General features: G+C 38.3%; 1 protein-coding gene and 1 pseudogene across 2 annotated transcripts; both read right to left on the reverse strand.

Annotated features, from left to right (window-relative positions):
• On the reverse strand, positions 447-159,027 carry COL8A1 (collagen type VIII alpha 1 chain). 2 transcript variants are annotated; one of them, XM_001926443.6, is made up of 4 exons: positions 158,743-159,027; positions 62,302-62,418; positions 8,108-8,438; positions 447-5,118 (listed from the first exon to the last, which is right to left on the reverse strand). In XM_001926443.6, exons 3-4 carry the CDS (start codon positions 8,433-8,435, stop codon positions 3,212-3,214), a joined length of 2,235 nt encoding a protein of 744 aa, XP_001926478.1. In that variant the 5' UTR covers positions 8,436-8,438; positions 62,302-62,418; positions 158,743-159,027; the 3' UTR covers positions 447-3,211. The 2 variants fall into 2 exon arrangements, with proteins under 2 accessions (XP_001926478.1, XP_005670312.1); XM_005670255.3 differs by having other exon boundaries at positions 447-5,121; positions 158,743-158,937.
• LOC110256440 lies at positions 65,346-68,969 on the reverse strand (annotated as a pseudogene).

Raw genomic sequence — 288,358 nt, forward strand, 5'->3', positions numbered from 1 at the left:
AGATTATCCTGAATAAATATTCCATTTTCTACACTCCTTTGCAGTTGGTTGTGGTAATGTGACTAAATTCAGAGCATGGGATATAAGAGGGTGATTGAAGCAACTGCAAGGTTGACTTCTGTAGAAGAAAGCATGTTCTTTCCTTTCTGATTTTCCCTCCTTCCCCCGGCTAGAATGTGGCTGTGGTGGTTAGCCATCCTGGACCTTGGAGATGAGGGCCACACCTCAGGGTGGAAGAGCAGCAAGATAGAAGGAAACTGGGCTGTGACTGGGGCCACCACACTAGCCCTAGTCTGCTTATGCTTGGAGCTGTTATGTCAAAGAGAAAGAACTGTTCCAGTTAAGCTATGATTATGTTAGGTCTCTGTTTCAGCAGCATGTTGGGGGATAAAAAGTTATGAAGTTTAAACAGTGTCAGCTGAGTGATATGAACAAGATGAGAACCGTACTTTTAAAGGTATTTAATAAGACGTTTTTTTTCAAATCAGTACAAAAATTTAAATACAAAAATGATTTGCTATTGACAAGTCTCAAATCTATCATGGAAACTCAAAAAAAGTTACCAGTCTGTTCACCATTCATGGTATCCTGTAAAATACTTGAGAACAGTCACCCACTATAGACATTCTTTTCCCCTGTGGGATGTCATACTGCATTAAAACTCTGTATTTAAATAACAATATTATCAATTTGGTTCATTTCACATGGAAAAGTTCTAGTTAATTTTGAATTAAATAGGGATTGTAACACTATCCCTAGACTTTAGAACATGTGGTTGTTTCATATGCTTTTATACTAAATGTGTCAACATGATGTGCAGCACTCAAAAGGGAAACATAGATACATAGACAATTATTTAAAACTCTTTTTTTAAATTAAATGGAGTAATTCATTTAGCTCTGAGATTAGCACCATTGTAGAATACACAGTATCTGGCATAGATTTTGCTCCTTTCCTATCTAAAAGTTAGAAGCATATGCCTGATAATACACACATGCACAAATGTGCACTTGGACTTACACACACACACACACATGCATACACACACACAGGAAATTGAGTAGCAACCAATAAATAAGTTGGAAGGTATTTGAAAAGTGAAATTTGGTTTTCACTAAAGAGATACTTTCTCTCTTGGTGGAAATTAAAAGCCCATACATGTACAGATAAATACAGTTTTATAAATCAGCTGATCTGATTTGCTTCCAAGGTATTTGAATGCAGCTATTCAGCAGACAGAGCCCAGTGGATCCATGTGGCCATCCTAGTCATCAGCCCAAAACCAGCATCTTCAAAACCAACCCAAAGGATATTTGGCCACATAAATGCTCTCTGCTTTGAAAATGAAGGCTGGGTGGGATGTCTTTTTGATGGGAAAAATTTGTCATGTAATTAGTTATAAATAAGAAACCATGTAGTAATGAACTCATTTCTCTTTTTAAGAAATTGAGAAGAAATGGTGCTTGTATACCTTATAGGGAAAAAACCGATATTAGGCTGAGGAGAATTTTCATGATAGTTAAAATGATTCATATTTGACATAGACACAATTCCATGTGTGTTTATACCGTATTTATTTGTGTATTTCCCCATCTGTACCTGTCTCCTCATTTCCTCAATCTTAATTTTGAGGAAGAGATACAAGATTCCATCACCATAGCCCCACATTGATTCCCCCCAGTGGCTTATAATGTTGCAGCAGACTCATAGCCAACTTGAGATGCTTTGTCTGTGTTTTGAAACCAGATTTGAATGTGTGAAGCAATTAGTATGTAACTGAGAGAAAACCTGGAAAAATATTTATTTTTCTCTTTAAAGTTGTATTGATTCTTGTACTTATGGAGTGACATAAAAAGCATGCCCTTTGACATTCCAGATTGCTCTTCCACAGATTGCTTCTAAAGAAATAGTTCTTTTCCTGCATTTTTAGTACCTACAGCAGGAAGTAGTACATTTACTTTTTAGATGTAAACCTTCAGAGATTATTTTTTTTTAAAAAAATTATTTTCCTGTGTAATTCTGGCACTCTGCCCTTCTTCCCAAATAAAGGATGGCTTGGACTTAGGAAATTCACTTTCAAATCTTAGGTGACATACTAATTAGCATATATACTACCCAGGGAAATTTCTTCCAAATGTAATAGCTACTGAAAAGTGCTGATATCCCCTTCATGAATGAAGCCTCATTGTAGTCATTTGAGTGTAGGCAAAGGAGGGGGATTATTATATGCATGTATACACAACTAAGTACTGCTATTGACAATTAACATTCCACAAAACTGGAAAGTTATTGTGGGAGAAGGTTATTTTTTTCTTATAACTTCCAGGTGTTTGTATTAGTTGGGTCATAGTGGAAATTACATGGTGAAAAGAAGAAAGAAAAACAGTCACAAGGAAAAAAAAAAAAAAAAAAAAAAAAAACAAACGAAAAACAGGCAAAAAGGACCCTTGGGGAATAAATGAGTTGATTCCTGCTCACGTCTCCCAGTTGGTTTGTTAGGTCCCTGTGGGCACTGTCTTAAGCCCACAAAAGTGTCTCATCCAGTGCTAGGCACAGAGAAGGCACGAGTAAATATACTACAGTTGATCAATTCATTTGCTGTTCTAGGGACACTAGACACATAGTTCTGAGTAGGACTCTTGTTGTAAAAGACACAGCCTCCAACAGGGGAGCAATATCCCTTGGACCAAAGCCCTACCCTGGTTCCTGTCCCCCCTCACTGGAGAGGAGCACTGCAGAACTCCCCATCATCCCATGGCAAAATATCCGCACAAATACAGAGGAAATTATGCAAGTAAATACGGTATGTAATTGTTATCATTGACATTTCTTTAAGCCATATTTATAAATATTTCAAAGTAAACAATATGAGTGAGTGACTTTGATTAGCTATGATCTTTCATACTGAAATACTTTGATCTGAATAAGCAGGTTATCATGGAAGCACATAACATACAACAGCTAATATGATTCCAGTGGGTACAACACAAGTGTCAGTACTTGATACATAAATCTATCCCATCATTTTCAATTACAAGCTGCTGCACGGAGCACTAAACATGCATCTTAGTTTTTATTTGTACATGATGGTTCAAATTTTCACTTAAATACAACTTTCCAACTATGTAAATATCTTGAAGCAATTGTGTTTCTCATTTGGATTTTTTGGTGCATCATTTTCTTCTATTAAATCTCTCTCTTGTTTTCTTTTTTACATGGGATACAATAAATATCCTGAAAAAGAGGAATGGACGTACTGCCCAGCATACAGTCCTGCAGCCTGTTCAGAGGGCATCTGGAGGAACACCCGGTCTCCAGGCCGGAGCAGCAGCACTGCACTCCCGGACGCCTGGTCCAGGAAGCCCTTTTTGTACTCGTCATACGTGTACATCACAGGTTCGTTGTTCTTGAACAAAGCAACCCACACGTTGCCCCCCTTGCAATGAACGTGGTATGCAAAGTAGTAGACCCCAGGGACCTCACAGGTAAAGATGCCAGTCTGCGGGTTGTAGTTTTGTCTGCCGTTATAGAGCAGTTTGTCAAACTTCACCGGGGCCCCCACCGGTGGGAAAGGTGCAGTCAGCTCAGCAGTAAAGGCAGGCATCTCATAGGCTGGCCCTCCATTCTTGCCTTTCTTAGCACCATAGGCGTGAGGGGGTTTCGCCCCATCAATCCCCAACCCCATATCTGGCAGATACTCTCCATGTGGGGGTGGTGTTGGGGGCATCACAGCTGGGGGGCCTGGGGGCCCTGGAGGGCCTGGGGGCCCTGGAAGGCCTGGCTGGCCTTGGGGACCAAGGGCACCAGGCTTCCCTGGGGGGCCATGAAGTCCTGCTACTCCGGGCTTCCCTACTCCAGGGAACCCAGGGGGTCCTGGGAGACCTGGTTCCCCTTTGGGGCCTGGAATTCCAGGTGGTCCAATGGGGCCACTAGGACCTGCAATCCCTGGGATGCCCGGGGGGCCCTGTAAACCCTGATCCCCTGGGATTCCTGGTTCTCCCTTTGGTCCAAGCAGCCCTGGGGCACCAGGAAGCCCCGGCAAACCTTTGTGCCCAGCTTCTCCCTTGGGCCCTATGGGACCTGGCAAACCCCTCATGCCAGGAGGCCCTACTTCACCAAGGAAACCTGGCTTTCCTGGGAATCCCTGAAGCCCTGGTTCACCCTTGGGACCTGGTGGTCCCTGTGGTCCCACAACCCCACCTTCTCCTTTGGGTCCAGGAAAACCAATAGCACCTGGAGGGCCCATGGGACCTGGGATTCCAGGCAGGCCTGGCTCTCCTGGGGGACCCCCCAATCCAGGGGCACCTACCGGTCCTTTCTCCCCTCTTGGTCCCAGAGCCCCAGGAAGACCCCCTACACCCCTGTCGCCTTTGGGTCCTGGGAAGCCTGGTTTCCCAATTCCTGGAAGGCCTGGAGGTCCTGGCAGCCCTGGCAGTCCTTGCTCCCCTTTGCCACCTGGGAATCCTGGCTGCCCAGGGATCCCATCCTGACCTGGTTTTCCAATTCCAGGAATCCCAGGAGGTCCTTGAACCCCTGGGACCCCAATGGGGCCTTGTGGCCCAGGTTCACCTGGAGGGCCTGGCTTGCCCAGGGGGCCCTGGGGCCCAGGGAAGCCTGTCACTCCTGGTTTGCCCACTCCTGGAAGTCCAACAGGGCCAGGCGGGCCATGCATTCCTGGAGGACCCTTTAGGCCTGGCAGACCTGGCATCCCAAAGCCCTTCTCTCCTTTAGGACCCTGAAGGCCTGGAGGTCCTGGTGGTCCTTTGGGTCCTCGCTCACCTTTGGCACCTGGTTGCCCTGGTAACCCTGGCCCACCTGGCTTCCCAATGCCGGGAAGTCCATGAGGCCCTGGAGGTCCTTGTGGTCCTGGGATCCCCATAGGCCCGATCTCCCCTTTGGGTCCAATTTCACCTTTTGCCCCAGGCATTCCCATGGCTCCCGGCTTTCCTGGCATTCCAGGCATTCCTGGCTTTCCAATTCCTGGATATCCCTGTGGCCCTGGTTTTCCTTTGATTCCAGGTATCCCCTGACCTGGTAAACCAGGGGGCCCAGGTGGTCCTCTTGGGCCAGGCTCTCCACGGGGACCTTGCTCCCCTCGTAAACTAGCTAGTGGTATTTCTACTGGGAAAGAGCATAGAGAGAAAAAGGGAAGAAAGGAAAAGAGGCGGGGGGGGGGAGAGAGAGAGAGAGAGATTGGTTAATATTGATTATCCTTCACTTCACTCATTACTTAGTTCTGACACATTTGCCTATTACTTATTAAAAGGAAAGACTAGGAATAATGTGTTCATTTCCAGGACCATATGTTATCAGTACTCAATGGACAGTCAAGCTGATAACTTCTTTGTCGAATTTGAAATATTGTCTGGAGAACTGATATCTGCAGCTGCTTTTATCAATTGTTAGTTAAGTAAAAAAGCTAAAAAGTAATGAGGAAACATTTTTCCCAGTACAAAACTTAGCGATATTATGGTGTGTTCACTATAAAGAGTTCAAAGAAGGATAAAGAAAAGTCAAAGTTGTCATATTTGCCTATAAGCCCACTACTCAGAGATAATCACTTGACATTTATATGTAATGCCATCTCATGTGTTCTAAGTATATTTTTATGTGTATTTTAACCAATTTTTAGTCATTTTTCATTTTTTTTCTATTTTTCTCTACTTAATGTTATACTTTATTTTTCCATGTCCTTGAATTTTAAATAATATATGGCAAAGTAGTGTTTCCTCTTGTGCTGAAAAATAGTATGATATAGGGGATGAAGGTCATTATCATGTGGACTCAGAGAAGAATAGAAGAATTTTATTTTGTATGTGGTTTAATAACATCTGAAACATCTGTCCTCTTAGAGTCAAATTGGTTTGCTTAATTTCTTTAATATGCTGTAGGATTTCCTGAGCCTCAATATTAATTCTTTAATAAGGTATTCATCACTTGCAAATTTGGTTTTTAAATGGGTTAAGGATCTGGCGTTGCCAAGAGCTGTGGTATATGTCACAGATACAGCTCGTATCTAGCATTGCTGTGCTATGGTATAGGCCAGTAGCTGTAGCTCCAATTTGACCCCTAGCCTGGGAACTTCCATATGCTGCATGTGTGGCCTTAAAATTTTTTTTTGGTTTTTAAACAGAAGTGAATAAGGTATTTTAGAATGATGAGCAATGTGGATAAGGAATTAAGGTGGGATTAGAGCAGAAAGCTCAGCTTCTCTTTCTGGCCTTGAAATGAGATCTTGATGGGCTTGCTTTAGCCATCAGCATCTCTGCTTGTCTATCTGTACAGCAAGAACAGTACACACACACTAAAAGATTAAATAATAGATGTGAAAGCATTATGCTTTCTCGAATTGTTATCATATACAAAGCACATGTTATTAAATTGATTATATTCTACTTTGTAGAGAAACATACTCTAGATCCCCCATGGTACTGGGAGTAATGAATAATATAAAGAAATGACATTTATGGTCCCTAAGTCTTATTTTAACCTGACCATTGTATTTTCCACTGAGCAACTGTCAGGGAACAAGATAGAACCATAGAACTCATATTTTTTTTTTACAAATTCCTCAGTTGCAATCTGGTACCCATTTGAATAAGTATAGGAAGTGCCAAATCCAGGCAAGCAATTCAAGAAAGGAAGGAAAAGAAATGGCTGAGACAATCCCCTATAAAGTACCTATAGTACTAGTAAGGTGTGCTATTTTTTTTTTTTTCCTTTCCTTTTTAAGGCTGCATCTGTAGCATATGGAAGTTCCCAGGCTAGGGGTTGAATCACAGCTGCAGCTGCCAGCCTGTGCCACAGCCACAACAATGCAGAAGCTGCCGCGTCTGTCTGCGACCTATACCACAGCTCATGCGTGGCAACATTGGATCCTTAATCCTCTGAGCAAGGTCAGGGGTTGAACTGGCATGGATACTAATCAGGTTCATAACCTGCTGAGCCGCAACGGGAACTCCAAGGTGTGCTATTTCTAAGCAGGAACTCCAAGGTGTGCTATTTTTAAGTAGCTCCTATGTCAAGGGCATGGCTGGGGCAAGGTCACCTCTTATTCATCAGGAATCCCTAATGTCTAGCATGTGCCTGGAGAATACTCTGTTCTTACTTAGGTTTTGCTGAATGACTAACTGTAGCAACTTTTTTTAACTGTTTGTTTTGTACTTTTACTTACCTTATATCATTGACTTTAAATAACCTTACTTTACAAATGAAACAAGTAGTTTCAGAGATGTTAAACGACTAGATTTCTTTCACTTCAGGTCTCTAGGCATCTAGGCCTATTAGTGCAAAACCTAGCAATTTCCCAGAAGTAGTGCCTCCTGCTTTTCAGGGACCCTTGAGAATGGCCTCCGCTTCCTCAAAGGGAATTGCTACTCTGACTGCAATTCCTTTCCTGCAAGTGCTAAATTTCCTAGAACTCCAGATGAACCAGCTAAGATTATAAGAAAGTATCTCTTGCAGTGATTGGCATCTTGCAGGTATTGAATAACTAATGACTATGCCTGGAAAGTAATGGAGAGATTTTCAGGTATCATCTCTCACTGCAGTCTGTTCTCTTTAGGTTCCTTCTGTTGAGTTATAGACTGGCATGTGTAGTAGCTTAACTAGAACAGTCTTTAAAACCACTTATATTTATCTGACAGCTAGTTTACAAAGTGCTTTCTCGTGATTTTTTTCTTTAACAGAGCAGTTTCTTATAACATTGTTCAAGTTCTGAAGACTGACATCACATTTCTTTTTTTTTTTAATCACCACTTTATCTGCTAGCATCTGGCCCAGAGCTTGACACAAAAATAGATGTTCATTAGTTGCTGAATGTTTGAATAAAGAAATCATGAATAAAGCAATAAACTATTAAATATGTTTTGTCTCAGTTGATGCTGTTGAAATAATAAAGCATAACAAAATCATAATTTTGCCTGTCTTCCTTTAGGAATGGAACTTTTCAAGGATAGAATTTAGAATCCAGTAGGTATTTAATGACTTAAGTTATGCATGCTAAAATTAAAATATCTAAAATTTAGCTTCCTGCTCCCCACACCATCTCACACTTTAGGACTTTGGAAAGCTGCTGTCTTATAACAGCACCAGAATGTGATGTTACCTTTGCCTTTCTTGGGTGCCGCTTCCTTGCCCATTCTTGGCGCCGGCTGAATTTCCTTCATATACTGGGGTAGGTGTGGATACTCTTTGCCATACTGCATGTGTGGCAGTTCCTTGCCCACATTAAGGCCATCTTTTCCCAAAGGAATGTGAGGTACTTGCTGGCCCAGGGGCTGGTATTGCGGAATTTGTGGTGGGATCTGAGGAGGAATTTGAGGTGGCAGTGGCTTGATTCCATAGTAGGCACCAGCTTGGATGAGCTGGATGGAGCCCAGGGAAATGGTAAGCAGCACTCCCAGCAGCTGCAGAGGGGCAGGTGGCCCAGCCATCACCTGTGGAGGAAGGTGTACACGGACATGGTGAAGACCAGCAGGGCAAGTGATTGGAGTTTGTTTGGAGAAAAAAAGGAGAAAAAAGAAAAGGGAACATAGTCTTTATCAGCTGAACTTCATGAGTAGGAGACAAATGGGAAGGGAGATGTTACTTTTCATTAGAAAACAAACAGACAAAACCCAGGAAACAGTAGGATCTGTCAAATGAAGGCAGTTGGTGGAATTGCAGGCTATGGGAGAGACTGCTAGTTTCCCCTGACCATGAATTCTACCCTCTTCCATAGTATCAGAACCCCTGACTTTTAGCTGAAACAGAGCAAGCCTAGAATGAGGACAGTTTAGCTAGATGTGGCCCTGTGACAAAGTTCCTGCCGATTGGGTGTGATCACGGGTGCAACTTCCAAGAAGGATCCTAAAGGGCAGTGGCCATGCTCTCTTGCTCCTTCCTCCTGGCTGGAATATGGCTATACTGCCTGGAAATGGACCAGACACCTTGGACCATGAAGTGAAAGCTGGGAACTGAGGGTGCTAGAGCAATAAGCTGGTAGAAACCTCAGGCTTGGTTGAACTTGGAGGTTCCATACATTAATCCTTAAGTCTGGGATTTGTTTATGCAAGGGAGAAATAAAGATTTAATACCTTTTTTTCTTTTTTGTCTTTTTAGGGCTGCATCCATGGCACATGGAGGTTCCCAAGCTAGGGGTCAAATTGGAGCTGCAGTTGCTGGCCTATACATGCCACAGCAACGTGGGATCTGAATCAAGTCTGCGACCTACACCACAGCTCATGGCAACACCAGATCCTCAACCCACTGAGCAAGGCCAGGGATCATGCCTGCGTCCTCATGGATGCTAGTCAGATTTGTTTCCACCGAGCCACGACAGGAACTCAGATTTAATTTCTTTTAAAGCCACTGTTTTTTTGGGTGGCACACATTTGCACCGAACTTAATCCTAACAAATAGAATAGGTTCTCCAAAAGGAAGCAGACTTGGTGGCAAGTCAGGATTTACTAGTAAGTGCCAAAATTCTATTCTAAACGGAAACGGTTAATACTTTAGAGGCTTTATGCCAGGGGCATAAATTTTTCATATGTCATTTGCCCTTTGGCTGCCTTGGTGTGGTCATAAATAAATGTAAAGGTAAAAGAGCAAACAATAACATCAATAAAAACCAGAGAACTGAATGAGAAAGAAGGTACTTCATGTGACAGTCCCATTGTTATTAAAAAGGAGCATGATAATGTGAGAAAAAAGAATGTATGCATGCATGTGTAACTGGGTCACCTTGCTGTAATGGTAGAAATTTGACAGAACAATGTAAACCAGCTATAATGGAAAAAATAAAAATCATTGTAATTATGCAAAAATAGTCACCATCATAATTAAGCACATACTGGGATACCGTTTATTTTTTCTAATAACATACTGTGAAGTAATTTGTTTAGAATTTGGCTAATTGGAATGGGAGTTCGCTAAGTTTACCTTTGTACTATTATGAAAGAAAGGAGTTTACAAAGCAAATTTGTTGTATAAATTAGAGATGTTTAACTACTCACAAGAATAAACTTTTTAAGCCTTTTAATAGTACCCTTTGCAAGTTAGTAATTAATAGAGTAAATATAGATGGGGCTTATCTGTTTATTAAAAAGAAAAAAAAAAAAAGACCAAAAAAAAAAGCTTGAAAAGATACCTGGAAACCTGGAAACACCCAGGACTAAAGACTGAACAGTCTAGGAAACAGCAGGTTTCACAAATTCCCACTAGAGGGCAAGTGTGATACACATGGAAATCGGCTCAGTTACTTTTAGGACTACCACCACACATACAGCTTTGCTCTCACATCTTATTAAGGCACTTGACGAAAATCTGAATCCCAAGAGGAGTGTCATCATAATGCTGCAGAGACAGAGGTGGGTGAGGAAGAAAGAAGTGGCAATTTTCTTACAATTTTAAGTGTAAATGTCTTCTGGAAAACTTTGAGTAAACTTTTGTCAAAGTCTTTTTTTGTTTGTTTGTTTGTTTGTTTTTTAAGGGCTGTACCTGCAGTATATGGAAGTTCCCAGGCTAGGCGTCCAGTCGGAGCTACAGCCACTGGCCTATACCACAGCCACAGCAACACAGATCTGAGCTGCATCTGTGACCTACACCACAGCTCACAGCAATGCCAGCGGCCAGGGACCGAACCTGCCACCTCATGGTTCCTAGTTGGATTTGTTTCCACTGTGCCATAACAGGAATTCTGGATACTAATTCATAACCCGCTGAGCCACAGTGGGAACTCCGTGTCTACAAATAATTTAATTTTCATTCTCCTGAGCATTTGTTTTCTTTGCTTCTGTGTTACTTCATTCTGGATCATAGTTTTCCTCTTCTTAGAAAATGTGCATCGACCTTTGCAACCCTGTACTCAAGACTAATGCCAGGAGTGTGAACAGGCTACAGAAGAACTGGTTAATAAAAAGCACCTAAGAAAATATTGTAAAAGAATCTCTACCATGAAATTCACTGCATCATAATTTTTCTAAATACACTAACTAATCACTTTTCCTTCTCCAAGGGGAAATTAAGAAACATCTGTTAGCAAAATGATTTATAAAACTTTCCCCATTTCACAAATCAGAATAGTCTTCAAGAACTGTGTGTTTCAAGAGTACTCAAAATGGGAGAAGATAGAAAACTGTTATTTTATGTTCTTAAAAGAATGATTAATTGTTAGAAACCATTTGGAAAGAACCAACAAAATTAATGTTGATTTATACTCAATAACAGTTAAATTTATTTTACATGGAAAAAGAGCATGTATTGAAAGTACTTACCAAATGCAATGATAGACCTGCCCAGAGATTACAAAGATGAACATGATGTGTTCAATGGGCCCTGCCCTCAAGGACCTATGTCTTAGTAGGAGTCATAGGGGTGTAAACTATTAATGACTAGCAGAAGATACTGGGAAAAAGTAAATTTCCTTCCCGCTTCTGTTCTTTACTATCTAAAATCCCTTCCCTTTGAGGCAACAGCATTGCCCATTTTTCTATATACTATGACTATGCGTATAAAATACACACCCATTTAAGACAAATTACAGCATATCCTACACACTGTTTCTTACTTTTTCACTCAGAAGATTAGAACTACAGACCTTATTTCTTACCTTACTTTTGTGTATCTGAACAGATCCCTTCAGCTTCTTCATTTGTTAAAAAGAAGACTTGATTATTTATTTTCTGGCTCTTGATTATTTTCTTGATCTTCTCCCGCTCTCATATTCAATGTCTAAGGCATTCACCACAGAGCTGAGAGTGGTAATCCATACTAGAAATAACATGATCATGTCCAACGGGGACTTAATTCTACCTTTGAGGATTAATGAGTTTAATTATTAAACCCTAAACTTGGAGTGATGTCTTTTATAATAAGCTAGCATGCTTGGTCCTTTACCCTTCCTTCAACTCAGGATGTGTTGGATTGATTTAATAAACTTCAAATCAGGACAATCTAGTGGAACACTGGAAAAATGAAAGGGGGAGAAATGCCTGGAAGAAGACTAGTTGAACATCAAAGACCCACTGGGATTCTGCTCTACTATAACTGTTTCCTCCATAGGCCTGGCCTTTCCCTCCTGAAACCCACCTCTTTTGATCTGCCATTTCTCTGGCTCTCTCTTTCAAAAATCTTCATTTGGTTTTAGCTTGAATATTTATGTAGGGGCCCTGCTTAGAATTTACCATGTGACTTATCCTTACTCATTTCCCTCTTGTCCCCGAGGATGTTTTTGGTGGACAAGGTGGTGTGGTGGTTCTGCCCAAATCACTCAGAAAAACATCAGATTCGTGTAGCCCTATATAGACACCTGGTGGGAAGATGGAGTCTCAGAATTCCTGCTGGGGAGAAATGGTGGTAGTGGGTTTTCTTGCCTTTTCTCTTTTTATGAGGATGCAAAACACAATTATGTTGTGATTTCTTATTTGATGTTTTCTTGGATTTTTATTTGATAACTGGTGTGTGATGGTGTGTGCTTGAGTGCATCTGGACGTAAACATACATACTGTGTGTGGACCCTGGATCTTTGCCAGCCAGGCTGGCTTAGTGATGGGTGTCATGTCATGGGAAATGCATTGTAGAAGAAGCCAAAAGACTAGGGATTGAGTTGTAGCTCTGCCATTCTCTATGTTTATGACTTTAGGCAAGTCCTTATCAGCACTGAGCCTCAGTTTCCTTGCTTATAAAACAGAAATTACAATCGCTGCCTTTCCCTCAGCACTGTTCAGGGGCACAAGATATAATATGAATTCTTTGTAAGACAAAAAGCACTGTTCAGATTTAAGTTATTATTAATGGAGTGTGACCGAAAAGATAAAAGCAACTGAAATGTCGAAGACTTTCGAAGAAGGATACTAGCCAAAGTAAATGTGAGGTTAGCTGCAATAATGATAAACCTAACATGCATAAAACAATCATGGCCATTAAAATGTACTTGTTAAAAATGGCAAAAGAGAACAGCTAAACCGAGGCAGTTACTCATTCTGGTGTCAGAGTCAATAGCCCTAATCATTCTGATCAGCCCTAAATGGTTCCCTATATTTGGGCAGGGTTGCAGAGGTTTTCACTTCCCTCATATGATCTGTAATGTATATAATAGGATAATGTGATATATATTATTTTAGATGCGCCTCAGCATTTTATTTGTATGTTGGTCCTCATGAGATTTTGGCTTGTTGTCCAAATGAATGTTTATGTATTCAAACCTGTAATCCTTGCCTTAAATTCAACTCTCCTTTTCCCTTTCCCAGCATGTCTGTGCATGTGCATGAGTGTGTGTGTTTGTTGTGTATGTGTCTGCCCATGCGAGCCCACACTGTGTGTGGTGTGGACAAACCTCTCTCATCTGCTCCTGGGCAGCCCTCCTCTGTGCCCCCTGCTTGCCCCCTTGCACAAGGTTTGTAGTTTCTCAAGGCTTCCGATTCACACCTAAAACAAGGGAAAGTCAGGCAGCATCCTGTTCCTCCCATATTTACCAGAATTGTTTTCTTGGCTTTTCTATGCCTCTCAAAGAAAATTCTCTCCTAATTGATCGCATTTCTCTGGGAAACTCTTTCACTAAATACGGATATTTATGACATGCCTACTGTTACAGACTGTTCTGGGAATGGGAGAAAGAGTGGCGAATTAGAGAGGTAAGTCCCTGATCTCATTGAGCTCACATTCTAGTGTGGGGAGATATGCAATTAACAAGTTAAAAATAACTTTCCTTTCTAATATGAGGCACAAATGAACCTTTCCACAGAAAAGAAAATCATGGACTTGGAGAATAGACTTGTGGTTGCCAAGGGGCGGGAGTGGGGTGGTTGGGGAGATTGGGGTTAATAGATACAAACTATTGCCTTTGGAATGGATTAGCAATGAGATCCTGCTGTGTAGCACTTGGAACTGTTTGGTCACTTATGATGGAGCATGATAATGTGAGAAAATAGAATGTGTACATGTATGTGTAATTGGGTCACCATGCTGTACAGTAGAAAAAAAATGGTATTTGGAAAATAACTACTAAAAAATAATAATAATAAAATAAATTTCCTAATTTTAGCTTTAAGTACTCTGAAGAAAACAAAGCAGGGGAAAGGCTTGGGGTGGTAGATACTCTTTTGGAAGGTTGGTGGGGGAGACATCTCTGAGGAAGTAAATTTTGGATAGAGATGTGAGGTTGAAATGTTTCTCTCTCTTAAGACACAATCCTGAAAAAAGGAGTCCTATTAATTACAATGGTAGCTATATGTACCATTTACTAATGTAAACCCCTGTTTAAAAACTCTATTCCTCATCTGTATCAGTCCTCATTTTGACCTCTTTATTTATAGTATTCTTTTTTTCTGGAGAATTCTTCTTTTTAAATCCCTCTCCAGATTTCAACCATACTGTATTGGTTTGCTAGGGCTGCAATAACAAAGTACTCCAGACCGAGTAGCTCAAACAACAGATATTTATTTCCTCACAGTTTTGGAGGCTAGAGTCTAAGATCAAGGGGTTGGCAGAGTGAGTTTCTTCCGAGGCCTCTCTCCTTGGCTTGTAAATGGCTCTCTGTTCCCTGTATCTTCATGAGGTCTTTCCTCTGTGTGTCTGTGTCCTAATCTACTCTTCTTATAAGGACACCGGTCATACTAGATCAGGACCCACCCTGGTGACCTCATTTTAACTTAATTTCCTCTTTAGAGACCCTATTTCCTAATGCAGTTACATTCTGAAGTACTGGGAATTAGGTCTTCAACATACGTTTTTGGGAGGACCCAACTCGGCCCGTAAGACCTATCATTCCTCTAAATCAACTCCATTTCTGCTTCTTCTATAAAGTCTTCCCTACCTCCTCAACCATCATTATTCTGCTAGTACTACTCAAAGTTTAACACAAGGTTAAATGCAATTCTAATCAACCATATTTTTTTTTGTGCTTTAGACCTCAACATGATTGTAAGATTCCTGAGAACAACAACAACAAAAAAATGTGTAATATTCTTTTGACATCCTCATTTTTTATTGATGAATCCTTATAATCAAAATGTTAAGTGTTTATAGGGGCTTTGGAAGATATTGCATTCAGCCTTATTGCCCATTTGGAATCCTTCCTACAACAGTTGTTGACAGAAAGCTTTCATATGTATTTCTTGAATATTAATAATGGAAACATTCATAAGGCAACTGTTTACCTTCTGTGTAAATTTTGTTGCCATTTCTGTTATCTGAGCAGTTTGTAGGGGAGACCCACCTTTTTGACTCATAAATGGCAGTGCACACGTGGCTTACTTCTGGTGGGGGATGGGGAATAGGGCATTAGGAAATATAGCCTCTTGCACAGCTAAGGAAACAATAAAAAAACTGAAAAGGCAACCTATGGAATGGGAGAAAATAGTTGCAAATGATGCAACCAACAAGGGCTTAATCTCTAAAATATACAAACAACTCATACAACTCAACAACAAAAAACAAACAACCCAATTGAAAAATGGGCAGAAGATTTAACTAGATATTTCTCCAAAGAAGACACATGGATGGCCAGCAGGTACATGAAAAAATACTCAACATCACTAAATATTAGAGAAGTGCAAATCAAAACTAGAATGAGATACCACTTCACCCAGGTCAGAAAGGTCATTAATAAGTCTACAAATAACAAGTGCTGGAGAGGGTGTAGAGAAAAGGGAACACCTCTTCACTGTTGGTGGGAATATAAATTGGTACAATCGGTATGGAAAACAGTATGGAAGTTCCTGAGAAAACTAAATACAGAAATACCATATGATCCAACAATCCCGTTCCTGGGCATATAACCAGACAAAACTTTCATTCAAAAAGATACATCCACCTGAATGTTCATTGCAGCACTATTAACAATAGCCAAGACATAGAAACAACCTAAATGTCAATCAACTGATGAATGGATTAAGATGTAGTACATATACACAATGGAATACTACTCAGCCATGAAAAAGAAGGAAATCATGCTATTTGCAGCAACGTGGATGTAACTAGAGACTCTCATACTAAGTAAAGTAAGTCAGAAAGAGAAAGATAAATACCATATAATATCACTTACAGTTGTGGAATCTAATATATGGCATGAATGAACCTATCTACAGAACAGAAACAGACTCAGATGTAGAGGACAGACTTGGTTATCAAAGGGGAGGGGGAGGAAGTAAGATGGACTGAGAGTTTGGGGTTAGTAGATGCAAACTATTACATTTAGAATGGATAAGCAATAAGGTCCTACTGCATAGCACAGGGAACTGTATCCAGTCTCTGGTGACAGAACATGATGGAAGATAATATGAGAAAAAGAATGTATGTGTATATATATATATATATATATATATATATATATATATATATATGAATGGGTCATTATGCTGTACAGCAGAAATTGACACAACATTGTAAATCAACTATAATAAAAAAATCTTAAAAAAGAAATATATTCTCAAATTGGCTAAGGCAAAAAGATAAATGGTCTTGTGATTTTTTATTGCCATGCAAATAAGCCCTCCTTAGGGTCAGCAAACTAGGAATATGTAACTTCATTTCATAATTTATTAGTATTACAGGACATTTACAGCTCTATAAACTGTATTGATTAACCCCACTCAGGTTATTGTTTTATTGCCCTTTAGAATATTAACCAGTTTTGTATCAAACTTAGCATTACTTCAGCATACTTTTTAATCCACTCATTATAATGAAAAACCCAGCTTTCTACTATTTTATTTCAAATTGACTTTTTCAGCATGTTAAATAAAACTTCGACGTGTTCACTTATAAATGAATTGTGTTTTTAACATTTTGAGGATTATGCTTTGATGGGGACACAAGTTATACAAAAACATACATGTATGATGTATTGGATGATATGGAGAAAAACAAAGCAGGAGAGGTTAGGGTGTGTAAGGATATTGAGGTGATGTTCTTTAAAACCCACTTTACTGTAGAAAGTGAGCATTCCGTGCTTGGATGAGCTGGCACCTGGGTTTTAAAGGAAGATAGAAACAACTCTAAATAAGAGGATATAGAGATTTGGTCTTCTGGGGATTCTGAAGGAGAATAAGTGTGACTGCTGCATGGCAAAGATTCAGAGAAAATGAGATCACCATTGGAGGGAGAGTCAAGAAAGGAAAAAGTCATTTCAGATGGACTCCTTGTGTTTCTAATAGGATACATACTGTAAATTTCCTTCTTCATCTCCTCAGAGATGAAGAAACTCTCATTCTTCTGAAGATACCTTCAGAAAATCTAATTCTTTGTGGGGGATGGATTTTTGGGGGTAGGTAGAAGAATGGTTCAATGCTCTTCCAGATTGGCGTTGGGCAAAATCAGTAACTATATTTGACAGAACTAGAACCAGGGGATGGATGGGAGAGGAAGGACAATAAACAGTAAAGTTATAATAATATTAGCTACATTTTTTAGCACTTATTTTTGCCAGCACCATGAACATACTTCAAATACATATCATTAATCCTTTGTCCACTTACTAGATCTTTTTTTTCTAAACCCTAAACTCTCTCAAATGATAACTCCCCATCCTGTATTTATTTGATTATTTTACTAATATCTCCCCATCCTGTATTTATAATTTGATTATTTCACTGAAATTCAACACTGTTATACTCCAAGTTAGAAAGTTTGAAGTCTTCTTTGTTTACTGTTAGGAGACGTCATCAGTACATTAGGTGAGAAAGTACAGATCTAACTATATTGCCACTTTTCTCCATCTTGTCCTCGAAATTTTAAGGATACCTTTTTAATTGAAATAAAGAATTGCCCTATTACATATTGGACTGGATCCCTTACATTTTGCTTTTTGAACCAGGGACACAAGCTTGGGAGGTGTTAATTAAGTCAAGGTGAATATGCTGAGATGGAGCACAAAGAAATTAAACTATCAGATATTAGTCAATTCAATCCATCATCCAGTAAACATTCATTAGTTTTAGTCAATCTGTCCATTATGTCCATTAGGACTGATATATATATATATGAAACAGGGCTTAAATATATGCTTCACTGATGAATCCTGAAGTCTGTTATACTTAAGAGGAGCCACCAACCTCACTTACTAGTCAAAGGCACTGCATGACCTAATGGAACCTACAGAAATTGAGATGTCAATTAGGTTGTGGCCCCCAGCTCTAGAAATGGGCCACCCACATAACCCCTCTGAAACGGATGGCCAGCCACCACATTCCAAAAGTTCTCCAGGAGAGGAGATTTCACAACATTCCCTGGTAACTAACTGCACGATTTCACAGACTTACATTTCCTAATATCTAATCTGAATCTTTCTTGCTGAACTTTAAGCTCACTTCCTCTTTTCTATTCTCAAAGGAGTTGGGAAACATCTGGAGAGTATTTTTCTTAAAATAGTTCACATACTTGAAGTCTGCAATTAGCTCCTTTTGTTTCTCCAACTGGAATCATGTCAGCTGCCAATGAGTTTATAAAACACTTGAGAGAACCCCTAAAAGAGAAAGTTCTACAGTGGAATCATTTTTTGTTGTTGTTGTTTAGCTTAACTTTTTATCCCGTAATATGAGTACATCATTGTTTGCAGAGCACCAAACACCTGCCTTCTGGTTCTGACATAAGCCAGTCGCTTACCCCGAGTGGGCATTAGTTTTCCTCATCTGTAGAGTGGGGACATTGGCTAAATGATTTCAAGGTCCCCATTACTTCTAAAACACTATAGTGGCTATGAAACATGAATAACAAATCCACACTTTATAGACAAATAATTTCATGAATGTGCATGCTTAAGCCTTTTGGATGTCGCCTCATACTTCCAGTTACTTTTAAGTATTTCATTCTCCCTTTTTACAGGTGGAGATGGAACAAGAAGGTTTTGAACATCACCCCCTGCAAGCATTCATCTGATGAAATCAGCAGTACCTGACCAAAGAAAGAACTAAAATAAGAAATAATGTTCAGGAGTTCCCATTGTGGCACAGCAGTAATGAACCCAACTAGTATCCATGAGGATGCAGGTTTGATCCCTGGCCTCGCTCAGTGGGTTAAGGATCTGGCAATGCTGTGAGCTGTGGTATAGGTAGGAGACACAGCTTGGATCCCACATTGCTGTGGCTGTGGTGGGTGTAGGCCAGCAGCTACAGCTCCAATTTGACCCCTAGCCTGGAAACTTCCATATGTCATAGGTGTGGCCCTAAAAAGCAAAAAAAAAAAAAAAGAAGAAAGAAAGAAAAAGAAAAGAAAGGAAGGGAGGAAGGAAGGAAGGAAAGAGAAAGAAAGAAAGAAAGAAAGAAAGAAAGAAAGAAAGGAAAGAAAGAGAAGGAAAGAAAGAAGAAAAAGAAAGAAAGAAAGAAAGAAAGGAAGGAAAGAAAGAAAGCAAGAAAAAGAAAGAAAGAAAAAGAAAAAGAAGGAAAGAATGTTCAGGGACAAAAAAGTGATTTATAACTTTTCTTTAATTCTATAATTCAAAGTTGACTAAAAATTGAAGCTTGCTGAGAAATCTTTAAAAGTGGCTACAGGAGTTCCCGTCATGGCTGAGTGGTTAACAAATCTGACTAGCATCCATGAGGAGGAAGGTTCAATGTCTGGCCTTGCTCAGTGTGTTAAGGATCGGGCATTGCCATGAGCTATGGTGTAGGTTGCAGACATGGCTTGGATCCTGCATTGCTGTGGCTGTGGCTTAGTCTGGCAGCTATAGGTCCGATTTGAACCTAGCCTAGGAACCTCTATATGCTGCGAGTGCAGCCCTAAAAAAAAAAAAAAAAAAAAAAGTGGCTACAAATGATAAAAACTTCCTATCAGGTATAGGCTCAAAATTTCCCAGTCATTCAACAGATATCGATGTTATGCCTCCTGTTGTAGGAAAGACAAATGCAACTTGGGAAGGAGAAGTAGGTAGTGAATAGGTATGATATAGTCATGTTTTTAGGTTTGTGTTTTTACATGTTCCTTTTGTAAGAAAAATGGAAGATCCAAAAACTTAGAGACAGTTCTAAAGTAGAGTAGGCAAAGATGAGAGCTTCCCAAGATTAAGGCCCTCCCTATTCCATGCATCATCATGCACCATGATGTGCAGCAAGGTGAAGTCCTTCCTAGGGGACCAGAGAAGGGCTGGAGAGAACTTATTTTCCCATGAGCATCTTTCTGCCTTCTCTGCACTATTACAGCTTGTGTAAATGACACAAGGTAAAATAAGGGTGTTTTCAGGCTTTTATAAGGGAGAGGCATATATGGGGAACTCTCATCTAATGTAATCCATTGACCTGGACTTTGTAAAAATATTTATTTAGAGCAAATAACTATAATGTATTTTGTAAAATATAAATATCATGCACATGGAAGCATAAACTTCTAGTTAAAAAATAAACAAGTACAAGGCATATAATGTACAAAATGATAAATGCAATTAATACTGCTGAATGTTATATATGAAAGAAAGTAAATCCTAAGAATTCTGATCACATCGAAAAAAAGTTTTTCTTTTATTTTTTTATCTGTATGAGATAATGAATATTCACTAAGCTTATTGTGGTAATCATTTCATGATGTATGTAAGGCAAATCATTATACTGTACACCTTAAACTTATACACTGCTATTTATCAACTGCAACTTAATAATACTGGAAGAAAAAATAAAATCTAAATGTCATGGGAGTTTCCATTGTGGCTCAGCAGTAATGAACTCCACTAGGATCCATGAGGATGAGGGTTCAATCCCTGGCCTTGCTCAGCGGGTTAAGGATCCAGCATTGCCATGAGCTGTGGTGTAGGTCACAGACACGGTTTGGATCTGGTGTTCCCTTAGCCTGGGAACTTCCATATGCTGAGGGTGTGGCCCTAAAAGAGACAAAAACAATTTTTTTAATAAAAAATAAAACAAATTTCATGGAACGTTTTTTCGCAGCAAACAATTTTATTTCATCCTGAACTCCTGTGCAGACTAATGGGATTTCAAGTGAATTTCAACCAAACAAAACTCAGCAATGTCCTTGTCATATGCATAGTTGAAATTTGGTAGTTGTGATGGAGGTTGTCCTTTGTAAATAATGTGAATGAATTGAATAAAGTAAAATGATAAAATTATTCTCGTTCCCAAAATATCTAAGGTCTCAAGACTAGAAAGTTTAAACCAAGTTAGCAAAAAGACAAAAGCACATAACTTGTTTCCCAAATGACCTTTATCCAGGTCCTGAACTTGAGGAACCTGGGGTCCTAGGGTAGCCTCTAGATGTGGGACAGAGGGGTAGGGAGGAGGAGATGGCTTGCATTTAGGCTCCAACTTTTCCTGAGGAAGCCTATCATATTAGAAGCTCTTGCCTTTTCTACTTTCTGTATTCTGTGTGCATTCTAGATGCCTCACAATTGTGCAGCATCTTGCCCAAGAAAGGTTGAGAGATTAGGTGAAACTTAAAATGAGTTAGTGGTGATCCTTACCATTAGAAGCTTTGGTGAAAATTTTGAAAACTGAGAAAGTTGAAGTACAAAGTACAGCCGGCTCTGTCCCCTGCCAGCATGGGTACCACCTGGAAGTGGGAAGGAGAGCCCTTTGCCACCATGGATGTTTCGCCCAATACTGACCTAGGATTGTGGCAAGGAAGGACTGAAAAGCACAGGAAGCTCTCTTTTCTCTGCCCTATTCTGATTGGCGGATTACTCTATCTGCACATCCAGAAGATTAAGCAAGCAAGCCAGCTTCCTGTGCTAGCATTTTCTTTTATTAGCAGGCTGTTATGGCAGTAGACTATCCATTTTGGTATTTTTATAGGAAACTGTGAAACAAAAATTCCCTGAACCAAGAAACACCCCGGCCTTTTCTATCTTCTATAATGCTAAAATATTTATTAAGTCACTGTCTGGTGCATATGTATCTCTGTATGTTGAAAGATGAGAGGCAGAGGGTATGAGGCAGCCAATTAACTTTTTTTTTTTTTCACTTTTGAGCTGGTGATTTGAGGGATTCAATAGCTGAAGTTTTATTTAGTTAAGATTACTTCGAGCCACATAGTCTTGAATGACTTAATATTAAAAGTCAAGCTCTAAAGTTTCTGTCATACTTGGGCAAAACATTAAATCAAATCAACAAGACTTGGAAATAAAAATAATTAATAAATATCTTCCAGAATTGCCCCCCACCCACACATACTCATATGGCTCATCTCCAGTCAGAAAAGCAATCCTACTAAAGTTGTAATATGGACCCCTGAAAATTTCTGAATTACAAAGGAACTAAAAAAACCCTGACAATTTCTTGGTCACTAAAAATGTGAATTTGTTCTTTCTCCGATGCACAGTTTAAGAGTAGCAGAGATCATTCCACAGGACTGTTCCCCAGAATGAATTTAAATACAAAAAAAATACAAAAAAAAATTTAACTTTCAAGCTAAGCCTAAAACGCCAAGTTGTGATAAATTGTCAGCCACAGAGAAGGCGGTCTCTAAAATCCCCCACTTTTCAACCACTGCTCCATTTAGATAATTAGCCGGCATGGTAACATCCTGCCCTTTGAACACAGGGAAAGCACTGAAAGCAACCAAACCACAGCTATCTTGGTATTGGAAGTTCTAGTTCTTTCAGGAGTGGAATTTATTTTGAGGGAGAAAGAGATGGATATGCTGTCTGGGAGGAAAATCATAAGGTTTTCACAGTTAATCCACTGAACATTTTTCAGAGAAAATGGAAGTGGGGAAAGGAAAAGACAAAGAATTATATAATAAATGCCAGTTCTTAGATATACAGAAGTTAAAAAGGCTGGGAATGTGTAAGAGACATTTATTTTTATGAGCCAGCCTTGCTTCAGGGCACAAATAATTCACAAAACAAGGATCTGCACTGATAACTATGTCTCACAAAGGTTATTTCTTAGGACTGAGCGTGAACAGGAAACTGAACTGGAATGAGAGACTTGGGGTGAAGGCACTGCTCTGTCATGATACTTATGTTCTTTTCAGGGCCTTCTCTTCCTAAGCTATAAAATGAGGGGAATGAATTGGAGGAGGAGGGACCCCCAAATACCTGGAGAAAGCAGAAGACTGGGGGGTGAGTGAAGTTGGCTGGCCAGAGTTTGCAGTGAACCAGGGAGCACTGCCCCATCCAACAGGGCGGTTGTTGGAACTACTTGTGCGCCTGGTTTGGGCAGGTTTTCCAGTTTTTCAAGAGAAGCCATAAATTGGGACATTTTGTGAAACCTCTTCATCCTGAAATTTCAAGTCGATTTTTCTTTTTCTTTCTTTCTTTTTTTTTTTTTTTTTTTTTTCCGCTTTTTAGGGCCACACCAGTGGCATATGGAGGTTCCCAGGCTAGGGGTCAAATTGGAGCTACAGCTGCTGGCCTGTGCCACAGCCACAGCAACGCCAGATCTGAGCCATTTCTGCAACCTACACCACACCTCACAGCAATGCCAGATCCTTAACCCACTGAGTGAGGCCAGGGATCCAACTGGCATCCTTATGGTTCTAGTTGGATTCATTTCTGCTGTGCCACGACGGGAACTCCCAATTTTTTTTTTTTTTTTAACGATGTTTGGTAGGGAAAAAAAATGCCTCTCTGCAGGCAGAATCCAATATTTAGGATGCTATGTACCTTAGTACCAGATGGATTCTAATATCTCTTGTTCTAAAACACTGTATGGGGGTTCCCATGCCTTTATTTGCTTGAATTTCTAACTCCTGGCATTGTTTCTCTTCACCGTGTCTGTTAATTTGTTTCATTATTACATTCAGCAATCTTAAATTGAATTTCAGGCACCACTATTGTAGTGGCTGGTGATGTATAAAAATAAGTGAAAAACAAAGACCTACTCTCAAGAAATTTCCAGTCAATTATTGTAAGTTAGATCTTGCCTGGCATAAGGTCTTCAATAAAGACAAAAAAGACCTTAGCCTGAATGGGGTGCTTGGGTGGCAGGATTGGTCAGACACAAGGTCCTTGAGGGACAGTGTTAGAACTAAGGTTTGAAGTATAAATGGGAATTGTTTAGCAGAATAAGGAGGAAGTGGAGGGTATTACCTAGAAGAAGACACTGGCAGCTACAACAAAGAGCAGCCATAGGGGATAGTAGTTAAGAGCAGCATCTCTGAGCTAACCAGCCTGATTTAAATTTTGATTCCGTCACTTGACGAGTTCTGTGAGCTTAGGCCAGTTTCTTAACCTCTCTGTGCTTCCATTTCCTCATGAAAGCACCGTCTATCTCATGAGGTTATTGAGGATGTGAAGGGAATTAATACAAATAGAGTGCTTAGTTCAGTGCTTAGATACAGTAAGCACAGCATAGGTAGGTGTTACCTATTATTTAAAGAAGGAGGAGGAAAAGAAGAGGGGGAAGGGCAGAAGGTGGAGGAGAAGCAGTAGCAGTAGAGGAGATTATAAGCACACATCCCACCACACTTCACTGAAGTCCTGCTTTTGAAGAATTTGAAAGATAATGATTTTTGTCTTTACTTGGCTCCAGGCCTAGTATTGCAAACTAGGCTGCCAATTACCCCCTTGCCTGAGACACCAAAGACAGGTAAGGTAAAGATAGTTTCTCATAGGTGGATGACAAGCACATCGTCTGTGTTCCCAGACAGCCTGAGCCCCACCTGTTTGTCACCTTGGAGCACTAGTTCAAACACTGGGTCTCTTCCTGTTCCCCTTCCCCCAGCGAACTGGACTCTCTGTAGCATGTTTTTGTATTGACTGCAAAGGGCTTTGGCTTTGAAACTCAGAGAACCAAAGATATTTTTAGGCATTTATAGCAGGAGGTTGACTTTGTGGGACCGGCTGCAGGACTTAGGATATATTTTACTGTTAAAGGAAGTAAAATTCATGAGTAAGAATACCTATACTTTTAAGTCAGAAAAATAATCAGCTTATATTCACTTTTATTTTTCATCTTTTTAGGGCCATACCTGTGGCATGTGGAAGTTCCCAGGCTCTAATCGGACCTGCAGCTGCCAGCCTACACCACAGCCACAGCAATATGGAATCTGAGCAGCATCTGTGACCTACACCACAGCTCATGACAAGGCCAGATCCTTAACCCAGTGAGAGAAGCCAGGGATCAAACCGATATCCTCATGGATACTGGTCGGGTTCTTAACTTGCTGAGCCACAAGGGGAACTCCAAACAAATTACTTTTTTTTAGAAGCTAGATATTTTCAGTGATTTGAGCAATAATAATAATTATTGGATAGTTAACATTGATTTGATGCGTATCACATTCTAAGATTTGTGTCTGAAAGATTCATGCCCCCCTTTTCCCCACCATAGACCCCTGCTTAATTCAAGATTATGTTGAGTTTTGTATGTGAAAAGACATAGACTCAATTCAATATATGCTTTGTTTATAGTTAGTGCAAAGTAATAACCTCAAATCTAAAATACTAAATAAATCCCAAACTTTTTTTAGTCATAAGCATTTATTTAAATCAAAAATATAGATTTTCCCAAAATGAATAAATGTGTAGTGTATTTTATTTTGAAAATCATAAATTATAGGAGCCGGGTATGGGCAGGTGGGAAGCTCCACACAAGAGCACTCTCAAGAATCTGGAGCCCTGGGATCAGACCTTTATCTTTGGGAATTTTCTGTGCCTAGTTCCTACCTGTGTACAAAGTAGGCTTTGTAAATACTTGATTGAACAAATATAGGGATGGCACCATATTTTCATCCTGTCCCCACCTGCCTTTTCTTTTCTTTTCTTTTTTTTAGGGCCACACACGCAGTGTGTGGAAGTTCCCAGTCTAGGGGTCCAATTGGAGTTACAGCTGCTGGCCTACACCACAGCCACAGCAACACGGGATCTGAGCCGCATCTGCGACCTATACCACACGTCACAACAACATTGGATCCTTAACCCACTGAGTGAGACCAGGGATTGAACCCATGTCCGCTGGATACTAGTCAGATTCTTTTCCACTGTGCCACAAGGGGCCTTTTCTAAATGTTAAAATAAGACATTGGGTGGTGGGAAGGCTGATGATGCATTATGGTTTCTGAAGTCTGAATTAATGTGACTCTTTTCTCCGCCTACTGTTTTCACTCTCACTCCTGATTTTGTGTTCTGTTAGTTGCCACCTCACAAAAATGAAAATTCCTACCTAATAGCCTTTCTTCCTTAGAAATTAATAAAGAGTATTCTTTTTTGATGAAAAAAAATAACAAACTTTGTACAGACAGGGAAGGGTTGGTTGAAGGTAAAGTAATCTGGAGATGGGTGATAATTGCCATTCATTGCAGGATGCTTATAAGAGCCTCTGTGGCTGCTGTAAAGGTCTTACACTTGACTTGAGCTGAATGACAGGATCACAGAGGCATTTTTCTAAATCCCCAGTCTTAATATTCAATTTAGGACTCCAGACCTCAAGTGAAAAATCTCTGAATTCTCACCCTCTATAAAAGTAAACTCTGAGACTCCATTTCCTAGTTTGTAAAACTGAGAGTGTTGGGGGAAATGACTTTTTTCCCACTTTATTTAATTTATTTTTTATTTTTTGTCTTTTTGTCACCCATGGCATATGGAGGTTCCCAGGCTAGGGGTCCAATCGGAGCTGTAGCTGCTGGCCTACACCACAGCCACAGCAATGCAGCATCCGAGCTACGTCTGTGACCTACACCACAGCTCACGGCAACACCAGATCCTTAACCCACTGAGCAAGGCCAGGGATCGAACCCACATCCTCATGGATGCTAGTTGGATTCTTTAACTGCTGAGCCACAATGGGAACTCCTGAAAGGATTCTTAATGTTCCTAAAAACTCACTGTCCTTGGCTCTGTCTAGTCTAGTCCTTTTTTTTTTTCTGTATTAATTATGCCAAATGCTGGAAAGAGTCAGGTTCTAGCTGTGGAGTTGAGTATTAACATGTAATTGGAAGGAGGGTGAGAAGGAGGAGGAGATATGAACACCTCATGATTTCATATTCATGTGAGCTCTTCAACAACACTTTTTAAAGGTCCCAGGATTCTTTCCCCTGTGCTTGCCTGTTTTGTGGGTCACATCCTTGCCACAAATTTCTGTCTCCTCGCTGTGGAAACTAGCCAAGGACACACTATTGACCACCTGCTCACTTTCTTACACAAGACGACTTCCCAGACTTATTTTCTTTGCTTTCCCCTTCTGGTGGTTTAAGGCTTTCCCTCATGTAGCAATAAAACCCTTGGAGAGTCCTCTTAGAGATGAATTAATGCCACTTTAGTATATTTCCATTAGCTGCCCTTTGATGGTTCTGCCTAAAAATAAAGGGGGAGCTGGGGCAGCTTGGTTCTTATTGAAATTTTCCTTCCCTTTGCTTTAACATTACCACTCCTCTGAAACTCTTAGTTACACTCCAAGGGAGCTTTGCTAACAATAAAAAAATGTCTGGGAAATACTGTCCGAAGACAAACTCACCATCTTTCAGTAATGTTTTTTCCTCATTGGAAAAGGTATTTACATTATAAAGAGGCCCAGCCCAGCCTGTGTGAGCTTTCCTTGTATTCCTTTAAATATTCCCGTTTATAAATAATAAATAGAAAGTGGGTCTGAATTCCAGAAAGTAGAATGCTATCTTGTTCTCCACCCTAAGAGCAAACAGAATTAAGTCTCAGGTGTCATGATCCCATTTCAGCTTTTTGTAGTCTGCAATTTATTTTTACTTTCCCCATGTTTTGTTTTATATTTTATTAATTCATCTGAATCTTATACTTAATCTGTGTCTGCTCTGGGACAGAACATCCTATGGGGTTCAGTTTTCTCTTCTCACAATCCTAGCCCTGATTGTGGGAACATCACTCAGGAGTGTCTGTCCTGAGCTCAGCACTTGCCTCTGTGTGGCCTTGGCTAAGACATTCAGCTTTTCTAGGCCTCTGGCTTCTTTGCTGTAAGAGTAATAGCATCTGGATATTGGGGGTAGGGAGGAATCTCCAAAGAGAGGGGGTTTCAGCTATTGCCATGGAAATTACCACTAAAACAAACTATTTTTATTTATTCTTTCTTTTGTTTGCTTCAAAAGTGAGGCTGACGGATGACATGCACTGAAGTTGAGGGTAGTGTCACCGTGACCCATGACCCATTTCACTGAGCTGATTACCACCTACCACTTTAATTTTCTGATTTACTCCATTCAACAAAGATTTTTTGAACCACCATGCTAGGAACTATAAAGGATTCCAGCAAAACTAACATGTCACTTCCACCTTAATGGCAGCCCGAGGCAAAGATAAAGTCTGAAAAAAATACAAAGAAACCTGTCTTGCTTTCTGTCTTGATCCCACTTCTCATTTACCCCTTTTTCTCCTGTACTTGCTTCTTCCCTTTCTCTTGTCCTTTCCCAACTCTATCCCTAACTCCTTTGCTCTTCTCCAAGTTTCTGATCCCACTTGGTATTTACAACCTCATCAGCCTATTTCCAACCTGAGTCCAAATAAAAGCTAATGTCTTCAAAGGGCAGAGTGGGGCACATGAAGCAAGGAAGAAATGCCAATGTGGGGTGCCTAGGGTGGGGTTAAAAAGCACCCATCCCTACCCAAAACCAAAATACCTCCTCCATAGGTCTGCTAAGTGCCTGAAGTTTCTGTTAAAGTGCCAAAACCGGGGAAAGCTAATACATTCCAGAGATTTTTATGATAAATGATTTATCTATAATATAGAATGGGGACCCAAGGCACTGGGACTCAGGCAATTTAGAAGGATGGGGCCTGGGGCAGTTTAGGAGTTCTGGGTGAGTTTCCCTGGCTGGGAATGGATAGAGAGATGGAGGTACAAGGTAACAGGTATCTTAGGGAAGTCAGAGGCATGAGATAGAGGCAAGAAGCTTAGCCTTGCGGCAAAGAATCTCTAGTGGCTGCTGGGAGTCATGAGAACATGATTAATCTGTGTACCACAGCACCACTGAGAGGTGAGATCATGTACTCAAGAAGGATCTGCTGCAGGTTGGACACGTAGGAAAGGAGCTGACTTCCAGCAAAGCTCCATGTAAGCTGACTATAGCTCAGCCCTAATGTGCTTGAGATGAACAATCTTTGTCATTTGTACAACACAGACCTCAGCTCTCCCTGCCCCATCATGCCAGGTGAGGGATAGATGCTTCTCAAACATGCACACAGATGGGGCAAATCCTTCCACCTGCCCACTGCATTAGGTGGAGGTGCAAGGCTAGGACCCCATCTCCCAGATAAAGAGAGGTGCTAATATCCAAGAGAGGGCTAGAGTCAAAGTTCTGCCACATCATTGTGCCATTTGATCTTAGCTTCTGTACACTCCAAGAGAAAGGTTGGCTCTTCCAAGTCACACAGTTTAAATGCCTCACAGGCCAAGGGGCAGCATCTCCTGGAGTCTGACTCCCAGGCCTGCTGGATCTTTGTGCATGACCTTAGCCTGGAATGCGCAGAGGACAAGGGGCGACCCTCACACCTGCCACTGCTCCTCTCTCTGTCGATTTTCCCTCACAAACACTGCCTGGTCACTTGCTTTTGTTTGCACAACAACCTCCAGATCCTACCCTAGTATTCCATTGGGGATTGGAATTCTAGGATATAAAGAATGCAGAGCAATGCTTTCACCCATTTATTACTTAATTCATTGACCCATCCGTTCAACTTTGTTCAGTACTTAGCAACTGCCAGGTGCTGTAGACACAACAATGAGTGGGGAATGAGGTCCCTGTCCTGGAATGACTCACAGTCTAGAAGGGTTGGCTGGCTGAAGAGTTGACTGCTCAGACCTCTTCTCTGGGTCATTTTCCATCTCTGTGAAGTTAGTCACAGGGAAAGATTCAACTCCTGTTCATGTGTGTTGGGCTGACCAACTCATTTGGAGGATAACTGCCAGCTTTTTTACAATCTCATGCTGGCTTCCCTCCCTCTTTCGGTGTGTGATTGGGCTTCTTCTGCACTCTAGTCCTTGATGTGTATCCACAAAAAACAAACTTATTTTAATATCAGTCTCAATAAGACTTTGCAAAGAATGCAAATGGAAGACATTGCATAGCGAACATAATTTTTGAATTATCTCTATGAGCATCTGGCCTTATACAGAGCATATTAAAAAAATAATGAGTTATCCATGAGAAGTTTGAGGCAGGCAAAGAATTCCTAAACCTACATGTTATTTTGCAGATAATAGTCTGAACTCTTTTGGAGGAATCATACTAGAGTCTCACTGCTGAACTCTCTTTGTTCTAGCTGCTAACAAGTCAAATGATAAAACATTTTCACAAACGTGAAAAAATTCTTCTTTATATAGGTCTATCATCCCCCTACCTACCTATTCATGTTCTGATCTATCATTTCTCTCCCCATCTACCTATAGTTATGAATGTGAACATGGTGGTACAGAGTCACAAAGATTGGCTGTTGCTTGGTTCTTAGTTCTGACTGGATAGAGAAATGGGTATTTCCAGCACTCATTAAAGGATCCTCTGCATTGAACACAGAACATGTAAATAAATATTATAATTTACGGGAGACTTTTCCTTCAAAGAGCTCAAGTCTCTATAAAGTTACCTTTAAAATAGAGATTTCAAAATAAAGAGCTTCTAAATAAACGTATTTTGTGACTAGAGATTATAATAGCTTGAATTCTAATTTATTTTGTGTCCTATCAGATTTGTAAAACATACAGGTGTAGACAACAATCAGAGCAGAAAAATAATATATGAAAGTGCAGAAGAATCCTGTTAGAGGAGGGTTTGAGTCACTTCTGGCTACATTGACCTTAACATCTGGAATAGTCTGCTCACTGGGATATGGAAACCAGACATTATCCTTTGCCCTGACACTGGCATTACTGGGGGCTAATTGAAGTCCTGTTATTAATTCATTGAACACATATTTTGTGAGGGCTGAGAATGTTTTAGTCACTGCTAGGTTTGTTAAGAGTAACAAACCTTGAATAAATGTTTACCAAGTGCCAGACACTGAGTTACATGCTTTACATGAATTATCTCATTTAACATAATCCTGATAACTCTGGGAGCCAGATGCAATTATATTCATTTTCAAGACATGAAAATGAATGCCCAAAGAGTTTATATAACTTGCTCAACATCTGGCAGTTAGTGGGGAGCATACAAGGAATTGAATCTGATGGTTTATCTCACTCTTCAGGACTATTCTGGATTAAAGCCATGCCATCAATGTCTCAGGAAGGCAATTCAACTAAATTAAGTGCCCCAAAGATCATTGTTATTTGTTTCCACCAGTACAAATATTGCCAGGAAGGCTGACAATACTGCTCTTTAGATTTCCAATCCCTTCTACCCACAGAGCAAATGCCCAGGAGGAACCATGGGGAGTGTGTTCAGTGGTCCTCTCTCCCCTCCAGCAATCCCTGGATTCTCTTGGCATCCCATACTCCTGTCTAGGATTGTTAACTGGTTCACTAAGACCCACCACATAAGCCTTCCTTGCTAACACACACACACACACACACACACACACATTCTAATTCCATTTTATTCTGATTGTATTCTTATTTCTTTAATTTTTAATTTTTAGATCAGTTTTAGTTTTATAACAAAAGTGAGGAAAAAGTAGGAAGTTTCTGTACACCCCTTTCCTCCTACACATACGCAACCTCTCCTACTGTTAACATCCCACACCAGAGTGATATGTGTTATAATTATTGAACATAGCTGACACATCATAATCACCCAAGGTTCATAGTCCCTAGTTTACATCACAGCTTACTTTTGGTGGTATACATTCAATGGGTTTTGGCAAATGTATAATGACATGTGTCTACCATTATAGTAGCATATGGGATATTTATACTGTTTTAAAAATTATTTATTAAAAATCTTTTGTGCTCCTTAACCCCTGACAACCACTGATCTTTTTACTGTCTCCATAGTTTTGTCTTTTCCAGAATGGCATATAGATGGAATCATACAGTATGTGGCTTTTTCAGATTGCCTTCTTACACTTAGTAATACACACTTGAGGTCTCTTCATGTTTGTTCATTGCTTGATAGCACATTTCTTTTTTTTTTTAAATTGAAGTACAGTTGATTTACAATATCATATTAATTTTATGTGTATACTCTAGTGATTCAATATTTTTATAGGTTATACTCCATTTAAAGGTATAAATTATTAGCTATATTACCTGTGCTGTAGAATATATCCTTGTATCTTATTTATTATACATAGTAGTTTGTACCTCCTAATACCTTACTCCTATCTTGCACTCTCCCCCATTCCTTTCCCACTGGTAACCACTAGTTTCTTCTCTAATTCTAGGAGTCTGTTTTGTTATATTTATTCATTTGTTTCATTTTAAGGTTTGACATATCAGTGATAGCCTAAGGTAGTTGTCTTTCTTTGTCTGACTTATTTCATTAAGCATAATACCCTCCAGGTCCACCCATGTTCGTGAAAACAGCAAATTTTCATTCTTTTTTTATGGCTGAGTAATATTCCACTGTCTATACATATATATATGTGTATATATATGTGTGTATATATTCACAAGTTCATATACCTCATCTTTATACATTCATATGTTGATGGGCATTTAGGTTGCTATATCTTGGCTTTTTTAAATAAGACTGACTGCACATTTCTTCTTACTGTTGAATAATATCCCATTGTCTGTGTTTATGACCATTTATTTATCAATGTGCTACTTTTAAAGCTGCATTTTAGGCTTCCCCAAATTCTCCCTGACTTAAAAAAATCCATATGGATTCTGCTAGGTAACAACCAGGTAATTTAAGAAACCAGTATTGGAGGGTATTCATGACTGACATCATTAGGTTACTCTTCTAGGATAAGACATTTGTCTTTTAATAGAGTTCTCATCACCTCAAGGAGGAATTTGTGATGAGGAAGTCCAGGAATATGAGGACCACTAGGAGAATCTCTGGGGGAAGGAGGCCTCTCAATGCCTCTTGGATCACACCAGATGGGCATCTCATCCCTGGAGAGGGGGCAACCTAAGCCTCTTTGAGCACCTGCCTGATGCCACATTTGAGTCCATTAGCACCTTCACAGTTAGCATGCTGGGATTCATGAATGGAAACCACGGAAGAGGCCCTGGCTTACTCTCAGCTGTGCAGGATTAACATAAATCACAAACTCAGCTTGATGAGCTGGAAAGGTTACAGCTCAAACATGCTTGTTTTGTAGAATGCATACTACACCTGAGAAGTATTAATTTCAAAATACAGTTTACTTTCTGGTATCTATTTGTTCAGAATTTATTAAAGGATACCTTTTTTGCATGTGTGTCACCAGGGTAATAATGGTCAGAATGGACCCCTGAGCTACTGAATGTTCCCAAATGACTTTTGAATCATTAGATTTAGCCTAGTGATGCTGAAATCATACTTCCACTTAGAATTAGTGTATTATGTTATAATTGATCATTGTACAACTATAAATGTAATAAATTCATTGAGTAATGAAAACAAAAATAAATAAAATAAAATTGATGATCATTGTATGTCTAATATGATAAATGAATTGTTATTTTTAATCCATTTCACCTCATCAGAGTGTGATTATATAAATATTATTATTGAAAAGGTGTAAATCAGAGCATAGCCCTCTTCCGCTGAAATCTTCCAATGTCTTCTTTGCATTAAATCCAATCTCCTATCACTGCTTTCAGATTTTGATCTCATCTGGTCCTTGCCTGTCCCTCATTCCAGCTCTACCCGTTGATTATGGGCCTTGATTCACCAATTTGCTCCTGCCAGGGCCTTTACACAAGCTATTCTTTCTGCCTGAAAGACTTGTGTCATGCAAGTCTTGGCTAAAGGCCATCCCCTCAGGAGAGTTTTCACTGACTACTCTGGCTGAGGCAATATTCAACTAGTCACTATCACATTGCCTCATTCATAACATTTCCCAATAGCTGAAATTATCTTGCTTATTTATTTTATTCATTGTGTATCTCTCCTGCTAGGTCTGTAAACTATGTGAGAGAAGGAACCTGGCCTGTCTCATTCAATATGCTGTTTCTCCAGGGGCTGGCATGTAGTTTGTGCTCAATAAAAGCTTAGAGAATGACTATGGTTACTAAAGGAGAAACCACAGGAGGGAGGGATAAATTAGGAGTTTGGGATTAACATGCACGCACTACTATATATAAAATAGATAATCAACAAAGACCTACTGTATAGCACATGGAACTATTCTCAATATTCTATAATAACAGCACTTTGCTGTTCTCTATTTTTTTGTTTTAAATCTTTTTAGGGCTGCACCTGTGGCATATGGAAGTTCCCAGAGTAGGGATCGAACTGGAGCTTCAGCTGCCAGCCTACTCCGCAGCTGCAGCAACAATGCCGGATCCTTAACCCACTGAGTGAGGAGGGCAGGGATCAAACCCGCATCCTCATGGATATTAGTCAGCTTCTTAACCTGCTGAGCCAAAACAGGAACTCCGTTGGTGTCTCTTTTGTTGTCATCTCTATCAGGTACACTGGCTACTTTAATTTCTGCATTCCCTAGGGCTTAGCACAACATTTGGCACATAGCAGTCTGTGAATTCATGTTGTTGAGTGAATGGATAAGTTTGTAGGCAATGTTCATGAATTGCTTTAAAAAACAGGCTCTTCCATGTTGGCATATAATCCAACGTCATGAACACTGGTGTCTAGCGAAGTTGCAGTCTCACCAGTCTTTCAAAGTCCCTGCTGACTCATTCTCCTTTTCCAGTGAGCATATGAATGGAGGGCAGGCTGCCAAGGAGGCAGATGGCAGGATGTCTGCCCTTACTGAGAAGACTTATCAAGCCAGCTTCTCTGGCAAAATGAGGCAGCCTATGCCAGGCGTTAGCCCTGTGGTTCTATGCTCTGGGATGTGCTGGGAGAATAGGATAAGGACTGATAATTATTGAATGATCACCATGAGCTAAGCAGTATGTTAGGTGCTAGACATACATCATCCTACTTGTGACAGCACTATCGTGAAGAGTTATTGCTTTTATTTTTTTTAAATAGGTAAGGAACCAGAGATTCAGAATTCAGTTGCTTGCCCAACTTTATATAGGTGATATTGGCTGAACTAGGATTGCCACTTCTTTTTGAGACCAAATACTGTGCTCTTTGTATCACAGGCACCACAAAAACAATCCAATAGCAACAAAGTCCCTTCCTGTATGATTCATTTGGTTTAATGAAGCCCACTTCTGAAACGCAAACACCCTCCATGTTATCCTATTAAGTCATTCATATAATTGTGTTAATAATTTTGAGAAGATGAACTTTCACCTATTCTCCAATAGAAGTCATTATCCCATGAGGAAGTATGGGTTGGAATAAATGGAGGGCTGGGCAGACAATTTCTGAGGGTGTGACCCCTCAGGGAGGAGACCTGGGTTGGGTGAGAGGCTTAGGGTGATAAGGGCAAGGGCAGAGGTCTGAGGACTGGGCTAAGCTGGGTCTACCTGACGTTCTGTATCAAGGATTCTGAAGGCAGTATACTGGGAAATGTGACTGGTAGGCTGACTGGAGGATGGGACCAGTGAGATACAGCACCACAGGACGTTTATATGTATGGGACCTAAACCAGACGCTTAGGGCTAAATACTGCCTCTTCCACACTCATGAAGTGGGTGACCTTGGGGCTAGTTATTCACCTCTCTGTACCTCACACTCTTTACCTATAAAAAACGGTGATAAATAGTATTACCTATTACTCTTGGGTGTTGTAAGAGTAAATGAAGTTTTGCCATATACAGTGCTCTGAACAGTGCCTGGAGTTAGTGATTCATAAATGTCAGCCCTTCATGTACAGCTACCATACCAGTCTACTCTGCCATCAGCTGATTGTAAGCTATGACTCTCATGTGCTTGTTTTAGTACGTGTAGAATCAGACTTATGGTTTGGTGCTTGACAGTAGGGACAACTAGGGAAAAGAGAGCTGCTTAGCTCTCTAGAGTCTGGGTTTGTGAGATTTGTCATATCCAGGAACATAGTAGTTTTTGGCTAAAATGAACTATTTTGCTCTTGCAACACTGCTTTTAATTGACCAATTACTTTTTCAGCTTGAGAAAAGAAAACTTTGGAGTTCCCACTGTGATACAATGGGATGGGTGGTTTCTCTGCATCTCCAGGACATGGGTTCGATTCTTGGCCTGGCACAGTGGGTTAAAGGATCTGCAGTGCTGCAGCTGTAGCATAGGTTTCAAATGTGGCTCGGCCCCGACCCCTGGCCCAGGAACTCCATATGCTGCAGGGTGGCCAAAAACCAAACAAACAAACAAACAAAAAATTTCAAATATTTGAAATACTTAATAATGGTTAATCTCATTTGAGATGAGATTAGTGATACTGTTTCAATCAAATTTTAGTTACTGCAGACATGTATCTGCTTTTTTTTTTTTTAAATTATGACATCTCCTTATATCACAATCAAAAGGAGAGTGAGGCAACATTCCTTTCACAGATCCTGGAATTTGAAATTATTCTTCTAGTGTTGGTTTCTCACACTAACTGATTCTGAGATCTATGTCTTATTATCATCATTAATATTATCTTACTTCTAGATCTTTTGTTTTGGAACATATGCTTTGTCTTTTGTAATAACTTGCACTTCCCTATACTTTGCACCTTTTGATTCAGCGACCCAGTGGCAGGATGCATTATATGTTGATTTGCTTTTTGATAATCAACTTAAACAGTGATGATGGGCTGCAATATATTTGGGTTGGAACAGAACATTCATCCTAATGAAATGTGGCTTTATGAAAGAAACACTCCTAATCCTCTCAAGTACTAAGCCAGGTCATCACACATAATTGGGAGGTATTTGAGGTTTCTTTTCTTCTTTCTTTTTTTCTTTTTTCAAAAAAAAAAAAAAACAACCACATTGGGTCCACTGGCTGTTACCAAGAGCATTATTAAGAATCATGTCAGCTCAGAGTTATTGCTGTTTCTGAAGAAAAGATAAATGTATTTATTTTTAAATCTGGACATATGAAGGTTTAAAAAATATTGTTGTAGAGCTCTCCTGGCTACTTTTCCTTAGCTCTTTTCCAAGTTTGGGGCTGGAGAAACTTAAAAATGTATCCTTGCCAAAGTTAAATATTAAATGAAAACCTTGTGTCTGAGGAGCTCCAGGATTAATAAACTGTGGTGAAATAGGTAAGATCTCAAATCACCAGAGAAAGAAATTTCTAAGCAGAATGGGGTGGCACTATAAATGGTGTCAGTTCTGAGCTGTAAGATAAAAGCCACAGGGAAAAGATGGATCCTGGCTTATTTTAGGTTTGGAAGTGGCACCATCTCTTCAAAGTTATCAAAGTACCACATTTGTTATTGAGCTAGTACACAAAACATATCTGAAGGAGTTAAAGATGTTAATGCTTTACAGAATTGTGCAAAGCGATAGCATGAGTGTCCCTCTGCAAGAGGACATCATTTTTAATTATCAGAAGCACTGGCTTCTGAAAGTCAAATCTAATTATTATGGTGAATGTTAATTTAGCACCATATTTTTCCCCAGGGTTTATTATCTTCTCTCTTGAGGAAAATATTAGGGGAAAATGAACTATTGTTGAAAGATTATACAACAAACCAAGAATATAAAGTTTAGTCTTCATTTCCTAGTTAATTCTAATGATAATTTGCTTCCTAGTGCTGAATGCATCGATTGATTGGGCTGTTTGAATTTCAGTTCTTCCTTCCCTAATCACTGTGCTGCAGTGATTAGGGGTCATGTACTGAGAGGGGCCTTCAAGGTGGGGAGAGGAGCCTGTGGAATGGGGAGTCTGAAAGACCCCCACTGGGATTTAGATCCTGGCTCTGCCACTTATCAGCCTTGTAATTTAAGGAACCTCTTCCAGGGAGTTCCTTCGTGGTGCAGTGGGTTAAGAACCCAGCATTGTCACTGCTGCGACTTCAGTTTCTGCTATACTGTGGGTTCAATCCCTGGCCCAGGAACTTCTGTGTGCTGTTGGAATGGCCAAGAAAAAAAAGAAAAGAAAAGAAAAAAAAAAGGAACTTCTTCCATTTCTTAGCCTAGAAAATGGGAATAATAATTCTTATTGGGATCATATTTGATAAAAAATGCCTGATAGTGACCTGCAAAGTAGCAGGAACTCAAGAAAAGATAGCTATAAAGATAAGTATTTATATGGCTTTGCATTCTTGTTATTACCATAGTTCTAGTAGGAATATATATCCAATAGGAATAATATCCAATAGGATATTAGTATGTTTTACCAACCAGTTCTGGTATGTTAGGCATATCTATAAGCAAAACCGTCCTTGAGAGAAATAATCTGTCCTGGGTTTGTTGAGGTGGCACCTGATATTTATATATTCTTGTATTGAATGATGTTTGAAACATTTTCCTGAAATAAAAATATAATGTTGATGCTTTAGCGCAGCCGTCAGAAGAGAAATCAGTTGCGTTGGACTGAGGATATTAAGGTACTAAAGATATCTAGAAGAAATAAAATAAGATGTTAATAAATTAAGGAAAAGCTGTTACAGGCCGATGAGATCATATGGAAAAATATACAAAAGAAATAGCAGGAAACTATGAAACATTAATGTTCCTTGACTGGAAGCCAACAACATGGATATGACCAAAAGGAGTTAAAACATCAACTGAACATTACTCTGGTTACTTTGCCAGCAGGAACCCCTGCTGTATGCTAATGATATAATGAGAAAGCCACATGCCATTGACGTAAATAGTAAGTAGAAGTAGTAGCATGAGTGTTCCAAGCTGCACTGTAAAGAATGGCCTGGGGAGGAGTCTGGGAAAGTTTCGTACAGCAAAGGTTAAGATCATGAAGGAAGGAATTTGGGCTCCACAAAGGATTTAAACTGGTGTGTATGCTTTGGGGTATCTTGGATATTGTAGTCCTGATGTAATTTCCTCTGGCTTCAATGTGTACAAAATGTCTACAGTGTTTACAAAAAAACACATGCTTGTGGATTCCCATTGTACCACCTGTCCCACTAAACACCCTTGACTGAATGGTTGCTACACTGGCCTGGGAACTGTATAGTTTATTCCCTCACTGTTTGTTGGTGTGACTTTGAGCAATTGTAGCAGACTGCAGCTAAGACTGATGTTCCTGCTTCTTAAATTCTTAGAAGGGTTACGCCTTCTGAGAGGAAAGAGGAGAACCGTGAGTCAGTGGATTCTGTGATAGCCAAGACCATGTCTCTCTGAACACTGTTTTCCACATAACTTATTATGTTGCCTGTGCTTGGTGGCTAATGCAATAGCTATTATGTTCTATTATTCCTGCTTTTATTTGTTAATTATTATCAATAATTTATTATCAATAGTTAACAAAATATCAATTGTTCTCTTAACCATAAAGACAAAATATATTAACTACTTTATCAATTGCTAAAAATACAACAATTTTATGTGCTGAAAGAAATTGTATTTGTTCTTAAATTATGAGATGATAGGCCTAGGCAGCTAACATTCATGGAGAATTTACTATTTGCCAGGCAGTACTGAAAATATTTTATATTAATTAATTAATTTAATCACCTTGCGTTGATTAGCTTTATTTAATACTCAGAAAACTCCCTGAGATGGACGCTATTACCATAATCATTCCTATTTATCTGTGAGGAAATTGGGGCATAGAGTGTTCAAATAACATGTAAAAAGTCCCACAGCCAGTAAGTAGCTGGATTGGGATTTGAACTCAGGGAAGCTGCCTCCAGGGTCTGAGCACTTAACTACCATTTCATATCAATAGGAATTTTGAATACAGAACAGTCTCTGGAAGATACATAAATTTTTCGTAATAATGCCTGCCCACAATGGTTGAATTTGAAATTTGCATGCAAATGTTATTCTGCTCTTTATATTCATTGAGCTCCCAGATTAAAATTTGGGGTTATTGAAGGATATACTGAAACTTTATTTATTTAAAAACCTCTGAACACCTCTTGTACGTAAGGTACCCTAATAAGAACTGAAAATAAAGAAAAATAAGGCACAATCCCTAATCTTTTAGGAACTTTAAAAACAAGAGAATAAGTAAAATTTCAACACACAAAGTTCCTCTTAAAAAAGTCCCATTAGCTGTTGAGAGAATTGGGGGCTGTTAAGGTTTCCTTGGCCTCTGGTGGGTGACAGTCATGGGAGGCTGTTCTCCTTCCACAGGAAAAGGAAAGTCCCAGGTCAGCCAGAAAAACAACACACTTCTGGGTCAAACTTCCAGCCATCAGGGGCAAATGCATGGTTACTTGGTGAAGGAGGGCAGAGTGGAGGGTGAGCAATGGCCGAGCTGGCCAGTCTCAGGTGGTAGACCATCCCAAGAAGCAGAGAATGTGTTGGTAGTGCACAGACTCTAGTGCCACCCTGACTGTGCAAATCCCAGGTTTGAATCTTATTACCTACAAGACCTTGGGCAGGGCTTATTGTTTTTTCCAAAATATTTTAATGCCTGATTTTCCTTCTTTATAAAAGGAGGATAATATTATCAGCTACCTCATAGGGCTTTTGTGCAAATTCATTATGTAAATATAGGTAAAGTGCTTAGAGCAGCATCTAGCATGGAGTAAGTGCAATGGAAGTATTAACTCTTTTATCATTTTCATTCCTGACAGAGGTAGGAGGGGATCCGGGGCACTAGACAGGTGGGAGAAGCATAGTCTACCTCACTTGAAACAAATGTAAACCCAAGGGACCCACCCTCTCCTCCCTCCCATCTCCCAGAGTACATTTCTCTGGCTCTTGCTTGTTTCATCTTCTAAGTAAATTTAGGACAATGAAATATGTACTCTACTCCTTCCTCTTAATTAAAGTTATTTCCATGTTAGATAATAATCCATTGTTAATGATGTCTTCTTTCGTGTATTTAGCAGATTTTGTTTCTTCATTGGCTTTGGACCATGGAAACAGGAGAGGGAAATTAGATGACTGCACTTGCAATTCAAGGAGCAAATTGCATAATCCTCAGTGATACTGAGGTGCAGATGCCTTGCCTTATGAGAAACTATGGGTCTTCATCCTCTAGTTCTACATATTTTCCCAAGATGCCTTTCACTGTTGCTTGGAAGCTATGGATGAAAAGGGTCCGGTATAATTCTCACTTAGCCATTACAACAAAGTGGACATTAAGCCCAGGTACTACTTAGATCAGGTCAAGAGAGGCCTTTGTGCTGATCTTCCTGAAGCTGCCTCCTTCAATTGCCATGGTGTGAAGAGCCTAGGGATTGTGCTCTCCACATCACACTCTTCTAGACCATGCTCTGGGTACATGCAACCCTAGAATTCTCTACCCAGATGATCTGGAACTCTTTCTATTGACTTCACAGGTCACTAGGTTCTGACACAGACTGTCCCCCCGAGGTGTGCACCTCTGGGTCCAATGAGGGGCCAGGGAGCAGCTGAGTGTTAGGGGCTCTGGATGGAGTTGGCTGTATAGATGGAGTATTTACATGCATGGCTGTGAAACCTCATGTGGTCCACAGCTGAGCTGGGTGGGAACAGATGGACCAGGGGTGGGCTGACTCCCCATGCCTCTGTGTCTTAGTGCAGCACTTCAAAGTGTCTGAAAATTCCCAATCTGAATGTGACCTTTCAGGTTGTTAAGAATGAATATTTGCCAAGGCAGAGGATAGAACATAAATTATTTAACAGTTTGTGAGCTTGATCCATAACTTTTAAATACTGAAATGTGTGGTGTGAGGGCCTCCATTCGTATTTTTGCCCAAAGCATTACAAATGTTAGAGGTGGGCTGGATTAACATGGATACACATAAAAAGTTCCATGCTAAAATATCCATGATTTTCTTTGCTGACATGGAAGCGCTCAAGAAATAGAGCAGATAGTTCAAAAGCAAAAGCCAAGGAGAACTAATAAAATACCAAAGATGGCTATCCATTACCATTTTTTTTTCTTTTTTTTATCTTGCAAATGAGATTTCTAGAAAGGGAAATATGATCATAATTAATAAATCAAAACCAATAATGGGATAGTTTCATTGGAAGAAAATGCAGAAGAAAGCAGAAGGAAAATCCCCAGACATCACTTGTATCAAACATGGTGTGTATCTGCTCTCTGTCAGCCAGAGCTTGGTGTCTGAAAATTATTGCTAAAGTATCTGGAATTCTTAATAAAAATTCCAGGAAACCTGGGGGCTTCTGGTCAGCATATGTGAAGTTAAGAGGCAAGAAACAGTTCATCTTCTGTGAAAGTCACAAGTGCAAAGAATAAGGTGTTAGCAAGCTAGTGGCTAGGCATAGCAGGATAAGTCTATTTTCTTCCAGTCATGTTTCCTATGTTTTCTCTAAATGCCTGAAGCAAAGTTTATTTGAGAAGGGAGCGTCCCTGTTCCTTCTTCCCTCTGAGGTCCTGGGGGAAATTTGCCATGCTTGCTTGGTGTGGTGGTGTTTCTGGTGTGCACACAACTGCCAGCCACTCCTGACCTATCATCAGCACAAGCTGCCAATTTATTCCTGTGTCATGTGTGAGGAGGAGGTGAGGATGAGCACAAGCTAGTTCAGAGGAAACTCAGTCTTAGAAATCTTTCCATTTGGATTTCAATCCAGAGGATCACCAGGGGGCTCCACTGATAAGTCAGTCTCAGCCTCTTCATTTACTATCACTGTGACTGCTGGCAAGTCACTGGATTTCACTGAGCCTCAGTTTCTTAGGTGTATCATGAGAATAAAGACAACCTACATCAGAGGATCTTTGTGAAAATTGCCAGCACAATGTCTAGCTGACAATAGATGCTTCTTCTTTTCGTTCTACTACTTCTTCTTGTCTCTTTTTAGGACCGCACCTGCAGCATATGGAAGATCCCAGGCTAGGGGTTGAATCTGAGCTGGAGCTGTTAGCCTATGCCACAGCCACAACAATGCAAGAGCTGCTGCATCTGCGACCTACACCACAGCTCATGGCAACGCCAGATCCTTAACTCACTGAGCAAGGCCAGGGATCAAACTCACATCCTTACAGACACTATGTCTGATCTTAACCCGCTGAGCCACAATGGAAACTCCGAGATGCTTCTTAGCCTCTTCCAAATATTGTATTTTAAAATTGGTCTACATTTATAGCAGATGCATACTGTTTCTTTTTGTATTTAAATACTAGTGTGCAAATACATTTAAAATTGTCATTTAAATAAATTTTGACCTCTACCCCTCCTTGAGTTTATTCACTCACTGTGTCTGCGTACATGTCGGAGGTATAGTTCTGGAGAGTAGGTCTAGGAGGAGGGCCAAAGTGAAACTAGAGGATTCCGTTTGATTATTTTCTGCCTGTCTTCCAAGGAACTCCCGAGTTAAAAATGCATCTGGCTCCCATTTCCCGCAGAATTTTGCTTATTTGAAATGTTCAAGAAATCAATTGATCCAACTTCAAACAGACTAGGTTTTGCTGGCTGTGTAGAAGTCCAGACCCCTGTTTGTGTCACTCCCAAGTCTGGACTTCACAAGCAGCCGGTTCCTTTCATACCTTAGTAAAGGACTTCTTTTTGGCTGCGTCCTCTCTGTGCTGAGCCAAGTGTCAGGCTGGGAATTGAGGCAATAAATCTCTGTGATTCTTCATATTTGGAATTTCTCCTGTTGCTTCTGATAAGGAAATGACAGAGTCTCTCAGCTCTATGCATGAACCTCAGAGAAATTTGTCATCCAAATCATGTTTTGCTCACAAAATAGAAACAAAACGTGCTAAACCTGGCTTTGAGTTAACCCAGATGGTTTTGAAGGCCTGGGTAGTGAACATAGAAATTATTTTTGTTCTTGACTGATTGCACTTGAAAAATTCAAAAATAAAAACAATTTCTTCTGTATCTTTTAAAAAATTCTGATTAAATCTTTCTCAATGGCGAGGGTTTGGGGGAGATGGGAATGTGGGTGGCAGTAAAATTCTTCCTAGGTGAAGGTCTTTGCAAAGGATCTTTGCCTTCCTGTGGTAAGAGCAGACCTCACTATTGGTTGCATGCCCTCCTCTGTCCCTTCTGACATCTATGCTGGTACTTCCAAGTTTTGTACTAAGCCTCAACAACTGACTGAAGTGAATGTGATTGGAGATCAGCGATTTCTCAAAAAATGTAAAGATTTTCCTGTGTTCTATCCACATTCTTTGAGATGACTAACCAAGCCAGCTCAGGTCTGGCTAACTCCCTGCACGATCATAGTGAAAAGATATCCTCAAAATAAAACAAGGAAAACATTTTTTAAAATGTTCATGGTTGATTTTGAATGTGTTCTATCCAACAACATTACTGACAACATTCAATGTCCGGCATTTTAGTGGAAGCGGTAAAAAATACTTGGAACAAAAAAGCTCCAATCAATAGCAGCCCCTCGGCCCTATTCTTGTTTGCTGAGACCCATAACCATAAATGAAGAGGAGGAGGCTAATTTGATCATCCATGGTCAAATCCTGCTGGGGTCTGGTTAGCACTGATACGACATCAACTAGGAAGTGGCCTTATTTCAAAGGACCTGTGGTTTTGAGCCTCCCATGTGAGAAACCCATTTAAAATGAGTTTCTTTCTTCTCCTGGGTCTACAGTCAGTTCCTGATTTTGATTTTGTTGGCACAGGGTAAAACAGTCAGTGATTCTGACATATTTGCCATTTGGAGTGAACTGGTCTCCCATTTTTTTTTTTTTAACTATTGAGGCAATTGGCTTGAGGTTCATTGATTTAATTAGTTCTTTTGGTGTCATGCAGATACATTTTTTTTTTTCTAAAACTAGTAAAGCAGAATAGTTGTGTGACTAATAAAAACATTGGTTAATCTAAAAATCATGTACGTTTAATCTTGGAATGTGTTTTTTACTTATGTTTGCACATGGGTGTGTCTGATTCCTAAGAATTCATTTCAAACAACATATTGATGCCATAGAGTGAAAAATCTCTCAGACTTTCCATTTTTTTTAATTAAAAAAATTTATTTTTATTTTTTTTAATATATATTTTTAAATTTTCCCACTGTACAGCAAGGGGGTCAGGTTATCCTTACATGTATACATTACAATTGCATTTTTTCCCCCACCCTTTGGCTTGGAGAAGAGACTTGTGCTGCCTGATGGGAGGGGGAGGGGGAGGGAGTGGGAGGGATCGGGAGCTTGGGCTTATCAGACACAATTTAGAATAGATTTACAAGGAGATCCTGCTGAATAGCATTGAGAACTATGTCTAGATACTCATGTTGCAACAGACTTTCCATTTTAACCCTTCCTAGTTCTCCTTTTTTCTCGTGTCCAGTCTATGACTTGGGACGGGGAAGATCAGGAAATCATTTTCAGGACATTTTGGAGTTAGACATCTTTTGCTTTTTACATGTATCATAACAAATTCTGGAAGCTCTGCGAGAACTAGGAAATTATATAGCAAACACAGTTTCTTTACTTTGCATTTACTGTGCATTCTCAACATGCTGCATTTAATAAATATTTCCTTGGTGTGTATTGTAAATCAGGCATCAGAGATAGAGTGACAAATAAGACCTGTAAGATTTCTGTTTTCACGGAGCTTATACTTTAGTGAAGGGAGTCAGAAAAAAACCCCAAACCAGATAACTTTAGATAGAGGCAAATGCTGTAAAGAAAAAGAACAGGATCTTGGGATGGGATGGGTGTAAGACTGATGCCACTTTCAATAGGCTTTTGGTGGGGGGAGTCTTCCTGAGGAGGTGGCAGTTGAATATAACAAAGGGACCAGCCATGTGACACTTTGGACAGCGTGTGAGCAGAGCAACCAGCAATAGTCCTTGACTGTGAGGATTAAATGAGTTAATATGTGCAGAGTGATTAGAACAATGCCTGGCATCCATACATGCTAACTGCTTTTCATTTACTAAATATTCGTTGAGAACCTCCCAGGTTCCAGTCTCAGTGCCAGGTGCAGGAAATTTAAGTTGGGGAGAGTCCTGACTTCAGGGAACTCACTCTAGGCTCCAGTGTGGTGATTCTCAATGTGTGGCAGGCAAGCCACCTGAGTCTTACTCATTAGCTTTCCTCGTTCCCAATCTCTATTCCCATGGAGTCTGACTAGTTATGCTTGCTCTGTGTTTTTCACAAGCTTGCTGCAGTTGATGGTTAGGCCCACTAAAATTTGAGAACCATGATCCTACTGGATAGGTTGTAACGAAACTTTGATACTTAAATGCATGTTATAACATCAAATATAAGCAACTGCCCAGTCTAAGGAGTATTTCAGAGCTCAAGAATAGCTCTGTCCAGTTTATAGAGCCACAAATATCATGGAATTATGTTTCACAATTAACATCCTGTAATCCCTAGGCCTAATTTTTTCTTGGTTGATCTTGAGCTGGCTGGGGATATTGTGTGTTTTGGATTAACTTGCTTTTGGCTATGGTTTGGAAGGTTTGCCTAACACTCTTAAGTGTCATTTAAAACCTGCCAAGGAGGGGGGAAAGGCTTGTACCTTTTAGGAAGAATGTGCCAACCAGTGTTTGCCAAAGGTTCTTGTATCCTGGAAGAAATTCTACTTGTAAGTAGATTAGCCTAACTGAAATTCCTCCCTTGCGCTCCTCCCCATACCTATTTTTAAAGTGTAATGTCACCAAAAAGCGAGATGCGAAAGATATATTTTCCCTCTCCTTGGCTTCATACTAGAATGTATCCTATTCATTTTCTCACTTTAGAATGACTTACACACATTTCTAAAAGGTCTTAGAGTAAAGGATCTCAGAGAACACTGGATATAAGAACAGATTCATGATGATCCACTTGAGACTGAGTGATAACAGCCTCTAAAATCCAGACTAGATTCCAGGCAAGCCTGTGCCTTAGATCTGTGCCTTCTGTTTTCTCATCAAATACTTTCCTAAAAGGGTGTTTCCCTTTCTGTTTCTTATTATTCTCTACTAGTTTCAATCCATAGCTACTCAAGAGCTGTGGCCAGAGTGATGGCAATGGAAAAAACCTGCCCTTGAGCATGAAGTCAGAACTGGTAAGGGTGAACAAACTGATGTAAATTTAAGGCAAATTGGAATCTTAGGCATGGACCATGGAATCTTAGGCATGGACCTTGGAATCTTAAGAATTGAGCAGGTTGTCAAAAGAAATCAACTTTTGTGGTTGCCAGTCTGTCTGTTCAATTTTTGGTTTAACTCTTCAGACTGGTGATATTTCCTCAACAAAAACTATGAAGATTGGGTGAAATATGTAGACTACGTAAAAACTGACATAACTCAAGATAAAGATTGTTAATGCTTAGTTAGCATCAATGAATGTTATAAATATGTGGGGCAATGAAAACCCAAGGGTTACCCAGAGAAAAAGAGTGTATTAGGCAGGAGCTGCTCCCCCAGAAGGAAAAATTTCTCTTATAATTTTCATTCGATGTCACTAACAAGATGGCTTTTTTACATGAAAACAATTAGAACATTTCTTTCTACTTTCTATTTTTCTCCTTCGACTTAGCAATTATTCCACCTTTTCTTTATTCATTCATTCAAAAAAGATTTGCTGAGTGCCAGCTGTGTGCCAGGTACAGTTCTAATTGCCAGGGGCAGAGCAATAAAGAAGACAGAAATGTCCCTGTCTTTATCAGGTTTACATGCCATTAGAATTTCATGTCTTCATCTAAAAAAAAATCATAGCTAATTAGCATCCATCAGGCAAGCTAAAGTGTTGAAAAGGAGTCATTCTCTGTAAAAGTAGAGAACCGACAAAGGAACCACATTTTCTCGGAATTTGATGTCCTTTCAGTTTTTCTCCTTATGATCAAATAATTCCTGTGTCCATTTAAAAATTCCTGTTTACGTAGTTTGATTTATGGTGATTTTGGCAAAGTACTCGCACCCCCAAAATGTCTTCTTGCTCCTTGAAGTCATATGTGGTGATGTGATGTCGCTGTCCCCAGATCTTTGAGGCTAAACTTATTACAACACAGCTGCCTGGAAGTTCAAAACTCTGGTTCCCAGAAAAGAGCCACTGGCTCACAAACCAAACACATTTCTTCCCTGTTTCCACTGTAACAGTTCTTTCCCAAGAGTATAAATCTCAGACTGATATTTAACATTCCTTTGAACTGAACCATGGATTTTTACCTTGTACTTCTTGAAAGAGTTTGGAGCTAGGCTTTCATTATGCATATTTATAAACATGTCCTAAACAGAAGGCATGATTTTATAATTCTCTAGTCATGGGTCTTTGAAAGTATTTTCCAAAAATCACTTAGAAACATCACACCAGATCAGGCTGATTGTCTGGTTCAGGATTTTCTCTCAGAGCAGGAGTCCATGTCGTGGCAGAATATCCTATTGCTAAACACGGCTCAACCTTAAAAAGGTGGTGACACATCCTAAGACCTCTTGAATTAAACATTCTTTTCACTTAAACTTATGAAATCAAATTAATGAAATCAATTAGGGGATAATAAGTTTTGGAAAACTAATGCTAACCCACGCTTCCTGATTTTGGAAAATGATATTTCTACTTATCTTGTTGCTTAGGCTCAAAGTTTAGAAGACATTCCTTTTCTTTTGCATCAAAAATTCTGAAAGCTTACATAGTTCTTTTAAAATTTAATATTTATTTTGATAAATACATAATATTTTAAATTTAAGTTTTGAGGAAAGTTTATGGTTATATAATATTGCATGGGTTGCAAAGAATAGTGTTGAAATCTAACCTTATTTCGCCCCAATACAGTTTCTCAAAGTTATTGCATTTTTAAGAGTCTCCTCAGCAATCCTACTCCTTTGTGTATATCCAGACAAAACTTTCATTCAAAAAGATACATGCACCCCGATGTTCACTGCAGCACTATTCACAACAGCCAAGACATGGAAACAACCTTAATGTCCATCTACAGATGAATGGATTAAGAAGACATGGTACATATACACAATGGAATACTACTCAGTCATAAAAAGGAACAAAATAATGTCATTTGCAGCAATATGGATGCAACTAGAGATTCTCATACTAAGTGAAGTAAGTCAGAGAAAGACAAATACCATATGATATCACTTATATCTGGAATCTAATATATGGTTCTTTTCTATCTATAGAACAGAAATAGACACCAGACATGGACAGCAGACTTGTGGTTGCCCAGAGGATGGGAGAAGGCATGGGATGCCCTGGGAGTTTGGGGTTATAGATGCAAACTGTTATATTTAGGATGGATAGACAATGAGGTCCTGCTGTATAGCACAGAGAACTATGTCCAATCACTTATAATAGAACATGATGAAAGACAATATGAGAAAGAGAGTGTATATAGATGTATGACTGGATCACTTTGCTGTTCAGCAGAAATTAACAAAACTATGTAAATTAACTATAATAAAAATTAAGAAAATAAATAAGATGCTCCTCACAAGAACAAAACGATAAAATAAAATAAAAGTCTGACCTTACTTGGACAGCAAACATCTTTTTTTCTTTCTTTCTTCCCTCCTCCCTCCCTCTCTACTTCCGTCCTTCCTTCCTACCTTTCTTGGTAACAACAGATAAGATCTATTCTTTTAAATTTTTAAAGGTATAGTATAGTATTGCCAACCATTGACAACATATGCTTATTCATCTTGCATAAGTAACACTTTATACCCATTGAACTCCCCCTAACTCCCCATTTTCCCTTCCCCCAACCTCTGGTAACTATCATTCTATTTCTGTTTCTATGAGTTTGACTGTTATAGATACCAAGGAAAATTTTTTTTTTTTTGTCTTTTTGTCTTTTGTTGTTGTTGTTGCTATTTCTTGGGCCGCTCCCGCGGCATATGGAGGTTCCCAGGCTAGGGGTTGAATCGGAGCTGTAGCCACTGGCCTACGCCAGAACCACAGCAACGCAGGATCCGAGCCGCGTGTGCAACCTACACCACAGCTCACGGCAACGCCGGATTGTTAACCCACTGAGCAAGGGCAGGGACCGAACCCACAACCTCATGGTCCCTAGTCGGATTCGTTAACCACTGCGCCACGACGGGAACTCCCGGAAACATTTTTGATATTCCTTTTCCTCACACATCTAACACATCAGCAACTTTTAGGATCTTTCCATAAAAGCTTACCCTGCGTCACTATTACTTAGGCACCATCATGTGTTCCCTGGCTCACTCCATAGCCCCTTAACACGAGTCCCTGCCTCCACTCTTAGACTAGTCTAATTTTTCGAGAGAAACCAGAGTGATGACTTAAAGATCATGGCCCTGTTATTTTCCTGTTCAAAACTCTCCAGTGCATGCCTACCCCCAATCATGTGAACTCTGAGTTTTTGCTGCAGCCTGCAAGGCTTTCAAGATCTGGCCCTGGTCTTTTCCTGGACACCATCTTCTTAGCCTTGTTGTCCAGACAGCGGTCTCCTTGCTACCCTGGAACAAGCCCATTTGGCTTCCAACCCTGGGACTTTCCACCTGTTACTCCCTCTGCCTGAACCGCCATCCAGATCTTTGTATGACCTGGCCTCTTTAGACCCCGGTCGAAGCCTCTCCTCCTCAGAGAGGCTTGCCCTGATCATCTATTTTAAAGCAATGCCTTCAACCCCCTATCATTCTCTGTCTCTCTCTCTTTTTTTGTCTTTTTGCCATTTTTTGGGCCGCTCCTGCGGCATATGGAGGTTCCCAGGCTAGGGGTCTAATTGGAGCTGGAGCTGCTGGCCTACGCCACAGCCACAGCAACGCGGGATCCGAGCCGAGTCTGTGACCTACACCACAGCTCATGGCAATGCCAGATCGTTAACCCACTGAGCAAGGGCAGGGATCGAACCCTCAACCTCATGGTTCCTAGTCGGATTCGTTAACCACTGCGCCACAACGGGAACTCCCATTCTCTGTCTCTTTACCTTACTTGGATCTTCTTCATTACCAGACACTGTATTACATATTTATTTGTCTTGTTTATCTTTCCTTCAACTAGGTAGAATGTAAGTTCTGAATGTGGAATGCCATTTTTGGTTTCGTTCTTTGCTAAATCCTCCAAAACCCAAACAGTGCTAGTTACATAATAGATTCTCAACACATGCTTGTTGAGTGAATTGAAAAAGAGTTTTCATGATCCTCGAAGTTGAATTACTCTTTTACTTCTACTTATATATACAAAGGACTTATTTATAACTCAAGTATCAGAAAGCAGCCATCTTATGTCAGGATTTTATTATTAAAATAAACTGTAATAATTGTGGAGCAAGCATAGATCTAATAATTAGGATATGTGGATTCTCAACCATCCCCTAATTTTTTTTCAAGCTGTTTAAAATGTCTGTGCTTCAATTTCCTTCATTTTTGAAATGAGGTTGATAATAAAACTCATCTAGACTAATTCTGGGTTTGATGTGATGATTAAATAAATCTATACAAATACTTGGAATGACATGAAGACATCTGTTCAAGTGAGATACTCATGTTTTACTCTAACATATTTTAGTTATAACCCTTTATTCCTCTAGCTCTGTCTACATGTTTATTTTCCTTCATCATCATGAATCTTTATAGTAGCAGATTTTATCATGTTATATATATATCATGTTATATATATATATATATATATATGTACAAAGAAACCACTAGTATTTGGGTTTAATGACCATCTTGTAGTGTTTGGTTTTTTGAGGCTACAAATGGTTTGGCAACTGAGAAGCCTTAGACAGGAGTTAAAAGGATTAGCAGAAACCAGGTTTTTAAATGGAAGGAAATGTCTGATAAAAGAAGTCTGGAGTAAGGGAGGTGGGTAGGACCTCAATCCATCAGCAAAGATCTGACTTTTCTGCAGAGGTCCTTTGGTGAGGACTCTTGGAAGGAAGGAACATGCAAAGGAGCAGAGGTCTGGGCACAGTTCAAGTGCAGAATCCAGGAAGAGAAGTGAAACATAGATCTCCCTGGTTGGGCTCTTTATGGAAGAGCTCATATGCCGTGAGTGTTGTTACTGTCACGAACACTTCTGCATAATAGACCAGGAGGTCAAATCTGTTGTTCTGTCTCCTTTTCCATGTGCAGGACAATTTGAGAAAAACCAATATGCTTATTGCCCATTATCTCCCTACTTGCTCCTGTGACCACATTCACTAGATAATTTGAGCAGTTATTCAAAAATTTAATCTGGCTTTAAAGAACTTCATGCCATGTAAACTACATTTTAATTTTTTTGACTTGAGGGATGAAAAAAGGCAGGTCCAGAGAGGATAAGCAACCTGCCCAAAGTTGCACAGTAAGTTGTAAGTTTACTCCAAGATGGTGCTCTTTCCATTGATGATGTCTTTGAAGGTAGAAACATTTCTTTAGTTATTACCATGAGCTGATATCATTTGAAAAAAATCATAGAAAAATTCATTGCCTCCGTACATATTTTATAAAAATCTCCAGACTCATATCTGATAACTATTGATAGTAGTTCTTCTTTACCTGGGGGGGATACTTTCCAAGACCTCAGTGAATGTACCAAACCCTACATACACTATATTTTTTCCTATACTTACATACTTTTGATAAGGTTTAATTAATAAATTATCACAGGTAAAAGATTAACATCAACGACAATAAAAGAGAACAATTATAACAATATACTGTAATGGAAGTTATGTGAATGTGGTCTCTCAAAATATCTTTTTTTTTTTTTTTTGTCTTTTTTAGGGCCACACCCACAGCATATGGAGGTTCCCAGGCTAGGGGTCTAATTGGAGCTGAATCAATGCAGGATCCAAGCCACATCTACGACCTACACCACAGCTCACAGCAACGTCAGATTCCACTGAGCGAGCCAGGGTTCAAACCTGCAATCTCTTGGTTCCTAGTCAGATTCATTAACCACTGAGCCACAATAGGAACTCCTCCCAAAATATCTTTTTGTACAAAGTGAATGCCTTTTCCATCTTCATTAAGTACTTATCACATATTGCAGCCATAATTTTTGTTGTTTGAGGTATGCCAGCCAAACTAACATGGGTTTCTTTTTCTTTCACAATTTCATTTATAGAAGATTTGCTGTAAAAACACAGATCTCAGCAACCTCAGCACATGATATTTTTCTTTCCTGATTAACTCAAGAGCTTTCACTTTTTCACTTAAAAGAAGCACTTTATGGTTTCCATTTGAAATATTGGAATGGCTAGCATCACTACTCTGTGGTTTTGAGGTCACTATTTGGTAAAGTGAGCGTTACTTGGACACAGCACGGAGATAGTGCCACAGTCCATCTAATAATCTAGATGGCTCCTAAGTGACTAGCAGATGGGACAAAGGGATGATTAATGTCCTGAGCAGGTTGGAGTGAGAGGGCAAGAGACTTTATCATGCTACTTGGAACAGCACACAATTTAAAACTTATGAATTGTTTATTTCTGGAATTTTCCTTTTAATGTTTTCAGATAGTGGTTAAATCTGAGTAACTAAAACTGTTGAAAAGAAAAACATGGTAAAGCTGGGACTACTGCGTGTGTACCAATTATTAGATTGCTTACATGAGAGAAGCTGGCTAGAGTAATATCTCCAGAAGCTGTTTAGGCTCAATGACAGCTCTACCACGCTCCTGGATGGGCAACCTCAGGCAAGTTTCACTGTACATCTGTAGTTACATTTCCTGTCTAGAAAGTGGGCATAATAATATATCTCATCGGGTTGCTGTGAATACCTGAATATAAATTAAGTATTAGAACAGTGCCTAGCACGTGATACATGCCTGTTTATTTCCATAGAACCTAAGTACACACATATATAAGCCCAGAGTACATGAAAACTTGTTCTTAGAAGTTCTCATCTTGAACAGTTTTGTAAAAAAAAAAGTAGTTTCCAAATGAAAGCATCATTTCTTTTTGTAGACTCTAGAGGCAGTAACTCCAAGTGGTCACTAGATGGCAATTGTGATCCACTGTGACTTCAGAAGCAGAAGGCTTTAACAGAAGGCCCGACCCTTAAATTTTTCAGGGCTCTGCAGCACTGTAACTCAGGCAGTCCATTTCCCACAAGGTGGGCCTTTAAAAGAACTATTTTGGGTCAGCACAGTCTGCCTTCTGTGGCCACTCTTGGGACTCACCCCTAGACACCCAATCTTCCTGATGGAAGTGAGAAATAAAAAATTGCCTGCCCTGTCAGTAAACAATGAATGTCACAGTCATGAGTGATTGTAGCCATCTCTAGCCTGTGATTCCTGAGGGAACTTAGGAAGGAAACAAAGAATACTGGCCCTCTAGCAGCCATCAGACTTGCCGCTACTCTTTAAGGTGCACCCTGAGGAAACTAAGGATGTGAAAACACAGGATATTGGCCCAGAGAGTTGAGGTACATAGCAAAGGAATGATTTCAGTGAGCCCAGACCTTTGCATCTTCTCATAGAAAAGTGCTAAATTCCTTAACTTGAGATATCTGGTTTTCTGTTATTAACAGTAATCTTTTGTTCCTACTGCCTGCTCTTTGTTACAAGACCCCTATATATCCAGGCCCCCCTTCGTCTCCTCCGAGCAGTTTTCTCAGGGTTACTTGAGATGCTGCCTACCTGGCTAAGTCCTCAGTTTAATTCACTGAATAAAACATAACCCTCAACTTTTAGGTTGTGCATATTTTTTTTAGTGGACAGTAGCTTCACTGAGGCCTGGGTTTCCCTGCCTCCATCCTACTGTGAATTTGCTCTCTGCCAGATGGCAACAAGACAGTGGCAGGATATCATCTGTTAAGAAGATTAATCAGTGATTCTCAAAGTTTGGTAACTCCCCCACCCCCTTCCCAGTAGCCTCATATCAACCAGGAACTTGTTAAAAAAGCAAATTCTTGGGCCCATCTCAGACCTGACCTGCTGACTGGGAACTGGTGTTTTCACAAGCCCACCTGATGATCCTGACCCCTGCTAAAGTTTGAGAACCACTGAGATGGACCAATGTTTAGCATCATATAAATGCTGGCATTGGGTGGGTGTTCAGAGAATATTTTGCCTAATTCACTCATTTTGCTAAGAAGGCGAGTGAGTCCAGAGAATTGAATGACTCACTGAAGACCACAGGGTGAGTCTTGTGGTAGAACCCAGGTTCCAAGGCTGCCAAGTTGTATCCCCCAGCTTTTCCCACTACACTGTTCACCCTCTTCCTCTTTAAAACTGAGGCCACTAGATAACATTCTAACCTCATAACTACTTACAAAGAAGAAAAAAATCACTTATTTATACAGGTGTTGGCTCATTTATTTCAATAGACATTTCTATAGGGATACAAAAATGTGTGTGTGATGCATAGAGTGTGATGCATTTTTATGTTCAGTGTGTATGTGTGTGTGTGTGTTTGTGTGTGTGTGTGTGTGTGTGTTGGAAGTGAGGGAAGAATCAAGTGGAAAACTCATGTCTCATTTGCTAGAAGAGGCATGTTAACCTGGGAAATGGGTGAGTGCAAGTAAGTCAGGCACAGGGCTGAGGTGGCTGATGGATATGAGTTCACCAGGAGAAGTAGGGAAAGAACATTTGGAAAGAGGGATCAGCATGTACAAGGGTGGGGGCCCATGAAACAGTGAGGGGAATCTTAAGCCTTCGATTTGATTGAGGAGAAGGGAGAGTGTGGAGGTGTTATCATATTTTAGATAATAATATTACCTCTACAAGAATTATCTGACACTTATTGAATGTTAACTATGTACCAGGAACTATACTAAGCATTTTACACCTATTATTAGTTGATTTAAATCTTAAACAGTTTCGTGAGCGACTACTCTCATTCCTATTTTATAGATGACAAGAGAAATGCATGCACTGTTCTATTTTCCTTAAAATCAAATGTTACTGTGTTAATTTCTTAGACAGGCCTTAAGCTTAGAAAAAGAAACTTAATATTTACTCCAGACGATCTCTGTGATGTGTAGTATGTATTTTGGGGGGATGAGGAATATGTTTTTTAATACATATAATTTTATCATAAGCATTTTTTCAGAAAAGCATAAAATCAAGAAGATTTTGATATCCTTTCTTTTTTAACTCTAGGAATGAATGTCCCATTATTCTTTGATGTATCAGCAACTGTGGAACCAGTTTCTCATAATAACAGGCGATTTGTGTCTGAAAAATGGCAAAGAAAGTTCCTTTCAATTATTTGACTCACTGAAGAAAGGAAGCTGAGTGATGAGTGAGTGATCTGGTCTGAAACCATTGGCCTTACTGTGCCTTTGGCTTTCACTTTATAAGAATTCACTCACTGTGAATGTGTTTTTCTTATACGAATATTAGTCGATATTAGTATATGTTTTTCCTTGCAAAGGGGTGCCCACAACCAAACTATAAAGTTCTGATAGGATTTCAAATACCTAGCCCTTCATGGGTAAGCTTCCAGAAATTTCTAGTTTCTTTGGTCTATTTTTCAGTGATTTCACTTTTTTCTGAGAAAAAAATTTTCTGTTTCTTAGTTTTCTCATGTACAAAATATTGGTACTGGATGAGATGATCTAGAAGGCCCCTTTTAGCTCTCCTGGTCTGTGGATCTATGATTTAATGATTAAATGGCACTCATTTCAGAGTTTCCTTTGGAGTAAAATTTTAGTGTTGTTATAAAAGAAGTTAGCAGACCAAATATTTCTCCATGCATACTTAAAAAGAATGCCTAAAACAGCTCTATATTTCACTTTTTAGGATTACTAAGATTTTATCCTGCTCAAAGATATGATTATATATTATATTTTCACAGGGCATTTTATACATCTCAAGGTCTAAGCCTAAGGCCTGTTTTAAGTAAACATCATGAGAAAGAACTGATGGCCAGTTTGTTTTATGGGGCACTTTACGTGATGCTCTGCTTTTTTGATGCTACAATAACAAATGTGTGCTATAAGAGCTTATGTTACAATCTTGATCTTAACACTCATGTTAACAGCTGAGGGTAAACTGCTTTCTCAAGAAAATCTAGAAAACCCAATCTAGCATTGCCCTTCATTGTCTAGAGAAATTGAATAGCCCACAGGGTACTTTATCCTGAATCAAAGGAGGGGCAATAATGCCTGGAAAGAAGAACCTATAAAATATATTATTATTTTAAAATTTTGTAATTAAGAACATTTTATTCCTCCCCAGATAATTCTTGCCTTTATCGTTTGCAATTGATTTTGGAATTGATTACAAAACTTTTCTATTTACTTATTATAAAAGCAATATACATTTATTCTGGCATTATTACAAAAAAGTATAAATAAGGGCAGAAATATCTAAAATTCTGCCACCAGAGTTGCCTATTGTTTATATTTTTATTTTCATTTCCTTCCAGGTAAGCACAAACATTAAGATATGGCAACAAGTTTTATATTACATTTTGAAATCTTAAAAGAAATTAGCTTACATATGCAATTTTCAATGTCAACCTTTAAAGGTAACATTATTATAACTGTATAAAAAGTTATAAAACTCTTTAGTTTTCACTGCTTTTAACACCAATTTGACTTAGACCCCCTTATTTACCTGTTTTCATCACTTGTTTTTCCAGAAAATATTTAAGGTAATTTCAGCTTACTTTCCTCCATGTGGATATAATGTATGGAGGAAAACAAATCTCTGAAACTCATGTTACATACTATTTTTTTGGTTTGTTTGTTTTGTTTTGCGTGAGAAGTTTGCTTTATAAACAATTGGTAAGTTTTAACATATTGGGGAACACTGCTGTAAAGATTTCTATTGTAGCATAAAGAAGGCTTTAGAAAGTGAAGAATAACTCCTCCTTGATACAATCTTGTTTATAAGTATGTATTTTTCAAAAACAAGTTCACAAGTCTACCAGCTTCTGTATTTAGAAGGCAGACCTTTGACCTTATTGCTCAATATTCCCTATATTCCAATACTATCTGGATAGCTTGCATTGTGACTTCAAATCAGAACTTTTTGGTTCTGCTCTCTGTTGCTCATGTTCAAATTCCTAACTGAGATCATCTTGATCTAACTTAGTTTAGTGTTTGAGACCACATAATAAATACCAAATAAATGTTAGTTTTCAGGAATTTGGGCTGTCTTTTATTTTTAACCACATATATTTTTCTCCTAAATAATAACCCATTTTTCCTGAGGACTTATATTTCAATTTTTCAAAACAGAAATAAGATGGAGTTCCTGTGGTGGCGCAGTGGTTAACGAATCCGACTAGGAACCATGAGGTTGTGGGTTCGATCCCTGGCCTTGGTCAGTGGGTTAAAGATCCGATTTTGCCATGAGCTGTGGTGTAGGTTGCTGACGTGGCTGGGATCCTGCGTTGCTGTGGCTCTGGCGTAGGCAGGTGGCTCCAGCTCCAATTAAACTCCTAGCCTGGGAACCTCCATATGCCACAGGAGTCGCCCTAGAAAAGGCAAAAAGACAAAACAAACAAACAAACAAACAAAAAACCAGAAATAAGATACCCCTATAGGGATTATACATACAATATCTTAAAGAGTTGTTAGAGGGAATAAAATATATTTCATGATAAACTTATATATGTTATTTTACATTGCCCATATCACCTAATAGTCCAGTGTCTCATTCATTCATTATGTTTAATGGGAACATATTTAAAATAAGGTGTGCTATAGAATCATAAATATAATTTATAGTTCTTTCCATGGCACTTTCACTCTAAGCTTTTCAAGCATCCAGCAAATATAAAATGAGCCCTTTTAATGAATGAGCAGTTTGGATTTTGTTTTTTGGCTGCCCTGTGGCATATGGAAGTTCCCAGGCAAGGGATCAAATCCAAGCCGCAGGCACGGCCGGTGCCACTCCTATGGCAATGCCAGACTGCGCTGGGTCTGGGATTGAACCTGCACCTACAGGCTGCTGTAGTTGGTTCCCACTGTGCCACAGTGGGAAATTAAATGAGCAATCTGAGGCATCAACTAACAAAGTCAGAGCTTTCCTCTGCGTGTGGAAGCTGGGTGAGAATGACTGAATTATTGTGGCTGATCTACATTAAAAGCCTTTGGAAATTGGTATCAGCCACATCAGGACAGGTGTATGAAGACGTCCAGTGCTGTGAAATCTGTACTGTGGGCTCTAAACACTGGAATCCTCTAGTTCAGCTCTGTCCGATAGAAACAATGAGAGCCATGTATATGACTTCACATTTTCTAGTAGCCACATTAAAAAAGGTAAAGAAACAGGTGAGATTAATTTTATTTAACTCAAGATATCTAAAGTATTATCATTTTGATGTGGAATCAATATAAAAAGTATTAATGAGATAGTTTATATTTTTTTCTTCTTCAAGGTCTTAGAAATCCTAAGTTTTATACTCAAGTACATCTCAATTGGGGCTAGCCACATTTCAAGGGCTGTATCACCCCCCCCCCCACACACACACGCACACGGACAGCCAGCTTTGGCAGCATGGTATAGAGGAAAGAAGACAAAGCCACAGCATGACAGTATGGTATAGAGGAAAGAAGACAAAGGCCAACTTGGAATCATCATATATGTCTGTTCCCGGCTCTGACATTTGATATTACATGACTGCGAATAAGTAAAATTTAGTGTCTCTGGGTCTTAAAATTCCTACTCTCTCTAACGGGGGTTGTTAATAACTGCCATGCTCCTCTGAGGAGGCAGTTAGGGAGCTTAAATAATATATTGTATGTGAAAGTACTGTGTTAGATCATAACACACCATACATATGTAAGGCATTATAACTCTTTTTAGTGTAGCTTTACTCTCATGACTTGCCCAAGGCCACATTCCCTGTTGGTAGGAGAATCAAGGATAGAATCAGAATCTGGAACTTCTGATTTCCAGCCATCTGCTTCAACTAAAAGCTGTTCATACCATGCTAACTTAAAAAAAAAAAAGTTTTTATTTTCAAAAGATGAGGAAGGAAGAGAGTGGCAGTAAGAAGTAAATTCCATATTAAATAATTAGGGTCTTCTTGGCCCCTGTTGTAATGTTCTACAGTAAAATTACACATACAGGATATTTATATACTTACATATCACCATTACAGACATCAAGGATTGGACTTTATTGCTGTCATATAATACAAAACCCCACGTTCTTCAATGTTTCAAAAAAACTTCTAAATTGAACTGTGGTTTCCCTATTCTATTTATCTCCAAAATATAGTACAACCACAAGAAAGTCCTCTGTACTGGGCTTGATTAATAAAACAGATATGAATCAATTTAGCAGGTTTTCCATGGATACTTTTGGTTACAGATGTAGCTCATTAATCCCCATGTGTGAGACACCACCTCTCCAGTGTGAATCCAAGAGACACATTAATCTATGAAAAGAGAGGGGAAATAATTCAGTTCAATTCACTGAATTATTTAGACTTTACTGTGTATAAGACATATCAGGTATTTTAAGGAGAAAAGTGGAGTTGCTTTCTATGGAAATTGTCATTTAGAAATATGTTATCCAACTTGAAAAAAATATGAAATCTACCAAACTGTGTATGATATATGATTCAGAGATATATATTTTCAGAAGGTATAAAGATGACCAGAAAGGAAATTCTGATAATTTGAAAATAATTTAAAAAGTTACATTCTTTACTTTTAGAGGGCACACAGAAGATTAGTTATTGTGATATATTTCCTTAATTTTAAGTCTATCATAGTTTTCATATTTAAGTTTTTGGGGCAATTTTCTACATTTGTTTCAAATAAATTTCTTCCTAGAATTTAAAAACCACATAAAATATTTAGAGTTTTATACCTAGTGAAATTAAGCATAAGCCAAGTTCATTTTCACTGAGAAGACATGCATTCAAGAAGTTCTTTATTCCCTTCTCAGTCAAAATTCCCTCTTAAAAATGGCTTTCAGCTGGTTATTTTTATTAGCAAATGATCATAATATAGGCTTCAGTTCTGCCTGAATTGATGACCATGTTGAATAAACGTAACTTTAATTTTCACTTACTGAATCACTGCTGTTGACCATTGAATGAAATTGTTTATTGAATAACCTTTACATTTTCATGCTTTTGCACCCTAATTTAAAAACAAAGCTTAATTTTTAAAAGTTCAGTAAAATGTATTTTTGTTATTTCCACCATAACTTTATAAGCAATTTCTTTCCTCTGCCCTATAATAACCCCTTTCTTCATTTTTATGGTTTAGTTTAACATTATTACTGTACTTTTTTACTGGGTGAGCCCATCAATGCCCTTGGCAGCAAGATTTTGTTACAAGAAATCCAGAAGCAGCTGAGCTTTAGTTGGTTGCAACAATTAAAATGTTTCTTTGGCTTGAGTTCAGAACCTTACCCTGACATTATGAATGTAACCCACGTCATGCCTCCTTCTTCAGCTTCTCCAAAATATGTGATTGGCTTGAGTTCTATAACCTGTTGCTTAAATGAGCACATATTTTTTATTCAATGGTTTTACATTATATGTATTTCATTTGATTAACATCTGGCCTTGATGGAATACAGCCAAAATAATTAGTGGAACCCGTGGTAAAAATGTGATACCTTGGGAAAATGAATAACGTATTTGCATTTCTCCAGGAACTCTGGATTTTTTCTAGACAGGATGTGGTCATGTGGCATTAACTAGCGGGCTACATGCTGTTTTTCTTTTTGTTCAAATGCGCCTCCAGTGAGAACACAAAAATCCAAGGAATCCTAACCATTCATTTTTTAAATTACTAAATAAAATTAAACAGACTATAGAAAGCCATTGTACTATTAAATAATAGGAAATATTGAGTCGTGTGTCCAAAAGTCACACTTAAAACCAGGCAATGGTAGTAGGCATAAGATGGCTGTGGATACTATGAGATAATGTCTACTCGTCAGATGGTATTTTTTTTTTTTTCCTGTCAAAGTTCCGAAGTTAATGATATATTTTACATTTTAATTGCTTCTACTGAGAGATCTATTGAGGGATAAGAGTCTGGCATGCTGCTGTTATTTTTCACTGTTGATAGATTGAATACTGTGTATGAATAAAACCATATATTTGGTATATCATGCTGTTTCATACATCCTAAATTGACTTTAGGAAAATTTAGTACATGTCACTTTGGTCATCTGAAAGGAATCATTTCTTCATTATAACTCATAACTTAAAACTATAAAGTATCAGCCAGAAAAGAATTGGCCCAATTAAGAGAAATTTGATAATGGTAGAAAAGCACATATAGACATGACTGGGAGATGATAAGATTATTTTAATTTTCCCATTTGTGCTGGAATTATTTATTTTTCAAATCTCCAGATCTTTCATTACTTAAAACCCTCTACTGAATCATGAAAAGAAGCTTAAGTTAGCAATTTTCCTCCACAAAATCTAGCTTCTAGCATCTGGTGAACACTTGGATACCTAGTCAGGTCCTATGGAAATGATTATTTTAAGACCCTATTCAACATGCCTGGGCTTAAAAATCATCTCAAATCACACTCTGCACATGTATTTTACTCTCGGGGATTTTAAAACCTGGCACTAGTAACAATGGTCTCAAGGCTTTTACAGTGGTAGAGACGAGGATGGGAGATAGGACCTGTAGGCAGGCCAGATACCCCAGTGTCTGATGACTGCCCATGTGCTCCCGGCACAGCTGCTACCGCCACGCCCTCCATCTGCCATCCTCTATGGCTTCTCACACTTACATTTAGGCTTGGCCCGTCTGCAGAATTGAGGACTACTGTCCTTGCTCGTGCCTTCCTGTGGCACGCCTGGGGCTGGTTTCTGTCTGTTCAGATGCTGCTCCACGTCCAGAACAGCTTCTGAGGTAGAAAAAAGAGGATACTTTTACTCAATTGGAAAGACAACAATAAGCTGAATTATTATCAAAGTGTATTGTTTTGGGATCATAGGATAAATTACATAATATCAATATATAAATGCATACTTCAGTAAAAAATGCCACTATATTCCAAAATGTAAGTGCACATGCAATTGATGTTAGAGCTCTGAGTGTGCTGATGAGAATAATTTTTTTTTTGTGTTATATATGTCATTGTGCACTTATATACATATACTGTATATAGCTTTTGTTCAAACATTTTATTGGGCATATTTGTTGCTTTTCATGGTAATATTTATTGTGTGCTAGGTTCCCATTAATTTAATTTCCTTTAATACAGATTTCAGATAATTTAGAAAGGGTTTGGGTAATTGCTGAAGAGGGAGCAAATTTATAAAGAAATACCTCAGGGAGAAAAGTTAGGTTTATTTAAGAAAAGCGAACTCTGCCATTCAATTTGCATATAACAGTATTTGAATTAGAAATTATTCTCTGGTAATTATCAAGTCAGGCAGAGATTTAATTTGGCAATAGTTTTAGGTTTTCATTTGAGCTTTTGATGCAGTTTAATTAGTTGAATATAATTATAAATCATCTGTTAACATAGACTTTTTACAAATCATATAGGACTTTTCTTCATTTAAACTGAATTTCAGAAATTTTTGTGTTTCACATAGTGGATACTCTATTTTGTTTTAGCATATTTTGCAGAGACTTGTTTAGGAAATATTTTTATTTGTTCAAAAAAGATTTAAACAAGGAGAGTTTAGACACTTAAGATGAAAAAGATTGGAAAGCCAGGATTGGTTGATTAGGAAATAAATGCAGAATTGAATATCCAATTTAGAATTTCCGTAATGTATTATAAGTGATATATTCTAGAGTAGTGCTATTCAGTAAAAGTTTCTGTGATAAAGAAAATGTTCTCTTTTTGCACTGTTCAATATGGTAGCTACTAGCCATATATGGCTATTGAGCACTTGAAATGTGGCTAGTACAACTGAGAAAATGAATTTTCAGTTTAATTTAATTTAACTTTAAAAAATTTTATGGCTACACCCTTGGCATATGGAAATTCCTGGGCCAGGGACTGAATTTGAGCCACAACTGCAGCAGTACCAGATACTTTAACCCACTGTGCCAGGCCAGGGATAGAACCTACACCTCCCCAGTGACCCAAGCCACCAGAGTTGGATTCTTAGCCCGGTGTGCCATGGTGGGAACTCCCAGTTTTATTTAATTTTAATTAAATTGGATTTAAATATACACTGTGGGAAATGGTTACTGTACTGGAGAGTGTTGTTCTATAGTTTACCTGTATCCTGTGTTCAACAAGAAAGGGAGAAGTACTTGAATGGTTCTAGCTGCTGAATGTCTATAGTCCCTAAAACACAAGGCCTAGACTGTGACCCTTGTTCTAGGGCCTGAAGGGTGGAGACAGCAGCATTCTGAACTTTGGCTCAACTTGTGGATATTTAGACATAAATAAAGTTTGGGTTAACCATGGGTGATTTGAGAATGTTTTGTCTCTGGAAAGCTGTGGGATATCAAGCTCTCTCTCATAATAAAGTTCAGTGATGGTAAATGGACTTGGGGACTTGACTTTTCCAGTCCATTGCTTGTGTGGTATGATTAGCAGGTAGTGGAGACAAACATGGAAGAGAGAGTCCACAACCATAACTGCCTCTGTGAAAAAGAAACTTTCCAGATTCAGACAAGATCACAGGAACAGATTGTGAAATACTTTTTTGCCTCTCCCTAAATCACTCTTCGGTAAACATCCATCAAGCACCACCATGTGCAAGGCACAATGCTTCGTGCTGGAGATAAAATACTGGGGGGAAAAAAAAAGATATGGCCCTGCCCTCATGGTGATTAAATGCATTAGACAATAAGCTTTTCCCCAATGTTTTCTTCTTCCAAAATTCTTTTTTCTCCCCTGGATATGGTAAAAATAAACCATATCAAGAGAAAGATACACAGGATAAATAGAAACACTGAAGATCACTATTACATGTGTGTCACAATCTTATTCAATTTACCTATTTCTGCACAGCTTTCACAGTTCCATACTTAGCTAGATGACAAAACCAGTTTTAGAAATGCACTACTGGAAGCAGAGAAAATAATTGAAAAGATCTCAATTAAAATTTTTAGAACATGAGATGACCATCATCACTTAGCATTTATTGAGTTTTTATAGTATATGTTTACAAGGAGTTCTTTCCTGTCTCTTAGCCAGAAAACTATCCTTTAAAATAATTACTAATTAAATGCTGCTCTGGGAATATATATATGTGTGTATATATATATATGTATATATATATGTGTATATATATATATATGTATATATATGTGTATATATATATATTTTGCTTTGCTGCTCAGAACACTATAAGAAAGACTGCTACAATCACATTTATGAAATGAATCAAATTATTCAATATTTGAGCACCATTGCAACACTTGGTGGGAACTGCTAGCTACACAGACCAAATGTAATTCATTGCATTTCAGTTGATTTTGGAAGAATGAACTAGAAATGTGGCAAAGTAAATAAATAAGAACGATTTAGTCACACTTCTTTTTCCCCCTCTTCATACAGCAACTGCATAACTGAATGTATGCTTAACCTGTATTTTTAGATGAATTTTCCAATGTATCACTGATGGAAATATAAGGATGAAAATGATTAAGAATTATATTAAATGAATGCAGCCACAATATATAGTACTTAAATTATCTAAAAACCATAAAGTCATTTCTCCAATATAGTTACTGACAATATCCTTGATTTTATAGACTGCATTTTGAAAATAATTTTAAAAAATGAATTACAGAACAATAGAAGAAATCACAAAGAAGAGAGATAAATGAATATAAATACTTAAAAATGCAGTTGCTTATTAAAAACATTTTAAACAAATTAAAAGATGAAGTAAAATTTGCTTTATTCTTTAAAATGGTTATATCCTGTGGAAATTTGAAAACTCAGCCACAATTCTTCGGTGGTCTTCTGTGTTCCTTCCCAGTGAATCTGGAAGGGCTTGTGATTGCTTTGAACAGCAGAGCACAGTGGAGGTGACACTATGTATCTTCTGAAGCTGGGTCATTAAAGGCCATGAACCTGCTGCCTTGTTTTTGAAACATTGTCTTTTGGAATCCTGATCCTCCAGTTAAGAAGTCTGACTACCCTGAAGCCATCATTTATGAGTAGCAATGTTTACATTCTCCGTTGGCCACCAGCAGAGCTCAGCCTTCCTTCTACCCCTGCCAGGGCACTAAACATGTGAGTCCCTTTAGTTCAGTCAATCTACTAGGTGAATAAGCCATAAGAGAAAAAGATCCTAGCCAAGACCCATAGAATTGTGAGATGAAATAAAATGTGGGTTGTTTTAAGCCACTACATTTTGATGTAGCTTGTTAAGCAGCAATAGTTAACTGGAGCATAGCCTCTTATATGTGTGATATTTTTGCAATAAAAATTTAAAAATTGAATGTAAAAGATACTCTGGGAAAAATTGTCAAAGACAGTCAATATCCTTTCTATATAAAGAGTGCTTACAAATCACCGAGAGAAAAATCACTAACATTGTATTAAAAAAATAAACAATTCAATGAACATAAAATTCTCAAAAGAAAAATAAAATGGCTAGTGTAATAAATGAGTAAATTTTTCTTTTCCTTAAGAAACAAATCTCTCTAAATCCTTTCTTTAATGTCAGGTAGTAATTCAACCTCATTTTAGGAAAAGGAAATGTGAATTAAACAATGGAATTAAAATTTGTGTTATCAAATTGGCAAAGATAAAAAAATAATATTAAATGTTGTTTTGGGTAAAGTGGGAGTATACATTGTACAAACTTTCTGGAAAATAAGTTCATATTACATATCCAGAGTTAAAAAAAACCCTATTTCTTTGACACTGCTAGGAATCTAGGCATTTAGTTAAGGAAGTAATCAGAAAGGAAGTAAAATAATATACAACATATTTATCACAGTTCTATTTATAGAAGCAAAAATACAGAAGTGAGCTAAACGTCAATACAGTTAAATTTATATTACAGAATATTTGTTCATTATTCAGAATGAATATTTAAGGATATTTTATTTGTTAGTTCTGACCTGGGGACACCATAGTAGAGTAGAAAAAACTGATCCCAGACACCAGGCTTTGAATCTTGGATTTGCCATTTACTTTTGCTGGATACTTGGAAATTTTGATTTATCTCTCTGAGTTTCAGTTTTCATATAAAGAAAATGGGCTAAGTGCCTATTCCCTTGGACTTGGTGATCACTAAACGAAATTAGGCATGTAAAAATAAGCATAAGAGTTCCTCAATAAGCACTGTCTCTTACAATCCAAGGACACTATTTAAGTTCCACATCAAATTCAAATTACTATTCAAATTCACTAAAAGTTCTTTCACTCTGGCTCCCTCTATTTATATCTTTCTGCCATAGTCCATAGAGGGGTCTTAAAAACAAAAATAAATGAGTAAAATTTTCTTTTCCTTAAGAAACAAATCTCTCTAAATCCTTTCTTTAATGTCAGGTAGTACTTCAACCCAAACACACATGATATGCACTGTAGAGAAAGGAACCTGAGGGCATTTGAGTCATGCCTGCTGTGGTAGGGACAAAATCTGGCCCAAAGGCAAAGGAGCAGTCAAGGGGCTGGAAGGAGGGTGGTACTTTTTTGCCTCCCCATTTCTCTTTCCTACTGGGCTTAAAGTCTGGGGAAGAGGAAGAGTTTTCAATCAGTGGAATCAATGAGGCCCCAGGGTCTTGGATGGTAGATTTGGTTGTACAGTATTATAAAATATGTTTAGGAAAAAAACGTCCCAGGCCTGCCAGTGGCAGCCTAAGTGTCAGCCGGTCCAGTTGCCCAACCTCTCCATGTAGGTGTTGGACAGGGAAGAGGGGGAGGATGATTGCTGGACATGGGTGTCAGCCCATGATGGAACATCATAAGATTTTCCTTGCTCTGTGAACTTGCACATAAACTCTTATAGGCCTCTCCCCTCAGCCCTACAAGGAAGCAACTGAGAATGCACTCACTCACAGCTGGGCACAAAGTGTCCCGTGAGACCAGTTATGGGTCTAATGAAGTGAAGTTGCTCATTTATTTAGGACCTGTTTTCACCCAGACGACGAAAAACTAGAAACTTCTACCTCGCCTTTAAACCGGCACATTCCAACCTACACAATTACCTGTAATGTGTCTCAGCTCAAAACAGGCCTTAGCTTCTGCCAAGTTTGAAGTATGGAAAACGTATAATGCAGCTCTCCTTTTTTGGGCTAAGCTCTAGCTTCCGGCAAGACTGTTGCAGATTGCTAATTGAGAGGCAGAAACACCTGTGGTAAGGAAGGAATTTAGGCGCATGAATGAGAAGGCGTTTGCAGAGCTGAGGGCTATCAGTTTCCTTTTCTCCTGATACCTTCTTCCTTCAGAGCAAACTTCCTCCTCAGGACCTCAGAGATGAGTATGGCAGGATTTTCCTGCTTCAGTCAACTGGGCTTCTGATCTTGGCTCTGCTTCTTCAGGATCTCTATCATGTCTGCGAGCTGCTGGCCTGGGATGGAGATGCAACAGCACTGTATTCTGGTCTGCAACAAAAGGGCTGGCAGAACAAAGACTGATGCAAGCTCAGGGACCTCTAATCAGTTTCCTCGGTGATGTCTTTAAACAAAGGAAGTTGTCCAGTGGAATGAGGATCCCAAACAAGGTAAGGGGAAACAGACCTTTGAACTTTCTGGAAACAAGAGATCTGTTGTTAATGAAGCTGAGCCTCCGTCAGCTGCCACTATTTTAGCAATCTGCCTGCGCAGGTGGCTCAGCTCATCCTGCAGCTCTTTGGCATGGCCTGGGGTGGGCTTCTGCAAGGCCACGAGCCTCTCCTCAGACCCACGCAGGTTGGGCACCAGGCATGGAGCTGCACGACAATCAGGGGGCTGGGCTTCCGCTGGCCTTCTCTCAGGGATCCCCTCCTGACCCAGGCAGAAGACTCCTCTTCATCTAAGCATCCAAGCGATGCCAACCAGGTATGGACTGTGGGTGCACAGGTCAAAGGTGCTAGGTGTTCAGGGTCTCCAAGGATGCCCCACAGGGACATGGCTTCAGTCACAGGCTGGTACTGATTCTTCTCCTACCTTTAAAGCAGCTCCCCCCCATGCGGCCTATTTTGCCAGATTGGGGTGGTCACATTGGCATCCATTCCTGACATTTCAACTGGCTCTTGCACTTGAAGGGTAAGGCAGCCGCAGGGCAGCTCTGGGGGTTAAGGCAGCGGGAGGCTTGACTCCTTCATACCAGGCCATCTTAAGGAACACCAGACTTCTCCTCTCTGACTCCAGCTCCGGCCTTACTCACTCACGACCTCTCCTACCAGAGAGGGGGCCCATCCTCAACCACCCTCACTTCCGCTCTAAATTTCCTTATTTACAATTCTTCCATGGTTCCAATTTCATTTAAAATGTGTCTACTCTTGGGAATTCCTGTCGTGACACAACGGAAATGAATCCGATTAGGAACCATGAGGTTGTGGGTTCCATCCTTGGCCTCGCTCAGTGGGTTAAGGATCTGGCATTGCTGTGAGCTGTGATGTAGGTTGCAGACGCAGCTTGGATCTGGGGTGGCTGTGGCTGTGGCGTAGGCTGGTGGCAACAGATCCAATTAGACCCCTAGCCTGGAAACTTCCATATGCTGCCAGTGCAGCCCTCAAAAAAAGAGAACAACAGCAACAACAAAAATGTATCTACTCTTACTCTGCTTGCCACAAAGATGGGGTGAACTTTGAAATCAGATCATGCCATTTACCCAATAAATACCCCAACTCTTGCACCCAGTAGTTCCTCATAGCACTTAGATTAGACCTAAACTTCTTTTCTGGCTTCCACGGTCTCTGTGTTTTTTACTTTGCCAATTTCCTCCCCCCGCCCCCCAATTTGCTCCCTGTCCCCCTTTGCCCTTTATTCTCCAGCTACACAGGCCTTTTCTTTATGGAAAACATGCTGGTCCCCACTTTCAGGCCTTTGCTGTTTTTGTACCTGGAACACTCTTCTTCCAGAACCCTGCTACGCTGGGTCCTTCACTATTTAAATCTCAGTTTACAGGTCACTTCCTCAGAGTGATTTTTCTTGACTATCTAAAGTCAGCCACTCATTTTCACACATCTCTATAATCTAAATCTCTTTCACTAAATAGTAGCTCTCATATGTTCCCTAACAATTTTTTTTGGCTTTTTTGGGCCACAGGTGCAGCATATGGAGGTTCCCAGGCTAGGGGTCTAATTGGAGCTACAGCTGCTGGCCTATGCCACAGCCACAGCAATGCTAGATCTGAGCTGCGTCTGTGACCTATCCAGTAATGTTGGATCCTTAACCCACTGAGTGAGTCTAGGGATTAGACCTGCATCCTCATGGATCCTTGTCAGGTTCTTTACCACTGAGCCATGACAGGAACTCCACATTCCCTACTTAATTATGATTTTATTTATTCATAGTCTGCTATAACACCAACAACTCCTTTCTCCCCACTCCTCCTTGACAGCAGGGAACTTGTTCGTTTTGTTCACTGTAACATCCCTTGCAAACAAAGCTAGGATGGGCACATGGTAGGTGATCCATAAATATTTGCTGGATGCCTTGTAAATATGCTTTGCACTTCAAAAGTACAAAGCTTAGCAGCACAAAAGAAACACCATATGACACCATTAAAAAAACCCAGATATTGCAAATGGTATGGACATTTAAAAATCTTCGATGGTTCTGATTAAAGTACATTACTTCAGTTTTGAAAAGAGAAAAAACACACACACACACAATCACAATGTAAAATTATTTCAGGAGTGTGATGAGAGGGCCCCTGTCAAATCACATACTATTAAAACTATACCACTGCTCAACAGGATCCTTGCTTTGAACTGAAAAATGTGTTCCTCCCACCAATATTTTTATTGCTGCTGAACGTACGATTTATTTACCAGATAAGGAACAAATCTTAATGAAAGATTCTCCTTTCAGCATTGCAAGTGTTGAAAACAGGGTTTCATTGTTGAGGGTAGTTTAATACAAATCTCTGGAATGAGGAGATGTCTTAATTGCCCCACTGAGTGGATGGAATTAAAGCTGTTCCTTTTGCTGTCATTCTCTCTGGAACTGCAGTAACCTTGTGGTTGGGTCTCAGTGGCTAGCTAGGATCACAAGATTCTACAGTAATGAGATCTGTTTCTATAAAATTCATGAGAAAAATCTGAACTGCTATTTATAGATATGCCACACTATTTCAGAAATGATATAACATTCAACACTCAGGCACAAGTTTTGATATGTGCGTCAGCGTAGCCTATCCCTACCAGTTTTGAATTTCTTCCACAAAGGAACAGGCCACATTTTTATGATTTTTTTTTTGTATGTACTGACATGGAAAAAGTTCCATGATAACAGGTGTGTGTTTGTATATACACACACATATGTATAAAAGTTTTATTGAAGTATATTTGATTTACAACATTGTAATACTTTCTGCTATACAACAAGGTGATTCAGTTATACACACATCCATTCTTTTTCAGTTTTTTTCCCATATAGATTATTACCAAATATTGGGTGAAGTTCCCTGTGCTATAGAGCAGGTCATTCTGTATACCATAGTGTCCATATGCCAGTCCCTTGAGGGAAAAGGAAATACACTCTATTAAACATGTCCATTGGTCCAGTCTCCTTGTTAATTGTGTTGTCTGTACAGCCTCATTTAAACCTTAACAACTGTGCAACACAGGGGTAAAGGCCATGAGAAGACAGATCTATTTGCTCACACAATATTGGAAAAGATTGGTGGATCAGAAAGAGCAAAACCAGAGTTTCCATTGTGGCACAGTGGAAACAAATCCAACTAGGAACCATGAGGATGCGTGTTCGATTCCTGGCCTCGCTTAGTAGGTTAAGGATCCGGCATTGCCGTGATCTGTGGTGTAGGTTGAAGATGCAGCTCAGATCCTGCATTGCTGTGGCTGTGGTGTAAGAAGGCAGCTATAGCTTTGATTCAACCCCTAGCTGGGGAACCTCCATATGTTGCGAGTGAGGCCTTAAAAAGCAAAAAAAAAAAAAAAAAAAAAAAAAGAGCAAAACAAACTTCTTATCTCACTGAAATTATCCCAGAGTTGAGTTTTAATTTTTTCAAGGGACACTGTATTTCACTTTACGGATTCATGGCAGTTGTCTGGAATAGGGAAAATGTTCATTGATTTAATAATGTTATTAAACTGGGAATAAGATTTCCATAGGAACTGTGCATTTGAGTGGTTTAGAAATGCCAGGACTTTCTAAAGACAATTGGGTGAAGTAACTTGAGGTTCCGAGAAGGTATTGTTATAGTCCCATGGAGCAGCACAACTAGTTTGCTTTCATTATAATGTTTGGAGAGCTAGAGGACGGGGCAGGTGGGCCATTTCCCTTTCCCCACCCATCCGAAGGAAACCTTCATACTTCAACTGATTTTTACAAAAATTTCAGGTTGTTCCACCTCAGATAAAACTTGGAGTGTGAAATTCCGTATCTACTAAAACAGGATCAATTCTGAATTAATGACTAAATCCATAAATTAGGAGAGAGGGAAAAAAATCTCTGAAGTTCTACTAAGCCACCATTGATGGTCAGGACTGTGGATTACTGGCTTTCTTTTAAATATATTATAGTTAGAGAGACACTCTAAAAATCCTCATTATGGTCACACAGTTCAAAGAAGCCAAATATAAGTGATCTGGCAGAAGAAAGGATTGAAAACATCTAAAGATATTGAAGTATATCAGAAATTCCTACTAGTTTGGAAGAGGAAGGATCAAGTGAAAAATCAATGAATGCTTCAATATGTGAATAAATTTGAGAAACAGTGACTTCAGAAAACTGGAGAGCAGAAGCTTCACTAGTAGGAATCTAAAATTAGGTTCTAATACAACGTAAGAAGAAATCATTGACAGGGAGTAGTCAATGAGATTTTCCTTCTAGGGGCATCCTCCTGGCACTTTTGCAATTGATAGAAATATATCAAATATTTCCCAGAAGTTCCTCATCTTTGCTGATAAATTATAGCCCTTTTCAAATAAAACTATTAGATAAAATTTCAGATAGGATAAAATATTAAGAATATAATGGTCACTCAAGGTATGATTAGAGGTCTTCTAAATAACAAGTTTCAGGAAAAAGATGAAGGTTATGTCTTTGTAAGGCAAATATTCAAGGAGAATCTAGTATGATTTCTTCTTTCAGTTTTCCAGATATTTTGTAATGCTTAAATTGAACCAACAAGTGCAAAGTGAATTCTTTTGTTTGGGATAATTATAATTTAACATCCTTGCATTCAATCATCTTGTCATTTCCATTATTATATTCATCCATAAAATTAAATAATAAGTAATTGATTAATTAAACATTATACCTCATCCAAGATAACCTGTGAAGCAATTTTTTCAGGCAAGTTTAAAAAAATGCATTGGGTGAGTAAATTTTGATCTCGTTTCGCCCCCTTAAAAGTTGATTCATTCTCATTTAAGACTAATTGATGATACTGATTCAGTAATAGCTAATTAAAATGATGCCCCCAAATAATCATGTACTGTTTCCCCTTACCCTCATAACCATCAAACATATTTCCCAAAGTCCAAGGTCAAGTTGGATTTCTAGAAAGAATCTTTTCAAAGAAATTGTTCTAAATTAAGCCATACCTCTGTAGCAATAGTGACAGTTATGACTTATTGAGGGTGTCTCACATGACGGGCTCTGTGCTAAGCATATTTTACATACATATTATATTATTTAATCCTTACCATGATTCTATGGTATGGTAACTATATATTTGCTATCACTTAATAAAGTTTTAAATTAACTTCTTACACACACACACACACTTTGGAGATAGAGTTTATGTTTTGCTACCCTCTCTCTCCCCAGCACACAATGAATGGCTCATAATTGGTACCTAGAAAATGTTCACTGAAGTAAATGAAATGTCACTTCCTGTGCTTTTCCTGAAGGAAGGGTTTTTATCAATGATTTTGTCCTTTGATGTTAACTTTGAAGACATTTATGGATGAACAGACATTGGAAATTTTTAACCCAACTAAGAAACATGGATAGACTTGTTTCTCTCCTCTTGGGTCAATGAGGAAGGCTGGCATAAAGTAAGGTTGGAGCAAGTGTGTGTGGGGATTGGTAGGAAGGGAAAAATATTAATTTTGGTGAAAATGACTTTTATTTCTTTTGGGTTGTAAACATAAGCTAAGAGAGTGTGAACTTAATAGTCTTCTGTGGAGTATCTGAAATTTCACAGATGATGCTCTGAACTGAGCTCTAGTAAGACTGGGCTTATATAGAAGAGAAAGGAGGAGCATGGTGGTGAGCAAGCTCCCTCAAAAAATACTGTGTATTATTTTCTGAGTACATTTCAGGCCCTGTTTATTAGATTTTCCAGTTGCTGATTGGACCCTTGCCCTTATTATTCTGTTCATGATGGTCCCCGACAGTGTGCTTTGGTGTGCTGCATACAGGAAGACCATGGGATGACATAGAGTTTAAGAACTGAGTCGTCTCCCTCCAGTTTGATTAATCCATGGAGTTTACTGATAGATTGAACACACAGTATTGTAGAAAGCAAATTAAAAAGACTCTATGCCTTGCCTCCAGGAGCTCACAATAAAAACCAGACAATAGTTGTGGTGAATACAATGGGGCAAACAGATGCACAGCTGTATAAACAGAGAAGTACAACAAATTAGAGAATGTTGGTATGAACTGGGGGTGCGACCGCTGTTTGTGTGCTGCAAATGGGGGAAGTTCTGCAAGTTGCAGAGAACTCGCTGGAGTCTGTGTGAGGGCCAGGAGGGAGAGTGCAATGGCAGTGGTGGAATCATCCTAATTCTTTCAATTTGGATTGGGAAGATGGGGGAAGAGGCTTTTTTCCTTTACTGGTATTTACTCCAAAGGCACATGTATCGCTACTTAGGTCTAGGTTCTTTTGAGAGATTTGGTTGTAACCAGCCTAGGAAAGAAAATAAAAAGTATTAAGCAGGGCATAGCCTGCCAGAGAGATTTCATAAGCCTTCTTTCCACTGGAAAGCAGGCTAAAAAGAAAATAAAAACCAGAGTTATTATAATTGTACATTCCACGTATAAGCAACCAGCATATGCCAATTGATTTTCCAAGGAAATGATTACTTTGGGTGAGTTTATTTATTTTATTTTATTTTTTTATTAAGGGCAGTACTTTTCACCATCGTCTAGAATTTGCTCTCTTTGACATCATGAATATTGTCAGGGATTAATCTGGACTTCCAGAATTCAGCTAAAAGCGAATTCCAGGCAGGTCTCTACCTCAACCACCCAGGGCTGATAGATATCTCTCCTCCCTTAAATATATCCAGATAGGGAATTTAAAAACCTCCCCAGGAAACTTTTCCAGGGTTTATAAAACCTTCACTGCCAATGAGATCTTTCCATCTAACTTAAATTCTTTTGCTGTAATTCAAATTCATTTCCTCTTTGTTCCTCATTAGAGAGGGGGTACTGCCCCCAATAGCCATTCTTCTGAATACAGCTGTTAAGTACATACTTCAGGCTTCTTTCCTGGACACAAAGGACTTCTGTTTCAGATGTCATCTATTTATACTTTTTTTTTTTTTTTTAAACTTTGATTTCTGGCTTTTTCTCAAATTCTCAAGTAATCTGTTAAGATCTCTTAAAATTATGAATTCCATAACTGATTTCATGAGGTTCATTCTACAAATGTCGACATATCAAGATGCCCCATTTCCCTAGTTCCATTCTTTTTGTCTTTTTGCCATTTCTTGGGCCGTTCCCACGGCACGTGGAGGTTCCCAGGCTAGGGGTCCAATTGGAGCTGCAGCCGCTGGACTATGCCAGAGCCACAGCAACGCGGGATCCAAGCCGCGTCTGCGACCTACACCACAGCTCAGGGCAACGCCAGATCCTTAACCCACTGAGCAAGGCCGGGGATTGAACCCGAAACCTCGTGGTTCCTGGTCAGATTCATTAACCACTGAGCCACAATGGGAACTCCAGATTTTTTTTTTTTTTTTTTTGTCCCTAGTTCCATTCTGATCTTATTGATTAGGTCATTAAAATATAAAAATATAAAAGAACATTGGAATTTGTATTTTATGCTTTCTTGGGATGGGTGAGATGACAGTCTTTATCCATTAATGGCCACTTCCTAGTTCTTAATGCCTTGGGCAAGAATTTACCTCTAGACATCACAATGATGTGGGGAGGGGGGGAAAATGTCTTGATTTTTCACAACTAGAAAGTGAGAAGATGGACAAAATAGTTTTAAGGTTTTATGTACCTTTAATATTCAATGATTTTAAGACTAAGTTCTAAGTAGTAATTTGGCCAAAAAGATCAGCTATTTTTCCTTAACTGTTGCTTTTCTTCTGCACATTGGTTAATGTGTGTCATCCTATCACTGATTTCTAAAGCAAGAAACTCTAAACTCTATGTAAATTTTTTATTGAGGTATAACTTGCATATTTTAATATAAGTCCTCTTGGGTACCTATTTCTACTCATGTGGTATGTTAATGTTAAAGGGTATGAGCTTTTGCATATGCTAAGTCATTTTTCAGTTTATTTTTGCCTGAACGTTTTTGCAAGGCCACTGACATCATCTATGACTGTTTCATTAAATAGCTTTTAATCCATGGGGAAAGTCTGTAATTCCGCATCTTCTCTATTCACATAGATAAGCTTCCCATCTCTCATGCTCCAGGGTCTTTTAAAGCACATCCTAAAACAAGCATATTAAGAAGATAGTGACACAGAGGGTTCTCTTTAAAAGGCAATTCCTTTATTTCAAACACTTAAGTAGCATTTTTTAAAAAATTTACATTATTGAAAGAATTTTCAAAAGTAGGGCACTGAAAAAAGGCCACAGTAGAAATATTTTTGGGGTGGATCTCTTTTGCCAAGTGATTATATATTGAGTGATCAATTTTCACTTCATTTCCTTTTAAACTTCTGCTGAACTTTGAATTAAGCATCAAAGGGCACATCAGAGTTAGTCACAGCACCTCCCTCATTTAAGAAACCAAGTATCTGCTGAAATATTCTCAAGGGTTTTATAAGAAAGATGGATATTTTCTTCCGCTCTTTTGCATTTTTATGCATTAGCCTGTTTTTCCATTGCTTGACTTGAAAAATGTTCTTCATCAAACCTCCTGACTAATTAAACAAGGGAAGTCTGAATTTACTCACACTCCAGATAACAAAAATGGGATGAGTAATTGTATAAACTTGAGCCACTCTTCTATTACCAGGTTGCCAGCAATTTATTTTCTGCTTCTAACAGCAGATCTACCTGGATTTTAAGCATTTCATTGGCGCCTTCTGTGGGCATCACCAGGACCCTCTCTTCTCTCTCTCAGCCCTCTCCACCTAGGCTGTGACAACAGCTTTCCTACCAACAGAGCACAAAGCAAGGGCTCTGAGCTCACTGGCTGGCTTAGCAGTCAGCTGACATTTTTAAGTTCTTCTGATGTTTTTGTTCTGTCTTGCACCACATAACTCACATTACATGTCCCTGAGTAACATTCGCACTTTTCACCCAGTAGGCATGCCTCTGGCTTGGTACTGGAGCTGACCGTGTGCGTGGGGTGTGGCATGCCTGCGCTCCCCTATCTTTAGTGCTACTCCCAAATTCTGAATGGCTCTGACGGTGCTCTTCCCCAGGCCTTGCCTTTCATCTTTTCATCTCTTTCTTTTCATTCCTCCTCTCCCGCTTCTTGTTTGCCTGTCTTCCCCTTCTCTCATTCTTCTCACTATACTGAAATCACAAGCAAAGATGTGTGGGAAAAAAAGGGCAAAGAGACTCTTGATGGGGTCTTTCCCCCGCAGTCCTTTTAGTTCTCTGAAATTCCTCATCATCCTTCTAAGGTCTTGACTTAAAAATTCTGCCTTCATCCTCGGTTTTAATTGCAAAAACAAAGATTGTCTTCTCTTAGCTCATAGTCCAGCACTGGGTTCCAGTTTTTGGACACACAGCCTGTTTTTTAACTTTTCTAATACATTAGAATTACTAAAGAGTTCATTCAGCAATGATAAACCAATTCACACATGGCTCAGAGTGATGGAAAGGATTGTGAATTCAGGTTTTTTCAGGTAATTATGCCAACTTACATGACACATTTATGCAAAAAGCTGCTTTTTGGTGACTATAAAATTCTCTTGAAATCTCCTGCTGAAAATTTATATGCCATTATTATCCTTATGCAACGTTATCACCATGTATTCTAGAAAGAAAAATTCAGGTAAGCTGGGGGCCTGTCTAGGAAGTCCAGAGTAATATAATATATATGCACAGTAAAAACTGGCCTTAAGAACATGTTAAATGGAAGGTCAGTAGGATTCTGAAACTTTTTTGTTTCACATCTTGCCACTTATATACTTTTCTGAAAACTCTTCACCTGGCATTTAATATTAGAAAATAACATAAGATATACACAGAGGCTGGGTCAGCCATGTACAAAAAATTAGCTTCCCTCTTTTGCTATAACCTTAGCAGAGAGAGATTGACAGATTGAATCATAATATAATATTGGGGAGGAAGCCAAGTGAGAAGTTCCATGGCAAAAGCAACAAATTGCATTGGATCTATTCTCAATAAGAATTGTCTACCCACAGGCTTTGGGTTCAGGAGCTTCAAGGTAGCTTTGGTCTCAGAGACAATGGCCACAAAGGTGATCAAAAACAGGCCTGAATCTGAAAACCATAAGTGATTATAATTCTAGCAATGTAGACTCATAAATGTACAAATAGGCAGATGGATACAAAAGCAGATGTTGCTTAAAGCAAATAGTAGAACTCTGAGCACCCAGAGAGATGGAGAAAGTCACCAGCCATCACTTTAAAGCTATTTAAATAGCCCCATTGCCATTGGGATCAGGTCCACATCCCTGGTACTGCACTCAGAGCCCCATTGACTCTGTGATTTCCCCTTCTTCCTCACTCACTTCATCTTTGCTGAACTACATACAATAAAAGGAAGTGACCACACCCTCTTACCTGCTGGATTTGCCATATGATACGACTTCTAATTTGTGGTTAACAGATTATTGGAGATTATTGACGTCTCAGTCTGAAAGTCCTTTTTTTCCAGAAAGCCTTGCTATCTCCTTGAGTCTGGATTAGGTGTTACTCATACCTTCCCCAAATGCCCTGTCTGCCTTCCTTGCATGGCCCCCCTTTCTTTGCACCAGACCTGAAGGTTAGGACATTGTCTTGCTTGCTGTCATATTCTGGGCTGCCACATTGTAGGGCTATGATAAGGAGTAAATGAAACCAGACATTCATTCAGCAGTTATTTATTCAGTGCCTTCATGGGCTAGGAACTCCTTCTGGTGTTTGAAATGTATCAGTGAACACACTCACATATTTTTACAAAATGTATATCTGCTAAACTATATATAAACTGCCCAGCACAGTGCCTGACATAAGTATCTAATAAATAATAATAGTAATGATAAATAGCTAAGCTAATATTTAGTAAGTGCTTAGTAGGAGCTACACATGTTCATGCATTATCTCATTTTAATCCTTACAACAAATATTCAAATTAGCACTATTATTTCTCCTATTTAATACATGAGGAAAGTGAGGCACAGAAATGTTAAGTAACTTGCCCACATAGTTAACAAGTTACGAACCAAGAATTCAAACCCAGACTGTTTAAATCTTGAATCTAGGCTCTTAACTTTCAAATTATGTTTATTTAATATTTAATACTATTTTCACTATTGTCATTATTGTTATTCTTATGATTCATTCAACAATATATGCTAAAGAGAGTAAGCGAGGATAAGAAATCTTTGCCTAAGATGTGCCAATGTCATTTCATGCTTATATAATGAAGCTGTGGCATCCTGGTACAAGTAAGTATGCAATTGATTTTTTTTTCCCTAGTTTTGGCTCTTTGAGTTTCATATTATTCATCTTTCATCACATGGATTCAATAAATCATTTCTTATCCCAGGAAAAAAGATCTACTCCTAGGGAACAGATTTATTGCCAGAAAGTGATGCTGTAGAAGTGGAAGCCTCACTGAAAAACAGCTATCAGTCACCTGGGAAATCTGAAGTGGATTTTCTCCATATTTTCAAGAGGGTTGTAGGTTGGGGTTATAAAGAGCCTATCTGCTGTCCTTTCCTGCCCCCCCCCCCATTAGTTCTAATTAGTTCAAAACCTCAATCAAAGTTGCCAGTTTTAAGGTTTTGTATTAGCTTTTGTGGATTCTCAGAAGTTAATCAAGAATGGGTAAAGAAACAAGGAATTATTTGGTCTCCTCTCCACCCCTGAGTGTTAATCGAATATCAACTATGAGCTCATCCATCACAGTGCTCTGCTCTATGGTAATTAGATAGGCCTAAGTCATGGCGCTTGTCTTCAAGGGGCCAAAAGCCTAATTGGGAAGATAGGATGTACACAAGAAACAATAGGAAGAACATCATACCAGTGATAATTGTGTTCTCTGTAGTGGACTAGCCTTGGGGACTGCAGTTCAGAAGAAAGGGAGATTCATGAGGCCAGATGGGTAAGAGATGACATCGTGGAAGAGATGGAAAATTAGGTCTGGCAGAGTGAACAGGAGTTGGATAAGTTGAGAGGAGAGGAGAGGGGAGATTATTTGGGGGAAAGATTTGGCAACAGAATAAATGTTTGTGAGGCTGTAAAGAGGCCGGTCTGGCTAGAAGAGAAAAAACATTTTGGAGATTGATGAACAATATGTGTCTTTGTAGTAAAGGTTATCCTTGAACAATACACAGAGCAATAACAAAATATTTAGAGCTAGATAAGCTTTTAGAGAATATTTGAATTGGATGATTCTGTCCACAAAATTAACTATCCCCAAATCATCACTGATTTGTAATACTGGGCAAGTCAAGCTCTCTGAAAACGACTGCTGGTTAAAAAGCATCAGAACCATTAATGGATTAGGAGAGATTTTACATTTTAAACCTAATTGGGAATTGGTCCTCTTCTGATATTTGCTTGTCACTAAGTTGACTGACCTTGTAAATGCCACTTGTCTTAGTTGATCATTGGTTTTCATATCTGTAAATAATGAGTTAAACCACTTGATTTCTAATGGCATTTTGAGTTCTAAGACTTGTGCCTTTATGATTCTTTTTGCATTTTGCACCCATATAATCTTTTGCAGTGGATAAGCTAGGATGGATTTTTTTAGACTAAACTCAACTCACAGCCTGAATTTCTCCTAAATGGATTGTTTTAAGAGGTATGTTGGATGTGTCAGGACTTTGTATGGCCATGAACAGTCCAAGCATAAGGTCAAAGATTTTAAGGTTAAAGAAAGCCTTGCCAGACATAGGCTGAAATGGAAAAGAATATTCAGACAGTTCCTAACTTTATATAAATAGAGTGATGTTGTGGATGATAATGGATAGTATGTGCTATTTACTGAATGCTTATTTTATGCCGGGAATTTTGTATGACATATGTACCATCTATGTAATAGCCCTTCATCTAAACATTATCTTCCATTTATTGTGTGAAACAGAGAGGTTCAATGACTTTCCCAAAGTCACCTAACTCAACAATGGCAATGCTGAGATTCAGTCCCAGGGCTGTCCATAAACAAATCTAGATGTTTTTTAAACTAGGAATGTCCCCATGCTCCATGAAGGATTCAGGGGCATACACTGCTAAAATTTAACATAGGTCCTGGTTCCACATACAGCTGGGAAAATTTGGAATGCATAGAAAAGATGAAAGAATTAGGCTCCTTAGAAATAATTAGGATTGTGAATTCCCTATTATGTTTAGGCCAAAGAGTCAAATACCATGGCTGGAATTTGAAAGGGACTGAACAATCTTATGACTAATAATAGCATTTGTAGTCATGAGGATTGAAACAAAAAAGGAGCAAACAGTAAGCTGTAAGGTCAAACATTCAGCACCATGGGGTTAGCAAAATAATTTTTTTCTTAAGTTCAAATGTCATGCAAAGAAACACTAAGGGTTGACTGCAACTGTAGCTTGTGCCATTGAGAGGGCTTTGGAGGGGAGGGGGGATGAGTCATCTGGCATGACAGGAAGATACTGTCTACATTTTCTGTCTGGGTTTCTACTTTTTTCCAGCATTGTTGACAAGGTGTGCTGACTGAAATTCTTATTATTTAATAAGCTTTCTTCCTGTGGCACATTTTAGAGCATGCACATAAACTCCACTGTCATTATTATGAAAAGAATCTGTGTATTCTTTTCATGGAGTTAACGAATTTGCATTTTGGTTCTAATCATTGTGATGGAATGTTTGTTTTAGATGCAATTTTTCTCCAGTACAACTCCCTGGGTGCTTATTCAAGACGCTGGTCTGATAGATAAACTTTCACAGGCTGAAGGAATTCAGATAAACAGGGTGCTTCCCAACCCCCATTAGAGTTAGAATGCTCAGGAAAGTCTTTTGCATATGTTCATGTAATCAGTTGTAATTAATAAGTCTACTAAGAGAATTATTACCCTGCTCTATACCAGGCTACTTTTGGCCCTAGAATTATCAACCTGTGTATGCCACAGTACAGTAAACAGAAATGTGGCACACTAGGACACTAGGTTTAATTTAGATTCCACAGGGTATCACCTAGTAAGTAAGCAGTTTGCTGATTGCAAATTCTTCCACCTTTAGATGAAAGGGGTTACGCTAGTGTGAAGTATTCTTATTTTAATAAAGGCAGTCTGAGAAGTGCCCCAGAGTGAATGCTTAGACCTTTTAATTCTCTCTCATAGACTCCATGAAATGTGGAAATATGATAGACTGTTCAGAGAAGCCATCTGCAGGAGTCCACTGATCTTTGTAGATTATTCTAGAGAGTAAACATATTAGGTCCCCACCCTAACAATGCTTTTAGCATTCCCATTTACTAATGACTTCATTTAGCTGTTGGTTTCAAGGAGCAAAGGAAGACTGCAAATTCAGAATGCAGGCCTTTGTTTATTCCTCCATTTTCTCAGATCCTGAAGAGAGTTATTTTCTCTTTGCTGACAGTTTACCTCTCTCTGTCTCTAACAAATTTTTGCTTATTTTGAGATACATACAGAAAAGTGTTGCATTGGAAAACTGTCATTATAGATCATAAGCGCTAAGAGCATGAATACCTTTTGCATCTCAAGAAAGCAAAGAATAAAATGAAGAACAGTTAGCAAGGCTCATTCTACCCACCTGGATTAGGATTGTTCATAAGGAGCCAGTGTAAGAAATGCCACTACCACCTCCCCAATGGTTTAAGCCCAGTACTTCAGCGTTATTCTTGGTTCTCCCTTTTCCCTTATCCCCCATATCTAAACGTCATAAGATGTGTCAGCTCTATCTTTAAAACATATCACTGATACATTTGCCTCTCAGTGTCTCCACTACTAGTCCAAGCCCTCATTTCTTATATATTTTTTTTAACTGCAATAATGCCTTAAATGTTCTCCTTGTGGCCACTGTTTGAACTTGGTCTGTTGTGTTCTTCGCTGTATTCCTAAAGCCTAAAATCATGCTTAGTTACTTGTTAAATGAATGAATGGATGGATGGAGAAATGAATGATGGACAGATGGATGGAAACAGATCCCTGGGAGTACAGCCAACAAACATAAAGGGAGCTGCTTACAGGTGGCCACTGGATGGGGAAGTGTATTTAAATTGCTGTAATCCCTGAACAAAGGTCAGTTCCTCAGATAGATTCCATTTCATCATTATGTCTGTTGAAATCTGGGGAAGCACTAGATACCTACATCAAGAGTTCCATGAGTCATTTGTTTCCTTGAGAATCTGGAAAGTTTATGGGACTGACTTTAGAAACGGCTTCCTTCTGACCAGCTGGTCCTAATGCTTAAGCTTTACTTTCATGGTGGAGTGTGCCCTTGGGGGAAAAAAGAATGTCATTTTACTTTGAGGTGGGTTAAATTTTAGGAAGTCTAGTAGAGCACTCAGTCGAAAACAGATGGTCTGGATCCAAAAAAAAGAGGACAAAGCTATTTGCATTATAGCCACAGTTGTGTGGTGGTGGTCTCTGGCCCACTAGTGGTTAAATACATGTGTTTTCAGATGTGTCCAGTGTGACGTCAGGGGCTCTCAGTTAAAATATGAAAGTCTGAATTTGTCATCCAAATCAGTGGTTAGACTCCCAGTTGGATGTGTTTTCCATTTGCCTGATTTTAAACCTTAACTAGAGATACATCCAGATTGCCGTTTCCCCCTCCCCTCTCATCAGAGTCACAAGCTGCTGGCATTCTGTTTTTATACAGGAAATCAGATTAAGTCAAACAGCTTCTCTCCATAAGATCAATCCTCTAGTGGCCAGTCTGGGGCGAGCTGTCTCCTCCTGTGCAACTATACACTCTGTCTTTCAACAGGACGCTGTTAACATTTCTTTTCATTGTATTTTCCTTACAAATCCACTCACAGAGCCTTTAATACTCTTAAGTGATAAGCCAAGCAATTACGGTGGCAACTTTATTCAAACAACACCATTGCTCTTTGAGAGAGGGATTAAACAAGTCTCCTGGGCAGCTGTCTGGCAAGGTGCTTAGCTCACATGAAGTTGCCCAGTGCTGAGGATCAACAACTGAAAGAATGCCGTAGAGAGATGGCACTGAAACGTCTTAACTCATGCAGGATGCAAATAACTTTGCTCTAAGATTTTATATCTTTATTCCATAGAAGCTTGTGGATTCTGTTTTAGTAGGTGCTAAACCAATTGCCATTTAACAAGCGTTAGCTTTACTGGTTTCTCTCTTCCTTTGTCTGTTTCTTGGGGGAGCATCTGGCATCTAGAAATTTCCTGGGATAGCAAACAAAGATGACATATATCCTGTCCTAATTGCATCTTAAAGCCTAAAGAAGCTGAACATGGGGCATGAGATGACTTTGAAGGGTGGAAGGTGACGGGATCAATCTTGGTTCAATGTACTTTGTGATACTGTTTCTGGTCCTATCCTTACTATTTGTGTGAACTTGGGCAAGTTACCTGAAGTCCTCTATTCCTCAGTTGCCTTATCTGTAAAATGGGGACTATGATAAAAAGTAACTTTCAAGGCTGTAATTAGTATAAACTGAAATCATCTTTGCAAAGCACATAGCAGAGACCTGGCACCAAACAAGGGCTCTGTGAATGTTAAGTATTATTATCAGAGTTTTTATTTCTACTTTCTGCCTTGCTCAAATTGGACAAGTTGTTCTCAGTATTGCTAGGATTCTTCTTTCTCAACGTTTGAGCCACACAGGCATCTGAAGTCTCCTACTGGGGTGACCAACTATCCCAGTTTGCATGGAAGAAAGGGTTTCCAGAGATCCTGGACCTTCAGGACCAAACCAGGAGAGACTTGGGCAAACTGGGCTGGGGAGTCATTCTTCCTTTGGAACGATCCTATGACCGATTCCTAGTTTTGCAAAGTCTTCCTTAGGCTAAGCAGTTCTTCAAAAAACAGTCCCTTTTGATGCTCTTTGAATTTACCCTGTTTCTGGAAAATCTTTAGCTCTTTTCCCTTAGGTCATCTCCACAGACATGGGACAAAAGGCAATGCTGTGTTTCACAAACCAAGGAGAGCAGGGTTCGCTAGGCATCTTCAGCTGCTCGGCTTTCAATTCAAGGCTTAGAAATTATGGGCCCGGATGTCCGGCAGGCTGGGAGGTGGACCATGGAAAGAAATCGGGATAAACCGAAATGACTTTTGCCATTGGCTTGGCCAGTACACCTTGCCAAGCAGTTTTCCCCTCAATTTTAAACAGATCAGTGCTTTAAGGGGAAATGTACTCCATATGTTGCTTATGCCTTTACCCTCAATTCACAAAAATGCCATCTTCTCAGAGAGGTCGAATTTCCAGGAATTGTTTGAGAACTTTTTCCTCCAAGAAAGTACTGCTTGAATAGTCACAAATAACTGAGTTTTTCTTCATGGTTTGTGGTGGGGATAATAAGATCTGATTTTAGTTTCAGCCCCAAAGTGTCCTAAGAGCATTCTCCCTTTCCAAAGAACATACATTTCCTGGTTCCAAAGAATATAGGTTCTTTGTCCCTTTCCAGAGAATAGAGATTTTTCCAAAGAATATAGATTTTCTGTTTTGTTCATTTCCAAGTTTACCTGAATTTAATAGAGGTTGACAAAACCTGACAGGCTCAAGTATTTTTATTGGTGGAAAGAAAAGTCACAAACTGAGAGCACTACTTCTATTTATTGATAGCATTAAAAAATTCTTTTTACACCAGCCTCTGTTTGGAGACATAAATCATCATTAGGGAGATAGATGAATAGAAAATACTATCTTTGCTGATTTTTTTTTCCTAAAAAATTTTTCGTTAAAAAAGGACCGTACTATTTAGCTTATTCCTATAATTCTCACTATCCCATATTCCCTCCCTCTACTTGAAAGTAAAATTCACCTGTTTTTCCATGACCCCATCAACTGCCTCTAAGCTCTGACGTGGTCCAGTTTGTCAGTGGTCTAGAACCAGATGGGCTTGAAGTTCTTTGCCATTTATCACTCGGGGGTGCTACCCCCACCTCCCCCAGGTATTAGGTTACCTCATTTGTTTGTCTGGTGAGAACTGGCTTCCTTTTCTTAGTCTGGGAGCCAGATTGGTTCAACACCAGAATAGGAACCTGGAACTGATATTGGTTTTGCAGATGTGCAAAAAAAAAAAAAAAATCCCAGGAGTTTTGAAAAAAAGAAGGGGCGGGGGGAAGGGTTTCGAGAAGAGAAGAGAGAGAATTTTTAGAGGGCTGAAAACAAAACAATTAATCATATGGTGACTATTACATTTGTTTCTATTAAAGTGACTCACTTTCCCTACATTTTCAGACCATAATTCAATTCCATTTTTATGTAACTACTGAATAACTGTCACAATTTTTTCATTGCTTTCTCTTTTTTGTTGTTATTATTTCTCAGAATCAGAAAGCTTTCACATTGCCTCCTTGCTCCTAAACCAGAAAAGGAAGTGATCTCAAAGTGAGATAATGAAGTAAAAAAGCAATGCCAGATCACTGTAAAGATCTGCAATTGGAAAAAAATAAGTACAGAAAAGAGTCTTATAATTTTCCTAATAAATTTCTCAAGGTGGCCAAACTTTCTTGGATCCCTCCGCTTCATCATTTCTGGTTTGAAGACAGATTTGCCTTTTGGTACCCAGGAAGAATTCCAAAACAGTAAATTTCATCTCCTATCGGTAAGGCCCTGGAATAGGGCCAGAAATTATGTAAGAAAATATAGTATTTTTTTTTCTACTTCACATTCACCCAGTTCATTAAGAAATTTATGATTTAATAGCAGAAGTTTCCAGATTTTTGACAGCCAGACAGCATGGACCCTGGATACATACAGACTGGGTATTAATTTTACCACTTGCTATTTGTGTGACTGTGAGCAAGTTACTAAGTTAAGTCTCTCTTATCACTGCTCTTATAAAATAGGAATAATAATAATAGAATTTTTTTTTTTTTTTTTTAGGATCGCACTTGCGGCATATGGAAATTCCCAGGCTAGGGGTCCAGTCAGAGCTACAGCCACCAGCCTACACCATGGCCACAGCGACTCGGGATTCCAGCTGTGTCTGCGACCTACACCACAGCTCATGGCAAAGTCAGATCCTTACCCACTGAGTGAGGCCAGGGATTGAACCCATATCTTAATGGGTCCTAGTCAGGTTCATTAACCACTGAGCCACAAAGGGAACTCCAGTAGTAATAACAATAATGCCTGTGCCTCATCCAAACATTATTATTGAAAGTCAACAGACTGACCATTCCTCCTGATAGTAGCCCACCAAGTAGATTAAACTCTTGGAAGGTCAATGAAAGCCTCTTCCTTGATGCTGGCATTTCCTCAGCTTCAGTTCATTCAGTGCTTTTTGGCATTTCGTTTATGGGGCACTGAAAACTTAGCTTAGTTTAACAGTGTTCCTTTTCTTTGGACATAACTGAATTTCTTAAAAGAGTTGTAATTTTATTATTTTTCTGTATTCTCCTATTGGTGCTTGGAGAATACATGGCGGTAACAGAGCTGTTTTATTTTCTAGTATGTGGCTTTCGCTCCATCACAACCTGTTCCTCTCCTATGGATACCCTGTTCTTTGGGCGGGGTAAGGAGAGAATATTTGGAGTGTAGCCCAGTTGAAGTTTGGGAAATATCCCAGTTTCATAGATAATAGTGCTTTGCTCTGGGATTTCTAAGTCTTTTTTTTTTTTTTTTTTTTTTTTTTTCCCAGCTTAACATATAACCCAGAGTCTTCTTTTTGGCTATGACTTTTTTAGTGAGTTAAATAGCCAGGCTCTCCTCAGGCATGAGAAAGGAGTTGGGCAATTAAAAGGGATTACCTTATGTATCATTGTCTCTCAACTGAATTTTGATATAAGAATTCTTTTCCTTTTAAGCTTTGTTCTTGAAATTATCTCAAAAGGCATTACAACAAAAGACTCATCTTCTGGGCAATAATTAATTATTAATCACCAACAATGCCTCTGTTTTGATTCCTTATATTCACGGAAATCATACAGGTCAAACACATGGATGTGAGGTTGGATTCAATATGGAAAACACATGAGCATTCTGTGGGTTCTGTTTTTTGATTAAATTCTTTATATAAACTTGTTTTAATTGTTTAATAACTTTCTGTTAAAAATGGAAATAGGGAGTTCCTGTCGTGGCTTAGTGGTTAACGAATCCGACTAGGAACCATGAGGTTGCAGGTTCGATCCCTGGCCTTGCTCGGTGGGTTAAGGATCCGGCGTTGCCATGAGCTGTGGTGTAGGTCACAGATGTGACTTGGATCCTGCGTTGCTGTGGCTCTGGTGTAGCCTGGCAGCTGCAGCTCCAATTTGACCCCTAGCCTAGGAACCTCCATATGTCATGGGTGCGGCCCTAGAAAAGACAAAAAGACAAAAAAAAAAAAAAAAAAAAAGAAATAGATTAATTTTTGAAGTTGAGGATTCCTTAAAAATTATGAAAAATTGATTTGCTTCAGTTCTGGTCAATAAGTATTTAATGAGAGCCTACTGTAAAGCTAGAAAGTGCCAAGGTGTTAAAACTCAGCTATGTCTCTGACCTGATGGAGTTCATGATCTGATGTAGAGGACAGATATTAAACAAGTCAACTACCATTAGAATGAGGTGTGGACAGGGGCTATGGGAGGATAGAGCATGGAATTAACTCAGACTAAAGCGGAGATTCTCAAACTTTCACTTGCATATGAATCTTTTAGGACTTCCTTACAAACAGTTTTCTGGGCTCTGGTCATTCTGATGCAAGTGGCCACATGTCACACTTCAAAAAGATTTTCATAGTGGGTCTGGAAAGGATGCCTTGAGAAGTAAAGCTCAAACAAGGTCTACAGAATGAAAGCCTTTCTAGCTGGTGGTTAGAAGAAAAGCTGTCCAGGCAGACAGGAATGTATTAGAGATGAAGCAAAAAGGATATAGAATGGCAGGCCATGTTTTTTCTGGGGGCCCTAAACCCAGGGAAAGAGTCCCAGTTCCATCATTCCCAGGTGTTGATTGGAGGAAGGTAACATTTCTTTAGGATTGCATTCTCAGGTGAGCATGTAGAAAGCAAGGCCCAGTTTTCTAGGCAATGTTTCGTAATACCAAAAAAAAAAAAAAAAAAAAAGGGAGAAAGAAAAGGAAACTATGCACCCCAGGTCTAATTTCATTCTCAGACTATTCTCACCATCAAAAACAGAGTGGTTGGAAAATGCTTTCCTAAGCAGAATTTGGTGGTATAATTAGAAAATTATCTCTTCCTAGAACATTTTGTGAAATTCTGCCGTGAGGTGTCAACAGGTCTTTGTGGCACTCTCTCCAGCAGAGATCGACTAACATGTAAAATACAGTGGAGGTCCAAAAAAGCCACTGTAAAATCTCAAGTATGTGGAAGGAGTTTGGTGTGCTTGCCAGTATGGTTTTTCCAAAAAAGAAAAATTCTGCAGAGATCAAAGCTGGGTGGAGGAAGTAGACTCTGGCTTTGGGTGGAAGGTTTTATCATCAGAATAATTCAAGCTGGTGAATTTTGGCAAGGTGAGTCAGTGGGCCAAGTGAAAGGAGTGAACCTCTGAGCTTTGAATGTGAGGCGGAGGAATGGAGATGCAGTGATGAGGCAGAAATGAGGAATAAGCAACAGCCACTCCTCCTGAGTTAGGTCCCCAGCCACAGACTGTCTTGAGGCCTCTGACATCTGTTTTATTAGTTTCCAGTTCTAGAATGGAACTTCCTCAGCTGCCTGCTCCCCACACATCGCCAGCAGCCATGTCTTTGAGAAGGAACTTGGGCATGATGTTTGGGCAGCATAAGTAACACCCAGAGGTTTTGCCTTGACTTTTTTTTTTTTTTTTTTTTTTTTTTTTTAAATGGAAAGAAAGTCAGGATAACCCAAGGAGAAAAGAGGTTAGAAATAGTGAAGGATGTGGTGAGGTGGATATTGGGATTTGTAGATGTGAGAGCTGCTCTGGAGAGAGACCCTCAGGCTTCGAATCCGGAGGGGACCACTTACTGGCTATGTGGTTTGCAGAAATCATCTAACATTTCTATACCTCATTTTTCTATATCTGTGAAACATGCAACAGTATCTACTCATGGGATTGTTGGGAGGATTAAATGCATGAAATGTAAAGCTCTTGGAGTAGTATCTGCACATAGGAAGTACTTAATAAGTGTTAACTATCATTTTGTTATATATGCATTAATGTAGACCATCAGGCTTTTAATTATTTGTGTATTTTTACATATTTCATATTTTTCTTACTTGATGGCATTTTCTCCAATTTTCTGTCTGGGAATAATGCCCTGGGTTAGGCAGAGCCTGGACCCAGTCATGTCGATCCTCTGACTTTTCTACACCCCTACCTAATGCATCAGGACCAAACTAAAATGGAAGCAAGAGACAGCCTAGGGACCTCTTCCTGAACACACTTGCCAGGCTCTTCAGGGAGGTAGTTAAATGCACTGTCCTTCCTGAAGAATGATGGGTTATTATAGGCTGAAGTAAGGAGGGTCATGTTCAGCTTGCTGAAGTTTTGAAGCTCTTTGGTTCTATCACTAAAGTGAAAAGTGCTGTCCAGTTGGATGTGAAATTGAGCTAATGCCTGGTGCCATCTTGGACCTTGAGGATGTGGTTATTCTGCCTAGACTGCTGTGTTGTAACCCTTCTTCTCAGGCCTGCACAGTGTCAGAAATGATGTAAACAGTAGGTTCACTGTGTGTGTGTGTGAGTTTTTTTTTTTTTTTTTTTGTCCTTTTAGGGCTGCACCCATGGCATATGGAGGTTCCTAGGCTAGGGGTCTAATCGGAGCTGTAGCTGCTGGCCTATGCCAGAGCCACAGCAATGCCGGATCTGAGCCACGTCTGTGACCTACACCACAGCTCATGGCAACGCTGGATCTTTAACCTACTCAGTGAGGCCAGGGATGGGATTCGTTTCCACTGTGCCATGACGGGAACTCCATGCGTGAGTTTTTGTGTCTCCCTTTTCATGTGGCCTAATGGAGAGATCTAGGCCTTATCTATGGCCTGCCTCTAGCAACTAGACAGCATGTCATGAAGCACGTCTGATGTACACCCTTTCTCCATACTCCGTTTCACATTTTTATTCTTAGTTCCTCTTTGATTCATCTTTTTCACTTACTTTTCATCTTTTTTTGTTTTACTGTGTTATCTGCATCATTATAAGCTGACCTAAATCCTTTTACAAAAAGGAAAGCTAAACATTTAAAAACATGTATTGTATAAATCGATCCAAGACGTTGATTTAACAAGATTGGTGCAGATCCTGGCAGCTCTCTTACTTAAATTTAGCTCCCTTCCTTGATACTTTATATGAGAATATCCTTTTTGCAGTGATCCCAAGAAAACTTGATATTACTCATGCACAGCAAAGTTTACATACCTTTCTTGAGTAGTTACTAAATCTACCATTGCGGAGGTATAAAGCTTGGGTCTGAATTAATTATAAAGAAATGGCATGAAAATATGCATATTAAAGTGAATGAATTGAGATAACTTGTGTTTTACAGAAAAGACAGCTGACAAACTGTCAGTCCCAACCAGTCAAGGGGTCAGAACTATTTATCAGAGGCAAATGTAAAGGAAATTTGATAAAAACACAAGGCCATCAGTCTGAAAATGTCTTTAGAGTTTTGGAGTTCTAACCCTGGAATTCTAACATGGAATTCTATTTGGAGTTCAACAATTTTTCTCCATTTTTCCCTGGGAAAATGACCATGTGGGGTAGAGTTGAGCACCTTGTGTTGTAGAAAATGATTCTTAACTTCCAGCTTTCCTTAGCTGGGTTCTAGGTAAGGAAAAAACAAAACAAACAAACCAAAAAACAAACAAAAAAACCAAACAATACTATGGAAATGAACATGGTTTTCATTGTGAAAATTTCCTCTGCTCTTTCAAATAAGATCATGTTAGGAAAATGGAAAATCTGAACCGGAGATGAGCATCCTTTCTGACTGTCAAGAGTTCACATTGTCACTATTTTCCCAGTACTAAAGAGAACAAGTGCAAGCACAACCTGTGCGATTTTTTTTTGGTAGCCGGGAGGTGATTGGGGTTGTGGGGAGGACAAGACTACATTGCCCTTTGCTTTTCTGATGTGTGTACATGTTTTTCCTGACTTAGTAATTTATTTACCTGTCACTCAGTTCACTGTAGTTGTGATTAAGGAACATACAATTTGGACTTTTTCCTAAACTGCCAAAGACACTTATGAAAACACAGAACAGAAAGAGATAAAAGATATAATGTATGCTGATAAAAATATATTGACATTTTAAAACATGTATTAAGGTTTTATATCATTTAAACCATGGTATTATCCATTACATGTGACATTATCTGTTCTACGCTGGAAAGATGTTAAAATTGGGTGAATTGAATAAATAAATATTCATCTTTTACTTTGTTTATTATGCCCCCCAAAGGGTCATACCTGGGGGCAGCAGTTTATCCATCCCTCAAATCAAAACAAAGTTTCCCTGCTTCTTAAAAAAAAGTGAACTTTTTCCTTCTTCCAATTTTTGAAACATAAACCATGTTCTTTATTTGCAGACTGTTATGTAAATCAAGTGATCTGCCTTGTATTACAGTTTTCTCAACCACTACTGTGATAGATATCTCTCTTGGGATCTTTATAAAAATGCCGTCGCATGAGATTTTCCCAGCATGCAAATAATTCAAGTGCAAAGAAAAAGAGAGAGATAAATAAAGTCAAGTGGTATGCAGCCCTTTCTTCTGAACTTTCGTACTGTCCTTAAATTAAAGAGAAGGCAGCATGCAAATTGGAATAGAGAAAGGATACCAAAAAACCCTCTATTTACTACTGGGAAGAGTTCCCAGTGGCGTAAATCAGTAGTCAGGAACTCAGATCACAGATTGCCTATAGAAACGATGGAAGTTGGGCTCCAGACTGGTCCTCAGAGGCCCACTTAATTCATAGCAGAGCCTCCATAAATTTGTTAAATGAATAAATAAGCTCTTACAATGAGTCAGTACATCAGAACTACCTTGGAATTCTAGTGGGAAACCAGGTTATGGAATCAGATAACTCTACCATTAGCTTGTCTTATGGGGGTCATAAGTAGAATAACATGTAGATAAAGTTGTCATCTGTGGAGCCCTGCCTGTCAAATGGGAAAGAGAGCACCCCTCCTATATGGCCTGCAACTTCTCTACCTTTTAATTGCTTCTTTCCCAAACATCTAGTACTTTGTTGCTGTCCTAAGCTGCTTCTTGGGTACCTTGCCTTGGACTGTCACCCTATTAATGGGATCCAGGTTCAGAATTGCCTGGCTCAGATTTTCTTCTCTCAAATCAACCAAAACTCCTGTTGCATGGGTATAAGGACCCTTCCCCTGGCTGAGAGGAGGAAAACCGCCTTCACACTCTTAAAAGTATATAAGTGTGCACTTTACAAGATTCAAACAGGGAGTGCAGCAGTGTAAAAAATATGAGGTAAAATGACCCAGGTTGTTCACAGTCTGGAGGGCTCAGAACAATAATTGAAATCTGACTGGCAGGACGGAATGAGTGCTGAGGCAGGCCAGAGCTACCAGGAGCAGAGCCCAGGACTGCTGTCAGCTGTCCTGTGTATTCAGCACTGTTATTAACTACTATCTGACTTTTCTCCTCCTTTTTGATACAAGATATATAAACCTTGTTCTTCTGACAAGGTTGCAAATTTTTTGAGTGTAGGAACACCCTGCATCTAGTTACTTCTTTAATCTTTCTCTTTAAAGTGGTCAAGGCACGGAGTTCCCGTTGTGGTGCAGTGGTTAATGAATCCGACTAGGAACCATGAGGTTGCGGGTTCGATCCCTGCCCTTGCTCAGTGGGTTAACGATCCGGCATTGCTGTAAGCTGTGGTGTAGGTCACAGATGCGGCTCGGATCCCATGTTGCTCTGGCTCTGGCGTAGGCTGGCAGCTACAGCTCCGATTGGACCCCTAGCCTGGGAACCTCCATATGCCGCGGGAGCGGCCCAAGAAATGGCAAAAAGACAAAAAAAAAAAAGTGGTCAAGGCACTCAACAGAATCTCTTTGAGCTATATTGGGTTTTGGTTATTTGGTGGAATTCATTGAATTGGCTTGACAATCTCTAACACAATGAATGAGGAAATGTATCAGGCTTGAAGTATACTTTTTATTACATGATTACTTATATATATGCCACTATATTTCTACACAATTATTTATGTAAATGTTTTACTAATTATGTAAAAAAGACAGCTTTTTATTAATATTACAAATTCCTATGGTGGCACATCACAGGAGAAGCTAATTTAGTTATGTTTCTTTATGTTCAGAGTTGATGTTGAAAAGATTTTGTGGTGATACCTTCCTCTTTGAAGATTTGGCAACCAGACATTTAATTTTTAAAATAATTGTAGAAGAAAACTGACCTGATTGTAATAAAAATCTTGTGGAGCTTTTCTTTACAAGTTTTAAATAAAAGGAGAAACTGGAGTGAAGTTTAGGAGTTTCTGGTAAGTAATATTAACAGAGCAGTCACAAAAGGCAATCTCAGTCCTTTCCATGTTCCCTTTGATTTTGTACCATGTAGGCTAGGAAATGTGCAAGGCCAGCTTCCAGTATTGCAGTTGACAGTTAAGGCACCTGCTAAAAAGTTACTTTTCTGTTCTGCTAGAAACTCCTACATTTCTTACTTGTAATATACTTTTTTTAAACAATTGACATGGCCAGGTATTTCTGACTCATTGTCTACGACGTGCAATACAGCCCATGAAATAATGGAAATGGAACGAAGCAAAATGATGCTTTTCCCAATTAGGACAACTCTAGTGGTCTCCGGCCAAAGATATTTGTATAAATTTTTCTTGTCTCAGCCTTTGACATCTTTCTTGAGAAGTGAGAGTGTAGAGGTTAAAAGCATGACCTTTGTAGCCAGCTTGCTTGGGCTGTTATCCTGGTTCTGTGATTTACCATCTGTGTGACTTTTCTGTCTCAATTTTGTCATGTGCAAAATGGAACATTGTACAAATCTCATAATTCATGACACATAAGTGAATTAATACAAGCATCTGTTTTTGACTCTTTAAAGTGTAATCTAAACAGAGCAGCCAGAATGATTCTTTCAAAATATGAGTCAGCCTATCACTCTTCTATTCAACACTCCATAGAATCCCCATCTCCATCAGTGTGAAAGCCAAGGTCTTGATGATGGTTTCTAAGGATCTGCAAGGAGCTCTCAGCTTCTACCATTCTTCCTCTTGCTTACTGAACTCTAGTCCCACTGGCTTTCTTGCTGTTCTTCAAACATACCAAGTATATTCCCTGTTTAAGACATTTGTACCTACTGTTCCCTCCACTTGAAACACTATTCCCTAGAAATCTTTATAGTTCACTCCCTTGTTTCCTTTAGGTCTTTCCTTGAATGTGACTTTTACATTGGACCTTCCTTGATCATGTCTCTAAAAAAACAACTCCACATTATGGTTCAAGATAGTGATATAGGAAGGTCCTGAACTTACCTCTTCCTGCAGACCCCACTGAGTCTACAGCTAGAAGTGGAACAATTTCCTCTTAAAAAAATTTAAAGACGGGCTGAATGACAACTATGCGTTGGGCAAATATAAAGAAAAACACATCAAAGTAGGTAGGAGAGGTTGGGGCATATGTTGTCATAAACCCTACCCCTGGCACAGTGACCCACAATTGGAAGGAAACACAAAAACTTGAGCTTCTACCTGAGGAGTAAAGGGTTCAGAACCCACACCAGGCACCTCAACTTTTAAGACATGCACTTGAAAGATGATACCCCAAAACATCTAATTTTAAAAACCGTCAGGGCTTGCATCCAAAGACCTGCAAGATGGTAGCACTCTGAAAGACAACTCTTAAAGGGCAAGTGCACTTGGAGTCACCTGCACCAGAGCCCAACTCAGAACTAGCTGATCAGGCCCAACTTAAAGTGAAGGACACTTAGGTACCATGTTAAAACATCACATTTTTACAAGCCTGCTAGAACATTCTCTGTGGACAGTCTGGCAGATGCACCCTTTGCTATATTCCAGAGCACCAGTATCTCCCAGAAGGGAGCCTTTACATAAGTCTGGTGCCCCAATTTTTGTGTCTGCTTCCCAGGGGATGTCTCTTTATCATTTGGCTTTGGAGGCCAGGGGAGCTTATGTTCCTGGTCACAGGGGATTATAATAATATGTCACGCAGAAAGGAACTAATATTCCTGTCTGACACCCTGAGTTTTGTGATGGCTACCAGGGGACACGTTTACATCACCTGGATCTGGTGGCCACTGGGTCCCACTGGATTGTAACTAATGGAGAAAGAATTCTTAAATAGCTACCACCCCCAGGGCACAGCAAGAGGTAGCAGACCCAGGAGCTTGGTCTTTCTGTGCAGGAGGTCTATGGCTAATCTTCATGACTGTCCAGAGGGGCAGGCTTCTAACTGAACATGCATCTAGGGGCTGATTATAGTCCTTTCCAGAGATCTTGGAGAGTTCCTGCTATCTTCACTCTCACCTTCTGCCATGCTCCAGAGTGTCAGTGTCTCCTAGAGGGGATATTTATACATGTCTGTTACTTGGTTTTTGGAGCTGACACCCAGGGGACATCCCTTGGTCACCTGGCGCTGATGACTAGGGGAGCTTGCACTCTGGGGGCTCATGGGACTGTGGAAATCAGAGAGATGGTTCTTGGCAGGCTGTGACACCCAGGGCACAGCTCAGACAGCATACTGAGGCCTACTTTCAGTCTTTCTGTGAAGAAAACCTCTTTTATTGTCCTGGAGTGTGATTTTTGTGGTTATTGCCCATGAGACACCTCCAGATCACCTGACTTTAGTGACCAGCATGGCTTATGCTTGTAGTCCCTCAGAACTGTATATATTTGCATGTTTTAAAAAGCAGCTGCTTAAGAATCTGACTTCCTGTCAGCCTGAATCTGTTGAGATCTTCCCCTTTGGAACACCAAAAGATCTTGGCATATCTTCAACTACTGGAAGCTATTAAAAATATATTAGGCTGCTTGACAAGCACAGATGTTTGAGAGATGACCAGGAGCAGGGGCAGAGCTGGACAAAAAACCCCCTCATCTTCTACATGAGGCTACTCTTTCAAGACTGGAAAAGGTGGTTGTTTCATCTACTGTATAGAAACCAACACAAAAGGTCAAACAGAAGAATATGTTTCAGATGAAAGTATAAGATAAAACTCAATGAAATGGAGATAAATAATTTGCCAGATAAAGAGTTAAAAGTAATGATCATAAAGATTCTCAAAAAAAGGGGAAAATAATAGATGAACACAGCAAGAATATCAACAAACAGGTGGAGAACATAAGAAAGTACCAAAAGTCACAGAGCTAAAGAATACAATAACCAAACTGAAAAAAAAAAAACACTAGAGGGGTTCAACAACACACTGGATAAAGTAGAAGAAATAATCAATTCAAACATAAGGTAGTGGACTTACCCAATCCGAGCAGCAAAAAGAAAAAAGAATGAAAAAGGCAAGGATATCTTAAGGACTTGTGGGATAACATCAAACAGACTAACATTTGTATTATAGGGTAACTAGAAAGAGAAGAGAGAGATGGGCAGAAATCTCATTTGAAAAAAATAACAGCTGAAATTTTTCCTTTCCTGAATACTTTTCTTTCCTAACCTGGGGAAGGGAACAGACATCCAGATCCAGGAAACCAGGAAGTTCCAAATACAGTGAACTCAAAGAGACCCACACCAAGACAAATTATAATTAAAATGTCAAAACCTACAAGGAAAGAATGTTAAAAACAGCAAGATAAAAGCACAATTTTATGTAAAAGGGAACTCCCATAAGATTATTAACAGATTTTTCAGTACTAATTTTGCAGGCCAGAAGGTAATGGCATGATATATTCAAAGTGCTTAAAAAAAAAAAAACAAAAACCTTAAAATCAAGACTACTCTACTTGGAAAAGTTATCCTTCATGATTGAAGGAGAGATAAAGAGTTTTCTAGATAAGCAAAAACTAAAGGAATTCATCACCCCTAAATTGGCCTTACAAAACTCTTAAAGGGACTGCTTCAAGCTGAAAAAAAAGAGCACTAATTAGTAATAGGAAAACATATGAAAGAATAAATCTCACTTCAAAAGTAAATATATAGTAAAGGCACTGGATTAGTTATTTATAAAAATGAGTATAATAGTAAAGATGACTCGCCTGTAATTCAAACATACCTCATTTTATTGTGCTTCATTTTTTTTTTTGGTGCTTTGCAGATGCTGCACTTTTTACAAATTGAAGTTTTGTGGTAATCCTGCATTGAGCAAATCTATTGGCACCATTTTGCTGCAGCATTTGCTTACTTCATGTCTCTGTGTTACATTTTGTTGATTCTCACAATATTTCAAACTTTTTCATTTTTATATTATTGGTTATAATGACCTTTGATCAGTGATAATTGATGTTACTATTGCAAAAGATATTACAACTTGCTGATGTCTTAGATGATGGTTGGAATTTATTTTTTATTTTTTATTTTTCAGGGCCGCACCCCTGGCATATGGAGGTTCCCAGGCTAGTGGTCCAGTTGGAGCTGTTGCTCCTGGCCTACACCACCGCCACAGCAATGCCAGATCTGAGCCATGTCTGTGACCTACACCACAGCTCATGGCAACACCATTTTCTTAACCCACTGAGTGAGGCCAGGGATCGAAGCTGCAACCTCATGCTTCCCAGTCAGATTCGTTAACCACTAAGCCACAACAGGAACTCCGGAATTTTTTTTTTTAAGCAATAGGTATTTTTCTTTTTCTTTTTGTCTTTTTTTAGGGCCACACCCATAGCATATGGAAGTTACCAAGGTAGTGGTTGAATTGGAGGTATAGCTTCTGGCCTAAACCACAGCCACAGCGATGCAGAATCTGAGCTGGGTCTGTGACCTACACCACAGCTCTTAGCAACACCAGATCCTTAACTCACTGAGCAAAGCCAGGGATTGAACCCATGACCTTATGGATACTAGTTGGGCTCATTACCACTGAGCCACAGTGGGAACTGCAACAATAGGTATTTTTAAAGTAAGGTATGTACATTGTTATGTTTAATACATAATGCCATTGCACACTTTATAGCCTACAGTATAGTGTAAACATAATTTTATATGCACTGGGAAACCAAAAAACTCATATGTCTCACTTTATTGCAAATACTTTTTCTCTTTTTTTTTGTCTTTTTGTCTTTTTTAGGGCCACACCCACAGCATATGGAGTTCCCAGGCTAGGGTTCTAATCAGAGCTACTGGGTGGGTGAGAGTAAAAATGTTGAGCTTTAGAATGGGATCAAACTTAAGTTTTTATAGCAAGTCACAATAGACTGCTATAGACTGTTGTTATATGTAAGCTTCATAGTCCACAAAGCAAAAACCTCTAGTAAATACACAAAAGATAAAAAAGAGGAATATAAGTATACCACTAAAGAAAGTCATCAAACCACAAAGAAAAAGAGCAAGAGAAGAAGAAAGAAACAGAGAAGAACTGCAAAAACAGCCAGAAACCAACAAAATAGCATAAGTGCATACCTATCAGTAATTAGAAAAGACATAAAGTGTCTGAATGAATTAAAAAAAAAAACCACTCATTTATATGCTCCTACAAGAGACTCAGTTTAGATGTAAGGACATACACAGACTGAAAGGGAAGAGATGGAAAAAGCTATTTTATGTGAATGGAAACCAAAAGAAAGCTGGAACAGCAATACTTATATAAGACAAAAAACCCTTTAAAACAAAAATACTAATAAGAGACAAAGAAGAATGTTACATGAAGGTAAAGGGGTAAATCCAACTAGAGGATACAACATTTGTAAAAATTTACACACTCAAGATAGGGGCACCTAATATAAATCAAATATTAACAAATTTAAGCATAGGAATAGGTACCAATACAATAGTAGTAGGAAAATTTAATATTCCACTTACATTAATGGATAGATCACACAGATAGAAAACCAATGAAAATTTTGACCTTAAGTAACACATGTTAGACCAGTTGGACTTAACAGATATTTATAGACCATCTCATCCAAAAGCAACAGAAAACACATACTTAAGGGCACATGGAACATTTTCCAAGATAGATCATATAATAGGCCACAAAACAAGTCTTAACTTTAAGAGGATTGAAATCATATCAAACATCTTTTCAAATAAAAATGGTATGAAACTAGAAATTTTTAAAAAATTGTTTATAAAATTTGATTATCCTTTAATTCATATTTTCATACAATTTTAAAGGCTATATTTTCAGTTACAAAATATTGGCTATATTGAAACTAGAAATTAATTACATAAAGATAACTGGAAAATTGATAAATATGTGGAGATTAACCAACATGTTACTGAACAACTAATGGGTCAAAGAAGAATTCAAATGATAAAAAAAAAAAAACCTTGAGACAAATAAAAATGGAAATGTAAGATACAAAAAGTTATAGGATGCAGAAAAGTCTTGAGGAAAGTTCATGGCAATAAATGCCTATTTTAAGAAACAAAGATAGCCTCAGAGATGAATTAACTTTATGCTAGGAGGAACTAGAAAAAGAAAAACAAATGAAGCTCAAAGTTGGTAGGAAGAAGGAAATAATAAAGCAGAAATAAATAAAATAGAGACTAAAAACAGAAGAAAAGATCAATGAAACTAAGAGCTGGTTCTTTGAAAAGATAAACAAGATTGACAAAACTCTGGGCAGACACACCAAGGAAAAAAGTATCATCTCTCTCAAAATGTTTGAATTTTAAGCTAGGACACCGAAGGTAGAGTGTGCTTCCCCTGAAGCTCAGAATCCCTAATGGCAGGAGCTGTTGCTCTGTGGTAGGGCTGGGGAGGCAGACAGAGAAGAAGGTCTTTCCGTTACACTTGAAATGACATTGTAGCAGAGACTTCTTTGGCCCATTCATGGTTGCAGTGGCTTAGATCACTTCATCCTTCACTTACAGGCTCATTCCTTCTGAGTAACAAAAGTATGAGAGGGTAGAGGACACTTTGGACCCCAATAACACCAAAGTGTTTTCCAATGAATACTTTAACTCTTTCATGTAAAACTAGTGCAGGGAAAAGGCCATGGGATTGAGAGTTAGAAGTCCTGGCCCTGCCTCTAATTAAGAAACATTAACATTTCACTGCAAAGGGCCTTAGTCACACATGCATGGGATATGATTGCTTACAATCTTTCAGATCTGAAATTAATGATTTCTAGAGTTCCATAATTAAGTGGAAATTGATAGCTGAGTTTTTTTTAAGAGAGGGAGAGTAGGGTGGCCATAAATTTTTGTAGGTGTTATTGGTTACAGTGCTATGGGATTCAGAAGTGGACTGAGAAAGGCTATGACAATTCAAGAATAATTATTAAACTTTTACTTAAAAAGGACAAAATTGAGAAGATAATGTGTATCATTTTTTCTTCCTCAAGATTTCCAATTTTCTTCTCTCTCCTAGAGCAGGAGGGAGTTCCCAAAAGTTAAGGAGAATGAAGACCCTCTGGGGTATGTGCTGTATCCTTCTGACAGTGAAATATTCTACTGCCAAAGGGTATGCTTCCCTTTTTTCTGTTAAGTAAAAATCTCACCCATGAAGTCTAGAAGTAAATCTTTCTAAGGGAAAGTTTGTACTGTGTCCACCCATATTATGCTTGGCTCTGGCCAGCACCATTATTTTTCTCCCTTTTATGTTTTAAATGGGGTGAAATTTGCAAGCAGCAAGGAAAACACAAGCACAAGATCTTTCACTATATATGCTTTTTTTTTGTGAAAGGTAAATTGAAACCAAATGAACTCAAGGCTGATATTTTGCTTAATAGACTAAATTAAAAATGAGTGCTTTTTCCCAGTTCCCTCAGCCGGGGCCTGGCTCTGGTTATAGATACTCTCCAGTGAGCTTGTCCATTTGTTCTTACAGAGGAAAAGAGACTTATACTATTATATGAATATACCTCTTGTTTTGCCTTTATTCTTATAAATGAGTTCCTTTGGAACTTAGGAACCAGATGCAAAATCATGAAGCTATGGCGAAAAGAGTGAGGAAGCCTATACAAGGGAAGCTACTAGAAATTTCTAAGTGCAAGACAACCCCCATGTCTGTAAACATGGAACATCCACCAAAATGTGATCCAGATGCCCAGTCTGTTGAACGCTTACTCTAGATGCTTCTCAGTCATCAATTCTGGTATTTCCTTTAAATTACTATTTGTGTTCTGAGCTTGCTAGATAGCAGCAATGCTATCAATATGGGGATAATACAGGTGGATCTAAAGAGGGTTGTATGTTAAGAAGTAAAGATGATATTGCATAGACATGTATCCACAAATTCTCCCAAAGAAATTGGCCTCCTAGATGGAAGCAGCTGCACTGACTCTTGAGCATCTCTTGACTCTTGACTACCTGTTGTCAGTGAGAGTTTATAACCCTCATTGTTAGGATTGTGTATTTTTCAAGCTAGAGTCACTCCTAGGTGCTGAAAGATTCTCAAATCACCTCTCTTGTGCCAAAGCCTTTTCAGCTCACTCCCTAAACATGCTTTTATCTCAGCTTCCCCAATCTCTTTAGGTAATGCCAGCATTTAAAACAATTTGCTGGTTCTCCTTTTAACTTTCTAATCAGACTACTTCAATTCTGAGTCATAAACCTATAAAGTTTATTAGCAGATCTAATCATCCCAAAACTTTCTTCATAGCAGCTACTCCTTTAATGTCTCCTGTAGTTAACAAGAAGCATTTCACACTTCAAACAGGCACTCAGGTTTTTGTGTGTGGGTTTACATTTTTGTATATGTCAGGCAGAGATTAGAGCAAACTGACCAAATTACTACAGAGTAAAGTTTTTATTTTCTTTTTCTTTTTTTTTCTTCTTTTTTTGTCTTTTTAGGGCCACACCCATGGCATATGGAGGTTCCCAGGCTAGGGGTTCAATTGGAGCTGTATCTGCTGGCCTATGCCAGAGGCACAGCAGTGCTGGATCCAAGCCGTGCCTGTGACCTACACCACCGCTTATGGCAATACCAGATCCTTAACCCACTGAGAGAGGCCAGGGATTGAACCCGAAACCTCATGGTTCCTAGTTGGATTCGTTTCCTCTGAACCATGACAGGAACTCCTAAATTTCTTCTTTTAATGGCCACACCTGAGGCAGATAGACATTCCTGGGCCAGGGATTGAATCTGAACTTTGACTGCAACCTATCCTACAGCTATGACCACACTGGATCCTTTATAACCCGCTGTGCTGGGCTGCATATTAAACCTGTGCTTCCACAGTGACCAGACCCACTGCAATCAGATTCTTCCCATTTTTTTTTTTTTTTTTTTTTTTTTTTTTTTGCTTTTTAGGGCCGCACCTGCAGCATATGAAGGTTCCCAGGCTAAGGGTCAAATCAGAGCTACAGCTGCTGGCCACAGCAATGCCAGATCCAAGCTGTGTCTGTACCTACACCACAGCTCATGGCAAGCAGATCCTTAACCTATTGAGCGAGGCCAGGGATTGAATCTGCAACCTCATGGTTCCTAGTCAGATTTGTTTCTGCTGTGCCAAGATGAGAACTCCTGCTGTCAGATTCTTAACCCACTGTGCCACAGCAGAAATAACCAGAATAAAAATTTTTAAATGAAAAAACCAAGGAAAAAAGTGGGATTGAGAAAAGGATGGTGAAAGTATGATAAATACACTTGAGGAGTTATGCCCAAATCTGTCACATGAATACCAAAATAAACACCCCTGTTTCTACCTTGGTTACCACATTAAGGTCTAGCAGTAATAATCTGCCATGAGCATGGCTGGTTTTAATTTCTGTTATGATGAAGCAGTAACCATCTGACCTTGAGCCTGATGACAGTCTGCTCGGGGTCTCTGCACAGTGCCCCTCAAGTCTAGTCTGTAAGCCACTGGCCACATGCAACCAGGCCTCCAGCCCCTTAGGGTACTGGGCCCTCTGTCCCTGCAACATTTTTGGATATTCACTCAGCTCTCTTCGTTTCCCTCTCTGAGCATGTTTCAAGTTCCCTCCCTCACTGAGCTGCTGTTGACTGCACTGAGTGAAAATACCCCAACCCTCAGAAGCTTTCTCCTCAGACCAGATTTCTTGTGGTGGGTACCCCTACCTAGCAAAGATCCCTCCTATCCCTAAGGGTGGGGCTCAAGCAAGCTTTAAATCTTGTTAATCTTGACATGTGGAGGAAGAAGTTATTCTTAACATCCAGGAATGTGCTATAGAAGTTAAAACTTTTGATATGTTTACTCTCTCTGCTTTGTTCAATTCGGATGTTAGGGTAAACAATATTTAGAACTCTAGTGTGTGTTATTTGAGAAAAAAGACCTTTATCTTTATACTGACCTAAGTAATACTCCTTAATTTGTTTCATAAGCCTTTTAACAAATATCAAACAATTCTCATGTGTCAGTCAGGAGGGCAAGTGCCTGGAAATAACAGTGAACACAACCTATGGTTTCCGCTCTAAGTTTACATTCTGTGGGAAATGACTGAAAAGAAAGGAAACCAACAAATAAATGAAATGATTACAAATTGTGGTAGTGCTTTGATGAAGGAAATACAAGTATGGGGGGAGGGAGAGGGAAGAGCCAGCTGGTCCTATGATTTTAAGTTATTTTTATTTTTTAATAAAAAAATAACTGCAAATCTCACTTATAAAATAGTGATGAGAAAAACCTTCAGTTTTTCTTTTGAGATTTGTTGATATAAAACTACAAGAGGCTATTCCACTGCAATTATCTTAGGGCTTATACTAGTTTGTTATTGAGAATGGATTTTTCGACTGCTTATAAACTGTTCTAATCATTTTCTTCTCTCAGTGTTTTGAGAGGAACATGCTGTGTGACTACTACAATTTATGTAAAATATCTCTTTAGTAATTTTTTATTTTGGTTATATGTTGAAATGATAATATTTTAGACACATTGGGTTCAATAAAATATAAAACTAAAATTAATTTTACCTGTTTACTTTTTAAATGTGGCTGCCAGAAAATTTATGATTACATCTGTGGCTCTCATATTTCTAATGAAAAGACTGCTATAGAATCTTGGTTTGAAATTTATTTATTATTTGGATAGATGATGGCTTATGAAATACACCCTTAACAATTACTACTAAAAAAGATAGAATTGGGTTAGAGAGGATGTTAATTTTATCTTCTAACATCTGTCTTTTATAAGGATCCATGGCTGTCAACAGTCTAAAATTTCTTGAGAAGAGGGAGTATGCATTTTAATTTACTCTTTGATTCCCATCTACAAGCTAGATATTTGTATTATTTGGCTAAAACTTGTAAATCACTTAATTTTGTCACATGGAATGTTGCTAGTCTATCAAAAAACCCCTTATAATTTTGTATAAGCAAAAGAGGTTAAGAACAGGAATCCCCCCAATTTACAAAGATTTACAGATAGCAAAGAACTGAAGGCTGAGAAATATACTTGAGGATTATCAAACATAAAGGAAATGCAGAAATTAACTTTTAGTTTAACACATTGAGTTTGACAATTCTTAGATGATAATGCTATGAGGAAGAAAACAAAGAAAAGGTCATTTGCAAATAGTAAACGCAGCACCATGAAATTATACATTCCCTTTCAATATCATATCTGGGACTTTTATTCCAGGCAAAACCCAAAGTAATCTGGAGGCAAACCGAAGAAAGCATTTAACAGTATTACTAAGGCCAAATACAGTAGGCTTGATTGTTCATTCAAATGGTTTTGTCACTCTCCCTGACTTTGGAATACTAATCTACCTTGTTTCTAGGTCACCATTCAATAGGAATAGTGAAAAAGAGGAGTGGGAACAAAATGGAAAAGAAAAGATTGCCCCAAGGTGAAGAGAACTGGTCACTGGGACATACAAATGCCCATCACACTCAATATTGAATTAGCAAAATTTATAAAAATGTGACTGTATATTATTCTTTCTACCTATATATCCATCCATTTCTTTGTGTTTATTCAAGATACACTTGGTTTTCAAGCTGCAGAAGGTTTCAGTTGTTTTTGAGAAGGCAAAATGCTCATTGCTAAAGGGGTTATTACTTAAAACTGAACTTGTGAGCATCCTGGATTCATGTGGTTTATGCAGTTATTCAGATAAATTATGTGTCAGCAGCATGGGGTGTGTGTGGAGGCGGGTGGAGGTAGCTGGGGAGGGGTTGGTGGTGAGAAAGGGGAGAGTAAGCCTCAGGCCTGAGTCTAGAGGCTTTACTACCACCTGGAAGAGGAATGAGACACCTTGTAACATGGTTCCTCTGTAAGTACCTTCAGAAATAACATAATTTCATTAAAAAGAAGTCCTTTTTAAACTAAAACAAAAAAGTATTTTCTAAGAGGAGAAAAACCTTGCTATTCATTTGTTATAACCTTAACACTTGGCAATTTAATCACACCATCTTGATAACATTCTCATGAAACGGTACAATCAACTGTACTGGAAAAACTAATAACAGAATCTAAGTGCTGCTATTCATCACCTGTGTGGCTTCAGGAAAACTCTCTGGGCCTCAGTTTCCTTATCTGTTGAAAGAGAGGGCTTGGAACATCAGAACTTTAAAAAAGTTAATCCTATTGCTCTCCTATCCATGAGGATGGTTGGGTGATGGTGAGGATAGGTAGGGATGTGGTCTGGGATACTGGGAACAGAGCTAGAAAACCAGTGTGTTAGCTCATCTGGGATCTTGTTGAAATGCAGATTCTGACTCAGTAGGTTGGGAGTGAGGCCTGATTCTCCACATTTCTAACAAGGTCCCAGGTGATGTTGATGTTACTGGTCCATACAAGATGCTAGATAATTATTTTTCCCAATCTTCTCATTCTATAGATGAAAGTGGGTCATAAAACAGGACCAGTGATTTGCCCAAGCTCATCCCACAACCAAGTAGTACACCCCATAGGAGAATTCCTGGTATCATGATTATTAGTTTGATGACAATGTCATTTTCTATCTGTTCTTTCATTTTCTCCCTTCCCTTCCAAAGTTAAAACACTGTTTGATAATATTTGGGGACTTTACATTTCTTAAGAGACACTCTGAGTTCAATCTTTTTGGTCATGCTATCTCATTACTTTCACAATTTCATGTCAAACCATGTGCAGTGTTTGCTAGAAAAATCAAATTTGACAAATTAACTAATTTTCAATTCATGGCCTCAGTCTCAATTTAGAATGACTCCGGCATGTTTATGTACTGCGCCTGGAGAGGAAGTGAGTCCACTCAGGAAAATATCCTATTTGCCGATCCCATGAATTGCAACAGCTGTCCATCTCTTCAGGTGATATCAGCTTCAGCAAAGATTGTTTTTAGATTATCAGGGCCCACATTCTGTGGAGCTTTGTGAGTTAAGATAAAAAGAACTTAATCACTATCAAAGCAAAGAAGTAGCCAGGATAAACCATGCTATAGCCAGTAAAAAATGTCCATGCCATCTTTTATCTTCATTTGTCATTCACATCCAATAATTTTTTTGAGTGTCTGGGGGTGCAAAGCAGTGATTAACAAAATTAATTCGGAAAAGACAGTCTATACGTCTAGATAGTTTTAAAAAATAAGCTAGAATGCATTTAAAACTATTTATTATCCTAGAGTTTGTTCTTAGTGTCAGGAAAGTACAATTTTTCTAATCCATATTAATCAGCATTTCCCAAAATATGTTCCTTAGAACATTAGTCCATGAAATGCTCTAAGGAAAAAAGAGGATTTTTGTCACTAAATAAATTTAGGGCTGCGTGCTTAAATGTATTTCCCTTAAGTTTCACAAAGCACGGTAGAATACAAAAATCTCTGAGAAGTGTTACAGTAAAAAATTTAATTTTGTTTAATAGCATTTCCTCAAATTATTTGACTATAGATCTCTGCCAGCCTCACCTCTACTTTTATCCTCCCTCTGTAATGTCTACTAAGAGCCTATAGAATTAATGTTCTGTGAAATACACCTTGGGAAATCCATATCTGGATTATTTCCTCCAGTTTTTGAGTTTGATTTTTCTCTGATTATCTGGCTAGTGTTTTGTGTTAAACTAATCAGTACAAACTACCTGGTAATGCTGTTTTTAAGGGCATATATCTTAGTACATATTTTAAAGGAAAATGAAAAGGAAGATGTTTAGGAAAGACTGTGTAAGCTGTAGCCTGCAGGTTTCCTCTTGGGTTGTGAGAGCTTTTAGCATGCCTGTGAGGAGCTGGTTTGCTGTACCATCACAGATGAATGATGGTCCTTCATCTATGAGGAACTTGAATAGATGGGAAAAAAATATTTAAATTTGGAAATAAATGTCAGTCTTTTGCTGATGTTAGCCACCTCCAGGACAATGTTTCTTAAAGTATTGTGTATGGATCTAATGGTGAGATACTTTAAAATCACATATGGACAAACATGCAACTCTTCATACTTATGTATTTGAGTGCATTTCGAAAAATTATAAAGCACTCTAAAACATAGGATTGCATATATATTATTGCTAAAGTTGTATTTATGTTTGAAAAACATAAATTGATTTAAAGAAAAATACTAAGTAATTAACGGTAAAAAGATATTGTGAAAGAGGTATACAAATGATTCAAGCTTGGGAACCAGTGCTGGGGTATTAGCCATGGAGTGAGTTCTGGGGCCTGGCCTGCATCCCGTCAGAAACACCATTGCCCCTGTGTACAATGGAAAGGTTTTGGGATGTAGATTGAGGAGATTATGATCTGTGGTCCTGCTGCTGAAGAGTTCACAGCTTTTATAAAACATTATATACTCAGGTACCACTCTCAGTATGATGTCCAAAGAATTGAAAGCCTCATAACCCACACTGGACATGGGTCACTGACAACAAGTTACTGCCAATGAATAAGACAACTTTGAGTTTTGTGCCTTTTGGACAAGTACATTGAGCAGTAAATTTAGCCTACATTGCTGAGATACATGACTCACATTTGCCCCTTAAGATTAACCATCAGTCTATACCTCCAAATCTTTTGCCTTCTATGAGTTATTGCCTTTAAAGAGGCCATTACAATAATTTGGCTGCTTTCAGTTAGATGAGTGGTTTTCCACTGAGGGTAATTTTCCCCCCCGGGGGCATTTGGCTACATATGAACACATTTTTTGTCGGCAAAACTGTGGGGGCATTGCTACTGGCATCTAATGGGTAGAGCCATGAATGTTTCTAAAAGTCCCACAATACACAGGATAGCTCCCCACAACAAAGAAATATCTGGCCCCACATATTAATAGGGCTGAGGGTGAGAAACCTTGTGTTAGAATGACTTAGACAAGAAGAATTGGGTATAACAAATGCAGAGCTCAATCACACAGATTCACTGGGCATATTTGAATACTTTTTAAAATGTTCCTGATGCATTTTTTTTTCAGAGAAGAAGTAATGATAACAGCAAACTATCTGTGACATGCTCAATACTAGACCTCCCAAAATAGCCAAGTATTAATTCCTGAAACCTGTGAATATATTATTTCACATAACTGAGGATCTTGAGATAAGATTATCTTGAGTGTACCTAAACTAATCGGAAGGGATCTTATAGAAGGCAGGCAGGAGGGTCAGGGTAAGGAGAGAAGATGTAATGATGAAAGTGGAGGTTGGGGTGACATGATTGTAGCTAGAGGAAGGGCCATGAGCAAGGAATGCTAGCAGCCTCTGGAAGGTAAAGAAGGCAAGGAAATAGATTTCCCCCTCCTGCATCCAGAAGAAATGTAATCCTTTGACATTGTGATTTTAGCCCTATAAGACTTTGGACTTCTGACTGCTAGAACTATAAGATACTAAATATGTGTTAAAACTATGCCACTAAGTTTGTAGTGATTTGTTATAGAAGCGATAAGAAATTAATACACTATCATATGGCATGGTTTGAGAATGGACATGTATTCCACATACAGCATAAATAAATCTCAGATTTTTACTGTATTAGAACACAAAACATAGTTAAACCTATAGCTCTTTGAAACATTTTTTTTCCCTCTAAGAGTGTGGGAGACTCTTTGGGGTTTTGCTTGAGGACTAATGAAAAAAGCATTGGTGGTGTAATGGCTCTTTGACAGATTTTTTTTTTTTCTTTTTAGGACCACACCCACAGCACATAAAAGTTCCCAGGCTAGGGGTTGAATTAGAGCTACAGCTGCTGGCCTACACCAGAGCCACAGCAACACAGGATTTGAGCCATGTCTGTGACCTACACCAGAGCTCACGGCAACGCTGGATCCTTAACCCATTGAGCAAGGCCAGGGATTGAATCCGTATCCTCATGGATACTACTTGGGTTTGTTATTGCTGAGCCACAGCAGGAACTCCTGGTTGATAGAATCTTAAATAAGCCAACTTTCTCTGTGCTGCCTTCTTTTGCAGGAAATTTATGGGTAAAATAATTCATGAAGTGGTTTGAAAGATAGTGCATGAAGAACTATTGTGATCATGGCCATACAATTATCCACGAACTCTCCAAAATTACAAACATTTGTTATGCTGTCACTCGAATGCTTTTATTAATTTTTACAACCATTAATCTTTGTCATAGGATTATTATAAGTTTTTCACAGAAGCCTCCCTGAAATATTGCTTTTCAGTTTGAATCCTAGATAAGAATGGTATCAATGTGTTTGTAAGCAATCAGGTGGCATCTAGAGTATAGCACGGAGTCTTGTAACTGTCAACACCTAAGAATGTATCTGTTGGCATGCCTGTGTCCATAGCTGCAGCTTCCTGCTCTTGCATAGCCCCCCACACCAACCCTATCCCTTTGAGTTCATGTCCCTCATCTACCCTCTCCATCTGCAAAATGTGAAAAATTTAGAATTATTTGTTACACAATAATAGTACACATACACACAGAGACACATGAACGGGTAATTCATATTTGCATAGCACCTAGCAGCACACGCAGTGCTTTTTACCTTCATTGTCTTATAATCCTTCAGACAGTCTTTGCTATTATCAAAATTTTACAGATCAGGAAATGGGAACAAAAAGAATTTCAGTGATTGGTCTAATGTCAAAAGGGCACAGAGGCGAGTAGGACCCAAATTACCTTTCTCTGACTTGGAAACCACTGGCCTTGCTTCTAGGTGGCTCCATGGCACCTGCCCTTTCAGAGATGGGCAGTTAGAGAGCTCAGCCAGGTCACTGTGGTGATCACTTTGATCACTTACATGGCAAGAGTGTCCTGTGTGTGCTCCAGTCAACTGGACCCCAATGTTCTCCTGCTCTAAGACTTTATTTCTCTTTCTCTGGGCCTTGGGAGACCTCCTCTTGAACCTTCACTGTTTCATTAGTCTGGGGGAAGAAGGTATTTCTCTGGCTCCTGGATTCTCCCCAAGGTCCTTTGGTTCTTTCTTTGTGGACCCTTTTATGGATACATGCTTTCTGAAATCTATTGACTAAATTCACATGAAGTGAAATGAATAATTAGCTACTTCATTATTCCCTTTCCTTAATTTTCATATATTATGAAAAGGTTAGTACTAAATGGAATAAGGTAGATCACTCATTATAGGATATTGTGGTAAATTCTATTCAAAGTTGAGTGCAGGTCTTTGGTCAAAAATGTAACCCTTGGTTCTACTATTTGTTTTGAGGATGCAACCTATTGTTTAAATTTATTTTGCCTTGTCTGAGAAATTTTAGGCTCCATTTAAGGCTACACGGTTATTTCTAATGAAGACAGGTTGTGAAGTTTTCAAAATTTACTACATTTGGGAGATTTCTGTTCCAGCATTTGATAAAGAATATGGATGATATTAAAATATTAAAGGCAAAAATTATTTTATGTAATATCAAAAACAAAAAAAGACAAAAATGAAAACCCTTATATGGTTTAAAAATTTGCCAAGTCCCCAGCTAAGTACCTTAAATAGGTAAGGTAGCCTGACTATTATGTCCATATTTTTTAAATCATAAAAAGTTGTCATGTCAGATGAATTAGCACTCTTATTAAGAATTTATTCTATTGATTACCATATTACAGACTTAAATAAGCAAAATCAACATTACTTGGCTGTAAGCTTTTAGTATCAAGAGGTATTTTATACATGTTTGGATTGAAAACAAGATCTTTTACTACTCTTCTACTCAGAAGAATTATAAATGGAAAACCAAAATGGGAGAATTTTTTAAAGGACTTGAAAATTCTACAACATAGAGAAAAAGAGAGAAAAATGTACAGTGACATAAAGTATGGTATAGACTTTAGGAAAGGGTTAGTCTTATTTCTTTCTTTTCTTACCTTTTTTTTTTTTTTTTTTTTTTGCTTTTAGGGCCGCACCTATGACATATGGAAATTTCCAGGGTAGGCGTTGAATTGGAGCTGCAGCTGCTGACCTGTGCCACAGCCACAGCAATGTGGGATCTGAGCTGCCTCTGTGAACTCCACCACAGCTCACAGCAATGCTGAATCCTTAACCCACTGAGAGAGGCCAGGGATCAAACCTGCATCCTCATGGATACTGGTTGGGTTTGTTACCACTGAGCCACAATAGGAACTCCCTAGTCTTTTTTTTTTTTTTTTTTGTCTTTTTGCTATTTCTTGGGCCGCTCCGCGGCATATGGGGGTTCCCAGGCTAGGGGTCGAATCGGAGCTGTAGCTGCCAGCCTACGCCAGAGCCACAGCAATGTGGGATCCAGGCCGCGTCTGCAACCTACACCACAGCTCACAGCAACGCCGGATCCCTAACCCACTGAGCAAGGCCAGGGACTGAACCGGCAACCTCATGGTTCCTAGTCAGATTCGTTAACCACTGCGCCACGATGGGAACTCCGGAACTCCCTAGTCTTATTTCTTTTCTTCATGCTGACACATTTTCATTTGGAATATTTTTAAGTGTATGAGGAAAATGAGAAAGAAAGATCAGGAAGTAATATACTAATTTTCTTATCCAGTAGAATATGACTAAATTAATATTATTTCATGGTTAGGCATATAAAATACAATTCAAAATAAAAGACTGAAATGTGTAGCATTAGAAAGATATTCATATTTTGGGCATACCATGGGTATAAAAAATTCTTATTCCTTCTTCTCACTACTTTTGATGATAATAAGGCAGTGTTAATTAAGGAACATCCCTTCCCATCAGCTTTTACTGCCATATTTTGTATTATTTGCATTTGTCTTCTTACTGCTTGAGCTTTCAGTGTAGTTGATTGACATCATTTTTTTTTAGCATTTTTTATTAAGATAAATTTATTCCTTAGAGTGAGGCATTAAAGTAGTATATTAACGTTTTCTCAAAGATGGTAAAATTTGCAAAATACTCAGAAATATTTTCTTTATGAATGGCATAATTCAGCTGTAGGTATTACTGGAAAAACTGGGGAGAAAAGTATTGCCTTTTATACTGCCTGTCCTATCGTGGTTACACCAACAAATAGGATGACAATCCAGTTCAAGAATATTTCCTTTTCTTTTAAAAGTGAGACCTTGAGGTCCACTTGAATTCTTGTACTACCTCCCCTTCCCAGAGCCTTTTTAAATTTTGGAAACTTTTTGCAATTAGGTAATGGAAGCACAATTCCCTTTCAGAAAATTATTCTACAAGGTGCCAAATTCAGACATTATAAAGAAAATACACTACTCTACCTTAAGACATGATTCTATCATCAAAATAATCCTGACAATTCTCAGAGAGCAGTGGGAAATGGGCTGTTGGGATCTGACAACTCGCCATTTCAGTAGGAAAAAGATGTACAACTGGTTTAAACCAAATGACAAATTCTCATTCAAAAAAATAACTACTCATTCAATAATGCTTTGTGTCTATGGATCTGTCTTTTCACAGCTTTCAGGCTCAGGTGCTCGTAAATGATCAACAGTGTACCAACCTACTACTTTAGGAAGGTAAGCAGAGAGATACATTTGAATCTGAGTGAATAGAATTGAGCAGTTTGTACAATCTCTGTGAAGCCCCATTCCTACAGATATAAAATGTGAGTAATGATCTCTGCCTTTCCGGATTGTTTTTAGGACTATAGAGCATGTGTATAAAATGTGTAGTGCAGTTGTATTCACCCAAGAGGTGCTCAATACACAGTGATTAAACTTGAGAAGACAGCACTTCTTATAAACTCATTCTCTAAGTGTGGTCTCCATGGCATGTTTGGCTTCAATCACCTGATACTGAAAGCCTGGGTGAATGCAGGATACTCTAAATTTCGGACTGATGACAACACATTAGGAACCTCAGGATCTGTTTGACTGTTCTAAACAATTTACTTAGTCAATTTGCTTAAAAAAATTAGGTCACTTCAGATCCTGGCCCCCAAACCTGGTTTCATGAAATGTTTGATTTTTCAGTCTATTGTTCTGATCATAGAGAGGCAAAGTCACAGATTATCCTAGTCAACATTCACAGCACTTCTGCTTGACTGAAAGGACCCACTGATATAAAAACAGAATGTTTGCAACATAACAATATTGGGTTAAATTTTGCATTCTTGTTTTCATGTGAGCTTGTTTGAAGCACAGTCAGGGTAACTGGGAAGAAGCATTTGATTGAAGGATTCCCAAGGGTTTGTTTGGAATCACTGAGTCACTAAAGCTCAGGCTGGAAGAAATCACATGGACCAGCCACCTGCTTCCCAGCAGGAACACTCACCCCCTTTCACAAACCAGAGTTTATCCTGTTCCTTAAGAGCTGCTGAGAAGGGAGTTCTGGAGGTTTTAAACAATCATGAAAGACACTTATGCATTGTGCCTAGTTATAGCTCTTCCCACTTCTAAATAAAATGAAAAAAAATCCTTTTTCAATAAATGGTCTATTAATCTTAGTAGGTGAAATACAGTTCAATTTGTATTTTCTCTCCTATGATTTTATTCTCCTTTTTCTAACCAGGAACCTTTATTCGTCTATTCATTCACTCATTCATCATTCAGTATTTTATGAGTGCCTACAATCTGCTAGGCTCAGGGCTTGGTATGATTTTGATAGAGAGAAAGAAGAGCAAAGGTAGACCTTGGCTTCTAGAATCCAGAGTCTCACTGAGGAGAAAGACATGTGAAAGAATAATTAAAATAAGATAAGCACCATGACTGAGTTATGAGAGATTCTGTGAAAGTACAAAGGAGAAAGCAAATAACGAAAAAACCTGAAGTTTTTCCTCTGGACTTTTCCTGGAAAATCATCTTTCATTCAGAAGATAACAATTCTCTAGTCTTCCTTTCTGCACTTAGAAGCATATTTCACAAAGCTTAATATCAGAAAGTTCTTCCTTCTGTAACCTGAGTCCCTGTGCAGAACAGAGAGTGGGAAGGGAATGGGTGCTGAGTGGTAACCACCTCAATGTGGGAGGTAGCTATTATTTTTCTCATTTTTCAGATTTTATTCACCATTGAATTCCTGATATAAGTAGGTGCTCAGGCAGTAGTAAAAGAGAAAACAGCATGAGAAGGGTTAAGTGACATCTCTGAAGTCACGAAGCTGGTAAATTCTTATATGTTCTCTGGTCTTTACACAACTCTAAGCCACTGAAGCCTTTTCCAATGATTACAGAGTTGGTGGAAATGGAGAATGTCAGATGGCATTCTCTGTATAAAGGATCTTCCTACTCTTGAAGGTCAAATGCAATACCTTCCCTTTCTTATTGCATGGCCATCGTATCTTAATGGTGAAGAGAGCTGGCTCTGGAGTCTCTCTTTGGGTTCTAATCTCAGCTTCTCTGCTTGCTAGCTACTTAATAGAGTCTTCTCATTGATAAAATGAGAACAATAATAACATCTGTCTCATAAGCTGTTGTACTGATGAAAGGAGATAACGAATGTAAAGTGCTTAGTGCAGAGCCTGAATATAGAAGCCCTTAATACACATGAGCTAATATCTGTTCCAGGTGTCAAGAGCAGTGGTCACAATCTCCCTAGTGACTTATTTCAGAGACCCAACTGGGAATTTTTTTCTTAGGTTCTAGTCTCTGAGAAAATATAGAGCAGCTGGTCTTTCATATTCTTGATGACTTTTATTAAGCCAGCTACACTTCAGAATGTTTGTTTCTATAGTAAATATACTCCCAGTCAGAAACTCTTTCTGCATAAAACTTTTTTCTTTCTCCCTCTAGTCTTTCAGTCTCCTTTGGGCTGCTAAGGAACAAGACCACTGGTAAAAAAATTTTTGCAGATGGAAAATGTAAGAAATTTTTTTTAGAAAAGAGAGTCAGCAATTGCTGACAGTTACTGGAAAATCTCAGGCAGGGATAGGTGATTAAACAGTTGCTAATTAAATAACACTGGGGTGAAAATTTCTCTGGATATTAAAAATACACCCCAATCCATGTATGTCTCTTTTATCCATAGTAATTCATCTTGTAAATGTATTGGTCTATTTTTTCTACCTCAAATAGAGATTCTGACTTGGCCATTGCCATGCCAGAAACAGATTGAACTTTTCTATGAATATTAACCTATTTGCAAAAAGAATAATTCTATTCTGGAAAGACCTGTGGACATAATTTATCTTATGTTTCATGATCACACATAAAGTTAGTGGGAGTGAAGTATTCTGACTTCCATTTCAAGGCTCTTTATTTGATATCAAGAACTACCTTTTAGATGTAAACTATTACATTTAGAATGGATAAACAATGAGGTTCTACTGTACAGCACAAGGAACTATATCCAGTCTCTTGGGATAGACCATGATGAGAGATAATATAGGAAAAGGAATGTATATATATGTGTGTGGCTGGATCACTTTGCTGTATAGCAGAAATTGGCACAACATTATAAATCCACTATCCTTTAACAAAAGAAAATTCAGAAAAAAAGAACTGTCTTTTATGTTGTTGATTTCACTAAACTAATAGGCTACTATTGATATATGTTATGAAGTTGCCTAATAATGACCTGAAACTATGTCATAGAAGGACAGAGGAAGACTTTCCATAATGTATTGAACAATATAATTTTCCCATTTTCTGGGGGTTATAGAGAGCAGATAGCAATAAAATCCTACAAAGAGAACAAAAGTGAAAAGTTTGCTCTCTCATTGTCCTTTTCTTTGTTCTATACAAATGTCACATACCATGTACCCAGCTTCTGTCTGGATTGAACACAGAAAAGGGCAGTGATATTATTATTTCATATTCTTAAACTGATCTCCCTTGGCTTTTACAATTACCTAATGACTGTTTTCAAGCACGGCTTGGACTTAGAAGATTGCAACCTTGGCTCAGAAAGGAGCAGTCTTATTCCTCAGGCTATTTTCTTAAGCTCTGAAAGCTTTAGTGAAATAATGCATTATTATGTCACATATGGTGCTCATCTCAGATGAATGCTAGAAGCTGCTGAGTTCTATATCCGTAAGAGATATCCATATGTGGGCAGAGTGAGTTTGTGTGTCAACAGTTATAGGGAGAACAGTCTCCTGTGCTTTTCACCCCTTGGTATTTGGAACTTTTTTTTTGTAGTGGGAGAAAGAAAAATCTAAACATATTTTTAAGTATAGGACACTCAAATATGAATCCTAAGAACTTGGTTTTGAACAAATTATCCTGTATTTCCTAGTGTGAAAAATACTATCTAATGGATTTTTATCCTTAATATATTCTCTTCCCCAATGAGCGCTCCTCAAAACTATAATTACTAGTAACTGTTTTGATGGAGGACTTAAATAATTCTGCCACATACTAGTTTTAATCACACATAAGAGAGGCATGAAACAAATCTTGAAAGGCAATCTAGTTGCAGCAAAAACAAACAAAACCCAAAACAAACAAACAAAACCAAAACTCAGAAAAATGAATATCTAGATCACTATCTAAGAGGACTCCTTGATACTCAACGTGCTGACTTTACCTAGTCTCAAATCTTATCTTCTAGATGAGTGTAGTCCTGGCAACATATCTTTCTTGTGCAAAAGCATGAGGTGATTCCTCTTCCATATTCACCATTATCTTCCCTTTCTTAAAAGTCTACTCTAGGCCAATGAGGAACATTTCATCCCAGGCACTTACGTTACATGGTGTATTGAATCCAAGTCAGAAGGGCCAAACAGTGGTTGAGAAACAAACCAGCAGTTGTTTGAGAATATCACTGACCAGTGACTCAGACCCAACATTTCAGACAAGTTGTTTTGGGAATTGTATGGTCTCAAGCGGGGAAAGGCAAACTTGTTCACCCACATGTTGAGGGGAAACAAAGAAGACCGTAATTTGTTCCCCTGTATAAATGTGTTCCACCCACTCCTAGCCACAAGTAGGAGTAAAGGATGGGGCTTTTGGCCTGAAGGGTAGAGTCACAGTCGTCCCCCTCATTTCCTTGTAAGGATGTTGGGGAGACCAATGAGATCATGTCTGTGAAGCGGATTGAGTGGAATGTGCTCATGTCCTCCAATGTAAATTATGCCAATAAGAATTTTTTTTTAATTTCCCTTTTCTTTTCTCAAAACTCTCACAAGCCATTGGCAACCTGTACAGATTGTCCCATGTCCTTAAGTTCAAGTCTCTCTGGCAGCACACCCTGGGTGATTCATTTGTGGTCTCTGTAAATGGCCATATCTTAGCTCTTTGTCTTATAGAACCTTGCCATACAGAGCTGGAGCTGTTCTGAGTGAGGAACTGTATAGAAAGATACAAAGGAAGACTTGTTGGCCCTGCTGTCTAGCAAATTTGTCATAAAGTCATATAATATTGAGTTCTCTAGATCTTGCCTGTGGTGATATTCAGAAATTAATTGTTCAAAATTGCTTCTCTGGACACCTTGTATATTTTCATGTGATAGTCTATGATATATTCTGCATGAAAAATTTATCTGATTACATGCTTTTAGGAAAGCCAGAAAGACCTTTGACCATGATGTATTTGACCATTAATTTATTTCCTTCTAGTACTGTCCCTCTAAGACATAAAACCAATTTAAAACCAGTGGTGTTAATGAAAACTTTCCTAAGGTCCATTTCTATTTTCTGATATTATCTGCCTTTAAGAAATATAGCAACTAATAAAAGAGGAAGAAAGATTTGGAGAATGATTTTAGAAAATTACTATCAAAATTTAGTTATATTTACATGGGTTCTGGATCTTTTTTTAAGCACTTGTCCCATCACATTATTACTCTTAAAACAGTAATTTCTTGATGTTTGTTCTCTAAATTCCTTTGCTCATATCTGCTAAACTAATGTTTTAAATGCTCTTGTAAATGACATCTTTTTAAAAGTTTTATTTTCTATTTGTTTAATGTTTGTATGTAGAAGTTAACCACTTTTTGCATATTGGACCTTGTATCCAGTGGCCTTGAGATATATGCATTTATTAATTCTGATAATGAATAATGAAAGTTATATTTTCCTTTTTTCTATTCTTAAGCTTTTTTATTTCTGTTTCTTGTCTTATTGCACTAATTAGGACCTCCAGTATAATTTGAACAAAAATGGTGATAGTGGGTATCTTTGTCTTATTCTAAAAGTCACAAGTTAGGATAATGTTTGCTATAGAACTTTTGTGAGTACACTCTCAGATTAAGAAAGATCCCTTGGTTTACTTGGCACTTTTAATCATTAATGGGTATTGAATTGTAACAAAAGCTTTTTCTGAAACTAATGAATTTATTATGTGATTTTCTCTTTTTTTCTGTAAATGTGGTGAATTACATTGATTTTTAATCATAAACTATCCTTGCATTGCAGAAAAAACCATTTTGTCATGGTTAAGTTGTTTATGATTTTTGCCTCTATGTGTCTGCTATTTTCTTTCTTATAATGTCCTGGTAAATTCTGCTGGGCTGACAAATAATAGGAAACTGTCTCTTCACCATTTTTTTATTCTCTGCAAATATTTGTGTTAGATTGGTGTTATTTATTCTTTAAATTCTGAAATAATTCACTGGTGAAAGAAATTATCTGGAAAGTAGAGTTTTCTTTTTGAGAAGGTTTATAAAAATATGTTTCTTTCATATACCAGACAATTCAGGTTTTTTATTTTTTCTGTTGGTTTGATAATATTTTCATATGAATAGTCATATTTACTGGCATAAAGTGTTTCATAATATTTTCTAGTAATCATTTAAATGTCAGTTGATAGCTTACAGTGCTATTTCTACAACCAATAATAATGCCAAATATAATGATCAGTTCTTGAGTTTGCCAAGCCATTTCCTATTGATTATTTGTGCAGTTAAATGAGATAAAACAGTACTGACATGAATCACACATTCTTTTTTTATCTCTGTGACGTCAATGTTTACCTTAATATGAAAGAACTTCTTCAGCCACAGGGGGAATCAAAATACTAGTAATATTTGTGATTGGAGGCTTGTGGTTTGGATGAACTGAGGCATACCACCAATAGCTCATAAATATCATCTTTCAGTTGCCCTTTGTTCTTGAGATTATTCCAAGGATGTGTTGGTGAATGTATGGATTTCCTGGATGAAGAGTGCGAAGTGCAGTGGGGATGATAAGGAATATTTTTAACTAAAATACTTCTGGTGTCAGGCATTTCAACTTCAAGCAGTACAGCCTAATAATTCTGTCATAAAATTAAGCACCTTTAGCTTCATTAGTTCCTGACAGGGTGAATTGGGTGTGTACATAATCGTGTGTAGTACTTTCTTTCAAGGTATAAAGTGGAGTTAACATGATTTCCCCTTTGTGCATTATTAGTGCTCATAGCAAATAATGAAATATTGTATGTGGTGCCTTACCCTCCAGGGAACATCAGAAAGAAGGTCTTAACCTATGAGGTTGATAGAAGCAGTTCTGACCTTTGATAATAATGATTTTCCTCTGGGTCAAAAATAAAGCAGGAAAGGTTGCAATAGAAAGAGATCTTGGGATTTCTCTGGTGGCACAGTGGGTTAAGGATCTGGCATGGTTACTGCTGTGGCTTAGGTCGCTGCTGTGTCATGGGTTTGATCCCTGGCCTGGGAACTTCTGCATGTCATGGGCGCCTCCAACTCCCCCCAAAGCAAGACCTCTGAGGAGCTTCAAGAAGCTTCAGCTTACTATGGCTGTAACTCTCTGCTATTGTGAAGCCTCAAATAGAACTGTTAGTGGAAGCACACTCTTCCTCAGACTATGAATGGAATGATAAAATCAGAAAGAATAACCAAACAAAAAGACTTTCTCTATTCCTAAATAAATTATTAAAAAATAAAAAAGAAAGAAGAAAGTGAATTTCAACTTGGGAGGGACTGCAGAGGTCACTAAGTCTGGTGCCCTAATAGTCCCCTGAAGAAAACTGGACTCTCAAAGATTAAGCGACAACTATGATAGAGAAACTAATGTTACAGGTGTGTCTTGCTTTAAGGAAAACCAGATTCCAAAACTCTAACATCTAAACAGCTGAACTAGAAGAGTCATTATTACTTTACAAAGGAATTTATTATTTAGTAAATAACCCTCTGCAGCATTCATTAAGCAGCAACTTCCCAGTGCCTTCGAGAAGTGATTTGACTCACAAACCTTTGACTTTCATGCAGAGCTCCAGCACTTGTTTAAGGAAGCAAAGTGCACCAATATTTTTTCTATGACTGGTCAGTGTAAACTCCGTCACATACCTGGATGTTTGCCAGGGCACACACGACTAGGGACAATTTATGGCATTTTCCCAGGCGGTGAGGTATGTGGATGTTGTTGCTTTTACTGAACAAAATGTTGAACCTGAGCAGTACAAGTCAGGATAGAGAGGGTGGGCCATGAGCTAGGGCTGGAAGACCTTTCAAGTCTGAGGGTATGGCAGGATATTGCTTTCCTTCTTGTCAGCCACACCTTCAAGACTTTTTTTTAATGGATACAATATATTTTATCACAAAGGTATATTAAAAATGGAGCAGAAGTTGGGTGGAGTAGCGGTACCACAGTTGAAAACCTTTACCTCCTAGTTGACTGGGTGGAGTGAGCAAGGGCAAGGCATTCCTTGCCAGGCTTGTTTATCTTGGCTCACAGGACCAGCAGGGGAGCAAGAGGGCTCCCTCTGGCCATTATACTGAAGTGTTCTTTTGTCTCAACTCCCTGCATTCCCAAGGGATTTCCTGTAAACCGTTTCTACCAAGGGTTTTAATTGAGAAAAGGGAGGGTTATTTGGGTTCATTACCTTTAAGGCATTCATTCATGAAAAAAAAAGCAAGAGATCATGAAAGAAGTTAGCATAGGATAGATTTTTTTCCCTATACACCTCAAAATATTGTGCCTTGAGACTTCCATAAAACTATGAACTCATCAGGCTAGGTTATGGTTAGAAAAACTCATTTAGAGATGTCTGTGTAAAAAGCCTCATGGAAATTGGAAATGTAATAATAACTAACATATACTGACGGCTGTTCTAAATGCTGTCTCTATATTAATTCATTTAGTTTTTATAACACCCTATGTTATAAGCATCATCATCATTATCACTACCACCCCAACTGTCCAGATGTGGGAGATGAAAATACAGAGGTTAAAAAGTTTGCCCACAGTTACTTAAACTTAGTAGTAAGTGGTGGAGGCTGCATTCAAACTGGATTCAAAGTCAGGCAATCTGACTCTAGAACTGGTAATCTCAACACCTATGTTCTGCTACTTCTTTAAAAATGGAACATAAAATAGATTTTAAAAGAAACACCCCCTCAAACCAACAACTGTCTCAGAATCAGAGTGAAACACAGGCAGGAAAATAAAATATATAAGCAAAAAAATTATTTTCTCCTCAAATACTGTTGTTTAAAATTTACTTTCATATAAATGTTAAGGACTAATCATAGGGAAACTCTTTAATGCAATGGATAATAAACAAGTTATTTACACCAGAGGCAAATTTTTTCTAAAACTGTTATAAAGAAATATATAATGATTTAGACAAATTTGTGGGTCGTGTAGTCTTACAATGGATTTTAGAGGGAAAGAGGGTGTCTCTAATATCTTAATCTGAAAATTCACTCAGCCTTTTATTCATTAGGAGATTCAAGGATTTTTACTCTTAATCAAGGAGGGCAACCAAATGCTTCTCTCTCATTTTTTTGGTGCCAAAGTAAGTGATACTAAACTATGTGTTGCCCATTCATTAACTGCATATCGCAGTTTTTACAGACTTATTACCTGGTATCATTTTTTTTTACCACAAAATGTTTCTTAAATGCTGGAAAAAAGTTCACCAAAAACAGAAGAGTCAAACAGAAGTGAAAGTTTAAAAATTCAAAAAAGTGAATCTGTTTCTTACTTGTGAAACATTATTTAATAATGTATCTAGGTATAAAACCCCCACATTTATTTTTTCCAGCTACAAATTTGATTTCTGGGAAGGCTGGTTGACTAAGCAGATGTAAGAAGCATATCTTCTAACTTGAAATATGTAGTAATGCCAGCTATAATATAAATTTTAAAATATTAGCTACAAAGCTGTGTTCAAAAGCCAGAAAGGGAAATCTCTTAAGTAGCAGGAAGAAGAGGGAACTTGTTATTATAATGAGTGCTAGTTGATGCCACACAGGTCAAGGATATTAGCATGGATGTATGCTTTAAAAGCTAATGTCTAAAGCACTTTGTACAATGGGGAAATGCCTGTGCAATTCATAAAGGGGGGTAGAATACTCTGGTCCAGGGATAGGCTTGGAATTCAACATGGACATGTGGCTTGGGCACAGATCATCTGCCCTGGCCATGGTGGAAGACTTGTGGAAATTTTAAGTCCAAATCTAGGCTTCTGGTGGGACTCGAGTTTGAATAATCCAGGTAGTTCAGAACTACAACCTCAGAGTCTAAGGTAAAGATGGTCTAGAAACTTGTAGAGCTCCAGCAGAGGAAAATACAAAACTACTCCAAAAGGAATCTTCAAACCTCAGGGTATAATCATTATAGAGGTGGGAGGCATTTCTCTCTGAAGATGAGGTTATAGCCCAAAATGACAAAGTGCAAGCAAAAACTCATTGCTTAAGAGAGACTTAACTGATGGGATGAATGGAAGAATTCTATTAGATAAATTAACTAGTGATGTAGTTATCTAAAAGACATAAAAATAAGTGTATTAAGAAAGGATAATGAGAAAAAAGAATGTATATGGATGTATGGCTGGGTCACTTTGCTGTGCTGCAGAAATTGACAGAACATTGTAAATTAACTATAATAAAAATGTTAAAAGTCCATCTGAGAGGTGAAAATAAAATAAAATGACAAACTCCTGAGGAAAAATAAATTCTTTTTATCTTTCTTTGGGGGGAAAAGATAGTCAGTGAAAACAGAATGAATGAATTCATAAGAAAAAAGAGAGCATGTTGACAAAGAGGGAGATTTAAAAAAGAACCAGGCATAAATTACAGAAGTGAAATATGTCATTAAAAATGAAAATATGTTGCTAAAATAAAAAACTCAATAGATGGGTTAAACAAAACCTAGATGAACTGAAGGCCTAAGAAAAGCACTCAGAATGTAGGCCAAAGAGAAAAAGAGATGTAAAATATAAGAGAAGTTAAGAAAACGTGGAAGATGGGAAAGATTACAATATACACTATTGGAAGCACAAAAATCTTCCTATAAATCAAAGTAATAGTTACTTTTTATATAAAAGAAGCAGCAATTTCATGTACATATAAGGTATTTAGTATTGATGCTCATTATTAAAGAAATACAAATCAAAACTATAATGCCATACCACCTCACACAGGTCAGAATGGTCACCGTTAAAAAGTCTAGATGGAGTTCCCATTGTAGCCCAGTGGTAATGAACCTGACTAGCATCCATGAAGACACTGGTTCAACCCCTGGGCTCTCTCAGTGCTGTTTCTGTGGTATAGGCTGGCAGCCACAGCTCTGATTCAACCTCTAGCCTGGTAACTTCATATGCCACAGGTGCAACCCTAAAAATGAAAATAAGTAAAATAAAAATTAAAAGTCTAGAAATAACAAATGTTAGTGAGGGCGTAGAGAAAAGGGAACCTTCTACACTGTTGGTTTGAATATAAATTGTTGCAGCCACCATAGAAAACAGTGTGAGGTTTCTTTTAAAAACTAAAAATAGAGCTACCGTAGGATCCTACAATCCCACTCCTGGGATATATGCAGGGAAAACTCTAATTCAAAAAGATACATGCACCTAAGTATTCAGAGCAGTACTATATATACAGTGCCAAGACTCAGAAGCAACCTAAATGTCCATCGACAAATGAATGGGTAAAGATGTAGCATTTATGCATAGTGGAATATAACTCAACCACAAAAAAGAATGAAATAATGCCATTTGCAGCAACATGAATGGACCTAGAGATTATCAGACTAAGTGAAGTAAGTCAGAAAGAGAAAGACAAATATCATACGATATCACATATGTGGAAGCTTGAATATGACACAAATGAATTTATTTATGAAACTGAAACGGACTTGTTGACATAGAGAACAAATTTGTGGTTACCAAAAGGGAAAGGGGGTGAGGAAGGGATAAATTAGGAGTTTGGGATTAACAGATAAAAACCACTATACATAAAATAGATAAACAACAAGGTCCTACTGTGTAGCACAAAGAACTATATTCAATTTCTAGTAATAAACCATAATGAAAAATAATATGAAAAAATATGTATAAATATGTGTATATATATATGCATAACTGAATCATTTTTCTGTATATCAGAAACTAAGACAATATTGTAAATCAACTATACTTCAATAAAAAATATTAGAAAAGAGAATAGGTTTGCTGCCTCTCTTTTCAATAGCTTTTCTGGAAATGTGGAAGTTTAATGAATTTTTCCTGCTCTGAGCTGCAGAAACTTCTTATGGATTAGTTACTAGTTATTAGCTATTGCCTCTGTGACCCCTTAAGTTTTCAAAGGTTCCAGATTACTTGTGTCTTTTCTCTTTAAAAGCTCAGAGGCTCTAAAGTGGATAACTATATAATTCAATTAGCATGTTCTATAGAAGATAATCAATTAAGTAACCAAAGTTCTCAAAGTCCTGCTTTTTTCTTTTGTAGCAGATTTGAGAATGATGGTCTAGAGGCTCAATTCTTACTCCTCTCAAAACTTGGCGCATATCATCAAGAGCTTTAAATTTTCTACTTTAGAAAAACCTTTCATCAAAGAAATTTTTAAATGTTTCTGAACTGTAAAGTATCCTAGTATTTTCTACAATACTCTCAAAGAAGGTTTTGATATCATATACATCTTGCTTATTACCTTTGCTTTTTCATATTAAAAAAAAAACACTGCTCCCATTCCTTTGACATCATCTTCCTTCTCCTGGTTCGTGCTCCATATTCTTTAAATTTTTTTTCTTCATGGATTTTGATTGCAGATTTGTAAAGCATTGGTAGAAACAAATTACATGCTTTAAACATCCCCCCTCCCCTACTTACATAGACTCAGACACAAGGAACACACTCACACAGATACAGATCCTGGGAGAGACTAGGTGTGCCACAGTAAGAAGGAAAGAAGGCAAACAGTGCATTATCCCATAAGGGGGCAGAAAGTGTCTTCACTGACAGACTTCACAGTCCCCTGATTTCTCTCCAAAAGTTGGTTCCAAGTGGGCTCACCCCTTAGCATGGGATAACAGGATGACTAAATTTGACTAATTTTAATCTGACTTTATATGAATGAAAGAATTATCAATAATCCCATTCAATGCATTTCAGGCAAATCATATGCGACATGCACAAGAGATAGGACCATTATTACTCAAATTCCTCTTTGGTTCAAAAACTTCCTGTAATGGTTATGACTTTAAAATATTTGATTTTTAGGTAATTACTGCTAACATCAGAGTGATAGTAACTTGGATTGTTTTGTTTTTTAACCTCATTTGAAAAATAAGCTCTTCAACTGAAATATAAAACACATGCATATTTCAGACCAAGGCAAAAATGCTAAGCTTGATATAAACATATGAAACATAAGCCTTCTCTCTTTTAGATCCTAAAGGTGATGTATTGTTTTTTCAATTGTACAGGAATTAGGTAAGTTCGAGAAAAAGGCTCTGAAAAACTTTTTTCCCTCTGGAATGAAGTGAAAGAATTAAAATTTTTCAAGATAAAAATTTCATTATTACCTTATGTATCTGTAAAGCTTTTTTCTTTCTTCTTTCCTTCCTCTGATATATAAAAAGTAGTTATAGCAAGAATAGTGTATCTTTGACTTTTAGAAATAATGACTCAACTTAAAAAAAATCCTAAAGTATTAAACAGTGAGAACACAAAAGCTGGAATGAACTCATGAAAAATTGAAATCAGTTTTAAAAAGTACATTTGATGACATGTAGCATGACATTTAGCAGCTTTCTTAATTAAGTGGACTAAAAACCAGATAACACAATTTTAAAAGGAATTTCTTTTTCCATGCTGACAGGAAACATTTGTTTTGTTTTAGCTAGACGGTCTAAAAAATGCTATTTATAATAGCTTTGCCAAAGTGAAAAAGAAAAAAAAAAAGAGGTCTACAAATTCTCATTCATTTCTACTTTTTAAAAATTTGCTGTATTCTCAAATGTTTCTTTCACTGAGTGTTCAGCTGATAGGAAAAAATATGATTCAATTCTCCAAAGACTAATGGACATTTTTCATTTCCTGGGCCAGCACATATGGAGAAGATAATTCTTATGAAGCATATAAGATAATTCTTGATGAAATAAGTTAACTTTCAGTTGGAGCTACCTTTCCTTCCTCTCCGCCCTCTTCATTAAGTGTTATTTCTCCCAGTCCAGAAAGCCTAGGCACAGATGATACTGAAATTTTGTTATTTAAAGGAAGAATAAATGATGAACATTTTTCTTCTGCGTAAGACTTGGGCTCTTCATTTATCCATCTACAAACACTTCATTCCTTCTGTTTTTATTTTTAACAGGCACCCCCAAAACATGGATTGTAAGAGGGATTAACATTCCTTGTGGTGTCTCAATGCAATATTTCTGTATCTCCCCTTAAGCGCATCCTGTCCTGTTTTTTCCCACCATAAGAAAGGGATAAGGAACAATGATCAAATTCACTCTGAAGTACTGACAATAAATAGAACTGAAAGGAGCCATATCAGACAGAAAAACTCTTACTCCCAATAACAAGCAATAGATGGTCTTCTGGGAGTTCCCAATGTGGCTCAGTGGTAAGGAGCCTGACTAGAATCCATGAGGACGCAGGTTTGATCCCTGGCCTCACTTAGTGGGTAAAGGTCTGGCATTGCTGTGAGTCATGGTGTAGGTCACAGATGAGGCTCAAAACTGGCATTGCTGTGGCTGTTGCGTAGGCTGGCAGCTGCAACTCCGATTCGACCCCTAGACTGGAAACTTCCATATGCTTCAGGTGTGGCCCTAAAAAGACAAAAAAAAAAAAAAAAAAGAAAAAAAAAAGAAAAAAAGATGGTCTTCTGATGGAGGCTGTATTTGAAGAAATATTTAAAATAAGAAAAAAAAAAAACACTCAAAAATATTTTAGGTAGACAATTTTGGAAGAAAAAGTCAAAGAAGAAAAAGCTTCCTGATATTTGCTTTTTTCTCCACCATTCGCACAAGTAGTTACAAAATATTAAAGTATACTGTTTTTTGTTACATAAAAACTAGCAATAATAATTTACCAACAATGCCTCTTGCCATGAAATGAAATAGTTCCATGGCTCAGAATGTAGAAGTTAAAAGAATAGTTTATGGAGTTTAGGGCTCATTTAAGGTGATAGCATATTGCAACAATTAGAACTGGGGCTTTGGAACTAAAACAGTGAGGGTTTGGATTCAGGTTCTATCTTTGACTGAGCAGGCCACATGCTGTGCAAGTCAACCTTCTGAATCTGATTCTTTATCAACAAAAGGCAGATATGATTCCGTTTGTATAAAGTTATTGTGAATACAAAATAGTAACATGTGTATGCTCTCTCTAGTACCTGGTTCAGAATAGACAATAAATGGATCATACATTAGCCTGTCCTTAAACTGGCAGATGAGGAGAATGAAGACAAAAGGTTAGGACTTGCCAAGGGACATGAGGTTAATTATAGAACTTTTGCTAGAAGAAAAGGGATTTCTTCTATAAACTCAAGGTTTTGTTTTAAATCTGCTCTTCAATAAAATTGCCATAGCATTTGTTTAAGAAAAGTAGATGTCCCTTATTACTGCATGAGCAAGGGAAGTGCAGAGAGGGAAATTGGTTTATATAAGGATGTGAAACAAATTTCAATAGAAACTTGAAACCAACAAAATTAGATTAATCCACTCTTCCCAATAATCTTCCACACTCATCTGAATTTTTGTTTCCTAAATGTATATACTACAGAGGGATACATCTAATGTGTTCATTGAGGATCTGGTAAAACAGTGAATATTAAAGTAAAACCACATGGACCACCCCACTCTATCTGAGTTGTGGCAGAAAGAAAACTCAGGTGATAAGGCCCACTATGTAAACTGAATCTCAAGGAAGAGTATTCATAAGCATCTGTGATTTGTGGCGAAATGTTTTGGTTTGGGGGCTCTGGTGACAATTTCATGAGCCAATGAGATTTCATGAGCCATTGAGACATTTTGAAGCCCAAGATGACTGCAGCAAACAGAGCTAAAAGACTGTCTCTTTATCAAGTGTTTCTGTTTTTAATTTCCCCCTAAGCATGCATTTAATTAAAAAAATATTGTCTCTGGGAGACATACGGGAGATATTTCTGATGACTGGAGCATATGGAGGACTCCAGCCCTGACCCCTGTAAAGTTTCAGAATAGGGTTTAGAAATTCCTGCCTGGGTCTGAAGTCTCCATGATTTCATCAGGATTCATAATGTGTTACCCACAAGCTTCTTTCAGCGGCTTTCAGGTTGAAGACTAGAATTTCTGGTCAACATCTTAAGAGGCTAATACTATATCAAGGATTTAACAAGTAAATATTGAATATGTTCATAACTGCCTACAGAAGAAGGCATACACCAGGCCCACAGAGAGATGTAAATGTAGAAGACAATATTTTTGTGGTGTAAATAACAGGATGTTGATAGGAGTTGTTGCACTGAACTCGATGTGCAGGGTCCCAGTTGAACACGGAAAGATGGTAAATCTAAAAAGATTCACCAATTTCTCCTCACACCTCAATGTGGCTGTATGAAGAGACCCCAGAAGTACCAACCCTGTGGCAACCATACTTAACATTTCTTCTTCCCTGCACTCCAATCCTACTCTATCTGAGAAATGATAAGAAGATGAGAACAGCAGCCTGTCGGGGAGTGCGTGTTCATGGTGAGAAGCTTCTCCTGTGAGAGGGAGTGAGATGGTGGGTGCTTTCCACTCCTCAGAGCTGGGTCAGAGGCTGGGGCCAGAAAACTGGGGGGAGGCTTCAAGTACCTCTCTTAGGAATGTTGAGAATTCCTACTGGATGGGAAGTCTGGCACCCTGGATTTCCAATCTGAGAAATGGGAATACTGAGGAGGACAAGGGGATGTGGAACTGCTCCCATTTCCACTTTTGGACGTAGTGAGGAGATGTTGCTTTCTTGGGAGTCAGGTGGACTTCACAGAAGGTAGCTGTTACTCAGCAATCATGTTTTAATCAATAGAAAAAGCACTTCAACTACAGCAGTTTAAGTTAAAAAAAAAGTCTATTTCTTCTCCCTCCTGCCACCCAAAATATTTGAGATCCTAGGCTTCCATAAAGGGGAGTGAGAAAAGTGTGCTAAAAGCAGAGTTGGGGCACAGCAGGTGCTGAGCTGGGAGGAGCAGTGGAAAAGCAGAGGGAGAGGGGAAAGATTTAACTTGGATTTGAGGTTGAAGTTTTAAACTGAATGGAGCCTTTAATTGCTGAAAGTGACCATGAAGTTACAGAATCTAGCCAAGATGTCATTAAAGGGCAAAGATGATTCAGAAGAGCCAATCTGGGAGCTGCCATTGAAGAAAAATAACTTGTTCCAATCATTCATTCAATAATAGTAGTTAAGGGCCTAAGTTGTGCCTGGCACTGCTCCAGGCCTCTGGGAGAGACCACGTAGAAAACAAAATAAAGAGCTCACTCTTTAGAGCTTACATTCAAGTAGGGTAAGACAAATAATAACAGACAACAGTATAGTTATATATTGGATTCTACATAACCCTGTCCTTTCAGTGGTGGGAGAATGTATTGTGACATTCATCCAATGTAATAAAAGTCTTTGAGATCCCATAGATAGACTCAGCTCTGAGGTTGCTGCTCAATGCAGGGAGTATTTGGTAATTAGAGGTAGACCTTTTTATTTTGGTACCTGTAGATCAATGAATTGTGATGAAATGTCCATTGTATACAGAAAATTGTGGTAGAGGAATTTATAGAATTGAGGCAGGATTATAAAAAAACATAAAATGTTTTTTCTTAGATGTACAAGAAAATTTAAAAAAAATCTTATATTTTTAAAAATTCTAGAGAAACTTGGTTTCAATAGGCATAAAGGTATATCTTTTTTTTCTATTGGAAAAAAATCTTACCACCTCTATCCCTTTCTTACCAAGCTTGTTTCCCCTAGCACAGATTTTTCATGATTTCAGAAGTAAGTTATAGGAAAAAAATAACAATGGGAATTGCTGGAAAATAAGATGGCAAAAAATCAGACATCAGCTTACTTTTGGATTTGGAAAATTTATAAAGCTTATTGCAGTGAAAAGACAAAACAAAATACCACCATTACTACTTTGATCAGAATAACTCTTAAAAAGTTAAAAAAAAACCAACTGTGTATTTGCTAAAGTTCTGCAGGTCAACAGGAGACACATTATGGAGATAGGAAACAGGAATTCTGAAGGGACTTAAAGAAACCAGAGCCCTACCACCTTGGCTGTGCCTGAAGAAACTAACAAACACATATTCCAAAGACTTTCAAAGGGACACTTTGTGTTTGATGTACTGGTTGGGAACAGTGAGGCTGGGTATAGTGTATGTTGACTCTAATAATGAAGCAATAGGTACTCCATTCTCGGGGCTTGTGATCAAATATCTGACCCTTTTTATACCTGGACTTGGCAGAGTGGTTTTTTCTACCTTGACTGAAACCATGGCACCATCCAGGAGGCTGGAAGAATGCTTCCCAGTCAGAGATGCCATTGTTTCTCTTAGACCAGCTGAACCACAGGGCCTTGGTTACTCCTTGCCTGAGCCTTGGCACTCCCCAAAAGCCACAGGCACAACTGAAAGAATACTGGAAGAGCAGTGGGTAGTGGGCAAAGTTATATAACTCATGATTTCAAAGCTTAGTTGATAAAATTCTAGGAAAAGAAGTCTTTGGAAAGCCTCTAAGTCTGAGTTAGTATCCCCTAACTCAGAGAACTGGGCTCCCCTGAGCACGCTGCACTTCCTTTACCAAAATACATTCCACATTGTCTCATTTTCTTGACCTCGTTCAACTGAATAGGGGCTTTGTTTATTCTGCTGATCAATGAGTCCCCAGGCCCTGGTGCAGTCCTGACTCATAGTGGGTACTTAATAATTCTTTCCTGATTGAATAAGGAATAAAGGAAAGCTCTGGATGACACAGGTTTGCAGTGTTCAGCTCTGTTATGTGGGTCTGTAGTGGAAGCTGTCCTTCCCATAGCAGTAGCAAAGGGTGGCATGGACATTTTGCAGAGGCAGAGTGGAAGAATCGGCTGCCTGACTAGATAACAGATTATCTGTAGCTATTCTTCATGCACACAGCTCAATTCAATGCCCTCTGTGTTTAGCTCTTTGTCTAGAAGTGATGATTGGCTATTTTTAGGCTCAGTCCAATTTTGTTGTGACGTACAATGTGCATATATGAGCCAGATATGAATAAACATAGACCAAGGGACTGCATATCTGGAATTTACAGAAATATTTAAAAATGCAAATGCAAATGCCAGTGTGGTTAAGAACCTAAGGTCACATGGCCAGCTAGTGCCAGAAACGGAGCGCCTTCTGGCTCTCTGGACTTCCAAGTGCAGTGCTATTTCCACTCTGCCGCAGACTCAGAAGCCCTTTTTTTTTGTGGGGAGAACATATAAAATATTACTATTTTGCCCTTTGATAGCTGAAAAGTATGCCAACAATTTTGGATCACTTAATTGTTGTAGTTCCCACTTCTCTCCAAGGCAGCCTAATATCTACCGTGATGAACATCTATAAGGTGCCTTAAAATTTCAAAGTTGCTTGCTTAAATTCGCAATAGTTAGACATGCTTGTTGAATGTTTCAATCAATTAAAAAATGTGGAGATAAAAAGGGTAAGTGCTATTCACCCACCCTCCTTACTGACTACCATTTCCCAGAACCCCAGTTAGCAGTTTGATATGTACCATTCAATCCTTTATATATTCATATATGCATATATGCACTTATATATACATAAGCATATGTACAAATGTCTAGTTTCTCTAGTAACAAAAATATGAGATTATTGTTATGGGTTGAATTTTATCCCCCCCAAAAATTTATATATTGAACTCCTAACCCCCAATACCTTAGAATGTGACCTTATTTAGAAATAAGTTTGCTATAGATGTATTAGTTACAATAAGATCATATGGGAGTAGAGTGGGCCCCTAATCCAGTATGACTAGTATCCTTATAAGGATACTTTTATAAGGGGGAAATAGGGACACAGACATAAACATGAACATTGGGAGAGACTATGTCAGGATGAAGGGAGAGATTAGGGTAATGCATCATTTAAAAGTGAAGGAATGCCAGGAGTTCCCTTATAGCACAGCAGGTTAAGGATCTGGCCCAGGTCACTGCTGTGGCATGGGTTTGATCCCTGGCCTGGAAACTTATACATGCCACAGGCTCAGCCAAAAAAAAAAAAAAAAAAAAAGTGAAGGAATGCTAAAAATTGCCAGTAAGTCATCAGAAACTAATAGAGAGGCATGAAACATACTCTTCCTCATAGCCCTCTGAAGGAACTAACTTTTCTGATATCTTGGTCTTATTCTTCTGGCTTCAGAACTGTAAGACAATAGATTTCTATTGTTCCAAGTCATCTAGTTTATGGTACTTTGTTATGGCAGCTCTAGCAAACTAATCCAGCCATTAAGCACATTGTTTTGAAAATTGCTTTTTTGAAGTTCCTCTGGTGGCACAGCAGTAATGAACTCAACTAGTATCCAGGAGGATTCAGGTTCAATCCCTGGCCTCACTCAGTGGGTTAAGGATCTGGCGTTGTCATGCATTGTGGTGTAGGTCACAGGCAAGGCTTGGATCTTGTGTTGCTGTGGCTGTGGCTGTGGCCAGCAGTTGCAGCTCCGATTTGACCCCCACCCTAGGAACTTCCATATGCCACAGGTGTGGCTCTAAAAAAAAAAAAAAAAAAAAGACAAAAAAAAAAAAAAAAAAAAAAAATTGCTTTTTTTTTTTTTTTTTTTTTCTATTTAGGGCTGTAGGTGCAGCATATGGAAGTTCAGAGCTACAGCTGCTGGCATATGCCACAGCCACAGCAAAGTGGGATCTGAGCCGTGTGTTCTACTTACACCACAGCTCATCCTTGACCCACTGAGTGAGGCCAGGGATCAAACCTGCACCCTCATGGATACTAGTGAGATGCATTTCCACTGCACCACCAGGAACTCCCCAAAATTGCTTTTTTGATTCAAAACATAGCTCCTCTATATCCTTCTAAATTTATATATTAATAGTAATGTATAATATAAATAATAATAATGTATACATATAATATTTTTTTCAACGATTGTGTAGGATTCTATACAATGGCTGTTTCCCATTTGAAGGACTTTATGTTTTCTCTTTTTCACTATTACTGTAATTAACACAATTATTATTATTTTTAATTGTGGGAAAAATACCCATAACCTAAAATTTACCATCTTAGCCATTTTTAAGTGTACAGGTCAATAGTGCTAAGTACATTCATACTGTTGTACCATCAATCCCCAGAACTCTTTTCATTTCGCAAAGCTGTCATTTTATACCTGTGAAATAATGACTCTCCATTCCCTCCTCTTCTCAGACCCTGGTGACCACCGTTCAATTTTCTGCCTTTATGAATTTGGCTACTCTAGGTAGCTCATATAAATGGAACCATACAATACATGTCTTTTTGTGACTGGCTTGTTTCACTTAGCATAATATTCTCAAGTTTCATCCATGTTGTAGTATGTGTCAGAATATCCTTTGTTTTTTAAGGTTAAAAAATATTCCATTATATGGGTATACCACATTTGTCATAAAACTTGGGTTGTTTTCACATTTTGGCTATAGTGATTAGTGCTGCTATGTGGCAAACACGGATGTGAAAATATATATGTGAGACCACTCTTTCAATTATTATGGGTATATACTCATAGGTTGAATTTCTGGGTCATATGCTAATTCTATTTTTAATTTTTTGAGGAACCACCATACTGTTTTCCATAGTAGCTACACAGTTTTACACAGTTTTATCCCACCAACAGTCCACAGGGTTCCATTTTCTCCACCTCCTCACCAATATTTGTCATTTTCTGTTTCTTTTTCTTGTCTTTTTTTGTCTTTTTAGGGCTGCACCCACGGCATATGGAGGTTCCCAGGCTAGGGGTCTAATCGGAACTGTAGCCACCGGCCTACACCACAGCCACAGCAACGCCAGACCCAAGCTGCGTCTGTGACTTACACCACAGCTCACGGCAACACCAGATCCTCAACCCGCTGAGCGAGGCCAGGGATGGAACCTGCAACCTCATGGTTCCTAGTTGGATTCGTTTCTGCTGCGCCATGACGGGAACTCCTCTTTTTCTTTTTTAATAGTAGCCATGCTAATGACTATGAAGTGGTATCTCTTTGTAGTTTTTATTTGCATTTCCTTAGTGATTTGTGATGTTGAGTATCTTTTTAATGTACTAGTTGGGCATTTGTGTATCTCCTTTGGAGAAATGTCTATTCAGTCATTTGCCCATTTTAAAATTGGGTTGTTTACTTTTTGTTGTTGATTTCTAGGAGCTCTCTGGGTATTAACCCCTTACCAGAGGGGGTTACTTTTCCCATTCCATAGGTTGCCTTTTCACTCTGTGGACTGCATCCTTTGATGAGCATCATTGTTCTTATATCCCAAGACAAACATGTGAATATATCTGTAAGATAGATCCTTGGGGTGGGATTATTAGTTTAGCTTCCAAAAGTTGTACCAATTTAGACTTTTACCAGCAATGTATGACATTCCCCACTCTCCATTCCCTTGTCAGCACTGAGTAAGAGATCCATTTTAAGAACTGATATAGACATAGACATTGAAAAGGATATTTTTATACATAGCTATTATGTTCTTCAAACAGCAAAAGCCTGTTACATCTTGGTTAGCTATTAAACAAATTTGGGTCAAATCATGTCCCCTGGAACTTTAACACATATATACAGTAAAAACCTATAATTCAGAAATTAGTTCTGCCCTTAGCCCTAGGGCAAAAAGCTTTTACTCATTTTCACTAAAAGCTCTATAATTAGTTCATTTACATCAAGTGATTTACTTTAATGAATGGTGCCATTTTATAAATTGAGTAAATAAACCTGTTCCAATTCATAGCTAGAGAAATTACAGGAGACGCCAGAGTGCCAGAATGACTCAGTGTATGCCAACGATTCAATCTCCTGGCCCAGAATCCTTGTCATTGCCAGCCCCTCTGCAGCACCATAGAATTCCAGTTTCAGAGGCTCCTGGAAGGGCCAAGCAGAATGTTTGACATTTGGAAGAAGGACGACAATATCCCACAGATTTAGTGGGTGCTGTCTCACTGCATCTAAGAAAGGGACCTGGCCCAAAGGAAGACATTTCTTTTGTCATTATATTTTTAAAAATAAAAATTACTGGAAGATAATCACGGTTTTAGATCTTGAGTTCAGAGGCAATGAGGTCTGTCCCTTAAATCACACCACCTGTATAAAGACCCACGAGGTCCCTACACTGACATTAGGGAGGTTATACAAAGCCATGGTGCCCTGACACAGTTCCTCTTCTTTCCCTGCTAGAACTTTGTACACAGAGCACTTATGACAGATGAGCCATGCTGGTGGATGAACACTTGTCCTCCTGTGTGACTATATGTCAGGCACATAAGTGTTTCAGTTTCTGGGTCCTCTACTGCAGCTTATTAAAAACCAGAGAAATGGAGTCTGGTGTTTCCATATGGCTTTTCTAGTTTACTGGCTCTATTTGCTTGTAAAAATATGTTTTCAATTACACTTAAAACATTTGATTCAAAGGACTTTGGGAAAATCAAGATGTATTGTTTTCCCTGCTCACATCACATACATTCTGGTTTATGGGGGACTTAAGGTGCTGTGTACTGACGTCAAGTGGCCGTGATAGAATAGAGTCTTGGGAGAAAGGTGAAGAGTAGGCTTAAGCTATAAATAATAGAATAGTAACAAAAATCAATGTTTATTCTGGACTCCTTGTGATATGACAGATTGCAGGCATGACCATAAATGACAAAACTATATGTAAAACCCAAAGGAAAAAGTGAGACTGCTTGGAACGTAAGATCAAAACAGGAAATATTGGTTTGAGGTGAACCTCTTTTCCTCAGATAGAACTTTCTAGACGTTTTTTTCAGTCATCCATATCTAATTATTTTTCTTTGACAATAATACAAAATTGGAAAGAGTTTTAAAACCACAGGCTTAGTGGGGCTAAAGGGGAGATTTTTGTTTTCCTCAGAGGAGTAAGAGCTTACCATGAATGCTTCATAGTTAATATCATTATTAGCCCTTTGTCCTGGTCATGGACAAGGCAATATTGCTTTACTGACTGTTAAATATTCATCTGTCCAGACAGAGTGCACAGATGGATTATACTGGGCCATTTCCCAAATAGGAGAAGGGAGGCCACAGTGAGAAGTTAAGTGGGAGTTAGGACTAAAGTGCTATGAAAGCACCCCCCCCATTCCAATACACGTGACCCTTGTTGGAACTTCTAAGGGCCAACCATGAATGAACCAGGGCAATGGTATCCTTGTCCACAAGCCATATACTACATGGAAAGCAACTGGGGGCTCACAATACTGAGCTAGATACCACCAGGAAAGGGTATTTGCCCCCCCTTTCTTTTTTTTTTTTCTTAATGCGTTTTATTACATTTATAGGCATACAACAATCACCATCCTCCCCCCACCCCCTTGTTCTCCCTACTCAGCCAGCTATTGTATTGTCCTCACTTCTAGCCTAGGACCTTAAGTAGCATACATATACTTTGGCATGCTGGTTTAAAATGAGGATTTAGGACCCAATTCATAAGATTCTGAGCTAGTAGGGATATGTGGGGCTGTGGACTCATGATGCAGGTAGTGCTTGGACCACACTATAATACTCTGGGAAACTGCCCAGGATGAGCATGAGAGGGACCGGTTGGGGTTTGTGACAATCAGATTTTGCTTGCTATTATTGGTAAGGGCCTGTTTTAGACCTTCTCTTCCCCTCCTTGAACTACTGGTGGTTAAAAGACCTCTTGGTTCTTGACTTCTTTGACCAGACTTTTGACCCCTCACTTTGTCCAGAACTGTAGTTGATCCTTGAATCTGCTGCTTTGTCTCTGATATCTGTGCTTCTCTCATGATCACTTATGTATCCTTCACTCTTTCCCTGATTTGATAAGTATTGAATATATATGCACTTGGTTCAGGCTCAGTGCTAGGAACACACTGCTTAGTTAAACAGACTCAATTAGGACCATACTAGGGTCTCTGGATCAGCAGGAGAGATAGTTAACTAGACAGTACAGTGAAAGCATCAAATGCTACAGGAGGGCCAACCAATCCAGTTCTGGGCTCAAGGGAGGCTTCTGGGATGGCTTAAGGAGTTAGGAGGTGATGAGAAGGCAGAGTGTTCTAGGCAAAAAGACAGGACAGGGCATATGAAAGGCCTGAAAGATAAGAAATATGTTACTCTCTCAGAGAAAACTGTGACTATGTGTACAGTAGGGTTGGTGAGAGCAGGCAGTGTGGAAAGGAATGGAACTGGAAAGATGGGAGGCCCAGACCACTAAAAACCTTATAAACCCTGTGATGGTGTTTGGACTCTAACTTGAGGGCCATAAAATATCATGGAAAGGTTTTAAGCAGGGGTGAGTCACAATCTGATCTGTGCTGAGAAAGAACACTACAGCTGCAATGGGCCAATGGTGCAACAGGTTCAGAGTGAAGGCCCCAGCCGGCAGGAGGGGTGGGATGAGGAGCACTAGAGAATATGTCAGAGGAGAGACTTGGGGAGAGAAATTCTGCAACCGTAGGAAAGGTGTAAAGGACAGAGTGGCCTGCATGTCAAACATGTGTTAGGTAATGGTGAGCTGAGGGTATTACCATAGAAACTTCTTCCCAGAGAGAAAAGAGTGAAGACATTTTTGAGATGTCCTTAGAGCACTTAAGGTAATGAGATTTTAGTCCTAAGATAAACTCTTCAATTGGGTGATATGTATGAACAGCCAACCACTCAATCTTATCAGGCAAAGAATGACACTAGCCATTTAAAAATGTACCAAAATGAATATGTATCTTTTCCAGATTGTGTCATTAAGAATTAAAACAAGCAATAAAACTCAGCTATAAAATACTGAGAAGTCAGATGGCATACCAAGACTCATTAATCAATTAATATACATGAAAGCCCTTCATATACTATGGAGTTATAGGAAATTTATTACAGTGTGACAGATGTCAAGAAAGAAGCATCCAATGGAGTTCCCGTCATGGCTCAGTGGTTAACGAATCTGACTAGGAACCATGAAGTTGCGGGTTCAATCCCTGGCCTTGCTCAGTGGGTTAAGGATCCGGTGTTGCCATGAGCTGTGGTGCAGGTCGCAGACGTAGCTGGGATCCTGCGTTGCTGTGGCTCTGGCATAGGCTGGCAGCTACAGCTTCGATTCGACCCCTAGCCTGGGAACCTCCATATGCCTCAGGAGCGGTCCTAGAAAAGGCAAAAAGACAAAAAAAAAAAAAAAAAAAAAAAAAAAAGCATCTGAAACAACTAAAAGCATGACATACGATCAACCTTGGAATGTAATAACCAATTTCAATATCTGAAATCTCTTAGTGAAGACCTCAGTGCATCTTCAGCTTCCGGAACCATGAGGAACTTTTTTTTTTCTCTTAAAGAAGGATGGAGCCAGATTTTCTAGACACAAAGCTATACTATTTTTTCATTTGTCCTAAAAGTAAGTTCAAACTGAGAAGCCATCTTAAGGCTTGAATGAGTAAGATCAGAAAAAGAAACTCATGATTTCAATGAAAAGCCAAGTTCGGCCCCCTCTTTTGTCAGAAAGGTCTGACAACAGAAAAGGGCTCCACTGGTAGCTATATGCCCAAGTGAACTTTTCTCACCAATGCATAGCACTGGACAGATTTGGATGGATTTGGAATGTGCCCTTCTCTCTGCTAAATATCTTTTTCCAATCTTGTCCTTCTAAAACCCAGAGTTCAAAGCTTCATGACTACTTTTTTTTATGCGGGAGCAAATTGACCACAGCACTATTAGAAAAAGACATGAGTCAGAGTGTTTGGCTCTTTGTTTCTTTGCTGCATTCTTTGGAAAGGAAAGATTGGAAGGAAAAACATTAGAGAAAGAAAGACTGACTTCCTTTGCATCTTTTCCTTGAAGGGTGTTTGCTTAAAAAATAATAACTACAGACCAGGCTATTATTGGGATTTACATTAAGTATTTCCAAGTTTTGAAACAGGAACAAAGTCTACCAGACCCCTGTTAGCTAAGCTTTTGTTTTTCTCATTATACAAATAGATAAATTGAGTCACGGAGCAGTGAGGTAATTTCCCTGATCTCAGTTGTATTAGATGAAAAGAAAGCATGAACTCAAAGTTTTGGATTCCAGGTAACCACTTTGATCATGTTTTTACTGGAAGGTGGCAACCTAAAAGTTAATAATCCGTTATACTTCATGTTAGGGAGATGAGGTTTTCTAGCTTAAAAGGAATTCTACTTCATATAATTTATTATATACGTGTGTGTATATATACATATGTACATGTGCATGCATACACACATATATATTTGAATAACCTCAACATTCATGAATCTTTAGGGAATGAGACATTTGGGGTAATTAAAATTTCCTTAATAGTCTATTTTACACCAATCAGGACTAAAGTATGCTTGTTTTGATACATTTGAAATATAGAATTTCCTTAATTCTTTTTTTTTTTTTGTCTTTTCTACGGTCACATCAGTGGCATATGGAGGTTCCCAGGCTAGGAGTCTAATTGGAGCTGTAGTCGCTGGCCTAGGCCACAGCCACAGCAACTCAGGACCGAGCCGTGTCTGTGACCTACACCACAACTCATGGCAATGCCGGATCTTTAACGCACTGAGCGAGGCAAGGGATTGAACCTGCAACCTCATGGTTCTAAGTTGTATTCGTTAACCACTGAGCCACAACAGGAACTCCGCATTTCCTTAATCCTTAAAATACACTACTAAATATGCCAATATATATATTCAGCTGTAAGTCAGTGATTTCCCCCAGGAACTTCCTAAGGCCATGCAATGATTCGTCTCCTCAAACTTTTATCATTTCAGGTCTTTTCCTCCTCTTTTATTGCTTGGCTTCCATGATTCTACTTCTTCCTACTGTCAGTGCATTTACTTGTTACCACCCCTTCTCCTTTTGAAATAGGTACTTCAGGTTTATTATCTTCATAAGACTCAGAGAACCAAGTTTTATTAGAATTATTTGCAAAGTAGAAGTAAATAGGCTTGAAGTGAGGACTTCTTGCAATTGCATATGACTACGAATTTTAGTGACCACCGTCTTTTATTAATCTCTGGGCACTTTTGACTCACTTTTTGTCCTCAGCTGTATTCTATAGGGTTGAAACTTTCAGAAGTTAGAATGCTAGATAAATGAAAAGCTACCTTAAATATACTTAAATTCTAAAACTCAGCCTGGAATAATTTATTTTTTCCCCCAGTGATTCAGACACTATTCATCCAATGGCATTTATTGGAAAGCAAAATACTTCACTCTGTTCCAGGGTCTTAGGAGTTCTCAGTGTCTCAGGGTCATCTCTAGGACGCTCACTATTCATTTATCTTGTTGGCAACAAAATGAAGACGATTTCATAACAGCTTTAGTTGAAAGAATATCAGATAAAAGATAGTTTATTGTTTTGTACATTCTTATATATGTGTGTTGAATGTCTGAACTTTGTCTATTAATGTGCTGACCTGTTACTTTTTGGCTTGGATCCTTGACGGTTGTTGAGTGAGAGTAACGATGGGCAAGTTATGAGAGGATCCTGGTCCCAGTGAAGGCTTAGAACACCTTGAGCTGCTTGAAAAATGCACAGATTTGGCCTCCCTTTTGAAGAACAAGAAGAAAAGGAGTCCTCACATTCCCTCTGCATTTATGCTCCAAGTAGCTTTTTATTGGTTTCTATGCCTTTCAGCTATTAATCATTAAGTACAGGTGAAACAGTTCTTGGTGATGTCTAGCATAGGGCTTGGCGCAAACTAGGTGCCCAAAAGCTATATACAGAATAAATAAGGGAGGTCGAGATTAAAGCCCTAAACAAACAAAGCTAAGTAACTGAACTTGAGTGATGAAGTCTTTTAAAACTTGTTTGTCTCCTTTTCCTTTGTCTTTACAAACTAAAGTGCCTTTTACTGTAGCTTTTAATTTTCCTTATTCTAACATTGGGCTCCTTAGAGACATTTTTTTTTTTTTTTTAAGACCCGCACCTGTAGCACATGGAAGTTCCCAGGCTGGCTAGGGAGTGAATCAGAGCTGCAATTGCCGGCTTATGCCACAACCATAGCAACGCGGGATCTGAGCCACATCTGTGACCTGCACCGCAGCTCACAGCAACACCAGATCCTTAACCCACTGAACAAGGCCAGGGATCAAACCCACATCCTCATGGATACTAGTTGGGTTAGTTACTGCTGAGCCACAACGGGAACTCCTTAGAGCCATTTTTGAGACAGTGTGGATTGGAAGTTTTCTTGACAATTAAGGCATAGAGATAAAAAGGCTAGGGCTTTTTTTTTTTTTTTTTCTTTGTCTTTTTGCCATTTTCTTGGGCTGCTCCCGCAGCATTTGGAGGTTCCCAGGCTAGGGGTGGAATCGGAGCTGTAGCTGCCGGCCTACACCAGAGCCACAGCAATGCGGGATCTGAGCTGCGTCTGCGACCTACACCACAGCTTACAGCAACGCCGGATCCTTAACCCACTGAGCAAGGCCAGGGATTGAACCCGCAACCTCATGGTTCTTAGTCGGATTTGTTAGCCACTGAGCCACGACAGGAACTCCAAGACCAGGGCTTTTTTAAATAAGAAAATGAAATTCATGTAAGATAGGATTCTGATGAGCTGACACTGATTGTTGTAGGGAGAATGCATGGCTTGAAGGAAGTACATTACTTCTGAAAAGGAATATATATATTGTATATCTATACAAATTGCTTTGCTGTACACCACAAACTAACACAACATTATAAATAAACTATACTTCAATAAAAAGAAGGTATATTACTGCATCAAAATGCAGGGGTCAAATGTATCTGAGATGCCAGCAGTCTCAATGGGAGTGTGCAGGGCATAGCAGCATAAAGCTCCAGAAGCCCATGAGATGAGCTAAGACCTTAGGTGAGATGATTATTTATTTTCTGATGAAACCACAGCTGCCTATACAAGATGTACATTTGCCATAGTGAAGGTGGCTTAGACTGTGAAGGGATTATATAATGACAAAAATCTCCTTTGGGGAACTAGTGGGGATATTGACATAGTGCCATTTAGTGCAAGCAAGCAAATAGCAATAGCAAAACCAAAACAACCCTCTTACCTTCCAAAACCAAAAAACCTCAAAAGATCAGAAATATAAATAAACCTATAAACAGTCCACACTGCCACCCTGACAAGCTCATAGAAGCACCCTAGAGGAGGATGAGTCCAGAGTTCATCAAATGAACTACAAGGCAGAGAGATCCTTGGTACCTTACCTATATCATGTAAAAAGCAGTATTTAAGTAAGCATTCAATAACTGGTAGTCATTATTATCAAATAACTTTTACTGGGTACCTTCTGAATGCCAGACACTTTCTCACATGCTATCTTATTGAACATCATAACAATCCTGAGAGTAGACATTTTAGAGCAGAGAAAATGAACACTGGGTGAGATTCCCTGTCTGGCCCAGAGTGGCTGTGTTGCAGGTGTCAGAAGCAGTACATGATCCCAAGACTTCTTATGCTAAATCCAGTGCTTCGATTTATGCCTGGCTTCACATCAATGATTTAAGATTTCCCCCCCCATAAATGACATGTACTTTGATATTAATTAAAAGGAGAATTTTAAAACACCCTTTAAAAATTATAGGCAGGTTTAAAGTGAATTGTGTGTTCTTTAAAATCATAAACTGTACAGAAAACAACCTACAAAACCATTCCTGCTGATTATTAATGACATTTCTTATAACTGGTCCTTCTCCCACACTGCAAATCTGATTGTCCTCAGATTATTAATAGGGTGTTGTAAATAATACTTTGGGGTAAAATGTCAATGATATAGCAGTTAAAGAGGAGAGCTCAGGAATCAGAAATTCTGGTTTCATATTCTGGTTATTTTATTTCTAGCAATGTGATTTTGAGGAAGTTACTTAACCTCTCATATAGTTTCCTGTCTCAGAGGAAAGTGATTAGGATGAAATGCAATAATAGATAAGAAAAAAAGCTTTCAGCATTCTGCTTGGCAAAGAGTAAACCTTTAATACACATTAACTGCTATCATTGTTGGGAGTTAGGGGTCTACATTCTTGAAATGCTATTCTCAATCACTGAATCTGCATTAATAAATAACCACTGTAGATTATTCTGCTTTCCTTTGCTGCAGTTTCTCAGTTATGATGTCAGGACCACTCCTAGATATGATATCTTTATTTTTATTTATTTATTTATTTTTGTCTTTTTTTTTTTTTGCCTTTTCTAAGGCCGCTCCCTCGGCATATGGAGGTTCCCAGGCCAGGGGTCTAATCGGAGCTGTAGCCACCGGCCTATGTCAGAGCCACAGCCACGCGGGATCCAAGCTATGTCTGCGACCTACACCATAGCTCACGGCAACGCTGGATCCTTAACACACTGAGCAAGGCCAGGGATCAAACCTGCAACCTTATGGCTCCTAGTCAGATTCGTTAACCACTGAGCCACTATGGGAACTCCTAGATATGATATCTTTAAATCTCAGTCTGGATTAGTAAAAAGAAGACTTCAGGAATGGAATGATCTAGGTTCATATTCCAGCTTCAATACTCACTATCTATATGATGTTGTAAATTAAGTCCCCATAGCCTCATGTGTAAAATTCAGATAAAAATCTCTAACTCAAATAAAGGAATACGTATAGAGTACATGTCATAAACTGTACATTTCTCTACAAAGGCTAATTATTATTATGATCATCCTTGCTATCTTCATTTTTAAAAGCCCCAATTTAAGATGTTAGCACTCTGTTGCTGATGTGGTAAAAATGAACTCTGTTTTGTAAAAACAAGGTACCAAATTTCTCTAGTGTTTTTGCTCTGTTGCAAAGGAGTCATGGATTCTTTCTTTAGCCACTGGCTCATGTCTGCAGATGAGAATTTTATTTGTATGTATTTAAATGTGATTTAAAACATGGTTATTCTTTTATGGCTAAATGTAAAAAAAAAATTACAGGTTAAATGTTATTGCTATCTTTACCATACTCTAGAGCTTGCTTATCCTGTAATTTGTCAATATTTTACAAGGTAGAGGAAAATACACACCCATAATTATTTCTTGATGCTGTCTGACTGATGATAGCAGGGTAAATTCTTCATTTATTATTTGTTTTTAAAAGTTTTCATTGAAGGTTTTTCCAGTCACTCCAAATAAACTTAGCTGTGAATGGAAAAGATACAGCTGATTGCCCTGGCTTCATAAGTGTCTCTTCTGCCCTTGTCCCTGCTCTTCACTGAGTCAGAAGGAAGGCATGCAGTGTGGCCGACCTCCGAAATCATTAAACATCTCTTGTAAACTGTTGCTGTTAAAGACTCACTCTGGTTTATTTTCTGAAGGCTTATTAATAAGTCAGAATCTACTCTGCAGCCAGGCTGTTTGATCACTCTGCTCCTGGCTTTGCCGGGCACAGGATTTTATTGCGTGGTTGGCTTGCTGGCACAATGGTTCCTGAAGGGCCGTCAGTAAGCCAGCAAGCGCCAGGGGCACATCACTGTCAAATTCCAAAGACCTACGGCCTCCCCTGACCTGCTGCAAGAGCTTTAGCCTTCTTCAAAGAACCTCAGGTTGTTCACTGGAAATAGAGACAAAAACGCTCTGGGAAAAATCTATGATTGAGAACTACTTTCCCTCAGAAATCGATGGGGCTTCATGAGGAGAGAAAAGCAAAACTCTGGTGGCTGAACTCCTTTCAGATCCTGGGGGATGGTTTTTCTCTGTAGAAAAGGTCATAATGAAAACTGAAGCAATTCTGTCTCAGCAGGCTGGAAACATGTTTAAAAAACATTTAAAACATGTTTTTCTCCCCAAAGGGAAAAGAGATGACATAGTAGAGAATAATGGAACTTTCTCTTTCAAAGGCTCAGTTCAAATCATCCTTTATCTCATTTTGTTTGCATAGTAATAAAGGGCCCAGGTAGTGATAGAGGGCTATTCTGCGTGAGTTTAAGCCATTTTTTTAAAAAGCAAATATCATCTAATTTTATTTTATTAAAATTACCTATGTAGGGGAGAGGATTCTTTAAGATAATATAGCTATTAGAGGCAGACCAATGCATTGAACAATTTAATGAATATTACTGTGGTCATGGTATTTGCTGGGGATACTAAACAGCATCTTATTCAGTTTTTTTTCAGTATTTTATATGCTTATCAAGGATAAAAGACATAGCTCATGAAAATTAAATATTCTCTGTGGTCCAATGCAGTAGTCACTAGCCACATGTGGCTATTTAATTTTAAATTTAAAGAGATTACTATGACATAAAATAAAAAAGTCAGTACCTTATTTGCCCTAGTCACATGTCAAGTACTCAGGTGCCATATATGTCTGGTGTTACCATATTGGGCAGTTAAGATATAACACATTTCCATTATTGCAGAAAGTTCTAGAAGACTGCCTGGATCTCTTCAATACAGGGTATAGGCAACACCTAAGTGACATTTATAACTGCTTATTAGTTGAGAATAGAGAAGGATCGATGCAGGCTGCAATGTTTTGGAAGGCCTTAATTTATGGTTATTTTGACAAGTGTAAAGGACAGTGGAGGATATTCAGTAGAGAAAAGGAAAAAAAAAATGTTTTGGGGGCAGATTAGCCTGTCTGGTTTAGGTCAAATTCTTAGTACAGACTGGACAGAGACGGATATGGAAAGATGGATTAGGGTGAGAGAGATGGAAGGACTGATTGGCAAGCTAAGGTGTTTGTTCCATGTTTCCTAATGCCACTGAAAGTTTTGAGCAGGGTACTGACAGTTGTGGGACAGTGGCAACATCCAGCAAATAAATTTTCCTTTGTAATTTGGTAGGCCCACAGTAGGTCCACATTTAATATTAGACTACTAATGGGAGTTCATTCTATGCATTTTGTTCATTCTCTGCACTCTTTTGTTAGCTCCATGGTTGAGCCTAGGACACTGTACATGTGTGTGCATGTGTGAATGTGTCTTCTTGGAACACCCTGTGGAGATAGCAAAAAGCATATTTAGAGCCTTCTCATTCACTGTCACTGCATTTTGTTTCCCTATTCTTCCTGCAAGGAACTCACTGTATTTTTTTTTTTTTTTTTGTCTTTTTAGTGCCACACCCACAGCACAGGGAAGTTCCCAGGGTAGAGGTTGAATCGGAGCTGCAGCTACTGGCCTAAGCCACAGCCACAGAAATGTGGGATTGGAGCCGCATCTGTCACCTACACCACAGCTCACAGCAGTGCTGTTGAGTGAGGCCAGGGATCAAACCCACGTCCTCATGGATACTAGTCCGGTTTGTTAACCACTGAGCTATGACAGGAACTCCCTAAACTCACTGTCTTAAACAAAAAATTAGCCCTTGCCTTTACAGAGTGAACATGACCATGACAGGGATGGGCACAGAGTGCTAGGAAGCCTGGGGAGGTGCACACACAGCCCAAGGCATCCTGGGAATAGGCAGGTCTTTTCAGAAGGGAAGGTACCTGATCTGAATCTTGGAGGGAGTACAGATTAATTCAGTAGATCAGATGAGGAATGCTCCATGCAGAGAGGGAAGATGAAGTATAAAAGCACAGCAGGATGTGACCATGTGGAAAGAACTGGACCTTATTTCCTCTTTTGTCTTTGGCAGAGCACAAAGGAAGGGTTCAGAGTATACTTATTTCTATATATAAGCTTCCCCTGCTCTCTGGAAGTAGATCATTCCTCTGAAGACTTCATTGGGCAAAATGGTAGAAAGTGGACAAAGCAAGTATCTTAGGACACGTCTTGTTAATGGAGTCAAAAAACAAATCCAGATAAAGCACAGATGCTCACAGATACAGTTCAAAGCCAAGGTGGCTGGATGCTGAGTGTAGTTCCTGGGCAGGGAGCTTGGAGGTGCTGCAAAAGGAATGCTGAATGCTATTTTAGCTTTTTGCTCCCCCTTGCCCATAAAAGTGAAAAAACTCTTTGGATTTATTTTGTGAAAACAGGTAGGTGTTTTGTAAAAGTGAAGTGGCATAAAGTGAAATTTCAGAAAATGGGGAATGTCTGTATACCCTCATGCTGATTAAGCAGTAGGTGTAGACAACACAGAATTTTGTCTAGGTGACTCTCATGGCCAGCTAAGTTTTCACTCTCATCTCCTGGGTATAGAATATAGTAAGAAGAACACTAAAGAGAATGATCTAGGGAGCCAGATTCAGGTTTGTTTAACATGCCACAGTGCCTTTGTTCTAGTATGCTTCTCATATAATCATGGGAATTTCTATTGCCTTAAGAATGACAAGCTAGCTTGTCACTCTTTTTCCCAGATTCATGCCGAGCAACTTGGGATCACTTGGGGAGAATTTATGGAGAAACCTTAGCCCTTATAAATTACCCCAGGGAGAAATGATAGCTTTTTTTTTTGTTTATTTTTCTAGTTACACAGCCCTTACTTTTTTGGCTCTGAAGTGGCAGACTGTTTTTAGGAAAAAATACAAAAAAAGAAAAAGAAGTTAAAATCACAGTATTAAACAAAAAACAGAGCCAGTCAGCAGTGTCTAGGAACAGAGCCACTGGAATTCTCTCACTTTATGAGTCAGAGGCAGTGACATAGGGAATCTATATTTTCTCTCCCTTTTATGCTATGACAAGACCTCATGAGAGGCAGCACGGAGGAGTAGGAAGACTCTGGGCTTTGGTGTGTGATCTGGATGGGAATACCAGCTCTGCCACTTCCTAGCTGTGTGACCCTGGGCAAGTTGCTTGACCAAAGAGAGGCTCTGTTTTCCTCATCTTTAAATTGGAAATGATAGTACCACACTTGTAGGGTTTATGTTAGGAATAGAGATAATGAAAGCAGTAGTGTTTGGTCCTATTAGACACTTAATAGATATTATCTATTATTATAACTAGATATTATCTATTATTATAACTAGTAATGATGATTTTGATCTTCTCCCTTAGAGGACTGTGAGCTACCTATTTTCTTAAAGGCGAGGGTGTGACACCACATGGCTTTGGGGATACCTTTGTAAAGGTGATTATCTTTGTAAAGGGGAAAGAAAAGTCCCAGAGTAGGGCCCTAAGAGAAGTAGTAAATCTGATGGGGGCAGGAGGTATGAATGTCATAGGAAAGCCAATAATCTTTAATGTAACAAGATATACTAGAACACCTGTGTGTTCCTATTTTAGGAATCAGCTCCCTATTGACTACTGATGGTAAACAAGTAGATACTCAAGGAAGCTGTTTGATTAATGATCTTGGTTAATTAGTGGAGGTTATGGTGAAATAGAATTATCAGCTCAGATTGTTGAGCTAATTCACAAAGTTTCCTAGGCTCCTTGTTTACTGAACTTAAGCTCATTGCTGGCCATTTCTCTATTTGTAACACAATATCCAGACACTGGGAAAGAAGAGGAAAGGAAGAGATGATTTTAGTCTGTCCAATATTCATTCTTCCTCCCTTCTTTCTCTCTTTCATTCTCCTTTTCTCCCTTTCCTTTCTTCCTTCCACCCATCACTTTCCCCTCTCCTCCCTCTCTCTTTCTCACCTAATTAATGTTTGTTAAAAACTTAAATTATTCTGACATTTCTGCTGTTATTATAAAGAACTGAACAATGGGACCAAAACATGTTCATCTGCTTCTTCTATTCCCTTTTCAATTGGGTGTTGTAACCACACTGGGATTGTTTCTTATTTTACGGTTTGACATAGTGAGTAATCTATACTGAGACTCCATGTGTATTACATATTAACTAGCAACACTGAAAATACCATGTTCTAATAGATCTTGAAATAATGAAGTAGGGCAGTGAGTCTAAACTGTTCCCAAGCTGTTCCATAGAATACCAGCCCCCAGAGAAACTCTTAGGTTGGGAAGATTTGTCATCACATAGGTTGAGGGTACACTATTTACTGTAACTTTTTTGAAGAATGCAAATATACATAGCATATTAAGGTCTTTGTGAAATCTTGAAGAGAGTAAAATTGATTATTTCACTGAGTATTTCTGAAATTTTTTTGACCACAGAATTTTTTTCTGCATAAACACATATTAATACCCTAAGTATTACTGTTTTTGAAACATACTTTGGAAAATGCTGAAGAAGTGGCATTCAAAGATTTTATACAGTCTAAAAGTCATTATTAAATATATTATCTTTCTCCAGTTAAAATAGAATTTTTAAATCACAAAATATTTTTTTCTGGAATGAAGAATTTTGACTGGTATCAAAAGATGGATGGGTGAACACATAGGCCTTTTGAAACTCTTTAAGTCATAATTTAATAATTGTTTATTTTCTTTTTTCTGCTTACCCTTGAGTTTGGCCCCTTAAGACGTAGAATTGTCCTCTGTATGCCAAGAAACAAAAATGCTCTTGGTATACCTTGGAAAGTTGTATGTTTATTTGGAATTGTATTCCAGTTGGACTTGGTTCTGCATAATTCAGTGAGCCATCTCCAGGTGTTGTGAGTACAGTCCATTTACTATGTGTGCTTAAGTAGCACCGTTCTGTAAAATAACTAGCAAGACCTCAAGCGTCTCCAAATGGTAAAGAGAGTGGTATTTGAGAATTGTTCTTCTATTTAAGATAAATAAATAAAGGCAGACAGATGATCAGTGACTTACTCTAGGCCCCAGAAAGAGTCAAGGTGTTCTGGGGATTAAAATACTGAAAATTTTCTAGAACAAGGGGTTTTCAGGTCACATGCATACCAACTTCACAGCTTCATCTGTACTGAGATCAGTAATAGTCTTAGAGGATTGCTCTGTTTTCCTATGACTATCACATTTTTTTCAAAGCAAGCAGCCCTTTCCTGGTGTGCCAGGAATATTTATTTATTTATTTATTTATGGTCCTAATTGAGCTCTATCCCCCAGAAGTTTCTGAATTAGGCAAGTCTCAAGTCTTAACAAGCCATCCCCACAAGGCTGCACAATGGAAATGTTCAATGGAAAGGTATTCACTTAAGTCTAGGCAAGGCTCTGTCTGCTCCCTGGAGAGACCAGGATCCAGGAGTGCAGGTTCTGGGCCATCTCAGTTGGAGAAGCCTCTTTGGCGTGTTTCTGCCTCCTTCTTTCTTGCAGCTCTCTCCCCGCCTCTTGATGATGAGGTTCTGGTCCTGGCAGGACACAGAGACTTCCCTTTGGAATCCATGAGATCTTCTGACCTCTGCTCCCTCTGCTCTTGTCTCATGCTGACCCCCAGCTGCCGTGATTTACTTATTAATGAATTGAGCATTTAGTCTTGAGCATTTAGTCTTGGCTGGTGGTGGCCTTGGAAAGAACATTTTCTAAGATTGCCTTAGTTTTCTTTCAAATAAACTTCTACAAGCCTGTACATTTCTGGCATTGCTGAAATGCAGGTGATTTATTTAGAGGGGCTTAAATTGGGATTTTTTTTTTTTTAAGAAGAAAACCAATAAGGTGATACACTCCCAGTGTACATTTTAGCCACTGGTTGGAAAGGACACCTTGTTCTGTCTTTTATCAGAAACATGCGAATCTAAAGGCTCCCTCTTGGAATAAGTCGGTTTTTTTCTGTTCTGAGACACTCAACCCCCTGGCTCCCTCTACTGGTCAGTAACCTCCCTCCCCACGCATTTGAACAGCAAGGGACTGGGATAAGCTGGGAGCTAGAAAGGGGAACTAGACATGACATTAGGATTGTGGATCCAACAGTCTATTTTTGCTGCAGATCCCTTTTCTTTCCTCATTCTTCTTACCTCAATAATCTTGCCCACCTAAGCCACAAATTCTTAGCTCCACCTAGTGTCTCCTGTATGTACTCCTTGGCCTTATCTTGTGTCTGTCCTTTAACAAGAGGCCACTTTTTGGCTTTATAGCACTGATGAACACCATGACCCAAGACCTCTGGACTTTAAGATGGAAAATTGTTAAGTACAGATCTTTAAGGAAATATAATAATGTGCAGTCATCACTTTGAATTCATAAGTCAAGTTTAGACTCTTCTTTAGCATGAGCATGGCATGGTAGAGGAAGATACTAAATGGGATGAAAGCTGACAGAACATCTCCCAGCTGCCCCAGGACAATGCTCTTCAACCAGCTCTGAGGATTTGCTGTCCTCCTGCTGAGCTGAGGGCAGCTGTGCTGGGTAGTGAAATATCTGCAAAAAGCAGCCGTAGTTGCCCTAATACATGAAGCCTTAATTATGGCCCAGGACTTCAGCAAAACAGCTGTTTTATCTAGCTCACAGAGAGGACTGGAGAAGCTCCCCAAAAGGCTGATACATTTTATTTCCTGGAGAAGCCAAGAGCTGACACCCCACCCAGGCCTATTCCATTAGAGCTGGAAAAGTAGTACATGAAGTGACTAATTGCCTTTAATCTCGGCACATCAAATGATGCCAATGCCTAAATATTCTGAGATGTAAACACATCAAGAAGGCTTAAGAAAGACAGTCTTCAAGAAAGACTTACTTAAAAAGTGTGTTTTCACAATGATGCTTAGTCATTGACTATGTAAATTTTAACATACAATAAATCAATTTCAGGAACACAATGACTGTTTTAAAGATATGCAAACAATTGTCAGGCATGCTTTAGAGGAAAGTGAAGAAGCATCTGGGGTAACATCTGTCCACTTCTCAGGGTAAATTCTTTCCAGAAAAGATACAAGAATATTCTTTTCTACCTTTGTCATTTTCCACACTGGGGTAACTTTATGGATTACTAAAAATCACATTGTTATCTTAGGAGAGAACATTTTGATGACCTGACATCCATGGACTTAGTACTCTGGGTCAGAGTCAAGTCTAAAATGAGGTCAAATGAGGCTCTTTTCTGAGTGGAAGTACAGCTAAGGTTTAAGAAATGTTTTAATAGAGTAATGCATATAAACCATATGAGCCAGTGCCAGTATCCAAATGGTGTTAAACTGAAAGAAGACTGACCCAAGTAGGATATGACCTCCCAATCATGTGAGTGGGTCTTAGCTCAGACAATCATATTAAAAATCTCTTCTCCAGCACTTCCAAATTCTCCAGAGTTCCTCCCCTTTCTGTTTCAGAAGGATGGACCCTCTAAGTCACACTACCTCTCTCTATACTTTTGGCCCCTGGATAACCCCTCCCCTGTTTCCTCTGATGGCCCATTATGCATATTTTGCCCTTTCTCTCATTAGCAACCTGGGGGGATGCTGGGTGATTATACTGGCAACATCTTGTCAAGATGGTGGGTGAAGAAGAAGGTTACTTTGTAGATCATTACACCCAAACAATAATTTGTTCTTTCATATGAAAAGTGAACTAAATCTTAGCCTGCTACAAAAAAAAAAAATAGTACAATTTCTAGAACTCAGGTGAATGTAAGAAGGACCAGTGAAAGTACTGTAGTCGGGGGAATGGCTTAGCCACTGATCAGGCTGAATGAACTCTCTTACATTTCCTAAATCATAGGGGAATCATAAATTTGATAGACTTGAAATCTGAGTCTCTGTAATTCCTTATAGACGTCTAAGGATTTTTATAGAAGGAGTTAAGAAATATGGATATTTTATACTTAGCCTTTTTTTTAAAAAAAAAAATCACTTAGGCACTCAACACATTTACCAAGCAGCTATTATGTATCAGGTCCTCCAATGAAGAAAAACACACAAGGTCCCTGTGATGGTGACAATCAGTTATTTCACTCTTTATAAGGGGTTGTATCAATGTTTCCAAGCATTCTGTACTAATGCAACTGCAGCCCTAAACCTCTACCAGCTTATGGTTTCTGAGAACCCTCTATATTATGTTCCAACAGAATTCTCTATAGAGTCAGAGATATATTAGCTATACACTATGTAGGGAAGACCCATTAGAGTTATTCAGGATAGAGATCTGGTCAGAAAGCTTGGCTATACGAACTCCAGCTGTGGTTCTCCTGCACACGTCTGGGTGACCTGAGGCAAGACATCAACCTCTCTGACTTTTCACTTTAGTTAAAATTACCTCCAAGGATCCTTCTGGCATTTATAGGGTATGATTCTCTAAATATGTTTTTAAACCCCAAGAAGTTCTAATAGGGCCTAGATAAAAAGTGCTTAGAAACGTCATTTCAAATTGGAGGCATGTAGCAGGTTTAAATTACTTCTCTTCTAGGTACATGAATTAAGGTTTTGAAAAATGTAAAGACTTTTTATTTGTTGGAGTGACAATTTATATCCTTTTTAAGAGAAGTATGAGACTTTTGATAATGAGAAATGCCACAAATATGAGTGGTACTCCAGAAACTTGATCTATAAGAACTAAAGAGATTTCTTCCATTGGAAGAAAAAAAAGAGGGTAGCACAGAGGGTCATGACTGTATCTGCAAATCCTGTGCTGAAGGAGAGAAGGGCAGCTTTTGTTTTCCAGGAAGGACAATGGAAGTGAGCCCAAAATGAATAGAGCGGGTGTTTTAATATTTTATATTTTTATTTTAGTCTGAGGTGCTTTTGCTGTAATGTTTCATTGAGAAGTGAGAATTCATTATTATTTTAGCTGATCACTCTATGATCAGTTCTTGGGAACATTTTTGTTTCAGTCACTTTGGTTTGATTCCATGCAATTTCAACGGCTTTGTGGATTTGCGTACACAGGGCCCCCAGATTACAGACATTCCGACCTTGTGTGACTCCTTTAACCCCCTTCCTGCAAATCTATTTGCTGGAGGATAGACTATAAAGAACCTCCTGCCTCAAATAGCAAAAGCAGTTCCCAAAGCCATAGTGGAATGTCTGATTAGTGGCTACTCTGCTGGTGCTGAAATGTGGTTAGTATTCTTTCCCCTCTTCACTCCTTGTGTCTCTGCAGAGGGAAAGTTTAGTAGAGCTCTAATTTAGTACTGTGGGGTATAAACTGATGTTAATGACTGCCAGGCATTGGAAGATCTTTCTCATTATATCCTTAGCATTTCATAACAACCTGTGAGCTAGGCTAATTTTTTTAAAAATTTAAATTTCTAGATGCTTTGAGTAGTAAAAAAGCCCTGATTACCCAATGCTAAAGTCAAAGATTCTCTGTATTCTAAAGGGCATTCATTTTTCTTAACCTCCTCTTTTTTTTTTTTTTTTTTTCCTCTCTCTCTTTTCACTCAATAGCTAGAACAATGAAACTCTCAGAAGAATGTACTCTGGTCTGAAGAGCTATACTTTTTTTGAATTATGCATATGCATGATTATGGGGACCTGGTGAAAGAGAAGGAAGCCAGAGCTTGAAGAAAGACCTTCAGAGGGTTACTTAGAGGACCAGAGGTTGGGAAATATGGCTGCATCTCAATCATGCTGCAGGTTGCCTTATCAAAAAGGATGGCCATGGATAAAGAGGATTAAACAGCTGCCTCTAAATTCTAACTAGCAAATAGTTACCAAACACTGGGTCCTTTGGGAGAGTCAGGGTGGATTTGTTGGTGTGAACCACCCAATAGTTAAAAATATTTTCTGAGGGTTTTTATATTCATAACATAGCTTTCACTATTATAACTGGCAAAATCCTATGAGTTTTAATGTGGGGCTGACCTGAAATCATTTTGGTCTTTAGAACTGAGATGTTCTCTTCTGTTAGAGAAGGACATAGCAGGGATGGATCTTAACTTAATAGTGGAAATACTCTTACTAATTTAAGAAAAAAAAACTAAGAGCAGATATGGATTTTTGCCTTTAGTGTCTTTCATAGTCCCCATAAATAAGAGCAAAAAGAAGCTGGATTTTTAACAGAGGTTCTGAACTTTCTCCTCTCTGGGGCATTTCCTAGGAGCAATTCTGTCTAGCTTCCCTCTCAATTCTCTGCTCAGTCCCATCCTTCTCTCCATGCTTTTTATTTTACGAATGGAAATAAGGTGGGATATATTTCTGATTACAGAAAGAATATTGTATTATCATTTGGGGAATAGCAGAAAATGGAAAATGTGTGCTTCCCTAGGTACAATAAGCCCCCACAATCTTCACTAGAGTACCTTCCCTGTGTCTCTGGTAAAATAGGGGGCTACCCATCTTTTCTTTTATGAGAAACATTCATGAAATCATTCAAAGCCTGCTGTAATGGTGTCGCATAGGCTTGGCCATGCACCCAATCCAGGGGTAGCTCTAGAGAGGGCATAGGGAAGATTCATGTCTCCACAGCTTGTATAAAGAGGAAGACTTTGGGGGAAGTTCATGAAAGCCCACTGCTGGTTTTCCTGTAAACTTAAGGAGGGAAGTGTGGAGAAAGCATCACTTTGAGTGTCTGGTAAAGACCCCTGGGAAAGTGAGATCATGAGCAGCCTAGGATGATCTCACCCAGCTATTCAGGGTATTGAACGTGATGGCACATGGGGAAGGCAGCTAAATGGCTCATAGCTGGTAGAGTGGATTAACTGCCAGGAAAAGCAGAAGCAAACCCTGGGAGAACAATTTTCATCCCCAAATTTAGGAATAACAGGGAGCTCTTTTACACCGGCAGCACATTTTTTTTTTCTCCTAGAAAAGATAACTTTCCTCAAGGGGATCTGGTGAATGAAGCAGTGTATTTCACCCTTGTGATGATGGGCATGAGTCCGGCAGTAACATAAAAGAGGAATTAGCTTGAACATACCACACACTTGGTTTGGCCTGCTCCCATACCTGTGCTCTTGTCATGGTTGATTACCCACTTACAGTGAATATGAAGCAAGCAATCTGCACTGTGGCTTGAGATAAAAGGTATTTTAATATGCTCAGGTCACATACTATCATAGCCAAATAGTAATTTTATATCATTTTCTTAAAGGAAACCACACTTCTTGCAATAATTTTTCCAATGAAGCAAAATTTCACATGACAGAAAGTTTTAGAATATAACTCTTTCATTTGAATATAGCATGAAAGTGTATCCATTTGGGGTGTTTCATCCATGCCAAATAGAATTTTAAAATATCTTTATGATCCTTTTTTGATATACAAACAATAAGGAAGAAAGAATTGGAAGACAATCAATTAAACTTCTAATGATACTACTTTCTTTAATAGTGAAGACTTTTTTACAGCTTTGGAGAGTTTTCCCTTTCAAGTGAAACAATATAAACAAACCAAAAACAAAACAAAACAAAAAAAACTTTTCCTCTTACTTTAAGAACCTTGAGGGCTGAAAAAGTGGTTTGGTTTCCTGACTGCCAGGTTTGGTTTGCCGTCTCTAAGCGGTCTTATGCAATTCCCTAGAGGAAATATTTGAAGAGGGTTTTTCTCCCACATGAGAGAGTTTCATCCCACACAGGCCGCAGATCCTGATGGCAAACTTTGTGGACCAAGTGTCTGGCTTTCTAGAAGTAACTGAAGAGTACGTTTTTCCTCTCGCAGGTGCATAACACTCATTCTCAGATCTCAGAAATAAGAAGGTAAAGACTGAAGTCTTTAAAAATAGCTTAAAGAGGGTAGCTTAAAGACTGTGAGAATCGAGTGCCAATCAAGTCACTTTTGAGGAGATGAGGGCAAAGAAGGTGACAGGCAGGGATCAAACTTCTAAAGCCTTCTAACTGATCTTTCTTTACAACCCTCCAGTGTAAACAGAGGTATTGGATAATCTGGCCTGTAGTTTTCTCTGACTGTGAAACATATTGAAACGCTTTATGTTTAGATGTGTATATAGAAATTCATGAAGTTCTTTTGTATACTTTCTCATTCCAATGCAATTCTCATTTTAGGACGTCTTGAAAAGATAGCTAGCTTTGTGAGAGCACATTGTGCCCCAGCTTGTAAATTTGGATTTATTCTTTCCTATCTACCAGCCACCTGATTATGGTCTCTGTGCAAAGGGCACCCGTTCACATCATTTTTTCCAAGCACTTAAACCTGGAAAGATATTTTTTAGAGGACTCACAGAAGCTGTCTTGGGGGTTTGGAAAACATGGCAAAATTGTTAGCAGACCTTTGGCTGTGCTATTTTTAGGAAGCTAATTGTGTTCTTTTAAAATACATTTTCAACAATGGGACAGAGTTTTCCTTGCCCCCACTGATATGTGAAATATTTACAGTGAAAAAAATGTCACTAAAACACCCCAAATGGATACACTTTAACCTCGGCAACAGCCAGCAACAGGGAAAAGTGATTTAAAAGGAGAAAAGGTTTTTGCAGTATTTGTGCTGCTGTTTCTGTCCAAAATGAACTTTTTATTTTACCGTTCAAACAGAAGTTTGTTTTCAAACCAGTTGCTGGTTAAAGGAGCAGCTGATTTGGCATCCATAAGAATCAGCTCTAACCAAACAATAAGCCTGCCAACCAGAGGAAACTTATTCCCCAGGAAACAACACCTAGGAGGTCAGATACCTGTAGAAGTATTATCTTACCTTGAGCACGTAAGATCCAGGAGAGAGGCTCAGGGCTCCCACAGGAGAGGACCGGGAAAGTGCTCTGATCCGCTGCTGGTAACATGCACTTGGCTTTTATGGGCAGGTGGGTGGAGCTGCCCCTCATAGTAGGTGGGCAGAGAAGGAGCGGCTGCGGGCGGGCAGCCCCGGGAGGAGCTGGACACTCTTCTTTGGGGAGGGGCTGGGAGGGCAGTGCCGAGAGCCCAAAAGAGGGAGGAGAGGCGGGGAGGGAGGGGGTAAAGGAGAGGAGGACGGAGTGGAAACGGGAGAGGGAGGGAGGGTGGGAGAGAGAGGGAGAGAAAGAGAGACAAGAGAAGAGAAATAAAGATAGAAAGGGATGTAGCTCAGAAACAGGAGAAAGTAGTAGTTTGGGGAGAAAATGAATGAGACAGAGACACTGAAACAAACAAGATATAGAAGGAAAGGGGAATTGGATACGTTTCCCGTTTTGCATGACATTTTTGATGGGGGGAGGGAATTGAAGGTGACCTTGATAACAAAAGGTGTTTTCTGTGAATATAAAAAGCTAAATAACGGCTCAGGAACCTTGAAGGGCAGAAGAGGCAAAGGCGGCGAAGCTGGCGGTCCAAGTGAGTAGCATATCCCAAGCACAGCGTGGACATGGAGCAGGCAGGGCGGAGTGGACCCCAGGACTGCTACTGCAATCCCAGCAGCCCCCCTGCGTCCCCTGCGCCCCTGTCTCCAGCTACCCACTGGTAAAGCCCAGCCCCTTCACTCAGCACTCCGGCTGTGCTTTTTGAGAGCAAGGTCTCTCTGTGCTGCTGGTAGTGAGCAGCATCCAGAGGCCCCTCTTGAGACTTCTGCAGCATTAAGGTAAATCCAGCAAAGGTTGGAGAGGATCAGTGGAGATTGGCTTATGGAGACAGGAACCTCAAAACCAGCCTCGGTCAGGTCCTCCAGCATCTGCTTATGTAACAGGATTTCAGGGCTCTCTGCCCTCTGGTTATTTTCGGTATTTTAAAAACTCTTATTCCTAGCAATTGGTGATTGTCTTGGTACCATAGCTTTCTCTGTGTGTCTTAAACAGTAAGAGAGGATTCAACCAACAAGAGGCTGAAGGATCAGGCTGAAATTCTTAAGAAATACATTCAGAGAAAGAAAAACAAACTCCTTTAGCTGCTGAGTGGTGACTCACTTCCTAGCTCAAGCTTGATTTTTGCCACCAAAGGCATTAAAGCATTTTAAAACGGAGAACCTGAGCCTTGGGGATGAGGGGTACTGATAGGGGGACGGGAGGGCAGGGGAGATGGATGGGTGGGCCTAAACAGGATAAGGGAGATAACTTATATTGAAAGTATTGATATATAACTATATATAGCTATATATAGGTGTACATATAATGACATATATATACACACACACATATAAAACTTGATTCAGTATTCACCATAACCTTAGAATGTTAAGTATGATTCACATTGTGCAGATATATTTTTCTTTTAAGAAAGGAATTTCAAAGGGGTTAAGCAACCAGCTCAAGCTAACAAGAGGGGGAGCCACAGCTGGTGGGCTTACAAATTGAGTACACTCTGTGCATCAGGCCGCCATAGAGAACTCTTAGCCTGGTCTAACGTTAGATTGATGTCTTTGGATGGAGGATTACCAGACTTCAAGAGAAGGAAAAAGGATGGCCAAGAGCAGGATTTGTTGAACTGGGTACTATTGACATCTTGGGTCAGATAATTCTTCCCGTGGGAACATTTCCTGTGTGTTGTAGGATGGTAAACAGCATCTCTGGCCAGTAAAATCCTCCTCCCCAAGTTGTAAAAGCTGAAACTGTCTCTCCACTTAGCCAAATGTGTATGTAGGGAGGAGGGGGCAAAAATCCCTTCTTCCCTTTAGGAACCATCAGCTTAAAAGGTCTGTTAAGAAAATACCCAATAACGGCATTTGAGTAATAGTTATACTAGCTGACATATGTGTTAAGGTTATACTAGCCATAGTTTTTACATACTCAGATTCCACCAGTCTGCCTCTAGATTTCAAAGTTTTAATTGCTTCCTTTGTAACTGAGCTTATTCTCAAATGGATACACCTGGGAGTCAACAAAATAGAACCCTGTGTGCCTGGTGTATGAAGAAAGATTAATGATATATGAGATGAAAAATGTAAGCTCTTTGTCATAAACACAGATTTGACATTAGAAGAATTACCCAAATATTACTTGTGATGTTTCATGACATTGATTTTTTTGTCCTGAGATTTATAATTTTTCATCTCTAGGCTCCCATTTCAAATTCTATTTAGTAATGTTTTGGTTGTGAAGAAGTTATATCTAGTGGTTAACTAGCAAGCAGAAAATAAATGCTCAATAGATATGTATCTAATTGAATAAATGACATTGTTGAGCACTGACACACACAGAATGGCCAGTATTTATTGGTTTATTGACTTAATGAAAGAATTAAGGGACATTTAGAAACTCAGAACTTTAACTTTCCTGCTTATTTACATTTTGCTTTTACTGTCTTTTCCCCCACATAACTCAGTTTTTCTTTTTGCAAATAGTATGTTTTTGTTTTGAGGATGTGGCTAAATTCATTAAATGAAATCTATGAAGTGAATAACTCTAGTTACTGGACCTAGAAATAAGACTACGTGACTATTCTGGGGCTGACCCCTGAAAACAAATGTGATTTTACAAGCAAGGTATCACTTCTGACACTTTTAAATTTAGCCAAGAAATGTTTTCTGGGTAAATAGGGCCCAGTTGGAAGAGTGTCTGTGTGATAAACATATTGGTAGATATCCTCATCAGATTAAAGCAAATCATCTTTTCAATCCTGATTTAATGCCTCCAAACATGCCAGTTCTATCACATAGCTATGAAAAATAGAAACCAAAAAGGCAAGAAAAGCACATTCAGAGGGAAGGCAATTGACAGCTGTATTTTCTTTTCCTTTTTCCTCCATCACTCCCTCCTTTCAAACCTGAATATACAGCCACTGCAACAAAAGAGCTCCTTTCATTTTGTTTGGATGGTGCTAATGATTAGTTCATTTCTCCAGTTCACACTTGCCTGAATCTGATTCAGTAGCAGATCTGGACAACAAGTCAGGAATCCAGGAATGTGATCTCTTTGCTGACTCTTAGAGTGCCTTTCTAGAATCTCTTGAAGGTGACTGAGGTTTGAAATGACCTAGTTTGGTCCTCTGTGGAAAGAAAGGAATCCAATGACAACATACTAGATGCTCTGAAGTTTCCATTGTGTGAATATAATAACAGCTACAGATGATTACCTTATATTAAAGAGCTTTGAAAATGGAAACTTTTTTTTCTTATTTAGAATTAATCGGTTAAGTATTTTGAAAGAATGGATACAGACAGCATGGGGTATTCAAAGCAGGGGAAAACAAGAATTTAGATCTGTTCTCATGGTGGAAAAAAATCCTCACAAAATCCTGTTTGTTGGGTAGAAAAGAGGCATCAGGGAGGAGGTGGCATTTGAGCTGAACTGTGGAAAGTAGCATTTGGATAAATGACTGATGAATATTAGAACAATGGAGGAAATGTATGCAACTGGGGAAGGCACAGGGATATTTGGAGAGTGGTGAATTGGCCAGCATGACTGAAGTGAAGGGTCTGTATATCAGAAGAGTGAGGCTAAGGAGCAGAAAAGGAGGGATGGGGTCAGCCTGTAGAAGGCTTTAAATGTCACCGGACTAGTCTGAACTGTGTACTGGAGGCAATGAGAAGTCCTTAAAGACCTTTGAGAAATAGAATGGCCTAATGGAAATGTAATATTATTAAGAATTCACTTTTCTTTGAATAGGGTCTTTATGGTAGCTTTGCCTATAAATGCTTGCCAGTATGTCCAGGGCCATTAGCATATTTAGAGAAAACTGAGTGTCTGTCTCCTGCAGACTTGGAGGTCTGTGTGAGGCAGGAGAAACAATGGTGGTCTAGCCCAGAGTGCCCCCGAAATGTCCTGGATGATTGTAAGGAGATAGGAAGGCCGATTCTCCCAGCGTGTGGCCAGGATGATAGATGGGATTACTGTGAAGGGTGTTGTTTGCTCTGTGGGTCAAAGGAGTTAGTGTTTTCTTCACCTGTGGTAGCTTTAAACTTGTCAAAAAGTATCTATCCTGAGATAATAGATTTAATATACAAGATCCTTGAGTTTTTAAGGATTCCTGGGTTAGCAGTGGAACCTGGCATTAAAAACTATACCTTCACATTTATGTTTTCAAACAGCTAACTTTGAATTATTTTCTATGTGTTACCCTTGGCAAATTTCAACCTCCATTTTTTCCTGCCACTCTGAAGTGCTTCAAAATGCAAATGAACATGGCTTTGGGTCTAAGCAAAAATCACTGACGATTTAAAGATCGATGTACAGAAATTTGCTCTTCATCTATTAAATGACCCATCAGTCAGTCAGCCTAAGCTTCTGTTAAGTATCACCAAATAAGATCTTGGACTGCAAGGCACTTACAATTGCCAGCTCTCCTAGGACATTTAAAGTAGGGCTTTATTTACAAAAACTGAAAAGACTTACTGCGCAGAAGAAAGGCACACCTCTCCTGCATTCCAAAGGAACATTGGATTCTGTGAGTCACTGTTTTCCTGTTGGCCCAGATGGTAGAGAGCTGACTGACTCGGGTGATCCCACAGATGAATGCCTCACAGCTCCCTCTGGCTTTCTAAAGAGCACTGGATGGGGAGTCAGGAAATATGGGGTTTAGTCCCAGCTGGGCCATTAACTACCCATGAAAATTGGGGCAGATGTTTTATCCTTTTTGGATTCCGTGTCTGTATGTAAAATAAGGAGGCTTAACCAGACATTCTCTAAAGTTCTTTCCACTTTTCAGATGCTTGCTCTGTGCTAGTCTGTAGATGCTCTTAACACCCCCATGAAGTCAACCTCACATGCAACAACACACATGCTCAATTTTAGGCATAGGAGTAAGAGCTTGTAATGCATCAGTCCCATTTTCTACAAGGGGGTCACACCCCAACATTAAACCTTGTCTGTGTGCTAGATATAGACTCCCCAAAGGGAGGTATGCCATTATCACTTAACTAGCTTTTAACTAACTGTTTTCTCTCTGAGTCTCAGGATGTGGCAGAAGTCTCCCACATTTAGTCATCAGCCTCTAAAATTTGAGGTTTTTTAACTCTCCTCCTCTGAATCAAGTAATGATTCTCTTTTTGGTTGATAGAAATGTAGCCACACCACACAGAGCCCCAGTTTCTGAAAATTTGACTCATTATGCCAGATTTGCTTGATGTCCAAATAAGTTGATTTGATTTTCTAAGAAGCTGTCTATTCTTCTTCCACCCTGAATCCCTCCTTCTTTCCAGTGCCTCACTTCTTTATTTCTTTAATTAGGAAGAATGTGGTTTTCCTTGTCAATATAGACTAAATTATTGTAGTTCTTTTCAGTTTCCCAAACTCTTAGACTTTTACTAGGGCCTATGAGCCTTTTTCCAGCTCTTACTCTCTCCTTAAACAATGGCACCTAAGGTCATTCCATTCTTTTTCTATTTCTTAAAAAATTTCATTGTGGGAATTCTTTCATGGGGGCAATACAATGGAGAGTGAGAAATATAACCCAGGAATTTCTTTTTCTTACTCCAGAGTGGAAAAGTAAAAACTTTTCAGTGTACCAAAGAAATATTGTTTACCCTTACCATGTGCCATCTAAGATCCAATCTAAAATATGGGAATATCTTGATCCTAGACTTCCCTAGCTGAATAATTCTCAATCCTGCTTTATCTTCTATCTGCTACTCTTTCTAATTGTGGTTTACTCTATTATGCTCTTATTAACATTTACTTCATGTTTAATTTGAATAAATCCCATATTTCCTGCTCAGAGTTAGTGAGATGAGAGATCTAACAGGTATCCTGGTCTTAGACTGGCATGTCTTGCCCCCAAATCACCCTTGACTGTTGCCCCCACAGCAATCACCATAAACCCAGCAATGACTGTGTTATGCCTTCATTCAGACACCTTCGATGACATCACACTATTTATTTTTAAAAAAAATCCATATATTGGAGCTACTGTCTTGGTGCAGTGGAAACGAATCAGACTAGGAACAATGAGATTGCGTGTTCGACCCCTGGCCTCGCTCAGTGGGTTAAGGATCCAGCATTGCCCTGAGCTGTGGTGTAGGTCATAGACGCGGCTCGGATCCTGTGTTGCTGTGGCTGTGGCTGTGGTGTAGGCCGGCAGCAACAGCTCCAATTAGACCCCTAGCCTGGGAACCTCCTTATGCTGCGGGTGTGGCCCTAAAAAGACAAAATAAAATAAAGTAAAATAAAATAAAAAATAAATAAAAAATCCATATATTGTATAGCACAGGGAATACAGCTATTTTATACTAACTCTAAATGAAGTATAACTTTCAAAGTTGTGAATCATAGGAGTTCCTGTTGTGGTGCAGCAGAAATAAATGTGACTAGTATTCATAAGGATGAGGGTTCGATTCTTGGCCTCGCTCAGTGGGTTAAGAATCCAACATGGACATAAGCTCTGGTGTAGGTCACAGATGCAGCTCAGATCCCATGTTGCTGTGGCTGTGGTATAGGCTGTCAGCTGTAGCTCCAATTTGACCTGTTGCAGGTCTGGCCCTAAAAAACAAACAAACAAACAAACAAAAAACTAAAACAAAAAGTTGTGAATCATGATGTTGTACACCTGAAACTTACATAAGTGAATCCACTATACCTCAATAAAAAAATCCAAACTTGTATTCTGTCATTTAAGATCCTCCTTCAAGATTCAAGCCCAGTCTTTACTTCTAATCTTATTTATTTACCCTATGCTTCAGTCAGGGGAAGGAGTTTGCTTTTCACAATATCTGTGCCCTTACCTGTTCATCTTCTATGTAATGGTCAATGGAATGCCTCTTACCAGATCTACCCATGGGTTATTGATTAAAATCTTTATTACTTCAAAACCACCTTCTTTGGGACAAGTTTTCTGATCCTCTTTCTGAACCTCCCAGGGAAACTGGTGTTTCTCTTATGACATTTTCCATTGCTTACTGTTTTATACATATGCTCACTTATTTTCTCACCAAATTCATTGCTCCCTCCTTAGAGTCTTAACTATTTCCCCTGACACCAGGTCAAACATAGAATAGGTGATAAGTATATATTTGTGGATTGTAGAACATTTTCTGAAAGTAAATCGTTAAATCCTCTCCTGCATTTCTCTATTCCCAGCCCCCTTTACTCCTTTTGACTAAAACCAAAACCAAAACCAAACCAAAACCAAAACCAAAAAACCCATACAACTTAGAGCTGCTTGTATATTTCCAACAGGGTCATAGAAATTGGGGTTCATAAGACCAATATGGCTTGCTTCCCATTTTTGGAGGAATTTAAACAGTGTTGTGGGAGAGACAGAGGTGAAATAGGCAATTTCCATTTAATGAGGTAAATTCTATGGATGTGGGAAGTACTGGGCACCACAGGAGCTCAGAGAAGGTCCTTGTTCATTAAGGAAGGTTTTTAGCTGGTTATTCAGAATACCAGGTGTAAGTCAGAGGAGGCATCAAGAAACACAAAAAGGAAAGCTTAGTCCTTCTCTGTGCTTGTTGTGGGGGAAAATACAATGAAATGTTTTTCATTTTTGCTGTGGGATCAGGGAGGTCAGTTTGGATGTTAGCCTGCACACCGAGTCTTCCCGCCTGGTAATTCAGTCAAGGCACAAGGGTTATTTGAGTAGTTGTGTTTCAATATTGCTTTGAAATTATAAAAGGCCTGATACACTCTCCTGATGTACACTACCACACGCTGAGAGTTTTGACTGGCTAAATGAATGAATAATAGTCTGTATCTAATGCTGAATGCACTTGCAAATTGGAGTCACTTGTCTTTGAATACTCTGTGGTGGATGGTTCCCATCTCAGGGTGTCTGCTTCCCATCTATTTCCATCAGAGGCAAACATCTTTCAAGATAGCCTTCAAGAGCCTCCATGACAGCAAGGGAGAGAATTTAGAGTTCTACTTTGGCTTCTATTTTTCATGAATGTACTTCCTAAATGTGGACATAGAATAGTTGGCGCTTGAAATTTCTGCTTAGAGCCACCATATGGTTTTGTGAGCATACTCAGGGTGCTAGTACCAGATCGCTTCATCTCTGGTGGTCCACTTGTTTTCCTAGAGGGAAAGTCACAATCCTGGAGTTTCACTCACTCTATGCATAAGGAAACAAGCAAGTCTATTTGCAAGATAACATTTAAAATGCCACAGCTATTGACATGTGGTTAAATGGGCTTTAGTTCACTACGGAAGGGAATAGGAAGAAAAGTTCCTGTTAAGAAGTGAGACAAATTCCCTGTGCAAAAATTGACCAGCTCCCATGGAACTCTTGTAACTGGTTATGGATAGTTTTTGTCCCATTGGATTTTGGAGAAGGAATTTGTGTCACTCTATCTTAGCTTCATCTTATTTTTTGTATCCTTATTTCTCCCATGTTCCCATTTCTTCATTCTCCTACTTTTCCATGAAATTTTATGTTGTATGTTTTTTGCATCCTTTCTGCAACCCTCATTTTTATGAGACTTTCAGTTCTGGATTGATTATCTGAGAGTTTCGGTGGGTACTGGGATCACTTCTGGCCATGAGGTACAGGAAGAACGCTGCTCAGGATCAGATGGACCTTCCCCTTCCTCACTTTTACTACAACTAGACAAAGAGGGTTTCCCATTGAACATTTTTAAAAATAAAACATGGTTTTTATTTTATTTATTTATATTTATTTTTTAATTTTTAAAATTGTTATTTCCCTAACACATTTTTTTTTCCCACTATACCTCATGGGGACCCAGTTACACATACATGCTCCCATTGTCATGCTCCATTGTAAGTATCTAGACATAGTTCTCAGTGCTACACAGCAGGATCTCATTGCTAATCTGTTCCAAAAGCAGTAGTTTGCACCCATTAACCCCAAGCTCCCAATCCATCCCACTCCCTCCCCCTCCCCCTGGGCAACCACAAGTCTATTCTCCAAGTCCATGATTTTCTTTTCTGTGGAAAGGTTCATTTATGCTGTATATTAGATACCAGATACGAGTGATATCATACGGTATTTGTCTTTCTCTTTGCGACTTACATTTTTGAAGGTAATTCATGTTTTGTCAGCACAAATGGATATTTCTTGCTATTTTAATTTGGGTTATCTAGTCTTCACTTCTGCCTTCTTGATTATAAATTTCTCTAATTGAGAAGTCAAAAAGTCTGTGAGCTCCTTGAAAGCAGGAAACTGTGTGGGTCAAAGCACCAGCATAGGGCTAATGTGCCAATAAACACTTGTAGATTCATATCCATTTTGAAAGTATGAAGACAACGCATCTTTAAAATCCATGAATATATTTGCATCTATCTCTCTTTATAATAAAAGTATTTATAGGCTTATGTATAAAAAATAGTGAATTGGAGTTCCCAACCTAGGTTTTAATTTTTGAAGACTACATCAGTATCACTGGCTTTACTCATAAATTAAAAATCCCACATTTTATGCTATTAGAACAGGCAAAATAAGCTTTATGCCACAGCTTGCAGTAATGCTGGATTCTTAACCCACTGACTGAGGCCAGGCATGGAACCTACATCCTTACAGAAAAAACGTCAGGTCCTTAACCCACTGAGCGGCAGCAGGCACTCCTATGGAAATTCATATATTTTTGAAGTGTGTAGTCTGCACTAAATTTCCATTACTGTTTAGAGTTTTCTTCATTTGATATAATCATGAAGCTACTTTCTCTGGGTGGATATAAACAACATGTTTTGGGCAAGCAAAAGTTAGGCAGTAGTTATCTACATCTATAGGCTTAGTTTAGCAACCAGAATTTTTTTGTATCTTGTTTTCCCTTGAAAGGACATTTGGAGAGAGGAAAGGGCTTATGAGTATTGGGAGAGAGTCGTCTGGAGAACATTCCTCCAAAAAGGCCTTCCTTTTTATATCTAACCCATTTTTCCTATGTACATCCCTCTTCCTTCGAAGCAGAGGCATTAGCATTGTATACGGAGAGAGAGTAGTACCAAAGAGACTCATTTCCTTATGTCCCAGAATGGCATAGATTTATGCAAAGCCATTCAGAACAGAAATTTAAAAAATAACCAAAGTGAAAACAAATATGTAAGATCAATAGAGTTTTTCAACAATAGTTTATGTGTTTGACCTGTGAGCAGTTGCAGGCTGAGTGGCTACAAATGCTTTGTAGGATCTGCCTTCACACCAAAAAAGAGACAGGGGAGTGTGGGATGCTGATGGGCCAGTCCAGGGCAGAGGCCCTGACAATCTACAGATCTCTTCTCCTGCTGGAGGGTTGAGGTCAGCCTGGTTCTGATGCTTGCCTGATGATCAGTGTCAAGGTAGTAGTCCAAGGGGATCTTCCTGAACCTTCAAGACTGAGGTGGCATAGCTGGAAGAACCAGGCTAAAACTTGATCTGCTAGGGAAAGCTGGAGGTCAGACAGTCATGTCTTGCTTGCCAGTGTATTTTCAGTGCCTACCATGCAAACTGAAACACAGAGTCAGGTTCAATAAATATTTATGGCAAAATATGAATCAATGAATGAAAATGACAGGGGCATCAAGTAAGAATACGAAGTCTGATGAAAGGCAGGATGGAAACCAGGGTGTTGTGCTGAGTCTAAGAGGACAGCAAAGATCAAAAGATGAAACCCATAGTGCCTGGTTTTGTGTGGATTAAAAGTCATGTAGTGTTGGGAATAGAAACAGAAGAAAACCAAGGGTGTGTGACCCTAGCCACCCTTATTCAAAACCAGGTGGATTTGTGGTAAGCTCCAGTATACACTTTCATGGTTTATGTTAGACGAATTGCCTCCCGGCATGTGCTTGTTAACTATTCCACAGTATGGGAGCTCTTATTCATAACTGATGTTTATGAAATCTGTGTACCATGCAGATCCTTTTAGATAGTGATAAAAAAGTGGGAAGACCCAACGGGAACTTCCAATCTTGTTTTGTCTCCTATATAGGTAGTGCTCCTATGTAAGCAGCACTCTTATACACAGATGCACTGTAATCAAAAATGTATTGCCTGGCAGGGAAACCAGCATAAATTTAAAATTTAACCAGAGACAATTTACATTAGTAGGATAAGCATTGTGGGTGGATACTTGGGAGAATTTATAATTCAAGTGGCAGGCCTAATTGATTCTTTCTGGTCCTTGTTTATTGACATTTGTCAAGTCCCTTGAGTGTGTTTCAAGAAACAAGAGGTTTAAGAGTTGTGTCATTCTCATCAACTATCGTATTGCATTAAGTAGTGGTTATATCTCTGGTTTCTCTGTGTACCATGGGACTGATTTTAGCAAATTCAACTAGTGGCAGTCTGCCCATTATTTACATGTTGCTTTGAAATAATGGAGAATGAATGGCTTGATTTTCCAGAGATGAGAATAGGAATGTTTGGGTTATCAAGGGACTGACCATGTACACACTTCACTTGTCACGATCTTATTAAATCAATTTCCAAAAAGGAATTTGCAGACTTCTTGGCATGAACATCTATCATCCATATATGGAAATCATTAGACTATGTAAATACTGAATTTTTGTAGTCATCTGTGCTTTATGTTCACTGGGTGGAGTTACTTGGTAATATAAATAGGTCACAGACAAAGTTTTAGACAAAAAGTTCTTTGGACTAGGGAATAATACACTTTTTTTTTTTAAATGTGTCTGTTGCCTCCATATGAGTTTTTGTTTATGTTCTGGATTATAGCCATTGCCACCATTGTGAAAAAGCCAGAAAGAAATTTAATCAGGTGTTGCCCGCGGGGGTTGTGATTTATTATAGTATTCAGTTTCCACCACATCTTACTAAGTCAGTGGACCCAGATGCAGCATACCTCCACTGGAGAGATCTAGGGTATGCATGTTCAAAACATTGTTTCATAATTAAAACATGGTTCTATCTTTTAGATTTCTTTAAAGATAAATTCTCCTTTAAAAATGATCCTACTCTCATAATTAGAAGTTCCCCTAATTCTTTTCCATAAATATTATGTCTAGTTTTTGGTTTCCTGAAAAACATCTACCCAATAATCCTTTTCTAAACATATAATTAATATAGTGTCTTAAATTTCTCTACTTTTACATCACTTTGCCAATGTATTTACCCCTTCAGCTTTGTAATGGAAATTCTGAAAAACAATTACATTTCAGAGCACACTTGGGAAGAAATCCTATGTACATGTTTTCTTCAATGTCTATCCTTGTACCTCTCCTAACTGCTTCCTTGGTTGTCAGCTTTTTTCTCTTCTCTCATATTTTTTTGCCCTTTGTATGCAGACTGTTGTCATGTCTTGTTTATTTGGTCAACATTTCATTCCCCTAGCCATTTATTTGGCTTGTATTTATTGAACCTTTAATTTGTGCTTAACAAAGGGTTTATCTTAGGGCCTGATGGGCACTGCTGTCTACATCATTCCCTACCACAGGCAAACTACAGGCTTAATCATATCTTGTTTAGACCACTGAACTTGCCCTTTAGGGATCTGAGAACAAGAGCCACTGTCCACAGGGCTGGCTGCTGCAGTTCAGAGTACATTAAAGTGAAGTCAGTCTCCTGCCCAGTTCCACACTCTTAGTTCTTGATACCATGACTCTTCCTCTTTCTTAATTCTTGGTTACTTTGGTAGGCAGAATAATGGCTGTACAAATATGGCCACATCCTAATCCCTAGATCCTGTGAATATTACCTTATGTGGCAAAAGAGACTTGGCAACTCCTCATGATGAAGTTAAGAGTGTTGAGATGGAGAGATCATTTTGGGTTATATGAAGGAGCTCACTGTAATCACACAAGTCTCTAAAAGAAGAGAAACTTTCTGAGCTTGTTTGCAGAAAGAGATGTCACAAAAGAAGTGTTAGAAAACTTGCTGAATTTGAAGACAGAAAGAGGGGGCCCTGTGCCAATGCAGGTGCCTCAAGAATCTGGGAAAGGCAATGCTGTGGATCATCCCCTTGAGCCTCCAGAGAGGACCTGCTGACCTTGATTTTAGACAGTGAGGTCCAGGTCAGACTTTTCATTAAAGGTCTGGAGGATAATAAATCTGTGTTGTTTTAAGCTGCTACATTTGTGGTAACCTGATATGGTGGTAATAGGAAACTAACATAGCTCCCGTCACAGCCGTAGGCTTTTTGTACTTCTCGGATTGACATCTTTTGGCATCTCCTGCCTACTGGCCTCTCTCTGTTGACAGTTAGCTACCTTCAGCCCTTCTTGATGTTCAGAGTGAAGACATCATTCATGCCTTCCCACTGTGCACTCCTCAGCTTTAATTTCTTTTCTCTGAGCTTAATGTAACTATTTTCCCCTCTTGTAGTACTTTCTTCCTTCAATATACCTTCTACGCTAGACTAGGATTGAAAGCTTTGTATTATCTGACCCAAAGTATCCTCCTAATCCTATCTCCTCCAGCTCCTCATTGTCAAGCCTATTCTAGTTAAGTTGTACTTCTCACTATTTTTGCACATAATCTTGACTTTAGAGATTTGAATCAGTCAGGACAGGCTAGGACATGCTGTTGAAACAAAAACCTCAGAACTTTAGTGACTTATAAAATACCCATGTGGGTCTGTTGAGAGCTCTGCTCCACACTTTCTTGTATGCCTGATGGAGTAGCTACAAGGGAGACTGAGGAATAACTTTGCATCTGTCTATCTAAGTCTATCTACAGCTATGCTCTCTTTCAAGAGAGGTTTCTTGGGTGCACCTGGCCATGGAATGGTAAAGTGGTTATTTTACTGTGTCTTCAGCTTATACCTCCAATGACTGTAAGAACTTTAAGGGGGAGAAAATGTTTATTTACTCAATTACCACAATCATGCCTTAAACTCCCATGAATATGTAGTATAGTTGAATGCTTGGAAACTATGATGATGAACTAGCCATCCTTCAGGGATACAGTGTCCACTACTTATAGGCAGGGGATCTGGGGTAGCTGCCTTCCTCCACCTTGGCAGTCATGTGGGAGGTGATTAGGATGTTAGTGGGACAAGTAATGGAGTGCACTGGATTTTTAAATTTTGTCCTATATTTGCACAGGCTTTTGAAGATAAGTTTGTTCTAGTTTGTTTCACAACTTCTGAAGGAACTTGCAAGGATGAATTTTATGGAATTTGGAAATTATCAAAGAAAGTGTCGTACTAGATTGGAAAAAATACATGCTTCAGAATTAGACTTCTGAACAGGATTCCCAGGTCTGTTCTATATCACTGTGTAAACTTGGGAAAATTACTTAACTTCTCTGAGACTTGGTTTCCTCATTTGTGTCAAGGAGTAATAAATTCCTCAACAGATTAATGAGAAAACAGGAAATGTATCTGGCCTAACTGGCTCTAAATAAACACTGGTTTCCTTCAGTCTCCCTCATGAGACCCAATGGGTACTAATATTTTATTTCACTTTGTATTAAGTTTTATACAGCACCATTAAAAATTGTTTTATAAAGATACTTTACGTAAGTTTGCCATTTTATGTAGTTTGCTTTCTTTTTGTTTTTGTATTTTTCATTGTGGTTTAATTCACATACCATAAAATTCATTGTTTTATTAAAGTGTACAATTCATTGATTGCTATTATATCCACAAAATTATGCAACCAACACCGCTATTCACTTCCATAACATTTCATAACCCCCCCAAAGAAAACACATACTCTTAGTGGTCACAACTCATTGTATCCTTTTTCAGGCCCTTGGCAACCACTAATTTACTTTCTGTCTCCATGGACTTGCTTATTCTGGACATTTCACATAAATGGAATGATACATATGTGCACTTCTGTGTCTGAATCTTTTCACTTATGTTTTCAAGGTTTATCTATGTTTTAGCAATGTATCAGTACCTCATACTATCTTTTTATTGAAAAATAATATTCCATTGCATGAATGCACCACTTTTTGTTTACTTATTCAACAGTTGATGAACATTTGAGTTGTTTTCACTCTTCAGGTATTAGGAACAGTGGTGCTGTGAACATTGATGTACAACTTTTTTTGTGGTCACATGTTTTCATTTCTCTTGGGGATATCCTAGGAGTGGAGTATCTGGGTCATATGGTAACTCTGCGTTAACTGTTGGAGGGACGGAAAGACTTTTCCAAAGTGGTGGCACTATTTTACATTTCCATTAACAATGCAAAAAGGCTCCAATTTCTCCAAATCTTAGTCAACCCTTGTTATTACATGCCTTTTTTAAATGAATGATTTTTATTTTTTCTGTTATAGTTGGTTTACAGTGTTCTGTCAATCTTCTACTGTACAGCAAAATGATCCAGTCACACGTACACACTCCCCACATATATATACATTCTTTTTCTTACATCATCCTCCATCATGTTCCATCACAAGTGATTAGATATTGTTCCCTGTGCTATACAGCAGGATCTCATTGCTTATCCACTCCAAATGTAATAGTTTGCATCTATTAACCCCAAGCTCCCAATCCATCCCACTCCCTCCCCCTCCCCCTTGGCAACCACAAGTCTCTTCTCCAAGTCCATGCATTTCTTGTCTGAGGAAAGTTTCATTTGTGCTGTATATTAGATTCCAGTTATGAGTGATATCATATAGTATTTGTCTTTCTCTTTCTGACGTACTTCACTTAGTATGAGAGTCTCTAGTTCCATCTATGTTTGCATGTCTTTTTTATTCTATATTGTCTGTATTTCTGATTAGAGCCATCCTAGTGGGCATGAAGTCATATCTCATCGTGGTTTTCACTTACACATCCACAGTGATTAATGATGTTGAACATCGTTTCATGTGCTTATTTATCTTTCATATATCTTCTTTTGGAAAAATGTCTATTTAAAGCAGTTTCCTTTCTTTTTACACCATCTCCTCTTATTTTAAATTTTGCTTGTTTTTCTTTATACTGCTAGGCTTTATGATTATTCCCAGTTGGGCACAGAAGTGGTGTTTGAGTGAGGTACCAGTTCATTACCTTCAAGCTCTTGAAGGTAAAACTCTGAACTATGAGCCTGAGATCTCAGATCAAGCATTGCTTTGCCATATATGTCTGTGAGATAATGGATAAATTGCTGTAACCTCAGCCTCCTCATCCTGTTTAATCAGGTTAATTCTTCTTAATCTACAAAATACAATATTGAGCACTAACTATGTATCATATGTGGTGCCAGGTCCTGGGCAACATAAATGAGTAAGACTTGGCTTCTCTTCTGGATGGTCCCTAACATCTAGATGTATTTAAATGGACATTACAATGTAACAAGATGCAGTTACTGGGAAGAGAACCAAATACTGTGAAAGCTCAAACAAGGGGTCTGCTGACTGTCCCCAAGGCCATCTGAAGAGGCTTCTGGGAAGAGGGTTTTTGAAGTATCTTCCCACATTAAAATTCCCTTAACCTAGGATATCCTTCTCTCTCAGTATACATATTTTATCATATTAAATGGAGAGATTATATTGCTTATCAGAATTTTCAGGCCTACAGTTATTATTATTTATTGAATTCATTAGAAAAGCTGACTAGCAGAGTGCTGTGCCTGTCCAGTTCTTGATACTATGGGGTGGAATAAGGCTTTATTTATCTTTGCATCTCAGTTCCTAGTGTATGTTGGATGAATGAATCATTTTAGAAAGAAGGGGAATTTACAAACCACATTTTGGATGCCTCAAATATCATTTTTTTTCCTTTAATAATTGAGCCCCAATAATAAGAAGAGTCACTTTTGGGACACTTCAATCCTTAGTAAAAATTCATCTTCCTAATGGAGTGTTCTTGTAATGCTTTTTATTTTTTATTAACAGGTAATTTTCAATCCCTCTTACCTGATTCCAAAATTCTTTACACATGTAGCCTAATTGACTATAGATCTGTTCCCTTCCCTCCAATATTACAAGATTCTTTCAGATTTAAAGATTTAGAGAGTCTGTAGATGGCAGGAGGCTTTGTGATCTTTTAAAATTTCAACACTATTTTATAGAAGAGGAACTGAGCATCAGTTGTGTCAGATGCTCTTGGCAAGTCCAATTCCAGGATCCAGTCCTTCAGTCTCCCCCTCAACAATTTTCTCTTCCACATATTCTTTCTCTGTTTTGAGAAAAAAAATCAAGTTAAAATTAAATAAATGGTCTGAACAAAAATGAATCTGTACTATACCTAAAATTGACTAGAGATATGCAAGCAAGTATTTTGAGCTCCTCAATTCCTTGGTATACTTCAAAGTCTTCCTTAGACAAATTGCATTGGTCAGCTAGGGCTACTGCAACAAAACATCATAGAATGGATGGCCTAACAACAGAAAGTTACTTTCTTGCATTTCTGGAAGCTGCAAGTCTGAGATCAGAGTGCCAACATGGTCAGGTTGTGGTGAGGGCTCTTACTAGCTTGCAGATGGCTGCCTTGCCATGTCCTCACATGATGGAGAGAGATCTTTTTTCTTCTCAATATTATTGGATTAGGAATCCCCTTTATGATCTCATTTAACCTTAGTTACTGCCCCAAAGCCCTGTCTCCAAATACAATAACCTTAGGGGTTGGAGCTTCCATATATGAAAGGAGTCGGGAGACACAATTCAGTCCATAAAACCTAATGGAGTCCTTCTTCAGTTTACTTTCCTCCCTCCTTCCCTCACTATCTCACCCTTTCTTCCTGACTCATGGGAAATATTTGGGGTGAATTGTTACCATATTTTGGAAGAATTTTTTTGAATGAGAAATATTTTGTGGGTATGTATGTGTGTAATAAGTAAAATACATATCACTATTCCCTAACCAATGTTTAAATATTGTTCCCAATCATCCCTTAAATTGCTAACATGGAAAAGAGTTAAACCAGGGACCATAACATTTATTATTGGAGTAACTGAACATTGGCTCTGTTATTATTCAAAATGTTCAAACAAGATACGGCCTGGAGGAATATCTCTCAGAGATAGTCCAGAAGAGATTCCAACTCTGGGTGGGAATTGGAAAAGATAACGTTGGAGATTACTTTCAGTTTTTAAGATTTTATTATTCTCAGCAGAATACTGGATGGGTTTAAGTTTCACCTCCTCTTTCCTACTGAACACTCTTGATGCAGGTGCTAATAAAACAGTGAAATGCCCCCACATGTAAGTAGCAGGAGGGTGCAAGGACCAAAGCCAAGTTTCTGGGAAATCCACTCTCAAAATTGAAAGCTGGCTGCATCATTAGTGTTGGTTGATGAGTAATGATGACTTTGGAATATTAATAAACTAGCAATGGAAAGAGAAGATACTATTGCACATAAGGAGCAATGGTTAACAAAGTGAGAATAACAAAGAAAATGGCTGCTGTTGAAAGAGGGCTTTATGTAAAAGGAATTTCTAGCATCATTTATTATACTTATTTAGTATTTTGATATAAAGGAAATCTAAGGAACATTAACTACCATCTTTGAAACAAATATCATGGCTAACCTTTCCAAAATGGTAGATGTCTATTATTTGACAAATCTATGAAGTCCTTGGGAAGGGGTTTCATTTTCTAGAAATATTTCTGCTTCCAGCATATAGCATAATGCCTAACACATAGGAGCCATATGTTAACTACTGAATGAATTATTAATGACTGTATCTAAATGAGTTACTTATTTCCTATATTAATTAAAAATTTTTTGCCACGGGGTGGTCAAAAATGAAATTTTTTTTTCTTTTTCTTGAGCATGTTTTTGAGAGCTCTACTTAGTTATAATTGATTATAATAACCTGCACATATTTATAGGATAAAACTTGATAAGCTTAGAGATGTTCACTTATGAAACCATCATCATAATCAATAGAGTGAACATATATAGCACCCTCTAAATTTCCTCATTCTTCTTTATAATTCCTTTCTCCTGTCCTTGTCCACATAACTTCTCCCCAAACAACCATCAATCCATCACTAACAAATTTCATTTTCTAAAGTTTTAAGTGAAAGGAATTATACAATGTATAATATTTTTTTTGTGTTTTTTTCACTTGGCATAATTATTTTGAGATTCATCTATGTTGATGGGTTGTTTCATGTTTCAATAGTTCATTTCTTTTCTTTTTTAAATCACTAGATATTATTGGTGAATAGTACTTCATTATATGGATATACCACAATTTTTTCATTTATTCACCTACTGATGATTTGTGTGGCTCCAAGTTTTTGGCTATCACAAATGAAGATACTATGAACAATGTATCTTGTTTATAGGGTACACAGTTCATTGTCCATATTTCAGTGAGACTTGAACCATGTATAAATCTCTGTATTGGTCCATAAGTTTACTTTTTTCTTGGATAAATACCAGGAGCAGAATGGCTGTATCTTATGGTTTGATGTTTAAATATGGTGTATTATTTTTAAATTTTTAAGAAACGTCCAAACTGCTTTCCAAAGTGATTGCGCTATTTTACATTCTCATCAGAGGCAGTTTATGGCTCTTGCAGTTTCTCATTATCTTTACCAACACTTGGTATGGCCACCCTTTCTAATTTTAGCCATGTAATAGGTATGTAGTTGTATCTCATTGTGGTTATTTTTCACTTTCCAAATGCTTAATTATGGCAATCATATTTTGATGTGCTTATTTGCATCTATATATCTCTTTGGTGAAGTATCTGTTCAAAGTTTTTTGCCTATTTTATTAAAAACTTGGGTTTTTTTTTTTTGTTGTTGTTGTCGTTAAACTAGAACTGAGTTCTTTCCATATTCTGGATACAATTTCTTTATCAGATATATGCCTTATAAACATTTTGTGCACTTCAATCTGTACAGTTATGAATATAGTCCTAAGCACTCAATAAATATATAAAACAGTACTTAATAATACTTAAAACTAAGTTTATTAAAATAATGCTGAAGGCAGATGAAGATGGGTGCTGTCTTAAGCAGAAGGTCAATAAAGGGTCAAGTTAGGCTTTCAGGTTCTCATTTGATTACCTTTGGCTTTTCTACTTGCTACACACTTTGCTCATATGTTCTTTCTTGTTGAGAACTATCTGTCTTACCTATGCAGGGCAGTTAGAAATGTAAAACATACTTTTTGTTATCATGGATTATTCTATTTTCTTAATATAGTATTTAAGTTTTTAACATGGTAATGCATACACATGGTTAAATAATGCAGTATTTATAGACAACTCTTATAAAGAACATCAGAAATTCTCTTATCTATCCCTCATTTCTCACCTCTCTCAGAAAAAAAAAATCACTTTCACTCATTAACTGTTTCTTCTGGTAATTACTTCTATATTTCTAAATAATAGTCCTTATATAGGGTTAACCATTGATTTGCTTTTTTTTTTTTTTTTTTTTTTTTTGGCTATGCCTATGGCATGCAGAAGTTCCTAGGCTAGGGACTGGGATCAAACTAGTGCCACAGCAGTGACTTGAGCTATAGCAGTGATAATGCTGGATGATTAATCTGTTAGGCCACCAGGGAACTCCTGATTTGCTCTTTTGCTCTTTTTTGATAATGGAAAATTTAGGTGTTTTACATGCTAGTATCCACACAATTTTAGTTAAATTAGTAGACAGTGGCCATACCAATAATAATGCAAAATAACAATAACAAAAATAATGTGAACATTTCCATTGTTCTTTTACAATGTATTGTGGGTCCATTTACATTCTTGTGCATCTTTCTATTTTTCCTGGTGTCAACTATCTTTTATGCTACACAGTTTTTTTGTACCCTTTCTATTTCTCATTTGTTCTATCAGATTGGTCCTATACCCATCAGTATGTTTTCCCAAATGCTGAAATATTTTGATTAACATATATTTTTTTTCTCTTTTTGGACCTTTATCCTTGAGGTCCCTGTACTTCTATTCCATTTGCATTTTGTCTTTTCCTCTTTGGCTGGATCATATTTTCCAACAGCTTCCCAAAGAAGAATGCAAGGAAGGTAAAATTTATTTTTCCTCATCCTTGATTGATATTTCAGCTAGGTAAGGAATTTTGGGTTGAAAACAATCTTCTTTCAGGACTTTGAAGGCATTTTCTCACTGCCTTTTATCATCTGATATACTGCTTGAGAATTTGAATACAGTTCTAATCTTTTTGTATGTAATCCCCCTCCCCCATTCCCTTTTTCATCTCTGGAAGTTTCTGGACTCTTTATCCTAGAGGCTTGTGGTTATTTGTGATGATGTGTGGTCTAGAGGTCTTTTCATTATGTGAGTATTTAGTGAATTTTCTTAATCCATGGAGGCATGTCCTGCTGAGGAAATTTTCTTGAATTATTTCAGTGATAATTCCCCCCCTTATTTCTTCTGTTCTGTGTTTTTGGAACTCTCATTTATCAAGTCAGAATGTTCAGAACTTACTATTCTCTCTATTCTATGTTTCATTTTTCAACCATTTTATTCTTTTTGATTGAGGTATAATTTACATGCAACATTGTTTTAGTTTCAGATGTACAACACAATGATTAAATATTTGTGTATATTGAAAAATGACCACTGCAATAAATCTAGTTAACGTCTGTTACCATACATAGTTATAACATTTTATCTAATGATCAGAACTTTTAAGATTTACTCTATTAGCAACTTTTATCCCATGTAACATTTTATTTAAAAATTTTTTAAAATATATATATATTTTCTACTGTAGAGCATGGTTACCCAGTTATACATACATGTACACATTCTTATTTCTCACATTAAGTGTTCCATTATAAGTGACATCATAAGTGCTACGCAGCAGGATCCCATTGCTGATACATCCCAAAGGCAACATTCTGTATCTATTTACCCCAAACCCCCAGTCCCTCCCACTCCCTCACCCTTCCCCTTGGCAACCACAAGTCTATTCTCTAAGTCCATGATTTTCTTTTCTGTGGAAAAGTTCCTTTGTGCTGTATATTAGATTCCAGATATAAGTGATATCATATGGTATTTGTCTTTCTCTTTCAGACTTACTTCACTCAGTATGAGGGTCTCTAGTTCCATCCATGTTGCTGCAAATGGCATTATTTTTTTTATGGCCGAGTAGTATTCCATTGTGTATATATACACCACATCTTCCTCATCCAATCATCTGTCAGTGGACATTTAGGTTGATTCCATGTCTTGGCTATTGGGAATAGTGCTGCAATGAACATGTGGGTGCATGTGTCTTTTAAAAGTAGAGTTTTGTCTGGATATATGCCCAAGAGTGGGATTGCTGGGTCATATAGTAGTTCTATGCATATTTTTCTAAGATACCTCCATACTGTTCTCCATAGTGGCTGTACCAGCTTACATTCCCACCAACAGTGTAGGAGACTTCCCATTTCTCCACACCCCCTCCAGCATTTGTTATATGTGGACTTATTAATGATGGCCATTCTGACTGGTGTGAGGTGGTATCTCATGGTAGTTTTGATTTGCATTTCTCTAATAATCAGGAATGTTGAACATTGTTTCAAGTGCTTGTTGGCCATCTGTATATCTTCCTTGGAGAAATGTCTATTCAGGTCCTTTGCCCATTTTTCAATTGGGTTGTTGGCTTTTTTGCTGTTGAGTTGTATAAGTTGCTTGTATATTGTAGAGATTAGGCCCTTGTCAGTTGCATCATTTGAAACTATTTTCTCCCATTCTGTAAGTTGTCTTTTTGTTTTCTTCTTGGTTTTCTTTGCTGTGCAAATGCTTGTCAGTTTGATTAGGTCCCATTGGTTTATTTTTGCTTTTCTTTCTGTTGCTTTGGGAGACTGACCTGAGAATAATTCTATTTTTGAGAGATATCCTTGATTTATTTTTTAATCCTTCCACTGAATTTAACATTGTGTCTATCACATTTCTACTTTCTCTGAGTTCTTTATTATTTTTGATTGTTTCTTTTAAACTGCTCCCTTTCTGGTTGAATTAATGCCATTTCTTTTTTACCTTTTTGAGAATTTAAACTTTTTGATGATTTTTAAAAATTCCCTGCCCTACCTGTTTCCATGGAGTCCTCAACCTTTTGGGGTTTCCGATATATGAATCAGCTCAATTTTCAATTCTTATTGACCTTCTCGTAGCAAATGCTATAGGTGCCATACTAGATTCCCTTTAATATGTTGATGCTTGTGTTCTGCATCTTCATGTGGTATTATTTTGCTAATGGCTTACATAGACAATATTCTCTAGATGCTGCTGGCCTTACAGAGCAATGGAATGTCCTCTTGATGGCACAATTCAGGGACATGTTGACACCTGCAAATGGTTGGAACTGTCCTTCAGGATCTAGTATTTGCCCTAAACCAGTGACCTTTATATGTTGCTTTGCTCCTAACAGGTAGCCTGCAAGCATCTGAAACCTACAGAATGTAAGGATAATCGAGCTCATGGTCACTGTGCAACTCTCAGTTCTGTGGGTCTAGAGATCCTAGTTCCCAGAAGGAGAATTCTTCCACCTTTATAGGTATATAAATAAAGTCCAGCTTAATTTAAAAGTACAGGGGCCACATGATGGCATTCTGAGATCCCCATTCCATCAGACCAGCAGGCAAAGGAAGGAACTGCTATGTTGACAGGGGTAATACTCTACTGACATTTTAGCACATTTTTGAAGAGAATAGTCATATGCATGTGGCCAGTCTTATAAGGAAGTTTAAGCTCTTGTTATATAGAAATTCACATTTATTTTTACTTTCTATTTACTGTGCCATTCTCACAAAAGATATTAAAAGATTTTTGTTAAAAACTGTTTAGGTGAAAAAACAAAATTAGCAATCCTTTATGTTTTAAACGGGATTGTCAGAAATTCCAAGAACAGTGTGTTGGGGTGGATTCATCCATTTTGCTTTTAGTTTACTGTTTCCAAGAAACATTTTATTTACTAGAGGGACAGGTATGAAGTGGTTTGAACAGGCTTACTAATCTCTGTTAGAGCAACAAGTGCCAACACTTATATTAATGAGATAAAACCAGACCATTAGGGTTAGAATTATATGTCTCACTGAATTTTCTCCAAGTTTATCAGTTTGTTATTATTTTCTCAAAATGTTTAATTACCATGATCATATTTCTTGGCTTTTAACTGTGTTTGTGTGTAATTATGTGTGTATACATGTGTATATACACATTATTTACTTTTGCGTGGTTTATATATCTACTTGCTGTGTATGTCTTATCTTCCCTATAGAGCTGAAGCCAAGAACCATGCCTTCTTTACTCTTCTATATGAGCAGAGTTTGGTACATGGTAGATGCTCAATTGAATATTTGTTTAAAACAAAATAAAGCAGGAGTTCCCACTGTGGCTCAGCAGTAATGAACCTGACTAGTATCCATAAGGATGTGGGTTCAATCCCTGTCCTCGCTCAGTGGGTTAAGGATCCAGTGTTGCCATGAGCTCGTGGTATAGGTTGCAGATGCAGCTTGGATCTGGTGTTGCTGTGGCTGTGGTGCAAGCTGGAAGCTGCAGCTCTGATTTGACCCCTAGCCTGGAAACTTTCATATGCTGTATGTGTGGCCCTAAAATAAAAATTAAAAAATAAAATAAAAAAAACCCAGAAAAACCTAGCAAATATTTGTTTGAGAAATTTCCTGTAGTCACCAATGACTTACTAGTTGTGATATCTCTCAATGTCTAATCTGCTGGTAAATAAATGCTCTCTCTTGCATCTCCTAACACTTTCTTGTTGAAAATAAAATTGGGTCAGAGATTGTGCACAGCTGGTTTGAGTACCAGGTATGAAAGCACAGCTCAAGTGAAGTCATTCTTGGTGCAGCTGTCTGGTTCACAGTCATTCAGTTTCACTTCACAGAAGCACAGTATTAATGTTCTTCCTTCCACATCTGCAGAACTCCTTTTAGAGTCAATGAGAATTACAGGCTTTTATTTAGCACACTGGAGACACTGTATGAGATTTTATTTTTGTGCTTATGTTTTTTTTTTTCCTTTTATTGCCAGAGGACAGGATTAATATTTAGGTTATATTTATGATATGACACAAACAGTGTTATAGAATTCACATAGTCAAATAAATTTACTGTCAGAATGGGCTTTAAATGTCATTTAGTTGTACACCTAATTTACATATGAGAGAACTGAGACTTAAAGACCTTAAATTTCTTGATTAAGTATAGTTACTGATAAATGCAAGATTAGTGATGTCATCTCAGTGTACGAATATTTTAGGAAACTGACATTTAGTTTTCAGATATGTAAAAGTCATTTAACAAATTAAATTATACTAGATTTCCATTGTATTCAATATCTTAAAATATTTAAAATATTATATTTAATCATATTAATATATATTTAAATGTTTTAAAATCTCATTTGAAATATTAGAAGTTAGTTTGCTCATTTAATTAGTTTTTGTGAAAAATTTAGGGAACAAACTTTTAAATTATTCCAGCATTCCTTAGTGTCTGCTATCTACTTTATGTCTGTACAAGATCATGGGGTCATTTTAATCTTAAATCAATGAGTAAAAGACTACTGTTGCTCCAGGACCATTGGTTTGAGATTTTGAAATTTAATATGCAGAATGCAAGAAATCATTCTGCATATATACAAAGCCTAAGACATACATCTAGGGAGAAATTTTTTAGACCAGTTCCTCATGTAAGTTTTTTTTTTAATGCCTTTTCATTTTCCTAACAAAAAGTTGAACATGTTAAAAAAATGTTTGGATTATTTGAAAGTCAGAGTTAAGCAGGTTCTGCTAATTGACTAGTTGTTTTAAATCTTAAAAAATGACTTTTGATCATGTTTGTGCCCCAGTGGGTTTCATTCACAGCCTAATATTCTTTAAGACTTCACTCACGTCTTCTGTTTGTCAATAGTAATCTCTTTCTCAAACATCAGAAGTAGAAGATACTGGAAAATTGGAGAGGTGCTAGCAATTATCACATCAAGATCACCTATGTCAAATTTGGAGAGAGCAAGAAGATGGCTTGGGTTAAAGATAGTAAGAAATGGGGTTTGCAGAGACAGAGATCCAAGGCCAAGAAAATGAGAAATCTTTAAGGGTTCAACTGTCCAGGCAGTATAAGATGATATAGTATTTGTAATATAATTCCAGGGTCTCTACAATGAGGTTAAAAATCTGACTAAACAGATTTGAAGTTTAAGAATGAACTTCAGCATAGAATAAGTACTGAAAGGAGAAATTTGAAGTAGGAGTTCCTCTTCATATGTTTCCTTCTCAACACCTGGTGTACATCTAGTCCAAGTTAAGTTATGAGACACATGGATGAAAGCAGATGTGTTTGAGGGCTGAGCAAGATGACTTCTAATACAGGGACTGTGCTCTCATTTTTTTCTCTTAATCCCCCTATTCTTCATACTGTAGCTGTTACACAAATTCTCACTAAGTGAAAGTTGTATGGATGAAACACACACACACACATGCACACACATACATCACGCACGTACACACATGTACATGCTTGCTTTGAAGGGACCCTGGACCAGGCTTAAGACACATGTGTTTAGTAATGAATGGATTGGTTTGGATTAAAGATATGGACAAAATTACATGCTTTACTTGTCTAATTTACCAGAATTGTTACTGGACTGTCAGAATAAGAGTTACCATTTTTCAATTCTTACATGTAGTTATGAGGCTTCCATCACAGAGGTCCTGTTCTATGCAGCTCTGTATTCATGGAGGTCCCTGCTGACTTGTGTGTTACTTTATAACTCTTTTGGGATTGTTGATGTGGAGGGTTTCCCAGGACCCATGAAGTCAGTTGAGAATTTGAACAATGAAAAGAATAAAAAAAATTCATTAGCTTTCTCTTTACAGTTTTCAATTGTAGAAAACATTAGGAAGATGGGGTAACAATTAGCATTTTCAAACAGCATAGACTTTTTTTAACTAGAGGGGACTATGTAAGTTTATATGGAAATGTAAATGATATAGAACTTAAGTCATCATTGCAACTCAGTTCGAAAGCCCATGAGCATGTGAAATGTCAGCACTTGTGATAAGAACAGTTTTCTTGTTCTAGTCCCACCACAATATTGCAAGATGACTTGAAAAAAATCATTTTACCTCTCTAGAGTACCGTCTCTTTGTATGAGACATGACACTTTCAGACTAAAGCTGTACTGTCGTTTTCAGCTCTTCCTCTGTTCATGGTGAAAATTTTGCTTATCTAACAAAGTTTTGGCAAGTAATGGGTGCTCATTAAATAAATACTTACTGAATGATCCTGAGCCTCACAAAGCCCTGTGATTCTAAGAGAGAAATGGTCCCATGGGTTGAATAAACAAGAAGAGAAGAATATAGGTGAATAAATCTCCAAACTGAGCATTTTGCTGAAGTGTATCATAAAGATGATATGCTGGGCTCTGGACATCTGATACAACATACAATTGCTTTTGACAAGTAGAACTTCAGGTGACAAAAGTTATGTCAACATCTGAGTGAAGTGTAGATTAACAGTACCTAATTTCCTAGGAAGGGCTGATAAATGAGACACAATGAAAATAAGGCCAACAGGAAGGGCATCCAAGTAAATTGGAGTAATGTCCAACCTACAGATTTTTCCCAGCAGAGGTGTAAGAGATTCAATTGTAATTGGCAGGGAAAGTATTTGCTCTCTACATGAGAAGAGCCAGCAAGAACAATGGAAGGGACCTGACAAAAGAAATGAGACATTTCCCAGAGATGGAAAGACTGATATAGTCATGCAGGACACACAGACATCTTCCTATTACTTTGTATTATCTCACCTCTTCTTTTCTCATAAACAGTTTTCCTTTTTTCCTCCCTCTTCCTTTTGTCCTACAGTCACCTCTTGAGAGATGTAAGATTTAGATTATAGTCTCTGTATACCAATAAAAACCTGTACTTGAAGCCTTATGTTGGAAGATGCTTACTTAGAGGCCCCTGAGAGATTCTCACAACAGAGCTGCTTCTGGGGACTTGGGAAATGACCAGTCTCTTTGATTTCCTGGGGAAAGCCACCACAACAAAGTCCTCAAGGTCAAAGCTCAGCTTTACACTGCACAAGAAATTGCAAATTTTGACTTTTTGGTGGGTTCACAGAGAGGTCATCAGGACTAGTTCCTGCACACGTTGCCAGTAACAACAGACTAGTCCACAATGGGGAAAAAAAAAGAAGAAACAAAAAAATTGGAATAGTGTGGCAAAATCTCTGTGGATGAATTAAAAAACATGATGAAATGATTGATCAAGTGGCCATATTTTTTGATTAAATGGATTAAAGAGTGACTTGGAGTATAACAGCAAACACATAAACTTAAGTGCAGTAGGGCAAGATTTCTCATTTCTGTGACTTGCTATATTAAACTCATAGGCTTGTTGTTTTCCAAGGAAAGGCACAATTTTCTGAGGCCTCTCACTGTGTCCCTTTTGCCCCCAAATGTGATTTGATGTCCTCTGCCCTCTCCAATATCTCTTCACGCTTCCCTGCTATTTTAGGCAACAGTTTCAACAAACCATGGAAACCAGGTCCAAGCCTGCATAGACAGACTATGTACAAAGCTCATAATGTTGCTGCCAGCCTAGGTCATCACTGTTAAACATTGACTCTCTCTAGATCTGGCAAAGCATCAGAGCTATCTCTGTGTTTGGGAAACCCAGGTTGTCTGAAAGGAAGCATTGTTCATTTACAGCACTCTGTCTAAAGCATCCTACTTGGAAAGGCTATACTAGGGGTCACTAGACCCTTTCCAAATACAGCTCTTGGGCAGGGGTGTAGAAGTTTTCTAGGTAAGAAAATTAACATTTTACCCTAGAAGAAATTCTTTATCTTCTAAAAATGAGGGCACATCTGAAACAAAAGAGACTTTTAATTCAAATACAGTTTGTAAATATAGTTTTATAGAAGTGAGGGGAACTGACCAACATAAAACTCAGTCAAAAGGCCATCTTGGATTAGAAAGTGAGCTACCTATGAAAAGAGCTTGTGCTCTTTCACACGGTGTGATGCCCCATTGGATGAAAAGCCCTTTCTACTGCTGGTCAATTTAATGTAAGTTAAAGTCAAGTCTTTTCATTTGTTCTTAGTTTTCAGACTTTGTGTTTTAACACATCACAGTTTTTAATGCAAATGTTTCAAAAAAGTCTGAACCATGTTTGAGTCCTTGGATCTGTAAACTCATTTTGTATCAGTTAGGGACTGAAGACTGTTAATCCTTGATTTTGTATTTCCTTTTGGTGGCGTTGTAATCAACTGTTCTCCATAGTTTGGACTTCAGGAGTTGGCCCAGTGAGCTCAGGGCAGATTGTGCTGCTGTGGAACACACGGGACTGCTGAGAACAAGGGCAGCCTGCAGAGAGGTGTTTCTGAGGGTCAGGTTCGAAGAAGCCACAAGAAAAAAGGGTGAGGGTTAATGCCTCCCTTCCTAAGGCTTGCTGGCAGTGGTACTTCACCTCAAATGGAAATTTCAGAAGTTTCTGTACTGCTCACAGAGCATTCTTGGAGTTGAGTAGCAGAAAGTTAGGCCAAGCATAATGTAGTGACTCTGCTGAACACAGCTCTGTCTCCAGGAACTCATCATCATAATCAAATAGCATTTATTAAAAGCCCACACGCATATGGTGCAGAACAAACCACATTAAACAAGCTCAACTGGGTTGCTGTTCCTCTGGAGGGTCACAGTTTAAAATGCTAAAAAACCCAACACTTTCTGCTATTAAGCTCTATTCTGACAACTCAAGAACACTGAGAAAGGAGATTGCTTACACAGTGACTAATATGAATACAAATAAAATAATTAGTATGCTAAATATAATACTAATTACTATAAATGTCATTAATTAAGGACTTTCTGTGTGCCAAGTCCAATGCTATTTTCTTATTCTATTGCAAATGACCTTTATTGCAACTCATTGAAGTAGTTATCATTAATATATCTATTTTATGTCAGAGGTAACTGAAGTGTAGACAAGCTAAAAAATTTGCCTTTGGAAACAAACCTACAAGGTAGCAGAGCTAGGTCTTGGACTTAAGTTTATTTAAATCCAAAGACCATATTGCCAGTTCTCATGAGAGCTCAAAGTTGGTGTTGGATAGATTAGTAGAATGTTTATATTTATAATATAACAACTTCTATACTTTTTTTTAGCACAGTAATTTATCTGTGACCTTTAATAAATTTCAGAAAACACCTCACTTGACTCTCTTTATTAAAATGATATTGTTCCTATCATTAATGGGATTAAGATTTTTTTTTTTTTGGCATGACAAACGAGAAAAGTGGACTGGTCTGTTTTAAACATGTCTAACTAGAGTAGTTTACACACCAAATTAGTTGAAGAAGATTTATCTAGATAACTGTTTAGAATCACCTGTTGGAGTTCAAGCCTCCTTCAAGGAGATAGAACTCAATCTCTGGCCAAGATAAGAATTACCAAACCCTTATTGCCCCAACTTTAAGCAACATGGCCTACTATTTCCTACCCCCTACTAGGAAGGGTATGTGGTCCATTCCTTACCCTGCCCCTAAGGGGCAATATATGCCCCTAAACAAACAGCAAGTGTATGAGAAGACCCCATCTTTCCCCAACAATGAGCAGGTCAGCAGGTGCATTGCAAGACCTCTCCTCTCTCCCTGGGCTATAAAAACAAACACAACCATACCCCCGGGATTGGCTCTCCCTGATGATCAGGAAGTCATCCTGCTATGCCCAGCAGGGTCTCTCATCTTAAACTCTTCTTTCTCTTTGGGGTTGGCTCTCCCTGATTATCAGGAGTTGGCCCACTGTGTTAATAGCATCTCTAGCTTCAATAAACTTGTCTTTTCTTCACCTTGCTTTGAATCTGGAAAATTCTTTTTCTGACCCAAATGCACAGACCATGACATCACTCAAGCCAGAATTTTGCAAAGCACGTTTCTGAAACCAAGCAGGGCCCTGTGGGGCCCTCCTGGGTACTAAAGACTTTTCATGTCCTCTGGTTTCTTGTTTGTGAGAAAAAGCCTTTAGCGTCTTAGACCCTCCCTGAGTTCCAGAGGGCAGATTCAAAAGATACTAATCAGGGAAGTGAGGGAATGCAGAAACAAAGGAAAAGCAGTCAAATTTAGTTCCTCCTCTTTGAGTTCTTCTGTAGGAACTAAAGCCCCTACCCAAGAAGATGAAGGTAACTTCAGGCTGAGACCAAGATTCCCAGAACACTATACCTCACCATCAACCAATCAGAAGAAAATCACACACCTTACAGCCCTCACCCCAATTTTGCTTTTAAAAATTCTTCCCTGAAAACTATCAGGGAGTTCAGGTCTTTTCAACATGAGCCCCCTGTCCTTCTTGCTTGGCCTTGCAATAAAACTTTCCCTGCTGGAGTTCCTGTTGTGGAGCAGTGGTTAATGAATCCGACTAGGAACCATGAGGTTGTGGGTTCAATCCCTGGCCTTGCTCAGTGGGTTAACGAACTGGTGTTGCCGTGAGCTGTGGTGTGGGTCGCAGACGTGGCTCGGATCCCACAATTTATATATATATATATATATATATATATATATATATATATATATATATGTATATTCCCTTCTTTGAATACTGATTCAGGCCTCGCTGTGCATTGGGCCCATGAACTTGGGTTTGACAAAACTTGCTGTAATAATCTATGCTGATTAATACTTCTCAGATGGGAGAGGGGACTCACATAATTTAAATCTATTTTCTTTTGTATTTATCCTGCTTGATGTTCTCTGATCTTCCTGCATCTCTGAGCTTCCTGTGGTTTAGTATCTGACATTAATTTGGGAAAGTTATCATTACTATTTCAAATATTTCTTCTGTTCTTTTCTCTCTTTCTTGTGCTTCTGGCATTCCCAATACAGGTATGTTAACTTTTTGTAGTTGTCCTATAGTCTTTGAATATTCTGTTTTTTAAGTCTTTGTTCTCTTGCTTTCAGTTTTGGAGGATTCTATTGAAATATCCTTGAAACTGCACAACTCAGACTGGGACATGAATCCACTGTTTTTTATTTTATTTTTTGCTTTTCAGGGCTGCACCTATGGTGTATGTAAATTCCCAGGCAGGGGCTGAATCAGAGCAGTAGCTTCTGACCTATACCACAACTCATGGCACACTGAATCCTTAATCCACTGAGTGAGGGCAGGGATTGAAATCCACATCCTCATGGATACTAGTCAGGTTCATAACCCACTTAGCCACAGCAGGAACTCCCCACTGTTTTTTAAATTAAAATCACATACCAGGTCCCAGGACTTACTGAAGTTCAGGCTCTTTATGTCTCAACACAAAAGGAATTCAGCCAGAAGCAAAGTGATAGGCAAGAAGTAGATTTATTGAGAGAGATAGATGAAGTGTGGGCTGTCTCAAAAGGTGAGAGAGTGGCCCTGGGAGAAACGCATCCCCCCCCAGAGAGTGGGCCATCTCAGAAGGTGAGAGGCACTGAAACATGTGGTGGTGAATTTTTATGGGCTGGGTAATTTCGTAGGCTAATGAGTGGGAGGATTATTCTAGCTATTTCAGGGAAGGGGCAGGGATTTCCAGGAATTGGGCCACTGTCCACTTTTTGACCTTTTTATGGTCTGCCTTGTAACTGCCATGGCACCTGTGGGCATGTCATTCAGCATGCTTATGTGTTATGATGTGTGTATAACCTCAAGGTCTACTGGAAGTCAAATCGTTTGCCATCTTGGCCCTAGCTGGGTCTAACCAGTTTTTTTCATATCCTCAAGGGCTATGCCATTCTTTTAAAGGTTGTGCCCTGCCTGCTTTCCTCCTGTCCTCAAACTCAGAGATTATTTCCTCAGTCATGTCTAGTCTACGAATAAACCCATCAAAGCATTTATTTCTGTCTGGCGTTTCTTTTTGGTTCTTTCTTAGTGTTTTCATTTCTCTGCTTACATTGCCCACCTATATGGTCAGGCCACCAAAGGTGACTGTTCTCTTGCTCTGTGTACATTCCCCCTGCCCCCACCACCATTGCCTAGTTCATCTAGACTCTACTCCCATGACTGACCTTCCTACATACTTGTCCCAGGCTCCAGCTAATGATAGTTCTAGCTTTAGGTCAGAACTTCTCTGCTAGGCCTATCAAAGGGGTGGTGAGGGATGTGTCCCCCTTCTGGTTTCCCTGGTAACCAGTGAGCCCAACTGATCTAATTAGCCCCAAAGTGGTAACCCTACTTCCCTTCTGGATGCCAAAACTGCCATCCTGCCCCCCATCTGCTGCACATGGCAGGGTGTCACTCCAGGACCTTGCTTCGGATGTGAGATCCCCCATTCATTAAACCATTGATGTCTCTGTCACTGATTCCAAGCGCTTTCTTCAGCTTTGAAGCTGGGCGAGTATAGGACTTGCAGGCCTGCAGGATGCAGGCCAACACCATCTGATCTTGCATGTTGTCTATTTTACTCTTAGAACTCTTAGCATATTAATCACAGTTTTAAATTTCTCGTCTGATAATTCCAACATCCTGGCCATGTCTGGTTCTGGTGTTTGCTCTTTCTCTTCAAATTGTGCTTTTGGCTATTTGGTATGCATGTCATTTTTTTCTTGGTAGCTGGACATGAAAAGGAACTGCTGTAAATAAGCCTGTAGTAACATGATGGTGAGGTGTTGAGGGTGGGAAGCCGGGTCTAGTCCAGAATTAGGCCTCAGTCTTTTGGTGAGCCTGTGCCTTATGGATGGTGAGCTTCACAAGAGTTTCTCAGTTACTCTCTCTTTGAGCTGGAGCTGGGTATTTTCTTGCCCCCAAGTCAGCTAGGTTCTAATAATAGCGAGCAGGTGAGGCTCTGGTTAACTAGTTTCTCCTGAGAGCAGGCCTCTTAAGAAGAATGTAGTACTCTGGGATATTTCAAAATGGTTCTCTTTCTTCTTCCCTCTGACAGGAGAGGACTTTCCTCTGATGTTTTCTGAGGGAGTCTGGTCAGGCTTCTGGTAGTAAATCTCATAGTATTATGAATTCCCTCTATTACGGGGTTCCTGTGGGGTTTTTAACTCTCAGACTTATCTTGCTGAGCCGCCCTCAATTCATCAATTACAGTTCCTGGTTTTCCTGCCTCACACTTGGTTCCCAAAGGTAACTCCTTTTATTTGTTTCCCTGTTTCTCTATTATAAGGAGCAGTGGTTTGCCCTGTATCCTCTCCTTTGTTACGATACAAGATGAGTTGTTAATTTTTATCTTTTCAGGTTTTTAGTTGCTGTTGGAATAGGGTTGTGCTTCCTGGCTCCTTTCATGAGGAACCAGAAACCAGAACCCATGACCCACTCTCCCCTCGTCCCACTTAAAGCAGAGCTGAATGGTAGTGGTATAATTGCAAAAAGCAATATCCATTTGAGACACTCCCACTGTTACTGCTGTTGCTGTGCTTGGGACTGAACACAGCTAGCAGCAAGCATGGAAGGAAGGCAGAGGGAAATTTGAGTAGCCACAGTCTCAAAGTTTTAAGATGGAGACTGATTGAGGGACGGGAAAGTTGTATGCTTAAGAGAGTCTATCTCTGAGCCAGAGTTTATTTGGTCCTATTTTTATTTATTGGTGGCTATGTAACAGTAATTTCTCCATTTTTAATACAATTAACTATCCTACCTGTTCATTATGCTGATTTTTATGAACATCTGATTATTTTGCTATTCAAACTTCCCCTTGGCTTGAGCATATTGACTTTCTATTTACAACATTGTTTGTTCTCCTACCTGATTCTTATGCTGACTTTTATGAACATCTTTTCCAACTACTATTTTATTCTCATGGAAGTGGGTGGTGGGTGCTGTAGTGTGTCACTCAGATTCTCCTTGTAGGTCTGTGGCCCTGGCTCCTAAACCTGCAGGAGGTAATGGCTGCAGATATCTCCCAGCTGAGTATCTCTTTGGAAATTGCTCTAGAATAAAGAGAGCTTCCTTATTCAAGGTTATACCCTCACCCTGGAAACAGCTCACAAATAATTGATATATGTGGGTGTACAAAAACCTGATCTTCTTGCTCTAATTCTAGCAATCTCTGAAGGGCCATTCTAGATCTAGGGCTTCTTGAAGGATTGGTTGAGGCTCCTGTTCCAGCTGCACTGCAGAAGTTCAACTTCTCCCTTTGTTCAGTCCTCTTCCTTTACTCCTTTACAGGTGTTGTTCAGCCTTAGAATCTGTTTTCTGGGGGAAATCAACTTAAATATTAGTTGGTACCAGGAGTGGTCTGTGGATCCTGCCTGTATGATGGAATTTTGGAGCTGAATCATCTGCTGTCTGTAGGGCAACAAGAACCACATTTGTGGTGGAATTGGGGGTCACACCACTGATAATTCCTGGCATGCTCTAGCACTGCAGTTAGGACTTTCACAAGTGGTGAACCAGGGTAGGAGCCAGTAGAAGGAAATGTCCCAACAGGGGCAATATCTCAGGCATTTGAGAGGTGTTAGTATCATAGTAATTATCAGGCCAATAGAACCAGATGGCCTTGGCTATGAGCTAGCAGTGCATTGGAGAAAGACAAGGGATAAGAGTGGTTAATAATTCATTTAAGGTAAAGTGTCTCCAATGCACTGCTAGCTCATAGCCAAGGCCATCTGGTTCCACTGGCCTGATAATTACTAAAACGTTATTAGAAACTCTCAAATGTGTAAGTGATTGCTATACACTTGAAACTAACACAACATTGTAAAGCAACCATACTCCAATATAAAATAACTCAATATAAAAAAAAGTATTTTATCTATTACAACCAGAGGAAGAAAAATTGTGGATCAAGGCTTGATTATAATGGTGGTGGGGCTTCAAAGTAGGTTGAATTTTCAACTCCAGCAAGGCTAGTATACTGAGACTAGAGCACTGGTTAGAAAGTAGTAAGCACCCTGAGACTTGAAATAGGGACATTTGTGCATAAATCTTCAAAAATCTTGGATCTTCAGATTTCTTAAAACTCTGGGCCCACAGAAATGGCCCACTCCACACTGTTGCCACTTGAAGATGACACACAAGCTTTGACAGACACCACAATCCCCTTTGGAACTATCCTTACCTTCATTTCTGGACACTAGCTCAAGAAGTAAGGTTAATTCACATTATAAACCAGCCAAGGAGTGCTGCTAAGAAATCAAAGAAGCTTATACCCAAGGAATTATTGGGCCTGGGTAATAGGTATTGGCAGGAGCTGGAAGAGTGTGTGTGTGTGTGTGTTTGTATATTATATATACATATGTATGTGTATATATATAATATATGTGTATATATGTTCATATGCATAATAGATATAAACTATATGTGTGTATATATAATATATATGCATGTGTATATATAATAGATATGTGCATATATGTGTGTATACGTAATATATATGTGTGTGTATATAGATATATAAACGTATATCCTGAGGGTGCTGGATCAAGGGATGGACATAGATCATCAGGTAGGACAAGTTGGCTGAGGGAGAATCTATCTCCGTGAGAGTACTCTCCTGGATTATAGGATTTAACTACTTCTTCTTTTTTTTTTTTTTTTTTTTTTTTTTTTTTGTCTTTTTGCAATTTCTTGGGCTGCTCCCTCAGGGCACATGGAGGTTCCCAGTCTAGGGGTCGAATTGGAGCTATAGACACCGGCCTACACTAGAGCCACAGCAACATGAGATCTGAGCCACATCTGCAACCTACACCACAGCTCATGGCAATGCCAGATCCCTAACCCACTGAGCAAGGCCAGGGAGCGAACCCACAACCTCATGTTTCCTAGTTGGATTCGTTAACCACTGAGCCACGATGGGAACTCCGGATTTAACTTCTTATCAAGCACCAGGAGATGGAGTGAATATGCTTCTAGGATGGCTCTTGGAAGCTTGAGAGAATTGATGGCTCCCATGAAGTGAGGTAGAAATGTCAGGACTCCTATGGCAGACAGAGGCAGCAGGGATGAAAAGGCTGAGAGGACAGGGCCTATCAGAGCAGTCATCTAAGTAAGGCTGAGCACCAGTGACTGTGCTCCATGGGAGCACCTGGATGAGGTGATGAAAAATCTGCTTGTGAGAGTTGTATCTACATGCTTGAGAAGGTAATTGGGGGAGTTCCCGTTGTGGCGCAGAGGTTAATGTATCCAACTAGGAACGATGAGGTTGCGGGTTCGGTCCCTGCCCTTGCTCAGTGGGTTAAAGGATCCGGCATTGCCGTGAGCTGTGGTGTAGGTTGCAGATGTGGCTCGGATTCTGCATTGCTGTGGCTCTGGTGTAGGCCAGGGGCTACAGCTCTGATTCGACCCCTAGCCTGGGAACCTCCATATGCCGTGGGAGTGGCCCAAAGAAATAGCCAAAAGACAAAAAAAAAAAAAAAAAAAAAAAAAAAAAGAAGGTAATTGGTGGCTGTCTTCTTTATTTTTTATTTTTATTTTTTAATTTATTTTTCTTTTTAGGGCATCATCTGTGGCATATGGAGGTTCTCAGGCTAGAGGTAAAATTGGAGCTGCTGCTGTCAGCCTATATAGCAGCCACAGCAATGCAGATCTGAGCCACATCTGTGACCTATACCACAGCTCACAGCAACGCCAGATCCTTAACCCACTGAGTGAGGCTAGGGATTGAACCCAGAAGGTCATGGTTCCTAGTCAGATTAATTTATGCTGTGTCAAAATGGGAACACTGATAGCTGTCTTCTTTAAATTGAGGGCAATAAAAAGACCAAGTGGAAGGACTTAACCGTTATAAGCAAAGTGGCTGTGGTTATCATAATGAATATCACAGTCAGCATGGCAGCCAGGGCACCTGACCTGCAGAGGGCTCTGGCCCTGGTTAAAAAACCTCAGTTCCCAGGGGCAGGATAGATGGGCAGCCAAGGAAGATATTATTTAATTTGCACAAATAAATCAAGAATGGGTGATCAAGATGCTGAAGCAACTACCTCCCAAAAAATTGTGCTTCCTGGGCTCAGTGACACAAGGAGAGACCTGGTCCCTACAAGAAAGAACCCTGAAACACCATGGCAATAATTCCCTCAGTCCTGCCTCAAAGGAACTTGACTATTTACTTGGGTAACTTCATTGGGAAAAGGATAATAACCAAATATTTTGAGGATCAATGGACACAAAGCCCAAGTTGACACTGATGCCCCAAAGTTCTTTTTTTAAAAAAGTCAATAAATTTTATTTATAGTTGTACAATTGTCATCACAATCTAATTTTAGAACATTTCCATCCAAAACCCCCAGTCCACCCATCCCCCAACCTGTCCTCTTTGGTAGTCATAAGTTTTTCAAAGTCTGTGAATCTGCTAATACCCAAGTTCCAAAGAATTATCATGGTACCCTTGTCAGAACAGGATTATTAGAGGGCCAGTAAGACATGGAGTTCTGGCCCAAGCCTAGCTCCCATGGACTCACCAGAGCCATGAACTCTCCCTACTGTTAGTTCCCCCACTCCCTGAATGAAATAGACATTCTTGGTAGATGGCAGAATACATGTATTGGAGTCTGAGTCTGGGTTCAGAATAGCAAAGCAAAAATAATACACATCTTGGTAGAGGGATGGTAGCAGATATGATTGCTACCCTTAACAATTTAAAGAATGCATAAGAGGCATTGCTTCTCACATCTTCAAAAAAACAACAAAACAAACAAAACAACAAAAAAAGTGTCAGCAAATTCAATCATAGCTTCTGTACCTTTGCTAGAGTGGATTAACAAAAACCTCAGGAACAAGGCATGAAACCACTGACTTGAAAATTTTTTTTTTTCACATACCAGTTCAGGAAGATTAGAAGCAAGTCTCATTCACATGAGATAAACAACAGTATACATTTGTGGCCTTACTCCAGGGCCCTATTTTCTCTCCTACCTTCTGCCATTATATGGACCTACAGGATCTGGACCACCTGGATGTTCCATAAAACATCACATTGATCTATTGATGATACCATGTTAATTATATGAGACAAATAAAGAATGTTGGAGACCTTAGAAGATACATGGTGGGAAATGAACTCTGAAGATTCAGTGACAGGCACATTAGTGAGGTGACTAGGATATCCTTCCAACATGAAGGAAAGTCCTACTATTAAGAACAAAGCATAATGCCTGGATGGCCTTGTTGCTTTGGGAGGCAGCATGTTATACACTGGGGTATATTTCTCTGACCATTTTTTCAGCTCACATAAAAGACTACCAGCTTTGAGTGAGACCCACAGCAGGAAAAGACCTCTGGAAAATCAGGCTATGGTATAGCAGCCCTACAAATTGGGCTTGCAAACCAGCAAAACTTCTGGTAATAAAAGTACCTGTGGTGAGAAAAAATGCCATATGGAAATTATGAAAATCTTCAGTAGGGGATCAAAATGTAGACATCTATCATTTTATAACAGGGTCATGTCATCTGCAACTATTGTAATGCAGTAGATACTGTAATGCATCTGAGGCAATGAACTATAAACTGGGTGGAAAACAGATCTTGGCTTGGTATTAGGGGTGAGTGAAGGTGGAATGTCTTACCTTGGGACACAGGATGATTTTGTGCCTAGGTCATTGTGAGCAGAGTATTGTCAGACTCACCAAACTATAAGGTTACACAGCTGACAGTAATCTTTTAAAAGAATGGACTGGACTGGTACTCTAGGGTCAGGCAAGAGCAGGTGGTCCATATTCACATGCCATCAAAAACTTTTGTACTAGAGCCTCTCATTAAGTTTATAATCATGGTTTAAGTTCCTTTAAATCAGCCAATGGAAAGAGGTAAAAAAGCAGAGTTTGTTTCATGTAAGTGTAGGTTTATACCGAGGGGCAAGCCATAAAAGGATTATTGCTGCCCACTTGGGATAACCCTGAAAGACAGTAGTGATAGAAAATTCTCTCTATGAGCAGAGCTTTAGTCTGCGCTTTATGTGGAAAGAGAAGCAGTCTGAGGTAAGAATATACATGCACTCCTGAGTTGTTAATACTTTGGTGGTTGAACCAGGGTAGAGTGGGTGTGGTGAAAGGAGAAACATTGGAATTTTAGAGAGAGGAAAGCCTGGGGAAGAGCCACATGGATAGATCTATGGGGTGGGAAAGCAGATTGAAAGTCTTATTAGATGTTCACTCTTACCAGAGAGCATCAACCATGGAATAAATACTAAGTAGACACAATGCCTCAGTCAGTTGTCAGACAGCCTTTGCCACTGATCTTCCCAGCACAGTGAGCCATGGTGGCTGTGATGTAGGTTAGGTGTGAGCCCAAAACATGGGCTTCACCCTCCAAGACTGGTAGAACTTCTATCACTGAATGTCCCAAACAAATAAGAATGTTGGAGGCTTTGGTAAGATAGATGGCGGGAAATAAACTCTGAAGATTGAATGACCTGGCACATTAGTGCTGAAAATCCCACTAGGACACTTCTTTCCTATATCCTCCATGAAAATGAAAACTTTAATCTGTGTGTGGGGATATTGAAGGGTAGGGGGAAAACATTGTTGCCCACAGGTCCTGGTAAAAAATGTTTGTATCTGGTGGAAGTGAACACTGAGAGTAACACGTACTCCAGACCCAGGGAAACAGTACGTGTCTAACACTGAATCTTAACTGGAGTAGAAGTTTCTACCCCGTTCCACACCCTCCACCACACATTCGCATATACACCCTGGGCCTAAAAGTGTCAAGTAAAAAATACAAGTAGAAAATTCCTAGGGGAGTTCCAAGAGTGTGGAACCATACCTTCTCTCAGGTCAATGCAAAAGGAAGACCTAAGCCTGAGAAGGTTCGATGTTGCAAAAATCCATCTATAAAAACTATCTCTACCCTAAACACAACATATTGCTAAAATATTTGAAGCCTGAGAGGCCCTGAGGGTGACCATAACAGCAACAACCCTCTGAACACACTCTTCTCCAAAGAAGATTACAGATGGTAAATAAGCACATGAAAAGAATTTCAACTTCAGTAGTCATAGGGAGATGCAAATTCAAATCAGAATGAGATACTGCTTCATTTCTATTACAATGGCAAAAAAAAAAGTAACAGTGCTATAGATTGTCTTTTCATTTTGTTTATAGTTTCCTTTGCTGTGGAAAAACTTTTATTTAGATCCCATTTGTTTATTTATTTATTTTTCCTTTAGGAGGTGGATCCAAAAAATATTGCTGTGATTTATGTCAAAGAGCATTCTGCCTATGTTTCCCTCTAGGAGTTTTTTAGTATCCAGTTTTATATTTAGATCTTTAATCCCTTTTGAGTTTAATTTTGTATATGGTGTTAGAGAGTGTTCCAATTTAATTCTTTTACATGTAGCTGTCTAGTTTTCCCAGTACCACTTATTGAAGAGACTGTTTTTTCTCTATTGTATATTCTTGCCTTCTTTGTCATAGAGTAATTTTCCATACGTGTGCAGGTTTATTTCTGGTCTTTCTATACTCTTCCACTGATCTATATGTCTGGTTTTGTGTCAGTACCAAACTGTTTTGATCATTGTAGCTTTGTAGTGTAGTCTGAAGTCATATAGTAGCTTCATATTTACCCCAAACTGGAATCAACTGAGATGTCCTTCATCTAGTTAATGGATAAAATGGGGTACATTCATACCATGAAAATACTCAGCAATGAAAAAGAGCCATTTGTGATTCACAGTAATAAGGATGGATCTCAGATTTGCTTTGCTAAGTGAAAGTAGCCAGACCACAAATGTTACATGCTATGACTCCATCATATGACATCTGGGAAAGGCAACACTTCATGGATGGAAGGCAGATCAGTTGCTGCTGGGAAATAGGGCTTAGGAGTAAGAGCTGAAAATAAGGGGAGGGGGCAGGAGGGAATTTTGCTGTTTTGGGACTGTTCCCTATCATGATTATGATGGTGTTAGAGGGCTCCATTTATTTCTTAATACGCATAGAACTGTACATAACCAAGAATGAGTTTTACTGTATGTAAATTGAAAAATTAAACATCCTCAAATTGTAAACAAGTTGAAGTGCCCAAAGGGAAATTTTGATAAATCTCATTACATAAAAGTTTTGAGACTGAATAAAATTTTCTAATATTGTAAAACCTCATAAAAATAAAAAGATGAATAATGAACTGTTAAAATATTTGCAATAAATACAGTAGGCAAAGAATTGTTACAATTAATATGTTAATATTGAATATATCAATAAAAGGCATGAAAATTTTAAGAGGAAATACAGTGACTGTTAAAATATTTTATTCTTACAAGTAGTAAAGATGCAAGTTATGAGAAAATGTAATATTTCAAGCATCAAATTAAAATAGATTTACAAAAGATAATGTTAAAATCTGGTTCAGGCTGGATTTGTAGAACTGTAAATTGGTGTAAATTTTTTGAAAAGAAATTTTACAAATATGTCAGTAGCCTTAAACCTGTTCCTAGATTGATCCAGAAATTCCCCTTCTTGGAAATTATTCTAAAGAAATAATTACATATGTATAAAATAAGTATATGTAACTAATTATATATAAAAAATAATCACATACACGAAAATACCAATGGGAGAAATATTTGTAATAGAATACATTTGAAAACAATCTGATTTTTAACAACAGAAAAATGTCTAGGTAAGTTATAGCATATTGTAAAAATGGAGTATTATTTAGGTATATAGTTAATAAATAGCACCTTAATGATAATTATGACATGAAGTAGTCAAGATGAACTAAATATTGTGAGATGTCATAACACACAGACATGAAGCACCAGTATATTAAAAATGGTTATCTCCACCTGGTGGAGTCATAAGTGAATATTATTTTCATTCTCTCTTTTAAATAGTTGAACCTTTCTCAAAAGAGCCTTTTTTTAAACTTAAGTATTTTGGGGTCTGAAGAATTTTCTATTTCTATTCCCGAGCAGTATAGACAGAGGTAAAGGCCAGATAAATAAGAGTAGCTTTCTTCCCTGATTTCCCCAGGAAATGCCTTGTCCTTTGAATTAACTATCTGGCTGCTTTGGCTACTATAGAACAAGGTCCAAGATCCCCTCTTGGAAGCCTTAGAGTTGTTATCTCAAATTAAGGAAAAGGTGTAGAGTGTGGGACTCAATTGTTTTCTCTGAGAATACGAAAATAGAAAATATCTTAAAATTGCTAAAACTGGTTAGGATGCACTCTGGCAATATCTAAAAACCAACATAGGGCACAAATCCTCCAATCCATCAATCTCTATCTTGGAAATCTAAAGCACTGGCATCTAAAGATACATATGCAGTCACTTCTGCTATAACACTTTACTTTGAAAATGTGAATTTGTTCCAATGCAATTGATATATTAGGGAACACTTTGAGCATAACATGAATTTCGCTTTGGCTTGTGCACAATTTCCTTTGCAAAAAATACTAAGGGATGGCAGGAAACTGCACCCAGCTGAACCCAGCTGCCTGGGAAAACACAAAACACACCTCATACGTCTCATACATCTCCAGCTACCTCAGTTCACTGTATGTGTTAGGAGCCACACCCATCCACATCTGGTGTTATGACTTTCCATCTGATTTCAGATAACCCTCCTTCCACCACTTCATAATAACTCACCAGCAACAACTCTTTGGATGCCCATTTCCTCAGGCAAATTTCAGGTCTTTTTAAAGTGCCATATCTATTGCAGAATTTGTGTGTCAACTATTTATCATGTGTGAAATTGTGCCACCCCTTTTTCAGGATCCTATTGTTTTTTAATATGTTGTCTTTTTTGGGGATGTTTTCATATATTGTGCTAAACCCATACTTTTCAGAAGTCCCATATGTTTCTTTTTCATTTTTGTTGTTGTTGCACAACATTGCATAGTCAGGTGATTTTTGGGGATGCGGATATCATGTTATAACAGAACTTAGTGTGGAAGTTTATTGCAGCTTTTTTTGTAGTGCTCAAAAACTGGAAACAAAGTACCCTTAATAGGGACATAACTGGATAAAGTGGTTTTATTCATGTTATAGAATACTACACAGCTTTTAAAAAAATGGAGCTAGTGTTATAAAAGCACCTTAGAAAGATTTCCATGGTTTTTGGAGCTGCATTTTTTGAGCACCTACTATATGCCAGGAATGATGTTATTTAACTTCTTAGTTTCCCTAAGTATAGAATACAAAAATAAATGCAATGGGAACTTTAAAAAACAACAAAACGGACAAAATTGCCGGCAATTAGGGCTTCCTTATTTGCTGCAGGATCCAGATCCTTAAGTAATTTGCTGCAACACAAACCAGATAATGACTTCAGAAAGAACAATGGGCTTCCCCAAAAGACAGATGTGCTTTATTAACATAAATGAGGGAGAGGCACTTTCCTAACTTCAACTCTATTTTAGACACAGTGAGGTGGGTGAAATGCATATATGAGTAACAGCAATACAGGGAAGTATGCAACAAATACTAGGTAAGCAGTGTACATTAGATATTCTAGGGCTTAGAGGTTCCCCTTCCAGCTGAAGACTGCAGGAAACCATCATGGAGGAGATGATCTTAAGATATCTTTTAAGTTATAGGTGAGACTTTTATTTTTTATTTTTGGTTTTTAATTAATTAATTTTTTATTGACTACAGTTGATTTACAGTGTTTCAGGTGTATAGCAAAGTTATACATGCATTCTTTTTCAGATCCTTTTCCATTATAGGTTATTACAGGATATTGAATATAGTTCCCTGTTCTATACGTTAGGTCCTTATAGTTTACCTATTTTATATCTAATAGTGTGAGAGCATTTTACGTCAGAATTTTAAGAGCAGGGTTACAGAATTTGGGGGAACAGGATAAATATTAAATAGTAATGGTCCAGAGGAGTTGGAGTTCAGGTTAATTTTATAAATATCTGAGTATCAACATGGCAGTTAAGTACCAACCATGAATCACAGGTGAAAAAGTAAATTCAAGTAAATGCCTAGGTCACATTCTGACTTCAGGAAGAACAAATCAGTCATCTCACCTGGGTCCTCTCACAAAATTAGAACAACCACTAGAGAACTCCAATAGACTGGGCTTCAGAGTTCTAGTTATGAACAACACTTTATTGTCTGTGATTGTGAGCAAGGCACTTCACCTCTCTTGGCCTGGAGTTTCTCATCTTTGAAGTGAGGATTTTGAACAAAATGGCTTGAGCTTGAGGATTCTACAGTTCCTTGATAGATAAGCTTCCATCTTATTTCCAAGGATTTGAAGGAATCTTGCTATTTTGTATCTGCCCTTCAACTTTACTGAAATAGGGGCTTTTCAGATCTGGATTTATTTAGCATAGAAGAATAGTTATCAAGTGGAGTCTCTTCTCTGGGTGAAAGGAGATCCATGTGCTGGCACATTCTAATGTACTGGCTCATGTTTACAAAACTGCATTCTCTTTGCAGGAAAGCACAATCAGTTGGTGCAATTATGATACATTCACTGTAACTCTTCATATATTTGGGGACTTTTCCTCCGTGAAATATCATGATGATTTGAGCAGTGAAAATTCACTACATGCATCTATGAGTTCTTGCTTTTATTCTAATCTAATGGCCACAGAGAGGCATCTACTCAGATTTCCTTTGTGCTCATGGTATTTCTTACCCCCCTACCCCACATTTCCCACACATGACTTTGAAAAAGATCTTTTAAGGGATGAGAAAATAGAAATAAAAATGTATGATAACGAGAATTACAAAGAACTCGCTGAGTATACACATGGTTTCTTCTAGTTAGGGAGCAAGTTATAAGAAGCCAAATTTGATTTATTTTCTCTTTCGGTGTCAGTGGGAAAAGACTGGAACAAACCTTTAATGGAAGAGCAAGATCCTGCAATATGTTTTAAAAGGTCATTAGCAAGTTTCCAATAGATTTGTTTTCTATTTGAGTCTGTCATGATGAAGGTTAGGATTTGGTTTGTTAACCCAGTTTCCTTTTCTAATGGAGGGTTATAACAGATGGTCTCCAAACCCTTTAGCATATCCAGTTTATAATCTTTACGGACAGTTTCCTTTCAAAAATTTATGAATTTGTAACAAATATAATACTAGTATATATGTAAATAGATATTTTTTTGAATAGCTTTCAGTTTAGAAATAGATCTAGGAGCTGTATAAAATTTGGTTTTAGATACTTTAGTTTACTGTAAATTCTTGAATGATTCAAAATGCACTTTGCCATTCAAAACATTTTCAAAATGATCCCTCAACTGAGGAAGAATTTATCATGAAATGCATTGCAAAGACATAAAATTATACCTATGCTGTAACATACATTGTTGAAAGGACACAGTAGTGTGTCTGAGCCAGCAAGTTAGGATTTTTCTTTTTTTTTTTCAAATTTGCAATTAATTTTTTGTAATGGTTTTTATTTTTTCCATTATACTTGATTTACAGTGTTCTATCAATTTCTATTGTACTGCAAAATGATCCATATTATCCTCATATTATCTTTTCCCTCATATTATCCTCCATCATGTTCCATCACAAGTGGCTGGATATAGTTCCCTGTACTATACAGCAGGAACTCATTGCTTATCCACTCCAAATGCAATAGTTTGCATCTATAAACCCCAGACTCCCAGTCCATCCCCCTCCCTCCTCCTCCTCTTTGGCAACAGTCTGTTCTCCAAGTCCATGAGTTTCTTTTTCTGTGGAAAGTTTAGGATTTTTATTTCTATTGCTATATTTTTATATATTTACAATTGATTGCTATAACTTTGCTATTTATGTCTTTTTCTCATCCTCAATTTCTTAGGATAATTTTTGAGGCAGAAATAATCTCTCAGTTTTGGAATTAAAAGCCAGTGCTTGATTATGCAAAGTTGCTGTAAGAATTAATAAATAACTTTTTGATTCAAAATATAGGGGTATGTAGCAGTAGCCACAAACCAAAGAATCCTCAATTTCAATCTCTTCTGGTCATTGTTCCAACTTCTCATGCTTGAGTAGGAGAATGCTGGGATATCCTACTTTCTGCCTATGATTTCTCTGGTCCTTTCTGTTTTTCTTGCACTTTTCCTCCATACAGAAAAGATCTGATTGAATGCTTTGTTGACTCGTGTTCTTGTTTAAATGGAGGTTGAGGTTTGGCTGCTCTTTTCCATGGGACCCTGTGCGCGAGGCAGCAGCTCCATTTCAGACTGTCAGGTGACTATACTGGCAGGAAAACTAGAATAAGGAAGGCCGTGTTACCCAGGGGTCCACTGCCTCCTTCAAGGAAGAGGACTTCTCTTCAATTATTTTATATTGCTGCTTAGTAATTTGCTTTGTCTAGGCCAGTTTGGAAGTATCTCACGACTCCACTATTGTTTGTTTTGATTTATGTTGGCTTGAGAGACATCTTGAAGCTTTTTATTTTTTTTTTCTGCTAAACGGTTGCATGTTTGCATTTCAGAATTTTACTGTCAGAATTGTCATGTAGCCTGAGCCAAGGTTATTTGGTTCTATTGGCTTTTGATTTCACTCATGCCAATTAGAGGGAGTTCCAGCAGTTAGTGTCTTGCTTTTAAGAGCAGTTAGTTGTTTGTCTGAGTTCTGATCATGCCTGGAGGAAGGTCTTCTAAGGCAGTTCCAGAAAACTCTTGTAAAAAAAGGAATTTGGAAACATCAATTCTGTGATTGAACTCAATCACTGAACATTCTGAATCAAAGTTTCCCCTTCATGCCTCAACTTATCCATCTGGAATATGGGAATGTAGTACAAAATAGGGATGGTGTTGTAGTAGACCATACGTTTAAGATAACTGAAAGGTCTTGGTCCCTTTTCAAGATACACATTTGAAGGTTAAGAGGTTCATCCTGAAAAAGCAACATAGGAATATATAAGCCAATAACCATGCCTGAAACATTATTCTAAAACAGCTAGATGCTAATTGTATAGAAAACATAGTCAATTATCAGGCACATGAAGAATTCTCATGAGACAACTGAACTGAATGGCAGATGGATGTGTACAATTTTGACATGTGGGGAGATTTAGAAGCTAGTTCATATTTATGAATTCTAAAGAAGGGATTTGGTGGCTAAATTTTTCATTGATTTGGATTAGTGCAAACATACAACTACATTTCTACACTTTTCCAATGTTTCTAATATGAATATTTGTCTCTGATATGAACAGAAGTATATAAAGTTGGGGCTATAAATTTGGTTCTCATGTTATATGGAATTCTTTACAGGAGTCATGGTACTCTTCTGGCTATTTCTTTCGCATGTGCTTTGGTTTCATGATTCTTCCTGCTTCTTGATCTGACCTTTTCAGTACCACATTAAACTGTCAGTTTCTAGGGCTTTTTTGGAACATTTTCAAAGTGAGCATATGGATTTTATAGTAAGTCTTTATAACACCGTTTTGACTCCTTGGTAACTTTTTCTCATCATCGTATTATTTGCATTATATTGAATCATGTATATTTTGCCAGGCCAGCACAAGATTAGGATGTAATATAGAGAACGTGTTTTAAAACCATTTATGTAAAAATGAGATTCTGGATGAATGCCATTGCAGTCTAGCTATTGGCTGGTAGGATATATAACGTACACTGCTGGCATGGAACGTAATTTGAAATGATTTAGCAGGAAGAATAAAACATCTTTACTGAAATTCAAGGGGTGAAGGAATACTCTTCACAAAAGTTTTCTAGAACTTGAGCAAATAACATGAATATTTATATACATTCTTATGAAATACACAAATTTGTATTATTTAATTTGGGCTTGTTAAATATATATATATTCTTTTTCAGCCACATCCATGGCATATAGAATTTCCTAGGCCAGGGGTTGAATCCAAGCCACAGCTGAGACCTATGCCACAGCTGCAGCAATGCCAGATCTTTAACCCACTGTGCCAGAATGTGATCAAACCTATGCCACTCAAAGGCAACACTGGATATTTAACTTGCTGTACCACCGTGGGAATTCCTAAATATAATTTGATAGAATACATAAAACAGAGAATTCCTTGTAGCTTAAGGACTTAAACCAATACAGTTGTGATTTCTCGCCCAATTCTTATCTCTGAAAACAACTCTAGAAGTCTAAATAAAAGGATTTGTGTCAGAAACAAGGAAAACACAGATTTGATTTGGTTTCAATTCATTCACACTCCACTCAATGCTGGATTCAGGCAATAGAATGAGGCCCACACACTGGATGGTGGTCATGTCAGGACCGCCCAACTATTGTATGGTTGGTGGAACTAAAGCAAAGATCATCAAAGAACCCCACCAATAGCTAATCCATTTAATACAATCTCTTGAGAACAAAGTGCTTTATAATTTACAAAATACTGTCACATCCATTTCCCGTTTTGAACCTCACAAAACCCATTTTGTCTGATTAAGGCATATAAACATACCCCAGTTTTGTAGGTGGGGGAATTCAAACTTGGAGACATTAAGTAACTCACCCTAAGTTGCAAGGTAGTAAGTGGTACTGGGACTCAATTATAGTTCTTGGACTACTAAGTCCAGTGCTCGGCCCCTAGAGGATGCAAGTAGGATAAGATAGGGAACACACATTAAGTTTTTGGAAACTGCTTCTTTTTGGGTCTGTGCTTAATAACATACTGATATATTTTGGGCTGTCTTAATTGCTGAAATATCCAGATGCTGAAAATTCACTTTAGTGCTGCCTACTGATGTGGCCACTTCTGCTTTTGTTTGAGGCACTGGAAAAATATTTCAGTATTTCAGGTCTTTTGTAACACTCACTGTGCTAGAAAGGCAGATGGTAGCTTTCAGTCAGATGGTAGCTTTCAGTTATAGAGCACAACTCTTCTCACATGAAAATGGCCCTGTTGTATTTACCTTTAATATGAATTGTGGGTTATTGAGTAGTTAAAGGAACATATAAGGAAAAGTCATTGGCACGGCAAGCTTTCTTTAAGCACTTCTCTGCTTCCTTCCCTGCCTTTCTTCTTATCATCTGTTCTCCAAAATTCTGGGCATGAAACAAAATGGCAAGTGGAGTCTGAATTGCTTTTTGCAGGGCTCCTTCAATCTTGATTACTTATTCTTCAGCTTTTGAATGCTTTAACCTTCCTACTGTAAACTTAATTCTCCCCAATGACCATGATTCTGACTTGAGCACTTTGAAATGCCTTTCCATATAACCTCAGATAACTCTTGAAGCTCAGCTATTACTCAGAGGAATCTTATCTCTTCCCATCCCTGTCAGTGAGCATTTACCTCTGGTGGGCTGTTTCTCAGAAAGTGAGAAAGCCACAGCCTTTTTACTCAATTTGAACAGGAAGTTTCCCAGGAAGACTTAATGAGGGAAAATGAGCCAGGAAAAAGAAAAAACAGAAAAATGACTATAAATGACCACAGTTAACAATTCTGTGGTCACACAGGTAGTTGTGGTTACAGAAATGTGAAGATAAATGTTGATTTGTTTGCTTTTTTTTTTTTAACAGAAAAGATCTTTATGGATTTTTAAAATTCTTTTAATAGTTTGTTCATGAATCAAGGGTGCAGAAAGTTAAACTGAAGGCAAAAGTAATCATTTTTCTTGGGTGACAATTTTTATTACCTAATTATTTGTCTACTAAGTGCAAGCCACTGTGTACTTTGCTGGTTGGGATGGGTTAGGGGGAGGGAAGATACAGGCTGGTTCTAACCCTCAATGAGCTACATTAAAGGAAGATACAAATAATACATTTAAAATAAATTAAGACTAAATTATTGTTAAAGCTGTGAAATTTTATAAACCACAGAGAAGGAAGACAAACTTCTGTAAAAAGAATAGACTTTTCCTGAACCCTAATAAAGTTTATGAAATTGACTAGAGATGGCCGTTTTACTCATTTCATTGTGTATTGAACCCTGCCTTATTTTTATTCTGTTTCTATAAAGAATTATTTTCAAGTAAGGGTAGTTATTTGGGGTGTCTGAAATGGAAAGTAGAGAAGATTCTGCCCCTTCAGCTGAATAGATGTGCTGAATACCAGGCAGCTGATGTTGGCCTCTGATCTGATCTCTGGTCAAGATGGGTGAGATATCACTTGTGATCACAGTTGAGGAGATAACACCTTGGGACACATGTTTCTTTGAGTTATTGTGAACGATCATGCTGGGATTCTCAGAATCAGCTGGATGCCCCAAGTATCATAACTGAAGACATCTGGCCACATAATTCAGATACCGCTGAAAAGCAGAGACTTTTTCCATTAACCTTTTGCTTATATTTTATAGGCTGTATTCAGTACAAACAGGGGTAACCTGGAAGTTGTGAATACATCCTCAAGCTTTGGAGGCTCCCTTTTCACTCCAGACAATAGTTTGACAAAATTTTTATTAGTTTTTTCAAAAACATACCAAGTGATTCGAGAAATAACTTGAATCACTAAGTAAATTAACTTAGCATAACTGTAAGTTACTAAAATGATCTATCTCTAGGCACTTCATCCTGTTTCCAGAGTGATTAATTAGTTGTTATGGACTCTATGCTTGTTAAAACTGTGGTAGTTATTTTTAGGACTTCAGGGTTTTTCTTCAAAGCCTATTTCTTCCCTCAAATGAGAAAATAGTAGAAAATTAGAATTGTCTCTTTTCTTAATTCTTTGACTTGTGCAAGATATGTTTTACATCCCCAAACAGAGGCAACCAGGATTCTCTTTCTTCGTGTGTCTGTCTCTTTGTGTATGTCAGACATCCCAAAATTCACTATGAGGAAAGTAAAGAATGCTAGTCAAATATCTACATAAGAATATTTTGGGGAAAGTTTTTGTACTATTTTCTTTGGATAGTGGCATGATCATAGTAGCCTATTATATAAATAAGAAGAATGCTTTGCTATCTTCATCTGCCTCAGAGGAGAGGAGGACATTCTGATTGCAAAACATATTTTGTGGGGTCTCTGTTGAAAAAAAAAAAAACACAGTGGAAAGAATGGGATACTTGGAAAACACATATTTAAACAGTTGGAAAACTACAGCTGGTTCATTTTTTTTCTTCCTGCCAAGCCATTTCCACTTAGGATTCAAAAAAAAACCACAGTTTGATATTGGATTTAGAACCAAATTTTCAAAGAAATACCTTGCCAGGGAACATGCATGGAATTCCCACTGATAATAGCGTAAAACACAAAAGAATGGAATCTGACCATCCAGTGTGGTCTCTTCTTCGGGCATATTAAGTAACCAGCTAATAACTGTCTTTGTACATACAAATGTGTTGTTAGATTGTAAGCTACTTGTGGATAGATAGGTACTCGACTGATTTGTCTTTAACTATTCAGTAAATAGAAGATACTCAACAGATACTCAATACACAACCGTTAAATACTATATTTAAGGCTATGGTTTAACTGAGATTGCCCCGGTCTGGGTTAGTAGGGTCTGCCAAGAAGCAGGTCTGCCAGAGAGTAGACACCAAGACAGGATTAAACTCACAAGAAAATTTTAGGGGAAATGTCTGTGAGCAAAAATGGGGAGGAAGCTGGGAAAAGCTGGGAGAGACATCAGAGTATAATGTAGGTCTGACCCCAAAGGAGAGGAAAAAGGAAGAAGAAATGAATGGAGGAAGAGAGGAAGGAAGGCAGGAAGGGAGGTTGGGTGGAAACATCTTAGACTCAAGTGAAGTTCTAAGAAAAGTTTGGTGAGGCCACTGGGGAGTCCTTAAGCAGAAGGTGATAATCAAAGGAATCTCACATCTTCCAGGAAAGGATGTGGCTTAGTGTCCTTTTTGAACTCTGTCATTGAGAGTAGTTGGTGGAAAGTATGATCTCAGAGCAAAGGCAGGTTCAACATTTCAGAGTGTAGTCACTGGGGCCCATAGTCAGTTATGTCCCCTACAGAGGGAAATTTGAGAGGCCTGTTCTCATGGTCACCACATTGTCATTGGTCAAAATTTGTGTATCTCCAGTGACAAGGAAAGTTTTTCATCTTGAATAAGATCTATTGGTGGCTGAAGATTAACTGAGATAATGTAAATAAAGGGCATAGCACATAGTGATTGCATAAGAAGAAGCAGGCACTTTAACAGTATTACCTGCCTGAACCTCATTATGTAGTAAGCACAATGATGGGTACTTTATACACAGTGGGACATCACAGAAAGAATAGAGTTCAAAATTAGGTTGGGGCACTGACCAGCTGTATGATCACATTGGGCAAGTTATTAAAAGTCTCTGAGCCTCAGTTTTCATATATGTGAGATAAAGATAAAATACCCATAATAGAAGGTAGTAAAGTGATTAGAAGAAATAGAGTACCAGTGCCTGGTACATACCAGGAAGCCATATGTGGTTCACGTTATAATATCTAAGCATCACAAGAATGCAGCAAAATTGTTGATCCTGAGATGCGGAACTGTATGGACTCTATCAATAGGGTTCCTCAAGCTTTCAGGATTTCTTTTGGGCTTGACCAAAGGGAGACGCTTGCAGGAAGCTGTATGAGGGGCTCAAAGATGATTTCCCTTGGCCCCTTCACTCTGAGACCTAACTGGGTCCTGCTACCAAAAGACACTATTCTTCACAAGAGAGACTGCATTCAACTCTTTCTTCTTTTGGATTCTGATAATGCTTCCTCTCCTTTCTCCTCAGGCCCACTGGCGATAAAACCTCAGCTTCATCTAGGTTGTTGCACTCACCTTTGTAGCTCATCTAAACCCACACATCTGTCAACTGTGCTACTGGAAAACAGCCTCTCTCTGAATTATCTTATTTCAGTAAGTCTCCACTATCTTGTTAGGACCCCCAATAGGCTTTAATCCCTCTTTCTTCAACCATATGCCCTCTCTCCATGAAATATGAGCATTAGATGTTATTTCAGTTAAAAATAATAACCTTTTAAATAAGGAAGATGAAAAAGATGAAGTGGTGAATGATCCTTTATTTTAAATCTTACACCAAGATAATTGGTTTGATTTAAGAAAAACCTGCAAGCTCTTTCAAAGAAAATTGCTTTTGTAAACAACCATACTGAGCCCTAGGGAGAGAAGTGTGGAAACCTTTGACTGCTGGACTCTTGGATGATTTTAAGTTATATCTTTTACCTACTCTGACCCTTAAATCAGAATGTAGGCAAATGTGTGCCTGAGACCATTTTGGCTGTAACAATACTGTAACAAAATATTGTCTATAGAGGGAGATATCATCTTTTGATTCTTGGAAGAGTGCTTTAAAATTCTTGGTCAAAAGACAAATGTATCAGGGCAGATGATTTTGTCTTCAATGTGTGCTTGGATTTCACTTGGAAGGAACATCTGGCTGACATTGAGGACATCGCCAAGCAAGATCATAATGATTCCTATTGAGCCCATAGCGGGTGGTGGGTGGGCAGGAGAAGTCTGGTACCCAGGGAAGAGGATTTTCCTGTTTTTCCAGCTGGTATGAAGTCTAACAGCCCTAGAATAAAATGGCTTGAAATTGATGGCCCCAGGTAGAAAAACTTTATTAAAGAAAAGAATGGAAAATCAGACACCATCGGTGTGAATGTGAGGGCTCCAGCCAGCAGATAATTTCAAACAGATTTGCAGAGGAATTGTCAAGAGCTACTTAGATGAAATTCTGTGTTTTCTTGGATCTCAAAGACAAGACATGGGGTCCATATGATACCTATGGATTTGAGACAGATGAGCTATCCTCATGTTCTATTTTCTGGCCTTGATAATAAGCAAGGACAGCTTTCTCCCTGGGTGGGAGATATTTTCCTAGTGGTAAAGGAAAAGTTTTGGCTCCTGGTTTGGAAGTGACCACATACTACTCTGATTAATTATATTTTAAAGATGTGCATGAAAGTATGTAATTGAAAAGAAATTGGACTGGCTTTGCTTTTTTCGTGGGGAAGAAACTCAAAGGGCTCAGCAGCTGAAACAATAGATGCCAGGAATTGGAGGAGAGTGACAATATAAACTAACACTGAGAAATTATAACACTGAGAGCTCTGAATGGGGCAAGGTCCCTCTTACTTCCTCATATACACCTGGCCTGCCTGTTTCACACCCCCCCACACACTGTCTTTACTTTAGGTGCCATTAATCTTCTTCTAGAAAGAAAAGGCAGACTGCAGAGCCCAACATACTTCCTCACCACCATGGTCCAGTTGCTCTCTTTGATTTCTGGTTCTAAAAGCATTGAGCATGAAGTCCTTTCTTGATAAATAGGAGTCCAGGTGAGGAGGGGACCCCCTTTTTCAGGGATGTTGTGTTTAGTAGAAGAAGAAATAAAGAATTTATATCAGATGTTCTTGAGCATTTCTTACTAGATGTCCAATTTGGGGCAAGTCTCTATCTGAGGCTCATCGGTAAAATGGGGCTGTTGTTAAAACTCACCTTGCATGATTGCTGTAATGAGTAAATGAAATGATGTATGTAGACATATGTTATAAATTGAAATTTACTATATAAATATTAGTTGTAATTAAGGTGATCCATGTAAGAAAAACACTTTCTTTTTTTAAAAAAATTTATTTTTATTAGAGTATATTTGAATTACAGTGTTGTGTCAATTTCTGCTGTACAACATAGTGACCCAGTGATACATATGTATATACATTCTTTTTATCATATTTCATTCATTTTCAGTTTGTCTGTTTCCACTTTGTCTTTTAGATAGTAATCACTTAGGGGAATTTACCTTTGTGAAATTGATCCATTTATATGTATTAAGCATCTGCTTTGTGCAAGACTTTGTGTTACATGCTATGGAGAATATAAAGGTGACTAGAAAATGGTTCTCACTCTCTTGGATTATACAAACTAGTCAAGGATTTAAGACACTCAAAAATAACCACTTTTCCTATCACTACTTTTTCTCTACTCTGTGTGGCTTTACTGGGGTTGTTATCTTGGAACACTTTCCTCTTTCCTTCCTTTATCTGTTCTCAGAATATTTGTTGGAGTTCCTTGATTTTAAGCAAAAGAGATGAACTCTGGCTGAGTTGAGCAAAAATTGGACTTTGGGTGGGACATAAGGCAATCTGCAGAGTTAATAGGAGGTGTCTTGGGAAGCTTCCCTGAAAGCACAGACTTAGACAGAGATTAAGGTACCCTTGATTCATTGAAGATTTTCTCTTCAGGAAAACTTTTAAGGAAAGAGGAAAGCAGTGTAGGTAAAAGCAAGGAGCTAATCAAAGTTATGGTCTCGGGTTAAGTCTACTCTTAGTTTGCAAGTTTGTGTTTTAAGGGAAGGATGCTGAACTTTTGCACCTCCCTATCTGTCAATTATTGGCTTCCTTGGGGTGAAGGATACTGAAGCTTCCAAGACATATCTGGGTAGAAGATGTCAGCCAAGGGTTATGCTCTGGAAAAAGTTGCAGATATAAGCTGCTAGAAGCTGTACACAGAGAAGACGGGTCATGAATGCATTGGATAGTAAAGGGGATATAGATAGGATACCACAATATTTACTAAAGAAGGGCAAGGAGGTAAGACTCAGAAAAGGTCAAAACCCAGAGTGCTCTGGAGGACATAGTGGGTCTCACTACTAAGAGTGAATGATTACAGTATTGGGATGATGAGCACCAATGCGTTCCTCGTTATTGGAACACTCTGCTTACATCTGGAGTCCAAAAAGAAGGGTTCTGATTAGAATAGAGAAGTTTCCTTTTTCTGTGGGTCACTAACCTAAGAACATACAGAATTAGAAATGAAAGAAATCAATCTGTAGTTGGAAAGAGTGAAGCCATACCTAGGAGTTTATAGAGCTGAGAGATGGAGTTTTGAGATCTAATATCTTCAGGTGTGCTTCCATCTATGATGAAGGCAGCATCACTCCTAACTTCTCAGTAAACCAATAAATTTCCTTTTGGTTTAAGCTTTTTGGGGGAAGATTTGCAATCAAATGAGCTGTGGCGGGCAGAATTTTGGTCCCCTGATGTTATTCCTGTGAATATGTTATACACGTGGTACAATGGGTTTTGCAGATATAATTAAGTTTACTAATCAGCCTACCTTAAAATAAGGAGATTATCCTGGATTACCTGGTCATGTCTAACCTAATCACATAAACTCTGAAAAGCAGAGATCTTTCTCTGGCTAGCAGCATAACTGGAAGTCAAAGATTTGAGGTGCTGTTGTTGGCTTGAAAATGAAGGGCCCACATGTGAAGGAAATGAGGATCTCATTCCTACAACAGCAGTCAACTGAATTCTACTTCAAAGTGGGATCTTCCACAGAGCTCCCAGATAAGATCATGGATCATCTAACACCATGATATCTGCTTTGTGATCCCAGAGCAGAAATACCTTGAGATTTGAAACATGTTGTGCTTGAATTTCTGACCCACAGAACTGTGAGATAGTAAGTGGATATTTTTTTTAAGCCACTAAGGTGGTGGTTACTTAGAAAATTAATGCATGAGACAAATTAGTGGTACTTTTTCATTTGATGACATTTATGGAGCCCCTGCCTTGTGTCCAAATGTCTAGAGTCATATGGACACAAACCTTACATAAATACTAAAGATAAATAATTATACAAGACTACTTTCAGGGACTTTATGGCCTCTCTACAAAAAATGTTTCCTCCAAAGGAAATGACCATGGCTCATCATATCTTTGTCTCATGAAAACTTCCTGGCACTCAATTGATATTAACTCCTATTTGTTCTCCTAAACTGAATGGCTGTAAAATACAGTTTGCTCAACAATACACAGTGCTAGGGAGTAAAGAGTTAAGGACAGAAGCGTGGGCTAGAGGTTATGCTTTAGAGAATACTTTCCAATGTCTGGTTTGGCTTTCAATTTATATTATAAGTGAAGATGAAAAAAAAATCATTTAAATGCTAAGTCCCTCCCATCCACCCTTGAAATCTGGAATTCATGTTTTGATTCTGGAAATAAGATTAATTATGAATCTTTATGGCTCATGATTCAAATGCCCCCACTAGTAGCATATGGTCCAGGTGTAAGGCTGGGAGCAGATTCAAAAGTCAGTAAGCTCAGCAGTTATTATATATCTGCTTGTCAAGAATTTAATGTAATTAAATTTAATGTAATAATATTTAGTGCTTTTCCCCTAGTGACTGGTATGAATGTAACTACCCCCCACCCCCACCCCTGTAACTACTCCAGATTCTTCAGGGTGTCCTGCCTTTGCATTTTGATAATCCAGGGTGAGGTCCCCCTATATGCCAGAGAGGTATGTGAAGCCTGACTCCTCATTCCTTTGACCTCTACTGGTCCCAGTTATCAGTTTCTCTCCTGGGGAAATTTGCGAACAACTGGTCCTATATATTTTGAACTAACTCTAAACTGCCTCCTGACTGGCTTACTTTCCTTTCTTTCACTGCTTATCTTTAGGTTGGGAAGGCGAATGTACCTTAAATAACCTAAGCTTCACTTCCCTTAGGATTCCCATACTTGGGAGGAAATATCCAAATACTCTTCCTCCATAAGATGACTAATGACCATTTCACATTTCAGAGCTGGGAGAATTTAGGGTTTCAGTAACTTTGATCCATATAATATATCTGCTGAAAACCAAATAAACAAATAAAAGAACTATACTATCATGATTGATTCTGTTTTTACAGATGTGCCATTCTTGAAGTACTGCTGTCCTTGGAACCATTGCTTCACATCTGAAAAACGGCAATAGGATTAAGTAACAGTTTGAGTCTCTCTTTGACATCTTCCCTTGAGAAGAGTTAAATGTTACCATTATCTTGACAGTCCAAAAGCTAGTCATGTGGTTGATATTTTACCAATGAGGTAAATGTGGAAAAACGTCACTTTTCCTTTAATTAGTTCTGTCAGGACATACTTGGCAAGAGATAATAGTAAGGAGATATTGGCCTTTAGGCATCGTCATATTTCCTTGTGTGACTTAGGAGTTTGATGACTTTCATGTATCCTTACAGTGACCCTGTCTGGTTTAGAAATTCTGAGATTACACTGTCAAATCTCTTTCCTATTCCTGAAGACAGAAGTAGTAACACTAACCAAACATTGAAGTTTTGATCAGATGCAGCCACATAGAAATGAAAAACACTTAATCTTATATTAACCAGTGGATATTTGGGATTATGTGAAAAAGTGGTCTTTCATTTTCTTTTTCTGGAAAAGTTCTTGCTGGATTATTTGATCTGTATTTTGTTTTTTGTTTTTTCAACTCTACTGTATTTGCATGATCAAAGGTATTGTTTTCAAACCTAAATAAGAGGAGCTATTTCTCTTTTCCTGCATTATGATTAGAGAACCTTGGAACACATGTATGACCATGGCTTTTTACTTTTCTGGTTCAAATTATTAGCATTCATGGCTTACCCTTGGCATTCTATTAATAGAAAAACCAATGAAGAATTAGTTCCTTACTGATTTTAAAACATCCATTTTTTTTTTCATGCATGATGATTCCATGAGGGAAAGAAGGTAACAGACATGCTGGTTAGGCTAGAAGAATAGACTATAAAACAGAATAGCTGATGTTTATGAACATTAGCTATCTATGCCTAATAATTATATGAACAATATCACCTTCTGTTTCTGACAATATGGTCAGCCAAGTACTCAGACAAACTCTCCCATTGAAAACTACTAAAACTTCTATGTAATGGCTTAAAACATCATTGAGCAAGCAACAAAGAAAGGAATTATCAGTGTAAAATCTAGATAGGTAAAGACAGAGGTCCAGAGACCTAAGCTACCTCTAAATTTCATTTTTATTCTGAGGACATTTATTGAACCTAGCAACCTTCAGCTTCAATTTCCTCATTGGGGTAAGAGACAGGAAGCAAAACTCAGGTGTGGAGTCTAATGGAGCCTTCTCCTGAAAGCTGGGACAGACAAGAACACTTTATCCTCAGCCATAAAGATGAACTGTGAATGCTGCCCTTCCCATTGGAGAGGCAGAAACATGAAACATATGAAAAAGATTAAGAGACACAAAGGAGAGAGTGAGATATCACACATAACTATAATTTTAGTTTCATAAAGAAATAATAAAGAGAGTGGGAAACACTATCCAAAGAGATGATGGCTAAGAATTTTCCAGAATTATTGAAAGACATAAATCCTCAGATGCATAAACCCCAAAGAATGCGAAGAGATATTAAAAAAGAAATCCTAACCCAAACACATTAGCTTGAAGCTAGAGAACATGAAAGACCAAAAAAAAAATTTTTTTAAAGTAGTCAGAAGGAATAAACTGGCCACCTACAAAGAAATGCTTGACAGCTGGTTTCTTACAGCAATAATAGAAGCCAGAAGCCAGTGTGGTGATATCTTCAGTATGCTGAACAAAAACAATTGCCAATTAGGAATTCCTAACCCAGTAAAACTATTCTATAGAATCAAAGGCGAGCAAGCCTGAACTGAGTTTACTTCCAAAATATTATCACAAAATTAATTTCTAAAGGATACGGTTCCAAAGAAATATTTCTGAAATGATGAAAACAATCCTCAATGAAAATATCTGAGCTTCAGTAAGAAATAATGGGTAAAGGCAATTATAAATTTAAATAAAGATGGGGTGAGGAGTAGGTTAAAACTGAAATTGTAAAATAAAGGGCAAAACTAATACACTGGAAATCAATAGAACTCAAGTTGGGAAGGAAGTAATTAAAGTTAAAATTGTGTTTGAGAGGGAGGTGAAGATGTTGATTTTTTATAGCAGGTATACATACTATAATTTATAGGAAGACCACTAAGAATAAAAACAGAGTACATATCTTCAAAACTAGTAAAGGAGGGAGTTATTATTGTGGCTCATTGGGTTATGAACCAGGCTAGTATCCATGAAAATGTGGGTTTGATCCCTGGCCTCACCTGGTGGGTTAAGGGTTCAGTGTTGGTGTGAGCTGTGGTGTAGGTCACAGATGTGGTTTGGATCTTGCATTGGTGTGGTGTAGGCCATCAGCTGCAGCTCCGATTTGATCCTTGCTCGGGAAATTCCACATGCTGCAGGTGCAGCCCTAAAAAGCAAAGCAAAGCAAAGCAAAACAAAACAAAACAACCCCCCAAAACAAAACAAAACAAAACAAAACTCTTAAAGTAAATGAAAGACAAACCAAATATGAGAAACACAGCAGAAAAAATGGAAAACACCAAGATAGTAAATACAGGTGTAAATGTCAGTAATTACAAAGGTGTAGCTCCCTCTCCCCCTGCCTAGACAGCTAGAATCCCCTTCTCATCCATCCTCCTGGGGCTGGAACAAGAGGCGTGAATTGCCCCAGGAGGGCAGTGGGAACCCAGAGCCCCAACCGAGCTCTGCAGAGTAAACCCCACCTCCCTTCCAGGGCTCAAGATTTATTTAAAATAGACATCTGCCAAAACAACAAAATTTACAACCAAATGCTGAGCAATCTTCAACCAAATGGACCAGAAACTTTCAAAAAGATATTCTACACCAGAAGACAAAGAGAAGGTGACATGAAGAGGTAGGAGGGGTGATCACACAATATAAGCAACCCCAGACCTCCCAGGTGGGAAGCCCCATAGACTGGAAAGTAACTTTCATAGAGACTCACCTACAGGAGTGAGAGTTCTGAGCCCCACATCAAACTCCCACATCTGGGATATGGCACTGGGAGAAAGAGCCCCCAGAGCATCTGGCATTGAAGGCCAGTGAGGCTTGTGTGCAGGAGCTCCACAGGACTGGGGGAAATGGAGACTCCATTCTTAAAAGGTTCACATAGACTTTCACGTGTACTGGGCTCCAGGGCAAAGCAATGTCTCCATAGGAATCTGGCTCAAACCTGACTGCAGTTCTTGGAGGACCTCCTGGGAAAACAGGGGTGAATGTGGCTTGTTGTGGGGGAAGGGCATTTGAAGCAAAGCCTTTGGGAATATTCAGCAGCCTGCCTTTATTTGGAGGTGGCCATTTTGGGAAAATCTGGAGCCACTCATCATTGCTGAGAAGCCCCAGGCCAAACAACGATCCAGGTGGTTTCACAGCCCTGCCCATCAGTAAACAGACTGCCTAAAGACACCTCAGGCACAGAGCTGCCTCTAATATTACTCAGAGACAAAGCCCCACCCACCAGAGGGATAGGAATCAGCTCCACCTACCAGTGGGCAGGCATCAGTCCTTCCCATCAGGAAGCCTACAGCAAACCCCTGTACAAACTTAAGCCACAATGGGGGCAGACACCAGAAGGAAGAGAGGCTACAACTCCATTATCTGTAAAAAGGTCACCATACCAAAAACCTATAAAAATGAAAAGACAGAGAACTGTAACTCAGATGAGGGAGAAAGAAAAAACCCAAGAAAATCAGCTAAGTGATCAGGAGATTCTCAGCCTCCAGGAAAAAGACTTTAGACTGTTGATGCTGAAGATAATGCAAGACAATGGAAATAAACTGGAGGCAAAGATGGAAAATTTACAGAAAATACTGAGCAAAGAGATACAAGATAAAAAAACTGAAACAAGACATGCAAAATAAAATAACTGAAATAAAAAATTCATTAGAAGCAGCCAAAAGCAGAGTATAGGAGGCAGAAGAATCAATATGTGAAGTGGAGGACAGATTAGTGGAATTTATGGAATAGAAAAGAGAAAAAAGACTGAAAACAAATGAAGAGAGTCTCAGAGAACTCTGGGACAATGTTAAACGCACCAACATCTGTATTATAGGGGTGCCAGAAAGAGAAGAGAGAGGAAAGCAGACAGAAAAAATATTTGAAGAGATAATAGACGAAAACTTCTGTAACATGGGAAAGGAATCACTCACTCAAATCCAGGAAGCACAACAAGTACCATATAAAAAAAACCAAGGAGGAATACACCAAGACACATATTAATAAAACTGACCAAAATTAAAGACATAGAGAAAATCTTGAAAGCAGCTGGGGAAAAGAAACAAATAACATACAAGGGAACTCCAATAAGGTTATCAGCTGATTTTTCAGCAGAAACTCTGCAGGCCAGAAAGGAGTGGCATGATATACTTAACATGATGAAAGGGAAAAACCTCCAAATAAGATTACGTTACCCAGCAAGGCTCCCATTCAGATTTGAAGGAGAAATAAAAAGCTTCACAGATAAGCAAAAGCTAAGAGAATTCAGCAACACCAAACCAACTTTACAACAAACACTAAAGGAACTTCTTTAGGTAGAAAAAAAAATGGCCACAACAGGAAACAAAAACAGCATAAATGACAAAGCTTACCAGTAAAGGTATATATACAGTAAAGATACGAAATCATCCACACACAATTATGCCACCAAAATCAGAAATTGTGAGAAGAGGAGGGTATGAATGCAGGATACTGGAGATGTACTTGCAATTAAGAGACCAACAACTTAAAACAATCTCATATACGTATAGACTCTCATATAAAAACTTCAGAATAACTGCAAACCAAAAATCTACAATTGATACACAAACAAGAAAAATCAACTCAAATTCAACACTAAAGATAGTCATCTAACCAGAAGAGGAGAGAACTAGAGAAGAGGGGAAGAAAAAAGAGCAACAAAAACAAATCCAAAGCAATTAATAAAATGGCAATAAGAACATATGTATCAATAATTACCTTAAATGTTAATGGACTAAACGCCCCAACCAAAAGACATAGACTGGCTGAATGGATACCAAAACAAGACCCATATATATGCTGTCTTCAAGAGACCCACTTCACTTCTAGGGACACATACAAAGTGAAAGCGAGAGGATGGAAGAAAATATTCCACGCAAATGGGAATGAAAAGAAAGCTGGAGTAGCAATACTCATATCAGACAAAATAGACTTTAAAGTGAAAATATTTTAAGGGACGAGGAAGGTCAAAACCTAATGATCAAAGGATCGATCCAAGAAGAACATATAACAATTTTAAATATTTACTCACCCTACCTAGGTTTACCACAATCTTTAAGGCAACTGCTAATGACCTTTAAAGGACAAATCAACAATAACACAATCATAGTGGGGGACTTTAACACCCCACTTACAGCAATGGACAGATCATCCAGACAGAAAATCAATAAGGAAACACAGTCCCTGAATGAAGCATTGTACCAGATGGACTTAATAGATATTTATAGGCCATTCCATCCAAAAACAACAGAATACACATTCTTCTCAAGTGCACATGGAACATTCTCTAAGATTGATCATATCCTGGGCTACAAATCCAGCCTTGGTAACTTTTAAGAAAATTGAAATCATATCAAGCATCTTTTCTGACCACAATGCTATATGACTGGAAATCAACAATAAGAAAAACATGGCAAAAAAAACACAAACACTTGGAGACTCAACAACATGCTACTAAACAACCAATGGATCACTGAAGAAATCAAAGAGGAAATTAAAAAATACCTAGAAGCAAATGACAACAAAGATACGACGCTCCAAAACCTATGGGCTGCAGTAAAAACCATTCTAAGAGGAAAGTTTATAGCAATATGAGCCCACCTCAGGAAATAAGAAAAAGCTCAAATAAACAAGCTGACTTTACATCTGAAGCAGCTCGAGAGAGAAGAAGAAACAAGACCTAAAGTTAGTAGAAGGAAAGAAATCATAAAAATCAGAGCAGAAATCAATGAAATAGAAACAAAGAAAACCATAGAAAGGATCAATGAAACAAAAAGCTGGTTGTTTGAAGAGATCAATAAAATTGATAAACCCTTAGCCAGACTTATCAAGAAAAAAAGAGAGAGGACACAAATCAATAAAATTAGAAATGAAAAAGGAGAGGTAACAATGGACATCACAGAAATAGAAAGGGTCATAAGAAACTACCATATGCAAATATACGCCAATAAAATGGGAAACCTAGAAGAAATGGACAAATTCTTAGAAAGGTACAATCTTCTAAGACTAGACCAAGATGAAATAGAAAAGATGAATGGACCAATCACAAGAACTGAAATTGAAACTGTGATTAAAAAACCAACAAACAAAAGTCCAGGACCAGATGGTTTCACAGGTGAATTATATCAAACATTCAGAGAAGAGCTAACACCTCTCCTTCTGAAACTATTCCAAAAAATTGTAAGGAAGGGACACTCCCAAACTCATTCTATGAGGCTACCATCACCCTGATACCAAAACCAGACAAAGATTCCACAACAAAAGAAAACTATAGGCCAATTTCACTGATGAACATCAATGCAAAAATTCTCAACAAAACACTAGCAAATTGAATCCAACAATATATTAAAAGGATTGCACATCATGATCAAGTGGGATTTATCCCAGGGATGCAAGGGTTCTTCAGTATCCACAAATCAATCAGTGTGATACACCACATTAACAAACTGAAGAATAAAAACCATATGGTCCTCTCAATAGCTGTGGAAAAAGCCTTTGACAAAATCCAACACCCATTTCTGATAAAAACCCTTCAGAAAGTGGGCATACAGGAACCTACCTCAACATGATAAAGGCCATCTATGACAAACCCACAGCTAACATCATTCTTAATGGGGAAAAGCTGAAAGACTTCCCACTGAGATCATGCACAAGACAAGGATGTTTGCTCTCACCACTACTCTTCAACATAGTTTTGGAAGTCCTAGCCACAGCAATCAGAGAAGAAAAAGAAATAAAAGGAATCCAAATTGGAAAGGAAGAAGTAAAATTATCACTATTTGCAGATGACATGATATGATACCTAGAGAATCCTAAAGATTCTACCAGACAACTTTTAGAGCTCATCCATGAATTTGGCAAATTCGCAGGATACAAAATTAATACACAGAAATCAACCGCATTTCTCTATACTAACAATGAAAGATCAGAAAGAGAAACTGGGAAGCAATTCCATTTACTATCACATCCAAAAGAATAAAATACCTAGGGGTAAACCTACCTAAGGAGACAAAAGACATTTACTCTGAAAACTATTTGATACTGATGAAAGAAATCAAAGATTACACAAATGGACGGAAAGACATACCATTCTCTTGGATTGTAAGAGTCATTATTATCAAAAGGACTATACTACCCAGGGCAATCTATAGATTCAATGCAATCCCTATCAAATTACCAAGGACATTTTTCACAGAACGCAAACAAAATGTTTTAAAGTTTGTTTGGAAGCACAAAAGACCCAGAATAGCCAAAGACATCCTGAAAAAGAAAATTGGAGCTGGAGGAATCAGGTTCCCGGACTTCAGACTATACTACAAAGAAACAGTCATCAAAACCACATGGTACTGGCACAAAGACAGAAATATAGATGAGTGGAACAGGATAGAAAGTCCATAATTATACCCACGCCCCTACAGCCAACTAATCTATGACAAAGGAGGCAAGAATGGAGAAAAGACAGCCCCTTCAATAAGTGGTGCTGGGAAAACTGGACAGCCACATGTAAAAGAATGAAATTAGAACACTCCCTAACATCATACACAAAAATAAACTCAAAATGGATCAAGACCTAAATATAAGACCAGATACTATAAAACTCTTAGAGAAAAACATAGGCCAAACACTTTCTGACATAAACAACAGCAACATCTTCTTAGATCCACATCTTATAGTAGTGAAAGTAAAAAGAAAATTAAACAAATGGGACTTAATCAAACTTAAAATTTTCTGCATAGCAAAGGAAATCCTAAACAAAATGAAAAGACAACCCACAGAATAGAAGAAAATATTTGCAAATGAATCAACTGACAAGGGATTCATCTCCAAAATTTATAAATACCTCCTACTGCTCAATACCAACAAAACAAACGACCCCATCAAAAAATGGGCAGAAGAACTAAACAGACAATTATCCAAAGAATACATACAGATGGCCAAAAAACACATCAATCATTATTAGAGAAATGCAGATCAAACCACTATGAGATACCACCTTACACCAGCCAGAATGGCCATCATCAAAAAGTCAAAAACAATAAATGTTGGAGAGGGTGTGGAGAGAAAGGAACCCTATTACACTCTTGGTGGGATTGTAAATTGGAACAACCACTGTGGAAAACAGTATGGAGATTCCTCAGAAAAGCAAAAATAGAAGTACTGTTTAATCCAGCAATCCCACTCCTGGGCATCTATCCAGAGAAAACCATGACTCAAAAAAAAAAACACATGTACTGCAATGTTCATTGCAGCACTGTTGACATTGAAACAACCTAAATGTCCATCGGCAGAGGAGTGGATCAAGAAGATGTGGTACATATACACAATGGAATATTACTCAGCCATTAAAAGGAACAAAATACAAGCATTTTTAGCAACATGGATGGACCTATAAATTATTATGCTAAGTGACATCAGCCATACAATGAGACATCAACATCAAATGCTTTCACTGACATATTGAATCTGGAAAAAGGACAAAATGAACTTCTTTGCAGAACAGATACTGACTCACAGACTTTGAAAAACTTATGATTTACAAAGGAGACAGTTTGGGGGGTGGGGGTATGCGCTGGAATTGTGGGATGGAAATCCTATAAAATTGGACTGTGATTATCATTGTACAACTATAAATGTAATAAATTCATTGAGTAGTAAAAAAAATTACAAAAGTGTAAACAATGCTTCAGTTAAAATATAAAGATTGTTAGACTGGATGACAATAAAAAGGAGAACTGAAAAATGTATCAGGCATGTGTAGCCAAAAGAAAAATGCTGTAACTATTTCAATATCAGACAAAATATGCTTTAAAGAAAAAAGCATAATTAGGTAATCTTTTACCAGGAAAATAAAATAACTTAAAATGTTTGTGTACCTAATACATCTCAAAGTGAATAAAACAAAAGTTGACAGAACTGAAAGAGAAATAAGTCCATAAGTATAAAAGGAAGTTTTCATATACCTCTCAGATGTTGAGTAATGGGACAAAAATCAGTAAGCAAAGTAAAGATTTAAGTAAGGTTAATAATCATATCCTAATGGACTTGTATAATAACATGCCACCACAATAGAACATGCATTCTATATAAGAACACAAGGAACACTTGAAAAAACTGACTACACAGCAGTCTCAATAATTTTCAAAGTCCTATATCACTATTTGAACATAGGGCAGTTAAACTAGAAATCAATAACCAAAAGATAACCAGCAAGACACATATTGAGAAATTAAATAAATTTCAAAGAAAATTATCAAATAAAATATCATAATAAAAGCAGAAAATACTTGGAATGTTTGTGAAATATTACCATCAAAACTTGAGATGCAAATAGAGAAATTAGAAATTTTAGCTTTTAATAATTGTATCAAAATAAAAACAAAGATTGAAAAATCAATGAGTGACATATTAATCTTAAGAGGATAGGAGAATATCAAAGTAAACCCTAAGAATCTGGAAGGAATGAAATAATTAAGAGTTGGGTTAAAATTAACATAATAGAAAATAAGATTGAGTAAAATGGATAAATAAACACAAAATTTGGTTGTTTGGAAAGACATGAAATTGACAAATCTTTGGCAAAATTAAGAAAAAAATGAGTTGTCTCAACTAAACAATATGAGGGATGAAAAAGGGGATAAAACTGTAAGCATTAAGGAATAATAAAAGAATAATATGAACAACTTCATGGTAGTTAATTTGAATATTTGTATTCAGTGAGAAAATTCCTTGAAAAATAGAGCTTACTGAAACTAGTTAGAGAAAAAACAGAACACATGAAAAGTCATTTAACCATTAAGAAAATTGACAGGTGGTTAACAGGCTTCCCATGGGAAAACTCTAGGCATTAGAAGGTTTTACCATGGAGTCCAGCCAAACATTCAAGGAACAAATAATTTTAATTCTATAGAAACTATTTCAAAATAGAGTCTTAAGAGGGAATGTTTCTCAACTCATTTTATGAGACCAGTGTAACCTTTATACTAAAAATATTATGTAGATAAAACAAGAAAGGAAAATTGTGGATCAGTCTCATTCAGGAGCATATATACAATAATCTTAACATATTAGCAAAGCCAATCTAGCAATTATCAAGTCATGTTTATCTTAGAAATGGAAAGTTAGGAGAGCAGACTTGTGGGTGCCAAGGGGGAGGGCAGGTGGGGGAAGGATGGATAGGAAGTTTGGGATTAAGGTATACATACTACTACACATAAAATAGATAAACAGCAAAGACCTACTATGTAGAACTGGGAACTATGTTCAAAATCTCGAAATAATCTATTAAGTGAAAAGAATCTGGAAAGGAATAGATATATCTATGTATAACTGAATCACTTCGCTGTATACCTGAAATACAATATTGTAAATTAACTATATTTCAATTTTTAAAAAACGTTAACAAACGAAAAAAAAATAAATGCAAGTTTCTCCAAAAGCATTAGAAAAATCAATCTTATTTTTCATATTAACAGATCAAAGAAAAATATTATTGTCAATAGATGCTGAAAAATGGTTTGATAGAACTCAACATCCATTCATGAAAAAAACTCTTGGCACACTAGAAATAAAAAGGCTTTTGTTAACTTGGTAAAAATAACCTAAAAAAAAAAAAAAGCCTACAGTCAACAGCAAATTGGAAGGTGAAACAATGAATGTTTTCTCTTCAATATTAGGAATAAGACAAGTGTGCCTATTTCTACATTTCTGTTTATATTGTACTGGAAATTCTAAAGAGTAAAGTTGAAAAAACATTAAAGGGTATTAGGATTAAAAAGTAATAAGCACCTGTATTATTAATAGATATGATTCTTTACATAGAGACTAAAAAAACTGAAAATAAAATATTAGAAGCAATATAAAACTTAGCACGTTTGCTGTATATTAATTTAGTTGCATTAACAAAAATAAAAATGAAAAAAGATACCATTATGGTAACATCAAAAATAAAAACTCTCTAGGAATAGTCTAACAGATGTGAAAGGCCTCTTTGGGGGAAATGATGTTATTGCTATTTTTTCTTTTTGGATTTTTAGGGTCACAGCTATGCTGTATGGAAATTCCCAGGCTAGGAGTTGAATTGGAGCTGTAGATGCTGGCCTATACCACAGCCACAGCAACGCTGGATCCTTAATGCACTGAGCAAAGCCAGGGATTGAACCTGTGTTCAGTGGATTCTAGTCAGGTTCATTACCACTGAGCCACGATGGGAATGCCAGTTATTGTTATTTTTTTATAAAAGCTCTGCAAGGATATTGCAGCCATTTATCAGAGATGTAAAACAACTTATACAGATATTACATGCTTGGAGGTGGAGATGGAAGGATATGTATGAACTTAGGTCCGTCAAACTCCAGGATCTATGTTTTCCCCAACATAGTGGCCCTCATTTGGGGGCCTCCCAGGTATGCTCAATTCTGCATGACTCATGGGCCTTGTCCCACTTCCTGGCTAAAGAACAGTGACAACTAGTGTCATCTCCAGAGTCTTAACTGGCTGCCATGACCATCCCTTCATCTCAGGTTGTCTCAGCCTCACTGGGGGTGGCAGGGGAGGGGGGGTGACATAAGGGCACTGACATCTCTTCCTTGGGCAGGCACCCTGTTCTGTTGCCTTAACACATGGTCTGATCTTGCTGGAAGAAGTTCTGTTCAGAGGAACTGGATGATATAATCCAGAGACTTAAAGGAGTTGAAGTGGGGTGAATTTTGACCAATGAGATACTATATATAGGAAGGAGCTAGCAGTCAATAGCTTGCCTTCCTCCTTCACCCTCTACAAAGGGCTGATCTATGCAGACACTGTGGAGATGTTCTTCCTTTGTGTCCTTCCTTTGCAACCAGCTGTGTTTTTCTATGAAGCTGTGGCCAGATCAGTAATGCACAATTTAATATGTGTTCCTTCTTTTTCCCCTGACTCACCTCCTTTTCCTCTCACTCTTGCTTTCCTGAGATAAAACTCTCAAAGTGCTAAAGCTTTGCCTTGGGATCTGATTTCCAAAGGACCTGGACTTTGATATCCACTAAAGCTCAACTTCTCCAAAATTCAAATAAGGACCACAACCTATTAGTAGTCTGTATAATCATTTTCAGGGCATTGCTATCAGCATTTGAAAATGCAATGAAATAGACGGGAAACAAATCATCAGAGTATAGCATGTGTAGTGAAAGTACCTACTCCCTGAATCTGTTATTTCAGTTTTGTGTGTACATTTGAGGATGTGAGTATGTGTTTATTGTATTATGATGTTAAATTTGTGTTTTACTGTCTATCATGGTCAGAAAGTTTGAAAGCCACTGGTCTAGGCAGTGGCCACATGGAATGATAGGCTTGCATTAAAACTGTGACTTTTGGTTGCATGTTCACAAATGTCTTATCTCTGGAAGTTTTGCGGGACCCAACCCCTTACTTTAAGAAATACTGAAATGTCTAAGGAACTCTCATATGATTTCTTTCTGTATGGTCAAATTATATTTGTAGCTACCACGTTAGAGAAAGAATATTTTGAAATACTACTTCTTTCCTTGAAAGCTAGATGGCATGCCTTATTTAGAAATATAAAGGGGATTAACCAGTGTGCAAAATTTTATTTAATCATGCTAGATGCCTTTGAGAGACTGTGGTTATATAGACAATCCATTTTTCCGGTAACAATAATTGGTAATCCAGGTAACCAACATAATGTGCATCATATTTTCCCTTGATGATTTTTTTATCTTTGAAAAACATGCCCACTCTTCCAAGTGAAGTGACCTATTTGATCTCCTGGGAATATCCTGATTTGGAGAAGCCTGGCGGAGGGAATACAAGCTTCAAATCTGTGCATGCACTTGCTGACTTTAAAAACAAAGACCTAGAAAAGGTTTTAGTTTGCATTGTGTGTACTGACTTAATCTGAAAATATTAACTGAGAACATCTGCTGAGTTGCACTCAGTTAAATATTTTGTGATAAAATACTCTGGCAAGACACATAAAAGAGAAAAACAAGAAAGTTTGTGAAGACACAGAACAATATTTAAGGTATGATCCAAAAATCAAAGAAATGGCAAGTAATATCTTTATTCTTCTGTGATTCTATGAAATCTACAAAAAAGCAATTTGAATGGATTCATACACCATTCAGAATTCAAGGATATGGTTAGTTGCCAAGACTCTTGAGTTGCTTTTAATTTTATAATAATTCCTGGGTAGACAATTGATAGACCTAGCTTTTTCATTTGATAGTCATAACACAATCATTTTTACAATTACTGCCAAACCTACTGAGAATTTGATGCATTTGGAAATCTGTAAAGAGAGTTTTTGAAGTTCATTCTATCCACACCCAGATGGCCAGATCATTAAAGTCTGGCAAAGACAGGAGGTTGTTTATTCCTTCTCCACATCATTATTGTACAATAACTAGTGAGTCCCACTCTGTGTCCAGATAATAACTTACTTGTTATTCAAAGTATTAGTGATATCTTAATTCAAAAGCATTAGTGATATGCTAAGTGAATTTAAATAATAATGTTTAAGGGGAGGAATGTACACTAGTTTCATTTTTGTAGAGCCAATTTAGAAGGTATGCATTGACCAGAAGAGATTTGATTCAATATTCATTATTCTTGCTCTGGAGTCAATAGTAGCAAAGGTCAGGTATCATGTGAGGCGAATGCATTGTACAGAAGCAGCCTGACCGAGGATAACAGGTCTGTTGTTTATCTTCACATTTGCTCAGAAGTCCCATCATGGTGTGCTTTTCATCTGGTATGCTTGTTGATCATCTTTGTGGCAGATCATGTTACCTTCCTTGAATTCATCTAGTCTGCCATATGACTGTTCAGTTTCTCCTATTAAATTCTATAGTTTATCTCCCCACCCCTTGACTTTGGGATTGGCCTTAAGACTTGTTTTGGCTGATAGCATCAGGTGCAAGTCCAGGGTGCCAGTTCTGAGTTTAGACCTTAAGAGACTTTGTGTGTAGCCACTTGTTCTCTTGTGCTTCTACTCTATTCATAAGAACATTCCCAGACTACTTCTAATCTCAGGAGAGGGTCAAGACACATCTGGAACAGAAGCATCTAGCCAAGTTCAATCCGTATTAGCTAACCACCAGTCATCCTGAATTTTATGAACTAAATAAGTGCTTACTGTTGTATGCCACTGATATTTTGTAGTTGTTCATATCAGCTGTGCTCTTGCTTACTTCTCCCTGAAAATATATACAAAGATATATTAGATCCAAGTGTGAGAATCTGTAGTCTGTAAGTGTTTTATTACTATGGTAATAGAGGTGAAATATATGCTTAGAATTCCATTTCGATAAGTCCTGAATCTCTCTTTTAGCTAGGACACGTAGGTTGAAGAATCTAGTGACTTCTCTAGAAGTCCCTGTGTTAAACCTGGAGAAACCAGTGTTTCCAAGTGTGAGTATAGTTTCCAGTACCTTCTAGTACCTGCAGTGTGTTAATGGGTTCCCTACACTTCCCCAGGGCACATGGACCCTGCAAAATTAACATTTGTTGTTTCTAAACCATATTCCGATTCAGTCATCTGTATGCCCACAAAGGACTTTTGAATCTGAGATGGTCATCCCAGAAACATTATAAAATATCACAAAGAACATGGTGTATGTGCTGAAATATGCTCAAATAACTCTACAATTGCTAACTCAAGCTTTTAAGTTCTGTCCAAATAATATCCTTTTTTCTCTTTTATCTTTTTTGTCTTCTTAGGGCTATACTTAAGTATTTTATAGTTTTTGATGTTATGGTGAATAGCTAGTTTTCTTTATTTCTTTTTCAGATGTTTCATTATTAGTGTGTAGAAATGCAAGTGTTTTTTTGTAAGTTGATTTTTTTTTCTTTTTAGGGCCGCACCCATGGCATATGGAAATCCCCAGACTAGGGATCGAATTGGAGCCCTATCTGCAGGCCTACATCACAGCCACAGCAATGCAGGATCTGAATTGCGTCTGTGACCTACACCACAGCTCGTGGCAATGCCAGATCCTGAACCCACTGAGTAAGGCCAGAGATAGCATCCCCATGGATACTAGTTGGGTTCATTACTGCTGAGCCACAGTGGGAACTCCTTCTGTCCAAATAGTTGTGGAAGTTATACCCTGTTTCCTTGGAAGTGTATGGAAGCCTCAATAGAACTTGATGAGGACCCAGAGGCATTGAGGTGTTCCAGGAACCCAGCCTAGCAAGTTCAACTCAGACCAGGATGAACTCTGAAATGATGTTATTATTCCTTTCCCACCCCTTCTATGATTTCTAGTGCCCAGCATCTGAGATTTGTTAGATTAACAAATGTCAGTGAAGCGTCTTTGAATTGTGAATGCTGACTGGATATGTCCTGTGAATCTCTACTGACTCCATTTATCTACTATTGGGTCATGAGACCTCTGGAAATATTGCAGCAGATAAACTTAACGGTTCAGCCGGACTCTGATGTTAAAAGCCACAATGAGGGTGGGAGATCAGAAAACCTCCTAGGTGCCAACTACAACCCTGTACTAAAAGCACAACTGGGAACAGGGCTGAGAAGCCCCAGGGAAAGGAGCTGTCCCTAGTTTTGGTGCTGACTGCCCATAGCTCACTTGCCCTACAGGAAATAGGAAGAAGTGGGTGTTAATAGGCTGATGGTCTTGGTGAGTCCCATCTAGAGACACTGGAGAGAGGAGACCAAGAGGGGAGGTGGAGAAAGAGGAGAAGAGAGGAAGAGAGAAGAAAGGGGTGGAGAAGAAACAACATAAAGATAGAAATCTGAACAGGGTAAAGATGTCCAGTTTCGCTGCTTTTTTCCCCCCTTTGTAGGTAATGAAGATTGAATTCTAATACTAACTTGACTATATGAGGGAAACAATACAACCAAATCCTGGGATTTTGGGGGGCCATTTATCCAGTAACTGATTGGAAAAAAAAAAACCATTTTGAGAGGTCAGAACCAGGGTAAAAGCAAGTTTAATTACAACTCCACACCTCAAGCTACTATCTGGTTTAAGAAGAGGGGTGAAGGTTGTGCAAAAGGTTGCAGGCATGCAAGGGTTTAGAAAAAAGAAGCCTCAAACCAGAATAATCCAGACTAATATCTTAACATCTACAATCATCATCAAGTGCTAATTAGTGGATAGAAGGTATAAAATCTTGTGCTATAGATGGAAGGTGGTCTCAAAAAATCCTGTGGATGGTGTACTTGAATGGATGCTACCAGTCCTTGCTTTGATTTCGGTCTTTAAAGTCTGTAGCTGTCTTATGTGCAACAAGTCATTTTTTCCATCAGTCAGATGTAGGATTCAGGGCAATACAGGTCAATCTCTTCCCATGTATCTTGTTGCTGAAGGACTAATGCATGTCGACACCCTGCTTTGAAGCTTTACTCTATGAGCACTGTTCCCCAGATAGAGGTGGGTCCTCCCAAAGATTTTTCTAGTCTTCCCTGACTGTTGGCCTACTGTTTAGTGTCTCTCTTTGTATGGACACATCACGCATAATGGCAAATACTGCCTGAGTCCTAATGTTGACTTCTGCCTGGCATCTTTGTTGCTAGATCCACTTTTTTCTACCCACTGACTAGTTCCATTTATAGATTTACTCCCATTTTGAAACAAAGAATTTTGCGAGGTGGTTTTTGTAATTGTTAGGAGTACAAACTCCATCTAAACCCTAGACTGCTTGGGTTTAGATTTTTGTCTCTGGCTTTGTGTCTTTAGGCAAATTACTCAAACTATGTTTCAATATAATTTGACTATAAAATAGAGATGGGAATGTTTGAGCTTACCTCACTGGACTGTTTTGAGTATTAACTGAGATTTGTTTCCTCCTTTACAAACTAGACCAACAAAAGTATAACACATGCTTCTATATGCTGATTGCTTATGTATATCATCTCTTTTGATCCTTATTACTCTCTGAAGTATGGCCATTTTTATCTCCATTTTACAGTTAGGGTTAGAGATATTCAATAACTTTTTTTCAGTTTTTTAAAAAATTTTATTATAAGTGATTTACAATGTTCTGTCAAATTCTGTTGCACAGCAAAGTGACCCAGTTTTTAATCTATATATATACACACACACACACACATTCTTTTTTTTTGACATTATCCTCCATCATGTTCCATCATAAGTAATCAGATATATTTCCTTGTGCTATACAGCAGGATCTCATTGCTTGTCCACTCCAAATGCAGTAGTTTGTTATCTACTAACCCAAACTCCATCCAATAACATTTTAAAGATTAAACATTCATCAAATTTGTAACTAGGACTTGAATGTAAACCTGCCTCAAAAGATGAGCTTTTGACTTTATGTTACATGACTTTGGATTATCTAATTGTCTCAATCCAGACCCATTTTTTGTTCTTTTTTAGCCTTTTAGGGCTGCACCTGTAGCATATGGAAGTTCCTGGCTAGAGGTCCAATCAGAGCTACAGCTGCCAGCCTATGCCACAGCCACAGCAGTGCAGGATCTGAGCCACATCTGTGACTAACACCACAACTTATGGCAACACCAGATCCTTAACCCACTGAGAAAGACCAGGGATTGAACCTGCATCCTCGTGGATACTAGTTGGATTCGTTACTGCTGAGCCATGATGGGAACTCCTCCAGACCCATTTTTGTGTCTCAGTTGTACTCGCAAATCTTTATAACACCTAGTCCTGGTTTGCTCACATTTCTGGTTAGCCCCCCATATTGCGTAACTTGGTTACAGCAGCTTAGATTGAGGGTAGTGATCACAGAAGGAGTAAACTTTGTAGAACCATAATCCCTTTGTCTTTTCTTCCTGCTAAGTTCAGCTCATTCTAAAAGAGTAGTCACATAGATGTAGTCTTAATTGTGTGGAACAAAAGGGCTTCTGCTTCACCCATCTTTTATGTGTAGTGATGCTCCTCCAGAAACCTAATGTGAGTGTGGATTGCAAAAAAGATAAAAGAAATTAAATAGGAAAAGATGAAGGAGATTTTTTTTTGATAGTCAGAAAATAATTTTAACTTAGTAGAACATTTTAAACCACTTTGAAAGCATTCAAGTAAGACCTAAATTAGCACAGTACAAGATGTTTTAAATATAAATTTCCTTTTAAATTTGAAAGAAAAACAGAAGTAATATGAGGACACTTCCTTGCCATGAAATCTAAAGGATAGGCAAGACTTGTCCTAAATCCATGAAGTCAGAAAAAAAACTGCAAGATTTTTAGCCAACTGAATCCAACAACATATCAAAAAAATTATACACCATGACCAGGTAGGGTTCATCCCAGGTTCACAAGGATGGTTCAACATACGCAAATCAATCAACGTCATCCACCACATTAACCAAAGAAAAGTCAGAAATCATATGATCATCTCAATAGACGCAGAAAAAGCATTTGACAAAGTCCAACATGCATTCATGATCAAGACCCTCGCCAAAGTGGGTATAGAGGGAACATTCCTGAATATAATCAAACCCATTTATGATAAACCCACAGCAAATATAATACTCAATGGGGAAAAACTGAAAGCCTTCTCACTCAAATCTGGAACAAGACAGGCATGCCCACTCTCACCACTGCTCTTCAACATAGTTTTGGAAGTCCTAGCCACAGCAATTAGACAAACCAAAGAAATAAAGGCATCCATGTAGGAAGAGAAGAGATCAAACTGTCACTGTATGCAGACAACATGATACTATACATAGAAAACCCTAAGGACTCAACCCCAAAACTACTTGAACTGATCAACAAATTCAGCAAAGTAGCAGGATATAAGATTAACATTCAGAAGTCAGTTGCATTTCTGTATACCAGCAATGAAATATTAGAAAAGGAATACAAAAATACAATACCTTTCAAAATTGCACCTCTAAAAATCAAATACCTCGGAATACACCTGACCAAAGAGGTAAAGGACCTATATGCCAAGAACTATAAAACTTTAATCAAAGAAATCAAAGAAGATGTAAAGAAATGGAAAGATATTCCATGTTCCTGGATTGGGAAAATCAATATTGTAAAAATGGCCATCCTACCCAAAGCAATCTACAGATTCAATGCAATCCCTATCAAATTACCCAGGACACTTTTCACAGAACTAGAACAAACAATCCAAACATTTACATGGAACCACAAAAGACCCAGAATTGCCAAAACAATCCTGAGAAACAAAAACCAAGCAGGAGGCATCACTCTCCCAGACTTCAAGAAATACTACAAAGCCACAGTCATCAAAACAGTGTGGTTTTGGTACCAAAACAGACAGACAGACCAATGGAACAGAATAGAGAACCCGGAAATAAACCCTGACACCTATGGTCAATTAATCTTTGACAAGGGAGGCAAGAATATAAAATGGGAAAAAGACAGTCTATTCAGCAAGCATTGCTGGGAAACCTGGACAGTTGCATGCAAAGCAATGAAACTAGAACACACCCTCACACCATGCACAAAAATAAACTCCAAATGGCTGAAAGACTTAAATATATGACAGGACACCATCAAACTCCTAGAAGAAAACATAGGCAAAACACTCTCTGACATCAACCTCATGAATATTTTCTCAGGTCAGTCTCCCAAAGCAATAGAAATTAGAGCAAAAATAAACCCATGGGACCTAATCAGACTGAAAAGCTTTTGCACAGCAAAGGACACCAAAAAGAAAACAAAAAGACAACTTTCAGAATGGGAGAAAATAGTTTCAAATGATGCAATTGACAAGGGCCTAATCTCTAAAATATACAAGAAACTTATACAACTCAACAGCAAAAAAGCCAACAACCTAATTGAAAAATGGGCAAAGGACCTGAATAGACATTTCTCCAAAGAAGATATACAGATGGCCAGCAAACACATGAAAAAATGCTCAACATCGTTGATTGTAAGAGAAATGCAAATCAAAATTACCATGAGATACCTCATCACACCAGTCAGAATGGCCATCATTCATAAGTCCACAAATAACAAGTGCTGGAGGGGCTGTGGAGAAAGGGAACCCTCCTACACTGTTGGTGGGAATGTAAACTGGTACAGACACTATGGAGAACAGTTTGGAGATACCTTAGAAATCTATACATAGAACTTCCATATGACCCCACAATCCCACTCTTGGGCATATATCCGGACAAGACTCTACTTAAAAGAGACACCTGTACCCACATGTTCATTGCAGCACTCACTATTCACAATAGCCAGGACATGGAAACAACCCAAAAGTCCATCAACAGATGATTGGATTTGGAAGAAGTGGTATATATACACAATGGAATACTACTCAGCCATAAAAAAGAATGACATAATGCCATTTGCAGCAACATGGATGGAACTAGAGAATCTCATACTGAGTGAAATGAGCCAGAAAGACAAAGACAAATACCACATGATATCACTTATAACTGGAATCTAATATCCAGCACAAATGAACATCTCCTCAGAAAAGAAAATCATGGACTTGGAGAAGAGACTTGTGGCTGCCTGATGGGAGGGGAAGGGAGTGGGAGGGATCGGGAGCTTGGGCTTATCAGACACAACCTAGAATAGATATACAAGGAGATCCTGCTGAATAGCATTGAAAACTATGTCTAGATACTCATGTTGCAACAGAACAAAGGATGGGGGAAAAATGTAATTGTAAGGTATACATGTAAGGATAACTTGATCCCCTTGTTGTACAGTGAGAAAAAGAAAAGGCCAACCTCATAGTTTTTGCATAGTGTTGCACATCATTATGATTGCTTATTCAGTATGGAATTGAATATTATATTTCTATAGTAAAAATGAAATATTTGCCTCGTTATGGAAGAAATCACTTTTCTGATTATGATTCATCATTTACCATGACCAAAAATAGTTATGTAAAATATTGAGCGTCAGCCTGAATATAGTCACTGAGTCATAAATTTGTAGGTAATATAAAATAAAACCTACATAGTGCCAAAAAAAAAAAACTGCAAGATTTGTGTGTGTGTGTGTGTGTGTGTGTTACGGATTGTATTGAATTTATGTGTTTAAACGCTACCTTCCAATATGATGTTCAGGGCCTTTAGGAGGTAATTAGGATTAGTGATGAAGTTATGAGGGTTCTACTTTCATAAATGGGATTATAAAAGAGAACCTGAAAAACTCCCTTGTCCCTTCAAACATGTGAGGACTCAGTGAGAAGGTGGCAGCTTGTGCTAGAATTTGACCATGCTGGTACCCTATTAGAGACTTTCTAGCCTCCAGAACTGTGGGAAATAAATGTTTTTGTTTAAGCCACCTATTTTATGATATTTTTGTTATAGCTGCCCAAAAGAACTACAACTGTGTGTGTGTGTGTGTGTGTGTGTGTGTGTGACTGTGTGTGTGTGTGTGGTGAATTGGGGGGAGGGTGGGTTTGTTTTTTAATCCCCTCTCTCCCAAAGTGTATGTGAGGTGTGAGAAGCCAGTTTGAAAATGGCAGTGTGGTGCTTCCTTTAACCCAAAGAAGGTCCAGAATTCTAAGCTATTTATATTGCTTTTTTTGGACTTCACATTGGAACTTAAGTGCTTTAGAAGTGTTGAAGGAAAAAGGAAGCCTTCAAACTACTCAAAGATTTGAATTGCTTTGCTATCTAAAACTGTAGTTAAGAGAGAGATTTATAAAACAGTAAGGAATTAATTAAAACCTTCCATAAAAAGAAGCAGCCTGCTAAAAATAAAAGTACCACAGAGAATAAATAATAGAACACTTAGATTAAATGAGTAAGTCTTTCTGGTTACTATCCACTGAAGCACTCTGAGAGAACATTTAATTCTGTCATTATTACTATTATTATTATGATTAGGTAATTGCTTCAACTTAAGTTATTAATATTTTGTCCTGTGCAGGATGTATTACTACATAATTAAGTGGTGTAACACTCATGGATCCATAGTTCAAAATGTAATATTCTATATTATTTCATGATGAGTTATTCAAATGAAAGAACTAACACTTTTGGGTGACAAATGTTTTCCTCCTGAATTCACAAAAGTAAATTTGTTACTTTTTAATATTTGCATCTCCATGAAGAGCAACATTGATCTATTCTATCTTGATGTTCTCTTCCAAGTATTTGAGGGAGGAAGACATTGTCTAAAATACCTTCTGCCTCCTCCTTTTGTACTACTTTGCCATTTGGTCACCCCTTCCTCCTTAACTACCCATATCGGGCTCCTGAAGTGTCCTTCAGTTTTTGGCAACTCGGTGGCTTATTCAATATCTGATGCTATTCCTCTTTATGCTGGTGCTGCATAGGGAGTCTTGCTTGGAACCAATCTCCTATAGCTATTGTCACCTTTTCCTCTTTCTTTAAATTGCAGACATTTCTTCCTTCCCCATGTTCTGAGCTGATGACCTTTCTTGTTATTTCAGTGGGAATAAAGAGGCACTCAGAGCAGGACTTCCTTTCTTTTCTACCTTCAAGTCACATCTGCACCATTGTTTTCTGCCTTTCCTCCCTTCTAGATGATCTGTGCCTGCTCTGTTCTAAAAGCTTAATCTCCTGCTTGTGCATTGGTCCCATTTTCTTTTGTCAATCTCAGACTTTATTTGTGCAAATATCTCATTTCTTTCCTAAGTGAATTCCTCCTTTCCTAATGGATCTTCCTACTAGTACACAAGCTTCTTGTCAGGACTCTCATCTGGAAAAAACCAAACAAACAAAAGACCCCAAGCCCAAACCCCTCTTTACATCTCCTCATCCTCTTCCAATTCCTTCCCCATTTCTTTGCTCCTTTTATAACAAATTTCCTAGAGAAATTTTCTAGTTTTCTCTCCTTCCTTTTCTTTATTTTTTATTTTTTTGTCTTTTGTCTTTTTTAGGGCTGCATCCGTGGCATATGGAGGTTCCCAGACTAGGGGTCTAATCGGAGCTGTTGCCACCAGCCTACGCCAGAGCCACAGCAATGCCAGGTTCAAGCCACGTCTGTGACCTACACCACAGCTCACAGCAGCACTGGATGCTTAACTCACTGAGTGAGGGCAGGGATCGAACCTGCAACCTCATGGTTCCTAGTTGGATTTGTTTCCACTGCGCCATGACGGGAACTCCTCCTTTATTTTGAATTCACTCCAATGATAGTTTGTCCTCATCATGCCAGTGAAGCTTCATCATGTGTCACCAGTGACCTCAGTGTGGCCAAATTCTATAGGCAATTTTCAGTCCCTACCTTAACTTTTAGGAACAACTGAAACAGCAGAATTTCCTTGTGAAACATATTTTTATCAGTTGGTTTCTACAACACAGTTTTTGGTTTTCCTCTTTCAGAATTCTTGGCCTATATTACTGCTTTTTTGGAAAAAAATCCTTAGCTGATTTTTCTTCTGCTACCTAACTTGAAACATTGGAGTACTGTAAGACTCCCTGGATCCCATCAATTACCTATCTATACCTATTTATCCTTTGGTGACCTTATGGTGTTCAATGGTTTTAAGCACTGTCCACTTACATCTCCAACCTTAATCTCTTCCGTGAGCTCCAGACACTGCTATTCAACTGCTTACCCAACATTTCTATTTGAAAGACCAATACACAGCTCAAATGTAACATGATCAAGACAGAATTTTTTATTTTCCTCACTGAATCCATTTCTCCCGGGGAAGTCACCGCTCTCTACATCGAGGGCTTAAGATGAAAAACCATTCTTGAGTTCTTTCTTACTAAGTATACATATCCAATCTCGAAACTGTTCTTGTCACTTCTACTTTCAAAATATTACCCAAATCCATCATTTACCACTGTCTCTATTGCTGTTATCTTAGTGCAAGGCACTGTCAACTTTCTCCTTGGTTTTACCTCTAGGCATCCATTCATTCAGCAAATACCTCTAAGACCCCAACATGTGCCAGACACTATTTTTACTACTGCTTTTGCCAAATAAAAATCCGTGTTCTCCAGGAATTTAAGTTCCCTCTTAAAGAGATGCCTCCTTATTGACTTCCCTGATTCTCTCTCTCCCCTCTCTTTAGTCTGTTCTTCACATAACAGCCAGAAAAATCTGTTAAAAAAAATCTGAGTAAGATCAGCCCTCTAGTGGCCCCTTGGACCTCACTTCACGTAGTTCATGTACATTCTCCCTTGCCCCCGACCCAAGCACACTAAGCTCATTCCAGCTCCCTGGACTTTGGGAGTTACCCTGATAACCCTTTCTTAAATAGCTGTTCCCTATCATTTTCTGGCTTTTGACTTCTGTTTATTTTCTTGGAAGCATTTACCACTCTTTGACATACTATCTGAATTTTGCTATTTTCTTCCCCTAGAATATAAGCTAATTAAGGTAAAGATTTTGTCTTTCTTGTTCCTTCTTCTCTTTCCAGCACTCAGAATATTACTTGTAATATGGTAGGCCCTGAAAAAACCTTTGATATAAAAGTGAATTGAAGAATGAAAAAGTTATCTATTAAAATGGGGAAGGAAAAAGCTCACTAAACTTGGAACCAAGAGAACTGGGTTAATAATCCTGGTTCTGTCATTGACTAGTTATGAGAAATTTGGCACGCCATTTTGACCTCCGTTGGTCTCAGTCTTTGTACAATTAAATGTCTGGACTGTGAGCTGTAAGGTCCCAATTCTGACATCTTCAAATTCTATGTGCGTGGTGTCTTCACTCTAGAGACTAACTCCCATGCCTCATTTGGCGAAAATAGTATTGATGGTTTTTTTTTTTTTTTTTCCTAGAGCTTCTGGGAAGTAGATGTGGGTTTTTTTTTTTTTTTTTTTTTTTTTTTTTTTTCCTATCTTCTTTCAGAGTTGAGATCCCCGCCAGGAAGGAAATCACAGCATTTGCATCTGCACAAACATTTCAGTCAAGAACCTCCAAGTTGCCTACTGAAGGGAAGGAGCCAGAGTCGGGGATATCAGAAGGGGAGATTCAATGGGGCTTTAATCAGAAAGTTCATTACATTTGCTTTCGATCACAATGCATACTCACTCAGGTCTGCAATCACTTACTCTGTTCGGCAAAAATCCTAGTGGGAAAAAATAGCATGTGTGCACGACTCCATCTGTGTGAGTCCCTGCCAGAAACATTTATGAATCACTCGTCTCCTGATAGACAACTTGCTTTCCTAGTTTGCAATCATATTTCCCACAGATGTTGTCTTTGAATTAACCATTGTCTCATTTTGAATGTTTTCTCCTATCTGAGACTGTCATGTGGCAAATCCCCCCTACCATCAAAGCTGGCAGTACTTTCTCAACATTCAAGAAAGGAGACATCTGGGGCAAGCCAGAGAGCTGGGATCCAGAGTCAAGGATAGATACTTCTCCACAAGTTTGGAGTTTGGTATTTCTCAAGTTCTGGCCTCAGGGATATTTACTCTCAGGTTATGCACAGTTCCAGCTTTGGTTCTGGAAAAAGTGAGCTGACAACTTTGTCTGAAAGGAGTTTCTTGGTAGTTCCTGGCGACACCTTGCTTTTATTGGGCCATATCTAGCATTGTGTTATCTATGCTGAGCCGTGAGAGTGTCACTCACCGTATGGAATCTGTAGCTGTTGTGGCCTTTATTATCTGGCAATTTCTATTCTGTTTTACATCAAACTTGCTTATAACCATTTTGTCTGGATCTCAAATGTTACTGAGAAAGGTATATAGATTTTATTTTAGGCATATTTAGAAGTTAGCACTCTATCTGTACAGAAATATTTTATCTTCACTTTGAGTCACTCTGTCATTCAATCTCTACTGATTCTTCACTAACTTCAATTAGTTTTTCCTTCTCTTTTGCTTAAGAGATAAATTATTAAACAAAATCCTATAAAGCAAATTTTACTCTTTTAAAAATACCCTGTCTGAATGTGCCAATGATGTGTCCAATTTTGGACATGAGCTAGAAGTTAAATGCAAATTTTAATTTCCTTTATAAAGAAGCTGATGAAAATCCATTGTAAAAAGGTTATGAGAAAAATCTTATCTTATAATTGCAGCCAAGATTCGAGCCATTATTTAAGACATGAAGCATTTGGCAACAAAAAGATTGTTGTCATTAAAAAGGAAGCCTGACACATTACTCTTGGGCCGAGAAAAAATAATTTAGCTGTCATTGTTACTTAAGGAGCAACACAGGAATATGGCAGAAATTAAAATGAGCAGCTTTACCTTGAATGATGCCATATATATTTTTTCACCTAAGAAGCAGAGATACGCATTTGGTGATTGGTTTAAACTTATCAGGGAGAGGTTCATTTATTGGTTAGTACTTGACATTTAGCTAAATTTGTATTCCCCTGGTGCATGTAGCTTAGACAAAGCAAGTAGAACTTTACCACAGTGGTAGTAAAGAGATAAATTATTTTCTCCACATGTTATTAGCAGCCTGAGGTCTGTAACTTAAAAAAATTGCTGCCACATTGTTAGGTATTCTTATAAAATATTCATTTTTTGGAAAGAAAGGGTCAGAGTGAGGCCACTGAGGTCATCCTGGCTTGGCTGACCTTAGCCTGGAGGAAGAGGGAAATAGGCATTAGAGATTTGCATAGGTAAATATATGGAGGGCTCTGTTATTTTTGGAGTCTACAAAAAATGCAGTGTACTTATCATCAGCTCCTTCCAAATAATTCCTCCAGATGTTCCATCCCTTGGTGTTTATCCTGAATCACTGTCTAAAACGGTTCTGGCTGTCTCTTTTCTCATCTCCGCCCAAGGCAGTGTTGATTTGAGAGAAAAATAGATGGACATAACTCCAAAGATATTTCAGTTTTGCTTCTTGTTCTAAAATATTATCTCATGAATATACATTTTCCTTGTCAATCATGCTTTCCCTAAGCTTGCATTACTCTTCTGTGTGACTAGAATTTTCCATTTCTGTAGAAGGTAGGGGCAAAGAAAGAGATGGCATATTAAACTTAGGCCATCAAGGAACCATTAATGAAGGAGCTATTTTCAAGGCTGTGGGCAAGGTTAATGGTAACCAACCAGGGATGGGGAAGTACCTTAATCTCACTGGTCTCTCATCCTCTGATCTCCTACTAGTACCTCCTGTTGACTATAGTCGGTTGGAAACCTGGGGGAACTCCTTGATGCAGGTCAACCTCTAAAGCACAAAGTAGGATGGAAAAGGCTGATATGTGTATCTGGATGGACAAATATAAAATATTTAGCACATGAATTACTTCTGGAAAACTATTTTCCTCCTTTCCTAGTACTCTTTGTGGTGACTTATCCTGTCAATTGGTGTCTTTAGCAATCCAAAACTAATGCTTTCTTGAGTGTTAAGATGAATTAGGGAACTGATATATGAAGTAAAGGAAAAGAATCAAGAGTTTTGGTATATGCACTTTTTGTTCACAAGCCTAACAAACCTAAACAGAAAATGGGAAAGTAAATCTGCTACACTGTGTAGTCTTCTCTTGTGGTCCTAAGTGCCGTAAAAATTTGGAAAACATGAATAACGAGTGGTGAATTCTTTGGGCCAGAGGCAGGTAACTGAGAGCTTATCATTTAAAAGTTTTTATTTTCATTACTGTGGTTTTATTCCATTTAGGGAATTCCTTCCCTTTTTATATTTATACATCTACCCCAGTCATGTTTCTATTTCCATTTTATCTTCTCATGTCCTCTTAAATGAGTATCCCATTTTTTTTCTTACATTAATAAAGCCATTATTATAATTAGCTGATAAACAATCAGTGTTTCCTTCTCTGTCCTTCCAGAGTAAGGGAGCTATAGGCTAGTTTCTTGGTAGTGTGGGAACTCTTGGCTGAGAAGGGGAATATTTTAAAGATGGACTGTATATATAGCCCTGAATAAGCTCCTCTGATCCATCATCCTGGAGTAGATTATTGGACCTCTTTCATTTCATGAGGAGATAGGTATCCTCCCAAGTTTGCAAGTGACCTCTATTCTGCTTAGATTCTCTCTTCCCTGAGTCCTCAGGCTACCTCTTCACCAGACCCTGTGCCATTCCTTCAGGTTTCATCAAAATGCCATTTTTTTTTTTTTCAGGGAAGCTTCCACCAATTCCAAAGACCAAGGTAAATCCTTTGTTGTGGAACTTACTACACTCTAATTGATCTCTTATATCTGTCTTTGCCTCTGGCACATAATCTCTGGAAAGACATGAATAATAAATGTCCTGTTCACCACTCTATCCCTTAACATCCAAACTGCAGTAGGCACTCATTAAATACTTGCTGAGTGGAAACTGGATCTGATATAGCCAAAGACCAACCAAGCTGCAACCAGGGTGGTTTGGAAACTCAAGAGCTTTATCAGTCACACTAGGCCACCCCACATTGGCAGGCAATGTCTTCTTTATTTTCTTTTTTTAAAAATAGCTTCTGTTGTTGTTATTATTGTAGCAGATTTAAAAGTAGAATTTTGCATTAAGCTGCTAATATAATGAAATTGCAATCTTACTGAAATTTACAAAAGCATCAGGTTTTGGCAAATATTTTTGCCTGCTGCATTTTTGTAAGTATTTATTTTGGGAAGAGGCTGCTAATTTAACTTTCTTTTCATGGTCCCCTTCTTGCTTTATTTTTGTCTGAAGGAAACTGATATGAAATGAACTGGAAACTTGAGCATTCTCTTTGTTCTTTTAAAACTCTATTATTAAAACAATGTGGAAAGAACACTGGTCTTGGACTCAGAAGCCCCAGATTCCAGGCCCTAATCAATTATGTTCTCTCATCTGTAAAACTGAGATAATAATAATACCAATTGCATAGAGTTGTTGTAAGGGTTAAATGAGATGATCCTTGTAAAACATTCGGTGTAGAACTTGACAAATAGTAAGTGCTCACTATACTGATAGTGAAGGTGATGATGATGGAGGTGGTAGTGATGATAATGATGATGATACATGCTAAATTAATATATCTGAATACTTGCTATCTTATCTACATTGAAGGGTCAGGAAGATCATGTAGAAATGAGAATATGTGAGAGCACAGTATAAACGACTTTAATGTATAATATTAATAATAGTAAGCATCATAGTAATAAATAGTGGTAAAAATAAATGTTCTATGCATATTGAACCCCTATTCCAATAGAACGCAGTTCTGTTCTCAACATACTACCCTCTTTTTCTTTCTGTTTCCTTACTTGGGGAATCAAGAGTAATGATTGGGAATGGAGTTTAAATGAGCTGGCAAAACCCTCATCAAATGCTTTATTTTTCTAAACAAATGTTTCAGTTACAAAAACTGAAAAGTTAATTCCACATTTCACAGGCTCTTTTTGCCTATAGTGTCATGAATGCCAAGAAAATTGTTGATCTAACTTTACGTTTATGAAAAGTAACACTTAGTTGGCAAACAAATACTCCTGACCTGAAGGAGATAAGCTTGCAATAAACTTGCAAGTCATTGCTTCTGGTTTTGTTTTATTTTCAAAGAAGAAAACATATTGGGTTGCTTTCATTCTTATCACAAACAGCACTAGTATCCAGATTGCCAGCTGTGTTGGGGTCCCTAACAAGAGAGGTTCATGGCATTTTCTCCTGGCATGTTCCTTCCCTTATGCTTTTGCAAGTCATCTTTAGACTTAGAATTTTAAATCTAACTAACTCTTTATGTTGAATGCTATTGAAGAAAGAGATTTTTTTTTTTTATCAAATTTAAGTATGTATGGAGTTCCTGTTGTGGCACAGCAAAAACAAATCAGACTAATATCCATGAGGATGTGGGTTCAATCCCTGGCCTTGCTCAGTGGGTTGGGGATCCAGCATTGCCATGAGCTGTGATGTAGGTCACAGATGCAGCTTGGATCCTGTGTTGCTGTGGCTGTGTTATAGGCTGGCAGCTGTAGTTCTGATTCAACCTCTAGACTGGAAACTTCCATATGCCATAGGTGCAGCCCTAAAAACAACAAAATAAAAAACCACCCCCCCCCAAAAAAAACCACAACAGATTCTGTGGATAATTTCAGAACTTCACCTTTCTATTTCATCAAATTTTACTTTTCTTAGCGGTATTAATGAGAAATGAGTACATGATAAAAATAGAATATGGAGTCAGCCTTTGAAAGATTTTGAACCTCATGTTACTTAGTAGTTGCCTTCTGAAAAGTTGTCTGCTAATCTAAGTCATAAAATATTAGGTCTAGAAGGTGCCTTGAAGTCCATAAGTTAACTTCCTTTCTTTGCCAAGGTGGAAACAGATACTTCAATTTTTGACTGTACCCCTTATATATGAGAGTTATGTTTATTTTGCTTTTCTGCATCTCTCTTGTTAGGTCTTGTTTATCACATAAACACCATCAATGAGTATAATCAATGTTGGCAAAATATAAATGTTAATGCCTTTTAATCAACTGGGCTTTTAGAAAACCTGGGCTGAAAGCCTTGAATAATCCTACTCAGGTCTAGAGATGAATGGTGAAGCAATTTTAAAGAATTTATTTTCTGATTAATGATGGTGATAGTAATGGCAATTGTGTTCACAGTGATAGAAGAAACTGCAAAGTCATGTGTTGTGTGGCCATGTGGTTTTGGCTGCCCTGACCTCACCACATCTCTTGTTCCCACCTTTCTGGTTACATTTCCTTCTAGCTTCTGTATTATTTAGCAGTAAACTTGGGTGAAAGGCAATGTGTAAGCTACCAAATGTTACTGAAGCAAATAAACTGTACTACTATAAAAACTGACCATTAATATTTCCTTTCCCAGTTCCTCACGTCCTTGCAATCGTCCTTCCTGGATGTCCTTGAATGGATTGAAATCGACCAATTATCTCTCATAAATAAAGCTTTGGCTGTGGGCCTAACTCCACTCCTGCTGTTTCCTTTTTTTGCTTTCTGATAAAAAGTATGAGATTGGTGCCCTGAGGGCTAAGAGGTTTAGGTTGCTAGGAATTTAGTTCAAAATATTTGGAACCTAAGCGTTTCTTTTAAGGCCATTTAGCCACTTAACCTTTAATTTTAGGCTAAGTGATGAGCAATCAAGGAAACTATTAAAATGGATTAATTAAATGTAAGAAGAGACCTGTATTTCAAGAACTATGTTCACCTAAAAAAAAATCCATAATATGTACCTTTTGGATTTTAGAGTCTCATGCTGGAGCACATGCCAGTGATTGACCTAAAAACCTTTCCTTGGACAGACACATGTCCATGATAAAATGTGCACTATAGTTACCACTGTCTAGTGTCACCCAAGTGTTTCTGCCTGAGCATTCCTCCACCCCTCCACAGCCTTTCTGCCTGACAAGGACTCTACAAGACTTTTTTCCAGGGGAGCCTAAAGTATCCCAGGCTCCAGACATAAAGGAGAGTCTGGGAGATCCCACTGTGGCTCAGCAAGTTAAGAACTGGACATAGTGTCCATGGGGATGTGGGTTCAATCCCTGGCTTTGCTCAGTGGGTTAAGGATCCAGCATTACCACAATCTGTGGTATAGGTTGCTGATGCAGCTTGGATCTGGTGTTGCTGTGCCTGTGGAATAGCCTGGCAGCTGCAGCTCTGATTCGACCCCTAACCTGGAAACTTCCATATGCTGCAGGTGTGGTCCTAAAAAGAAAAAAGAAAAAAAATAAAAAATAAAGGAGAGTCTGTGTGGTACCTTTGGATGGGGGAAGCAAACTCCAAGTATGCGCAAGCCTCATTTTGCTGGACATTCCCAGTGTGGCCTGTGGCCAGCTCTTGATGGATGGAGTTTTCAAAGAGAGAAGAGCAGCCAATATGACTCCTTAGCTTAGGCAGCATAGGGAACTCACTCAAATGACCTAGAAAAGTGAGGGGAGGTGTGATGGGCAGGCTGATCTGGCTTCCAAAAGGGTCCCCTGTACTAGACAAACAGGAAGGGCTGTTTTTGAACGTGCCTGCTCCTTCTGGTCCTGTGCCCCCTCTCCTCCTCAAGTCTCTCCCCAAGGTTGCCTAATTACTGTTCTTTGAGACATTTATTTATTTTTCTAAGATTGTGAACTTTTCCAATTTTTAGTGTTAAAATGCCTTTCTTTAATAAAATGATGGTGATAATAGATGGTATTTCTTGTTTTTGAGAGCCTGCTTGGCAAAATTGGCACTTGGCAGCTTTCTGCCAATTTTCCACATTGTTTTTGTGTTTGTTTAACTTACTGGTCATTGAACTTCCAAAGTCTGGAATAGCAGGGTGTGCAGGCACTCAAGGGCAGGGGTGGCCAGGAAAGCTTGTGGAGAAGGAGCATTTTTAGACACTGTAGATAGGGTTGTCAAGTTTATCAAGTGCCAAAGGAAGGGAGGAGCAAGCAGATACTTGACAGGAAAGAGGTTAAATCAGAGGAAATGAGTTTAGGCGGTAAGGAATGGATGGGCCTTGCAAAACCCAGAGCACGGCAGGTGGAAAAGAAGCAAGCTTAGAGGCAGGATTACAGCCCAGGTGCCTGCTGATATGGATGCAGTGTAAGATTCTTTCCCTGGGTACACCAATATCACACGTGGATGAACCAGGCTTTGAATGGATACCACAAAGGTCAGAAGCCTGAAATCCCACTCTGCCTTGACATGGATCTTGCTAGGGGCTCCCACTGTGGATAAGTCTGTATTTCAGTAGAAGAGGAACCCAGGTTCAGTATCTACCTCCATCTTAGAACACAAAGAGGGGCTAGCTGTGTGTTTTTGTGTGTTGGCAGAGTAAGGGAACTTGATAACAGCATCCTGGATTGCCAGGGCAAGGGCAAATCTCCCAAGAATTGAGAGAAAACAGGATGGTTAGAGAATACGGTAAATCAGAAGTAGGTATATTTTGAGCTGACTGCACCCTCCTGATCTAGTTTTTAGTCTAAATGTTTTAAATTAGACAAGGATAATATGACTATATTCTAATTGCTAAAAATTAGGATAACACAGAAATACCTAGAGTTAAAGTTTGAGAGAAAATACAGGGGAAATAAATATTTAAAAATATCATTCATATGTATTCAATATTTTTTTCTATGCAAATTGTCAAATATCCATCTAACTGAAAAGTGTCAGTTTCCTCTAAAAAGTCTCACCTGGTGTCAGTCACACTTAAAAGGACATGAGAAAAGGGCCCATTTACCAGAATCTTCACCTAAACCAGATATTGTTAACATTTTTAACTCTTACATCCAAAAGTCATGGATGAAAACAAAGATAATACATATGCTGTTTAAATATGCATCTTCCTGATTACTACAGATTCAGCACCTTTTCTCATGTTCAGAGTCATTTGTATTTCTTTTGAAATTGCCAATTTTAAGTTGACCATTTAGTTTTCCAATGTTTCATGTAGCAGTTAGCTCCTGGTAATTAAGTTTTATCAAAGAATAGAGCTGTGCCTTTTTTTTTTTTCTTTACTTTACCTTTCTACCTACCTACTCTGAGAAATTAAGATCTTGATCTTAGATTCAGAGAGCCTAAGTTCAGCCCTTGGCTCTACTGTTCACTGTGTGACTTACCTCTTAGAGCTTTTGCAGAAATTGTTCGGTGGAGTTATGGAAATTTAGCAAGGAAATTCCACATTAAGGGATTAGTACAAGCTTTGGCACAGTATATAAATGGTAGTGATTATATTTAACAAGATGGATTCCAGATAGTTAATTATAAAGACCAACTCAGTTTGATTCCTATCTTTAACCTTGAACTCACATCAGGTATAAATGCTCTGGGGATTCTGTTTTGATTTGACATGAACTAGCTAAAATTCTTCTTGAGATATTTTGCACATTTAGGTAAGTGCTCACTTTGCACTTATGGATTACTTTTGTAAACATTTTGAAAATTTGAAAATTACTATCAAGTTAAAAGATTTGGCAAATTTTTTTGTTTGTTTATTTATTTATTTTTTATTTTTATTTTTTTAGGCTGCACCTGCAGCATATGGAAGTTCCTAGACTACGGGTCTAATCAGAGCTGCATCTGCCAGCCCATGCCATGGCTCACAGCAACGCCAGATCCTTAACCCACTGAGCAAGGCAAGGGATTGAACCTCCATCCTCATGGATCCTAGTCCACTGAGCCATGATGGGAACTCCAGATTTGGCAGTTATTACCGTGTGGGATCTTGACTGAAGAAAAGTACAGAATTAACCAGAATCACAATAATTGTTCTGGGTTGTAAATTATGAGAGCAATAACTAAAGTGAATGAAGACTTGATGATATAAAAAATAGAATGAAATTCCACAGTTTTCTGCTAGAATATTCTGCAGAATTATCATTATTGTCAATAATTTTAATAATATGGAAATGATCATATAATTAAATACTACCTTTACAGAATGGATTATGGCTAAAATTCTGTCATGAGTAGAAATTGGTAATTTCTCTTAAGAATGCTGTTAAGAAAATATGCTACTCTGAATACTACAAGGGAAAATATGCAGTGTTTCTTTTTTCTGTTCTTAACTGAATTATAATATGCAGAACTATAAAACATTGCATAAAGGACTTATGTCACTCTAGTCTCTTTTACTAATAATTTTTATTTTATGAAACTGGAATTTCTATTAAAATACAATAGGTATATCTAGGAATTTACAGTATTATCTTGATAGCTCCATGCTGTAGAGAACTTTTCCCATTGGTCTTCAAAATTTATGTGGGATTTTTGAGAGAAAGCGGATGCTATGTCTTCTTGGTGAATATCAAATGCATGTGACTGTGAAGGGACTTAACGTAAAAGCGTTCAAGAAATCAGGCTGGTGTCATCATCTAAGTCCCTCGGTTCCCAGAAATGGACCCCCGCAGTGCAAGCAAAACCAAGGGTTGAGGCAAATGGGGTAATAATTACCTCAGCTGCCCAGTTTATTGCATCCCTAAATGGTACATCCATTAGCTCTAGGAAAATGAGCAATTATAAAACAATATTGGGATTCACATCTAACTCTTGGGTGCCTCTCCTCATTATAATCATATATGTTATGAATTGTTCAGTATCTGTTAATCTTCAAATTATTGTAGAGTGAAGGGGATCAAGTAAATGGACACAGTTATACTATAAGGAATTCATTTTCTAGATGGGAATGTGTATCATCACCCCAATGTGATGATACACATGGACGGGGGGACATGACAAGATATAGGCCAGCTCTGAGGAAAATCAGGCATCTATAGGTGAGATGGATAGTAAATTAGTGGAGACAAAGCTTATCCAGAGGGCCAAAAACATGGGGATCAAATCAAGCCTCCTGGTTTGAAGATGGGTGGTTCAATTTGGATCAGAGGTTGAGGTACACCATGGAAATCAATTCAAGCCTTTACATCTCCCTTGTTGCACCAGAGGGTTGACTTTGACTCTCATTGTGGATTTGACAAGCTCCATAAAAATCAAATGAGGTAATATTTTATTTTATTTTATTTATTTATTTTATCTTTTTGCCTTTTCTAGGGCCGCTCCCACAGCATATGGAAGTTCCCAGGCTAGGGGTCAAATCAGAGCTGTAGCTGTGGGGCTATGCCACAGCCACAGCAACAAGGGACCCGAGCCGTGTCTGCGACCTTACACCACAGCTCACGGCAACACCGGATCCTTAACTCACTGAGCAAGGCCAGGGATCGAACTGCAACCTCATGGTTCCTAGTTGGATTCGTTAACCACTGAGCCACGACGGGAACTCCGAGATAATATTTTAGAAGAAAAAAGAATGAAGAAAAAATATACGGAGGGGAATGTGTTAAGAGAGGTTTCCTTTCAGACAGTGGATGGACGAATACAGTGAATTGACTACTCAGAAAAAAAAAAAAAAAACAAACCAAAATGTTGAAATGATTTTAACTGAAAGAGGCCTTTTAGGTAACTGTCTTAGAGAACTCTGTATTATGTAACAGCATGAAAGAAACATGGTTACAATGTGTGTCTAACTTAGGATGTCACAAGTGAATGACACCACTGTAAGAAAACCTAACTTCCGCACACTCTTTAAGGTCTGGGTGACCGTGGTAGTAAAACTAGAAAGAGAGCCCAGGGCACTTGTGCCAGGTTTCCAGGGCACTGCATTGTATCATTAGAACAGTCCCAGAACTCTCACCAGGAGCTGGATATACCAGACACTGAGAACTCCTAAGAGTGGGACAGTGCAGCATTGTAGCTAGGCAATATAGAACAATGGCAAATTGAGTATACTTAGAAGACCTGGGTCTTAGTCTTAGCATTGTCCTTTAGGAGCTGTGAGAATATGGATAAATCATTAGACCTTTTAGTATCCCAGTTTCTCTGCTTGTGAAATTGGAAGATGGGACTAGATTCTTTCCAAAGACCCCTTTTAGCTATAAAGATATTAATGATTTGCTAGTTTTGACAGGCAATGATTACCCTCTTTCTGTTTTTCTGGAAAGATATCTATGCTCTTCATTTTTTAAAGTGAAGAGTTTAAGTATAATATTTTCTGTTTGTTAATTCATATGGACTTTTATTTTAGCAAATTAAGAAACAATTAGCATTTAAATGTAACATTGTTGCAGATATAGTGTCTATCTTCCTTGAAGCTATAGTTCTGTAAGAATAAAGAATATTCTTTGATATCTGGGATGTGACCAAAATTCCTCAGAAATAGGACAGAACAGTGCCTAGCCTAGTTGCCAGAAGATTGGCTTTCATTAAATGCATAATATTTCTGCTGTTTTTGATCTCAAACTCCACCCTGCTGCAAAAATGCAATTTGGGCCAAATACCACATCCAGGGATGAGGTAAATTTAATCTGTTTTTGTTCTGGATGAAATACGGCTGATGTATTTTTTTACTATTTTGGTGCAGTCTTCAGTGGGAATCATTATCCTGTTTAATTGACTATATTTTTCAAAATGGTGTTGGCAGTAAAGATGGTATTATAAAAATATCTATCAAAGTAAATTTTTCTATTAAGTAGTTGGCAAATATAAATTATAATGAGAGCTCCTAGTTTACTTGGGGCCCATAATTTGTTAAAGATGCTTTAAAGCAATATATCTATATTATATTTTACCCTTTTCCATTAAGTCTACAACCTACGTCAGGCTTATTCCAGTTAGATTTAAGCAGACATTCATTCTTCCCCTAAAAATGTAGTGAGCATAATCTTGTCTGCTCTCATTTAGGCATTTCACCAATTTTAATGTTTGTCGTGAACTCACAATCACTGAAAATCCTCTCTGTAATAAAGATATACATATACGATATGGTCACAGATAATCACATATGACATCCATGTCATACATAAACACACATGCCTAAATTTACTCACAATAGTGACGGAATGCTTGCTCTACATCAAACACTGTATTAACACTTCAGATTTATCGGCTAATCTAAGAGTTAATTTTATGTCACTTTGGCTGTACCACAGGGTGCCCGGTTTAAACACAGCTTCCAAGTGTCTATAAGGGTGTTTCTGATGAGATTAATATCTGAATTGGTGGATCAGTAAAGTAGCTTGCCTTCTCCAGTGTGGTGGGGCATCATCTGATATGCTGAGGACTTGAATAGGACAAAAAGGGGAAGGAACGAGGAATTCACCCCTTTTGCTTTCTTCCTGCCTGATTGGACAGGGATAGCAATCTTTTCCTGCCCTTGGACTGGGGTTTATACCATTGGCTCCACTGGTTCTCAGACCTTAGAACTCGTACTAGAATTGCACCACCAGCTTTCCTGGATCTCCAGCTTGCAAAAGGCAGATGTGGGACTGAGCCTCCATAATTGCATGAGTCAATTTCTCATAATTAATTTACACATACACACACACATGCACACACACACACATTCACATATACATATATGTACATGTTTTATAAACCCTCTCTCTCTCTCTCTACACACACACACACACACACACACACCCACGCATATATCTCCTGTTGGTTTTGTTTCTCTCAATAACCTTAGCATAGCAGTGAACAAGAGAAACAGTTCTTAATGCCCATAGCTTATTAAGGAGAATGGTTGCCCCAGGGGCATCCTAACTCCTTACTTTTCACTTTCACACAAATCTAGGAAGCAAATGGACATTGTTGCCACCTATGGTACTTTTCGGCTGGCCTGTGTGCCCACCGATGGCAGCCAGAAGATAAATTGGATAATTACAAATTCCTGTGGGAGTAATTACCAGTATGCCAAAGTCAGGAGGTTTTTAAACTTCTGAATTAGATTTTTATTTCTTTGGCTTTCTAAGCTTTATTTTATTTTATTTTATTTTAATTTTTATTTTATTTTCCCACTGTATAGCAAGGGGATCAAGTTATCCTTACATGTATACATTACATTTACATTTTTTCCCCCACCCTTTGTTCTGTTGCAACATGAGTATCTAGACATAGTTCTCAATGCTACTCAGCAGGATCTCCTTATAAATCTATTCTAAGTTGTGTCTGATAATCCCAAGCTCCCGATCCCTCCCTTTCCCTCCCTCTCCCATCAGGCAGCCACAAGTCTGTTTTCCAAGTCCATCTTTCATAATGGGAGAAAATAGTTTCAAATGATGCAACCGACAAGGGCTTAATCTCTAGTATATATAAGCAACTTATACAACCCAACAGCAAAAAAGCCAATCAATCAATGGAAAAATGGGCAAAAGACCTGAATAGACATTTCTCCAAAGAAGATATACAGATGACCAGCAAACACATGAAAAAATGCTCAGCATCGTTGATTGTAAGAGAAATGCAAATCAAAATTACCATGAGATACCACCTCACACCAGTCAGAATGGCCATCATTCATAAATCCACAAATAACAAGTGCTGGAGGGGCTGTGGAGAAAGGGAACCCTCCTACACTGTTGGTGGGAATGTAAACTGGTACAGACACTATGGAGAACAGTTTGGAGATACCTTAGAAATCTATACATAGAACTTCCATATGACCCCACAATCCCACTCTTGGGCATATATCCGGACAAGACTCTACTTAAAAGAGACACCTGTACCCACATGTTCATTGCAGCACTCACTATTCACAATAGCCAGGACATGGAAACAACCCAAAAGTCCATCAACAGATGATTGGATTCGGAAGAAGTGGTATATATACACAATGGAATACTACTCAGCCATAAAAAAGAATGACATAATGCCATTTGCAGCAACATGGATGGAACTAGAGAATCTCATACTGAGTGAAACGAGCCAGATAGACAAAGACAAATACCACATGATATCACTTATAACTGGAATCTAATATCCAGCACAAATGAACATCTCCTCAGAAAAGAAAATCATGGGCTTTCTAAGCTTTAAATAGCATGAGAGGCATTATGATCTAATGGCTAAGAATCTGAGTGCTGGAACCAGCCTATATGTGTTCAAGTCACAGCTCTGCATTTTTAGTTCTGGTACCTCAGACATGTGACTTTCTAGTTCTCTCATCTACAAAATAGAGATGATACTGTTATGTACCAACTGATTTTGTGGCTTATTGTGGGGATTACATAAGTGAATATTTGTAAAATGTTTACAATAGTGCTTGGCACATAGCAGGTACTCAACAAATGTTAGATATTATCACACACAAAAAAATCCACCTCTCTTAAGAGATACATGTTTGGGAAACTCTTCATATTTCTGTTTTAGTATATTGTTTTGGAGTCTTCCCCCCCCCCCATTTTACTGATTCAAGGAACCTTTGTCAGGAATGAAAAGCCTGACCTAATTTTGATAAATAGCAAGATGGAGGCTGTATTTTGGGTGATTCTCCCCCTGAAGTATCTTCGTGGCTTTGTTGCTGGCCTGTCACTTTTGTTCTGAGGGTTTCAGTTTCCCTACGCAACAAAAACACAGAACAAATGTCATGAGGCTGAGTTAATGGTGGCCCATAAGACCGAATACCTTGACTGATAGGTTCAAAAGTTTTCTCTCCTAGCAATTCAAGAGTGCCAGGAATGAGTGAGCCAAGAAGGAGAGTTATGGCCCTTTGCAAACCCATAAGGAGTAGTTCTCAGTCTGCACTTGACAAGTCAGAGGGTTTAGAAGACTGTTTTGTGGTATAGCTGAATCCCCTGTGTGCTGTGTTCCCAGGGAAGAAAACCAATAACAACAGATCCCACAACTCATACCATTTGCTAAATGGGCTTCCTCGCAAGTGGGGCTCTGGGAGGAATCTCACAATTTCCTGCCGTTTTGTCTCTGAAGGGTAAGCAAGCAGAATTTTTCTCATTTCAGCTGCTTTCATTTCTTGAGACTGCAGAGAGTGTGGAAATGTCTTTGCTTTTCATTTCTGCTTCCATTCCAATGCTTGCTTTTATCAGCTTTATTTTTTGTGTTGCCCACAGCCTTGAGACTTGACATAAATTTTGAGTCAATTTCTATATTTCACTGGTTTGGGGTTTTTACATGGAAAATTTCTCATAGCTATCTTTCAGTTTCTAAGAAGACAGAAAAGTGGAGGTGCATGATGACAGTGATCACAATGTGGTAGGACATCTCAACTAGCTGACGTGTAGCAGAAAGACTGTAAATTCATATGATTCGCCACCAGCATCTCCAATGAACAATTTGTTATCTGATTTTTAGTAACACTAATAATTTCCCCATTGAAATGTGCTTTAATATGCCTCTAGAATAAACAGAATGCGATAGTTCTCTAGAGACCAGATCTGGCTTTTGGCTGGATTTTGCAATCAAGTCCTTAAACAAATTCTGTCTGATAAACACTGGTGTTCTAAACACCTACCTCACCACATTTTTGACATTCAGAATGGCCCAGTTTTATCATCCAAAATGCAGAAGTTGATATTCAATAAGTCCTCTATACTAACCAGCTGATCTTTGATGTTAGTTTTAGTATTTTGGGGTCCCATTCGTCATTTGAATGAATCCCTGTAGCTTGTCAGTTTACCCAGCAGGGAAAATACTTGGGTACAAATACTTGAATACATTAGTTCTGAAAGATTTGAACCAATGGCTGTCTTGTTCTTTGGAGTGTGATATTAATATCATGATTTGAGAGTCCTTACTTAGATACCCAGTGTTCTCTTCCTGAATTAATGAAGTGACTGAATCATCGCTTCTAAAACGTTGAGTCATTATGAATTGTTAATACTGAATTTTAGGGGATTCTTAATTGAAATATATTTGACAAATAACGTTATGCAAATTTAAGGTGTTCAACATGTTAATTTGATATATTTATATGCAGTAGTATGATTGCCATTGTAGTAATAATTATCACTGCTAGCATGTTATATAATTATGCTTTTTTTTTCTTTACTTTTTATGGCTTCACCTGCAGCATATGGAAGTTCCCAGGCTAGGGGTCAAATCGGAGCTGCAGCTGCCAGCCTACAGCACAGCCACAGCAATGTGGGATTTGAGCCACATTTGTGACCTACGCTACAGCTCATGGCAACACTGGATCTTTAACCCACTGAGCAAGGCCAGGAATCGAACCTGCATTCTCATGCATACTTGTTGGTTCATTACCACTGACACACAACGGGAATGCTATGCTTTCTTTTTAGAGGGGAAAATTTTAGTCTCTTTGATGATTATAATACAATATTGTTTATATTCACTCTACTGTGCTTTAGCTCTCTAGGGCTTATTTACTACTTGTACCCTTAAACGGCATCTGTTCTATACCCCCCCACACACCTCCACCCTTTGGTAACCATCATTTTACTCTGTTTTTATGAGTTTGGCTTTTTTAGATTCTAAATATAGGTGATATCATACAGTATTTGTTTTCCTCTACTGAGTTAGCTCACTTGGCATATTGTATTCAAGGTTCATCAGTGTTGTTGCAAATGACAGGATGTCCTCCTTTCTCATGGCTGAATAATACTTATAATATATATGTCTCATATCTTTTTTATTCATTTGTTGAACATTTAGATTGTTTCTATATCTTGGCTGTTGTGAAAAATGCCCAAAAGTGGAATTGCTGGATCATATGGTAGATCTATTTTTAATTTTTTGAGAAAACTTCATATTGTTTTCCATAGTGGTTGAACCAGTTTACTCTTCCAAGAATAGTGTACAAGTGTTTCCTTTTATCCTTCTTCTCTTTTTTTCTTGATGATAGTCATCCTAACAGGGGTGAGGTGATATCTCACTGCCATTTTGATTTGCATTTCTCTGATGATTGATGTCGTACATCTTTTCATGTGCCTGCTGGCTATTTGGATATCATCTTTGAAAAAAAAAGTCTGTTTATTTCCTTTGCCCATTTTAAAATCTGTTTGTTTTCATTCTTGAATTGTAGAAGTTCCTTATATTTTTTTGCGTACTAACTAACCCCTTATCTGATATGTATATGGTTTGCAATATTTTTTTCATATTCTGTAGGTTGCCTTTATTTTGTTGTTTCTTTCACTGTGCAGAAACTTTAAGCTTGATAGTCCTGATTGTTGATTTCACTTTTGTTTTGATACTTTGAGTTTCATATCCAAACAAAACAAAACAAAACAAAACAAAACAAAACATTGCCAGGACCAATGTCAAGGAGTTTCTTCCCTGCATTTTCTTTTAGGAGTTTTATATTATCAGGCATTATGTTTAAGTCTTTGATCCATATTGAGTTAATTTTTGTGAATCTTGTATAATAGGGCTCCAGTTTCAGTGTTGTGCATATATTTATCATTTTTCCAGCACCATTTGTTGAGAGACCATCCTTTCCCCACTGAGTGTTCTTGGCTCCTTTGTTGAATATAGTTGGCTGTATATGTGGGAGTTTAATTCTGGGCTCTCTATATTATTCCATTGGTTTGTCTGTTTTTATGCAAATACCATGATGTCTCTATTATTATAGCTTTTAGTATAGTTTAAAATCAGGAAATATGATGCCTTTGGCTTGGTCCTTTTTTCTCAGAATTTCTTTGGCCATTTTGGGTCTTTGGGGGGCTGTATACATATTTTAGAATTGTTTTCCCTATTCCTGTGAAGAATATTATTGTTGTTTTGATGGCATTGCACTGAATCTATAGATGATTTTGTGTACTATGGTCATTTCAACAATATTAATTCTCCTGATTCATGAACATAGGCTGTCTTTTCTTATGTTTGTGTCTTCTTCAATTTCTTCCAGCAAGGTTCTATATTTTTCATTGTATAGATTGTTCATTTTCTTGGTTAAATTTATTTTTAAGTATTTTATTGCTTTGGATGCTGTCATGAATACCTAGTTTTCTTTATTTCTTTTTCAGGTGTTTCATTATTAGTGTGTATAAATGCAAGTGATTTCTGTATATTGATTATTTATTTCTTTTTAGGGCTGCACCCATAGCATATGGAAGTTCCCAGGCTAGGGGTTGAATCAGAGCTGCAGCTGCCAGCCTACACCACAGCCACAGCAATATGGGATCCAGGACATGTTTGTGACCTACACCACAATTCACAGCAGTGCCCTAGGGAGAGAGACCAGGGATTAAACCCGCATCTTCCCAGATACTAGTTGGGTTACTTAACTGCTGAGCCATGATGGGAACTCATGTATCTTGATTTTGTATCCTGCAGCTATACTGAATAGTTTCAGCAGTTTTTTGGTTGAGTCTTCAGAGTTTTCTATATATAAAATGATATCATCTGCAAATGGTGATAATTTTACTTCTTCCTTTCTCATTTGTCTTATTTTTTGTTTATTTTTTTGTTTTGCCAAAAATTCTTATAATTTACTACCCAATATCTGAGAATGACTAGAAAAATGATCCTGAAAATTTCTCCTTTTTTTAGGTGAAAAAAACCAAGTCAGAAGATCCTTTCATAATGGTGGCAATGATGCTTTCTTTGTATATATTTGAGATTACCCCGGGGGAAATTTTAATTTCAGTAACATATAAGGAGTGGTTGAAGAAAAAAAATGTTATAGAGGTAATAAAGGAACAGGAGGATATTAATAAACCTAGTCAAAGCATAATATTAGGGCTAGGAGAGGAAGACGACAGTATTGCATGAGACTGAAATTTGTGGACAGGAAAGTGGCAGGCATTTGGGTCTAGACTCTAGAGCACTGATAATTCTTGACACAGAACTACATAAAATTAATTATCTGAAAGTCTGCCCAGTTATTGGTATGTTCTAGGTGTTCAATATATATTTGCTACATTCCTCTTGTTTTATGCCATCAAATGTGTTTCTTTCTTTTTATATATGCTTAGTAATGTTTGAACTGGGAGAAAAGGAATGGGTAGAATTTGAATGAATAGGATGTTGAGAATGGTCTGAGTACAAAATTGGGCAAAAACCAGGATATGTATGTGTAAGCATAAATATACCAGCAGGTTAAGGAAAGGGGAAATAGCTATTTTGAGAAATTACACAGATTCTAAAAGAAGTCAAAACTGTTTTTAAATTTCAGAAGCTGAGGGGCCTTGGAAATAGAATTCTGGGGTTTTCTAGTACTGTTCTCTCTATGTATTTCATGGATGCTTGTCCATTAACCATTGTAAGGACCTAAAACTCTCCAAGACATGGATTTAGCAAAACCATGGATTTAGCAAAACTTTTATCCCACTAGTTTTCATCCAAGAGCTAGTGTTTTTTAGATGCTGAGAAGAGCTGGGTTTCTGCTTAATATGATGTAAAATATATTCCCAAGTGTCATCTTGCATGCTGGTGCTCTGAAGACTGAAATAGAAAGAGAATGTTTGAGTTATTGCCATAGCTGATGGTTATTTTCCAGTTTCCTCTCTAACATGTGGTCATTAATGAGCTGTGATGAAACATATGGCTCTATAGTATAGCATGGTTGCTTGTTATTAAAGAAGCTGAGGTGTTTGAACATATATCAAGCTCCACAGTATATTAAGGTCCCAGCCTACATTCCTGCCTGGTTTCCTCTCAAAATTCATGTATATTATGTTCCAGAAATTATACAAAACTTTCCCTTTTCCCCCCTACAAACATGCCTCAGTGCCTTTGCATGATTCTTCCTGGAATGTCCTTTCCTTCTTCTATGACTGGTGACTGGTGATCTACATCTTATTCTTCAGAATTGATTTAAATTGATTTAAAATTTGTTGTATTATGTAGAAACTTTCCTGACTCTCCTGGGCTAAATTAATGAATTGCTCCTTTGGAATTGCCAAACTTTTTTTTTTTTTTTTTTTTTTTCGTCTTTTTGTCTTTTTAGGGCTGCACCCATGGCATATGGAGGTTCCCAGGCTAGGGGTTGAATCAGAGCTGTAGCTGCCAGCCTACACCACAGCCTCAGCAATACCAGATCCGAGCTGCATCTGTGACATACACCACAGCTCACAGCAACAACCGGATCCCTAACCCACTCAGCAAGGCCAGAGACTGAACCCGCAACCTCGTCATTCCTCATTGGATTTGTTAACCACTGAGCCACAAAGGGAACTCCACGAATTGCCAGCTCTATATCCTCAGAATATAGGACAATAATATGCCATATATCTAGGCCAGTTGTCTTATTCCTTAATACAAATATTTATTTAATGTGACATTTCTAGGAAAACACTGTATTTAATGTAGACACAGCTTTTAAACCAAGACTACCTTATTATTAACAGCAAATCTATATACCACTGTTCTTCAACATCCCAAAGTTGAGTCTGCGTTTTTCACATTCCTAGTCTAAATATTCTTCAGGATTACCTTTGGCCTTTGGCAGTGGTATTTAAGGTCATGACAACATTGTTTTTCATAATCCATTCTGGTGATTTAGGAATTTTTAGAATTGATAAAATAATTTTGAGAAGTGTTGAAGAATGCCAAAATTTTATCTTAATTTCCTATTTGATTAAATTCTTTAATTTTTTATTAATTGAATTACATGTCATTGGAACTTAAACAATTTCCTTTAAAACTTGTCTGAAAGTTTTAAAAGGGTAAATGTTCAAAAATTTCCTAATAATCTGTTGGTGTCTATGTATCCCCAGTAAACTGTTTTAATTTGCTAAGTCCTATGATCGTTTCTGAAATTTGGCAACTTATACTGCATTAATTTCATGGCTTTTCATGTGACTACTGCATGTAAAACTTATTATTATTATTATTATTATTATTTTTGTCTTTTTGCCTTTTCTACGGGTGCTCCGCAGCATATGGAGGTTCCCAGGCTAGGGGTCTAATCGGAGCTGTAGCCACTGGCCTATGCCACAGCCACAGCAATGTGGGATCTGAATCTCGTCTGCGACCTACACCACAGTTCATGGCATTGCCAGATCCCTAACCCACTGAGCAAGGCCAGGGATCGAACCCGCAACCTCATGGTTCCTAGTTGGATTCTTTAACCACTGCACCACAACGGGAACTCCTGTAAAACTTATTATAAGACTGTATTATGGTAGTTCCCATCATGTCGCAGCAGAAATGAATCCGACTAGGAACCATGAGGTGGTGGTTTCAATCCCTGGCCTCGCTCAGTTGGGTTAAGGATCCAGTGTTGCCGTGATCTGTGGTGCAGGTCGTAGATGTGGATCAGATCCTGCATTGCTGTGGCTGTTCTATATGCTGGCTAGCAGTTACAGCTCTGATTAGACCCCCTATCCTAGGAACCTCTATATGCTACATGTGTGGCCCTGAAAAGACAAAAAGTCAAGAAAAAAAAAACACTGTATTATAATGTTTTCTTTTTGAATATGGTAAAAGAAGCAGCAATCCAAACTTATGGTATTGTCCACTAGTTTCACCCTCATGTTCTCTGTCCAATATTTTATTCTTTTAATTTTTTTCCTGGGAGGACATTTAAAGAACCTGCAATCCTTCACAAGGATCAAAGGGAGTATACAGGGATTACAGAAAGAGGCCAATGTAAAAATCCTCAAATAACAGGGAATGAGTTCTCAAGATTTCTGCTCCTTAACGCAAGCCTATTTGTTTAAAAAGAGGAAAGGGGATATGTTGTTCCTTTGCACTTGAAAATATAAAAGCAAGAGCTTAGAAAAGTAGAGTTATTAAATTTTTGAGAGTGGGATAGACACCTTTATTGTAATTACAAGGAAGCTGGGGGCTACAGAGATTAAGGCCTTATCCAAGGTATCTCTAAAACCTGGAAATTTTCAGAGGCAAGTTCTTTGGCCTGGCCAAAACAGAGTCAGGTTTTGTTTAGTTGGGAGCATAAGAACATTGGCATATGCAATTGCCTTGGGGGTTAAGATATGCATATTGTTTACATCTGAATATCCCTCTAGACACTCCCAAACACTTGTGTAAGAATCACAAGTAACGCTGATTGTGAGATATATATCAAATGAGCTCCTTGTTTCAGTGACTTACTTTTCAATCCCATATCTCACTTAGGTTCTACTTTTAGCCATATTGCCCCTGGCCTAACACATGCTTACTGAATCCGTTCAGAGAGACATGTGAAGACAATAGCCAAGAGTTTTAGCATCCTTCCTTCACCTTTATGTAATATATAGTCTGTCACAACAAGGCATGGAAACAGCTTATTTATTTATCAAATGGAGACTTTATATGACTAGCTCTCCAATATATATTGTTAAGTAAAAATGAAAACAGAGGAAGAATAATATATGTATTATGCATATGGGCATTTAAAAATAGTCATCTAATGTGTGAAAAATTTCCCCAACTATGTACAAAATAATTCAAGTGACCTCTGTGGAGAGTATAGAGTGAGAGAGTTTTTATTATATATCACTTATACAATGATTTATATAGTGTGTCTTTTTTCATATTTAAAAAAAGACACTATATTTGGTGCATTGCCAGTAATACAGCTTCCTATTAACCGTCTTTAAGTGAAGAAGGGAAATGGAGCTAATTTTCTTTTTCTCTCCTAATTTAATTATTTGTTGTTGTTGTTATGCTTAGTTTATTTGTCTATTTGCTGTCAGATCCATTTCTCCCCCTTCTCCTGGATTTGCATTCACAGGGTAGGCATTGTGTAAATCTTGCCTGTTGTCTTCCATTTAAGTTTGGCCAGTGGGAAGCAGAGGCAAGATGATGAAAAGGAAGGAGCAGGAAAGAAGCTAGTGTAGTTTTCCCATCCCTCTGTTTCTGGTGACTTCCTTCAGTAGCTCCAACTCCGTCCTTAGTCCTAACTTCCAACAGGCAGTCCTTTCAGAGTTTCAGTGTCCTTGGGGTGTCTAGGTCCTGGACTCTAGGAACAACATTCCCTCCCTTTGTCCTTCCAGCCTAGGGACATTAGCAGCTTTGTACAGTTACTAATTTTTAGGCAACATTATCCCCTGTTTACTCTTTCAGCTATTCTGATACCTTCACCATTAGTTCTTCTATTAAATTCTTTGATTATTGTTATTTCCCCCAACACAACCTTTTTTCCCCCCACTGTACAGCGTGGGGACCCAGTTACACAAACATGTATACATAATTTTTTCTCCCATTGTTGTGCTCCATTGTAAGTATCTAGACGTAGTTCTCAGTGATACACAGCAGAATCTCATTGCTAATCCACTCCAAAAGCAATAGTTTGCATCCATTGACCCCAAGCTCCCAATCCATTCCACTCCCTCCCCCTCTCCCTGGGCAACCACAAGTCTATTCTCCAAGTCCATGATTTTCTTTTCTGTGGAAATTTTCATTTGTGCTGTATATTAGATACGAGATATGAGTGGTATCATATGGTATTTGCCTTTCTCTTTCTGACTTACTTCACTCAGTATGAGAGTCTCTAGCATCACTTCTATTATATTCTCTGTATTTGCTTATATGACAGGACTCTATTTTGCTAGTGAGGTCCTGAAAAATTTTCTATTGAAAATGAGATTTTCCGGGAGTTCCCGTCGTGGCGCAGTGGTTAACGAATCCGACTAGGAACCATGAGGTTGCAGGTTCGATCCCTGCCCTTGCTCAGTGGGTTAACGATCCGGCGTTGCCGTGAGCTGTGGTGTAGGTTGCAGACACGGCTCGGATCCCGCGTTGCTGTGGCTCTGGCGTAGGCCGGTGGCTACAGCTCCGATTGGACCCCTAGCCTGGGAACCTCCATATGCCGCGGGAGCGGCCCAAGAAATAGCAACAATAACAACAACAACAACAAAAAGACAAAAGACAAAAAAAAAAAAAAAAAAAAAAAAGAAAATGAGATTTTCCATCTCCTATAATTTGAAATAAATTGTTATTTGTACACAGGACAGCAATTGATTTCATATATAAATTTATTTGTAACTTTATTTCCTTATATTCTTTTTGAAACTATTTCTAAAGGCTTTAACCTGGTGATCTTACCTTGGGGATTGGAACCAAAAACCTCCAAGGTCTAAGTCTCTTGATCTGGCTGTATCAGTTTTGATTTTCTTTTTGATGTTAGTGTTTGAAAACATTTTATTTCTGTTCACGTCAGCCTTAACTTATTATCATTATATTTAAATTGAGATATAATTGACATATAGCATTGTATAAGTTTAAAGTGTTCTATTTAGATTAATTTTTATTATAAATTTCTTTTTTTTGTCTTTTTGCCATTTCTTGGGCCATTCCTGCGGCATATGGAGGTTCCCAGGCTAGGGGTCCAATCGGAGCTGTAGCCACCAGCCTATGCTAGAGCCACAGCAACGTGGGATCCGAGCCGCATCTGCAACCTACACCACAGCTCACGGCAACGGCGGATCGTTAACCCACTGAGCAAGGCCAGGGACCGAACCCACAACCTCATGGTTCCTAGTCGGATTCATTAACCACTGCCACGACGGGAACTCCTACAGTAATGTTTTTAAAGGAGGGATGTTAACCCACTGATCAAGGCAAGGGACCGAACCTGCAATCCCATGGTTTCTAGTCAGATTCGTCAACCACTGAGCCCTGACGGGAACTCCTTATAAATTTCTGATGTGCATTCTGGTTAGACAACATTGCCTATGCTATTTCACATTAGGGAAATTATTGAGATTTTCTTTAGGAACTGTTACACTGCCAACTTTAATATCTTTTCCATGTGCCTTTAAAAATTACTTCCTTTGATTTTATTTGTGTGTGTGTGTGTGTGTGTGTGTGCGCATCCACACACATCGACATGACTAATTATATTTTTAATTTTTTCTCTGTTTATACTTATTTTTGAATCATCTGTCAAGGACTATGTATATGTTTTCTATTACTATTCATTTATATTTGTTTCTTTTTTTGTTTAATTCAATTTTTGCTTTATGTATTTTGACACCATATTGTTTGGTGCTTAAAGATTCAGGATTGTAGATCTTTATTATAGTCTGTATATTTCCTCATTATGAAATCCCTTTCTTAGACTAATTGAAAAGTTTTTGTTCTGAATTCAGGCTTTATTAACACAACTTGAAAATGTTTTCCTCTAATAGAACTTTAGATTTTTTCTAATTTGTTTTCTTTTCTCATGTAGAACATCATTTTTGTACATGTGGGATCTTACTTGTCTTTTATATCTATTTAATTTTTTTTTGTCTTTTTGCTATTTCTTTGGGCCACTTCCGCAGCACATGGAGGTTCCCAGGCTAGGGGTCTAATCGGAGCTGTAGCTGCTGGCCTACAGCAGAGCCACAGCAATGTGGGATCTGAGCTGTGTCTGCAACCTACACCACAGCTCATGGCAATGCCGGATCGTCAACCCACTGAGCAAGGGCAGGGACCAAACCCGCAACCTCATGGTTCCTAGTCGGATTTGTTAACCACTGTGCCATGATGGGAAGTCCTATTTTAATTTTAATTTCTTTTAAATTATTTCCTCTTATGATTTCTAATTTTTTTTTTTAAATGGCTGCACCTTGTGGCATATGTAAATTCCTGGGCTAGAGTTGAAATGGGGCTGCTGCTGAGGCCTATGCCACAGCCAAGGAAACATTAGATCCAAGCCACATCTGCAACCTACACAGCAGCTTACAGCAATGCCAGATCCTTAATCCACTGAGTGAGGCCAGGGATCAAACATGCAGCCTCACAGAGACAACGCTGGGTTCTTAACCTGCTGAGCCAACAGGAAATCTGGATTCTTTATTCTTGTTTTGTTCTTATTCATTTTAATTAATTTTCTTGAATCTGATCTCCATATATTCCTGGTGGTATCTATTAAGAAAGTTTCTGCTTCTAAAGTGATCTTTATAGCTGAATAAGTCACATTTATTTCTTTTATTGCCTTGCTGAATTCTGCCAGCTACTTATAATATCCTTCTATTGGCTTATCTTCTTTGAGCCATTCTCTCTTGTTCTAAATACTTTTAAAAAAAGACTCAAAATTTTTTCAATATCAGTGAGAAGTATTTGAGGAAGTCATTTTATTTTCTATATCATTACATGTGATTTTTGTGTACCTATTTTATTTTACTTTTTTTTTCTAAATTTTCTATGTAAATTGGTTCTGCGGCAATTCCTTTCAATATTTTTCTCATCTTTAAATGGGGCCATTCTTTCTGGAGTAGCTGTATGCTGAGCATTTGTCCGAGAAAGAGCTGGGGTAGTAAGGTGGTGCATAAGACAGTTTCGTTATTATTATTTTGTCTCAGTTCTCTTTCTAAAATTTTGCAAGGGAATAGAATTTTGCTTACTTCCCTCATGGGTGTACTCATTCAGTTTGCATGTTCTGTAGTGCAGCAGTGTTTTGGGAATTTGTGTTTATTAATTTTACTTGGCCAGTTTTGAACAACATCTGATTGTTACCCACCATCTGTCTTTGCTGTATTGCCACCCTAGGAGTCATAAAGATGGTATGCTTGTCTTATTCCTCATTTGGTCCTGCATTGCTTGTCACTCTCCACAACTTGCTGTTTCAAATAAGAAATCACTGATCAGGCGCCCTAGGGCTGTGTCTCCTTCCTTTGTAGAATTCCATGCCCTGCCTGAGGTCTGTTAAGGTATGCATCTATTATGCTCAGCTGAATCCAAAATCTTACTGTATTCCTCATAGTTTTTGGTTTGGTATTATAGTGGCTATTATCATTTAAAATGGAATTTCCTTATTTTTGTTCCTTATTATTCTTTTCAGCCAGTTTCAGAGAAGAGACTAGAGGTAGAAGCGCCCTTTCTCTTCAATCTCTAAGTATATGTCTGTAGGCCAGTGGTTGTTAAACACATTGTAACACAGATTTCTGGGCCCACTCCAGAGCTTCTGATTCAGTAGGTTCAGGGTAAGGCTCTAGCATTTCTGTTTCTAACTAGTTCCCAGGTAATGCTGCTGCTGCTGGACCATGGACCACACTTCATTGGCCCCACCTCTAAGCTATTTATTTAATAATAGATTCATCTCTGGGCTTACTTAATAGAAGACAGACTTGAGTCCCATGTCAGTTGGAATTTTGCTTAAGTATTTATGTAAAATGGGAAATAGGTATATGTGGGTGATATTGCTGATTACTCTCTAAGGACTTTTTGAAAGTTCAGTGAAAATATTTATGGCTATCGACAGTGGGAAAAGTTTGTTTCAGTTTTCTTTTTCCTTCAAATAATCTGTCTGTTTTACTCAAGATTGAGCTAACTTTTTTTCCAGTTGACTTAAGGTCTCTAAATGTAATTAATGTATGGTCTTAGGGCTCACAGTAAACATGAATGGGCACTTTTTGGCTCTGAACATCTATCCATGGTTTTTAGCCCTGAACTTTACCATACATCTTTGACATATTGAAATGAGCTTTACCATGCAGCTAAATCTATTCTGCCTAGATGCTTTTCACTCTGGCCAGTATATTTTCAAATTTGACATTTTGATAGGTTTTTTTTTTTTAATGTCTCTCTCAATCCCCTTCCCTTCCTCAACATAGAACAGAGACTGGCCTAGTAAATGCCATATTTCATGTGACAGAAAGCCCAGACACATTTGAAACTCTGATTCAGATTCATCTGGAGGAAACTGTAGGTTAGACAGAGGTAATGAAGTTTTTGATTATGTGTTATTAATGAAACCTCTGTGATTGTAATAACCTTAATTGAGTGAATGACTCATTAAAACTCGAAAATTCAGAAACTGCCTCTGGGAACATGAAGTAATGATTTATTTGTGGTCCATGGTCACTTCTTTCACTGGTGTCATTTCTGCTGCCAGACCATATGCTGCTGTACAGATTTCCAACCTGAATCTGGGCTGGAAGCTGAAGGATAATTCTGGTGTTTTTTTAATCTTCACCAGAAAGGCCAGTCTGTAATAATCGGAAGCTTTCATCAAAGCTGGAAAATATAATCCCCTTTCAAGAAAAATGTAATGTTGTCAGCAGGAGGAGGGCAGAGTGGGTCCTAATTTCTGCAGAGGTTTGAGGAATATTTATTGAGTTTAAACTAAGATTAGAGCCATGTGCCTGGGAAAGCTATTGGAAGACATGCACAGTTGTCAGAAAGGTCAAAAGCACAAGGAGGTCATAGCACTTTCACACTTTTTCCCCTTTATAATCCTTGTCTATTATACATGGCCCACAAGTATATGTATCACCGTAAATGGTTTATGTAAATACCCACTAAGATAAAGAAGAGAAAGAATTAAGAATAAAGAAGGAGAGTTGCTAAAAAAAAAAAAAAATTTGCCAAAACAAGTAAAAAAAAATGTTGGTTAAATAACAAGATGGCAGGAGTTCCTGTTGGGGCTCAGCAGGTTAAGAAGCTGACTAGTCTCCATGAAGATGTGGGTTCAATCCCAGGCCCCACTCAGTGAGTTAAGGATCTGGCATTGCCACAAGCTGTGGCAAAGGTCACAGATACAGCTCAGATCTGGTGTTGCTACAGCTGTGGTGTAGGGATTTGACCCCTAGCCTGGGACTTCCATATGCTGTAGATGTGGCCCTAAAAATAAAAAAGAAAAAACAAGGAAAAAAATAAGATGACAACTGTCAGTTCTTCTACAATATTGTTGTTCATGTGGGGCCTGACCCAGGGTTTTTGATGTAGCTGGAGTGTGGGTGCTGCCCTGTGTTTCCTGCCACGCTTTCTCCATACCCTGGCAAGCCCTCCCTCCCTTCATTGGGGAACTCTTTTTCCTCTTATTTAGTGAAAAGCTGCTGGAGGCTAAAGGTATATAGAGTTACATGACATTCACTCTTTCTTCAATGGCAGAGTCTTTTTAATATGTAATTTTAGCCGTGTATCCTTTGTATTTCCAGGGAGGCCTAGAAACTTCCATAAACCTGGGCATAACATTTCTGTTGGTACCTGGGTGAAGCCTGAGCATCAAGACTCTCTGCCTTTAAGTTCCCACCAGCATATTTTCTCTTCTCAGTTGTGCCATTATCTAATTGAATTCTGTTTATTTTTTTCTTGCTTAACACACAATAGTATTAATAATAATAGAATTGTTTTACTTCTTATTGATTATCTTTAATTTTCATAACACTTTGAGTGGTTCAGATCTTAATATGAAGAAGGGCTTACTCAAAGCCCCAGTGTAGACGCTGGTATGATTTTTCAAACACCCCAATCCAAGCTGCATGATGAAGATTGAGTCCACATAAACCCGCCACGGTTTAGGCAGCTAATTTTGTACAAGTGACCTGACTTAGGGCTTAGGATAGGAACATCTGACTCCTATCATAAAGGGGCTGATCAGTTGAAAAAGTCCACTGTCCTTACAAATCTCAGAGATTTGACCAGGGAAGTAGAAAGCGGATTTAGCTTGGCATGTGAAGCTGCCGATTGAAAACATTTCAAGTATGCAACCTAGACTTGTTTTTCACCCCCAAAAAGGACTAATATGGAAATCTAGGCTCATAGAGACCCCTCCGGAAGTTCCTCACATTATTATGGGTATCATTCTTTCTCATAAGCTAAATGTACATGCAGCTAAGGGATAAAGTATTCTAGCTATGTGTTTGTTAAAGATTATGCCCTCTGGAATTTTGCAGCATCAATGGGAATAATAATAACAAAAAAGAATTCATTGAATTAAAGTGAAGCTACTAGTCTGTGAGTGATAATTCTCACAATTAACTGACTAGTCAAAAACTAGGGCCAATTGGCTTTACAAGGCCTGGGTGTTCATGCTACTATAATTAACACAGCAAGGAGTAAGTTATAAATATCATATCTTCACTTAAAAAAGTGGGCAAGCCTACCAGGAGAAACAAATCAGAGCATTTCACGAAAGCCATGTAAAATGTCAGTATAAAAATAACTATTAGGCCCATGAAACCACAATTATCTTTTCTTAGCTACTTTATAGTACTTCTCACAGCAAGACATTTTGGTGATAAGAATATTTGCTCACAGTAAATACACTTAGAATTTTCCATATAATTTGGGTTTTTATGAAAAAACACATTAAAAACAGTGATAACAAAAATCTGAAAGAAAACTGAGAAAATGACAGAGTAATTGAATTCTTTAATCCCTGTGGCTAAAGTAAGTATGATTTTTAAGTGAATATCAAACATGCTGCTATTTTCTGAAACTTCAGTGTTCAGTACAAGTCTGCTGGGGCAGGGGTGAAGATAGAGGCTGGCCTCTTTGCCTCCCTGACTGGCCTGGCTTCTCCCTTCCATGTAGGCTCACAGCTGTCTGTGTATAGAGCTGTATTAGCATTTACCACTTGTATTTACAAGTTCATCTCTCTCAACATGCAGGAATATATGGAGGTCAGAGGCTGAATCTTATATAACTCTCCACAGCATCCCCCTTCTCCTCAATTACTCGTTGCTACTGAGGAACTTTTTACATTTCTTGATATCCCTTACCATTTTGCTTGATTTTAAAGTGGGAGGAAGATGAAGTAGGGTTGAGGAAGGGAAGGGGGAAGCAATGTTGATGAGCATGACCTACCCCCTCTTACTGCTAACCTTAGAGAAGTGAGAACCAAAGAACTGGCTGTTCAAGCTTTGGAGATTCTGGCTGACAGGGCTTCCTTGGAGCTCAGGTGGAAAGTGATGTGCAGAACTGGGGAGAAAGTCTCTTGAGCCCTGCAGACAGGAAGCTTAAGGGCTTCCTTGGCAAGGTAGCTCCCTTGACAGGTATGCTGGAGTTCTCAGCATTAGCAGTGTGGAAAGCAAGGCTTCTCAGACCTGGGGCTGTACTTCTGAGGATATCATACTGTAACTGAAGCAATTCAACTTCTGGATGTTTCTGGGAAATTCTTAGCCCCTCCAGATCTTCTCCATGAGGAGCAGCAGAGCGGGGACAGCTTTGGACCAGAACCTCAGATGAATCAGCCAGCCATGGACAATGCCTGTCTTTGCTCTGAGAAGTGATATTCTGGGGGACGTGGTTAGTTCTGATATCAGCCAGACTTGCACTCGCTTCTGTTTTGGAGTAAATGATGAAGAAACAAAAAGACTGAGGTAGTAATCTCCACAGAGAACAACACTGAAGCTTGTGGAGGCGCATGGGGAGAGTGTTCTCTCCTTTCTCCTCGTCATCTCTCCCCTCCCCACCTTCTCCCTCTTTCCTCTCTTTTCTGTCCCTTCTTCTCCTCTTTTCTTATTTCCTCTCAGGGTTTGGTTTCTATGAAGCCTATGTGAGGGGTTTTAAAACATGTGGGTTATGATTCTTGTCAGCTTTGATTTAAATTATTTTTGTTAGCCAGTACCCAACCAGGGAAATAGAAACCACTCAAAGTGTTTTAACATGTGGGATTAAGGGTGAATTGGTCATATATAAGATGGAAGTTTGGAAAAACCTAACAGGAAATAGAATGACAATCCAGTGATTAGCAACAAAGGAAGCCATAATAAGAGAGACAAAAGGAGGGTATCTTTAAAATTAAGATATAATTGACATGTAACATATGTAAACTTAAGGTGTACAACGTTGATTTCCTATGTTTATATAGTGCAATAGGATTTTTAATGGGATCCTAGAGGTTGGGTTCATGCAGTGGAATTTTGAACTGTAGTTGGCATTTCCTTCCATGAAGCTGTGCAGGGAGATGTAGCCTGAGGTAAAAATGCCCAGACTTTTCCTTTTCTCCTGCTTTCTAATCTCCCTAACAATTGTTTCTCCTCGGCTGAAGCCAGAGCCAGCAGAGAACTCTGGGAAAGCAGCCTGCAGGGGGCAGCACCTCCTTGTTACAGAACAGCCTAGGGGTAGGAGAAGAATTGATGAGAAAGCAAAGAGACCAAGAGTCAGCCTACTCTTCTTATAGCAGCCTTCTGGGTAATATGATGGAGGAAAACGTGTGTGTGTGTGTGTGTGTGTGTGTGTGTGTGTGTGTGTGTGTTGTGAGGTGGGGTTTGGAGGGGGGTGGGGTGGTCTGAAATTGAGAGAAATTCTTCACTTTCCTGCCAGAAGAGTTGAAGTTTATGCTGGCTTGATACTCAGCTTTCAGACAAAAAGATCATATTCAATATGAATTCATTTCACAGACTTTAATAAACATTAGAATTTGCCACCAGTTCAAATGAGCTTATCTAAGATTTTATTCCAAGTGAGTAGTAGCAGATAGAATTTTATTCTAAAGTGAACAAACAGTTCAATCAATTGGTATTCAGAATTTAAACTGAAATGGTAATAATTATTTCTCATTATATTAATCATGGACAAATTAAACTTAGAAAAAACAGATGTACTTCTTTTAATTTATTCATGATGTTGTTACCAGGGGTGGGGACACTTGTTTGGATAATATACATTGGATTAAAAGCTTAACATAAAATCAACTATTTGAGAGCTCAAAATGTTTAATTAACTTTTTTTTTCCCTTTTTCATTTTTATGTGGTTCTTGCTTTTATTTTCTGTTTCCAGCCAAGAGAGACAGTACTGAAATGTCATTAAAAATGTTGATTTTGCAGTATTTCTCTGCCCTTGGGAACAGGAAATACCTAGAATTTTGCTAGTGAGATGGTTCTTACAAAATTTCTCATGTAATTTTTATAACGAAGGGGATTAAATATGTTTGAGTGAGTATCTAACAATGGGAACTTTGTAATTCTGATGCTCCAGATCCATTGACATTTTCTCAAAATGTTCCTTCTTCCATGTGTTAGGGAATTAATTTAAGATCAAGTAATGAGTATAATTTAGTCTATGCTGGTTTGGGATTTCATATTCCTTATGAATGTAAAATAGATCAAATAGAGGACACTTGAGAAGTAATGAATTCCAACAATAATATCAACTGGTGTAATGAAGAGTCTGAACAAGTGACTTTTCAACAGCATTAAAGTGGTACCAGCATTTTCTTCCCTTCAGGAAGAGAGAAGTGGGGGCTAAGTAGTAAGTGACAGTCAGCTCTCCGAAGGCCTCCTAGGCTACCCATACAGCCTTTTGCTTGTATGGTGAACTTCTGGTTATCTGAGCCATGGAGCCATTTAGCAATAAAATTCATGAAATAATGTCATGTAAAGACTAAAATTGACAAGTTATGCTGTTCTCTTAATTTCCTTGAATCATGGGAAAGAATTATGTCTCTTCCTAATATTTAGTTACTTGAGATCCATGTCTTATGTTTATTTTTACACTATCATAGATCATTTGATCGGCTTAGTCAACATTTGAGAGGGAGAGATAGAATGAAAAACAAGCACCCATTATGTTCTAGTTGCTGTGTGAGGTGCTTGGCAATGATTTGCAGGAAGAAAAGACCTTCTTCAATCAACAAGTGGTTGGCTTGCCACAAGCTATAATCAATACTGGATACAAATAATGGAGGGCAGCTGTTACATTTTAGGGAAGTCAATCTGGACTTTGGAGTCAAGTAGACTGTTGCCTGTTTGCTATCAAATCCATTTCCTGTCTTGCCTCTGCTCTCCTCTCTGTGCTACAGAGAAGTATTCTCGTTATTTCCAAGACTTCTTTACCAATTAGCATCTCTCTAGTAGTGGCCCTGGGAGCCACTGGCAGGAGACAGGATGGATAGAGGAGGGCATATTCCAGGATACTTATCTCCACCTTTCTCTGCTTCTGAGATATCTTTAGTGACTGTCTCTTGTGAAGCTCCAGCTCCTGCCAGGCAGCTTGTTTTTCCATGGTTCCATTCTATGGTCTGAGTTTGCTGGCTTCCAACATCTACCATGATTTCAGTTCCTGACCTCTGGTTCTATCACTCCTTCCTTTTGTCCAGCTAGCCCTGGATGATGACAGACTCTTGTTGTTGGAAATTCCTGGTTGCCTCCCCTATAATATTAACTTTTGGGGCTCTTCTCATGCCTTTATGACAGATAGCCCATCATAAACTTCCTCTATTGAATCACTAGCACAGGCATTTTCCTCCTGGCTGTACCATAATTGATGCTGAATCTGTAAGATGTAGGTTAAAATCTATTTTTGCCCCACCATGAGCAAGCCATTTGGGCAAGTCATTGAACTGTCTGGGGATATTTCTTTATCCAAAATGTGAGAGTAATAAAGACCTCCAAAAATTGTAATGGAGCTTAAATGAGAGTCTTATCATGACACCTAGCACAAGGCAAGCATCCAATAATCCTTAGCTCTTAAGTCCACGATTTAAAACCAGGACACTGTTCTCTAGACTCTCCAATACAGAGAATATTGTGGAAACAAAAGCATCATGATTGTATGAGTAAAACATCCATTTAAGAGGGTGTGTGGGTGTTGGAAAAGTCATGGAATACAAATTGCTGTTGTTTGGACATATTGTCTATGGAGAGGAGCAGATTATCTAGGAGAAAAAGATGAGACTAGGGTGTATTCCAGGGAAAAAGTCAACTGGGAGACAAAAGTTGGCTGAAAGACCTTAAGGCGTGACTGTGGAACAAGAAGAGTGGGCAGCAAGTAGTTGTAAAAGCTGAGGGCACGTAAGGATAGCTTCTGGCTGTGGGAATCATCCGCAGATTAATGCAAACCCAAAGTATCAGGGGAGCATACTCCCTTGTGTAAAGAAACCTTTGTTGCTTGTCCCTTTTTGCTATATGTTTTGGCTAATCTACATTGAACATGACATTGGGGATCTTCTATGACATATTTGGTGATTTAAAGTGGGCAGTTACTTTCAAGGAGAAAATGTTTGTAAGCTCACCCCGGTTTATAGAGCCATATCCAAGGAAAATCTCAGTCGTCCAAAGCTTGCTTGATTTAGGTATGTTCCTAACCTCTTTTACTGAAAATGTCATACAGGAAAGTATAGTTTATTAATGTAATAGACATTAGGTTTGTGATATAATGGATCCATTTGTCTAAGGTTATGATGGCAAAACATTTTGGTCAACTTTAGTAAATGTGTTTAGAATATGACATGAGTTTGGAAGATAGTAGGTGTTCACTTATTGCTGGTTGAATTAAACCTGCATTAAATAAAATATTGGCAACATGAAATGACATATTTTCCAAAAATTTAACAATACCATCACACAGAAACAACACACTATGAAATAATGAATGTGAAATATGAAATGTGATACAAGTGTAAGATATTATTGTTATTCTGAAAGTACCTTGTGTATCATTGCAGTAGTTGTTGGCATTAAATCATTGAGTCATAGTCTTAATCTTATAAAGAAGGGAGTATCAGGTATTTGTATCTCTGATTTTTATCTCAGTAAATCATAACAAAATGTAGGGGGCCTGGAAAATACAAATCCGAAGCAGAAATGAATCTGCTTTTGGTTATAATATGTTTGGGTGGAATGAAAATAACCCAGTTTAAAGGTGTTGTGACAGACTTTGTTATCTTCACAACAAAACATGTAGGTTGAGTCCTGCTCTCCAGAGGGCTCACCCTTTTCCAAGCCACTTAGAGCAAGAAGAACATCCTGGTTCCTCCCAGAAGCTGTCTCATAATATCTTCAGGCTAATCTCATCTTCAAAATGTCTCTGGTACCAAGGAGACTGGACAAGCAGGTGCTTTGGGCCCAGTGCTTGACAGGGGGGAATGCTATTCTTTGTGTATAGGGACAGATATTACTTTTCTCCAATACCATGAGGGACATCTATTACCTTTGCTTTTGGGAAATACTGGAGGAACTATCATTCAGTATAATAATCACCAGGAGAGTACACTCTTCAAGAATATTGGAAATACTTAGAAATACAGGTTTGGGGATAAAGACCTATTTATTTGGGAATAAATACAAGTTTGAGGAAACTTGAAGTCAGTAGAAAATTGCAATAATTCAGTCTTATTTACATTGTGGTTGAGGTTAATAGCAGTTAATCACCTCCTTATGTAATCTTCCTTTAAATGAACTGACACTTTTTCATAGGACTCTTTTGCTAATTCTCCCTCCCTTATCATTTTCAATATTCCAAATATGTTTTCTTTAAAAGGAGGATAATTTAATATGCTGCCTAGATACAATTTGGGGAAAACAACACACAAAGTCCTAAGTGAAAACAGAGTGGCATTCCTTTTAAGTATACGAGTATGCTGGGATTTTCACCTTCAATAAGATTATCCTGAAAAATAAATACGCTTTCAAATAGCTGCTCTGAATATCCTAAAATGCTCTGAGACATTTTGGCACCATTGGGAGAAAATTAATTTGTGGCTTATTTAAATTACTCTACAAGAGGAGAAAATAGATCAATAAATGAATGGAAACCAATTTCTCAATGTTTCTTATTTGCGTAATGCTTTCTCAAGGAATAAATAGTAAAGAGAAAATTCATGAAAGATAAAAGACATGCTTATGGCCACAGGGCTTCCTTCTAAGTTTTCAAAGCTTTACAGTTTCTTTTCTGAACCACTCACCCATACTGCTCTATCATTTTGGACACAAACGAAAATACAGCACCCATTCCCCATTGTTTTCACTTTCTTCTATTCTTTCTTCTTATAACCCTTCCTCCTTTCCTTCCTCCTTCTTCTAAGCCCCTCCCTCTTTTTCAGCAAATGAATCTTTATTAAACATTTTCTGGGCATAGGAAGCTATGGATTCAAAGGTGGGCTATAAACAGTGCTTTGAAAGAATAAAGTGTGTTTTAGAAATTAGAGTTCATTGGAGAGAGTCTTTGAGGAGGAGGGATAATAGAGGCGTGTTCAAGAAACAGCCCATCAGTCTCGCCAGAGTGAAAAGAAGTAGTGGAAATAATGAGAGGAAAGTAGGTGGGGGCCTGATTGCGAAAACCCTTGAATGCCAGACTTGGACATCTCTCTGTAGACAATGGAAAACTGTCAGTGGTTTCTAAATATAATCATATGCTAAAGAGTGATTTTGGGAAGATAAAAATATTAAAGTACAAGTTCAGCTGGTCTAAGAGAGACCAACAGTAAAAGCGGCTTAAATAGGATTAACGTTTGGTTCACAGCTTATTAACAGTCTAGGGTGAAGCAGTTCAGACTGGCAAGTTGGTTCCACAGAATCAGGCTCCAGGGCCCTTCTATCCTGTTGCTTCACCATCCCTAGGGCTTCTCCTGGTCCATGTGGTCCACATGCCTTCACGTTATGGCTCCTGAAGAAAAGGGGAATGGGGAGGGCAGGTGCCCAACTAAAATACAGTTTTACTAGTATAAAAAAGAATACTCAGGAACAAGTGTCAAACTTGTTAGGCAGCAATGTGCAGAATATACTAGGATAGGATATCTAGTTTTGTCCCTTTAGGCTTACGTCTCCAGAGTTCTGAACCACATGTTCCTTGGCCCCTTGGGGGAAGATCAGGCCATTCCTTGGAGGGAGTCTGGTAACAAGGAAATGTAAATGGTGCATAAGAGAAGTTGCCAACTCAGTGTCAAAAGACTTAGTACAAGTCTCAACTTATTAGTTGAGTGATTTTTGATCAGGTTACCTAAAATTATTAAATCTCAATTTTATTATCTATATATGAAGTTACAAGTACTTCCTCTTCTTGTCACAATATTTGTCATAGGAATTAACAAGCAGAAAGGTACTCTTATTGCCTTGCCTTAGTATAGGATATAGATAAATTTCTGTATAGGTGTGTGTGTATTAGATAGATAGAAAGATAGATAGATAGATAGTTTAAAAAGGAGTAAGGTAATAGTATCATCAGGAAACAAGCAAGAAAATGAGAATTATTATGGTTGTGATCTTTATTCATTTTTAAAAAATCTCTGGTGTAAGGCATATGGCAGGCTTTCCCATGTTGGTTGGGTTTGTTTTTCTGCTTGCAAGTTTTACTTTAAAATGTCGCATCCAAATACTCTTAGGGAAGTTATTTATATTTATTTGGAGTTTTTCATGACTTTCTTTGTGTAATTTCCCTTTATCAACTCTCTAGAATAGACCCCAATATAGATTCGGTGTAATTTAGCATAATACTTCTGTTGTTTCTCATATTATCAGAAAAACATCTAAAATGTAGCAATATTTTGAAAACATATAACGGTTGTATTTTTCATTCTTTTTAAAAGTCATCTTTTCCTGGAGGCTTCCTATCATTAAGGTGAGCCATAAGTGGTTTTTTTTTGCCTTGGGAATGAATCTCAAAAATGACTTTTTGGATCCATAGTAACAGAATTGTATTGAAATCTAATTTTCTTGAGGAAGAAGAGGATTTATTAAATTTTGAACTCCCTCACTATAAATATAAAAAACCAAGCATGGCACTCTTGGTCCATAGGATTTTATTATAAGTCATTGTATATAAATGTTGGAGTCTATTGCAAGGAAATTTCCCATTTTTTTTTTCTTTTTGTGTTTTGTTTTGTTTTCCCATGGAGACAGGAAGGTAGTAGGAAGAGAAACAAGAAGTCAGATATTATTGTCCAAGTTTTCCTCTCTTGGAGAAAACCCTGAAAAATGGAAGTGAGAAGTAGAAACACCCAGATAGTTTTGGGAAACTCCCTGTGTAGGGGGCTTGCTCCTTACTTCTTAGACAAGGAATAGTGATGCCTGCCTCTTAGAGAATTTGTTTCTTTATGTGTTGGAGCATTATGGTGCTAACCAGGTAAGTACTGCCCATCAAGATAGATTGGCTAGACATGAGGCTCTCATAACCTAGAGAATGGGCATGGCCTTTAGACAATCTAAATATTTCTGTGTGCCTTGGGGAGAGGACATGTAGGCATTAAATCAGGACAAAGAATCAGCAAAAGTTAAAGTGGTGCCATGCCAGGGACAGGTTTTATCTCAGCAAGTGACATAGAAGGATTGCTACGCATAAGACCATCAAGCACTGGGTACTAGAGAGGAAAGAAAACATCAGTAAGCCTCCCCTGCACCAAGATGACATCTTTTTTTTTTTTTTTTTTTCCTTTTCTAGGGCTGCTTCCTGCAGCATATGGAGGTTTCCAGGCTAGGGGTCCATTTGGCGCTGTAGCTGCTGGCCCGTGCCAGAGCCACAGCAATGCAGGATCCCAGCCGCATCTGCGACCTACACCACAGCTCACGGCAACGCCGGATCCTTAACCCACTGAGCAAGGCCAGGGATCGAACCCACAACCTCATGGTTCCTAGTTGGATTTGTTAACCACTGAGCCACAACAGGAACTCCCAAGATGCCATCTTTAGAAGATGGAACAGGGTGGAGGGGAGCTCTTAAAAAAGTGAGAAGCTTACAGTTGAATAAGTTAACCCAAGGGAAATAATTTTAATTTGGAAGAGTTTTTTTTTTTCCCTCCTACCTTAGGGTTCTAGAGAGAGATGAGATAAATTATACATAATAGCAAAATATGTAGGGCAGAGCTGGGTTATTGCGTGTATATTTCATTGTTACTACAGGAGCTTAAGATACCCACTACTGTCTCAAAATGAACAATGACATTCACTGGTGCATAAAGGTTTTGCTATTTTAGTCAGTAGTTGCATAGTAAGATATTCTTTTTTATTAAAGGAAGCCATTGATTCCAGAACTTTCATAACTTTTGAATTTCTTCTTGACTAGGTGGTAGGGTGGAGAAATTTAAACTGTTGGAGAGAAATCCAACTGGCCTCCATGAGCCCTTGTCAAAAGAACTTGGAATTTTCATGGGAGGTCAATGAGCATACTGTGGAAGGCATAGGAAGGAGGGAAAAGATGCCTGTTGCCAGTCAAAGGTAGGGCCTGGAGGCAGAGCCAGGGCACCCTCTCCATTAGCTTTTGTGCCTGCTGTTTGCCTTGGCAAGGGCAGGCTCCTTTGCAGGAGGGAAATGGTTTCTATATTGGTCCACAGACTGAAAGTATGTGGACTCAAAAGAAAGGAGGATTGAGTTGTTCTGGCTAAATAGGTTTGGTTCATTTCCCTGAGACCTCCCCAAACACATTGATATTTTCACAAGAATGAAATGAAGGCAGTGATGATAAAGAACACTAAAACTGTAACTGCCATCTGTACTGCCAGTTAGTATAATATTTACTTGTTAATGCTTCTGAATGGTTCTGTGAAGAAGGAAAATTCCAAATAAGTCATCTAATCTATCTTCCTTGTGGTACAGGATTACCACCTACTATTTATTAAGGGTTAGGTAAGAGATTTTAAAAATTTCTAAGTTATGAAGAAGAAATAATTTTGGATAACCGCAAAGGAGACACTTGAAAGAAAGCATCACAGCTAGGCAGTTTCATCCTATAAATAAATATATTTGCCAAGGAGCTTATAGTCTAAGAGACAGTCATGAAACATGCACTTGAAATGTAACAAGTATTTTGGTATTTGATCATTCATGTGTCGGAGAGTGTTATCAAATATCATCATTGTGCAAAATATTGGCCTAGATGCTGGGAATGTAAGACACTTGGCTATCTATCTGGAATGATGAATTTGAATGATTCACTTGAGTGAAGGAAGTGCTTAAAAGAAGGCCAACAACCCTAAAACAGAATAAAGATGTGATTATGGGGGAGAAGAGTGGTGGAATCAGAGAAGGCTTCATGGAGGAGGTGGTATTTGTGAGACTCTCTTAAAGCCACATAGAGTCACATCTATAATACAGCAATTTCCCTAATGAATAAGCAATTTTCAGAATTTTCTTTGAAAACAAATTAATCGATCAACAAAGGAGGAAGTTTAGTATTCTGAAGACAACATGCACTGAGGAGATCCAGCCATATTTTAACTGTTTTTAAAAATTTTATTTTGATCATTGCTAAGGTAAAGTTAGCTCAAACAAGTTGCATTGTGCTGGATGATTTGGGAATGATCATTATGAAAGTGAGGGTCTACTGGAGCAAAGGTGGAAAGAGAAATGGAATTTGTGAGAGATGTGTTCTCTCAACTTCACCTTCCTTTCCTGGCCCTTCACTCCTTCACCTCTTCCTCTTAACCATTATGATGACTCTTTGAGTTTCCTCCATTCTTCTGTCCACTTGCTGGTTAAGAAAGAAATAGACGAAGTTCCCAGGCTAGGGGTGGAATGGTAACAGCAGCTTCTGGCCTACAGGAATCTGAGCTGCATCTGTGACCCACACCATAGCTCATGACAATGCTGGATCTGTAACCCACTGAGCGAGACTAGGGATCTAACCCGGATCCTCATGGATACTAGTTAGATTTGCTACCACTGAGACACAATGGGAACTCTGGTATTTCAACTTTTAGAAACTTAATGATTTACTTCTTTTCTGGGAACTCTGTTTGTTAGATAAATTTATAGGAGGAATACTATGCCTAACCAAAAAGAATGATAACATCTCTAATATGAAGACACTTGGATGGTAGATATACATACATAAATACATATGTGTGTGTGTGTGTGTGTGTGTATCTGAAGAAAAGCCATTGTTACAACCACTTTCTTTGCCTGGGTGTAAGACTACTCTGATTACAACCAAAACAATACTCCCCCAAAGGAATTTAGAATATTTAGTTGAGCTGTAAAGACAGAGGCCATACAACTATAAAATCCTAGTCATGATATTATTTATACTTTAAAAATTCATGAATGAGATTTTCTCACTACATGAGACCTACATATATATGTGAAAATTCTACATTTTTATTTCCAATGTAACATGGGTTATGAGAGTAAAGGAAAAAAGAATAACAGCAAATAACTTTTGTATATGTAAATATACAATATATAATCTATATATGTGTATGTATGTGTGTGTGTTGTGTATGTTATAACATGTTATTCTACTAAGTGGTATTGATTGTGTTGCCAAGAATCATAGAAAAAGTCTGGAAATTTTTAATTAATTCTTTTCTTTGGGCCTAGTACTGTCATTTTCAACCCTCAGAACATCTGAACTTTCAGCTTCTGAACTGATTGCTTTTAGTGCTTTAACCAGTGGAACTCTCTGACCCAGATAAACCTGATTCGGGAATGATTTCCTAGCAGAACTTAGTGTAGATCATTTTTTTAGAGAAGGCATGTGATTAATTGTACTGACAAGATTTTGGCGGTTTTCAATTTCCCTGCCATGCGTGTTTCTGTTGCTTATTTGTATCTCTATAATTTTTTCTTTGTTATTTTAGTTTATTATCTTGTATTGTATGTAGCCCATTATGCTATTTATGACAATTCTTGTCCATCTTAATGCCACACTAATTATTCTGGAGAACTATTACTGTATTGATCAATATTGAGCTCAGCTATGAAATGCACCTTTTTCCCTTCCAAATGTTTATTTTCTCTTTTTTAATTTCGCCGAAACTCTAGTCAGCTCTCACTATATCTAATAAAAATTCTTGCCTTATTTAACATTGTATTTGTTTATTACTTTCATTTCAGTTGCTTATGATTTCTTATGAATGTCAAGTAGAATAGTCATGTAAAAATTTAATATCTCTGCAACTCATAAAATCTTAAAATCTAATTTACAGTTTGACACGAAATTCAAAAGCAACCAAACCGTCCAAATGCAGCTTCTTGGAAATATTTCCAAATTGATTCCAAATATTCTTTTGTAGCTGTGAGTCCCAGTTCCCTTCACATATTTGTTAGTTTTCCTTTTTTCCTCAAGTTTCAGAAAAGTGAGAGTTCAAACAAGAATCATATGATCATTGACACACATACTCATTAGGTCGCTTGAGACCCTCATAGTTATTTTATCATCTACTTAGTGCATTTTTCAATATCCTTTATATACATACCCTCCTAGAGATAATCTGGCTTATTCTTTTTTTTTTTTTTTTTTTTTTGTCTTTTTGCTATTTCTTGGGCCGCTCCCACGGCATATGGAGGTTCCCAGGCTAGGGGTCAAAACGGAGCTGTAGCTGCCAGCCTACGCCAGAGCCACAGCAACTCAGGGCCCGAGCTGCATCTGCAACCCACATCACAGCTGGCAGCAAGGCCGGATCGTTAACCTACTGAGCAAGGGCAGGGACCGAACCCGCAACCTCATGGTTCCTAGTCGGATTCGTTAACCACTGCGCCACAACGGGAACTCCCTGGCTTATTCTTAACTGCCTCTTTTAAAAAGAGGAATTGCTAACTTTCAAAGCAAACATTCCATATTTGCGTAGTTTTTCAGAAGTTTTCTCCCCCCAGGACTTTTTTCCCCTTGCTTTTAGTTCTGGAGTTATCTTGGAGTTATAACCCCTTTGGATTTATTTTGAGCAAGTCTAGATCCTCAATCACTTGTAAACCTTTCACTATTTTATGTCAGCAACTCTAGGCCCCCAAAATCTTTATATCTTCCCTCTTTGGTCCATCCTTTCCCATTTTCTTGGTTATTGATCATGTTACATGCATGACTACTGCTCTTAGAATATGTTCCAGTTTTGTAGCCTTGCTGGGGGGTAGTATTCCAAATTGGACACAAATTCTAGGTGTGCCCCAGTAGAACTATGATTCTTCCTCATTCTAAAATCATAAGCTCCAATCAATGTATTCCAAGATTGCCTTTGAGGAATTTGAACATCATACTACAATGTTGACTCATAAGAGGCTTACTGTTGACTTAAACCGTAAGTCGTGATCTTAGCTCTTCATGCTGAGCCCTGAATCTTTTACTACCCACAAATCAAAGTAGTTTTGGACTTTAAATTTATCTCCTTTAAAACTCATCTTACTATATTCAGCCTGACTTGAAAAGATGCTATTAGTCTTTATTGGGTCCTAAATCATTCATAATGACTTGTGAATTTATAATCATTTCCAGCTTTCTACAAATTCAGAATGCCTACCTCCCATATTTTATCTGAATCATTGAAAAAAATTGTTTGGGTTGAGAAAATCAAGGCAAATTCTCTCTAGCTTTCCATGGACCCATTGCATGTATTTCTTCAAGAACTAACTACAGGATCATTTCACCACCTTTTTCCATGTTACCAGCTAAGCTGTTTAGAGAACACTTTGTAACATGTAGACATCACATGGTATCTATCTACTACTTTTTTTTTGGTCCACCAGAGTAGGAAAAAGATGTGAATCTGATGTGACCTATTAATGAACTCATGCTAACTCCTAGTAGAAACTGTTAACTGTCCTGGTCCTCATCATATTTCCCTATTTTGGAGTCTGTCATCAGTGTGTGTTCACTGTCCTCTGATAAGTGCAATTTCCATCCTTATCATTTTTGGAACTAAGACATTTGGTGACTAAGACTAAGATACTGCAGTCCTCCAGCTCCTCTCCTCATCTTCCCATTTCCTCACTGGATTACCTCACACTTGCATTTTTCTTAGTTGCAGGGAATGACATTCCCTCTGACAGAATTACACATTCTTGTTTAAAGAACAAGATATTCTGTTAAAATTTATTAAAACACTGGAGGTTTTAATTCCTTCCTGCTAGTGTCTATAGCATAATATTCATTCCAGAGAACATTCTCAACAGAGAATGGGGATCAAATAAAGTATATGAGCTTTTACCATCCCTCTGTTATATTCACCCCTAAATTGTGGGCTTAATTCTAGCCTATAGCTCTTCAAAATTCACAGTTAGGAGAATGAAAAGCAAGCTAGGAGAAAATATTTTCAAATTACGTATATGATAAAGGACTTATATCTGGAATATAAAAGAACAATGAAAAGGCAATTATAGGAAAATAACCCAGTTAAAAATGGGTAAAAGGGGCAGGGGGAGGGAGTGGGATGGATTGTAAATTTGGGGTTAATAGATGCAAACTATTGTCTTTGGAATGGATTAGCAATGAGATCCTGATGTGTAGCACTGGGACCTATGTCTAATCACTTATGATGGAGCATGATAATGTGAAAAAAAAAAGAATGTACACATATATGTGTAACTGGGTCACCATGCTGCACAGTAGAAAATTGACAGAACACTGTAAACCAGCTATAATGGAAAAAAATAAAAATCATTATACAAACTAAAAAAAAAAAAAAAGAAAAAAAAATGGGTAAAAGATCTGAAGAGTCACTTTACCAAAGAAATATATGGATATTTGTCTTTGTCTTTCTGGCTCATTTCACTCAGTATGAGATTCTCTAGTTCCATCCATGTTGCTGCAAATGGCACTATGTCATCATTCTTTTTTTTATGGCTGAGTAGTATTCCAAAGACAAAGACAAATGCCATATGATATCACTTATAACTGGAATCTAATATCCAGCACAAATGAACATCTCCTCAGAAAAGAAAATCATGGACTTGGAGAAGAGACTTGTGGCTGCCTGATGGGAGGGGGAGGGAGTGGGAGGGATAGGGAGCTTGGGCTTATCAGACACAATTTAGAATAGATTTACAAGGAGATCCTGCTGAATAGCATTGAGAACTTTGTCTAGATACTCATGTTGCAACAGAACAAAGGGTGGGGGAAAAATGTAATTGTAATGTATACATGTAAGGATAACCTGACCCCCTTGCTGTACAGTGGGAAAAAAAAAAAAGAAATATATGGATAGCAAATAAGCATATGAAATTGTGCTAATCATTAGTCCTTAGGGAAATGCAGATTAAAAGCATATGAGGTATCAGTGCACATTTATTAGAAATGCTTAAAGAAAAACACTGATCATACCAAATGTGGCCAAGGAGGTGGAGAAACTTGAAGTCTAGTACAAAGCTGTGGAAATGTCAAATGGTTCAACCACTTAGGAAAACAGCTCAGCAGTTTCTCATACAGTTCAACATACCCTTAGTATACAAACCTAGCAAGTAAGTACTTACTATAGACAAACTAACACCTACATCACACAAAAAACTGAATGGGAGTGTTTATAGTAGTTTTATATGTAATTGCCAATAACTGAAAACAAGCTAAAAGGCTCTCAACTTTGGTCTAATCATGCAATCAAATACCACACAGCAATAAAAAGAATAGACTCTTGATACACTATTGTAACAACATGGATGAGTCCTATATATAGTGCTAGGGAAAAAAACAGCACAACTCCTATGTAATTTCACATATATAATATTCTTTCAAAGGCAAAACCATTAGAACAGAATATATAGGTGGTTGCCAGTGATTGGATAGTGAGGGAGTGATTGACTACGAGGTAAGGGAGTATTCTTTTGGGTGATGGAACTGTTCTGTGACTTGATTGTGGTGGTAGTTACACATGATCAAGTGTGTTTGTTGAGTCACAGAATCATAACTATAAAAGATGTTTTTCTGGATGTAAATTAAACCTGAATTTTAAAAAAGTGGATTATAACTTCTTTGTTGTTGTTACTCAAATACATTTCATTTTTAAAAAACAAAGCCATTTTAATTTTCCAAGCATGTGGTGAGCTTTAACCAAAAATATCACAAGTAATAGCTGGATAAAACCTCCATACTACTATTCACATAGCGAAGACATGGAGACAACCTAAATGTCCATCTACGGATGAATGAATTAAGAAGATGTGGTACATATACACAATGGAATACTATTAAGCCATGAAAAAACCAAAACAATA

This window comes from Sus scrofa, chromosome 13 (genome assembly GCF_000003025.6).
Source record: "Sus scrofa isolate TJ Tabasco breed Duroc chromosome 13, Sscrofa11.1, whole genome shotgun sequence".
In the NCBI taxonomy this organism is placed as follows: domain Eukaryota; kingdom Metazoa; phylum Chordata; class Mammalia; order Artiodactyla; family Suidae; genus Sus; species Sus scrofa.

Excerpts from the sequence above, each read along its gene's own strand:
- COL8A1 (XM_005670255.3), bottom strand. The coding sequence starts at position 8,435 with ATGGCTGGGCCACCTGCCCCTCTGCAGCTGCTGGGAGTGCTGCTTACC. Across the intron at positions 5,122-8,107 it reads GGCACCCAAGAAAGGCAAAG|TAGAAATACCACTAGCTAGT; the intron begins GTAACATCACAT and ends GCTCTTTCCCAG.